This window comes from Fringilla coelebs (genome assembly GCF_963513975.1).
Source record: "Fringilla coelebs genome assembly, chromosome: 6".
NCBI classification, from domain to species: Eukaryota; Metazoa; Chordata; class Aves; order Passeriformes; family Fringillidae; genus Fringilla; species Fringilla coelebs.
In genome coordinates, this window is record NC_140034.1 from 59,576,933 (window position 1) to 59,841,465 (window position 264,533).

At 40.6% G+C, this 264,533-nt stretch overlaps 5 protein-coding genes across 5 annotated transcripts; 2 read left to right on the top strand and 3 right to left on the bottom strand.

Annotated features, from left to right (window-relative positions):
- The first annotated feature begins 59,614 nt into the window (after positions 1–59,614).
- OLFML1 (olfactomedin like 1) lies at positions 59,615–66,780 on the top strand. The gene is made up of 3 exons (XM_084208326.1): positions 59,615–59,917; positions 62,244–62,532; positions 65,566–66,780. The coding sequence occupies exons 1-3, from the start codon at positions 59,792–59,794 to the stop codon at positions 66,342–66,344; spliced, it is 1,194 nt and encodes a 397-aa protein (XP_084064452.1). The 5' UTR covers positions 59,615–59,791; the 3' UTR covers positions 66,345–66,780.
- A 30,901-nt stretch (positions 66,781–97,681) lies between these two features.
- Positions 97,682–171,389, top strand: PPFIBP2 (PPFIA binding protein 2). Its single transcript, XM_084207937.1, has 28 exons — positions 97,682–97,763; positions 110,629–110,843; positions 131,010–131,099; positions 134,531–134,644; positions 142,836–142,967; positions 148,106–148,285; positions 149,704–149,796; positions 152,291–152,399; positions 153,829–153,861; positions 155,516–155,577; positions 156,090–156,165; positions 156,908–157,005; positions 157,184–157,248; positions 157,645–157,713; positions 158,107–158,167; positions 161,292–161,436; positions 162,776–162,808; positions 163,370–163,508; positions 164,142–164,270; positions 164,759–164,909; positions 165,065–165,176; positions 165,663–165,751; positions 166,464–166,586; positions 167,177–167,302; positions 168,089–168,277; positions 168,672–168,842; positions 170,372–170,437; positions 171,104–171,389. Exons 1-28 carry the CDS (start codon positions 97,700–97,702, stop codon positions 171,173–171,175), a joined length of 3,006 nt encoding a protein of 1,001 aa, XP_084064063.1. The 5' UTR covers positions 97,682–97,699; the 3' UTR covers positions 171,176–171,389.
- A 1,160-nt stretch (positions 171,390–172,549) lies between these two features.
- CYB5R2 (cytochrome b5 reductase 2) lies at positions 172,550–179,634 on the bottom strand. Its single transcript, XM_084207559.1, has 9 exons — positions 179,489–179,634; positions 179,257–179,403; positions 178,555–178,627; positions 177,409–177,515; positions 176,290–176,419; positions 175,487–175,570; positions 174,890–174,975; positions 174,239–174,338; positions 172,550–173,313 (listed from the first exon to the last, which is right to left on the bottom strand). Exons 1-9 carry the CDS (start codon positions 179,501–179,503, stop codon positions 173,141–173,143), a joined length of 915 nt encoding a protein of 304 aa, XP_084063685.1. The 5' UTR covers positions 179,504–179,634; the 3' UTR covers positions 172,550–173,140.
- A 379-nt stretch (positions 179,635–180,013) lies between these two features.
- Positions 180,014–189,157, bottom strand: OVCH2 (ovochymase 2; the record flags this gene model as incomplete). Its single annotated transcript, XM_084208755.1, is given in 13 exon segments — positions 180,014–180,143; positions 182,848–183,034; positions 183,664–183,751; positions 184,136–184,260; positions 185,015–185,097; positions 185,512–185,629; positions 185,952–186,092; positions 186,957–186,977; positions 186,980–187,086; positions 187,184–187,191; positions 187,197–187,273; positions 188,029–188,052; positions 189,145–189,157. Coding segments are annotated over 13 exon segments (1,122 nt in total).
- Positions 189,158–207,267: 18,110 nt separating this feature from the next.
- On the bottom strand, positions 207,268–241,927 carry FAR1 (fatty acyl-CoA reductase 1). Its single transcript, XM_084207249.1, has 12 exons — positions 241,826–241,927; positions 231,064–231,258; positions 226,926–227,101; positions 225,399–225,578; positions 223,493–223,670; positions 222,886–222,930; positions 222,659–222,777; positions 222,110–222,177; positions 220,428–220,599; positions 213,632–213,761; positions 212,206–212,333; positions 207,268–210,219 (listed from the first exon to the last, which is right to left on the bottom strand). Exons 2-12 carry the CDS (start codon positions 231,250–231,252, stop codon positions 210,057–210,059), a joined length of 1,548 nt encoding a protein of 515 aa, XP_084063375.1. The 5' UTR covers positions 231,253–231,258; positions 241,826–241,927; the 3' UTR covers positions 207,268–210,056.
- Between the last annotated feature and the right edge of the window lie 22,606 nt (positions 241,928–264,533).

The following is a 264,533-nucleotide window of genomic DNA, read 5'->3' on the forward strand; positions in this document are numbered from 1 at the left end:
AACAGCACTTCCAAACCTGCCCAAGCACAATTTCAGGAGGGCAACCACTGGGCATTTCCAAAAGAATGAAAATTATGTTGCCATGGCAAAACTGTTTCATCGCACCTTCAGCTTTCTATCAGGAGGCCAATGGTACATGACAACGTGCATATCTGTCCATGCATCAGCCTCCCCTTGGGCAGAATCCTGTGCTCTTTACCCAGGAGTCACCGAGGGGAGGTGGGCCTGAGCAAAGGAGGAGGAGTTCTTCCTTGGAGTGGAGTTCTCTGATTTCCTGGACAAATCACTCTACATTGCATCTCTGCCTGGAATGCAGAGCGGGCGCGCTTCCCACTGCAATATTAGCAACAGGAACTGCTGGGAAGGGGAAAACACCTCCACAGCAGGCTCAATTTGTGTCCATGGAAAAGTGCAAGAGCCTTTCTAGGATTTGTCCCCAGCAGCTCAAAGGGACATCAGCTGAAAAGTGGTATTATTATAATTGCCAGTGGGTTGCAGTTCTTCTATTTTATTGCGATGCTCAGTTTATTTAATGCATCAAAAGAATTATTTTGAACAGAGTTCTATTAAAACAGGGAAAGAAATCTCTGTGACAGTGAGCATTTAAAGTGGAATCCAGCAGGCTTCAAAAGCTTAGACATGAGGAAAATCCCCTAAATTTATTGAATTCTCCTAATTTTTGCTCATGACTTGCAAACTGTTACTCAGGCTGTGGCATTTTTACTACGTGCTTTTTACAAACACCTGCCTTATCATAGTAGTGCGTCTATGGAGTGATGGATATTTTCTATATTTGGATACTTCACTCTTCACCTTTATACTCCACTTAACCAGTGATATTCCCTAGACCCTAAATATTTTTCTGGTTCTGGTTGGCCAGTAGACTGCTGCTGTCTTTGGACTGTATTACAATAATACTACAGCCTGCTGGAAGGACCAGAGGATAGATAATTCTGCTACAAACTCAACTGGAAACCCAGGGAAAGCTATGGTCCCAATGCTGCTCAGTCTTTCTTCTCTGAGCTATGATTCTCAGTGGTAATTACCAGTAGACTTACAAGAATGATTTCAAAGCTGAAACCCTCATTTATTTTCTTATTTGCTGTGAATGCATTATTACACTGTGTGACAAGTATCGTAACTCTAAAATAGAAAAGAAAATCACTTAAAAATGCATCTCAGCAAGATTTTAATCCCATTTTGCTCTTTAACAGTGTGCTATTAAATTGTTACCTCTAGTTTTCCATAACAAGCCTCCGTGTCAGGTGCTGTTCTGTGAAAAAGCAGTGAATGGCAATGGGAAAACCTTCAGAGTTACTGACAGTGAGGCCAAATACCATGGACGGTGGCCTGATATTCCTGTGACTAAACACTCACAGCAAAACTCCTCTTCAGCTGAGTGCTCAGATATCTCTTTATCTGCTGCCACTGAAATCACAAGACATTAAAAGCATTGTTGTTTTCTTTTGTTTTGCTTTTCCCTGCAAATAGCCCTGGCAGTGGATAAGCAAACATTCATCTCAATCTGGGGAAGCAGGGACTACCAGAACAGAAAACCAATATGTAACATAAAAGACCCACTGTTAAAACTGTTCTTACCAGCCATTGCATGGCTCAGTTTTCCATGCCAGCAGATCCATAAAACACAAAAGCAGCATGTGTGAGACACTTTTTACATAGAGGTACAATTTAACTGCTCATAGGGGAACTCCTGGATCAATACAAAATGAAACAACAGCAAAGGATAATGCAAAAGAATGAAAAAAAAGATCTTATTTTAGTCCACCCTTCTTGGCTTGAGGGGATGGTTGCTGAGGGGGCTTTTGGGTTGTTTTTATTCTTTGGTTTGGTTTGGTTTGATTTGGTTTAGTTTGGTTTCGTTCATGTGTTTTAAACACCAAGCATGGTATTATATAACATGGTACTATATTAACATGAGCACCCAAAGGCAGAGACACGAGAGATATATTGATTTACATGCTTATCACCTAGCAACATTCCAGCACTGAGGGAACGTGTCTGCAACTGAAATAAAAAATAGCTGAAAATTCTTTTCGTTTAAAAGTAACAAACAATAAACAGGGACCAGGAAATTCAGTTGAAAAATCTGTTTGACCCAGCTAGAAATCTATCTGAAATTACTTTGTTGTTAATACATTTTGTTTGAACAGAAGGAAGTGAAAAAAGCTAATCAGGTGACTCCATCTGAAGTGTCATTGATGAAATGCTTTCTTCCCCTTAGAACAGTGCATTGACAAACTATTGCATCTCAGTATCAAGAGAGAAAACAATGGATCTCTTATCCAGTAGGAAAGAAAAAATCATATAGAGAAAGTAATCCACAATACTGTAGAATTTAAGAGAAGCCCCATGTGCTGCAGAAAAGGGCAGCAGGACAGACTTGGTGACAGCACCACCTTGAATCTTGCTGCAATTAGTGGCGCCATGGTTGGAGGTGAGAGCCTGGAGCTGTGCCAGGTGCCAGCTGCGCTCCAGCGGCGCCCAAGGCCGGGCAGTTCCAAGAGCTGTGTTCCCAGCTCTTCCCTAACGCAGTGGGTTGGGCAAGGAACGCCAGCTGGGAGCTCTCCAGGGCCCTGCGGTTCCCTGGGAGCACATCCATCTCCTTGGAGGGGCACGGAGGGCGGCGGCGGCGCTGCCCATCGGGGAAGGCGTCGCCCGCGGAGCGCACACGGGGGAGGTGACGGGAGGACTTGCAGACACCTGGGCTCTTCATTTGTTCCTTTGTTTTGTCTGGGCTCCTTAGTTCCTCCTCCTTTCTGCTCAAACGTAGACAATTGTAACACTGAGACGTTTTACTCGGTTGCATGCTGGCCAGCTGCCGTCCTCGATACCCGTCGCAAAGGTGCGTGAAGAGAGGTGTGTTGTTCTGGTATACTTTTGGTTTTGGTAGCACATCAACATTGTACTATACTTTATTATTTCTTGTTCAATAAATAGTCCTGGTATCTCTATGTTCCATGTCTAATTTTGGAGAGCAGGGCCGTACCTGTATCGAGGCTCTCTCAATTAGGTGGGCATTTTGTTCGTTTAGTAGAAATAATGCATGATTCTTTTCGCAGTGATGGTTTGAGGGACAAAGAAATTCTTAATTTTGTAATATGTATTACAATCTTCTGAACACAAGTAAAAATGTACTGTGATTTATTTATATAAATCTAGTCTGAACAAATAAGTTTTGATCTTAATAAAAACTGTAAGAAATTGTGCAATTGTAATTTATTACTATTTTGTATTTAATAAATATTAAAGTTCAATTCATTATTCAGAAAGCCAGAAAACACTTTGGAAATGTTTTTGCTCAGTTTTTCTCCACAGATAACATGTTTTGATAAAGTACATGAGGCCAGAGGGAAAAAAGCTTTTAATTTTACAGCACTCACACATAATTTAGGAGTTTGGATACTGAAACCGCCTCACGTTTCATCCCATGTCCATAGTCATCATGGCAGAAAGGTTATTTGACATGTCACTGGTGAATCTCATCTGTGTTTCATATTAAGAAGAAAATCAAGAAGCTGCAGAAGTGCTTCTATCAAGTGATATCACCAAAATTAGTAATTAGCATGGCATGCTGGCAAAATTAGAAGTCTTCCTGTCAACACCTGACATGTAGTTCCAGGAAATTCTGAGAGGTTCCCTGGCAGAGCCCAGAAACAAATGGAAAAGAGTAAAAATATATCTTGTATGACCGCACAAACTGCCCCCACAAAGGTAGCACTCCTGTCCTTTTTCCTTCTCTTTTACACCAGCTGAACTTACATATCCTTCAGCAAGAGCCCTACATGTCCATGGCTTCTAATTAAGAACCTCTTTGTGTCTTTAGGGAGAAGTTCAGTCTCTCCTCATTTGGCAGATCTGGCCTGCTTGCACACACCACATTAATACAGCGCTGCTGACACGTGGTATAAGACACAAAGCAATAGTCCATGCCACTAAGAAATTCATTTCATTCTCCTCTCTTTTTGGGAATATTTGATATCACAGATGCATGGGAAAGAGATGAGAACAGGCCTGGAGTTTTGAACCTGGTACTGTTCTTAATAGTGGGAACACCTTTGGGCCCTGGGTACACTCCTGCTGGGCTACTGGGAGATGGATGATTGTCAAGGGACACATCCATAGGCATTTAATTAACAATGCAGTGTTAATTAGCCCTCTCTGTCCCATGTGCCACTCTAAAATACACCTCAGCAGAGGAGGTGTCGAACCTCAGAATTGTTTTTGACGTCTTTCAGTAATACTGGTTTGTATGTCTCTGTTTCTTTGTTAGTAAGCAAGCAAAAGCCTCTTCCTCTGTCAAAACAGGCCCACACATTTCTCCTTCTGAGACACTTTTCCAGCAGAACCATCCTTTGAGCCTTCATGTGTAGCCTACAGACTTGAAAAGGGACAGTAGTTGCAACAGCCTGCTAATGCCTGCAAGCCAAAGTTGGAGTTTTTCCCTGGAAAAGCCTGATCAGCAGCAAGGCATCCCACATGGCCTTAAACCTGAGAAGCCCTGTAATCCTGCCCAGTTGATCAGCAGTGAGATGGAAATTAGGGGAGGAACCTGGCTAGTGAGGAGCTCTGCTGGCTGCTGCATGCCTGGTGAGGACACGGCAGAGCCTGAGGAGTGCCTGGAGTGACAGCAGTGGGAGTGCAGGGATGTCCCCCAAGAGCTGAGGACACAGAGAAATCAGTGCCTCAGCAAGGAGCAGAGGCACAGAGCAGGGCTGCAAGCTCTTCTTCTAAAGACAGGATCCAAAAGTAACCTTTCCAGGGGAGGAAATCACTGAGTGCCTTGTTCTCAGAACGAATTCCTGTCGCCTCTGACAATATTGTCACTGAAATTTGTCACAGTGGGCCCTAGCAGAGGTTTCTCCCTGATTGGTATTCTTACATTGCCATTTAAATAGAATCACATAATTCTCTGGGTGCACTTATGCATTTATCATTCCCCTATTAATTAACCACACACTTCAAGCTAGCCCACCACACCATCCCAAAGGTCATGGCTTTAAACCACTGCATAACTTGCCAAAAAACATTCAGTGAATTCGTGTTCCAATACCAGCACATGTAGGAAAATCTGTAAATGTTCCAAGACATCAGAAGTGCCTGATCAGTCTGGTTCAAAGGGCTGGACTAAAGATGTCTAATATTAAAGAATCATTTAGAAGTGTCAGAAATGCCAATATGCTAACTCCTGTTAAATCCTCACCCAAAGATAAAACTGTCAATAAAAATATTTTTGGTGGAGTAACCATTCTTAATAAAAACAACAACAAATTCTATACTGAACCCTTATTTTATAATTTTCAATTTAGCAGGCAAAATTCTGTTTCAATAATGTTACTGTAATCCTATCATTTATATCCTGGTAACTGACACAAAGCAGTTTTAAAGCAATATATGAAATAGAGTTCAGCTACATTAGGTAGCTATTCCGAAAATGGAATATAGTTTTAATAACCATCTTTTCAAAATGTAACAGATTGGACCCTTTTCATAAATTTTTGCCTTCCTAAAAAAAAAAAAAAAATTGTTCCCAACATAAAATAATATTTAAAAAATAATATTAAAAATATAATTTCAAAAATTAATTAATATATTAAAAATAATATTAAAAAATAACATCTGAAGAATAATCACATAGCTTAGTAAAAATTCCAAACTCATCAATCAGTTTTGGTATTTTGGTGAAACTCAAGTCTAAATATTTGCTGTTCTGGTGGAAATATCTCTTCCATCTGCCAGAAGACAACCTTTGATATTGGTATTTCCTCACTTCAAAACCTCAGCTCTCCAAACGTGTTGGCATTTTCCTTTCAGTTCAAATGGGTTTAATATAGACCACGTTTCAGGAAAAGAACAGTAAGTCCTCAGAACATCTTTTCTAAGTCTGGCCCTGAATCAGAAATACAATTTTGGACAATACACAAAATAAGTTTTGCTATTATCAGGAGCTAGGGCTTTCTGTCAGATTTCCCCAAAATAATTCATTTCTTGCATCTTTACCCAATTGTTTGTAAATGCCCCAGGATTTCTTCCCTTTCTACACTACTTAAACTACTTGAAAAGTTAAAGTGGATTGAAACAGAAGGAGCAATTTCCAATGTGACATTGGAGCTGTATCATCTCTTGATGAGGAAGGACAGGAAGTGACTTCCTCCTACTCTTACTATAAATCCATCTTAAATAAAAATTTATTGTTCCAAATAATAGGTTGAGATTGCTCAAAAAAAATATATCCTTCTGTTCATCAGGAGCATGTTTATGATTGGATGTGGGGCTCTGCTGAATTGCTTTTCCATTTCCTCCAATCTGCCTGAGAACTGGAGTCCCCCTTTGCCCCACTCCCTTTTCTGCCCTTGTCCTTCCCAGGCAGAACAGCCCATTTCAGCTGAACCTTCAAAGGTTCTGCAGCTTTTCAGAAGATCTGAGACCACTTGCCTTGGAAATTCCACTGCCAGTAGAAATAACTTCCAAGTTGTACCTAGACATATACTTGACAGATTTTCATTTTAATTGTCAACTGGTATTATTATTATTATTGCTGTTGTTATTATTTGTATTATTTGTATTACTACTACTACTATTATTTGGGGTTTTTTTACTTCTGATACCTGCTGTTTTGCCTCTTCCTATCCTCAAAATCTTTCCCTCACCCTCTTTCCCTCAGTGACTTTTAGTGGACAGATGGGTTGAGCTGTTCTCATTCCTCACATGTGAGTTCTCCCAGCGAGCCCAGGTCCAGCAGACAAGGCTGGTAATGAGCTGCTTCCACCTCTCCTCACATTTCATCTGCCACTCACCTCGCAGCAATAACATCTTCATTACAAAGGTGGGTATTTGCTCTTCAGGTAACAGTCCAAAATTGCAGGGACGTCAGGACTGCTGCAGGATGTGAGGACATGACAGAATTAAGTTGCCAGTTTTCAATTTAATGAGTTAATGGTAATGGCCAGGCCTGAAATGCTTTTGATGAATGCTGCAAAATCCAAGGTGACAGCAAATCACAAAATCAATAGCTACTCATGTCTGTTCCTAAAGACATCAAACATTTGGTGTCTTCAGGTGTTTGAATAAGTATCTTAATAAAATGTTTGAGGCCATAACACAGCCTGAGATGTCAGAACGTTCTGACACCTGTCTAATGTAATGTTCAGCCACACAGAGAGCAAATAGACAAGTGAGAGAGCTGTGTTTATAAAAGGAGCTACCAGAGGATTCAGACACAACAGACACAACTATCCAGCTGTCCAAATGACAACAATTAAATGAGAAATATCTTCTGGAATTTTTATTTAAACCAAAGGCACAGCAAACTCTAATGCTGCTGTCCTTAAGAGAAAGGTTCTCTAAAGAAAGGAGATTTGCGCTCGCAGCTCTGTATTAATTTCCTTTCCCCTTTGGCGCCTGCTGTGAACAGTTTCAAGAAGGGTAATCACTTGTGACAAAGAAAAAGAAAAAAAAAAAAAAGAAAGCTGTAAATCATTTTTGGTTTTGGTTGCCTGATTAAGCCCCACCCTGTATTCAGTGCTGACAACTCCTGGCTCCTCACAGAAGTAAAAGTCTCATGTTTCTCAGAGTATGGCATTATCTTGTTTCCAAAGCTGCATTATTTCTCTTAGCCAGACTCCCCTCACATCCTCTTACGTGAATGGCTTTCCCAGTTTGCTAACAAGCCTCAGTTTTAATCTGTGTGCTCTGTTGGCTTGGCAAGGTGGTGGCAGATGCAGGGAGCAGCTCCTGTGGGTGCCTGAGATCCCACCAGGGTCAAACCTCCAAATCAGGAAACAATTCATCCCTCCTTTTCCCCATCCAGTGTCTGCAAACAAAACCTGAACTTTTTGACACAGAAGATTTAATGCAAAACATTAAAAAAAAAATTATTCCCCACAAACCATTCATGCTCCATGACCCCAGATAGAGGTTATCATAACAGTACATACAATATTCTTACAGCAATCCATGTGTGATTCCACATTACCTCTGTTTAATTCACCTTTCTGCCTCAAGTGTTCCAGCTGTGGTTTTGTATTTGTTTTGAATTTCCTAGTAAGTACCAAGGGTGTGCTGCAGACTGTGCCTAAAATAGCATCTGGTTTGTAATTACTGCCTGGAACCTAAATTACAAAAACCTGTTGCTCCATGAAAAGATATAATTATTGAAAGGATCTTTTATGCATGGTTTGTCTGCATGCTCAACCATCAATTAAATCATTACCATCTAATCCTGCTCATAAATGGAATTGCACAGATTCCCAAATTCCTGAACCTACAAAAATTTGTTTCCAAGTGAAAAATTACCACGCTTATTGAAGAACTAAAGTGTAATTCCTCTATGGAGACTGGAGCTCCAAGCAGAGCCTTTTATCTCTTCTCTTCATGGAGGGCTATACAATCACCAAGTTGTTAATTGAGGGGTAAAATCAATTCTGGTTTATCCACTGCAGGTACATGGGATACAAGCTAATTGATCCCAAACCTATTTTCTGGGTACCAATCTACACCTGCCACCACAACTTCAGTCTGGAAGCACAGCCTTTTTGCTCCAGAATTTTGCCCAGACATCACAATTTTGACTTTCAATGATATTTTTTTTTTCTCCTGCAACCAGACACACACATCAGACACTCATAAAACTTCTGAGTTTTCTTCATTCTGATCTGCTTACCAAAGGAACAGGACAGGAGGGGGGGTGCATAAACCCACATTTTTGTGCTGCCCAGGGCTGTGTGTCAGGCAACAGCAAAGGACTAGTGTGTATTTCAGGAGCTTAAAACAAATGCTTGGTATCCTCTTGATCTCCTTCCACCTACTGACACAATTCCTGTGCCAAGTGTGACAGCTCTGAAGCAGAGCTGTGCCAGGGATGCTCTGCAGGGAGAACTCAGCGTTCCCTTTTGGGGCTCCTGGGGAAAGAACCAGCAGAGTGAGAGCAGGAGTCGCTCATCCTCCCCTGGTGGGCCCTTGGAGCCTCCACAGCGCCTGGGAGCTGATGGACAAGCCATGTGAGACCTTCAGTTTCCAGTGTTTTCCCTTCTGCTGCTGGTAAAATTTCCCTTATCTGTCTTTCATGCAGATTATCTCTGACACAAAGGCTTCTTCTCCTCCAGCGTGAAGATTTCTGCATCGCCCTGCTGCTGGCTGTGCCTATGTTGCAGAAATTCTGAGTCATGTCAGGCATGGATGTAAAGGAATGCCCCATTCCCAGTAATGTAAAGGAATGCCCCATTTCCAGTAAGACCCAGCAGGGCTCAGTTTCTAATCAGTTTATAATTAGGAGTCTTCTCTCTCAGGTTAAGGTACTGTAAAATCAATATACTCTCATGTAAACATATCAGAAATGGAAGGATGGGAAATCCAGAGAAAATAGAAATCCATCTAGAGTGGCATGTTCTACACAGGAAAATGGTGAGACTTTGCAATATTTAATTTGGGGCTACCTGACCAAGAAATATCTTTAAAAATGAAGCGAGATTTAGAGTATTTCCTTTGATCTATCTTTAACTATAAATCACAACCTGGGTAATCCTCTAAACAAATTCTTCTTCATGTAGCATTTTATCATTAAATAAAGTCATAAACACCTTTTCCAACACCCTGGTGTCAGGAGTGCTGGGCATCACTCCTGATTATGTAGAAGAAGCTGAACAAGCCCAGTCAAGGAAGCTGACCTTCTTCTATCATGAATCCTCACATCATCCAGGAAAAAGCCCTGTGGTGGCTTTAGAAAGATGAAGGTTTGGGTTTTACTGAACTGGATGAATGAATTCCAGTATCACTGTGGACAAAAGAAGGCAATCTGATAAGAGCATTTTGCCTTCAGTCCCTGACATTTCCTTCTGCACTGCCTACTTTGGGCATTCCTCTTGTGTGCCTTGGTTTGTGTTCTGGAAATAAAAGCATTTCCCTTAAGCCAATAAAATGAAAAACACAGGACATATCCTAGGAAGTGCGAAGAAAAGTACAGTGTAGATCTATTTCTCATCTCCAAAATAATCTTACTTCTTACATCCTTTTGCAAGTAATTTCCTCCTTCCTTTGGCTACACGTACATGGAAGGTTTTCCCTGGGTATTTCTATTTTTCATTAGAAGTGTATTTCTCCACTAAGAAGATCTTCTCTAGAAAAATGTATTTCAAAGGATCAACCATTTATTTCATCTTCTGAAATAAAGGAGCCCTTTATTTCATTGCCCTTGCTCCTGCCTAATGCATCAGGAAATGTCCCCCAGAATGACACCTGCACAGGATGAATTTTGCATGGCTCACACATGCAAATGTGAATTTTCATACAAATTCACATCACTGGCTTTGAAGCTCTAAGCCTTAAATAAAACCAGGGAAATGAAGATCAAGGAGAGATCATTTCCAAGTGGCACAGCTCTGAGTCTGTTCCTAGTGCTTTCTGTCCCTGAAAATGGACTTCAGATGCAGCTCAAGTTTAGTTCCAGGTTAAGTTCAGTTCCAGCTCCAAGCCTGTCCATGAAAGTTCCCAGGTGTTCATACTGAGGTCAGAGCATGTGCTGCCTCACAGGTGCAAGGTCATGTCCACACCTTCAGCTGGAATCCCATCAGATGGTTTTGTTTCTGTCAAAATGGTAAAGTGGGCAGGGTGCCAGCAATGGGAAAGAAAGTCTAGAGTATTTGGGAGAGAGTTTATTTTAGAACTGATTTTAAAAATGCTATTTTTGCCTTATTAATCTAAATTACTCCTGAAACAAATTCAGAGAAAATGAAGATATTTCCAATAACCCATCATTATGTCTTCCCAATTGTAAATAAGCCACTATAAAATTTCAAAAAACATTTGAAAAGGGACCATTTACATAACACAGTAAACATCTCTTAAGAAGTTTTAATCTTCAAAATTTTGTACAAGTATGATTATCTAAATTACTGACAATGTCAAAGAACAGGAATAAAAGAAATCCTAAAAATACTTGGAAACTTATAAAACTAAATGCAATGGTTTTTTAGAGAATTTGTGTCATTTTATGATATTTCCTGCATAAGCTGTTATTATTTGAGCAAGAGCTGCCAGTGTAAAGTCAGGAATGTCCAGGACTGTTTCCTCTCCCTTGTATTTCCAGCAGACATCTGGTCAGCTGCAGTACAAGGTTTTTCTGTATTTTGTTCATTATCTTTTACATGTAAAATATAACTGGGTATCCAGGTCTTCTTCAGACACTGATTCTCCACATTCAGTTCTGATAAGTTACCTAAATCCTTGTCATCTGACAGATCTAATCCTTTCCCAAATCTCACAAAAGGTATCATTAGCACTGAAAGATTCAAAACTGCAGCTCTGGATTTGGGCACCTAAATTCCTTTCAAATGCTTTTGTTATGCCTTTAAATGCATTCTGACTTTTAATGACACAAAATTTCACTTTTTTTCTCATCAGTTTTATGAGTTCAGAATTTTTACTTACAGTCAAGGTAGAACCAACACACTGGGTGAGCATCTCAGCTTTCACTTTGTTTCTGAGAAAGTATCTGGAAAAATCAGAACGTTCAGGATGAGAGAGTAAATTAACTCATCCATATTAGTTGTGTTTAGACTTCAGGAGATCTTTCATGTGTCCTTCACGTGATCTATGATTTTTGAATTTGTGACTTCTAATAAACTTTGCCCTTTCTGTTGGTGTATTTAGAATTTTCTGCAGCTGGGGGTGCCTGGTGGAGCTGGTGTGGCAGATTCCACGGTGCTGTCAGGCAGTGCTGTCACCTGGCCACGGCCACCACTTTGAGATGGCAGAATTTGAATTAAATTAAAATCTGAATTCCTTCAGATTTAATTTTTTGAGACCTTCTGGCCATCTGCTGAGAAACCACAAAGTGCTGCTGACTCCATCCAATCTCTGAGGGAAGCTTTCCATTGGGTTTGCTGGAAGGTTCTTGGCCCAGACTAACCTGGAGTCTGTGCCTTTCAAATTGTTGCTGCTCCCAAATTGCAGCAAACAATTCCTGTTACAGCTTTACACTCTGATTTAAGCACTGAGTTTGCATGGCACAGTCCCTCCTTTTGCATATAATCTAACACAGAGAGGCATCAGTGCAGTCCCTCAGTGACTCATTAAAATATTTTAATCAAGTTTTAGTGCACTTTTCATGCAAAGAGTGACTGCACGATGCTATCTCAGTAAAAAACAAAACAAAATCAGAAACCAACAACAAAATCCCAAATAAAAAATGTTTTAAATAAGCTCCAAGTTCGTGAAAGAATAATCTATTCTGCCCTCTTTTAATTCAGGCATAATCAGCTTTCTGGCCTCTTCCTGTTTTAATAACACTGCTGGGAATATTTCCATTTACTACAATGAGGAAAAAATAAAACCTGGTTTAATATATGCTTCAGCTTATAAAATAATAACTCAACAAGTTGCTTAACATGGTTTTGCTTAACCTGTTCATTTATTTTCATACCTAAAATTCAAGGTCCAGAACACATAGGAAATTAACAAAGGACTGCAGTACTTCTTTTTGTTCACTATTAAAAAACTAAATCCTCATTTAAAGATATCATTAAGTTGTGTGAATCATCCTTATTGGAAGGATATGTCACAGTCACGGGAAGAAGTAGAGTGACTGGATGGTAGCAAAGAATTAATGTTTTCTGTCAGGTCCATTATGAACCACAGGGAATTTCTGCCACCTCACAATTTTAACCTTTCAACATCTGCATCAGAATCACAGAATCACAGAATTTATAGAATTATAGAATGGCTTGTGTTGGAAGGGGCCTGAAAGATCAACCAGTTCCAACCCCTCTGCCATGGTTCCACCATCCCAGGTTGCTCAGAGCCCCATCCAGCCTGGCCTTGGGCACTTCCAGGGATGGAAGGAGCAGCCACAGCTGCTCTGGGCACCCTGTGCCAGGGCATCACCACTCCCACACCGAGAATTGCTTCCTAATATCCCATCTAACCTTGCCCTCTGTCACTTTAAAGCCATTACTGCTTGTCCTGTCACTATAAACCCTGGCAAAGAGCCCCTCTCCACCTTTCTTGTAGCCCCTTTGGGCACTGGAGGGCTGCTGGAAGGTCTCCCTGGAGTTTGGATGTAAAAATAAAATACACAAACATTCAGAAAAAAAAATAAACTTATGTTTCTATAGCTGTAGTTAAAAATATACCTTAAGTAAGTAAAGAACTATATTAAGATAGTGAAAAGTTTATAATGTAGAAGTGTAATTATATAAAGTAAGCTAAGAGTTTTAAAGTTATAATAGAAATATATGTATATGTTCAACAACAACAATAGAAGTATCTGCAATACAGCAAAATTAAGTAAAATTGATAAGAAAACAAAATAAACTTTACAACATCTATCCATTAAACTAGAAAGTTATATATTATAACAAAAAGCTTATAACTACTTTAAACTATAACCAACAACTTACTCCTTTAAAACCTCCCATCCTCTAAAACTAATGTTTATCTAAGCAATAAATCATGCTTAAGCCAACAATGGTTCCATTCCTTCCTTAAAAACAACTACAATACCTGTGGAAACTGCACTGCACAACTTTCTGTCCCTTTTTCCCCTGATAACATGTTATTAAATGGAAACATTTTGCCCCTCTCCTGCCAAAGCAGCACAAAGGCACCACTGAAGGAACAGTAATTAATACTACTGCTGCTTCTTCTCACCAGTCCCATTGTTTTGTTATCAAACCCCTTATCCTGACCCTTCTCATCAGAAATCCCCAGGTGAGGAGATTGAGAATTTTCTCCCTAAGAATTCCTTTTAAAGCCAAATTAACAGGTTTTACTGATTCAGCTGGCTTCTATTTTTGGTGCCTAGCTGGGAATATGTGTAGGGAAAGAGACAAATATAATTTACAGCAAGATCTTAGAGCAGGTCCCCTTGTGACATCAGAATGTAGACACTCAAGGCTACTCATTACTTCTGAAAATCTTGTCCCATCTAAGTGCAACAAATTCAGGGGCGTGATTGCAAACAGCTCCCATTGCTCCAGACATTTGAAATCTATTTATCTGTCTGCCTAGGTCAGATATAAACAGCATTTATTTGATGTATTTCCCAGCTATTCAAGAGAGCGTGAGTAAAAATATCAAAGTTTTGAGCCTCTGCAACACATCCCATAATAAATGAACCCCCACTTTTAGCCTTTTATGAGGCTTTTTTTATTATTTATTTATTTTTATGAGGCTTTGCTTTTAAGGGATTTTATTTTGTTCCAGTGCACTTTCTCCTAACATCAAATTCAGAGTGGTCTTCCACTTATCTTCCCTACATTACTGACAGGCTTTTTGAGTTTGAACAACATTATCAGAGGAGTAATCAGTGTTCTGCTGAAGCTACAGGGATTCAACAGATACTCTGAAACCACATCACTCAGAAGCTCCTGGCTGCCATTTGGGATAAATGCCTGTATGGGAGGAAAGAATACATCATGTTATTCATGCCTGTGATTCTTCATCATATGGAGAAAGTTTTACTTCAAATAATGAATGAGAAAGCAAAGCAGCAAGAGAGCCGTAAAGAAAAAAGTAGACAACAGCAAGAGAGATGGAGAGGAGAGGAGAGGAAAATGTGATGGGAAAAAATGAGACAGGACTGGAATTAAAGGCAATGATGTAGAAAAATTCCTGACAGCTTTAATGGGTTGTCAAAGAAGATCTGCAAATCCTCCAAAATAAATGAAACAAAAAAAGCAGAGCCATATAAATTCATATAAAAATGAAATGGAGCAAAGTGTCTCATCTGTTATTTCAGGATGCCAAAATTAAACTACTCTACCTAATAAACTAAAATTGCTGTTTATGAAATGCTACTTTAGTTTATGACATATGCAGCCTGTACTGGTTCTAAAGATTAACCTGCATCAAAATCTCCAGCCTGTTTCTCCTGGAAAATTCCCTGAGCTTCCACGGTCTCTGATGCTAAGGAACCATAATGTTATGGTATCCATCCTCCTTGATTCAATCAAATTCATTATTTACTTGGTTTAACTGGACTACACACAATTAATGAGTGAGCACGTGAGTGGCTTCTTCCTGGGCTGGTGAGCAGGAGGAACAAGTTTTCTTAATGTTCTCAGTTTAATCAATATGTCTACAATAGCAAAGGAGAACATTTCAGAAGTGAAAAGTGCAAATCCTGCACTGAGGACTCAGCTGTGCTCCCTAAACCCTGACCTACACCAGGATGTTGGGACACCTTCAAAGGAATGTGGGGTCAATTGGATCTTCTGCTTCTCCATTTCATCTCCAGGCACACCAGGAGAAATATGCTTCTTTCTTTCCCATAAAATATCAGCTTTTATCTGCCTCTATGGTACAGGATAAACAACCCCAGGTAGGTTTAAATTAGCAGATGATGTTTGTGACTAGTGAAAAAACAATCTTTCATTAACTTTCTAGAGAGACATAGCTTTAAAAGACATGATCAAATGAAGTTTAAATGGGAATTAATGTATCCACTAAATGACTGATGCCACCCTAAAAATCTTTCCCTATTAGCCCTGTATGTAAATTTGTGCTCACAAACACATAATATTGAGAAAAAGTGTACTAGAGAAGATGTTTTTCCTCAGTAATTGTCACTCAGGAAAAGTGCTAAAAATACAGCCATAAAAAGCAATCTGTTTCTCTGAATTCTGTGTTTCCTTTCCTAACATTTTTTTAAACTGAATGTCTATTTATGGAAAGCAGATATGTTTTTTTTTCCTTATGAGTTAGTGTCTTTGGTTGCAACCCCTGGTATTTCTGCATCCATGAATTGTGTGGGATAATGGCAGGAATAGTGAAGGTCCTTCAGGGGTTCTGTTTCCAAGCTAAGATCCTGATGTTACTGCATAATAACATTTCTTCCATAAACCTCCTCTTAAACCCAACATTAACAAGCCTCTTTAAGGCTATTTGTCAATCAATGGAAATCATAGAAATCAACTTATCATTTTGGTACCTGGACAAAAGGAATGGAAAACTAAAAAAGTGATGGAGAAAAGAAACTGTAACCCTTTCTTCTCCATTTTCTGCATTTTCCTGTCCCCATCTTTCACAACTCTGCCACAATGACTGCCCCAAAGTTTAGTGCTGTTTGTTTGCAATTCACATGAGTTTTTGCTTAGAAAAAATGGTTATATTCTTATTTATTATAATTTTGATTTTTTTCAGTATGTCTAACTCACATCCCTTCAACTGGTACTTACATGAATGATCATTCCTCCTCATAGCTTGTATACTAATGTTTTAATTGGTATCTAAATTCTTAATTTGAAACATCCTTCCTGATACAAATATTACTCAAGAAAGCGAGATTTCCATCGACTACTCAACTTCTTTTTGTTTCAGGTCATGCCTAGAGGGCTCAGCACAGTGTAAGAGCCGTGCTTGAAATGCTTCCTGAAGTCAAGTTTGTGCCTCTGGGACTGGATTTTCACCAAAAGACTTAAAATTGCTACTGGGAGAGGATTATTCATTTTGGAATGCTTCATATTTTCACTTCTTTTCTACACAATTTTTTTCTTTAATTTTGGAAACATCCTCTATAATATAAGGGACAAGCCCCAGCATTTCTGTAGATGTAGAACCCATCAGGATCACTAAAAATACCTGAAGTGGATATGACTATTAATTCTGAAAGCAGATTCTCTATTATTATCTTGCACTAAAGTTATTCTGCACTGAGAATGCACCAGAAGGCAGCCAGATTTTTCCTACCAGGTTTTCTGCCTGCAGACATGAGCCTTTAGGAGGTGTGCAGTCAGTATTATGGTTTTTACAATTACCCATCTGACAAATAATGTGCAACTCCTCTGTTCTCTTTGGGCTTCTTTAGGAGCCCCAAAAGCTCCTACAGCAGCTCCTATTTTTTTTTTTTTAATAAAAAACAAAAGCTGAAAACTTAGCTCTGAAAAGGTTCCTGATCTAAAGGAAGACTTCATAAATGGAGATATCAAATATTAAGAAATGTCTTCTGCAGTAAGTCAGGCATAGGAACAAATCAAAACTAGATTAAAGAGGTCTGAGAGTCTCAAGCAGGGACTGTTACTATGTGTTTGCAATATTCCTGGGAAGTTATAGCTCATCTCTTTGGTGATATTAAAGGTAAACATTCAATACATGCCAGCAATGCTGCTGCTGTTAGGTTTTGGGGGTAGCAATGCCATTAGGAATGGATGCAGTCACTCTACAGCACCTTCTTGCTTATTACTGCTGTTGGGAAAAAATAAATCCAAAATACTACACCAAACATGTTTGAAGCCAAAACTTTTCTCTCCTGCCAGCTTGTAACAAGTGTTCAGTTTCATGGCAAGGTACAGATCTATGGCTGTGCTTTTTGTGCAAATAAAAAACCACAAGCAAGTTGTTTGCCTCTTTGAATGGAGGCAGCTTAAATGCTTGGACCAGCTGGCACAAAATGCATGTCTAAATCTGCCTTCCAAGATCTCCTCTAGCACAGGAGACTGAAAGTTCTTCTTGGGACAAGCTAGAACTTAGAATGGCAGCTTACTGTTGTACAGATGCCATTAATAAATTAATTATTACTCTTGCATAGTTGGGGCAAAGGTGTTGTTTGTATATTTTCCATAAAAACCAATTATAAATTCTTTATAGATGTGATCATTACTGGGTGATTAATCTGGACCAGCAATTTATGCTCTCCAAACTGTCTGGGAACTGTTGGATCCTTGAAGTGTGTCATTTTTGGTCAAGGTCACACAGCAGTTCTGCTGTTCCTTGATTTATTGAAGCTTAACTGAAAGAAGAGGAAATGTTCTTAAAAATATTCAGGACTGATGCATCCAAACACCACCACTACAGCAGCAGCAGTGTGGCCAACACCATTCTGGGATCATATTCCTCAAGGAGAGTGGGAAGAATCAGGATGGAACAGTGAGAGGACAGACTTCAATTCCATAAAACATCTAAATCAATTCTTGCTTTAAAACCTGCCATTATGTAGAGTATATGCACACAAACTTCAAATGTTAGAAGGGAAAAAACTTTGTCAGTAAAGTAAGAATTAAAAAAAAAAAAATTTAAAAAAATATCCTTGTTGAAAAATACCAGAAAGGTGCAGAAATAGGTTTGGAGGGGACCTCAGCAGGTTAGATCTCTTGCCTGTCCTGGCACAATTTTAGCTGTGAGTTAAAGCCCAGGTAGTGACAACCTGGCCTGAGTCAAATACAAAGAATTACAATTCTGCTACAATTCTGCAGCTGTAGCAAAAGGAGGGGGTTGACAAAACTGAGCAGGTAAAACTGAAACTGCTGAGTAAATCTCTAGAATGACTGAAATGGCCACAGAGCCCTGGGATCATCAGTGTAAATAAACATTAACAGGCAAGGACTGAGGATGGCAAAATATTTCCAGAAATCCAGTGGGTTCATGTTCAGGAAGAGGCAAAAGCCTTGAGCTGCAATTCATCTCCTTGCAAAAGTGCAGATGTTGCAGTGTTTTGGAAAAACAAATCATTAATGCCACCTGTGGATGCAGGAGCTGAGTTACAGAGGTAAAATGAGTTGGGTGCATTCATTCTGAGAGTTCATTTGAAAGGCAAATGCAGACTCTGGGTGTTCATCTCCTGAATGGGCCAGCCTGAACGTCAGAGAGAGCAGGTTCCTGTTCACTCCCAGGAACCTGGGCTCCCTTTTCAGGGGAAATTATTATCATATTAGACCTAACTCTGCACCAGTTTGTAGCCAGGTACCAACCACAGGGTATGGATTAAAAAATCAAAAGGAATCTGGGTCGTGGTGCAAGGTTCTGGTGTCGATGTCAATCCCTGCCTCAGCTCCGGTACTTCTGCTAAATTAACATGAGCCTTGCCCCCACAGGAAGGGCACTTCAAACCTGCTGAATTGTCACTGCAATAAGGAAATGAGACCTCCTTTTTTTTTTTTTTTTTTTTTTTTTTGCTGTTATCAGGTAAGTGTTTTGCAGCGTGAAAATAAAATGTAATGAGCAGTTCATTAAGAAAAGGCATTTAGGGTCAGAAAACACAACTAAGGGCAACTCTGGAAAAGGAAAAGCTGCTGACTATTAAAATCCTCCAGTATTACGTTTTCCCTCTACCTGACAACATGTGAAGTATGATGCACAAACACTTTTCTAAATAAAAAAGTAAGGAGCTGTTGCCATGGAGACATCATGTGTTCCCTTGGGGCTTGAGGAAACACAATTAGCCTACAGGATGGTTTTCAAACACTTCAGTTTGAACCTGTTGGAGTTTCAGCAATGTAGTGATCTGGTGAAACAGTTCTTCATGCTGTCTGCATTTTTTCAGCCAATACATATTACTGTGTGTCCAAAAGTAAAAATTACGGAGTAATAGTCCTCATTTGGGTATTTTAAATTGAATTTATAGAAGGGAAATCTTCAGCTTTAACTTTTTATCACTAGATTAAAAAACACCATCAGTTACTGCAGAAATGTCTTTTTTTCTCTTCAAACCTTTCTGATTTTGCAACAATAAAATTAATTTTTCTTGCACTGTAAATGGGTTTGAATAAAGACATTTGCTTTTCTTTAAAGTTCCAGTGAAGGAAGCAGTGTTTTTTCCTTGGCTATTATCCCAAGTCAGCTCTCATTAGAAAAGAGTAATCAACGATTTGTGGAGAGGAGTGTGTTTCATCAGATAAACACTGCTTCTGATTTGACACTGCTCCCTGCTTGATTATGCTGAAGCTGAATTCTGAATTTCTGAAGCCTTCCATGCCTTCTATCTGTGCACCTTGCATTCATTAAGGGGTGAAGGGAAATAATTCTAACAACTTTTTAACCCCCATCCCTGTGCTGGGGTGTGGATAGAACGGCATGTTGTTATTATTAGCAAGGTCTCTGGAAAGGATCTGTGCTTCCAAACAGAAACCTCGAGGGATTAATCACTCAGGCTAAGAGCTGTTATGTGCTTTTAACACTCCAGATGAAATGAGCTATTCCTGATTGTCAGATCTACCAAAAGTCTTTGTATTTCTGATAATTTACACCTTCCTTTAATCGCCCGAGCCTGCTTCTCAAAGGAAGCCAATTAGCTTCAATGCATCTTTGCACATCATTGCCAACAAATAAAAGAAACCCGTATTTCTTGATTGGTTTTTACTGTAATGGCAACTCCACCTCGTTTTCTTTTCTCTAAAACAGGCTAGTAGGTCATATGTACAAAGAACAGGTCCCCAGAAATAATTCTAATTAGGACAAATACAGATAAACTTTCTATTTGCACACTTCAAAAAATGTCATGTAACAAAATGCTTCGAGATCCCGTGCAGAAAAACAGCCCTGATTTTACTACAGTTAATTGTGAAGGGCAAATAGAATCTCAGAAGATGATTAACAGTGTTTGTTTAACAGTAAGGATTATTAAAAAAACCAGAAAACAATTTGCCACACGCATCAAAGTGTGTGTTACTTCATGATCAAAGAGTCTGTCTTTGCTGCTGTGACTTACCCACTTCTGGTACCCCAAATAGCACTGAAGTGCAGCTTTCAGTGCTGACAATCACAATCATGCCAAAATCTGCAATTTAAACATTATTCTACTTGCTAGCAGAAGCTGCAGAAAGTTTCAGTATGGTATCAAATAGATAATAAACAGCTCAGGAAGGCAGAAAAATAGAAGTTCATGAAAAATTCAGTAAAGAATAAAAATATACAACGTTATGATCACTATTTTCTTCTTGCCTGTTCATATCAGACACATGCAGGAAGTCAGAGACCAAGTATTTTCTTCTTTGACAGGAGAGACCTGATCAAAACAAATTTTGTCAATGAAAGCCAAGTGCCTGGAGACGAGAGCTGTACACCAGAACATTCACCATCAATAAGGGCATAACATTTCTTGAAATATAATTCATGGAAGTTATTAAACAGGTCTGCTGTAACAGAACTGTGACTTTCATATTGTGAGCAGCAGTTTGGATATTGTCTTTAACGGATGTGTCATCTCGTCTCGACTGACATATGTTCCAAGATAAATTATATCCAACATTTTAAAATACACATTTTCATCTCTTAGCAGTTAGACAGGAGAGCTGTCTTCCCCCTTAGTCTGTTGAACTTGTTTTGTTTTACTTTATTGGTTAGTTCCATTTTTGAAATGTATAATTACAATTTGTTTACAATTTGCTGCCATTTGAACACGTTCTTCATAAAACCAGAAAACTTTCTGATCATTTTAGAATGTGAACTAAAAGGCAATTTCAAATCTTTTTTAAGATGAATCTACTAAATTCTCAGACCTAGTCATCAACAAAACCAGGAGAAATGAAGAGTGTCAGATAATTTAAAAGTGCATTTAAGGTATTCATATCTTATTTTCATGTGTCTAAGTCTATTAAATCATTGATCCCAAATTTACAGCTGTGAATTTTTTAAAAGACAACTTGTGAGTCCAAACAGAAAATTGTGTGCAAAGAAAAAAGTGTGCAAATATAGAAAGCGAGCATTAAATATAATTAATTTCATAAAACCACATCCTAAGCGAAGTGAAATAAAACCCAAAACCTGTAAATTCAAGCAGGAATTCACTTTTGAGCATAGCCCAGTCCTTAGAGTTTAACAGTATGAACCAAATAAATAGCATTCCTTTTTCACCAATGACTGCACATCACCTATCAAATGTACTCCTTGTTCAAAAATCAAGTGTAAAGTGCTTCTTGACTTTATCATTATTCTGGGATTCTCTTAACTTACTCTTTTGGTAGGATCATATCAAATTTTGTAAGTAGAACCTAAATTTGAAGAATTTTTGAATCATGAGTGGTAGGAAAACCTGTTCTATGTACAAGCACAAACATGTGCAATGAATAATTTTATCAAAGAATAGACAGAGATGAGAGTGAATAATTCTGTTTTTTCCTCTTCTACAGAGTGGGCAACACCCCCTGATCTTGAGCAACATGTCTTTACTAAGCAAAATATCATACAGCACAGAAGGTCCACGTGCAATAAATTCTGCCATCCATCAGGCCTCTCCCTGTCCTGCAATGCTGCAGACACAGAGTTTATTCCTTTACCAAAAAAATCCCACCCCAGAATCTCAGCCTAAAGCAGAAGCACCAATAACTGCAGAAGATATTGGGAATGAACATCTCTTCAGTTGTTCTTTATTTTCACATTGTCAGGCAAGTGAAAGCTGAGAATAGATTTTAGAATGAAACAAGCCATAGTTTGAGTGACAGTCTTTAGAATTAGAAATAAAATCATATTGTCTCATTAAAGATACCTGCTTTTTAACTGCCAGCAAAAGACTAAAAACAGAGAAACCCATTGAGCCTACACTCAAAACCACAAATGACAGGTCTCCTGTGAAATAACTCTAACCACCTCCAGCCCCTCATTCCTTTTTTTTTTTTTTTTTTTTTGACCTCTTTTGACTTATTTGTTTCTGTGGTCTGAGTTTTGTTAAACATCACAGCAAGGCAGCTTCTTCCAGAGAAACTACGTTACAATGACTCAAGGGGTGAATTTACTGTTTGAGCCTTGTGGATTACTCTGTGAAACTCTGAAATTATGTATTAGCCACATGGCAAAGCCTTCTTGAAGCATAGCAAAGGCACAGGTCAGAAAAAAAAATGCAGCAGGGTAGAAATCCTGTGGTTTTAATTTTTCTCCTGAAATGTGTATTGGTGGTGGAGTGATCACCATTAGAACTCTCCTGAAAATGGATTCTGCATTCTAAAGTGTGGAGGCCTCTCAGCCATTGCACCTGAGATTGATTTGTTAGCTCAGAGCTTTCTGACAATACAGCTTTACGTGCACAAATTGCAGTTCTGGTAAATGCTTTTGTGTGTTTCATTGAAAGATTCTGCTTTGAATAAAATGCCCTGGAGAAAGTTGTGATCTAAGCTACCTCTTTTATGTAATGTCAAGGTTCTTGATTTTAGTAATTTACTGGCTGTCATCTGAGAAAAGTAAAAAGGCTTGACTTTATCTTGCTCCTGTTGCATTTTTATAGGAAATATTGTACTAATCTATTCAGAAGATTTACTGGCTGCAAGAGAGCCATGTAATCATCATTAGGTTGCTGTCCTCTAAAGAGTATTATAATATCTGGCATAAAACACAAAATACTTGTATAAGAGAGAACCAAGAACAGGAGGGAGAGTTTTGTCCTTTTCCAGCATGTTTGTTGACTTTAAAATGATGATAATTGCAGTTCTACACAAGCACTGAAGAAATTAACAAAGACACAGGGCGGGGTCATAGTGAAAAAACTCTTTTTTCCATCCCACACCTGCATTTTGATGAATCACTAGGGATTTCAACAGCACCCTTTACTGTTTCCAACATGAACCTTCCTTCTGCATCTTGTCCAGCAAGGAACAGCAAGGCAGAGTTTTGCTTGGTGAGAGACAAAGGTGTGTGCGTTAAACACCTCCAGAAAGCTCTCAAACCTCTCTGAGAAATGGGATTCTCAGAGATCCTCAGAGGACACAACACTGGCAGAGCAAATCTGCTGGCAGCTGTTCCTCAGCCTCCTGGCACAGTAAGAATTTTGGAGCAGGGGGAAGTATTTGGAGCCAGGCTCACAGCAAACCCTGGCAGTTCTACCCAGATCAATCCTTTGGAGGCTGTGCTTAAGGACACCTTTAAGTCCAGCTCATGCCAGCCAGGTGCTCCTGCTTTTTACTGCTCAAAAAAACCTCCTGGATTCTCCTTAGAAAATGGAACACAGGTAATCTCAAAGCCACTTCCTTTTCCTCCAGGTGCAGTCTAAGCTGTCTCAAGCTCTGCCACAGATCAAGTACTTACATATATGATCAGGCCTTTCTATTTGCACAGAAATTTCTCTGTGCTGAATGCTTCCCTTGCAAGTCCTATTGCCACTCTCTCAGTGTGATTGTGCAGTGCTATTGAAGTTTGTGCCTCAAAGAGTAATTTAGCCCTATCTACCTTTTCTCACTGCTAAATGAAAAGGTTTCAGTCCTTCATCTGGAATTTAACCATGTCCATACCATTTTAAAAGGACGGAATTCTATGCTCCTCCTACGTCAGTATTTTTTATGCTGATATCCCTGCTGATATTTTAGAAATTAATCTCCCCCAGGCTGTTGGAATGTGAAAGGAAAGCAAAGTTCCCATCAGCTATCTATGCAGAAAATATTAACATTATTACCCTCCATACATTCATATCTCTTCCAAACAAGAGACAGCAAGACTTTATCTTGGTACTGCAATATTATTCATACTCCAGTTATTTGATTCAATTTGATGTAAAGTGCTCCAAATAATTTTAGATTTGGATATTGAGATTAAAGGTGAAGTTAAATTACCATTTTCTTTGGCTAAAGAGTGAAACATGGCTGCTTTGAAGCAGAAGCCTCCTTCCATGTCAGGGCCACGGTTCTAGGAGTAGAAGAACACATACAGTCCAGTTTTTCTAGTCCAAAGTTGTATTGGTCTTTGTTAATTTGAGATTTTGTTAATTTTGAGATTTTTTTGCTTAATGTATTATGAGTGTGGTGGTTTTAGCTTTGGTTAATTATTATTGTATTTATTCTTTGTTGTGAGGTAGGATTAGGGGGAAGTTAAAGTAGGTTTAAAATTTTAAAAGGGTATAAAGAAAACTTTATAAACAGTAACTAAAAGAAAGAGCAATAAGAATTAGAATAAAACTTTTAGAATACTGTTTTACTCTTTATAATTTGTTTTCTTAATGATAAGATAAAGAAACAAAATTTTAGTTAGTTTACTATTTCTAGAATAGTTTTTCTTCGATTTACTTAGGGAGAGAAGTCTGTTTGTTAATGTTAAGGAGATTTCTCTACAAGGAAAAAAATAGTTTTCATGTGTTTCTTAATTTTTTATGAACAGTATTTGTTTGGGGGAAACTTGTAATTGTGAAGTTTTTCTTATTTTTTATAAGCTTTACTCATAGTTGTGTTTATGGGTTATGTTAACTTATGGGGTATTGTTTTAAACATGAGTTGTTTAAAGGTAAATGTTTTTATTATTTATCTTTAAAACTATCTTTATTTCTGAGAATAGAGTTTTTTTTCTTTTTTTTTTTTGGAGGTATAGGATTTTCACAACCTTTTTTTCTGTTTAAACTTCTCATAGGATCACAGTGATTTTAACATCTGTTTAATTTGGTATGGAGGCTTCTGTTTGATATTATTTTGAATCTTCTTTTTATGTTTTATGTGTTATGAACAGATTAATAGGTTAGGGATATAAAAACACGTGGCAGGGATACAAAACAATGGTGACTTTCCCAGAGTCATAAAAAATTCCACTATTTGACAAGGATTTCAGCAAGCATTGCCACATCTGGGGCTGGACAACCCTTTTTCTTCATCTGTTCCCTGCAAACAAACCAAACCAAACCAAACCAAACCAAACCAAACCAAACCAAACCAAACCAAACCAAACCAAACCAAACCAAACCAAAAAAATCCCTGGGCATCATTTTCTGATTCAAAGTGTTCGGTTCAAATCCATGCTTATGACATCACTTTCTCTCCTGAAAATGGATTTTCTCACTTAGTTAGAAATTGGGGTAAATTGATAATATTTTTTCCTAAATCAAACACCATCTTTTAAAACTAAAACATATATAATCTACATCAAATAACTTTTGTACCCCAAAGAACGTGAACAAGATCCTATGAGTAATGAAATGGCCTAAAGCAGCAAGATAAAGGATGCATGAAAAATTCATTGCTTCCCTCAAAGATGTTGTAAATTTTATTTGTCTCTACAGCTCTGTCATGGAACAAATTTATTCCCCACAGTGATTTTTTTTTTCCCTCATCAGAAGTTATCAATTGCATTTTAAGTGCCTCGTGTAATGGATATTCCATCATTTTACATGAGAAGATGCTTTGCAGTCTGAGAGGTGAGGATCCAGAAAACAAATCCAACTTAAGAATGCTCTTTACTTGGTGCCTGCTTGTATAACCTAGTAATTCTCCTTTTCCTGAAATTTATTCCTCTAGTGAACTTATACTGGCCTCAGTCATGTTAGAGGCTTGAAACAAACCTTAAAAAGGTGACAGGAGATGACAGGCAACATATTTCTTTTCAAGAGAAATATTATATGAATTATTAATCTGACCCAGAAAAGAAGATAATCAAAGACTAGCAGGGGCCCCTTGAGCACTGTTAGAGCATAATTCCACCCTCTGAACCTTGAAAGCGTGGGGAATTCATATAGGAAGGAGCAGAGCAATAAAGCCAAAATGTATGTCACTGGCAGAAAGTTTAAAGGAATGTTGTAACACCTAAAATGGTGTTATTTATATATATGTATGAATGTGTTTTAAATTATTCCTCTATTACCCTCTCTTTAAAAAAGAAAAAAAAGGGGTGATACTTACAATCATTTAAAAACACTACCGAGCAATTCCGTACTTTTGAGGAATAGGAAACCCAAAGAAAGTGGGAAATGGATGAAAAATTTATTTCTTAATTACAGAATCTTTCTCTCAGAAGGAAAAAGCAGCCACAGCCACCTAAAAGAGAAACATGAAGAGGATTTTAGCTTTATTCAGTGCTGAATACATTAACACTGTGGACATCCTCAGTGGTGGAAACTTCCACGTCATGGCTTTGAGTGAGTGAAAACTAAAAAAAGAGATAACCAAAGATTTTAGCTTAAACATGTTCAGCAGCTGTAGCAAAGTCTCCTCTACATCTGTCTGCTATAAAAATGAAATGCTGATAGGAGTTGACACTGTATTCCTCTTGCTGCTGGAAAAAAAAGTTTGTTTTAATTACTATATGAAATAATCAGGGAAATTAGCTAAAATAATCCTGAGTTTCTGATCTTGATCAGCTCTTCTTAGCACAGCAGGTCCTGCTAACACAGGACGAGGAAAAACACAAAGTTCTAGTGATGAGATGTACAGGTAAGTAAAAGAGAGCAAAGGGAGGACTCTAGATTCTGGACCCTGCAATGCTTGACAGGTTTTCAGAACATGAATTAAATGAACTATTTCATCAACCACCTAAATGCAGGGCATAATCTCTGTAGCATCTTGGGTGGACAAAAATAAACAAAACAAACAAAAAAGGAAGTTTCTAGCCACTTCCCTCAGAATATTACCATGGTGTCTTAGGCTGGAGGATGTGGCTGGGGGTGCGTGCTCTGTCCCCATCTGTCAGAGGTGGGGCAGTTATCTCTGTTCTTTGGGCAGTTTTTTCTTTATCCTTCCCACATCCAATCCTCCCTCCAGGAGATCTCTTCTGTTAGGGGGCCATTCATTATTAATTATCTTCTGTCCATGGCCAGGGAGTGTCCCTGCAGGGCTGATCTAATTCCATCATCCCACAGGGAGAAGCTCTGCCCAGGGGAGGAGCCAAGCATTCCTACCTGGATACAATCTGCCCTGGAACAGCACAGCAGCCTTTGCCCCCTGCATTCCCAGAGGAGCAGCTTTCTCCTGCCCTGCATTCCCAGAGGGAGAGCAGGCCCATCTCCAGCAGCCCTGGAGCTGCAGAGGAAAACTCCCCCCTTGTGCAGGATCCTGCTGCAGCAGAACCACAGCTGGCACTGCAGGAGGGCTGAGCCCCCATGGGATGGGGCTGTGCCACCACCATGGGATGGGGCTGTGCCACCACCATGGGATGGGGCTGTGCCACCACCCTGACACACAGGGGACAGCTCAGGTTCTGACTCTGACAGTGGTTTGCTTCTTTTTGTACTACTGCATTTGTATTTTTTATTTTCCTAGTAAAGAACTGTTAGTCCTACTCCCATATCTTTGCCTGAGAACCCCTTAATTTCAAAATTACAATAATTCAGAGGGAGAGGGGGTTTACATTTTCCATTTCAAGGGAGGCTCCTGCCTTCCTCAGCAGACACCTGTCCTTTGAAACCCAGAGACCTTGTTACACCTGAGCTATATCAGTTTACAGCGGGGCTGAGGATGCCTTGCAGTGCATTTGCTCAGAGCACACACGAGCTGCCAGCTGCCTGCTCATCCACACAGGAACATCCAGTGTCATGGAAAACACTGAGGAAACTCCAGCCAGAGAAACCTGATTACACTACATCTCATCTGAGAAAGTCATGTAAGGCCAATCTCTCATCCCAGCAGGCCTGAGGTCTACAAAATTGTTAAAAGCTCTAATGAAATGCAGAACCTCTGCTGGTTTCTCCTGCTCCCATGGGGCGCACACACAGAGCACAGCTCTTACAGGACCCCCGGGCAGGCTCAGTCTGATGTACATTATTATTGTTTATTCTACAGATAGAGCATTAATTATTTACACTCTGTATTTAGTCAGGTACAAATTCCCTTATCTTTAAAATAAGCTTCCCATTTGATTAATTCCTCACTGTTTCCATCCACACGCTCCCTCTCAACAAGATTTTGAAAAGCAGATTTTGCTCTGTAAGTTCAGCAGCAAAAGTCAGGGCTGTGTATGAACAAGCCCTCCTTGTCCAGAGGATGGAAAGATCTTCTGAGCCTCTAACTGGATAAAGCACAAACCACAGAAAACTTCAGAGCAGGCAGCAGTTTTGAGCCAGCCAAACCTTGGACCCTTCAGTTCATATGGCACCAACACGAAACTGTGTGTGTGTGTATCTAAATCATCCCCATATTCCATAGGGTTTTGACCTGGAGTGTTTTCAGAGGGTGTACTTAGATAATCCTTATGACAGTGGTTTCTGAGCACCTCACAAACCTTTATAGGGTCATTTTCTAAGTACTCTCACAGAGGGGAAGAGGCTCAAACTACATCATTGTCTTCTTGAAAGTGTTTTTTTTTCCCTGTGATTCAGAGCTGCAGCATTAAAACCTGCAGCACCCAGGAGTGCAACATTCACATGGGCAGGGCTCTCATTCTCTTGTCCTAATCAGCTTGTCACTAATGGTACCAGAAACCTTTAGAAGAGAGGACATGTGAATAAATGTGACTCTGTATGGGTATTATTAATTTACTTGCTGCAGGCTGTCATCAATGTTTTTTGTTGCTTTAGTTGCTCAGGAATGCTCTGTGCAAACTCACAGGCTGATCCTGGAAGGTGCTGGCTGGTTCTGATCCAACAGTCACAAAAGTTCCAGGAGAATCTGACCACACCAAAAACACCCATAACAAAATATTTGTTCAGCTGCCACAAAAAAAAAAAAAAAAAAAGTTTAGCATCTTATAAGGTTCATTTTATGATTTTATTTATTTTTTGACACAGATTTCCTGTGCACACCTCCCTCTCCAGGCCTTGCCCAGCCTCTTTTCTCTTTTTCTGACAGCCACTGCTGTTTACCAGAGTTATTTCTAAATGATGAAAATTGCTTTTGGGGTTCCAGTCCCAGACACTGATTTCCCAAATACAAGGCTTCTGAAAGAGTTTTCTGTGGGACTAACTTTCAACCATGTTTTGAGATTCATTCCCCAAGACCTTTCTGACATAAAGGTAATTTTTTTTTTAAATTTTATTTTTAAGGGAATCCATAGCAGATTATGTATAGACAGAGACAACACAGCAACAAATGCAAATTAAACATTCAGAGGCATATTTTGGCAGAGATTTTGGAATTCTAATATAACTTTCACTTGTAGCACATTTAGACAGGGACAACAAACACGAAGCCAAAAATCATTGCTATTGATTGCAACAGGTTCAGTAGTACTTGAAAAGCTGAATATCCCAGCATTTTATAGTCTCCAAAATATTGAGAAGCCATATGAATTCCAGTGATTACATAAAGCATTCTTTAAATTTGGAATCAAAATCATCTGCTACTTATGCCTGGAGTATCTGATATAAATTCCCATTGAGTGCAAGAAGCATTCCAGAGGAATTGGCTGTGTTGGCTTCATTACCTAACCATGAGAGCACTTTTGGAGAGCACTTTATTATTTCAGATGCCACTTTTCTCAGTCACATAAGTTTGGCTCACTTCAGCTACTCCTGCAACTCTGGTGGAGCTCAGACCACGAGTGAGAGGTCTGCAATCCCAGCTGCAGCTGCCTCACAGGCACATGTTGAACACAAACCTCAGTGTTCTCTGAAGGTGCCTAGGCTCAGACTCCACAGTGACCATCTATCACACCTCCTAAGCACAGCTGTCACCTTCCATCTGATCTCAGGAAGGTCTCTAAAAGCCTCTATTTGTTAGTTTTTCTGCCAAATACTCAGAAACCCCATTGAACCCCAGACCTTGTTTCCTGCACTCAATTCCAAATTCAATTTCCCTTAGCTTTGCCCAGGTGGACACCTGCAGAAACATAGCTGTTCCCAAGCTTTTTCATCCACAGCCTTTGGGGAAAAAAAGGCTCACTTTCTCTTACTATCACTTTGTCACTTTCAGTGACCAGCTAATTGATTTTTGGGAGCAGCTCTCCTAATAGCAATCTGCCACCAATCTCTTCCAGGGCATCTGAGAAACCCAGTGTGCTGAGCAGTCCCATAATTTAATTACCTGTTTTCTGCAACACAGAGCCAGGCTCAGGAAATACCACTGCTCTCTTTGCTCTGGCCACCCACAGAAAAAAGCCTGATCAGTTTTTGAGTGTTTGCAGCAGCACACCTGCCCTGGGATCCATTCCCCCTGAAGACCTCCTGTGTCCAGAGCAGTTTGTCAGTGATGATGGTCATGTTTTGCACAGGTTCCTGCTAAGCCACCATGAAGTTCTCAGCAACTGACATAAAATTTGCCAGCCTGCACCTTCTCCTCGTGAGATAATGTGAAAACAGATGTGTGCAGTGTCTCAGAGCCCTGCAGGCAGGGATGCAGGTGAATGTTGGGGAAGTCAGCTGGAAAAGTGGTCTTGAGGTAAAAAGCCCATGGGAAGAAGCTTGTTATCTCACAGTTTTCCTCTCTCTCATTTGACATGTTCTTTGGTTTTTCCCCTTGTCTCACCAGAACAGAGATAACAGCACAGTTGTGCAGGGAAAGACAAAGAATTCACAGTTCTGAAAATGCTGAGATCATCATCCAGAATTGCAGAAGATTATTCTGTGATATCTCAATCTTCAGCAAAAGCTCATTACTGAGAACACATTCACTACTCATCATTGAGACGGGATATAAAGAATGGGGTAAAACATTGAGGCCTTTAAAGAAGTTGGTGTCAACTATGCATTTCTAACAGATTTTTGGTAAACAAAAGCCAGCCAGCATTAAAAGCTAAATAATCACTAAGCTATCAATACTTTATGAAAATAATCCAATTATGCAATGTTCTATTGCTTTCGGCTGATGAATTTTTAAGTGGGGAACCTTTTCTCGGGTCCCTGCCACAAAGGCAGCTATTCTTTTGTGCCCAGAGGCAGGCTATCTCAAAGGATGTGCCCAGGCAGAGACTAACTCACACAGGCACATGCTCATTGGCTTCTCACAGAACCCTTTAATTTTGGCCTCTTTCCTCTGTTGCTCTCAATCAAAGTAGAATGCAGCCTCCAATCATTTCAATTTTTTCTATTTATGGCAAATAGGATCTTCCATGTGTACTCTCTAATTACTTCACAGATCCTCTTTGGCATTAAAATGAGTTGAAGGAAACTCTTCAGCATAAACTGTGAGGCAGGGTTTGGGTTCCATGCTGAAGAAAAATGCACAGCAAGAAGGTTTATGGACCTATGAATGGTGTCAGGTGTGATGGAGCTGTCATGAATTTCAGAGATGAAGCTGCTCATCCATGATTTTTATGCCACTGCTCTGACCACACCTTGGCCTTCAAGCTATTGATTTTTGTGCCCCAAAATCTGTGAATTTCTAGCTCAAATATTTGCTCAGGCTCTGTGTTCATGGCCCCTCTGACTCTGAAATCCCTGGGAGTTTCTGTGCCAGGATTTTTACAGCTAGCAGCTTTTCTGCTACTTAACTTGCATAACCTCCTCTGTCTTGTTTTATAATATACACTTAAAGACCCAAAAAAGCCCCGTAATTTATGACAGCATCAAGAACAGCTAGAACAGGAAAATGCTAACTACATTCCAGTTCTTGCCGATGAACAGAACTTAAGACATTTGTTCCTGCCTCTTAGATGAAAGTTGCTAAGAACCTTTCTAACTTTTTTAATTTACATGAATTTCAATCAATTTTATTTCTGATTCTTAGTGCACTTCTTCTGTTCAGGTTTTTTTTGTGGCAGAAATGAATGAACACTGGTGGAATCTAGTGGTGGGGGAAGGCATATTAACTGCAGTTGGTGCTAGAAATAGTACAGGAAAGCAAAGTGGCAGATTTATGCCAGATGAAAAACCACAGTGCTTTGGTAATATATCTCAAGATATGAGCCTTATATATATAAAATAGCAGTTTATTTATCTCACTTTGGTTTCATTTTCACATTTACATCACTCAATCTACCAGCTGAAGTTCAGTAGTGTGATCAGGCAATAGAAATTCTGTGTTGGTAAATGGCAGAAAAAGGCATTCCAGATTATTAGAAAAGTTTCTCTGCAGGGACCAGATGTGCAGGATTGTCCCAATCAGTCAAACAAAGAATCATCTCCCTCTGCAGGAATTCCCCATACGTGATGCTTCCATTCAACTGCACATTGCCTTGCAAAATGAGAATGGTCACACCATTTCTCAGAAAAATTAATGCCCGTAAAACACACAACTTGCTCAGCAACTACCAAATTATTCTGGAACTTGTTACTGAAAAAAAACCCAAAAAACAAGGCAGGTGCCTCATGATGGTAGTGATGAATCGCAAAGGAGAAAGCAAAATTAAAAGAAAAAGGAGGGAAATCAGGGACGCTCAGTGCTTGCTGACTTGTATTTAAAACACTACAAAAGTATTTGACTACAACACAGAAATAACAGCAGTACAGTCTTAAGGGAGAGAAATACAGATAATTATATAAATTTGCAATTGCCATAAACTGAATGGAAAGAAAACCCCTTGATACAGGAAGGAATTATAGCTAGATTTATCAGGATTAATTTAAATAAAAGAATAAAAGTGGGAATAGAGTTTAATGCTGCTGTGGAGTAGTTCTCTTAAAAGCTCACAAAAAAAATTATTCTGCAAAGAGACTGTGGAGTTTATGTGGGAGGGGAATAGAATTTGGGAAGTCGCTTGCAGAAGAAAACTTGCAGAAGTGCACCAGATTGCTGTGCTTCCAAATCAGCATCTCAAATGCCACTTCAGCTGCACCATCCAGCCTCAGCATCCCAGCTCAGTCCAGAGATATCCATGGGATGCTGGAAGCACACAGGGACAGAGATGCTCAGAGCATCCCCACATCCACCTCTGTGTTTTTTAAGAGGAAATCCTGAAAGCCATAAAAGGATTCCTGACAGCCATATCGTTCAGTCTGCCTGGGTCTCTGCTTGTCAAACAGCACTAAAGCTTTTACTGGTTCTGCCCTGAAAAAAACAGTCAAATTCCTACTAGCTGGAATAACATTTTTAATGACAGGAATGATGGCACAAATTTCACCACTGTAAAATAGGCCTTATTGCAATAATTCAGTTCAAAATCCAAAAAGGAAAATACATCTGAAAGTATTTTTGTTTTGATGGTGGGTTATTTTGCAAGAACTACCATAAACATGCAATAATTACTGACATCTGTAAAAATGCTGGGAGTCCTACCCACCAGCACTGGACACAGCTTTTTTAAACAGAGTCAAATGCAAAAGCAATCTCTCTATCAGAGTCAATGGGAAATCTGAACCCAGAGCAGGTAAGGAGAAATTCATTTTGAATCAGCAGCTTATTTTAAACAGCCAGAAGTTTCCAGGTATTTAATTCTTTGCATTGATTAAAAAAAAGGAAAGAAAAAGAAAAAAGATAGTGGGAAACCCTTGTGCAGAATTCCAGTTTCATCCACAAGAGAGTGAAGAGCAAATGCCTGATGGTGTTTCACAAAGGATTTGTCAAAAAAAGAAAAAGCTTTCCCTTCACTCCAAACAAACCTTTTCTCAAAAGCTGCCAACATGTCCTAATGAAACAAAACAGAATTTCAAGCACTGCTGTGACAGGACCATAACTCAAGGTGATACAGATAAATTGGATAAATTGTATTAAATTAGTGATATGACATTCTGTGAAGACAATAAGTGGTTGTGGAATTGTTAACACTTTGTGTTCTCAGGTTGAGCTAAAATCTCACTCAGCTGAGAACTCCTGTCTCAATATAGCACCATTTTACTTATGAAAAATCAAGATATAAATATTTTGCTATTCTATCAGATAATTGAAATTCAGTCATCTACAAGTGCTTCCAAGCTAGCACTGGTATTATGGAAGGTCAGTTGATTTTACCTCCAAAGAATCTTTACAATTTGCATGTTTTTAGGCTTATTTGTTGTTTATTTCTGCAGCAAGCACTAGTAGCACTAGTTTGTCTCAGCAAGCCATAGACTGCATAATCAATTTCTCTTCTTTTTTCCCACAAAAAGTACAAGGCATATCCTGATCTGGTTTCCATCCTGTCTAAATACTTGGACTTTTTCATCTGTGTTCAGTGGTGCCAGCCTACAACTCTCTTGCCTTTTCTCAAAAACATGAAGGCTCAGTGGATGCCCAGAACCACTTTTATTGTGATGACTGAGATACACAATGTAATGCATGGTAATCAAATGCAAAATCAAATAAAAATTCATAATTTACTCAGCAGTATCTAAGGGTTTTTAGCACTGGTGAGACGCAATGAGTGAAACAGGCTGAAAGCTTCAGCACATACAAATTTTTCCATTGTGACAAATGCTCTCTCTGCACTTGATGATGATTCCACATTATATAAAGTCTTTTTCATTTCCCCCATTTAAGTCTCTTTTATTCAGCGCTACAGAAGGAATTCTTTTCTGCTTGGTTCTCCATCAGCCTGAGGGATTTTGGAGGATCACAACCACTGAGATTATTAGTTGGACAACACTATTTACAGACATGAAGACTGAGCTGCTCCACTGCTGCAGCATAATTACTGGGAATCTGAAACAGTGTGGTGCATTTCTATTGCACTGCACAGCCTCACTAAGTAATGCTTCTATGGAGATTGCTTCTTATCAAAAATAGTATAAAACTCTGGGTTTCCTCAGTAAAATTGAATTATGGCACTCCAAAATCCATACCTAGGGTCAGCAGTAACCAGCATCATTTTTGTTCAAAGCTCTCATTCAAACTTTCTTTCACCGAAATGCCTAGAATTTTGGAACTTAATCACTCATGTCCCACTTTGTTTTTCATGTGATAGCTTGAGTTTTGACTTGCTATTTCTGTCTTCAATCTGTTATAGGGGAATGTAAATCCAGAGAAAAAAATTATCCCTTAATATGATGCTTCCTTGCCTCTATATTTCTTACTCATAATTAATTAATGCTTCAGAGGTGGCAATACCAGAAACAGGCAATGATTGTTTCAAGTAAGGAATTAGGATCAGGAAGAGAGAAATTCCAAAGAAGATGGATTTCAGAGCTCTGGAATTGAGTGGGAAGGCCAGCTCTTTTCAGGGAAGTCACTGTCCCTTCTGGTACCAGCAGCTGTCCTTTACTTCGTGCACAATAAAACCATTAGTGGGGCTTTTGGAACTTCTGGAAGGGTGATGGTGCACAATTTGACTAAAACTGATTGGTTACAGAGGAGCACAACTGTAAGAACATGCCCCAAACTGCTCTCATTATCCTCCAGTGTTTATTCAATTTGTTACTTCCTAGAGAAAACATTGGGCTTGCACTTGGACTGTAAGCAATTCTAATTAATGCCAGTGATTTCATGATTAAACAGCAGTAAAAGCAGTAATTTACATCAGTAGTTTAATAATGTTAAAACTCTGCCAATCCTATTCTAGTTTGGGAGAAAATGAGGTGTGGACACTGGAGGGATTGAGCAGGTCTGGCTACCAGGAAATTCATGAAAATCTTAAGCTCTGAATTAACCTCATGGCCCAGATTAAAATCAGGGTAAATTCAGAGGCTGTGGCAATCATCATGAGAACATCACTGGCACAAATAAAGTGTGGAGAGTCCAAAAGATGAGGCCACAGTGTTCATAATGTGCCAGCAGCCCTGACCTGGAGGGACCAAAATAGCCCTGACTTACATGTTCATCTGCAGCTTACCCAAAAAAAGCTAGAATCACTAATTAGCAGAGAGTTACTGAGCATATTTGAAGCAATAACCTGAAAGAGAATGGCCAATATGGATTTCAAAGGGAAAATTTTTCTGCACAAGGATGGTTATAAAAGGTTATGGAGCTGCTTATGGCAGCTCATGCAAACCTTTTGATATTCAAAAGGCATTTGATGGCACATCTCCTGCTGAAAGCCATGGAGAAAATAAATATGGGTCACATAGAAGGAAACATCCTATGGTGAGGACTAATTGCGTTCATCTTTTATTTATACATGGAAACCTCATAAAACATTCCCTACCCCAGTGACATCCAAACACTTTCCAGACTCAGCTATATTTAGGACTCTGCTCTACTCCCTGGAGAGGGAGGTTCTGCCACACTCTAGGAGCTGGCTCACTAAAGATCCTCAGATTCTAAGAGCCAAGGGACTTGCTGGCTGTTGCAATAAAAAAATGTAAATTAACGAGCTTCACCTTACCTAACCCATCACATCTTTCTGTCAACCTGTGGTATTCACATACTCCTTGAACAGAGAGAGAGACATAATTTTCTCTCCCAGGATTTTTCCTAGGGAAGGCAGTGAGAAAGCTCAGGGAAAGAAGAGAAAACAATTCTTACCGCTATTTGCTGCTCCTGTTGTTTTGTACACGTGGAATGTGTTATGGAGATTGTTTACCCAAAGGGATTTGTTAATTGGGCACTGGTGATGGTTGTTTGGATTGATTGGCCAGTTGGGTCAAAGCTGTGTCCTGGGGAGGGTCACGGGTTTTTCTTTAGTAGTATGATATACTTTTACTATAGTATAGTATGTCATATAATATAATATAGCTTAATAAAGCATTTGTTCAGCCTTCATTGCACGTTATTCCCACCTCAGGGGCTCCCTGCATCCCTATCAACCCTTTTCCTGACAGATAAGAGCATTTTTTGGGCAGTCATGGACTTTTCCTCCTGGCTCCCCAAAAGCAGGGTCAGGTTGCAGGAGCTGGTTGTCTTCACAAGCTTGGGTACATGCTGATGCTGTGCTCCAAGCCATGACTTATCATCTTCAATCTCCAGCACATTCCAGTGGCAGGGACTTCATCCCTGAGCATCCTGAGCAGGGCTGGCAGAATTCCAGGCCAGAATTCCATTCCCCCCCAGAGACATTGGTTTAACCACGCACAGCCTCTGCTTCTGTCGTGTACTTTCAGCAGACCTGGTTTTTCTGCTTCCCTCCTGCAACATGCCTGTTATTTCATCCTTTCATATCTTTCTGAATTTGTCATTTTAACAAGGATCAATGTCACAGAAAATCATAGAAAAGTTCTGTTCTTTTTCTTGTTCCATACAACAAATTATAAGCATGAAGGATTGTGGGAGCTAAAGCATTTCCGCACTTAGAAAGGATTTTGAGCACTAAAACTTTTTCCAAGCCATTTCAGAGAAAATGAGTTTTTATTTGCACAAAAATGAATTATTGAGTGATTTCATCAAAAAACAGACAGATGCTGTGTATTAATGCTGGAATATTCAATTTTGGCATTTTGAAACCAAAGGCCTTGCATTTTTTTTTAATTAAAATTTGAAACTGAATTTTATTAAAAATAATTTTAAAAAAAGAAGAAGAAAAAGAAGAAAATTTTTAAAAACCCTTTATGTATTTGCTATGCTAATAAATTAATATGCACAAGCCTGCTGGTTGGCCCTCAGGCCACCTGGCATGGAATGGCTCATGTCACACTAATAAAGTCCCTTCCCTGCCAAACCAGGCTCCGTTCAGATGGCAGATTGGGAAAGCTCCTGACCAACAGTGATGCCTGAATCCTGCCTAGCTTTCCTGTTTGGGAAAATGTCAGTGAGCTCAGGCCAAAAGGGAGCAGGAGACCTTTAGAAAAGTGTGACAATAGAGAAAACAATATTCTGATAAACACTGAAGTTCCCTGGCACTGTTTAATTTACGAGAATCAACATATCCTGAGTGCTCATGAACTGAAAAAAAAAAATGGTTCTTTGTAGATAAATACCTGTACTTGGCACACCAATACCAAGTGTTCTACACATATTTAAGCACTGCTAGTTGAAATAGAAGTAGCACAGGAACCAATGACTCAGTCAGTTTGGGACTCCAAAATTTCATTTTAAACATCCTGTGCCATGGGGAAGGCTTGGAAAAGGGACAGTGGGAACACTGAAGTTGTCCTACTTGGTTTCCTCACATAAGAGTTTTATGAAGGTATTTTTTAAGGAAATGAGGAAACAGTCAGCTAGGAGCACCAAAATTGCTGTACCAGTTCTGTTGGTGCAAATCATTGTGTCTTTTGAATGGCACGAACAACAAGGCATGAAGCTCTTCTAACCTAAGAAGAAAGTCCTAAAGTTGAGCTAAGCCTGGATTTAAACTGTAGAAACATTTTCCTTGTTTACCCAAGATCAGGAAAATATTTTAGGCAGCATTTAGCCCTCTGTAGAAGCTGTGAATGCTGCTTGTGCCTGCTCTAAGGAAGAAAGGCTGAATGAGACAGGAAGAGAGTGGGATGCTGCTTCTTAATTTTTGCTATCTACAAACCCAACCAGGATCCAGATGTAGATTTTCAAAAGTAATGCACTGAGCTTTATGAGACATCCTCACAACCATGAAATGCTTCTTCACCTCTGTCTTTGAAACAAGTACCTGTAAGGATCTCCAAACTCTCACAAAACTCTTAGATCTGATTCCATTACAGTCTCTTGCAATAGCAGAAAAAACAGCTCATAACAGAGCTGGAGCAAGACCATTCAGCAAATTTCAGCCCACTGATATTATTTCACTTCCAGATAAATGTTACTCTCAACAATTAAATCTTGCTGTTTGTTTTAATTAAATGCTCTCTTTGCTCATTAAATGAGGTTAAAAAATTACTTCATTTAACAAAGCTCTTCTTAGCACAGCAAAGGATTTTGCCATGCTAACAACCCTAATCTTCCATCTCTTTAGAAACTATTTTTGCTTTTCAATGCCTTCTGTTGAGCTTTTCAAAAGCACCAACTTCAAAATCTTCCCTTCTGCAACCATCTTTCTGCATGTATTAAACACTGAATACACACAGTGTGATCACCCAATCCACAAACTTTGAACATCCTGAAAGGTTTCTGTATCATAATTGGAGCCCCAAGAGCCTGCAGGATAAAGTCTACCTTTTCCTAAATGGGACAGGTAGAGAAAAGAATCTCCTAGCTGAATGTGCTGCATTCAGGATCTGGTGAATGGTATTGATCCCAAGATCCTCCTTCAGAAAGCAGGCAATTTTTTAAATTAATAATTTAACTTTTATTATTTTTATTTATTTATAAATTTATAGAATAAAATAATTTTTATAAAGTTTATTACAATTTTTTGTAAAATTTTATATTTCTATTATTATTATTATTATTATTATTATTATTATTATTATTATTATTATTATTATTATTATTGCACATTATTGCTGTGCTCTGTGGACTGCATCAAGGAGTTGGGTGCATCAGGCAACTCTGTGTTAGAAGCTTCCTGGGAAACCTGCCAGCAATCTCTTCCTGAAAGACTATTTCTTACCCAAGTCTTTCATTCTGACATGTCTTCTAATTACTGCTCTGTGACCTTGTTCAGTTTCCTGCATCAGCAGGGATGATAATATTACCATAACAACGAGCCTGCACCTAATGAGACCAATATTCAAAGGTTATTTCTTGTCTTGTGACAAATCATAGGCTGTCACTCCTTCCTTTTTCTGCAGTGACAGAATACTGGGAGTGACTTCAGAATTTCCTCATCTTGGGATGTTTCCTGCACACACTAAAGTGCCCTCAGAAGGCAGAGCCCAGTGCAGAGGGGACTTCTGCTCACCCTCCTGAAAAGATCAACTGGAAGTGATTGGGATAAAGAGCCAAACAACAGAACCAACAGACTGAGCCAAGAGAAGCCTCATTTGCTCCAAAATAACTTGTCAGCACAGGTGTGGTGTTGTGAGGTCCCCAGGACGAGGTGAGACATGAGAATTTGACTCCATGTTCTCAGAAGGCTGATTTATTATTTTATGATGTGATATATTAATTATATTAAAAGAAATTATATACTAAAACTATACTAAAGAAAGGGAAAGGACTCTGGTCAGTCACAGGTTTTTATTATTCATTCTTGTCCAGAAGGCTGGACAAGAATGAATAATAGAAACCCTGGACTGACCAGAGTCCCGACACAGCTGGACTGGGATTGGTCATTAAATTAAAACAATTCACATGCTGGGTAAACAATTCTCAAATCACATTCCAAAGCAGCAAAACAGGGAGAAGCTGAATCTTCCCATCTTCCCAGGAGAAGAAATCCTGGCAAAGAGATTTTTCATAAAATATCAGGGTGGAAGTCAGGGGCCACAAAGAGATCTGCCGTAGCAAAGCAGGTGCCTATCCCAGCCAAGGCCCTGATGATTTCCTGCTCTGGAATCTGCCTGTGATGCACACAGGGATCTGTGAAAGGGGGCGAGAGGTCAGAATGGACTGGTGTGTGCCAAAATCATAAGAAAGCCGGTGTGCAAACTGGGATTGAAATGCAAATTCCTTGGGTTTGTGGTTTCTCCTGCAGCCTGCTGGAACGGCTGCGCCTGCTGCGTGGGGCACAGAGCTCACAGCTGGAGACAAGGGAAGAGATTCCAGATTTGTTTGCTGTCCAGCTAGACATGTCAGGATGCTGGTGGAGATCTAACTGATAAGATTGTTCCTGCAGAGGGGCTCCAGAGAAAACTGGGATTTGGGCTGTTCACATCCCAGACTCCCAGCACTCTCACTTTACACACTGCAGACTCTGGAAGCACCAACCTGAGTGGCAGCTGCTGCACTCATTTACATCAAAGCTGGGAAGGGATGCAAAATAACAAAAGACAGCAAACAAATTGTGCCAAGGGTGCCATCAGAGAAAATGAAAGGAAGGAAACTTCATATAACTAAATTTCATCTCCATTTATACTGAACTGAGGACCACACAAAAATATCTGCAGAAGGGTGGAAGAGGCTTACTAAAAGAGGATTTTTAAATAGCAGGAGAGTAGTTCTAGCTTAATCATCTCAATCTTTAATCATAAACAGATTTCTTTTTTTTATGTTCATTCTGAAATTCTCGAAGGCTTTTGTACTGAACAATTTTTTCTTGTATCAGATTTTTTTTTGGTTTTATTTGGATTTTGTATTGGCTGTGTACACTTAAAAGCCACAAATATTTCACATTGCAAGGGTAAGAGGGAAAATCTTACTAATCTTATAAGCAAAATCAATTAATTCAACTTGACTGTACAAGAATATAAAGTCAACTGTGTTACATAAATCATTGTAGTATCAAAGACAAGAGAAAAAAACCCTCACAGGATCAAGGTGATATAGCAGATTTAGCAGTGAAACAGTATGAAAAGGCATAATATTCAGTTATTCATAATGTTCCTAGAACCTTTCATGAAATTTTGGTCCCAGTCACGTGGCTGAAAGTTTTGCTGCAAACTTTGCTGAGTCCAGATTTGATTTTCCCTCTTTTCTTTCTCCTGCCCTTCAGTCCCACCTTTTACCCAGAAAGAGAAGTATCCACAATAATTCCTTGATGGCATGCACTTCAAAGAAATAAATATCTACTGAAGATGTGCTACAAGGAATTTTTTTTTTTACTTTATCCAAAAGAAGTGTAGAATATTTGGAAGTGTAAAAATAAAAGTGTTTAAGCATATGAAAATATTGCCCTTTTAGCCTGATAAATATTCTGGAGTAGAACTAATGTACTCCAGTGACACAAACTTTAAATTGAAAATATAAAAAATTTAATACCTCAACATGAAATAATGAACACTGTAGCTCCATCCAATACATGTTATCTAAGATTTAACCTGAGGAGAATGCAACATGCATGACCTTTAAAAAAATCAACTTATAAATACTAATTGGGGTAAGCTGTATAGACATGTATGTCTGCTGTGATGAAAATAACCTTCCCAACCATATCCTGATGCAATCTTCCCTCATTTCAGACTTTCACATCTTGGGATATGCCCTAATCCTTATTCAAATGTGGCACTATCACGTTTCTAAGTTTGAAATACTGCAGAAATAGGTGATAAAAAACCCCAACATTATTTACTTTGAACAATGATCACAGAATGATCTGCCCTCTCAGCTATCAGTCTCGTACAACATTTCTCTGAGATTCTGTGATTTAAGAGACAAAAAATTGTTTGAGACTGGAAATCTGAAACCATTAAATATTAAAGAGAATAAGGGTAGCATGAGCTTTTTCTTCATAAAAAATATGGTGGTTTGTTGGGTTTTTTTAATGATATCCTAACAAACTATAACAGCCCTCTTATAGCCAGGTCACAGTTTGAGTTGGCTCCTGAATGTTGGTCTCCGAAGTTTTCCTAAGAGATCTAAAGATCTCAGGGAAAAAAAAAAAAGAATGTTATAAATAACAGCTGAAACTAAATAGTACCTTTTTTTGTTGTTGTTAATGGCGATGTTTGGTCCATGATAATCTATCAATGGCAAAAAGATAAACTTTGTGGGCAGAGGTAATACCTTTTATTAGACCAATTAGCAAAGTTCAAAAAGACAGGCTGGCAGAAATGGATGAGTGTTGCTTATTTATTTCTCCAACAGTATCAGCTTCCCCTGCAAGATTTCCCTCCCAATTAATGGTTTCATTAGCAGTGATGATTTCATCAGCTTGGCACCTGTCTCTGTTCCATCCACTGCCAGGGAGCCCTCTCTGGGCACTGAGGGAAGGCTCTGGCCCTGAAGCAACCATTTAAACAAATCTGTCATTTTTGTTTCTATGGAAACATACATCTGGCTGCTTTCCCAAACTGATAGCCAAGTCAGCCTCCCAGTCATGTTCCTTCATTTTATCTTGCTCTTAACCATTGTAAAGACATTTTACTCTCACACTCACCTGTTTTGGAGAAATTCTGCTGCAGCCACCACTTGCCTGTTAGTCCTGGCTGGTGCTGGTTCAACTTTGATTGAGTTTGCAAATCTCCCTCTGGCTGACAGCCACAGTCCATCACACAAAGCCCACACAATTCAGTTCCTGCCCTCTCATCTGACTCAGCCTGGCAAAACCCCATCCATTTTGCTGCCTCGGTTGTCAAAGATCTTCCAGGACATTGAAATTTTGTACTTCTTAATTTTTAATAACTGCAGGCTCTCAATTTTCAATTTCAAGTGCTACACATCTTTTTGATTAATGAACTTTTTCTCTGCCTTCTACATAGGCATATTCTCCAGCTAATACCTATCCCAAAAAGTCAGGTCATTTTGTGAAAGTCTCCTGACATACCAACCAAAATATGTTCCAATAACCAAGAACCAAATACATCCACTCACTTACTAACTGCTAGTCTGAAAAATTACATCAATATTTCATTAATTTTCCTGTTTGCTATAGTTGCTAATGTGTCAAGAGAGATATTTTCTCATGTATTTCTATGCCTAATGGTTACACTTCTTAAATACAGTCTTGGAATCATCTGATCTAATTCCCATTACTTTATTTCCTGCATGACTGGCCACAGGAGGTCTTTGTCCAGGACCTTCATACAACAGACCAAAAAACAGGAGTTCTAAAATTAGAGCTGGTTTGAAAAGGCTTTCAAATGAGAATCAGCTCACAGACCTTGTTGCCAAATGAAAGTTGCAATACTGTTTATATAAATCTGAAGGACCTCAAATCTGAAGGATGTCTGTGCCCATCATGAGACAACACGAAGAAATTTTCTGCAGTTTTCAAATGCTGTTAGTGACACAGGAACATTTCCTTTATCAGGAAGTGTACAGTGTCCCCAAGAGAGGGCCTTTAAACCATGGATCCTAGATGCTGTTGCATTAAACATTAAAAATTATGAGTTTAATCATGATGTAGCTTTTCCTAACTGTGTTTTCTTTACGTTTTCCCACGTTACATATTCTTTACATATTAATTACAGTAATTAAAGCCAGGCTACTTAAAACAGTAGCCTGGCTTCACCTTCAGAATTCAAAGCTGCAGTCTTCAGCTTCAGCAGAGGGAAAGGTGGGCTTCTCTTGTCTCACCAAAGTGCAGCTTATTACAAAGGCCTTTGTGACTACAAAAAAAAAATAAAAATCTTGATTTCACCATGACTTTAAAACACAAAATCCATCGTATTGGCAGCAGATGTGAGTATAAGATGGGTGTATTGAATAGTTCAGCTCTCCTCTGCAATACTTCCAGCTCCTTTCTCTGAAGTATGTCAGAAAGTGCTTCAGAGCTCCTTAAACAAAATTTTCCTACGTGGTTTGATTAATTAGTGCAGTCAGAACTCTCTTACAAGTCTAGTATTGTATCTTAATTAATTGCTTAATGTTTCTTTTGCCTTGGGAAACTTGATGAATGGTCTTCAAATCAAACACCTGGTCGTACACAGAAGCAATCACTTACCCCTGTAATGGAGTGTAGAGGTCATAAAGGCTGGGAATGGTGCAGATAATGTTGGTCCTGCACTCAGTGTGCATTTTAGGGGATTTCGAGGAAAATACCTTTCTGGCCTTGGTGCAGGAAACCAGTTCTGTCCTTGTTTGCATGTGTAAATCAGTGTAACCTTCAACAAAGTATCCCCCCACACTCAATTTTGCCTTTTCAGAGCTGGCACTACCTGCTCCCTCAAACCACAAGGCACAAACAAAAAAAACCCCACATTCTTCAAGCTTGGCTGACCCCAGCCCTCTCTTAAGGATTTTCTGTCTCTGCTATCCTGATTCCTTTTTCTTCAGCCAGCCATACCATTTCTATTCTTTTTCTGCAGAGAAGGACACCGAGCTCTCACAGTCCATCAGTAAAAATCTGGGTGCCTTGGATGACCCTGGGTACCCACATGGGGCAATTCCCCCAAAATTCTGGCAGTGTTTCTGTATTTGGGTTGTGCCCAGGTGAAGGAAGGAAGGAATCCAACTCCATGTTCTCAGAAGGCTAATTTATTATTTTATGATACTATATTATACTAAAGAATAGAGAAAGGATACTTACAGAATGCTAAAAAGACAATAATAAAAACTGGTGACTCTCTCCAGAGCCCCGACACAGCTTGGCCCTGACTGGCCACTGAGTGAAAACAACCCACACAGAACCCAATGAAATAATCATCTGTGGGTAAATAATCTCCAAACACATTCCAGATGAGCAAAACACAGGAGAAGCAAATGAGATAATTATTGTTTCCCTTTTCTCTGAGGCTTCTCAGCTTCCCAGGAGACAAATCCTGGGCAAAGGGATTTTCCAGAAAATGTGAATGCACAGTGTAGCTCCAAGCTTCCAGCCAAACAGAAGCCATTCCTGTCCAGTGCATCCCCAAGGATTCCAGCAGGTTCCAAGGCTCCCTCAGCATGGGAACCCCACGGGAAATTCCCCTGCAATGACCTGTGGGGTCCGACTGAACGCTGAGCTCGTGCAGTGGAAGTGCCCAAAAAGAGCTCCTGCAGCTCACAGTGGGACCAGCTTGCTCAGGACAGCTTCCAGAACACTTTCAGTCTCTCAAAAGCCATTTCTGTCTCTAAACTGCAGCTCTAATTCCTGTAATTTTGAAGCATTTCTACAGGGACGCTTAAATGCTTGTTTTTTTTGCCAAGAAAGTATTAACAAAAATAGAACATTACATTGTAAAATTTTGTGGATTTATTTAAACTCTGGGATCTTTGACAAATCACCTCAAATTTGGAATTTGGTTTTATATATTCTAGTTTATCAAATGGGATTTGAGGGTTAAGTGTTGGGCTCTAATTTTCAAATTAAAAGTGCTTTTAAAAAATATCCCAGTCACTAAACTAGCTCCTAACACCTCCAGATGCTTGTGAAAAAACAAAAGGACTTTCAAACTCAGAGAAAGATGAAATGAAATGAAAATAAACTTTCTTCCCCTATGTGTGTTACTGGATGTGGTTCACAATTAACATCCATAAAATATTTTGAGATCCCTGGCTATAAATGACAATCACATGGTTACTCTTGAGAACATTGTTATGCCTTCATCTTCTCAAGGAATGGGTTGTGTTTGTACCTAGAACAGTGGAAAAAAAAAAAAAACCCAAAGATCAGTTCTTCACTCAGCAGCATCAATACACTCCTTTTTTTTCCAGGCCAGGCACTGAAAAGCACCACTCACCTAATGTCTGGTTGTATATGCCCCCCCCAGTGCAAATATTTAATGATTTATAGTGATACATTTCCAAAATACTATTTTAGGCAGCTTTGTGGGAGTTGTTCTGGGTACAGGAAGGCACCTTCATCTTCTGAGGCTGCAAATCTGAGAAAGTAGTCAACAAATGATAAAGATAAGGTCATATTTGGAATCAAGACAAAATGAAGAGTAAAAGGTAGTGCCTAAGGAAATGGCTGTTAAGCTATTTAGAGTGCTTTCAATTGACAGCGCTCATTTTTTATCCTCCTGACTTGAAGAAGGCAAATTACAAAATATGCATTTGAGTTAGTCAGTGAGAAATCATGGCTGAAGCACTCAGGACAGAAAATTCCAGTGTTTATTTTAGCCCAAATTAGTTTGAAGGACATCTGAGAGGTAAATGATCTTCAAGATACATCCCATAATGGATACTCTATTCTGATTTATCTGTGGCATTCCCTGAACATTGGAAAAAAAAGAGAAAAGAGTCTAGAGATTTGTGGTAACATTTTAAAAAGCAAGAGAAGAAAGCAGCTATTCTTCCTGCCTCACTTCAGACAGTAAAGAACTGATATTATAAACATTGTGATAAATGAAAGCAAAGAATTAAATTATGCCTAATACCTGGTTGGACTCCCATGTTATTTCACTAGGAAGACTACTAGTAGAACAATACATTGTATGTGATATAAAAATGGAGCTACTGAATGCCTTTTGAATTTCCTGCTGGTAATTTTTATTGTCAAAACTTCACGTACAACTTCACTGAACAGCAGCAGAACATAGCTTTTAACTGGAATTGTTGAGGATGTGTTTAGCAAAGAGTGAGTAGTAAATTATTCTGCTTATTTATTATTCAGATTAAGTCTTCCAGAAACATTTCTTATTCTATTAATTAATAATTTGAAAGCTACTCAATGCAGAAAGCTGTGAAGAGACAGCTTTTTTAAATTTGATTGTTTCATGTGCAGAATGTAAAATGAAATTGCAAAAGTGCACATTTTTTTGTTGAGATATAAACAAGTAGCCCTGCTACTCATGACCTCTGCTGTGCAGCTTCCCCAGCTATTCCTACTTTGTCCTGGCTACCAACTCTTTACAGAAACCAGACTGAAAATAATCTAAATACTAACATGTAGTGAATCACATAATGCATCAAATATTTCATATTTCTCCACAGCCTGGCTGAAATACACGTGCAAAAGCTGGCAAATTAGCTAACATTGCTGTAGTTACAATAGCCTGAGGATATAAGCCAGGCAAGATTTATTGGGAGACATGATACCTTTTATTACATCAAGGGATGCAGCTGGGAAAAAAAAAAACCACGAAGACACAAAGCTTAAATCTGAATTATTAGTGTGCACGCACATACGTGCACACAGGCCAAGCAGACAGAATTTAAAAGGCACAGAACATGGATCTGTGTGCAGATTTAGTCTTTTTCGTCGCTTCTGTGCTGCAGAATTCCCATATTTCAGAAATCTCTGAGATGGCAGCGCTACGTCAGATGGATTATAATCAGTTTGGGGAGAGCCGAGCTTCCTCAGCCCCCGTGGGCAGTGCTGAGAATTAAAAGCCACAATCTGTCCAGCTCCCTCTGTTCGCCAGTTGTAATTAAATAGACCTTCAAAATCTGTATTTTCTCCACAATATTTTGCATACAATGAAGGTTCTCTTGAAATTAGTTCATCAAGGCATGTTTGCCTTCTATTTATAGCAAGACAGGGCTTCCGTTTGCTTCTTTAAGTACCCAGGAGCTCACGCTGGAGACTGATGTTTGAGATTACAACAAACTGTTTGAAAATTGTAAACTGGCAGTCATTCCTGACATTAAGACAGATGCACCAGAAGTACATTCTCCTCACTCTTTTCTGACAGAATAAAAGGTACGCCAACTTATAAATAAAAGATTTAACCATGCTTGCAATTGCAAAATTTATGACTGCTCTTGCAAGCGCGTGTGGTCCAGTGGAATTCAACTCCCTGAACCAATCTTTTACAAAAAACACAGTAAACTCCCTTCAGGCAAGAGAGCTGGTTTTTTTTTTATTTATGAGCATATAGTTAATATTACAAGCAGCTATGAAAGGGAAGAGAAAGGAAATCCGAGCACGTGAAGCATCGGGACATTCCAAAATAGGTAAGCACAAATCTCAAAACGAGGCTTTTAAAATTCAATTGAAAAACCATTCTATATTGGATAGTATTCAGAAAACTTGCTGTGGTTGGATAAACACATTTTTACAATGCCAGTAACCTGGCATAATTGGATAGTTTATAGCCATCAACACTCCCATTCTCTTTCTAGATGCATCATTCTTGTGAGCCCTTTATTTGAATACAAAAGCAAGGGAATGATGTAAATCTCAGCAAGTCTACACAAGCTCTCTGAGTTGGCTCTCAAGACACTGAAGGACTGGGGGAAGCTGCAGCAGGGGAGCCCCAGAGATATTAAAGCCTCCTGAGCACACTGCACCACCTAGAACTGTTGAACTGGAGCCAAAAGGAAAATAAAACTGGGAGAGGTGCCAGATGGGAATGTTTGCAAACTATAGGCAGTTCTTTACTTAAAAATACAATTCCATGCAACGATTGCTCACCCTGAGGCTCTAGAGCCGGCACAAACTGTCTGCACGCTGTTCTGCACTAAACCACTTTGTTACCTTTTTTCCATGCACATGTGAACCGCTCAAAGCAGAGATCCATCACTGTGCACACAAATTCATGGAATAGAGCCATATTTCCTGAGTAACTAATCCCCAATTAACTCCTGAAAACTGCAACATTGAGCTGAAAGCAGAATTCCATTCTCCTGCCATGCTTGGCTGTGTCCTCAACTCTGGGGCTGCAGAACTTTCCCCCCACCCCATTCTCAACATGAATCCCATCTGATACAAGCAAAAGCAGCGCTGCAGCAGCCAGCCCATGTATGTCACAATCTGTAGAAAAAAAGGGGGAGTTTACAGCTACTCTACAGCATCAAGGATACTGCTGCACAGAATAGAAGTACATCATACTAGTCATTTACCTGTGTGTTTCTCTCTGGGCATAAATTGGCACTTGCTACCCAGAGGAATCACCCTAGGTGTTTTGGAATAGATTGAAATTCCTTTCTAAGGATTAGTCTGTGCAAAATTCCTGCTGGGCAAGCTGATTTTTCCATGTGCATTTTTCCATTTTGCCTATACTCAGTTTGATTACAGAGGATTGGAAATTTCTCATGGGATGATGCTCATTGAAAATAGGTAATTGGGATAGCACAGCTTGTGAAGCTTTGGAGCAGTAAGGATAAAGGCAAATGTTCTGTTTGTACCACTAGCACTGTGAAATCTTTCCATGGCTTTTAAAGTGTATTAGCCTGGTTGTAGACAGAAAAACTAGCTAATTAGGTAGGCAAAAAAGACTCTCAAGTGTACAATTGCATTCCTAATAACTACAATGGAAATAAGTCCCATTATAGCACTCAGTAGTCTGTGGCATCTTTCACACAAGGTATATTTCACCCTCCATGTTTGTGACTGAAACACAGTAACTGTGAAAAACACAACTGCTTAATAATGCCAAGAAACCAGGTAATGTTTAGAGGGAGGAAGGAAAATGGGTTTCAGCTCATTGTAGTCGATGCCAGCTTCAAGAGAGGAATTATCCAGAGTTCACTTTCACCAGACCGTGCAGCTGGAACCACATTCCACGTCACAAAGCACTCTGTACAATCTGTAATTACTGATCCACCAGGGTTAGCCAAGAGCTCTCTCTGCCCATGCCACACCAGCCCCTAATTCTTGTCACAAATGGTTCAAGACAGCCTATGGGCGTGCATATCCCCATATAGAATAACTGCAGTTATCCACATCCTTATTTAGCCTGGATTTGGGACTGTGTTTGTGCCCTAACTCCCAGCCCACCTGGGCAGATGCACTGAATGGCCTCACAGCAGTCTGCTCAGCAGAGAGCCAGCACAATAAACACAACACAAGTCCATTTTTCTATGCAATGGATGGGTTTTAAGAGGCAGGACTCTCAGTTCCTGTCCCCATGTACTCTCAGAAACTGTTCCTGTTCCCATTTCAGAGTCAGGTTGACTTAATTTGTGGATGGTTTCAGTCTTTTTGTACATTAGAGCAAAACAGAAGAGAAACAACGAAATCCATGAGCAGTAGCAACTGAGAAGCCACAATATCAGAAGTCCAGTGCCTCTTACCTCCTTCCTGGGACGAGGACCTGCCCATCCTAAACTGAAGCAATGCTTAGATCTCACAACCAGGGCACACATGCAGCATAAACCATCACTAAAATCTTGCTGTCCCTTGGCTGTAATATGCAAGAATTTGCTGTAATCCTGTTTAACTGCTGACAGTGCCTGGATCACATTCCTATTTTTTTTACACTTGGCAGAACTCTCTGCATGCATTACAATATACAGAGGGCACAGGTTTGACCATCTGGCCCTAGATGTCAAACTGAGACATTTTCCAGCGGCAGCATCTGGTTGTTCCACAAAAAGAAGTGTGTTTGCAGCTTTGGGCCTGTGACTCAGTAGGGCTACAGATGCATTATCTGGGCTACCAGCTCTCCTTGCATTGCTCTCTTATAAGTCACCTTTAACTCTCTATTTTTTTTTCTGTTTGTGAGACTTTGGACGAGCTTATTTGTTTTGTAAAGGTTTAATAAGGAGCCATGTGAAACATACACCGACAGGAAATGTGTAGTTCTGCACGGAGGCAGGAAGAGGCAGGCTGAGAGCCTGATCTATAATTAACAGGCCATCCTCAGCTGAGTGGCAACATTCCCCCTTAGGAGCCAAGGACAATACATGTGGCTAAAGGATAACATTCAGACTGATTACCAAGCTGTCTATGCCTTCTAATGCCTGGCACATGCCAAACATGGAGGAAATTGTAATATTTCCTTAGGAGGCATTTCCAGTAAAAGAAAACATGAAGCCTAGATTTAAAGATTGAGGTCTCTTTCTGCAAAATCTCTGCAGAAATGCCCCACAGGATTTGTTCCTACATCCTGTGCCATTTCATTCGGTGTGACATTAGTGGATCACTGATGTACTTTAGAGTTTGAAGGACCAGCAACCAGACTGTACTGAAGGCCAGGAAGAAAGTCACAAAAAATAAGCTAGTGGCCAAATCTGATGTGTCACTTTTATGCCATGTGAGGCAGTGACATCTTTTTAAATCATCTCTCAGGCAGACACACAGAGATAATTTTTTCAGAGGATCTAAAAGAATATATGAAATACCTGTACATACCTGTACATGTATTAGAATTTACATAATACTCTACGTGTGTTAGCACCAACACAGACCATAATTCATGTTCTAACACTAACACAGCCCAAAATTCACGTTTTAACACTGTCACACACAGATTCTCTGCCAACTCTGCCATAGCAGCAGAGCATGACAGCAGGGATTGCTTACCTGGGACTATTCTCCAAATCAGCCCAGCTGGGTTCCTGGGCCCAGGACAATGACAATGACAATTCCACAGGGACTGTACGTTCCTTCTGCCAGGGGCAGGAGTGCACAGGGCACGCAGTGAAATTGTGGCACAACGTTTGGGTGTGATGTTCATGTGTCCTGTGCAGAAAAGGGAATGATATTTCACTGTTAAACCAGCAGGCCTAAAAGATGCAGCAGTGTGCAGGCTCCCAAGTGTCAGGAATAAATATGTCCCATTGGACGACTAGGCTGATTCAAGAGCAGAAAAGATCTCTCCCCCACGTACAGATGCTGCTTGTCCTCTGCTGCAGAGAATCACAGCAGGAATTTTATGTTTGAACATATGGACGAGTTAGTCATGCCCTATCTACTCAGAGAAACAAACAGAGCCAGGTTGGATAGCTTGCAGGGCAGAACAGCTTTTCTTTTTTCTTTTTTTTCCCTATAACCCAGTAAAAGGCCACAATGGTGGCACTGAATTTCTATTTTAATCAGTTAACAGAAACAGTTTCTGATTGTCTGGCCAACTGGGGGGCAGAGAGATGGAAAATTTTACCACATATTATCTATCGCTGAATGGATTCGGTCCTTTCCAGCCTTCCTCCTAAGACAAGTGTTCTGCTTTTTCCTAAGAAAGCACTCTGTAAGTTGAATATTTTTTTATGAAAAGACTGAAATGTTTTCAGCAGAAGCTCACATTTCAAACCATACAAATTCAGTGTGCACTGAGCCCTGACAGGTCAAAGGGAACAGATCAAATCCACTTGGTACAGCACTGCGAAATGTTGTACACTGTGCACAGAAACGTGTGACCTTTTCCTGGATGGAGATAATTAATTTTGGAGATATGACAAAGCTTGGGGAATGGATTCAGTATAACAATGGCAGCACTGCTAAACAACAAGCTGACTTCTAAAGAAGAATTAAAGAAATGGTTATCAATTATTCATGACAGCTTAACTTGTTTATATCCTTTCCAGGCAGCATAGTGCATCTGCTTTATTATTCATCATAAACTGGCACCAGGACCATTTCATCTGATACACTGACTTCCAAATGTGATAGTGCTAACCCCAGAGAGAGCAGAGAGGCCACAAAATCAGTTTCTTACATATCTGTCATGCCTAGAGTTCACTGTGCTTGCTTGGAAGGGACTCTCTAATCTGGAGTCTCCTGGGAAAGTCTTATTTTCTATTCACTTTCAGAGATTGGGTGCAGCATAATATGAAGCATACAATGAATGAAACTATGGAAGTGTCTTGTCATGGTGGGGCTTTGAAAAATGCCAGTTTGAAAAGCTGTACAGCTGACTGCTCTGCAGGTCCAATGGACACACCCTTTCCTGACCCACAGCTTGTCTGTCAGGAGATTTCCTGAACTAATTCTCAGAATAATGTGTCTCAAAAAACATCCTCTCTTCTTATGGTTTTTTTTCTTGTGCTTATTAACTCACTTGCCCCCCCTATAATTAATAAGTTTATTTTACTTAGATTCTCTGGCATGCATCAAGGATAATTTTGAGATCATAAATTGGTTTGCAGAAATGAAAGTTGGAAATCGCAAAGGTAGAAATGATGAAATTTATTTCTGGGACTAGATTAGAGACACAAAAATCTATATACCTTTAGACCACCATTTAAAGTCAGAATATGTCTCTTTGGCTCAGTTCCTGAATGCAGTTCTTAATTTTGAATTCATCCAGAGAAGTATTCTCAGACAGTGTAAAGATTTAACAAATTTTTCCAGAAGTAGAAATCTCAAGACCCCTGTGTAGAGAACTGAAAGCACAACAGGCCTTGTTAGTCTTACCTTCAGACCAGGATTTGGGTAATAGCAGGCAGACACAAATAGCAAGAAAAAATCCAAGGTATTGTCTTCTTTTACCATATTTTGATTTTTCTTTAAAAGTTTCTTTTTAAGTACCCCTTGTTTTTAAGCATGACTCTGGAGTTCAGGCTTGGCCCGTCTTCCTCATTTTTACTGGTAATGTGAAAAAAAACCAGCACAATTTATCTCACCCATTCTCAGCAACTCCTCCAGGGCCTTTTCTGTCCTAGTTCCCCCAGTTCATAGATGTTTTCCTATCTTTTAGGGTTTGGGCAGATTTAATTGGACACTTGCTAGCACAACTCCGTTCGACTCAGCTCAAGTTTCTGCTGCCGTTGCCATCACCAAAATCTCTGAACGTGACATCAGCAACCACTCAGAAATTCAGAGCAGGATCACAGTTTTAGTTTGAAACAAGGAAACCAGAGAGTCCTGAACTCATGGACCAGTCCCAGAGCACATCACCCTGCCACAAACTCTTTCCACACCTGCCACTGACCCACGAACATTTGCATTATTCATTGTCACTAAACGTATTTCTTCCACCAGCTGGTGGAATTTAGTGAGTGCAGAGGGAGACTTCCCTGCTAAATTTTAAGAGCTTTCCCAGGTATGTACAGAGCCCTTCTTGGTTCTTTGCAACACTTCAGTATGGGTTATGAATCTATATCTTCAGTGCAGCAATAAATGAAACAACACTACGTGATGAAATGTTACCTTGTCAGTGTCTACCAACCCCTCCCCAAAAAGAAAGAAAACAACACAAAAAACAAAAAAAAACCCTGAAAACATAACATCCTAGGCATTTAAAGTTCAAAAAGTATTTTTCAGCTTTTCAGAAGTCATGCCTCACACCTAAAAGGCCCATTTGAAAAAGAAGTATAACCAAAAAAACACACCAGGCATTCTCAACTGAAATGAGATGGGAAAATGTCATAATTATTTCCTGTAAATACTCTGAATTTAAAGCAATGTCATTTTGACTACTGCACTCCTGTGAATAGGTTTAATGAACATGAACATTCAAGCAAAACAAATTTTAGTGACAATATTCATGAGCGGATTCCACACTGGAAAACAAACCAAAAGCAGCAAACATTTTAATGTTGGTTTATATTAAATTGCGTAATTCAAAGTTTGTTTAGTTCCGGGCTTGTACAAATTGAAGTTTCAAGCTACTAGGAATTGTCTTTGATCAACAGAAGTGGGATTCCAGTTTGGCAACAAACAAACAGACCATTCAGAGTAGCTGCACACAGTTGATTTTTATGCCAGCCTATTCCATGTTCCATGCCCAGATGGAGTTCTCTGGATTATTTTAGTAGTTATAGGGGGTTTATAGAAAAGATGGGAACAAGCTTTTCAGTAGGGCCTTGAGCAACAGGGTAAGGGACAATGGTTTTAAATGAAAAGAGGGTAGAGTCAGACCAGATACAGGAAATAAATTTTTTACACTGAGGGGGATGGAAGACTGTCGCAGGTTACTCAGAGAAGTGGGGGAGACCCATCCCTGGAAACACTCAAGGCCAGCTTGGGAGGGGCTCTGAGCAACCTGCTCTGGCTGAGGAGGTGCCTGCTCATTACAGAGGGGTTCACTAGCTGAGCTTTATGGTCCCTTCCAACAGAAAATATTCCATGAATCTACCATTTTACCAACTGCCTTGGGTTAGAAGTGCAAGATGTGGCTGGGGGTGTGTGCTCTGTCCCCATCTGTCAGAGGCAGGGCAGTTCTCTTCTGTTCATTGGGCAGTTTTTCTTTATCTCTCCCTCCAGGAGATCTCTTCTGTCCCTGGCCAGGGAGTGTCCCTGCAGGGCTGATCAAATTCCATCATCCCATGGGGAGATGCTCCGCCCAGGGGAGGAGCCAAGCATTCCTACCTGGATACAATCTGCCCTGGAACAGCACAGCAGCCTTTGCCCACTGCATTCCCAGAGGAGCAGCTTTCTCCTGCCCTGCATTCCCAGAGGGAGAGCAGGCCCATCTCCAGCAGCCCTGGAGCTGCAGAGGAAAACTCCCCCCTTGTGCAGGATCCTGCTGCAGCAGAACCACAGCTGGCACTGCAGGAGGGCTGAGCCCCCGTGGGATGGGGCTGTGCCACCACCATGGGATGGGGCTGTGCCACCACCCTGACACACAGGGGGACAGGGCATGCTCTGACTCTGTGGGTGTTGTTTTGTATTACTACATTTTTCTTTTATTTGGGAACTGTTGTTCCCATTCCCATACCTTTGCCTGAGAACCCCTTAATTTCAAAATTACAATAATTCAGAGGGAGGGGGTTTATATTTCCCATTTCAAGGGAGGCTCCTGCCTTCCTCAGCAGACACCTGTCCTTTCAAACCAAGACACTAACTCCAACAAGAGATGTACATGAATAGAGTACAGCTTTATTTCCCTTTTATGATTTTGTTCGTAGAGACAGTCCTGATGCGACAATTCATTTTTCCTGTGAGTGCTGGGCATCCCAGGCTCTTGCTGGTCCCAGGGAGCTCTGGAATTCCCAGTTTGGGGTGGCACAGACCTAAAGCCTGGAAGAGCTTTCCCTGCACCTGGCTCCCCAGCGTTCTGCACCCCCGAACCACGCTTCCCTCTGCGCTTTCTATTCCCCTCAGAGGCTCTGGGATTGTGTGTTCCAGCCTTGCCATTGCCAGGGCTCGGGAGCCGCCTAGTGGAGTCCTCTGTGAGTCCCAAAATGCTGCCAGTCCTCCTTCTCATCTCTGCATTCCTGGCTGACACCACTCCCAGCGCTGCTTTTACAGCTGAGCACCACAGAAGGACTTCACTCGGACTTTTCTACAGAAGTGGGAGTCACTTTCTAAGGTATAAAACTGAAGGGGGGGAAAAAAACCCCAGAAAAACAAAAAGGCAGTGGCAGAACTGGAATTAAGTGCTGATTTCCCACTGTGGCAAAGATATTTTCTAACCTCCCAGGTCTCAGCATTAGACCATGGCCAGTAATAACAATGAACTTGGTTCTGCAGACCCAAATCCCAACAAAATTAGGAAATACAGAAGTAGACCATGACACTCCCTATACTACTAATATAAAACATCAGTCTGATTCACCAGCATCAAAACCTATCAAAATAGGCAGCTGTAAACAAAATTGCAAGCAGACAAAATCCCACATGAGCACACAAGCACTGGGATATCACTGATGCATCAGGGTGAGCAGCAGTTATTCTGATACAGGTGTGTATAAAATCAGTAGAAAGCTCTGAATCAGACTCTGATTTTTACTTTTCATCTGTTATTGCTTTGCATTCTGAGGTTAATTAAACATGAAAAGCATAATTAACCTTATTTTTTAAGCCAGGATGTAGTTTGGGAGTAAAAACTGGTGTATTTGTGGACTACTTGGATCTAAGTGACAGGAGTGGAGACTTCCCACTTGTTTTCAGGGCTGTAATAACACAGGGCAAGGCATTAGGACAGCATCCATGGCTCAGGAAAAGCCCAAGAAAAAGCCAAGGAAAAAGGGTGAGGGAGCCCTGGGAGTCAGGGATGTTCCCAAAGCTCAAAATGAAAAATGTCTTGTGATTCCTGTGAGAAGCTTAGAAACCAGAGTGGGACTGGAGGAAAAAGAACCTGATTTATTGTGGCACTTCTCTAGTTATCCCACCTGAAGTGACAGAAAGAAACTGACTTATAAAAAAACAAAACAACAAAACATAGAATGCAATCATATGAGTGAAATAATATCTTAAGGAAATGTTATTCTCCCCCCAAATCAAGTGCACACTATGAACTGATTTCAACATTGCTTTTAAAACACATAAAGCTCCATCCAGCATCTGAAACCAAAACCACAAACACAGATGGAGCTGAAAATGCCTATTTTTCCTTTGAAAATATCTAACAGCTGTTAAAACAGACACCAAATGGTAAAAAGGTGGAATAAATGCAGCAAAGAAGCAGCACTGACAAGAAAAGGATAACATCTCAGGCAGGGAGAGGACAAGAACAGTGAAAAGGCATATTCACCTACATTTATACACTTGTTTCCTTTTAAAGGTTTGAGAAACCTGTCAAATCAAGGGAATAATGGTCATGAGAAAAAGAGTTCCTTGAGTTAAAAGCAAACTTTTTGCTCTGTTAGTGTGCAATATCCTGTGCACTGAGGCCAATGTCTTCCCAGGCATGCCAAACAATCCTGCTTTAAATCACCATCAGACATACCTATAGATGTAGATTAGCTCTAGATACAGATTAGATATATAGATATATAGATATAGATGATATAGATATAGATGATATAGATATAGATAGATATAGATATAGATATAGATATAGATATAGATATAGATATAGATATAGATATAGATATAGATATAGATATAGATATATCTAATTTGTTTATTATACAGATTATATCTAGCTGGAAAAAACCCCTTCTGTGTATATCTAGGCTGAACAGAAGTGGAAAACATACAACAACCAAAGCAAAAGAAATGTAAAAACCCAACAAAGCTCAGGACTTAACCAAGTGCTGTGGCATGCCTTCCCAGAACTGTGCATTGGTCATGGACCAGCATTGCCATTACCATGAGATCATGGTATAATAAACATAGCAATGCCCCATTTGTAGAAATCCTTGGAAGGATTTCTAGGATTTGTAGGAATCCTTCTGGTCTTTCAGCTGTGATTCTAAGAAACGATTGAGCAACTTCACAGAATCTAGCTCCATATGCAGAATGTTTAAACTTATTAAGGGTGTACAGCAGATATTTTACCTTTTAGATTATTTTCCCTGTCTTAAGATAAAGGAAAGAAATTATATATCTGTATCTTGACTTCTAAATATGCATTCATGAAAGGAAGTTTGTAATTTTGAATTCCACAGTCTTCATCTCCCAGTCATTACCTGGGACAGACAGAAACTCAGAGAACAACTCTGAAGGGTTCCAGGTTCACCTCAGAGGTTAGAAAAGGGATTATTTTTCCCCTATGTTGATGTTCCCTGGTGTTGCAGCTGATTATTTCATGGAAAAGAATGTCAAGATATTCTACAGGACAGAATCAAAGAAATTCAGACTTCCCAAGGTGTCTGCTCTCAGGGCAAGCTCTCTGAGCCCTCAAGCAGGAGCTCTGAAGTAAACTGAAATGTCACTGGACTGAAAAATCAAATATTAAACTCTCTGTGCATCACTGGCTGTGCCTGTAAATAGGAGCTGGCAAATTGTGTGCCCCTCTTAGGGTGAAGCAATACTAAAATACAGACTACTACTCTGTGCACTTGGGTGAAATTTGCCTGCAAAGTACACATAAGCACCGTGCAAAAATCAAACACACTGAGGAAAAAAATCTGCCTGCTGTGACACACACACGCACTTGAATTTTGCAATCACATGCTTACACATGAGGCAGTTAGAAAGAAAAAGAAAGCTTGGTAAATGTGATGAAAAATTTTTTTAAAAACTGTAGAAAAAGAAAAATGGGAGGGAGGAGAAGGGAAGAGGTGGAGAATTCTGAGAAACAGAGGCATCCAGGTTGGCGTCAGATACAAAGGGAGCTTTTTAAGCTCCTGCTCCTAACACATGGTTTTCTTGCAAGTAGTGTTAGCACAGCCATGAGTTTTTCCAAACAAGGCATTCAGTCAGGAAAATTATGAAATCAAATGAATACAAATTGCCTCCAATGCAGCAGACCCATGCAAGTTAATTATAATTAATTTTTAAGTCAGACTAAGTAGAATTATTATTCCAAAAGAAGATGTTTGTCATAGACTCCAATAAATCGACACAGAACTGTGTTAGGGGTATTGTTTTCAGCTGGAAAAGTAGTGTCAAGAGAAAAAGGAGGAGGAACTTCTTTTAAAAACAGTTTTATGTCTGGTTTCCAGTCCCACTGTGAATAGGCTGAATAGTGGAAGTGAAATGAGTTGTTTTAGGTGGTTTCACAGGCACAGACATCAAGCACCAGACCTCCCTGTGTTCCACCCCCTGAGAGTCCACTCTGACCTGCACCAAGCGCACACTGTAGGATTGGTCACATGGGAAAGCAGGTGGGAGGAGAAAGGAGGGGAAAATAAACTCCTTCTATTTGTATTATTTAATAAGATTTGGGCTACAGGCTCGATGTGACTCAGTGCTGAACATCTGGGATCTATCATAGGATCACGAACTGAGAAGTAGTCATCTGGCTCCTAGAAATAAACACATTCAGTCCCTCTGCCACAATATTACTTCCTTAATGACAGAATGCAACAGCCATTTTAAGTCCTTTTAATCTTTTCAGCCACAGCATTTTTAACTTTTTAGTCATTTTTACTATCATTTTTTCACTTCAGGTGATGGTAAATTGCATTTGACCTTGGACTGGCAGCGTTTGGGATTGCCCACAGAGCTGATTCACTACTTTCCTCCAAAATCTTCTGGTGCAATGGTAGCCTTACAAGTCCATTTCTTGCTGGTTCCATCCCTCATGAGCATCCTGGGAGCAGCACAGTACGTGATGCAGGATGCAGCCCTGCTGAGCTACATTGACCAGCGTTTTCTGTCTCTGGAGGTATGTGCCTGATGAATCCTTCTGCAGCAAAAGAGCCTTGAAAAATGTGTGGATGTTCTGGGGCCAGGACAGCCTGCTTGATATATCAAATGAGGAGGGTAAATTTCCAGCTTTGCCCAATGAATGAGTGAAATCATTGCTAAAACTTTAACTGTAGTGATCCCGACTCACCACATCATTTGTTGCAGGATAAAATTTCATAATGTTATGTTTTTATTCTAATTTGTCTTTTTTAAATGACATCATTAAATTTAGCTAAAAATGCAAATATTTATACAGAACTGTCACAGACCATCCTAGGGAGCAGCATAAACGTATTTTCACCTGTAGAAGTGCTGTCAAGTATTTATCAGCAAGGTGATAGAAATTTATCAGGTATTTTTCTCCTGTGTGCAGATATCCCCACCTGGAAGGGTAGTTTAAGACTCATTCATGAAACCAGCAGTGTATCTGCACTTCAAATAAGCCCTTAATATCTGAGAGACTGAAATGCAGTCCTTTGAATTCCTTGAATTCCTTTCAATTACTTATATAAAAGTACCACTTCTTGATTTTTTTTTCTACAGTAAAAAGCTACCAGTACTGCAAAATACCTCTTCAGTATTGGTGTGTTATAATCATATATTGTTTATTTTTAATTATTGACAAGTCCCTGGCTTCTGGCTTGCATTTTCAGACTTACAGAAAAGCTCTAACTTGCCTGATTTTATGTCCCTTTTTGTACAAAGCCCTCATTAGTCTTATCTTCTCAACACTGAAGGATTAACCTGATATTCTCTTCCCACTGTGTAGGTGGAGATTTACATTTTCTTTGCCACCCTAGGAGTAGCTTCACCTGGCAATTTCTATTCCTTTGGCACCTACCCATTAAAAATGAGGTAACCTGTGGCATTTGGTGCAAGGAGCACAAAAGGAACAAGACAGAGAGTGAGGCAGATACTGATGACAGCACTTGAAAGCATTTAAAATAAAGGTTTTGCAGAAAGCAATTAAGCAACTTCCTGGGGACTTATGGTCTTATATAAATGGGGGAGAGAGGAGGTAGCACAGTAAGCACAGCTCACAAAGCAAATCAACCAAAGATCAGCTCAAATTCCTCATCTGCCCAAAGTGGCAGCTGAACTACTATTTTCAGGACACCTATGAAGCAGCTGCATTGCAACAGAGAAAAAATATTACTTAACTTTGAAAACACTGATAATTTGAATTTAGGTGTAAAGAAATAGGTCTTTGGCTTTCTACATTTGAGGGTTTTTGTTGTTTGGTGGGTTTTTTTGTTGTTGTTGTTGTTTTGGGTTGGGTTTTTTTAGAACAGCCAGTAAACTGAAGGAAAAAAAAAACAACAACAACAAAAAAAGAAACAACACAAAACTTCATCAACTACAGCGTTTCAGTATTTTCATTTTGACTTTAAATGGGTGAAAAATAGCCACATTAGATTCTGCCTTGGTCAGAAGAGGTGTATCCATGTGAAATGTCCATGGCTATAGATTTCCTGCAGAAAACTCTTTGAGACTGCTTCGCCAGCAGTCCTACAGGAGGAGTTCCAGAAAGTTTATGGAAAGCAAGTCATCAGAGACCATGAGCTCTTCGTTATCCCTGGCTGCCTCCATCGAGCACTTTTCTTTCTTTAGGCAGCAAAACAAAATATCTGGCTGTCAGTAACCATGTCTGTGGCCACAGCTCTCTTCACAGAGAGCAGCAGGCACAACTCCTCCAAGGACTTTTCCTGAGGAAGGCAGTGAGAAGATCAGAGAAGAAGAAGAGAAAACAACTCTTATCTCTATTCGCTGCTCCTGTTGTTTTGCACATGTGGAATGTGTTATGGACATTGTTTACCCAAAATGATTTATAAATTGGACACCAGTGAAGGTTGTTTTGATTCCTTGGGCAATTGGGACAAAGCTGTCGTGGCTCTGTCACGCCAGACCGTCACAGGGTATTCTTTAGTATAGCGTAGTTTTCTTTAGTATAGTATCTCTTTAGTATGTAATTTAGTATAGTATTAGTGTAATATTATTGCTTAATAAAGCATTTGTTCAGCCTTCTGAAAGTCAGAGCACATTATGTTCTGTGTTGGGGTCGTCCTGAAACTACACGTCAAGTAAAAAAATTGTGGATTTTTGTCCAGACTTTTGAATTCTGTGCCAGTCTCTGTTCTCCTCACACAGACACCCAGCAAGAGCCCCCTGGGCTGGAATAGGTGGGTGCAGGGCACTGGGAGGGAGGGAGCAGCAGGGTTGTGAAAGTAGCCATGAGTGAGGTTGTGGTGCGCACAGAATACCCACGTCTGTTCATGCCTTCTCTTCCCGTGTTCTGGCTGAAGAAGAGGCTGGAGAAGTGCAGCCAAGACCTGCTGGAATACGTGGATGAGTTCAGAGAGCTCTCCAAGGCAGTGCTGTCCCACCTGGCAAGGCTGAGCACCGACAAGGCTGAGCTTCAGGGGGAAGTGGAGAATTTGCTCACGAGGGTCGAGCGCGCCCAGAGGGACGTCGACTATTTTGGGTCCGTCACGGGTTCCAACGCCTGCGTGGAAGTGCACGAGGACCTGCTGAAACAGCAGCTGCTGGAAGAGGAGGAAGAAAAGAAGAGACTTAAACTCATGCTTAATGCAAGTAAGAACAGTTTGTTTTTCAGAACTTCGGTGTGAGCAGTCCCACGTGTGCATGCTGGCAGAGGGATAAGAGATTTTCTTTAGCTGTGTGAATACCACAGATTATTGCAAGGGGGTTTGGGCTGTGTAAATACGAGACTTATAAAACCCATGTATATGCAAAAAAGGTATGGGAGAGGAAGGGAGGAAAATACAGTTCAAACATTTACTTTGCAGAAATTCCACTGCATATCAAATTAGTTCTTTGGAAGTTACTTTTTATTATATAATAAGATAAAATCCTCTGAAGGTGTGCTGTTGCAAAGTCCCAGAAAAATACATTTCTGAGTACTGCAGCTGTACTGAGGAATTAATAGTGGTCTTTGCTTTTTGGACTAGGCAGGGTCAAAACCTCAACTCAAAAGTAAATTCATGGGTTAATCAACTACTTAATTTACTTCTACAATTTTTACCTGCTTTACTGTCCTGCTCTGTCATCCTTCCTCTCTTGTCCCCTCCTTTAATAAGAGAGCACATTGGCTTGCCTGTTAGCAAAGCTTAGTTCTGATTTGAAAATTTGGTGTTATGGTGCCTAGTATGAAGAACACATGCACAATGTATAATTTTTTAAAACAAATGACATTTTATAATTATCTTTACCTTAAGAAGCTTTGGTATGGATGTAAACCATGTATTACAGGCATATTTAAAGAAGTCTGTTTTCTTTTCATAGTAGTAAGAAATTAAGAGTAAGTAATAAGAGGTACAAACTGAAATTTTTAAAAAGTGAGGGAAAGAACTTTAGCATCATCAATTATACTATTCCACTGACTTCAGCAGAATTAGGTTGATTTAATTTTACACATAAATTTACGATTTCTTCCTTAGACTTTTCAAACAAATCAGTATTAAGGCAGATGCTTACAGAAGCAATCACCTGTTCTGCCTCTGAGGTGTCCTCGTACTCCACAATTCAGGGCCCTAAATATCAATAGTTCTGTTTTCCACTTAGAGAACTTTAAAATATTGGGCATTTTTTTCAGAGAGAAAAAAAATTGGGGATTATTAAATTGACTGTGGTTAAGGCTCTTTGAAAATTGTATCTTTCTGAGAGTTTCAGAGCGGAAAAGATTACTTCACATTTTCCTTTGCTGGAAATTATTACTTTTAACTTTATTGTAGCAGCTCATGGTAACTTTATTTTCTATTTGTTCTCTACTGTCAGTACTAGTCAGATGCTTTTCCCATTGAATTTGATGTTAAAAGTATTCCCTGTGCAGATTTTACAGCACTTAGAAAAAGTAGGAAGATCCTCAACTCTAGAAAATAGCAGCTCTGCTTCTATGCTTTCATGTCTTAACTAGACTCTATGATTATTTTTGCTGAGTCACTTCAAAAATCTAACAGAAAAGAGGTTTTTAAGTCCAGCTTTGTTACTGGGTTTAGGTCAAGTTCACACGGGAAATAACAATCAGACAAAAATCTGGTTATTTCCCCTGCAGAGGAAGATGCTGCTAAGGCTGCTGAGGGTTTTTGATTCAGCAGCTTTAATTTTTTTTAATCTATCTAATCAATAAATGTTAGATTTGAGAGAGATGTTGTGGCCTGCTCAGAGAAGGCACTTCCAGAGTGAGGACTCCCAGGGAAAAAAATCCACTCTGTAGCAGCAATATCCAAAAAGCTTTGATTAGAGGGTATCAGTGCACACAAATTACATAAAGATTGCTTTCTACAGGCAACTGGAGTCTTGCCACTGACTTCAATAGGTTCCTATCAGGCCAAACAGAGGCGCTGGTTTTTCTTTCTCCATTTCATCTGCTGCCAGAACTTCCTGCCTTAGAGCTTTGTTTGTCCTGTTTACTGAAATGGCTGCACTCCACTGAAAGCAATTCTTTCAACTTCAAATGCTGCGCCCTGTAATTTATGAGTGCCTTTGGTAAACAAGCTTGTTAATATGCTTTGCAATAGTTTTGTTTTGTTTTTTTTTTTTCCTGGAAAGGATGCTGCTTGATAAAGATCTCAGAGTCTAAATGCCTGAGTCCTCCCGGCTTGGTGCTTTCTGGTCTGAAAGGTCCCTGCAGAATGCACAGAAAATGTGAAGAAGCCAGAGCTGTGACTTGAGGCCAATTTTAACCCTACAGTGAGGGAAAGAGCTGGGTGGTTCCACCAGCCACACTCCTGGCACAGGAATTGGCAGCACAGACATCACACCAGCTCCTTCAAAGGCCACCTCAGTGCAGGCACACCCCTGCTTGTGTGACCTGTATTCTGTTCTTGCTCCTTTGTGTGCAGGTGTTGGGAAGGTGAATAAGAAGATAGCCCAGTTTTTTATGCTGATCTCTTTTTGTTTCTATTTATACTATAAATGCATAAAAAAAGAGGCTATCTGACAATAAGATCAGTCCTGAAACAAAATACTCTGCATGTAGATGATGGATTTTAATTTGTATGCCTCCAACAAGAAATAAATCTGATTACTTTACTGTGTTGATCTAAACCAGAAGTCAGTTCTCTAAAGTAAAAATTATAGCCCTGTAAAAGGACGGACAAGAATAATCACAAAATCCCTAACTGTGCTCTTGGTCTCCTCTCAGACACACAAATATCCAAATGTTTTGGATAACACTGGTGTAATAGAACAAAACCAATACTCTACAGATGAAGATACTACAGTTTTATTAGCAGGAAGATATTTGAATAATATTTTAATATTATTCAAATATATTATATATTATTGTATAATCATTATAGAATATGTTATTATATATTATAACACCTATTATATATTATATATTATTATATTATTATTTTATATAATATTATTCAAATATACTATAATATTATTCAAATATAAGATCACATAAAACTATTTTCAGCACTGCTTACCATAGCCACACTGCTGACACCTTTACTGCTATATTGACTCTTTTTTTGAGTCAATGACCTTTACCGATATATTGATGAATTAAAAGGAAACTAAGTAATTCAAAGACAGGAAACTAGAAAACTTACAGATATTCTAATTTTATTTTTGTCTCTGGTTATTTCCTCGCAGGCTGTGACCACATGCTTGCAGGTATTAGGTCCCTGAAGGTAGTTAAGAAGACTGGAGGAAAGCACGGCTCTTGGATGAAAGATCCCGGCAAAAAGCACGCCAAGATTTATTTACTAAGCGGCTCTGTAAATAACGTGGTTTTGGAATTTGCAAACATCATGGCTTTCATGGAGAACAACCAGACTCTGAAGGCTCGCAGAGTGCCCTTGCCAGTGCCCTGGGAAGGAACTGGCCACGTCATCTACCAGGGCTTCCTCTTCTACCACCGCCACGGCTCCCTGAACGAGATCGTCAAGTTCCATCTCCAGAGAAGAAGCGTGGCTGACCAGATGCTGCTGCCAGGGGCTGGGAGGATTCCTGCCTACCAGCTCTCTCCACAGACAAAGATAGACCTGGCTCTCGACGAGCAGGGGCTGTGGGCGCTCCATGCAGAGCCAGAGACCGGGGGGAACATTGTCCTGACCAAAATCAACCCCGCATCCATGGCCGTGGAGCACAGCTGGGACACGCCCTGCAGCAGCAGGGATGCCGAGGCGGCTTTCATGGCCTGCAACGCCCTGCACGTGGTCTACAACTCTCCTTCTGGGGGCTCCTCCCGCATCCAGTGCGTTTATGATGTTTTGGGGGCTCTGAATGCTCACACTAACCCAGGACTGCATTTCCCAAAACGCCAGGGTGGCCACTCCAGCGTACACTACAATCCCAAAGAAAGGCAGCTCTTTGCTTGGGGTGATGGATCCCAGATCATTTACAAACTTCACACAGAGCAGAAAGTTTAAAACCTTCAGCGGCTTTTCAAAAAGCTTTTTCTAAAAGCCACCAGTCCCAGGTCAACACAGCCTTTTTATGTGTATTAAAATTGCATTATTCCCAGCTGTTACAACTTTCATCCATTTTACATCACTTAAGACTTATGTACCCCAGTAATCTTAATGCCCAATAAAGAGTATGTGAAGATTGAATTAACATAAATTACATGATGACTAAATACCACACATACACAACCCAAATTAAAGTCTAAAGTTAATTTAAAAAAAAAAATAATATCCCATTCTGACACGTTCACTTCCTATTGAAACTATGTTTTCTGTGTTGATGCCATGGAAATCAAATCAGAAATCCTTCCTGTCCAAAACGCAGTCTGACAACCTTCCCTACTCTGAAGATCACTATAGAAAGCCTTCTAGTAAGCAATATAAAACCACATGCTTCCAGAGAAATTAGGTACCAGTTTTAACAGAAGAGCTTTATTTTACCACAAAGCGTAGGAATATACAGCCCCACAAACATGGTTTATATTTAACATAGAACTCTCATGCATCACATCAAGGCTACTCCTATCCATTGAACTTCCAGAGTATTTCCATGAAAATTCCACACTTCTTACCCATATAGCTGTACAGACCACTGTGGATCCTGCCAGTACATTAGCTGCAGCCAAATATTCACTTTTTTCAGCTTCAAGTCGCCACTTCTCACTATTTTTGAGCGTATCACTGTGTGTCAGAAGGGATGTTCCTAGGTGAACTCTTCTGTATCACACACTACTTTTAAAGGTTTTACATGTCACTCTTTGGTGTTATTCTCATTAGGTCTCTTTCAGCATCTACTTGTGAGGCATTTTCCCCAATGTTTCAAGTCACTCACATTGATTACAGCAGAATATTTCTCATCCTGTCCTCCACCTCCAGGAAAAGGTGGCTCAGGTGAGCACAGCAGTGCAGGTGAGGGCATGGCACTGCTCAGTCCTGGGTTTGTGAATCACAAATAGACTCCAGGTATTTTTGTTTCAAAAATAATTTTAAAAAAAAAAGGCTTTTAATGTGAAATACAGGTATAGAGTGTATTTTTTATTTATTTTAATGACAGCTGCGTGTCTAATAGCAAACAAACAAACAAACATGCCAAAAAAAAAACCCCTCTGAAAAACCACAAATAATGGTACTTGAAAAGCAATGCACAGCTGTTGCCACAGAAAACCCATTTTGTTCATTACACTGAGAGAACTGTTGTTCTGTTTAAAAATAGCTTCCAGAGAACAGCCAGACACCAGGGAATGATTTTGAAAGGGAGTTCTAGAGTAGAATTAGGAGTGTACAGACTGCTGGGCTGCACCAGTGACACTCTGCCTTCAGCAAAAGGAGCTTTATCATTCCGAGCAGGGTTAGTGAGTGGAGCACTGCTCCTGTGTCACAGCAGACACGGGGTGCACAGCCACAGACACCCCCAGCTTGCCAGGGAGGTGGGCTGGCACTGCTTTCCTGCCTTAAAGGCAGAATTTGACCTTTTATTGCTCCTGTGTAAAATTACAAACATGTAAATGCGAAATGGTATCAGGCACCTCTGTGAGAACTTTTACTGGAAAGGATGTGTAACTTCCTTTATTTAAGAAATAAAGTCTTTGGGTGCAAATAGGGATTTAATCTGCTTTTTAGAAAAGGGGTTCTTGGGATGTGCTTTGTGCCACACTATTACTCAGCAGAGAAAGCCCATGTCATTATTCTGTAGAAAGATTTCAATGTGCAATCCTCAGAAGTTCAGGCAGGGTCTTCTCTGAGCCTTGCTGCCCTGGAAATCCAAACTTCATGGCAAATTAAAGCCCAGGAGGGAGTGAAGCACCCAGACATGCCATCAGCAGCAAAAGGAGGCACAGCCAGCCTGCACAAGAGCTCCCAGCACTCTGTAAAACAACTGCTCATTGTCAAACCCTGCCTGGGCCCTGCTTTTCCATGCCCTGACTCTGTGCCAGGAGCATGAGGACATCCCATGTCCCCTGCACGGAGCCCCAAGGTCAGGGCAGGACAGCAGCTGGCATCCTTGGGGCCACTGTGCCAGCACCACACAAGGAGTCTGGGGGACACTGAGGAAAGTCCTTCAGCCCTGGAGGTGGAGGTGGGGGAGCACTTTCCAGTCTGAGCTTCACTCTTGCTCCATTTTGTAGTTTTAGGATGAACTTTGGGACTGCTTTTGTTTTTCTCAATCCCCATGGATATTTTAGTGCCCCATTCCTGCGCTCATCCGGGAGTTTCACTGCCTACATTTCACCTGGGCTGTGACAAAGACAAAAAACAACTTCCATCACTTCAGCATTGCTCACACTCTTCCTGGAGCACAACATAGACCAGGCCACTGGTCCTGCAGCAGGGAACAAGCTGGGAAACTGGCTGTGGGTTGGGGTAGCACATGAATTTTGTGGGCTGTAGTGGCAGCAGCATCTCTGGGCTTACAGCAGCAGCGACAGGTGAGGGAGTCACGTCTGTGAATATGGCCTGCTCTGCTGATCAGTGAACATTCTTGTAAGAAAAAGGTGGCAGGCATCCTCCTCCAGCTTCCTGGTAATCTCTGAAAAATATATTTGACTTCATTAATTTTCATAACTGATAGCACACAAGCAGATATTTTTGAGAAAGTCAGAAGAGACATTTGGTTAATTCCCGGATGACAAAGGGCAAAAAAAAAAAAAAAGGAACTGTCTGTTCAGAAAGAGAGAGGAAAGAATGACAAATATCTGAACTGAATAATCTGCTCCAAGACAGCAGTCTCCAAAAGGCAAGGACAAAGGACTATCAGGAGGCAGGAGACAGCCATGACAAGACTGCATGAAAGAGGGCATTGACTTCCAGTTCAGGTAGATGATATGATTGTTACCATGGAAATGGAATTGGTACAAGGGGACCAACACAGAGGAGTCTTCATCGGGAACAAAAAACACAAATGAGTTTATGACCTCCACCTTCACCATCTAGATAACATCCATTACTCTCCTTGTTATTCAAGCCCTTTTATGCTCCACTTTCTCCACGTGCTCATTTTGCCTGAACCACGGTGCTCATTCCATGTGAACCACTGGCTTTTTGCTTTTTCACACCCTCCTCTAGAGGGGAATTCAATGCCCTCTGCTCTGACAGCAGGATCACCATCCTCCCAACAAAAGCAGCACTCCTCAGTGCTTTGGCTGTGCTGCAGGTCCCTCACCCCTTCAGTGACACTGCTGTCACCTCATCCTTTTCCTGCAGTGAGTGGTGACTGCCCCTTCCCACGGTGAGAGCGGGTTTCACTGCACAGATGCTCCTCATTTCCCTGCCCTCCATTCCCTCTGCCATCTCGTCCCCAGAAAGGTGGCTCAGGTCAGAATAATCTGCAGTGATTCTGTCCTGTTTGCACTTGGAGCAGTCAGAATTATCATAGACAGAAAGGTTTTCAGCTCTCTCGGTTTACTGACACCCACGTGATGAATTGAAGCTTTCTGACATCCGTGTACTTTCTTATTTGGATTTTGTGGATACCAAGGATCTGGGACTGCTAAAAACAACTTAACCAGTAGAGCAGTGTGTGCTGCTAGGAGCATGCCAGTTTAACTGGGTTTATTTTTACAGTGCCCATCAGAGATAAGCTTGTTTGTCAGAAAATAACCCTCCTGTCTCTTTTTCTTCTTCATTCCCACCTGCCTGAGTCTGGAGGATGAGAGGCCCTTTTAGCATTCACTCAACCATTTCAGAAAAACACACACTACATGTTTGTTACAGGTGGGTTTATCACTAAAAAATGCAACTGTTGTCACCCTGCTCTGTCATGGTGCATGTTTTTCCCCATGTGCTGTTTCCTGGTCAGTTGCATGGAAGCTCAGCAAAGAAACTGCCGAATCAAAACCATTAAAATGCAGCTCACTCTCCTAATCCTGAAGAAATAGCTCCTCCTGAAGGCAGAAATCAGGACCTGTGGCTTTTTGAGTTGTTTGAACTTTCCCTGGTTTTCCATTGCATAAGAGAAAATAACATTTTATTACACTCCCACCAGATTGAGCCCTGAGCCAGGAAAAGGAATGTAGAGAATCCCAGAATGAATAAGGTTGGAAAAGATCTCTGAGATCATCGAGTCCAGTCTTGGACCAGGTACCACGACACCTCCAGAGATGGTGACTCTACCACCTCCCTTCCAATGTCCAACCACCTCTCTGCTGGTGACATCTGGATATTGCTCAGTCTTCTTTCCTGATGTTCATGCTGGCATGGGTGTCATTTGTCTGGGAATTTAGTATTGCAAAATATATCAAAAGCCCTTGTTATTTTAAATCCCTTTTTAAAATAATTTTGAACAAGTAAAACCTTTATGTGGAAAAGGTTAATAAAGGAACTTTCTTAACTGGTCCCTGTGCCAGTGTCATATTTATTGCAGATAACCATCTGCTTTTCCTTCTTATTTAAGGCTGACTTCTCCATGGGACTGACCCCATCTAGTGAGTCAGTCCCTACTCCACAATTACAGGACTGGGAATTTTCTTTTGGCTTTTTGACTTTTTCTTAAGAGTAGGAGAACAAGAGGGAAAAAAAGAAATCTATGGAAAATATTTTATTGTATAAAACTTTAGAAGTACTTCAAAAAGTAAATACTTTCCAGGTGCCTAATTTTTGAGAGTTCCTAGCGGACTCTGACCTGGTTTTCTATTTCCCAGTACTATCTTCACCCAACTAATCTGAAAACTGATGCTGAAAGATATGGAATTTTTGGGAGCAGCTGTAGGGATACCCACTTTAGACTGTGCTGGGGATATATCTGCGTGTAAAGAAAAACCCACCTATGTTAAACAGCCCCCACAGTCTGGGTAGGTAATTCAGACCTTGGGTTGGGAAAAACATGGTTGGTTTTGCCTCTAACACTCATTTGGATTCAAAGTAAAACCACAGGGACAGAAAGTGGTGCTGCCATTTCTGACTTTACCAGATCAGGAGGCATTTTTAGGGTGCAATTTTTCCCAAACTGTGAGCTCAGATACACACTGAGGTGTATTCCCCTCCCTCCCTGTCATGAAGAGGGCAGTGACATCTCTGATGAGCACAGACAAAACAGAGGCTCCATTTTTTGCTGCAGTCAAACCATCAAGTCCGGTTTTGGTAAAGACTCAGTTTTTTGGCCCACTCATTTCTACCAAAATTAATCTGAAAAATGGGCAGAAAAATCATGGGAGATAATGCAGTGAGGACAAGAGCAAAGACCTACACTTAGGCAGGAATGATTTTGACAATTCCAAAAGAGCCCCAAGCTCCAAAAGCAGATAATGTAATATTGCAATCTTGTAATATTTATTGTAATATTAATATTTATTGTAATATTGTTAAACAGAGGAGAAGAACTAGTTCCCCATCTCATCAATGGACAGAAATAAGTCAAACTGCAGTCAGGTTAGGCATTAGACAATAGTCTCAAAAATTTCCAGTGACAGAGGACTAACAATTTCCACTGCCAGGAACTACCTTAGCTTGAATTTTGGCAGGGGACTGATCACACAGCAGTTACCTGCAGACAGAAGGAGCAGTCTCTGGGGCACTGTCTGAACCATCCTGGGATATTAACTGAAAAAAATAAACTTATTATCAAATGTATTTTCTCAGTAGGAATCCATGCCCATCCTGGAAACTGGGAGCTCCCAAACTGGAAAAATATTACTTGACTAGACCAATATTTCTGTATTTGTACATGGGGCATTCTGTGTGATCTGATGTTGCATTCATTTGCCTTCAAAATATGATTGGCTTAAAATCATTGAAAAATGGGATATTTTATAGCTCTTATCTGGGTCCCCTTGTCCTATATTTGTGATACATGAGGTTAGAAATAATATTTTCATTAGGATGTCCAAGTAAAAATCCCTTTAATAGAGGATTATTATAGTACATTATTCTGTGACCTCTAAGTTAGTCATAATTTTATTATTCTTAATTTAAAAGGAAAAGGAAAGAACCCAACATGTGAACACTAATTGCTAATGCAATGAGTTAGATCATGAACATCTTATACATTTTTCTGTTATCCAATCCTTTGTTATAATTAATCCTCTATGTAGAATTTTTGGGAGCAGGGCTTATATTTTGTACTTCCCATGTAATTCCTGAAACTCTCTGTAATCATTAACAAATACCCTGACAGAATTAAGTGCTTTTGTGGGCTTTTCAAATACAGATTTTTCAGACTGCTTAATTTAAACAACACATGTGCTTTATCAGAATATTTAATTTAAACAATGCATATTACCAATGGCTTTTTCTTCCAAAGGCCTTATAGTGCTGGAATTACCACTTCAGCTGAGGGTTGGAAGAAAAAGTGTCAGCATCATTTCCTGTGCACGTTCTCAATTTGAAACCAGTAGCTGTTCCATGCAGACGGATGGCTCTCCTCAGAAGAGCTGCAAAGATTTACTTTGGCCTTATGCTCACAGTGTGTTTTTCCAAAAGCAATTTTAATGTGTCTGCAAGCTCCATCCTACTTTCATGCCAGCTCCCCAGTGCCACATCTACAGCTGTGTCTGGGTTTGAAAGGACAGGTGTCTGCTGAGGAAGGCAGGAGCCTCCCTTGAAATGGAAAATGTAAACCTCCTCTTCCTCTGAATTATTACAGTTTTGAAATTAAGAGACTCTCAGGCAAAGATATGGCAGCAGGAATAACAGTTCTTTACAAGGAAAATAAAAAATAGAAATGCAATAATACAAAAAAAAAAAAAAAAAGAGTGACAGGGTCAGAGCAGTCCCTGTCCCCTGTGTGTCAGGGTGGTGGCACAGCCCCATCCCATGGGGGCTCAGCCCTCCTGCAGGGCCAGCTGTGGTTCTGCTGCAGAAGGATCCTGCACAAGGGGGGAGTTTTCCTCTGCAGCTCCAGGGCTGCTGGAGATGGGCCTGCTCTCCCTCTGGGAATGCAGGGCAGGAGAAAGCTGCTCCTCTGGGAATGCAGGGGGCAAAGGCTGCTGTGCTGTTCCAGGGCAGATTGTATCCAGGTAGGAATGCTTGGCTCCTGCCCTGGGCAGAGCATCTCCCCATGGGATGATGGAATTTGATCAGCCCTGCAGGGACACTCCCTGGCCATGGACAGCAGAGATCTCCTGGAGGGAGGATTGGCTGTGGGAGGGATAAAGACAAAACTGCCCAAAGAACAGAGATAACTGCCCCACCTCTGACAGATGGGGACAGAATACACACCCCCAGCCACATCTTGTAACGTAAGACAAGCTTGTAAAAACAAGCTTCAGCAGAAAAGGTACAAAACCTAATGTAAAGCTTTAGTTCCTCTTTATACAGATCCCCCCAAAATGAGGAAAATGTCTGAAATCATATATTTCAGTCCCAGCAGCAATCACCTCTGAAGTGCGTGCAGAGCTTGTATCACTGTGAAAAACACAACCTCCTGTTAGGACCTCTGAAAAGTTCTATTTCAGTAATCATTTTAGCAAAAAAAGGAATTTTGCTGCATGCTATGGATTGCTTGTTTACTCCCCCATTTTGAGAGCTGGTGAGTACATCCAGAAAAAGATGCATTTCCTATTATGTTGTTTGGCCATAAATTGCAAACATAAAATTTCAGGATTAATGACAGCAGTAAAGTCAAAAATGAGGGGCCCAGAGCTTTAAATATACACTTTGAATAAATCTTTTCCTCAGCAAGTTTTTACTTAAAACAATGTTTGTTTTACTAACCAGCAGGTATGAAGATTGTACTTTTGTCTATCCAAGCAATTCAAAATATGTTGGCAATGGTCATATGCTTATCTGGTTATGTTTTTCTATTTGAAAAACAGATGAGATCTAATATTTTTATGAAAAAACATTTGAGTTCTCCCCACCCACCTGATAAACCTCCATAGGTTTATCAGTCAGAGCACAGCACTGACATCCAGCTGGGACAATTAAGTTGCAGTTTTCTTACTAGATATGATTTTACTGACTCCCTCTAATGGAGGAAGAGGGCAAGGAAGGTGCTGCTTATCATGTCCACAAGCAAACTTTTTGGTGAAATATTTATATTTACATTCTCTGATATTACAACACCAAATTAACTTCAGCACTGTAAATGTCAGTACCCATAAACACTGCTTTTCATTTCAGCCCTGTTTGTGTCCAAACTAAAGAGTTGGTGGGGCTGTTTGGTGAGCACATACAAATACCACATGACTGACTAACCAGAAAAACAATAAGGAACGCTCAAAACCAAGATGTGAATACTTTTTTAAAAGGAATGTGATGTGTACACAGAAAGAGGATGCCTGATGATGCAAAAGCAAAGCAGAAGCTAAATTCTTTATCCATTCCATTACTTCAGGAAAATAACTATTTCATCTGTGCACAGGGTAAAGCCAGTGGTTTAGGCTCTCCTATGGTGAGCTAGGCTTTAGGAACCAAGGAGATTTTTAAAGGAGCCTGAAAAAAGCGAACATCTTCCTAAACAGTTCAGCTAAAAGTCCCAGAAGAAATCTTAAGATCTCAAGAGCAGAAAAAGAAAATCCATGAGCCACAATTCAGAAGTGGATCAGAAAGCCACTGTCTAAATCTACACTGATGACAGAAATGCAGCTGTTGTCATACCAGCAAGTTTTTGATACTGAGGTATTTCTTTTGACTGGGCATAAATTCACACCAGGAAGAAAATAATGGTGATTAAAAATATGCAAAAAATTCTAGCTCCATATCAAGAGCAGGGCACATGTACTGCAACAAATATCAGAACCACAATAAAGATGATTTACCATCATTGTTTCCTGTTCAGAAAGGATTTTTTGGGAGCTAGAACCCCCTCACTATTTAATCATATTACAAGTCAAAGGCAGAGTACATTAAGAAGCTGCAAGGAGTGAAATAATGCATTATGATAACACACAATAACAAATGCATCTCAAATTTTAGATTGGATCTGTGTAAAGAAAATTAAACTGCAAAATACCTGAAAAGGTTTGCTAACTGCCCAAATGTCAGCATTTGCAGCATTCATAAATATATTTTTCTGTGATTAATTGTGTTTTTATTTGAGCTAACAGAAAGCATGGCAAAGCACAGGAGCAAAGTTTCAGTTTTCAAACAGAGACAAGTTTATTTAGAGGCTTATGTAGCTGCAATCAGCATGAAATCACAAGAGGATTCAGAGGTCATGGGCAGTGAAACACAGGTTTTCTCAGAGTCAATCAGAACTGAGATCAAGCTGAAAACAACCCTTCTGAGAGAGCTTGTGCTGAACTTAACTTGCTTCCCCACCAGCTCCAGTCTCAAGGTGGCAAAATGCGCGAGAAGGCTGTCCAGTTTCTAAGATAGTTAATTTTAAGAAAGTAAAAATGTATCAAGAGACAATTTCCTGGTTACTTCTAAAATGTAATGAAAGTGTAGTGACCAGGATATGGGCAGTCGTCTACAAAAGGTGTTTAGAGCTCAAAGGCAGGGCAGAAGGAGGAAACTCTTTAGACACTAAAAAAAAAAAAAACCAAAAAAAACCCAAACACCACCAAACTCTAAGAGCAAAGAACTGCTGAAAACCTGCAATCTGTTGGATAAACAAAACTGGTGTTTAAGGTGCTGAATCAAGTCTCAGAAATACACCAATTTTATCTCTGAGGGTAGACCGAGGAACAAAGGAAATGGGAAAATGGCTAAAATTCAGATTTCAGAGAGCCAAGAAGGGTTCTCTGACAGGAAACCTGTATTGTGCAAAACCAGGTGACACGTCCCCAGGGAACCTGTAAATCCAGGAGTTCCCAGGGTCAATTACTCACAATTTCCAGGCTGTGTAAGCTCTGGCACACCCGTGTGGGTCATCAGCTGCTGGGTCCAAGGCAAGCCCTGGAGATCAGGACCTGCTGCTTTTCCCTGCCCTTGGGATCGGGTTTGGGGTTCTCAGCGGGATTTTTGCCGTAATGGACCTTAATGACTGCTCTGGGACTGACACTTAGGATGTGAATCAGCAGAGACTCAGCTCTGCAGCTGGCCACTCTTCAGTCTGCACCATCCATGCCCCGTGAGATGAAGCCACATCTCAGCAAGCAGCAGGAAACACCAGAGCAGAGCTGAGCAGTGAACAAACAGAGCCTGGGCATGTGAGCGAGCTCCTGCGTGTCAGCTGAGCCCCGGGAGCTGACCTTGTCTGCTCTGGCTCCTGTTGGGGTTAGATGAAAGGGGTTTAGGCTAATCTTGCCTCCTGGGAGCTGGGACAAGTCCCAGCCCACAGCTCCTTCCTGCAGCTCAGCCAGCACAGGGTGTTCTGTTCCACCACAGCACCGAGGGGCTGAGCCGGAGCTGCCCCAGGGCTGCCCCAAAACCAAAGGGAAGGCATGAGCTGCTGCAGCGGGGTGTGGGGCTGTGAGAAAGGGGCTCTGAGAGAGCCACCACCCCCCTGAGACACAGAGGTGAGCAAGGAACAACACCATCAGGGAAAGAGACAAGTCAGAGGCCCGGCTTGTGCCCTGCCTCCAAGCTTGCAGGTAAGCTGAACTCAGTTTTTCTGCTGCTATGGTCTCTGCTGATGTTTGAAGGTACAGGATTTCACGTGTATTTTTTTTAAATAAGAAATGCCTTAAAAAAACCTGGCTAGATTTCCTGAAGGGATGACAATAGATATCTTTTCAGTCAAGAAACAGCTTAATAACACCTTATTAACAACACAGCTCACAAACTTTTCTAGCGTGTTTTTCTGGTTTTGTTTTTTTTTGTTTTTTTCCCACAACAAATTTAGGCATTTGTTAAACCCCCCAGTGTTGTGACTGAAACAAATCTCACGGCTGAACATCACCTCGTGGAAGGAGCTGGAACACCAGCTTGTACGGGGCTGTGTTCCCTACGCAGATACAGATACATTCAGCCACACAGGGTATAAAAATCCTGCATCTCCCCAGCTGCCTGATGGTGAGAGCAAATGCAGATGTTAGAAACAGCTGTGCCTGCCCGAAAAGACTGCAGCTGCCCCCCACCAGCTCTTGATTTGCTAAGGCGGGCTTGCCAACCCCAGAATTTATAAAATGCCTCCACGTGGGGAGGCTGTGCTTACCTGGGGGGGGCCAAGAACGAACGCTCCACCCCAAAAACTCTCAGGATTTAAATCACTTCGCCAGTGATGTGAAGGCTGAACACGAGATGGCGCCAAGTCCTTGCAGCAGCACCACCTAAATTTGGATAATTTCACCTGTCTCAGGTGGAATTCCCGCCACAGCAAGCAACCGCATTAATGGCTTGCTTAAATGCGTTTTTAAATGCTGAAGGAAAGGCGCAATAGGCTCCTGAAAGGCTTTATTTAAGGACTGCATCTGGAATAAAAAGGGAAGACTGGGGAAAAAAACCCCAAACTGCTCAACAAGTATCGTTCTCTCTGGAAAAACCATCAACATATTAAGGATTTTTTTTTTAACTGTATCATATCTGTCCTAGTAAGAAGACTTCTATATCGTGTGCTCTGCTAAATGATGACAGAGGGGGGAAAAAAAAAGTTCTGTTTTCATATCAAGTAGCTGTAGCTAACATGCAAAATCTTATTATTCTATTTTCTAAATGCAGAATTCCTACTTTTATGCAGGGGCAAAACATCTTTATTCAAGCTCTCAACTTGAATGTTTCAAAGTCATTCCACCAAATAAAATAAACCACAGGCATACCTTAACCACTTAAAAAAGAAAGTTTTCAAAGGGTAAGAGAAGATTGTGTTAGAGGAAATTGGTGATGTGACTGGCCACAAATCTCAGCTCAAGATAAAGCAGGCTGCACTTTCTAGTGAGACATAATGGATTAGCTGCATGGAGTCCATGGGGAAGGATTCTCCAACACATTATTTCCTGTCTGCAGCTGATTTATCCCCATTTACAGGAAAGGAAATCCCTGAGCATTTCAATGGGTCGCTTTTTTCAAAGAAAAGAGATTACACAGTATTGCAGCTTTCACCATCCTGCATCATCATGTTTATTTGTTGTTTTAATGCTGGTGTTTCCCAGCCTGCAGCCTATGAGGGCTGTGATTTTGGGGGAAGCAGTGAAACCATACTGTGACTAACTTTTCTTGTAGTCTTGGAGAAAAGATTTCATAAAGAAGGATGTGAAATCTTGTGAGAATTCTTGAGCAAATTGATACTAAAATATCAGAGTGGTTGGGACTGAATTCAGCCTACTTTAGCTGCAACTAATTTACTCTCCTTCATAAACAGGAAAATTACAGCTTCATAAAAACCTTTCAGCAAACATAACAGCAATTTGGAACACACTGAAAAGTGATGTATCGGAAGATGATTTTTTTATTTCCTGCCTTAGAACCACGAGTTTCTATCCAGGGAGCACAGCCATTCAGAGCCTTCATCTCAGAGTCTGTTTTGGCCCTTACCCCTCAGGGACTATGATCCATTTTGCCACTTTTCTGCACAATCCCGTAACAGGGCAAGCAGCGCAAGGAAAGAACCCCTGGGTGCATCAGCCTAAGCACCATCCAGGCACAACTGCAGGATCAGGAATCTGGCCTGAACTGAAACTCAGCATTGCCAAAGTGGCCCAAAATGTGACTGCAATGCTGAGGAAGAGAAACTCGGTCAGGTCTGCTCAATAAGTTTAAGAACATAAGAATAAACCCTGGTGATTAAATCTCATCAGGATAAACTGTGGAATCTCACGTGGGAGATCTCACAGATAACTTTGTTTTTCAAGATGGAAGCAATGAGGATGGTTGGTAAAGCCATGCCCAGCAGTGCTCTGCCTGGGGGCTCATGGCTTGTTTTCCTCGTGGGTCTTTTCCGAGAAGGATGATTCTGCTCTCCCTGAATAAACCCCGTTGTTACATAAGAGAGGCAGCGACTTAGCACAATGCCAGCTTTGTGACAGTCATGGGTCTGCACCACTGCAGCAAAGACACAGACCACTCTCACTGAAGGGGCCACTTCTGGAATGGTAATTAGCCCAGGGGCCAGCACAGCTGAGGGAGAGCTCCTGGAACCCCCTGCACTGAGAGAGGTGCAGAACTGACTCACTCATTACAATGGGATAAACAGGATAGACAGGACCAACAAGCTAAAGGGAGCCCAGAATTAGGATTCTCTCTGCTTTCTGGAGGTGCAGCAATATTATGTCAAACAGTAAAGAAGCAGAGCTGTAAAATCAGGGCCCACGAACAGACAGGGGCTTGTGCTCTGTGCTCAGCCTCCCTCTGCTCCTGCCTGCTCTTCCCAAGGGAGTGGCAGTAATTGCCTCCCCATTCCAGGCCCTTCCCCTGCACTGGGGCAAGGCCATGCTCGCCTTCCCAGGCCCTGCCTGACACTGCTTCTCCCAGAGAAACTGGAGAACAGCATGTACCAGCAGGGGCTTGGCAATTCCAGGGCAGGAATAAACAGCACAGGAGGAACCCTGCATCAATGAGGCTCCCAGGTGCTGCTTCTATTGTGTGGAAAGCTGTCTAGACACCTGTCCTAGACCTCCAGTGAGTCGGGAAAAAGGAGGGGAAACTGGGCTGTTTTCAACCAAGTTTTGCCCAGATTGTTCTAAATTCCACTCACTCTTTCCCAAATGCTTGAGCAGTACTCACCGAGCAGTGCTGCCCAATAATTTTTGGTATGAGTATTATGAAAGATGCAAGTGTTATCAACCTGTGTCATTTTCACCTCTCCTCTACGTGACCTATTTAAGAGGACTACCTCAAAGTTGAGACAAAAGACAAGAAACATTCAAAAGCCAAATTAATACACAGCCCGTGGATCCTTGCCAGGTTAAATTGTTCTTTGGCATGTTGAGAGACGTTTCAAAGGCATTCTGCTTCACTTCCCATTTTCTCTCTCTCCCCCACCTTGGGCATGTCTGCTCTCTACGTGAGGTCCAATCCTATATCTGGAATATCTGGTATGTGATTCATAGCCTTGGTGTTTTGTGTAAGTTTAAAGCAAAGCTGAAATAACATGTAATTCTTCCCAAGGTCAGAGAGTGGCACAGCTGGTAACAGGGAACAAGTTTTAACACTCCAAATACACTGGAAGATTATTCTAGGCAAAAAGAGATTCTAAAACTGAGGAGAAGTGTTATAAGGTACAAAATTACCTTAAAAAAAACAGGTGTATTTTAGACATGCTTAAACTATTTAGGTGAAAGACAGCAAACTATAGTCCTCCAAATACAACCACTCCACCAAGTGAAGAGTGTGCGTTAATTGCACTCTCTATGTGTTTGGAATCTCTTTATCTCACTTCCTGCTAAGCAGTTACTTTTGTTTAGCCAGCTCCGCAGAAAACTGACATCCCCAGAAGCACTCAGCTGCTGTGAAAGAGCTGTGCCAGTACAGCACAGGTGACTCCTTTGGTGAACAGAAACCAGATTTTTGCTCATCCAGGGAACTCCCAACGACCAAAACTCACAGCACTTTTCATATTCCTACGAGTGACCCTGCAATCTCTAGAGACAGAAGAAAAGCTACACTTCATGAGTGTGTTTTTGTTTCATTTCTGTGTACTTGGAGCCTTCCTGCACTTGAGATTTTTTTCAGTCATAAACAGAGCATTAGAGGCTGATTTTTAAGCAGGAGACAACAGGGGGGGTGATATTAAATAGTTAAAACAATATAAACTACCTATGCTCTTATTTTACTAAGAGAACTAAAGTAGGTGAGAAGTGCTTTAAGTAGAGAAACACCTGATTTTTCAATCTTTGGAGCAGTCGGTGTTACCCTCGATCAATACTACGATGTCCGCGTTAACCTAGAAAACCCCCGGGGCTCAGGAAAACACACCAAAAAAAAAAAAAAAAATACGCGTGGTACCACTTCTTAAAACAACATACTTTCGATTCCAGCGATAGCGAAGGGGGGGAAACGCTGTGCAGAGAATTCCCTGAGCGCAGGAATTCCCTGGAGCACCTGCCCGCGCGGGGGGGCCGGAGCGCCGGGCGCCGTCACTCGGGGGCGGCCCCGAGCGCGGGGCTGGCATCGGGAACGGGATCGGGACCGGGACTGGAACGGGATCGGGACCGGGACTGGAAAGCGACCAGGCTGCCTGGGAGGGCCCGGCTGCAGCCGCCCGAGCCCTCGGTGCGGGAGGCGGCGGAGAGCGGTGCCGGCTGTCCCGGCTCTGCGGAGGCACCGCCGGACGCGAGCAGGAGCAGGAGCAGGAGCAGGAGCAGGAGCAGGAGCAGGAGCAGGAGCAGGAGCAGGAGCAGGAGCAGGAGCAGGAGCAGGAGCAGGAGCAGGAGCAGGAGCAGGAGCAGGAGCAGGAGCAGGAGCAGGAGCAGGAGCAGGAGCAGGAGCAGGTCGGCGGGCCCGGGGTGTCCGAGCGGGGCCGCTCTCGGCGCTGCGGCCGCAGCCGCGCCTGTTGCTCGCCCCGCTCCATCCCGCCGGCAGCGGGGCTTTTAAACAGACGCGGCTCCTGCAAGGTAAATATTGATTTTCGTGGCGGGGAAAGCTCCAACACTCCAGCTGGACTGGCAGGTCGGTAAATAAAGCGCTTTGTTGGTGGAGGGAGGGGGGTTCAGCAGGCGCTGTCGGTGATGGCACCCAGCTGCAGCCGAGCTCTCCAAGGTGGGAGCCCCCCGTTCCGCCCCTCCCCAGGCTTTGACAATTAACCATAAAAAAGCGGTGTCACCGCCGTGAAAAGGAGGTTGTTTAAAGGGTATTCGGCTGGAAGATGAAACTGGCTGTTCGAGTAGCATAGAGATAAGGAAGGTAAGGGGACGTCAAGTGATCCCCAGTCCCATGGGCTATAGCACTTGAGGTTCTCGCTGCTGGGATAAAAACACCTCCTCCTAACGTTTGCAAGAAGGGCAAGGAAACACCCTCCTTCGTGCATGGTCCTTTGCTCAGCTTTGCGTGGGGCAGAAGAAGATGCCGAGTATCATTTTGGTAGGTCAGCCACTGCAGGTGACTGTGCGTGGGTGTAGCGCAATGTGTGCTTTTGAAGATTTGTATCTACCGTGCTTCGCATTTCCGTGGCTTAAAAAGGTTGTTTGCAATTTCAGATTTTTAATTTTAAGGTTGTGGAAGGAGGGGATTCACTGAGGGGTGCTTCTCTGAGGTTATTTTGTTGTTTTTTTTAAAAAGGAGTATATGAACAAGTGCATAAAAGTCTTCATTCTGAAACTTCTGTGGAAATGTGGAAAGAGCAGGTGGGAGAGCAAAGAAAGAAGAATTCCAGCTTTCCATCTTTATTTACTGACTTTGCCTGTGTTCCTGATTTTTACTTGCACCTGCAGTATGAACTTTAAAACCACTGAATCTTTAAGTTTCTCTCCAATCTTTCTAATGGAGAAATACTTGGAAAAAAACCTCAGTATACCAGGAAAGTGCAAGGTCAAACTGGGACAGCCATAAGCAAATATGTGTTGTTGGTTTTTCCATCCACTTACTCATTATTCCAGTTGAGAACAATTGTAAAGGCCTCTTGAACCTGAAGGAAACCCAGTGTAAGTTAAAGAGAGGGAGAGCTCAAAAGAACCTTAGCTTTATCTTGAGCACAGGTGTAGCTTGGTACCTGAATATGGGGAAAAAAATCATATATAATAATAACAATAAGATAATTTATTATGTACAAAGTAATTTCATGTCCCATAATAAGACTTTGGCAGAGGGATAACTCAAGTTTTTTTTCTGGAGTTTTTTTTCTGTTGTAGAGACACGTGACTTGCCTGTAACTCTTCTGAACTAATGTTAGCATTGCTTTTGAAAGCTTAAATGCTTTATTTACCTGAGCCAGGTAGTAATCAAATGTCTTGACAAAACATATAGCAGCTTATCTGTCACCCATCTGGGACTCTGCCCTATGGGAAGCCCAAATTAAAGGAAGGGGGCAGAAACTGGGTTGATCTGTGTGGCTGGAATATGGGAGGAATTGGGCTGGGAGTGTTGTTCCCTGACTCCAGGTTCCCTGGCTGCTTTCATCTCCTGTCCCAGGAAGAAGAGGGATTAAAGGGATGGAGGAGAGGGCACTTTCTGCTGCTGCCATCCTGGTTTCACTCCAGCAGCCCTATCCACATGCAGATAAACAGGGAAGACAGGAAAGAGATAGGGAAGGAATAGGTAAAGATGAGATTATAAGAGTTATCTTCCCCTCACTCCTCCTGTGTCTGATCTCACTTCATCTTCCTTCATGTGGCATCAGCAGTGTGGAAAAGGCATCGGGGGTGTGTGTGTGTCTAGCAAAGGGGGAATGTGTAGGTGTAGGCACAGACCACAGAAGTGCTCTCTGGGTTCTTGAATCCATTCTCCCATTTTCCTGTCATGCTTGTTACACTGAGTCAGGGTTTCTTCAGACAGACCATGCAGGCTCTGAGGCAGCAAAATGTGACTCCATGTGGCAGAGAGAGTTGGAATGCAGCATGGGAGGAGGACAGATGGACAAGAGTTGAATGGAGACCTTAATAATCACCTTCCTCAGCATGCTGATTGTGTCAGCAAACAGGCAGGAAAGGCAGAGGGACAATGTCCTGTGAGTGTAAAAGAGGAGAAAATGAAACAGAACGAGAGACACTGAGCCACATCTTTGTTATTCCATGTGCAGCTCTGCTTCCAGCCCTCATCTACCTCACTTGGTTCCTGTTTGCCTCTTTCTGGTCTCTCTCCCCAAAACAAACAAACTCCCAAAAACCCCCACAAGGCACTCATCCCCAGACACTGCTTTCACTCTTATTAGGCTACTCAGAGGCAGACCAGAAACTCAGGTGGTTTTCCCTGCAGCTAGGGATTTGTTTGAGCTCAGGCAGCCTTGACCTGGTGAGATTAGCAAAGGACTGGGTTCACACAGGTAAAACAGAGCTCTGCTTATTAGCAAAAAATCCTCCTGCTCCCTTCCCCAGAAAAGACATTTACAGCAATAGGAGGAAACCTGCTCCTTGCTTTAGAAGTCTATAATGTGATGTTTTAGTTTGTCAAAGCAGGGAATGATAAATAAAGAAATGTGTTTTATGATAATGATCACTCAGCATAGGTGCAAAATCACTGAATGTGCTGTACAAAGAAAAGCTTTTCTGTTTTCCAGAAATACCCAAGGGTGTGGAAATAGCAATGCAGCAGAAGGTGACATTGTTTAGGGCAGCAGATTAGGACTGTCACAAGTCACTTTTCTATCAGTGAAGTTGCATCACTCCAGTCTCTGGAGATGTTTCTGTTTGCCACCCCATTCCCAGAGATCCCTTCAACCTCTCTAGGTGTGACCTTGAAAATCTCCTAAGCTACTGGAGAGGGTTTAGCAGCAGTGGATGTCCCTGCAGGGACACTTGATCAGTTACCAGAGTTCTGTAGATATGTATGAAATAACTTTGCTTCCATCAATACTCTGAGACTTGGAAAGACTGAGCAGTAAATTAACTTCTTTAAGTTATCCCCAGTTTGCTTTTGTCTGTTCAGTGCTATCAACTCACCTGTTGCTTTGAAGCTGAAGAAACTGAGAGTCCCCCTTTGCTCAATCTGTTCTTTACCTTTGTCTAGGCACCAGCTCTGAGATGATGTCTTTGATAACCTGTGGCAGGTTGAATTTCTTCCCTTCTTCTTTCTTCCACATTTTAGTTCTTCTTTTACATTGATGCACATTAAGCAACAAAATAAAGGTGCTTCTTTTCTTGTAGCTAGATGCCTCTGCCTATATGTTTTAGTGTGGCATTTTTATTTCAAGTGTCTCTGACCTTGTAGCATTACAGTTACCTTTTTTGTTTCCATCTTCACATGTTTATTTGCTATAAAACCATTTCTGAATGGCACTTTGCTCTTATCTGGTGATTCATTGATGCAGAGAACAAAGCAGTTAAATTACAAAGATAATTTCTTTCTGAAATAAACATAAAAAGTAAATTCTGCTGGCACTGTTTCCAGTCTAGGTCAATTTGTGTTTATAATGTGCACCTGCCAAGTTCCAGTGTAGTGGTTTAGAGGATTTTAAGCACAACCTGGATTTCAAACTCTAATTTGATAACCTGTACAGCAAGATTTTATGACTATTTTGAGGTTCACTGGTGTTTCTGCAAAGCCTGTGACTGAAACCTGCTGAGGGGAAACAGCTGTATATTTTCATACAGATCAAAAAGGAAAATGTGGTATCTTCAAATGCCTAAACCAGGGCTTTATTACTCTGTCAGATCATCAACAAAAAAAATGAGGAACCATTAGTGGTTTTCTCAACTCTGTGCATGTGATATATAAAATACACTCTGTGTTTCTCTGTTTAGTCAGATCTTCCAGGTTAAATCTGAAGTAACTGATGATAAAAGTTGAGGATTGAATACAGGTTAAAATAGAGCACTTTATAGAGGGGTAATGATAAGAAACCTGATGTGACCAGACAGTGTAATTCAAGGAATGGTGAATAATGGATCTGACTTCCAAAAAGTTGCAAGTATGAACTGGTGATTGTAAGAGAAGCCTTTTGGCATATCACCCAAGAAAATGGTGATAAATTGATGATGGTTTGCTGAAGCAGATGTGAATTTGGAGAAAACAGATCCGCTGACTCTCCTTCAATGAAACCTTGCATTGGTTTGGAGGGCTGAAATCAGATTGAAGACTCAAAGTGAAGAGAAAGGTTCAAAGGATGCCTCTGTTCCAAGTCTTGCTTCTCCAGTGCTGGCTGTGAGTGTTGCTTCCATTAGAGCAACAGAAAGTGTATGAATATTCATATTGAATTCATGATTCATTTGCTGCTTGGGTCTTCATAGTCTTTAAAATCAACAGATTGCGTGTCAGTTAAAGTAATTAGTGAAGATAAATCTAAACTGTTGCATCTAATCTGGATTTCCATCACTTAGAGCATGGGAACTCCTGTTTTACCTCATCCTCTTCTGAAAACAAGTCTGGTTGGTCTCTGCATTCAGAGGTGACTTTGCGGGGGTTGCCTCCTTTCTTCTCTATGCACTGCTTATACAAAAAAAAAAAAAAAAAAGGAATTTTATTTCCAATTTGCACTATTTTCAACCCAAAGGTTATTTCAGAAATCTTATTTGGACAGTGGAAGATATTTGCCAAGTGTCTCTTGAATGTAGTGAATCATATTTTTATTCCTCTACAGTGCAGATGGCAGCATCTGCTTTAATAAAGCATAATCAGAACATCTTATTCTAATGGCATTGCAGTAAGATTTATGAGTGTGTTTCTGGGATGATCATAAACTAATGAACATAATTCAATCAGCTCCCAAACAGAAGAATTCTGATGTCTCACTCCAGACAAAAAATAAAAATCCCTAGCAAACACCTTGGGGAGAGAACCTGTTTCATGTGGATAAGTAGGAAACAAGAACAAACCACTTATGAAAGTAGGATATGTTATTTTCTTGAAGAGTGTGTTCATTACTTCAAGAAAAGAAAATATTAACTTCACTAATTTTGCTTTTTCTTTCCTTCAGATGAAATCCTCTGTAAATAAAATTAAAGTATATGTACAAAGTATTTTAGTATTAGTACAGATTACATTAAACCTGAAAATTTGAGTCACAGGCATTATAAATTATAAGTTAACTATTTCTTGAATTAAAACATTCTTCAATTTAGAAAGGTGAATGCATGCAAAGTAGAAATGTTACCTGAAATTGTAAAGTGTGATTTTCAGTCTGCTCTGGCAGACTTTGCATGCATAAAAAGAAAACCATATTAGAACCTTTGTCACTAAAAGAAAGTTGTTCCAGCAAGCTTTTGTGCAAGCAGGAGGTCTGCTCTGGCCTGCTTTTGCAGAGCAGGGTGCTGCTCTGTTATGAAAAATACTGAATAACCCTCAATAGTTACCCACCCATACTATGTCCAGTGTGGGCAACGTTTCATAATAATTGTAAATCAGGCACAGATTCGAAAACTATTTCAAGAATTGTGGTCCAAATCTGTTTTGCCTTGATTTCCTTCTTCACTTTAATTAGGAGACTCAGTAACATCTTCAGTTTCCTCTGCAGATTGTGAAGCACAGCTGGTTCTCATTTAACTGGCAAAAGGCAGATTTTTAGAAACCTGCTTTTTTACTTTTTTTTTGGCATGAGGAGAGGAGTTTGTGTTCAGAGTAAATGGTTTGTTATAAAAGAAATTCATACTCTAAAATGTAGCTGGGATTCACCAGCCATTTGTAGTTTTTATTTAATCAAAGCTTCTGATTATCCAGGACTAATTGCAAATGGGAGTAGCAGCTGCTCACTTTCTTTGGAAACCCAGATTTGGGTACTTAGAAGAGCTTCCAAATTAGTAGAGACTGATGAAAGTGCCATACCAGGCAGAATGTTAATAAATACCATTTTACTGTAAATGAATTTTATTTGCTTTTCTTAACTAATGAGCAAAGAGAACCATTACATGTTTACAGCTCAGTATTGAAGCAAAACTACCCCTTATCAATAAACAGTAATAGAGGAAAAAAATGTCTTCATGACAGAACTGTATTTTAGTGTTTGCCAGTATGACCATATTCTTCTTTTCCAGTAGGAATGGGCAGGATCTATATTATTTTGGAATTAATGAAACTGTCTTGAATATTTCCACTTGGAGGTTTGAAATCAACTGAAACAAAGGGGACTAAATCTCTCTTATATAATAGCAAAAACAAATTTTCCTTGCAAATTTAATAGAAGAGTACAAAGATGCCACAATTCCTGACATGGAAGCAGACTTTGATCCATTTTCTGGAAAATTAAATAAACTGAAGAAATTGATAGTGAATTCCGATTCTCTTTTCTCTCCTGAAATAGTAGCAAAAGGTAATGTTATCCAATAGAGGGTCATTTCAATACTTTAGTCTTTTGTCTGTATTTTATTTTAATTTTGACGCAAATGGCCCCAAATGCAAGAAACTTCTGACAAACTTTTCATGCAGGCAAATCAGCTGGTAGCTGTTAGGGATTAAAAGGCTTTGCAAGTCATTAGCCTGAAATAATTTCATTTTGTGGCTATATTAATAAACAGGTCAAAGGCATTGTTATCAAGCATTAAAATGCTTGATTAGTTTATTACCTCAGGGGACCCCATAGGTGTATTCCCAGGCCAAATATGAGTTGTAGGACTTTCAAATAGTTCTTAAAAGCTGCTCTGAGTCCTAATATGAAATACTCTGGAGCAAGGCAGGATGTGTAAAAGCCTGGCAGTCAGCATGCCCCCAGGTGTCATTCCTGGCTCTGACAGTGCATTTTATGACTTCAGGCCTTGTATGATGCCATTCAGGCTCTCTGAAGTAATGTAAGAATTCTTTTTCATTTTTCTGCTCTGTCAGTACAAAGGTGTCTGTTTCAGAGGCAGTAAAATTCGACTAAATGTGTAACAATATATTGTTTTGGCTACAGCTATACTCCAGCATTTGGAATTTTTTTGTTTATTTCAACCATATGAAAGAGTTCTTGGGACTGGAAGTAACATGCAGTAGAGTTTTAGCTGGAGTTTTATTTTTTGGCAAATCCTTTTGTGTCATTGTTCATGTTCAAGTTGTTAAATACTTATCAAAATACTTATCTGGAAAGGAATCTGGAGAAATCCTGTGTGTGTTCATTATAATGGTTTAACTTGTGGATTTTTCATGCCCTAAAACTAGTGGGAATTCAGAGAATAAAAAGTATCCTTTAAATATACCCCAGTGATGGAAACTTTAGAGACTTGGAAGTGGAGGCTTGAAAGTTTTACTGAGCAATCAGTCAATATCTGGAAATGACACATGCTTCCAGAGTTTTGCAAATTCAAAAAGGCTTCCTGATGCATGGAACTGGGGCTTTGCTTTTTCTTATCTTTTTCTTAGTCCCTCATATCGTGTATAACATATAAGGAGAAATTTACTTTGATTTGGTTTATCCTTGCTAAGAGGATTTGACGTGGAAACATGTTCATTTTACATTTGTATAGAACTTGGACTAAATCCCTTGAAATGGTTGGCAGACGCTAAACGATGGGTTCTGTGGGTGCTAAGAACTTGAGAACACCTCTCACAGCTGGTACTAAGAGGTGCAATATTTTACAGGACAATTTGGGGATCTCTTTTGTATCCTGTGCCACATGAGTATCCCCTTTATGGAAGCAGCACAGTGAGCACTTCAGAACTCTTTTTAAGCCTATAAATCTTTTCCCCAGGTACTCAAAACCGGATACACAATAGTTTGGGGTTTTCTCATTATCATATTGCTGCTTGTTTTGCTTGTTGTGACCGAGTCAAAACAGTAGCAGTGCAACACAGGTGAGTGTGAGGTACAAGAGCTGAGCACCTTGGTGGGTTTTCAGGGAGGTGAATCCCTTAAGAGCCTTCCCTGGGTAAATATGTGTTTCTGTGAGCAAAGGCAGCCTCCATCAAACAGGTCACTGAGGAGGGCTCTATGTCTTGTCACACAGTCATTGTGGGCTGCTCCCTGTTCCCTCTGAAGTCAGCTTCTGGTTCCAGTGCACGCCTGATCTGTCTCTAGGCAGGTATTCACTTTTCCTCCAGGATTCTCTGGAAAAACAAGGATAAAGGGTGGTGCATTCTTCTTGCCACCTGTAATAATGTTTCTTCAGCTGGGGGATGTTATATGTTTCTCTCACCTCTGTGACTCTTCGAAGTACTAAATGTTGCTCTTGAATGTCCAGCTACTCTTCTGTCTTGCAGCATTACCTATCTATATAATGCCTTTTTTTTTTTCAATATTAGAAAAGCATGTTACTCCATTAAGTATGGAAAGCAATGATGATAGGAGGCTGGGATTTTAAATTCAGCTGTGGCACAGGGTTTGATACAGATACTTTCTCAGTGTTGGCTACTTCTGCAAGGGAATAAGATGTCCCACATTCTGAATAATGGAAGTGCAAAACCAACAAAACCGTTTTAAACCAAGGTTTTACTTCCTGTGAACAATTTCTGCCTCTTGGTTATGATGTCCAGGTGTTGGAATGACGAGTTACTCTACTCCATAGAGTTGTCTTGTTAAAGTTTGGGGCTTGACGTGATCAATCAAAGCTTGAGGAGAAGGATGTACCACGGATAGTGGGCACAAAGAATGCAGAATATCCAGGCCACATGGATTTTGGGCAGAATTCCCAAGAAAAGGAAGAAAGTAACAAAGCCAACTCAGCGAGTGGCGCAGCTCTGCTCTGTGTGTGGGTTGGCCTCTGGCCCACCAGGTGAAATAACCTATTTGTGGACAACAGTTGTACCTATTCTCCAGGCAGAGAAAGGGGAAAAACTTGAATATAGCTTTTTCCCCAAGGATATTTTCAATAATCTTCAGGAAGCAATCTATATAGGAATGTTTTGTTTATAAGCACAGGCATTGAACTGGCACAGCTGTTAAAATTTATATTTTTGTGGATGTGCTGAGTAATGTGGGATGTGGTGCTTTTCATAGTGATCCATTTGCTGTTCCCAGTTCAGCGCTTTTAATCCAAGCGGATTCAATTTTGATGAATTTGCTGTTTCTAGCAGAAGTATGTTTTTCTTTTCTTTGTTTCCCACAGACACTTCCCTCAAAATAGCTACTGAAACTTCAATTTGTACAGAAGTGCTTGATACTGTCAGTTCCTGTTAGTATGAATTCAACATATTTGTGTCCACAGATGCAGGTTGGGTTGTATCAAACCAGCCTAGTGAGTGTTATTTATAAATTGCTGCACAGAATGTTTCAAAGAGGGGAAAAATACTCAAATGAAAATGAATTTTGCAAAGTCAAAAAGTTGACTTTTTAGTACACAGTCTTAGTCTTTACATCTAAAGCTGAGTTTAGACTTCACAAGGGCCTTTATGTCATGTTTGTAAAGCTGAGGGAAATTCAGGAGAGAGCTTTATAATCAGAGTAACCCAAGAGTAGATAGTTTTGAAATAATAAATATTCATAAGAAATATTTTTCTTCATTGTGTCTATGTTGAGCTGTTTTTCTGTGCAGTCTAACCCAAACCTCAGGGTTTTTTACCTTAGCTATCTTGTGGATGAGAATTACCTCTTTGGATTGCAGTAAATCAATTTCCTAGCTCATCAACCCTGCCCTTTGTTCTGAGGTTCCTGGGTACCTCAGCATCATCCACTGGGGCCAATTCCTTCCCTGATCCTCCCCTTTCCCAGTGTCTCCCCATGTAAAGGCCAATTTAGTGCTCTCCATTCTTCTAAACCTCCCAAGTGAGTTATTTCTGTAAAGATTTGTGCCCTTGACACAGAAACATTCGCACCTCCGCCTGTGTCATCCTGTCATTCTTTTGCATCTTTCTAAAAGTCAGAGGTGCCCTGCACCTTGAGTGATCCCCATGGCATTCCAAGGGCTCCGTGGGCTCTGCCAGCTCCCTGGGCAGTGTTTGCTCCTTGTTGGCAAGGCTGCTGATTTCTACAATGGTCCTGAAGAAACAAAGGCTGGAAAATTGGACCTCCTGTATTTCTTTGAGACAGAAGATCTGTCTCAAAGCACTGTTTAGTTTATCTAAATTTTTAGGATTTTTGCAGTGACTAGCTTTGAAAATTTTCCTTATCATATCTATCTAATCTCTCTCCATTGCTGTCAAGGATTTGTCCTCTGCTTTACTCTAGGGCACATTTGAATTCTGTGTTTGCTTTTATTATAATTCCTCACCTTCCAATTTACCAGAGCATGAATTTACTTACATGATGTGGGGTGTGGGGAAAGGAGTGGTCTGAGCAGTTTCCCAGGCATTGGAGCTGAATTTAAACAACCTCAAAAATCTCATTGAAATGTTGACCTTCATGGAAGAAAATTCACAGCTGTGACCTTGAGGCCAGTGAGATTGGAAGGAAAAATAATTTTAAAAAACCCCACAGTTTATTTTAAATGTTGAAATTTTGGGGATCCAACTTTTCTTAGTTGTAAAACTCTCTGAACTAGATGTGAACTGCAATACCAAATCTGACTTTTGTATGTGTTTATTTTAAGAGCAGAAATGTTCATATTTTGGCTCAGAGACTTTTGTGTATTTTATCAGGTAGTGTTTTTTTCAGCTGAAGTTTATATCCAAGCTATTTATTCATTGTATTGTTTTGGGTTTTTTTTTCATTTTAACTAGTTAGATGACAGAGATGTGAACTAAAATAATTAGACTTTTTGGACTTAATACAGTAACAATTAATCCAATTTTGGTCTTAAGATTTAAGCTATAATATTTTTCCTTTATACCCCATGTAACACAGAAAACTTCAGCTATCTGATAACACAAATGAAGGGCTTTTTTAAGCTGTTATGGACGAAGTTCAAAGCACCACTGAGGACTGAAGGGCTTCCTGCTGGAAGTGTTACAGAGAGGAGCTGGAGAGAGCTCACTTTGCACATGCCATTCTGTCAGCGTCAGCTCTTAATTGTAAGGATGAGACTTTGTGCAAACATGAGTCAGGAAATCTGGTTATGGTACCAGGAGGAGCTGTAACTCAATATCCATCAGCCCTCTGGAGGAGTTGCTGTGAGGTGATCTGTGTTTGAAAGCATCAAGTATCAGTCAGATCTAGCATTTTTTTTAAAGGGGGCTTTCGTTTTTCCTTCACCTTCTGTTCCCCCCCCAGAACTGAGATTCAGACTTGTATTAGCAAACTTAATGGGTTTATTTTTGAAAAGAGATGTTTGGCTTTGACTTTGCCACTTCATAGTGCAGTAGGTTTAGCTGTGTATTTTAAATCAAATTATTTAGCACATTATGTGCAAAAGCATCATTGTTTTTTGCTTGTTGCTCTGACTTTCATCAGTAACACACAAATATGGCTTTTACAGTGCCAAGGTACTTCACTTCAGGATAACCTCTCATATAAAGACCCCCAGCAAGAGGCTGAATAGAGACTTTAGCAGTTCTGCCACCTACCTGAAGTGATTTGCTATCAGGTCTTTGTTCAACTTTGGCTAATTGATATTTCTCTTTAGAGCTGCCCATTCTGCCTTCCTGTGGACACTTCACACTTTCCAGCTCAAAATAAACTTTTTTTTCATTCCTAGCCTAGTTCTTAAAAACCCTCTGAAATAGCCTTGATTTTACTTATTACAGAATGGGCAATCAATGAAAGAAGAGGAGTTTTACCTTTCTGCCTGTTCCAGTGAAGCATATGAAGGGGAAATAGAGCAAGTACTGTCTGTGTTAAGAAATAAATGAAATTTAAGGTAGAACCAAAGAATGGTTCAGGCTGAGCAAGCCCAGCTCTCCCAGCTGTCACATAAATAAGATTTCTGGCTGGAGAGCCCTGGAGGATCCTGCACAAGTAGCATTTCTTAGGCAGTCATTCTAGTGACCATCAGAGATGATTCTGTTTCCTGGATTGCTAGTTAGGACTGAGGATTATCTTAATTAGAGAGTTCCAGCAGGTTCTCAAAGGCCAGGATCCAAACATGAATTTATAACTTTTGTAACTGATGGAGCCATGAGTTGGAGGGATGATTCAGTGCTCCTGTCTGGATGCTGCAGAATGTGGCTGGGGGAGAAGAAAGGTGGAAAAGAGAGAAAGAGAGGGTGGGACTTGGGCAGATTTCTGCATTCCAGGGCAGGAGTTATCTTGCAGCTGAAGGAAGGCTTGGAGGACTCCTGAGCTTATCCAAGGCACTTGATATTTCATTATGCCATTAAGTACAAAGCAATATAATACTCAAGTCTGAGTATTTAAAGAGTTTACAAGCATGTATTTATTCATCCTAGGATTAAAAAAAAGGTGGTGTTAGTTAATTATTACGTGTGTCAGCTAAGTGTGAGAGGAATTTGTAGGCCACAGACAAGGTCTGGATTTCTGGTTCAAAAACCACACCCCTTGTAATTGATAGACTTGATAGCCTCATTATTATGAGCAACCTTGGGAAAACATCTGAGTTGCCTGAATTCATGTTGTTCATATTCTTATCTCTGAGCAGCTGCTGGTTCAAGCCAGCCATGAAAGATTCAAATTTAATTAAGGCTTTTCATAGTTCTGAAGAACATCTTGCCCACAGTGAATATGTCTGTTAAATATTATGTTCCTTTGGACACAGTAAGTTGTAGTTTTACATAGAGAATGTAGGCTAAGAAATTTGCAAGGGATATGGGCCCTGAGCACAATAGTTCTACCAGAGATTTTTCATTTTATTTGGAATGCAAATCTCAGATTAGGATGTACAGTGCAAAACTATCTTAGCAAAATAAATTTCAGGAATTCAGACCAGTTTGCTCTGTCTGCACTTCCTGGAAGATGTCATTACTTAGGCAATTATAACAAACAGGGTTGCAATATCTCTGTGGGCTGGGCTCTAAATTAATATGAGCATGTGGCTTAGAAGGGATGATAATAATTTAGACTTATGTCTGCTTAACAGTAAAACTTCAGCTATTAATAGCAAGGAATTTTCACTGGTCAGGCAAAAAAGTAAATTCTTTTCTTCCTAGAGATCTGAAAAGGTGAGTACCCTGGTTCTTGTATTTTGCTGGCATATGAATTAATCTAATAAAACCTGAAGGTTAGAATTTGCTAATATTGAAGCTTGTACTGTAATGTGAGAGGTAGCTTTTGTTCAGTCCTTCCTGAAGCTGAAAAACTTTTTTTTTTTAATATATGTATATATTTACATAAGTAAATAAGTCATGGTGTTCTGCATATGCTGATGTTATTCAGGAATGAAAACTGTAAAAAATATTTGTAATTAAAATACCAGTAAATAGATGTATCCTGTTTGAGGGGCTGTTACAAGTGTCTTGTTATTTAATAATATTTTTTTTTAAATCCATAGTTGAATATACTTCTCTAGAATTAGATCAGAAATGGCAGCTGAAAGCCCAGGAGCTCTAACAAGCTCTTTTCATAATACTGCTCAGAGCAGCCAAACTGCAAGGTGGGAGTGTCTGGGAAAGTGAGCCTTGCCTGGAGCACACACAACAGGTCTGTCTAGAAAAAGATGTCGAGCAAGTAGTATTACATTATCTCTCTGGAGCAAAGAACATTGCTTATATTAATAAATCCTTGTTTGATCAGCAGGTTTTGCTATAACTTGATGCAGTTAGGCAGCAAAGCCCCAGTGGCTACAGGTGAGAAAATAGGTGGAGGCAAGGATTGGAGATTGGAGATTCACTTCTGGTGGAGTTCTTCAGCAAAACTTTCTGGGTTTTGCCAAGGCTTTGATGGGAGGTTTCTCCATCAGTGAATTTTCAAGTTTGTAATGCAGTGTATCAGCATTTTCTGTGCCTTTGTCACTACAAGTGATGAAATGCTATATCAGATGTTAACGAGAAACGTGCTTCTGCATTTCTTGTTTGAACAGCCCTGCGCTGCTCCAGTGGCTTTCATCACAAATAAAAGCGTGGAGCACCACCTAGAATTAGGAACTCTATGCTATATTTAGTGTTTTTCACTCTTTTTCTGCCTTCTAACCCTGAGCCAGAGGTCTGCTGCCGCGATTGCCCCGCACAGCTGGTGGCCAGGCATTCCTGGGGGAGTGGCACGGGAGCCTTGGTGCCCCTCTGGCACCTGTTTGCCACCTGGGGGTGGATTTCCTGTCGCTGAGGTGATTATTCCCCGTGGTATGGCTGCTTTGAACTAGAGGAAATGCTGCAAGGAAGGAGGATCATTGCAGCTGAGAGGGCTTTGGTGCCCAGCGATGTGGCAACAGAAGATGGAAGCCTCTCAAAAACCAGCAAATGGAAGTAGCAGGATCGGGGGGAGTGTCTGGATAGATGTGTGAAAGAAAGCACTCTGAAATTTTAACTTTATATCAGCTGACTTAATGGCTTTCCAGATTATTCTGAGCACAATTTATGTCATTTCCAGTGCTGTTAAATGAAATATTTGGGTGACACGTACTTTGGTTAAATTTAGCATTGCTTGTACTTAAAAGATTATTTTGACAAAAAAAAACTGAGGGACCAAAACCACGGATTCATTTCCATTAATCTGAGCCTTGGGTGACAGTGACAATGAAGCATTCTCACATTGCTCTTCAGATCAATGTGATCTGAAGTTAAATCGTGGCTTACCCACTGTGACAAGCTGTAAATGGCAGAGTTCAAATGAGAATGTTGCAGTTCCTGACTCATTCCTGCATCTGTCTCTCTGGGTCCTGGGGTTGTCTACATTAACTGGAATCAACACAGGATGCTGATAACACAGAGATTCTTTATAAATTAAATTTATTTGAAGAAGAAATCCATTTCTTGGAGAAAAACCTGTGTCTCAGGGTTGTTAGTTTTCAAGAGAAGAAAATAATTTTGGTTGGATGGTACAAATTTTCATTGTAATATTTTTTCCAACTCAAACTACTTGAATTCTTAGCACAAGTAATCCCATGATGAACACATATTTGTGGCATTTCAGTAGCATTGGAGTCTTAGGCCCATTGCATTTACACCTACTCACAACCTGAGTTATCTGAAGGAAATCTGTCCATTGTCAGACTGGTGTCTTTGGTGATAGCTGCTAAAATGGAACAGTTTTAAACCACAGCTCTTACAGCTCGCTGTGAACAAAGATTGAATGCTGAGAGACTGAATTGCAGCCTTCATGGGGAAGCAATCAAAATACTGTGAGCCTTTGTGGGCTCTGTGGGTGCTGTGAGCTGTGTTGGAGCCCTGTGAGCCGCATGCACAGGAGCCATCCCTGTTTCCCCTCTGTGTGGGCACTGCTCTCGTGCCTCAGTGATGAAGTGATGTGCAAAAGGGCCTTATTCCAGAGGGGATTTTTTCACTGGCAGTGAAATGGACTGCATAAATTCTTCTCCCCTTTGAAATGTCATCTGTTGGCAGCAGCAGCTGCTGCTTGACTTAGAGTCCAGCAGCACCAGCTCAAAGCAGGGACTCATTCTGGAAGGATTTTCTTTTTTTTTTTGTTATCCCCAGTGTCAGGTGGTAACATGAATGTACTTAATCCTGTTTTATAGTAGCAGCAGCAAATTCAGAGAATGTATACCTGGGGCATTTTGGTTATTTGAACAGAAAAAAATGGAATTTTTGGTGTCGTGAAAGAGATGGTGAAAAGACTCAATGGGGATATAGAAAGGAGGAGTAAAAAGTATTTCAGAATTTTCTTTACTCTTAAGGCAAAAATCAAAAAGCAGACTTCCTACAGATTTCTGCTTATAGGGAAGACCTGTTCTGCCCCATGACTCCATTCCTTCATTGAACCTTAGTCAATCCTCTTTTTTTCCCCACAGAGGAAAAGGCTGAAATGCACTGAACTTTGAATCTAGGAAACCATTGTTAAGGATGAGGAGCAGGAGAATCTTGGGCTTCCAGTATTTGAAGTTCTTTGGGATTTTTTTATTTGCGTTTGACTGTTTTAGTAAAATCTCTTCCAAAAAATGAATCAGAACTGCCAAGTCATCTATCAAGAACAGGAACAGGTTTTTTTGGTTTGGTTTTTTTTTTAGTTTTGTTATTATTGGGCTGTATTTTTGTATCACTAGGCTGCATTGCTAAGCTGTAGCATGGATTTTGTTTGTGTAGCCTAATGCATAATGTGACAGTGACATCTATTTTGCTATCAGGCTATTCAGTGTAATACATATGGTTTGTTCTGTCTTTTCAGTAAAGATCTGAAGAAATCCCAGAGGATGGCTTCTGATGCTAGTCATATGCTGGAAGCAGCTTTGGAGCAAATGGATGACATCATTGCAGGTACAACAGTGCATTATTTTACACCACACTGTCTTGAGATTTAACTATGTCTGGTTTGCTTTTTAATAATTATTCCAAATTTATCAGGTTCTCTGACATGCAGATTTCACTATTAACACTCTGGTTCAAGAGCTGTGTGGAGAAAGCTGAAAATAAAACAAAGGAAGTAAAATAAGCCCTACAATTTCCCCTCAGACAGGTGAATATTGAAGTAGGAGAGGTTTACTTTGCTTTAATGCTCTGTAGTAACTTAAACACATCCTCAGCTATGAGGTAACATCCAAAATTAGTTTTGCATTTCAATATGTGTTAAAAAGGTTTCCACCAAGACTTTTGGCTAGCTGGATAATTTATAACTGCATCAAACACATGCACATAAAGATATATCAAAATGTGTGTGTGCATAAAAACACACATAACTTATTTATGCCCTGGGGTTTGTGCTCTCACACCATGCAGCAGGAGCTCCTTAAAGGAGTGTCAGGGTAGGGCCATGATCTCACTTCTGCACAATGGGAAAGAATTCACTAAAGCTTCATAAATCTAAATAGTGGCACCCAAGCTGAGCCTTCTTCCCTGGTGATGGAGTCTAAGGGGTCAGCCTCTTGGTGCTGCAGTTGTGCTGCTCCTTGATCTTCCTGCTCTTCTAGGAAAGCTCTCTGTCCAGAGACTGGTATGGGGCTTTAAATGTCACCACCAGGTTAGATCACTATCCAGGTTTTTTAGTTTCAACAATCAGCAGAGTTTGGTTGGTTTGGTTTTTGCATCCTCATATCAGTCTTCACTTTAGTCTATATGTGCAAGCTCTAACAGACTGCTGAGATACACAGAACTGTAAATATGAATATGGGATAGATATAACTGAAGTGACTTTTCTTTTGCCTAGAAAAAGTTCTAGGCAAATAGGAAAAATCACACATATTTCCTTGTCCTGGATGCAAAACCTTATTCTAACAAGATTTTAACCAACAGAAGTTAACTGGGATTTATTTTTTTTTTTTATACCTAGCAAAACACCATAGGTAGGGAAGCATTGAACTCAGGAGAGAATAAGAAAAGCAAGTCCCAAACCATAATTCATAAACTAGAGAGCTGCAATACTTTTTGGCCACTGGGATGCCATGGAAGCTGCTCTCAGAAATCATCTGCACACAAATTGAACTCAGTGTCTCTCTTCTGTGGTGATTTGTACACAGCTCTGCACACACTGGGGATATCATGGATGCACTGGTGGTTCCACTCTGCAGAAAAAGCAAGAGACTGAAAAAAGAGTCACTCTATTTAAATTGATTTTCAGATTAGAGACTTTGTTTTTTTTTCCAGGTGCTATCAGTCATGAGGCGAGTCCTGGCTGTGACAATAGATGTTTAGTGCTGGGTGTTTTTTCATGGTATGGAAAGATAGCTTCCTAATATGTGGTATAACTGATTAATTAGCAATATATGACAGCCTAAGAAAATAAAATTTTTTCCTAAGTTTTGCGTCAGAAAAATACTTGAGGCCAGAAGACAGCTTTTCTTTTGGTTCAGTGGTTGGTTGGTTGATTTTAATATTCTTTTCCCTACTCCTTTCTCAGATTGTTTGTTTGTGCCATACCATTTCAGGGTTTAATCTTGATAAATAAGGAAAAAAATTAAATTTTTCCAGGCTTTCAAATGACATCACCTTTACTCCCATCCCTTGGCTGTCTTGGTGGTGTAGAGCACTAATGCAGAGAAGCAAAGCAGATGTTGGAAGAACTATTCCCTGGAAATCAGCTGATGGCAGCTGTTCTGCAGTGGCAAGTGGAGTTTATTTCCACCATGAGCAGCCTCTCCAGGAGAGCTGACTTTGTGACTTTGCATTACTTATATTTTCAGTCTGATGTCCAGTGATAGGCAGCATAACATTGAGAACGGGCTTATATAAAGATATCTAATGGGAGAAGAAGCAAAATATTTCCCAGACAGTGCATCTGTCAAGCCTCATGGATGTTAACTGAATGCTTCCCATATGATTTCAGTGTTATATCTACCTGTACTAATACAGAAACATATTGATTTATTCCTATACTTAGAGAAAAGCCCAGTTGTTTGGAAAGGTTGTTGACTTTATTTCTTTATTATTTTCTTTTGCCGGGAATAGATAAAACTTTTTAAGACAGGTTAAGTCTGCTGTCATCCTCCTCTAGCCAATGTTCTGTGTGTTCCAGAACAATTTCTTGTATATTCTGGCATGATTGAAGGACCAAGTAGATCTGCTGGAGTCTGTACTTGGATACAGCTGTTATCCCAATTTGTCTGAAACTGAGGCACAGAATGATAATTCGAGTTTGACTCTCCCAAATTCAATCCAGTAGGCTTCTGTGTGCAATTTGGGCAGAGGCTGCAAAACAGGAATGGTCTCTTGTCCTGTGTGGTGGAAAGAGAAAATAAAAGGTAGAAAACCTCTTTGAAAGGATGACTGTAATACTGTACTGAAACTTTCCAACATCCTTTAGGTAGAAGCATGTAGAAACATCAGAGCAAAACAATGCATGTAGTAAAGAAGAAGCTGACAGCAATTAGGAATTATTCAAGTAATTTACACAACCAATAACACAAGTGAAATTAGATAATTATCAAGCATTAAAACACTGTATGTCATCCCAGAATCTGCAACGGCTGATAAGCCTCAAATCAGTGGAGAATTGGGAAATCATGTCCAGATAATGATTCTCCAAGCTCACTTTAAAAATAGATTCAGCTGTCATATTGAAAAGGTCAAATTGCCAAGCCAAAATGATTTGAATGTAATTTTTGATGCAGAAAACATCTGGGTTTGTTGTCAAACACCCACCCAGGTAGAGTTTCAAATATGGGAAAAATCATCTGTGCAAATGTAGCTGCTCTTAGAGTTGAGAGGAAACAGCAAAAAGTCATTTTTTATGAGCTTGTGCTATTTCAATTCACTGTATCCAGATTCTGTGGACATCTCCAGGATTCAAAGACCTAAATTTACCTAAGTAAACTTAGGTAGCTGACAAAAAAGACATTTTCTTTTGCAATGAGGCCTGAGTGAGTACTGGGAGAGCCACACTCTTCTCTTGGCCTCAGAAGCTTCATCTTTAGGCCCAAAGTTAGCATTGCTCCCATTTTAGAGAACTGGGAAGTCAAGAGATGTATATCTGACATTGTTTAACTTTTGAAGCTTGAGTATAAATGTATATATACACATGCAAAAAGGGAGCATCCTATCTCTTTAAGCAGCCCTCATTTCTTTTGTTCTCTTCATTATCAATAAAATATTGGATTGTGGCCATTCAGGGTATATGCAAATATATATCACAAGCATTTAGAGATTTGCACTTTTAGGCTTCCAGTTCTGGAAGTCCTGCCCCTTGCTCCAGGAGGTAGCATCTCTCATGCACGGTTCTGATTAATCCAACCAAGAAGTCTCACTGCAGCCTGTGCTCGTTCTCAGTGCAGCATAAAACCTATTAGTGCTCAGACTGCATGAGGGGAGGACTGTGAGGCAAGATTAACAAATTGAATTTCACTGGGCCTGATCAAATTTGACAGATAGGTCAGTGTTCCCAAGTCTTTTATGCCTGGGTACATCTGTACTGATAACCCGCCCTCATAGCTATATAAATTAGGCACGCTAAGTGATTAGCCTTATTTGACTAAAATAGCAAAAAGGGCTAATGTGATTGTCAATGCACATCACTTGGCCATTAGCTGGAGTGTCTTGCACTCCAAACAGAGGCTTCCTCTAAAAAAAAGGCACCATATATCAGATCCATCTACTCATTCTTCGTTTAAGGTGCGTGACTTTGGCATTGTTTCCTCTGAGCTTTAACCAAGTCATTACTTCTCCTTTTATTCAGCTTGTGACCATTTATTAAGATGTGTTTCTTTACAGGACTGTGGATTTTGGCTATTTTTCTTTGCAATGTATCATAACAAATTAATACAGTTTTTATTTTACAAATATTTTATATCAAACTGCTTCTTGCCATCATCAGTTTGTAAATCCATTATTTCCCTTTGTGATTAATGACCATTGACTGTAAAATCTAAAAACCCCCATCACAATATAGTTTGCTACAGTCTCTTCAAATTCACTAAATCATCAGTGCAATTTCTGAGTTTCCTTTTAACCAGAGCTCCTGCAATTATTGCTCACTGGAAAATAGTGAGGAAGTTAAATGTGTAATCACATGGGTCTGTATCAATGCTTCAGTATTAGCATAGAAAGATTTAAAAAGTAGATACAATTAAAAAGTGGAGCAAGGAGTATTCATGTTTGAATTCCCTTCTCCTGAGCTGGCAGAATGTTGGTGTTCAGCTCATGGCTTTGGCTGCTGTGTTAGAACCCCAGTACTGCCCACAGCCTTGCTGGAAAAGGAGCCTCCAGAGGAAATTGTACTTCAGAGATAAACAGGCTTTTAGTTCGAGTTTAGTGTATTTTCCTCATGGGATTTACCAGCCGGAATTTGAAGGAGGAGCTGTTTGTGGGGATTATTAAATCACCTCTAGTAAGTGATTAGAACTTGGTTTCTACACAAAAAAAGAGCACTGCCACTCACTTGAGCTCCTTTGGATGGGCTTTGGGTTCTGTGGAACAAAGTTTTCACTGAGTTCCTAGAGAAATAAAAGGAAATCATAATACTTCCTGGTGACCTCATCCTTCACCCCTGAATAGCCACATGTCATGACAGGATTCATTCAGTCTCACAGCACTTTAACTGAGGAGGATGGACACCTCTGTTCTGCTTCATGAGGGATTGAAATTGTCCAAACCAGACAGAGAGCACTTAATCCTATTTTTGTGTGTTGGGGAGGTGCTGGTGGCTCTCATTTGAAGTCCATGCTGGGTGATGTGCAGCTGATGGGCACAGCTGGGACTGTGTAGAACAGCCAGAAAATAGCTTCTATTTGTTCTTTTCAATTTGTGCATTTCCAGACAGTTTTATATTTTCATCACTTAAATCCTAATCAAGGTTCACAACACTTTCAAACTCAAAGTTTTGTTTCTGTAGTAAAAATGTATAACTTGAAAATAAGAATCTTTGTAGAATTTCACTTCAGAGCACTGGACTGACTGTTCAAAATGATGATAAGCACAACAGAACAATTTAAATACTAAGCAATTTCCTTCATTGTAGATCAGGGTAAGTGGACAACAATTGCAGTGGTTTTCTTGTGTTTTCTAAATGCATAACAATTGTGTTAAAAGGCTATGCTTCAGTTATGATTAGTGTGTTTCCTTTTTATTTTCTGTTATTTTTCAATCAATGATTTAGGCTATTTTTTCTGAACAAAAGAAATAATATACTTAGGGCACTTGTGTATCTTGTACTGCTAAGCATTAAGTAAGGGGTGAGCATTTGTGAAGTTATAATATTGTGGCTTTTTTAACCATTAACTACAGCGTGTTTGTGCGTAGATCTTACAGCAATAGAGATGAAAAAGGAAATTATATAGAAAATTACTTGACACAAGGTCTTTGATAGAGGAATACATCTATTCCTGTCATAACAGTTCTAGAAAACTTTGTGTCAAGAATGATGGGGGCTTGAGGGGAAAGGAAAGAAAAATTGTGTGTGACCTCTAAATATTCAGGATATTAAAGGAGTAAATAAAAAAGCTGAATAGAATATTTATGGTTTATAATTTGTGGGGTTTTATTTTTTACCATTTAAAGTTTGTTTAAGGTGCTGACATTTATTTTCAGATACTTGACTTCAGAAAAGCTTATTAGTTGATTCCTCAGATATCAACAATAACCTCTTTATAGCAATTTTTTAAAAATTTAAACATTTAAAAATAGCACAGTCGATTGTTTTTCTATTTACTCAATTCATCATTTTTCATGCCAGCTCTCTGTGGCCTTTCCTTTAATTTTGTTAACATCTAAACCAAATGTACACACTTGAATAACCATTGCAGCCATTTGTTACTATAACCAGCTATTTATTAAGACTTTTACACGTGCTGTAGCCTTCAGGTTAAGACTTTGCATAAATGTCCAGGTGCATTTTTGTTTAAAAAGCTTGTGAAAATCAGGGCACCTTGCATGGTGATTTGTGCCTGTGCAGCACTGGCTGCTGATCCCTTCCCCAGGGTTGCCAGAGCAACCTGACCTTTGGAATTTCCTCAATTTCGAGTGCTTCACTTTGCAGGAGGTCACTACAGCATGTCCCCAGACATGCTTCCCATTCTCACTTTCTCAAAATCATGGGGCTGTGAGCACAGGATGGACAGGGGAGCCTCTCAATATTGCTTGTGGGACTGATGGATTCTCTCTGCAAAGAGGGCAGAACTTAGAGCTGAAAGCACTGAGAGCATCTTTCCTACAAATACTTAATTGTTATCTAAAAAAATAGGTGTTTAAAATTGTTTGCTATAGGGAAGAGTGGTCCTTTGAAAGTCCAAGTCAAACTGATTTTTGGTCTTTAACTTCCCTTGCAAGTATTTCTGCCTTTCCAGCAAAACCACAAAATTAGCAGTTTTCTTGAAAATGGGAGCTAAAACTAATTCAAACTGGAAAAATACTTACAGTTTAAATATGCTACTTTAAATTTTTTATTCCTGACAAGAAATAGTGTGTTTAGGACACTACAGCGTTTCTGCTGTTTTGTACTAAAAAACCTGACTTACTAAACTGCAGCAATGCATTTGCAATTATACCAAATAAACTCCACACATCAATGCTGTTTCTACTGAGTTTTGAGGAAGGACTGAAAAGTAACAGAAACATAAATAGCTGCAGATACAACATGTGGCAAAGAAAGGCAGTTAAACCATAATGGCCAAAACCCCACAGGACTGAAAATCTGAGACACAAAGGTCCTTTTGTAGTTTGCATGATGTGATCTGTTCTTCAGTACATGAGTGAGTCAGTTCTTTAACAGGCAAGTGGACAGACTTCTAAGATTTAAATTTAAAGAAGTTTTGTATCATTAAATTCAAAATTGTATCTTGTCCACTTCTTACTTTAAGCTAATGAAATTGATTCAAGAGTCTTTTGCAAAGTGAATACTGTGTAATCTTAATGAAACAAGTTTCCTTCACTTCCTCACAAACTGAATGATCTTACTATTGCTTACTGCCAACAATTACAGATTTTGTGCTAAAAGCACTGTTTTACTTAGACTATGATTTCACTGGCCCTAAATACACTCCTTTTTTATGTGTAATTAAAAAAAAAAAAGAGAAAATTCTTGCAATTATTTTTTATTCTTTAATAAATATGTTTTTCCTGTGCAGTGGAGACAGCCTCAAACCTCCATCACAGCTGCATAATCCATCCCCCTTTTTTTCACCAGGCTGCTTAGCTTGTGTTTCTGGGTAGGAGAGACTTTCTTTGTTGGAGCTGTGTGTGCAGTCCCTAAAAGTGCTGCACATCACAGCTCAGCGTCTAGAAGCACTCAGGAGAGAAATCTGAGTAATTACACCTGTAATTTGCATAAGAAATTATAGACAGTTCTTGGAAATTGTCTGAAAGATTTCATGTGTGATTGTAGGCAGAGCTCAGCTGAAAATCATCTGAGCTGTGTGAAGCTCTCATCTGAATGTGGTCATTAGTGTTTTTAGGCTTGGAAATTTTTTCCTAGGGCTTCCTGCTAATCCAGCTTAATGGTTACTTTTCCCTGTAGTTAAAGATCTAAAAGCAGAGATTTGAGGAGAAGTTAATATGAGCTGGGATTCAAAACACACAGTTTGTGATGTATTCTGCATCACAGTATGGGAAGAAAGGGTTGTGTGAGCTCCCTCTTCACTCGTTCTGCAGGAGGCTTAGGAACCAGGAGGCTGAAATATGTCCTGTCCAGCCCTTACTGCTAGTTTACATAAATTCACATTTTCAAGGCTGTCTTCATGAGAAAAAGAAAGCTGTGCTTCAAAGAAAATTGCACTGTGTAATCTTGAAGGAGAGAGGAAGAACCTGGACAACCTATATGCTCACTGAGTAAAAAATCAGGTAAAAATTTGTTCTCTAGCAGTGTAATGATTGACTGAAAGGCCAGAGGAAAGGCATGTTTGTAACTTTATTCTGAACACTGTTGGTCAGATGTCAATATTGTTAGTTAGGAATATTTTCAGCTTCACAGAAAGTCGTCCTTATACAGCATAGACGTAGGCTTTGGTGTTTGCTGGGGGGGCTTTTGTTGTTCTTTGCTGATTTGTAATCTAAAGGAGCCAGCATTCTTAGGAAAATCTCTTTTTAACTACTGATGGTGGAGTTGTACATTACCTGGAATTTTTTTTCAAACTCAGCCAGTTTGAGAATGAAAAAATTGAGATGAAAAGGATGAATGCTGAGGGGATCAGAAGTTAAGATGCAAGGGAAAGTGAGAGATCAGACACAACATCTACTGCTAGGAGAGATGGAAGCTGTGTGATGGGTGAGTGCACACACCATGGGCTGAGGAGAGGGGTTTTCAACCTGGCAGGGCTTTTCTTTACTTGTGCCTAGTAACTTATTTTTGCAAGCTACTGGCAGTGCTGTTTTCTGAATAGGTTATGTATTTGCCCAAAAGGAATGTTTCTTTGAAGCCATTCTGCTAATTGCAAGGAACTCTGAGAGAAAAATGTGCTTGTACGGTCAGGGTGGGAGAAATGAGTAACTTAAAAGTTGTTTTGCTTGTTTTATTACTTATTTTATTCTTTCTGCCTACATATAATGTGCAGCTGCCTTTAACCTCTTCCACTCATTGACTGTTTGGGGAGGCCAGGAGGGAGCTACTTGGAATGTCTCAGTTTCAACACTTTTTCTCCCTTTCTTTTTTTTCCCTGCTCTTCTAAAGTGAACACTCATGATGAATAATTGTGTTCCAGGAGTACACTAGGAAACCATGGTGTTGGGTGTTATATAAACTTTGTGACAAAAGATTCCTCTGTGTCCTGTTTAACCCTGGAAAAAGAAGTGAAGTACAGGAAGACTGTGACTTGCTCAAGAAAAAAATTAGTCCTTTTGCAAGAGTTCAAAACTTTAATAATTTTTCCTGAGTATTGATAAAATTCTGATGTTTGAACTGCATTCTCCCCCTCTTCAGTTTTTTACAATAAAGCTACACAGATATAGACAGCTGTTAATGGTGAAGAATGCTGGTAGCAAATAATGTTGTGGGGCATCTCTTTTTCTTTTTATTTCCATTAATCTCCAAGAACATCCAAATTCTTACTGTCTGGTGCTAAAACTTCATGTACTTTGCAGCACAATGATGACAAGGCTTAAAGCAAGGCAAAGAAATACAATTATTTACTCCTACACACTTCTGTTTTCCAGGGTGTGTTCTCGTGGCGAGCAGTGCAATCCTACTTAATATGAAACTACATGGAAAGCAAATAAGAGAAGGAGGCCTGTGATTCATTTGAATTTTAGCAGTAAATCAGGAAGTTTTCTGAATTAAAATGCTGAGTTGGGCTCTGTATTTCTGCATTTCTGTCCCTAGTCCAAAGTGCATAATTTGTTGCGTTCAAAGGAGTTCTCCATTTTCCATTGCAGCTAGGAGAATAAAAGGGACCACGTTAGCAATCCATAGCAAACCAGTTTGAAAGTAATTCAGCATTTTGCAAAATGGGAGGATGCAGAGGATTCTGACAGTCTGAACTGCCAGTTGAAGAGCTTGGGATTACTCAAGGATGCATATGGAGCATGGCTAGTCTCAGGAAATCAGAATTCCTGGCTGGTTCTGCCTGTGCTCCAGCACTTTAGATATTTTATCCTTTATAAAATCAGTTTCTTAAACATGACAGTCCATGTGTGTATATGTTGCTTTCTCTGGTATTTTGGTAGAGGCAAATCAAATGAAGACGTGATGAAATGTGTGAATACCACTGACGTTATGTAATGATAATGTAATATATAATATAATGTAAAATACAGAATATAGAATTCAAATCACTAATATCACATGATATATAATATGAATATGTAATTAATATAATATCACTGACATTATATAATACCAACTAAATTTCCCTGTATCCCCTGGGATTGTTTGCTGTGGTAGGCAGGTGTTGCCAGGAGTGTTGCAGCCCTGCTCATGCAAGGATTGAGGCCAGAGGTGATAGACAGTGAGTCACTTGGGCTGGTGAACAGAGGTGTTAGCAATACTGTCCTGGAGGAAGTCACAGTGGTGCATTTGATGGAGGTGTTTATTTGACTATATAAACTATCTACCTAGAACAATCAACTCAGCTACTGAACAACTGTTTTAAATTGTATGTAGCTTGGTTTTTTCTTTTTCCCCACACCTGAAGTATTTGTTGTCAGTCTGTAAGGTTATGTGGTTTTGTTTGGATTGTATGGAATTTTCTTTGGTTTTTTGTTTTTTTTTTTTTTTTCTCTTGTCTATAAATAACAAATATTCAAAAAACTAACTTGAAAAAATCTATAGCAGAATGCTCCTTCCATTTTCTCCCATTCCATAAGTATTCTAAATTGCCAGCTCATTGGAGGGGCAGCCACCACAGCTGGTTATGAAATAGCTTTGAATCCTGCCTGATTTTTCTAGGATGAAGAGTGCTTGCTAAGCAAAAAGGCAATATTGGCATGGAGTTTCCCAAAAGAGTGAGAAATGGCACAACAACAAGGAATCAGGGCTACTTAAGAAGTCAGGGTCATGTATCAGTTTGTGTGTGCATCTCTCAGAATGTAGCAAACCCTCTGGCCGCACGAAAAGATGTCAGTGGAAAAGATGCCATCCAAATGGCCCCTTACTCAATTTGGAAATCTGCTATTTTTAGTTTAATAGTTCAATATTAATCTGCATTAGGAGATAACAGGAACAAGCTGGCCTGAGTAGCTGAGAGCATAGAAATACATAAGAAAATGTCCTTTAGGGGTTAGAGAACACAAGTCCTGCCCAGCAGTCAGTTGATCCTCCCCTCAAAAGGAAGTAATTCAGGAAGCCAAGGTTGGTTTACAGGGGGATGTTGGCTCCCGTGGCAGCCTTGGAGCACCGGATATTGAAGAAACTTTATCTTGCACGTGGTCTTGGCCAGAAATTAAGATGAGATCTTGCACTTGAGGTATTAAAATAAACTCATAAGCAGTAGAGGTCAACAGGATCAAAAAGAATATTCTGAGTCAGGAAAGAGATTAAGGTAATATTAAATGCTCCAGTAGTGAAAATGACTGTTGCTTTACCAAAATAAAAAAAGAAAAATCCTACTACAGAGCCTTGAAAAATTTCCAGGAAGGACTTTTCATTATTTAAAATAGTGAAAAAAAAAAAAAACCCACATGGATTGTTTGGTAGAATTCAAGCCATACTTTTTTTTTTTTTTTGCAAAGACATGACTACTTTGGGTGATTGAAAGAGTTTTTGAAGAAAACCTGGTTAACATTATTTTAATTTTTCACAAAAGCTGTGAGTAAAATTAAGCATTCATTAAATGAGAGACCAAGAATTGTCCTTGTTCAAAAACTGGTTGACATGGGGAATAATATGAGCATTAAATGATGAATTAGCAGTTTGATTAAAAGCTACTTTAGTTATTTCTATGTCCCAGGACCTCCAGTGTTGGTGTGTTCATGAGATGTGTACCAGGCTGCAGGTAAAATGAAACACTGGGTTCAAACATAGTTTGCAATGCCCAGATCATGGTAGATAAATGACCACAGCAGGCAAACTAACACTGATTAATGTGAGGTACTGTGCATTCAAGAAGAAAATCTGAATTCCTTATACATTTTTACATCACATTAGATACATCTGCTCAGGGGAAAAATAAATTTAGCAGGTCATTGTAAAAGATTTTTGTTCCCTTTGTTACTAACACGTAAACTATGTTAAACACAGGAGTAAAAAGAATAATAGCAAGGAGATTATTAAAATCCCCTTGTGTGCATCAATTATGTAGTCTTCTAATGAATACTAAATGCTATGTGGAGCCAGCACAATGTGAATGATCAAAAACCAAAAAAATAAAATCTCCCATTATATCAAATAAGAAGGGAATTTGTAATTTTTTTTTTATGCAAGAGAGAACATGAATGAAAACATGTGTACAATCTATTATATACATGAGGCAATGAATTGTAAATACAAAGTTTTAAAAGTAGAGCAAATAGAAATTTACTACTTGACTGCTTCTTAAGATACAGAGGCATATTAAATTAAATTAAGGTCTAAAATTCAGGACTGAGAAAAGAGAGCTTATTTTAGTGTGCATCTCATTAAAACACACAGGGTACTAAGAAAATAAATAAATTTTGGAGATATTAGAATTTGTATTTTTTATAATACTTTCATAAGTGAGATATGTTTTTTTGTGCCTATTATTGTTGAGAAAAATAATATTGATGTTGGAGGACTGGCAGGAGAGAAATAATGCAATTCAGAGAGCTTTTTGTCATTTATAGAGCTAGAAAAGTTTCATTTGCTATTTTTATTGCTAACTTTTTGGGTGCTGTTCTCTGTGGGTGAGTTCTAAACCTGCTCATGGTCATTAATGTTTTTCTAGATGTGGTAACACGACCTATTTTGATCCCAGTTTCTTGTCAGAGAGCTGCATCAGTCATTCATTACTTTGCAGTGTGGGGACTTCCAGTGGTGTAGCTGAGAAGTTAGTGACATCTCATGGCAACTGTGAAAAACTACAGGTGATTTGGGATAAGCTTTGAGATTTATAATTTGGACATTGCAAACGCGATCTAGGTCAAAAATCTTTTTTGACATGCACGTACAAACCTCTTGCATTTGCTTCTCCAGACTTCATGATTTCTCTAGAGACTAATTCAGGTATTTCTAAGCCTGAAATGAAGGTTTTCAGCCTGGAGTGAAACTTGTCAGTCTGAAGTCCAAATATTGTAGCACTCAGCACCTACTAATTTGCCACCTACAAAGCAATTATATGACATTATTGTCTCTCCTCACTTTGTTTTTCCTTAGGCACAAAGTCAGCCACAGAGTATGCTAATGGTGGTTATGACATTGTGTCACCTGCTCCATCAGTGTACCTGGGCACATTTCAAATTTTGCACCTCCTGGAAGATCTGAAGATGGCCCTGGAGATGCTGGAGGACCCTCAGGAGAAAGAAGCTCTGAGAAACCAAATCCCAGGGGCCACAGCACTGTGTCTGAGGGAGTGGTTTGAGGAGAACCTGGTGAGTTATTTGGGCTTTTCCATTTTGTCTGCAAACAGGACTGGGTCAAATATTTCCATGCTTAAATCATTTCCATAAAAACTGAAATCAGCATACTTAGAGAACTGCAGGGGGTGGTGAGCAATAACAGCTGAGGATATCACTGCTTGATGTACTGATTTCTAAAGCAATGCAGATATAGGAGTAGAAGAAGCTGATAAAAGAACTTGCTTTGTCCTTTGGGGAGAGGGCACAGTAAAAATGAAGTACAAAAAAAGTTAAAAAGTTGCCTTTTCTGTGGTTGTGGGGTTTTTTGTTTTTTTTGCTTTATTTCACTTTTTGCTGGAGATAGCAAATTTATAACTATTTGCAAAACTTCTAACTTGTAAACTGTCAGTTTAGAATGGAGTGGCATTATCTGTTGAAAGGACAGATCCAGAGTGGATGATCCTCATTTCCTTTTCCTTGCTGCATGGCCTTTGTTATCAGTATACAAATCTACAAAGCATCCTGTACACCAGGCAGGGAGGGTAAAGGCAGGAAAGCCTTTGATTCTGAAGGAGAGACATTCCTGTTGGGATAGATGGGAAATAAACCTCTGACTACACTGGAGAAGGCTGAGGTTTTCCAGGTGAGGAGATAGACCTCAAAAGAAGAGATTCACTGGGTGTAAAGAAAGATAAAACACAGCATTCCCCTTCCCCAAACCTGCCACTGCCAGGGACTGGTGGGATCCTCGTGAGTAAAAGAAGAAAGCCTAGCTAGTATTATTTAAATTTTCCCAAGAGCTGTGAGTAAAATTAAGCATTCATTAAATGAGAGACCAAGTATCATCTTTGTTCAAAGACATGTTGACATGGGGAATAGTATTGGCATTAAATGATCCATTAGCAGTATGGTTAAAAGCTGCTTTAGGGGCAGAAGTTATTTCTGTGTCCTAGGACCTACACTGCCAGGGACTGGTAGGTTCCTCATGAGTAAAACCTACCTGTGGCTTGCCCAGCTCCAGAAAGTTTCCTGGATTCAGTGGTTTTCCTTCTGGCTGTGTCAGTGCATGTGACTTTGATGGAAGCATGCCTGTGGCCCCTGGTTTGGGGTTTATGATCTGCTGGGGCTGCCAGTGCTGGCTATAACCCCAGCTTGTTTTGTTTGTTTGAGCTTGTCAGCTGCTGGCTCCTTGGCATTCTTCACAGAGTGCAGGTCTGTGGCTGGAAAATCCTGTTTGGGCCCACGTGAGAAGAAGGAATGAGAATTTGGTCCCAGTTTTGAAAGCTAAAGGTGTAGGCAATGTTTAATTTGCATTTACAGTGTTAGATTTTGGATTTAGATATCCTTAGGCCAGCTCTTACCATAATGCTTACCTCAGCAGAAGTTTTAATGATTTTTCTAATCTTTATGATAGCTAAGAGATGAGTTTAGTGCACAAAAGCCAGATTTTCAGAGTTGTTCAGAGTAAAACTGGACCTGTATCAAGAGTAGTATTCATTTGGCAAAGCAATTGGGCAGTCTGGATTCAGAACCAAGAAAACAGGGAAGGTGTTGTCTGGAGTATGTGCAGCATGGAGAGATAACTGGTTTTAAAATATTCTGCATTGCTCTGGGCTGCTGTGACTGGTATTTGAAAATGGACAGTAATCTTATGTGTTTGAAGACTTTTCTTGAATTCTTTTTTTAAATGCAAATAATTTGCAAGCGTGCATATAATTTCTGCGGAAGAAAACGGATAAAATTCAGCTCCTTAAATGAAATGGAAGATGGATTTCATAGTTGTGTCCCATACCGAAATCTCCTTCATTCCAGCCCAGAGCTATGAAACATGACACTTAATATGTGTCACATGTCAGGATAGCTGAGGTAGTGAGTTCTAAAGAGCGAGATCTCTGCATCTCAGTGAATCCATTCACACTGGGAGCCTCTGAGCCAGTTTGGTGGTCATCACTCTATGAAATGCTGGAGCATCATTAAAAAAAACCTGCTCAGATGTGGCACATTGTCCACTGTCTCTTCTAAGCATTCTCCCTAAAGTGCAGGCTAATAACTGGGGAGTATTTTAATTGTTGTATTCAAGTGAAACATTACATAAAAGATTGCTCCACATCAGTAGCAGTATTTGAATTGCAACCAACATTGTATGTGAAATGCATGCAGCAAACAGTGGATGGTGAAATAATTCCTTTGAGATTTTATTGTTTTGAGGGATTTTCTTTTGTGAGTGATTAATTCCACATCTGTTTATTTTTGGGGTCCATGCACCTTCCTTTGCAGCTGGAGAGCTGCTCTAGCATGTCACTGAATAGCTTCAGAGACTACAGCAATTGCTCTGTTTCTAACATTTTACTCAAATGGGCACGAAAAATATTCCCAACTTATCCTGATTAGGCACACAGTAGAAACTAAAGATACAAAAAGCCATTCCATATTTTTAAAAGCAGGTAAGTATGCTTCTTTCAAGAAAAGTGTGTTGATCTACTTCACTTCAGTGTGTGGTTGAAAATTGGATCAAAAACCATTTCAGCTGCCATGGCTAATCAAGAATACGAACAATGTGCCTAATGAACACAATTTGAATGTGTCTTTTGCCATTGTCCTGTGTTGCTTTGCTGGGAAAGCACAGAAAGGGGAGTCAGAAGGAAGACTGGAGGCTCATTCCTGCTGGATGTTATCAACCAGCAGCATTTGACTGCCAGCATTTGGGTTTAAGCAAATAAAAGTCCCAGGGGCTGTCTGCTCTGCTCCTCCTGCATTAGAAATCTTCATCACCCAATGCAGCCCTGAGAGCTCTCTGAGGCCCAGGGTGGGTGTCCCTGCCCCACAGCAGGATTTGGGATTGCAGCTTGGAGGGCAGGAAGTGGCTGGATATTCTTTGTGCTGTTTTTATTGGGGTAACATCCAGAACATCCAGAGATCAGTTGTAGCTGCATGGGGAAAATAACCTCTGCAGAAAATAACTCAAGTAGCTTTGGGAATTGCCACTTAATGTGCTGAACTGTACCTCCAAATAAATAAATAAATAAAGGCTGTGGAGTTTAGCCTTTGGCCAGCTTTGGAGCCCATAGGTTTATTACTGATCAAGTCAGGAAGTTTCTTTGCTGTTTATAGATAATACAGCTGGTTGGTCTCACCTGCCTTCAGGTCCAGAGCACCAAACTCTGGAATTTATCAGGCAGGAAATGTCACCAAGTGATGTTTCAGATTAATTTTTTTTTTTTTTTTAAACCAGTGGTAAGTTTAATATTCTTTGTCTGGTCTGCTCTAGGTGTGAACACCAAAGATGTGAAAAAATTTAGAGATGTCAAGAATAGGAAAACTTTAGGCCTCATGTTTCATGCCTGATATTACCTTCCCTATGAACTCTTTGGAGAGCAGCTGCTGAATTCCTTTTTCTCATGTAGCCAAGAGCGATTTGGTGTTTCCTCTAAGATCAAGGCACAGCATTTGTTGAACTAAAGGTGTTCTTTCTGAAAAGGCCTTTTTTTTTTTTCTGTTTCTGTGTTCTGGGATCTAGGAACAATTTTTTTCTGTTTCTGTGTTCTGGGATCTAGGAACAATTCAAGTTCTTGAGTTTACAGAATAACTGGACAAAGTAACTGTGCAAGTTAGCACTGAATTTAGAAAGATTCTATGTCTCACAGAATGAGGATTTTACAGTTGCTGCAGTTGCACAAATCTTTTGGCATACCTAAAATGGAAGAAAACGTGATTAATTATAGACTTTTAACTACTTAAGAATTGTATTAAAACCTTTTACCTTGAAGAGAATGTCTGAAGTGTTTTACATGGCTTTATGATTGTAAATTCTTTGGCCTTAAAAACAACACCAAGTCCTAGGGATTATCTGGGAGAGTCTGTACAAAACAAATTCGTGGATAGTATCCATGTTTCTTGTTAAATATTTCAGTATTGCCAGTGGCCATGTGACCTGTCACAAAGCAGATAGTAATTTCAGCATTAAAAATTAACTGCTACAGTCACAATTTGGCTTTGTGAGGATGTATTTAGTTACAGTTTCATAACTCTAAATGAATTTCCACACTGTTCATTCTGGGTTTTATTCTATCCACCTTTATGCAATCCTTTCTTGAGTGAAGAGGAACACTTGTGTTCTTACAATGGACCTTAAGCCTCATTTTCAGGATTGCAAAACATGATCATCCTCCTAGTGGAACATCTATACTTAAAGCAAACCACTCCATCATGTAGCTTTATAGAATGAGCCTTCAAATGCCAATTCTTGAAAACTCATCAGTATTTTCCTGATTATTCAAAGGTTTTTTGGAAGCTTGACTATGAAAATACTTCTAAATATTCTCAATTTGAGGAAATGGAGAGAAGAGCAGAAGAAATAATAGAGAAACATGTGGTAGAGGCAATCTTTAATAAATGTGATTTGCCTTATGATATGGGCTGTGCTTTGTTTCTTCTGAGGATCCGTTCTTTAGTGGTAAAACCAGAGACTTTTTAGCAGAAACAGGATAAATTCTTTACAGTCTTGGTTGCTAATAGCTCATAATTAATGTTCAAAAGCAATTGTTTCCACTGTGGGTTAAAATCAAGGAATATTTTTCCCCAGTATCTTAACAAAGACCTCAGTGAAAACAGAATTCTGACTCGATGGAGCTTGTGGAGTTTGGAAGTCACTTCAAAGTTTTATTTTAAGCATGTGTTAAAATGCTCTGCTGAAACCTAATCACTGGCCTCTCTATTTCACTTTTGTCCAAGATTCATTTCACAGGATTACCCATCCAGAGGAGAGGCAGAAAATGACTGAGTTCAGGACACTTCCAGGCACTTGAAAATAGTCTTTTATAAAAGTATCAATAGCATTTTTCAGCAACAGCTGAGTGGGAGGGGAATGTATTCTGAACAACACCAGTTAAAGTCATTTATCTGCTGGGGGATCTGACTGCAGAACTCAACTGCTGGGAGTCCTGATGGAGATATTTATAGCTGCATCTCCCCACTGCCAAGGGATATCAACACATGTTGGATTGAAAAGGGAGCAGCAGAGCCTGCTTGGGACAGTGTAGAAAAGCAGTCATTCCATAAGCATTCGTGTTTATTTTTGCCAGCTTGAAGCATTAGCTGGGTTCTGTTTTCTGAGAAGGACTCAGGGCTGAAAGCTGAATATCCCAGTCCTTCCTCTTGGTGAACTGATGATGCAAGGGAGGCCTGAACTGGAAAATCTGGTCCTCTCAGGGCTCCCCAGGTGTTTCAGAGCAATTCATGGGTCCCCAGAGCCAGCAGAGAGATGCCCTCCATGGGTTCAGCCATTTGGGAATACCAGAGAATGCCTTGGAGACGGTGGAACTGCTGCTGCACAGAGTTTGCGTGGAGCTTATCTAAACCAGACCTCATTTTTCCAATGTCCTGTGGCTGCTTTTTCTGGGAACCAACCCCATCACCTCTGACTCTGACTGCTCACTGCAGCAGCTCTCAGATGAAGTAAGGTCTCCTCCACATGAAGAGCTGATAGAAGTTTAAAAGAGCTTTGCAGTGGACAGGACTGATTTAGATCACTTTCTTAACACGTCATTTTCTTACACCCTTGTAATGATCAGTAATGTTTAACAGAGCCACCCTAAACTACAGTGAGCAGAAGGGCTTAAACAGGGTTGAGCTGTGGCCTGAGGCTGAGAGCACTCATGGCAGACAGGTGATATTCCTGCTATAACAGCAGGGCCTGTATTTTATGTTAGTTTTCCAAGATCTCAGGGTACCCTGCTGACATCTATGGTTTGCCCTCAAGGGCAATCCTCAGCTACGTGGCCGATCCACACCTTGATGCTGTCAGTGAAATACTCTGTATGATTTTGTACAGAAATTGTTAGTTATCCTTCAAAAATACAATTTCTTCAGTGCCATTTGTACAAGTCTCGTTCAGCTCTTGGCTTCAGTGCCTTCCTTTGCACCAAGTGGCCAAATATCCCATTAATTCATCTTTCCTTTTTGTGTCTGATGCTATGCATGGAGTCCCTTTTCCATCTCACCTTCTGATCTCTCACTACAATCTCCAGCTGCATACTTTTCACTGATTTAAATGTTATACACTGTATTCATTTAACAAACATTGGTGTATAAATGGATTTTTCAAGTGAGGCTACAGGAAACACTGGAAAATGTTTTCCACAAAGTAATTAACAGAGGGATTGGTAAGGGGGAATTGTTTCCTCAAACAATGGTGTTGACAGAAAAGGTATAGAGGTTGCATAGAGAAACTGAAGATAAAATTTCATTTTAAAAGGTCCCTGTATTTATTTGGAGGCATTATTTGTACAATAGAAGAACTTTGAAGTATTTCTCCCTATTCACATTTCACACAGTTTGGATGGATAGGTTGACCTATTGAAATTTGCTAAATTTTATTAGTTATGACAAACATAGCAATAATGTATCCACAACAAAGTTATTTCATTCTATTTTGGATTAGGATGCTAATAACACAAAACTAAATATTTTTTCACCTTTTGTGACCATTCAAAAATGGAAAAAAAACCCCACTTATTTTGGACACATTTTCTAAATGTGTTGGCATCCTGTTCTTTTGCAGAAGTTGGAAACAATAAGCTAAATTTTCTTCAGTAATGAAATGCTTAAGAAAAAAAAAAAGAAAATAATATTTGTCTATTCCTTATCAGAAATAAGGACTTTTAAAGGTGTATCTACAGTTTATTCTATTTTGGGGTATTTTTAAAATATTTTTTCCATTTTGAAATGGAAAATCCATTTAGAAAAGAAAAATCTGATATGCATCATAGAGAGGAGAGGCAAACTGTTACCTGGTATGGTATTGGTGTGTATGCAAATATTTGATAAATATCCTGTTTCAAGGGTCTCACATCCTCATTTATTGCAGGTTTAGTAGTTTCAGCAGTGCTTTGAAGCATTTGAGGCAGGAAACTAAACCTGACTTATCGTGATGTGTTGCGTGGTAGGATGAAAATATATTTCTTTAATTATTTTCTTTATATACCAGTGTACTCTGCAAATAACTGGGGAAGTGCTCATAGTGATGTTGATGCTCTGTTAAGTAGAAAATATATTTTAGATTTTGTGTGAAAACAGAGAACTCGAGTTTCTTACATTAAAAAAAAAAGGCGCAGCTTTTGCAGAGTTTGGGCTGGACAAAGCATTTCAGCATATGGTGAGGAATGTGTGAAACTGCCAAGAATGTGCAAATGCCTGTGGGTGAGTTAACAGACAGTAACTTCATCCCAGAGCCTGCAATCCATCCTTTGTGCCAGCCAGGAGCTGCTCATGGCTCCAGCAGTGACCAGAGGGGACAGGGCAGTGCTGGGGACAGGTGACCTGGGATGGGCTGCAGGAGTTACCAGCATGGAATAGGGGTGAGGGTTAACCAGTGCCCATCCAAGCCTGCTAAACCCTGAGCCAAGTCTGATTCTTGATTTTCATCAACAAATTAAGGCATTAGGATTGAGTGTGTCTTATGCTGGGAAAGGATTATTTGTTTGTGCATCTGCAAAATGTTATTTCTTGCCTGTTTCCCAGGATATTGTTTGGTTTTTTTTTTAATTTTCGCAAGCATAAGCAAAGCAAGCATGCTCATCTACAGAATGCAGTATATTTTTTTAGTCTTGTTCCAAGAATTTCTCCTTTCTCTGTCACGTAGACATTATCAGTCAGTCACAATTAATACTCTAAGACTTCTACACAAATGGCCTGAGTTTCTCTATACACAAGTTTTCCCATATTTTCTCTCTCTTTTTTCACTCTGAAGCTCTCACATTTTTCTGCACCATGAGAATAACACGTGTGAATTGGCACACTTGAAAGCATTTTCCCATTTAAAATCTGGTCATAATCCCTTTGTTTCCAAAGTAGCCCAGACACTAGGATTGGGGGAAAAACAAAACTTTAAAAAAACATACACAGAGGAAGAGATGTAGGAAAAGTTGATCATAAGTATTAACAATTACTAATTACTTTTATTTATTATATTAATTTAATTAATAATATTACCAAAATAATATTTTGTTATTAAATATTACTATTAATATATTACTTGATATTAATTAATTTAATTGTATTGATATTATTAATTTAATAATATTGAATCCATTATTAACAATTAACATCATAATTCTTGGGAATTAGTAAATTTTTGTTGCATGGCCATCCTCACTGGGCTCCCCTGACGAGACTGGGAGGATGCAAACCTGGACACTTCATTGCTTGGCCTAAGAGAGCAAGTGTAAGTTCTTTAAGTGTTTTCAGGGGCTGATGGGATTTGAAATTTGAAACCAGAACAATCTAGAAGTTATTGATGAAAAGGAAGACCTGGACTGCTCTGATTCCTCCTATTCCTTTGACCTTTAATTTCCCAGGAGGTTCAGAGACAACAGAAGAACAAGACTGACCATTTGTATTTATGCTGCACCAAAACCTACATTTTATCAGAAATAAAATGTAAAATTGCTAAAACAATGCTAATAAATATAATTTTTTGCATCCATAGGGCCCTAGCTGGGTGGGAGAAAGGGGGAAAAGTGGTGGAAAAGCAAACAGCTCTGTGCTTCTTCAGCTCAGTGTTGGTAGAAGAGGGAAAACACCAATAAGTGCCTTTCCCTCCAGAGTTCTAAGGGGATTTCTGGGTGTTCTCTTGTCTCTTCATTTGGGAATGGAGGGACATGAGAAGTGTAGCTGATCTTTTTGCTCTCAGTTTCAAAGCTTTTGCAGCATGCTTGTTTGCCATTTAAAAGAGACTGCCAGCCTTGTTTGAAGCGTTTGACACGCTGGCTAAAAGCAATGGCTCACTTACCTGAGTGGGCTTTGTTGGTTGTGTATCAGCACAAAAATGTAACATTGCTAAAAGTTCCTGAGCTGGCACTTCTGGTGTTCTGCAAATGGAGTTTTTAGTCCAATCGAGTCTGGCAGTAGTCAGCAATTTTCTATGGAAGTATGGAACTGGCAAATAAACCCTGATGGGTTATCATGCAGCTTATGGAGCATGTAAACTTTGCTAACCTGAAATATTTTACTGCTCTACATTGCATTTGTACTGCCATAAATGTGTGTGTTCTCTTATTTTTGGGGGCAGCACTGGAGAAAACAGGCAATTTGATGAGGGCAAGAGAGCAAAAGCTGGATCAGCCTCTCTCTGGGGTGACACTTGAGGGTGGTGGTTCTGTAGTGGAAGTGGGGGAGCTTTTGCTTCTTTGTTTTCTAGCTCTCCACTAAACCAGAAACTGGTGCTCAGTGAAGAGCTGCACACAGACATGAATTTCCTGAAAATAAGAAAAACATACAGTGGTAACCTGATGAAGCAATGCTGGGAGTGTTTTCCTTATTTTCCCACTGCCCAGAGGAGCTAACTTGCTTTGCCAGTGAAATGGAAAAGCATTCTAAGCAAATCTGGGACAGTAGATTTGCGTTCAGCCGGTTTCTGTGAGTTTCAGGCCAAAGCTCAAGCAGGATGTAAAGTTCAGAATGCAGGTGACAGGCTCCCAGTGAGCATGTGACTGTCTGGAATGTATGCTGTCAACATTCTGGCTGATAAGATGCAGAAAATTCAGACACTCACCTTTTAATCAGGAAGAATGACTAACAGAAACCAAGGCTCCTTCTCATGATCTCCAGCACAAGTGAAAAGGTAGAAGTAAGGTAGGTTGTCATTTTTAATACCTTTCAAAGGGGAAATGGATGCCACCCTAAATGCAGATGCCACACTGGGGCACTAGGTAGTTCAGTAACACAGTTTTTCTGTAGTTTTTAAAGTTAAAACCACAATCATTAGCTGATAAAGTGTGGTGGAGTGTTTTAAGAGAGGCATTTCCTTCTGCCCTGGATAAGACTGAAATGGGGAGTCTTGGAGCCGATGCTTTGAAATGGATGAAATGTGGAATTTTAAGGCACCATAGTGGTGGTATTATGGGATATGCAGTCTGTGAGATAAAGTTGGATGTATTTTCTAATCTCCATAATTATATAACAAGGTTTTTTTGGGGAAAAAAAATGCTTTCTACTGTTTCTACTTTCTACTTCTTGTTTAATGTCAAGACAACCCCTATTAAGTCTCCAGCTTGTCAGCCATGTCAGCTGTCATGCATGGGAAATGTACTCCATTAAGTAATTTTATTGTTTTTTTTTAATGCACTGTTGATGATGTATTAAGATTGTTTTTTCCAGATAGTATTAGCTATTCAAGAATAACTGCTCTCATCCACCCTCAGACAGCATAAAATAAGTGTATTCTATGCTCAGGGCAACCCAAGTCATTTCTGTCTTGTAGTATTACTTTTGGAAACAGGCAGATCTTTTGTCCTCACATTTACTGGGGATTTTAGGTATCCCAGCACCTTTAGAAGACTTGCAGCAGCGACAGAAAGAAAAAATTGTCACGTTTTTCTTGTCATGTGACTTTAGGTAAGAACAGATAATAAATACACGCAGGGAACTGAAAGTCCAGGTTTATATCCTTCCCTCCTACCTTGCGCTGTAGGAGGTTCTCGAAAGAGCTCCATCAAGTCAAAAGGATCTAGAATGGTTGAAATATTAAAAATCCCCATCCCCTTGAAGAAATTTTGTCACATATCTGTGGCTTCCCCAGTCTGGAATGTGGGTGGGTGCCCAAGTGAGGCGGGTCCCTGCAGGAAAGATTTTCTACAGCTTCAGACTTTGAGTCCTTTGTGTATGACATTAGTACCATGGGCAGCCTTGACACTGGTTCTTCTCAGCTGCTGGTTGATGGCTCCCTGAGCCCAGGGGTCAGTCTGGCTATAGGAGCTGAAGGCAGTGAGGAGATAAGCAAATATTCCGAGACGATCACAAAGGTTCCGCGGGGGCAGCTGTCCTTGTGCGTGTAACAATCATCTGCCTGGTCTAAGGCCAAAGCTGCTTTGAAACAGGGGGAGAAACAGCACTGGGAACTGGAGTTTATTGGGAAAAATTAGAAGTTATGGATAACTGTTGTGTGGAGGCACTAGAGGACACCGCAATAACAGGCAACGCTTCAAACTTCCCTCCTTGCCGGGGCGTTGCGTTGCACGCGTATTTATCTTGGTGTTGCAAGTTTGAAAAGCTGCCATGCTGTGAGATTTCAGCTTCAGCAGGAGCAGACAAACATCTTGGAAGGGTATCATCATCTTCTGTTAGGATGGAAAATCGCCTCTTTGGCAATAGCAGTATTTATGGGATCGCTATCTTACTCATAGGATTGTCCTTGAATTCCTCCCCTTTTATAATGTCTTTTGAGGGGGACGGGCAAGTAATTCAAAGAGCAGAACTTATTTTTAGGTTTAGTCTGAGTCTGAAATAAATTGAGAAGGCTGAGTAGTGTTACGATAAACAGGGAGCAGAACAGAGACAGGAAATAGGGGGTCTTTGGTAATGAGTTCCAGCCACTCTTGAAACAGAAAGCCAGAGAAAGCACTACTTGAGAATAGTTTCTCAGTGACAGCTTAATAATTTTTAGCTTGTTATTCAGCATTAAAGGGGAACAGTTCCTGCAGATTGATGCTGTTCTTGAAAGATCCTTTTTTAAAGATCATTTAGCAAGTTATCTTTTTTAAAGTTTTTAGGGTTGCATTGTTCTTGCTGCAAACCGATCTGCTGTTTAAAAAAACCAGATGTTTGGGGGGGGAGCCTGAAGTTTATACAGTTGTGTGTTATATATACATCTGTGAGAAGCCTTTGGGATAAGACTGTGGGACAGGGGCAGGGGATTCTGCTTAAAATATGACCAGGCACTGAAAATTTCAGAAGTTAAGGGTTGAAAGGGGAAGAAATCACAGCTACATCCTGTAGAACAAAGCAGAGCGTTTGCTTCCAAAAGTTTCTTTTAACCCTGGGAATGTGACTGCTGAGATGGGCCCAAAGCATGGATGGTGAGATTGATATTTACAAGCACTTCACGTGGCTAAAGAGGGTAAGTGATTTGCTGGGCTTTGTTTGCTCTTTCTAAATGCACATTTAGCAAAATCTCAGTGAGAATTCTCTGCTTGGCAAAAAGAAACTCATTCAGCGCCTCAGACTTTAAATGGCGAGAGTTTCTTCATGAGAGGTGAATTAAAGACGTGCCTTGGTGTAGGAGGAGGAGGCTTAGGGAGGGGGGAGAAAATCAGCTGTCTTTGTCTTTAAAAATGAAACTCCAGGATCAAACTTTGAGCAAATGGCAATAGATTCTGGCAAGTGCTTGTGCCTTCCGGGGATTGCAGTGCAACAAAACAAATCCTGCATGGTAACAACATATAGCAAAAGAGAGGAGAGGCTCTTGTTTATCATGCTGTGCTTTAAAGGGAAAAGTTTTCTGCAGCAGATCTCCACTTAAGTGATTCTTCATCGGGCTAACTGTGTGAGACCTCTCGGGATGCCTTTGTCTCGGGTAAAAATGGTGGTGGCTTTCTTCTGTGCCTGATACTCTGCTAAAAAGATGGGGTTTTTTTAAATGCAAGGCTGTTAATTTTGTTAATTTTGTTGATGAACTGCCCAGACTTAGATTAACTGCATGAAATTGTCTTTGTCTTCCTTTTTTTTAAAAGTAGGTTTGTGCAGTTCTCTCATTACGTTGAAAAAATCACTTTGTTTTTGTCAGCTTTTATGTTTTTTTATGATCTGAGTGTTTATTTTTCAGTGTTTTTTAATCCATGAATGGGATATGACTAGATCCCTCAGAATAGGCTGTCTTTTAAATTAGAATATGGATTTGTGTGTCATGAAAGAAGCACATTCTCTCCTTATTCTTTTAAAATCTTTTTTAACCTGTGTGTGCTTTTCCTGCGAATTCTTGCCTGTCTATATGTATGCACACATGAATACAAATGCCAGTGCTCTCTTGGGCTTTTACTAGCTGTATAAACACAAAATATCTGTCAATTCTAATGTGAAATGTGATTAGGAGCATTTATTTTGGGTAGTTTCTTGAATAAGTGTAAAATATCAATAATGTGTCAGTCTTTAATAACAGCTTGAGAATCCTGAAGTTAATTTACCAAATATTTGCATCAGATTCTGGAACCTTTCACATTTCTGGAGCGTGTCTGTGGAGGGGATTAAATGGGAAGTGAGTGGATACAGGAAGTAGCTGCTGGTAGCATTATACTCTTAGTTTAACCTGTGCTCTGTGCAGTTAAAGCTAATTACCTCTTTAAAAACATCTATTTTGAGCTCACATATTAATTTGCTATTTAAATGAGGTTATGGATACGGCGTGTCTGCCACTCCTGCTTCCAGAAATTTCATTTCTGTGAGGACACATTGCTGACAAAAAGGTTAATGAGGTCTGCTGCCCTCAGCTTGAGGGCTGCACTCAGAAAGGACACGGTGTTCAAACGGAGCACGAGGTTTTACAAGAATTAATGATGCTCCTGCTGCTGCATGTAATTCCCTCTATGTCAGGGACATAAAGGAGAATATCGATACTGCTGCTTTTCCTTGCAAGCTCTTTAAAGGGGTGAGCACATGGAGGGGAAGGGAGGAGGGCTGAGAGTGATCTTGCATTGTTCCCAGGAGAACTTCAAGCAGTCTGCTCCCAAATCACTTCCTTTGACAAGTGATTTAGAAACCAAAAACATTGAAACAATCTAAGCTGCTTAATCAATCCTCCCATCCAAGGATCCCAATGTCTCACAGGGTCTGGCACTGACTGTTACAGCACACAAAGATTTCAGTTCCTGCCATCATAAACTGTTGCTCTTCGGCGGATAATAAACTTTTGAGTTGCTTTCAGAGTAACATGTGGCATTTAACTGAGAATAACTGCAACAGACTTCCATAAAGCCTTGGTGAAGTATGCCAGAGCTGGCTCAAATTTCATCATTAGCAGAAATCACTTCAGAGACCCAGATGGGTTTTGATGTTGCAGGGGTTGGCTAGGCTGGATTTGTGTGGTATCTGTGGCTTGGACTGGGTTAGAGCAGCAAACAAAAAACAAAAATCACGAGATCCAGGCAGGCAAAACAACAGATACAACTTCTATTTTCAGATGCTTATAATGGAGGGTCTGGTTTTAAGCAGAGTTCTTGTAACATAATGTGTAGGGTGGCATCTTGCAACAGCAGCAGGGGAAAAAATATTATTTAGCTAGAACTGAACTAATCTGTCACCACACTCCAGTTCTTTCCACTGGACTTCATTGGTGTCCATGTGACCTGTGGAAATGCTGGGCTAAGAGTGGCCAGAGAGATGGACAAAGAGGGAGCAGAAAAACCTGGACAGAGCCCAGGAGGGAGGGCAGGGGAAGTTGCTTGTGTATAAACATCGTGCTTTTAAATTCCCAGCTTGGCCAGCAGCACAGGCATAAAGCAGAGCTGGGCAGTCTGGGGGAAGTGCTCTGCAGGTAATTAATACTGGGCTCTTCTACAGGGCCTGAGTGTGGATCTGTTCAAAGTTTCATTTCCAAACTAAGGGATCTGAGATACCCCCACTATCTGGAAGTGTCTCATTTTTTACAAATATCCTTTTGTTCTCCCAAGGGACTTGGGTTAGAGGGTTCACATACAATTTTGTGTCATTCTGTTACTTTATTCTTATCTCTCCTTCCACCCTTAATTAGAAGATATCATCCCAGATACAAACAGCACAACCTATATTTTGGTACATAGACATGTATTTATAGCCCAAAATGATTAACATAAATGCTAATATTCACTGCAAACTGTGTGGCACAGAGCTGATGCTGGCCTGAAATTGGTGTACATTGGTTTTATGCCTTTCTTTTTTTCTAGATAAGATTCTTAACTTGTACCAACAAGAGGTGGGTGATCAAACCCTTGATGTAGCCATTAAATTCAAGATATTGAAGGTAAATCTTGTGGCTTCTGTAAGGAAGTTACATGTCTTCTTTTAAGACATGTAACTGTCTGGAGGAAAAAAATAAGTATTAATTTTTAGAAAAATTTTCCAGCTAAAATAAAAATATTTGTTTAAAAATTCATTTGGTTTAAGGACTATCAAAATTCACCTAGCTCTGTCTTTGCTTAGTTTCAGACTATGCACTGTCAGCTTTTTTCAAGCGATTGCTACTTTCATTTAAGCAACCAGTTACAATGGCAAATAAAAAATCCTGCTGTTGATTTACTAATTGCCTGCAGATGAAAGGCAAGAATTATAGATCCAGAATTGTTCCAGCCCTCTCCTCCCCTCTCCTCTGAGGTAACTGAGGGAATGCACATACATTGGGATGGGTGTGTATCTGAGGCAGCACTAACATGCCAAGAGATTAAATTTTTGCTTCGACAGTCAGATGCAAATAAAAATGTTTACTGTGTAAGCTGCTCACTCATCACTCACCATAATACAACTCCTTGTGACTCAGACCATAATTCTAGTGACCAAAAAGAGTGCTACAGAGGTAAATATTGTCAACTCCAAATAGGCTTGGGGGGAGAATGCAGTGTGCCTTTTATTCTGCTGGAAGGCAGGGCTGAGGTCTGGGTGCTGCTTTGTGGCAAAGCTGACTGGACTCTGCTGGCCATCCTCCTTGTTTTCAGCTTCTGAACTACAACAGAAAGCAGCACATGGAGCATGTCCCTAATCTACCCCATTGGTAGGAGTGTTATCATCACCACAGCATCCTGTGCAAGTATCAGAGGAGCTGAAGGTGATTCATGTGGCCAAGAGAGAGAGGAGGGTAATGACATCATCTGTCTCCTCACAGAGGCGGGTGACTTGTTGAAAAAGCTCGCAAATCACCACTTTAAGTGACTGCCAGGTTTCTTTTCCCAGCTCCTCCCCACTCCACAGCCCAGGGTGAGATCCATGGTGTTCGTGACAAATTTCTGAGTCGCAGCTTGCTGACCAGCTTCAGAAGCTGGAGGGGTTAGGGTTAAAATTAGCTGTGTTGGAGATTCTTGGTGCTGAAAAGGCACACCTGAGGAGAACATCAGCTGACCAACATTTCTTGCCAGATCCTTTAAAACTTTTGCTGATTTATCCCCATTTTAAGTCAAAGCTATCGAATTGTTCTCCAAAGTCTGAATTTTTTGTGTGTCACATGAGAAGGAAAATTCAAGCCCTTTTCTTGGAAGAGGGCGCAGTAATGACTGGATCATGTAAGTGATACTTACACCTTCCCAGCAACTTTCCAATATTATTTTCATATTAAATCAGTGAGCACAGTCCAAAGAGAAGATTTGGAAAATAAAAACGAAGAAGCTAAAGCAGGTGATGGGAATGCATTTTGACCCAAAAAAAGGGAAAGCTTTCTTTTTCTTTTCTTTCTCTAGAACTGGGAGTTACAGCTGACTTGGAATTGTTCCAGGAAACTTTTTAGGTTAATATCTCTTGCCATCTGATGGGCAGTAAACTATACCCAGAATCACTAAGGAGACTGTAATACAGGTGCTCCAATAAATTCTTTGCAGCTCCTGTCTTCCCATGGCTTGGACAGGTCACTCTTCAGTGGGTAAAACCTGGCTGGATGTCCTGGCACAGAGTGGTGCTGGATGGTGCCCCATCCAGCTGGGGACTGTCACCAGGGGTGTTCCCCAGGGATCAGTGTTGGTCCAAGCCCTGTTTGGTGCCTTTATTGGTGACCTAGATGAGGGGATGGAGTGCACAAGTACAAAGATAACACCAAGATGGATGGGAGTGTTGATCTGCTGGCCCTGCAGAGGGATCTGCACAGGCTGGAGAGGCCAATGGTGTGAGATTCAACAAGGTCAAGTTCTGGATGCTCTCCTTGGGTCACAACAGCCCTGTGGAGCACTACAGGCTGGGGACAGAATGGCTAGACAATGGCCAGAGAAAAGGACCTGGGGGTGCTGGTTGAGCGCGGCTGAAGGTGAGCCAAGAAGGCCAATGGCACCTGGGCTGCACAGAAATATTGTCCCCAGCAGGAGCAGGGCAGGGGCTGTCCCCTGTGCTGGCACTGGTGAGGCCACACCTCGAGTGTCCCGTTCTGGGCCCCTCCGTTCCAGAAGGACACTGAGGAGCTGGAATGGATCCAGAGAAGGGAAACAGAGCTGGGAGGGTCTGGAGGGTGAAAGCCCTGTGAGAAGCAGGTGAGGGAGCTGGGGGAGTTCAGCCTGGAGAAAAGGAGGCTCAGGGGTGACTTTATCTCTCTCTAGAACTGACTGACAGGAGGCTGGAGCCAGGTGGGGATCAGCCTCTCCTCCCAGGCAGCCGGTGACAGGATGAGAGGAATGGCTGAAGCTGTGCCATGAGAGGTTCAGACCGGATACTAGGAGAAATTTCATCACAAAAAGTGTTGTAAAACATGGGAACAGACTGCCCAGGGAAATTGTGGAGATACCATTCCTGGAAGAGTTAAAACAATGTGTAGATGGGGTACTTGAGGACCTGGTTTTATGGTGAAAATGGTGGTGGTGCTGCTTGGACTTGATAATCTTAAAACTCTTTTCCCGTCTTAAGAATTCTATGATTCCTGTAGGCAAAGTATTTATGGCATGCCGTTGATTTCTTTATCTGCAGTGGTACTGCCATCAGGATATTCTTAGCTACCTTGCCTCAGCATATCTCTCCTTCTACTTTGTTATCATAAACTTTTTTACGTGTTTTGTGCAATCTCTCATTCTTTCGTTGGAAGAGGCATAGTTAACATATTTGGCTTATAATTTGTCTAGCCCAGGTAACAATTTTTGGTCTTTAATGCTGCATCTTCTGAAATAACAACTTTATAGGAAATCCTGCAAATTCAGCCTTTTAGACCCATGCAACCACATGACCAGTGTTTATTTATTGTTTGGGAGTTCTTAGAGCACACCGTGGTCTCGAGACTTTTGTGTACCAGCTGCTGCTGGTACATGTGACATCTTGCTCAGTTTCCTCTCAGTCCTGACTCTCACGACTGCAGAATGCTCTCCAAGCATCCACAGATGGCCTCGGTTCATGTTACACTGTTTTATCTTGTCTTTATACATGCCACAAAGAATTACCAAGGCTCAAACAACTGCTGCACATCAATCAGACACTTTTATTTAGCAGGTCATTTTTCTGTCTACTGTACCTTCCTGTGCTTATCTGAGGCCTTTCTGGCTGACCTCACACCTGCATATTTAGAGCCATTTCTGTGAGGTCTTGAACCCTAGCTGTACTTATTGTGACAAAAGAACATTTTGAGTAGGGTTAACACGTTCATCTTTTGATGATGAGTGCTGGTAAGTGAGGTGTGGAGTGAGCACCTGCACATCCTGTTTTCAGTGTCCCTGTTGGCCCCTTAAACAGGCACAGAAGACCAAGATTATTGAATTTAGAGGAGATTCTAGTTAAGGGCCTTGCAGCTATGCTAAAGGACATGTTAAAACAAAAGAGCCAGATACATAGGAGAAGGGTATAAATAATAGAATGCAAGTCAGTGCTGACTTGCTCAAAGTTACACATTTAGGCAGAAACAAAGAGTGAAAGCAGAATGAAGAACGGGCTGGCAGCTAAATAAAAGCATTTTAAAAGGATCTGGAAGTTATAGGCCCTAGGCTGAAAATATATGAATTTTACTGTATGTTTAATATGGAAATAAATATGGCCCAGGAGTCTGTGAAAAGGTTTTACCGCTCAAGCCAGTTTCAGCTGGAGTCCTGTGTCTCCCCTTAAGCCTTTAATTGAAGAAGTTGGGAAATAGTTGGTGAAGAGGAACCAAAATGAAAGCGACAAAACAAATCTTGAAAAATTAATCTCTGTGGAAAAGACAGAAAAACTTGTATTTTCTTTCACAGCGTGAAGAGGGACCTGCTAATTAAAGACGTAGAGATAATCTTCAAATGTGTAAAAAATCTCTGAAGTGAATGGAAGCACCTATTTTTTAATTGATGGTGGTATGATAACCATGAAGTTGAAGAGATGATTCAGTTTAGGCATGAAGAAAAATTCTCTCATGATGGGTAGGGAAGAAGTAGATGAAGAATCTCTGAGTTCCGTCTCTGGGGGTCTTTAGAAGAAGACAAAACAAGAATATTGCAAATAATCATTGGCCCTAGGACGGAATAGTGAACCAGAAGATCTCTTCAGACATCTTTCAGCCCCTGATTGTTGGTGCCATTGTGATTCTCTCAATTTCTTTCAAAATGATCAGAGACAAGAGTGTTTGGTTTCTCTCAGCTTACAAAGGTGCCACACTTGTATCTAATCCCAAACTTATATCTAGTTCAGCAGTTTATGGCATGAAAAGTGTCTTTTGATTGGATAAAAATTGGTTCCTTGATTTGAGTTAACTCAAATTAAATAGCACCATGTTTATTTTCAGCATTTGTTTTAAGTTCGGGCCTGTTGGCCTCAGTATAGATTAAGAAGCTATAAATATATTTAATTTTTAAAAAAAAAATCTGTTCACAAATGTTCAGTTGAAAAAGAAAGGGCAGTCGGGGAGGAGGATTATAATTCTATTGGTGCCATTGTGCAAGTAGCTATAAATGAGCAGTCAGCTGCAGTGGAAGGGAGCTCCTTGGATTCCTGTGCGAGCTGAAAATCCAGGCTGAGTGTTGTGTTCCCTGGCAGAAATGCAGTGCCTGCAGTGGAGCTGGGAAATCAACCTCTGGGGGCTCAGGTTACTTTTGATGCTCTGAGCAAGCAGCTCCTTTCCCACAATGTTTCAGTGCACAGGATGAACCAAGGAAACTCTTCTAAACTTAAAGAAATCCACAGATTTATTTTTTTCTTTATGGTGGTGTTTCCATGTGAAGTACTAAAATTCATAGGAAATGGGGCATAATAGTTAAGGACAGGCCATATTTTAAAAGGTTTGGCTCCCTAGAGCCTTTTAGAAGTCCCTAAGTAACTGGGTGGCTAGAGTAGTTCCTGATAAGGATTTGATCCTTTAAATAAATTTTTAGTTGCTAACAGAAAGCTTCTAATTCTCTTTCAGTAGTTTCTAGGAATAATACGCCTATAGCAATTTTTACCACTTGAAAGTAAATACAAGATTCATTACTGTGGAGAATAGATATTTCAAATTAAAAGGGTTTTGTTTTGGTAAGATGGTATTTTCCACTGAAATTATAATTTTCTAGAAAATATCAGTCTATTCATTTACCACTCTTGAATGCTGGAAATCAGAGAGTATTCAGAATACAGCTTAAAAATGTACTTTCTTAATGTACATTATTTTAAATGTATTGTAACTACAGGCTTAATACATATGAAATAAACAGTTCTGGTCTATACACACATTTTTTTTATATTTTTTGTCTTGTAAGAACTGCTTAATACACAAAACTTTCATTAACTGTTGCTTGAAACTTTAGCTGTAAAAATTCTCACAGCAATTTTTTTCCCTCCCAGTCACAGGTGAACCATCATTCATCCAATAATGAAACTTATCAAGAAAGGTTGGCACGATTAGAAGGGGATAAAGAGTCTCTCATCCTGCAGGTATGTCCAATAGAGAGAAGAATTTTGTCTGCACAGTTGATATCCAGTGCATAAAAGCTGAAGTGGCGCAGAGTATTTTCTGTTAAACAAATGTAGCTGATATGCAGCTCGCCAAATGTAGCTGATATTTAATCAGGAATTAATTTGTAATTTGTATAATCCCTCTAAATGATTCCATGGTGGGGTAACTTGTTAGAGGAGAGGGCTGCAGCGGCAGTAGAAGTGTGGAGGGAGTGGCAAAGGGATTAAAAATAATTCTGTCCCAGGCTACTGCTGGGGTGGTGTTCTCATTCTAGGTTTGCTAGGTTGTGCCCATTTTCTAGGTTCTGTATGCCACCATTTTTTTAATGAACCAGAAGATCATTAAAAGGTGGGTAGATGGAATTGGTATTTTTCCTGTTTATATGCTGTACCAAAATCGTTTACATCTTCTAAAAGCTTAAGGGGAGGGAAACAGGGAGAGAGAAAATTTGACAGTAAAATGAATGCCTAAACTCTTCTAGGTTTCCTGTTTCTCAGTTTACCAAACTTTTTTTCAAAAAGATCCCATGTCCCATGTAAGTTCTCCTGGAGAAAACACATGTTGCACAACTTCAAAAAAATATTATTTTTCTGTGTATTTCTGCTGGTACTAAACTGTACCTGCCATGCTTTTTAAAAACCTGAAACTAGAGATAATTTAAATGGTCTTTGCATATCCTTTCCCTTCATGCTTTCAAATGCATATTATAAGCACATATATTTATATCAAAGTTGAAGTGTGTTGGGTAGGTGTTCTCCCTGCTTTCAGTCACAAGTTTCTGTAAACGTGTCTTGTCCTGTATGTTCTGCTCACACTTGTGTTCATTTACTGAGCAGAAGCCTCACTGCTGTTGTTAAACAAACAATAAATGTTTTGAGACACAAGCTTTGGCTTGGTTGAAGTTTTTTGGGTTTGGTTTTTTTTTTTTTACATTACTGTTAAACTAAATTGCTATTACCAAATTTAGGAAAAAAGCCCCACCTGACTGAAAAACAATCTTCTGGTTGGAATTTAAGTGTGTGCTACAAATCCCCTTTACAAGCGATATTTATTAGAACACCTTTTATTAATCAAGTGGCTGTTAACACTAAAAACTTGATTCCATTAGTAAAAGCAAACAGCTTCTCATGCTGCACATTCATGTTTCAAATGCATGAGCAGCTCATGAGTGGGGAGACAACGAGGGGACCAAATCCAGGTGTTCCATCCAGAGCTGAGAGTGGGACTGGTGCACCTGGGAGGGTCTCCTTTGTTCCTCACCTCTCTGTGCAGTCTGGTGATCTGTGCATCAGCTTTTGTGGGTCTGACAGGCCCAGGGCTGATAGGTCCCTGCAGGCCGTCCCAGGCTGCTGCTTACGATGTCCTGTCCTCTCCTGTCCTCTCCTGTCCTCTCCTGTCCTCTCCTGTCCTCTCCTGTCCTGTCCTGTCCTGTCCTGTCCTGTCCTGTCCTGTCCTGTCCTGTCCTCTCCTCTCCTCTCCTCTCCTCTCCTCTCCTCTCCTCTCCTCTCCTCTCCCCTCCCCTCCCCTCCCCTCCCCTCCCCTCCCCCCTTTTAGCTAAGTGCTCAATGCCCCTCACTTTTACAGAAAATATATTCCCTGCAGGCTGAGTCTTGCAGGTGTTGCACCCCCAAGGCAAGATGGAATTGCCAGCTTAGCATAAACTGGGATTTTGTTCTGGGTGCAGCCTACGGGTTCCTTGAAGAGCCTGGCAGATGTGATACTGGAGAGAGGGGAAAATATGAGCTCCAAGTGGCTGATGTGCCTCTCAGGCCAGCTGCTGGAACACCCAGCACATGCTTCCAAAGCTGCTAAGCTTGCACTAAATTCCTTTGCAGGTCACATTTAACATCCAGAGTTTTCTTTCCAAGTTGCAATGGTATTTAAACCTAACCTGAAGCTCTAAATAAAGCTGGTTTTCTTTCTCTGGAACTTGCATCACCCTGAAGCAGAGAATTCAGTTTGTCTCTTCATGTCTTCTGACCTCACATGGGGATTTTTTGTGTATCATCCCTCATTTAATGGGAACAAAACAAAGTAGGCAAGTAGCAGATTTCCCAGCAGGGAGTTCTCCTGCCCCAGCTTGGATGTGTCCCCCTGCCATCTGCCTCCACCCACTCCTTCCTATCACCTCTCATCCTGAGTTCAGCTGTGCTCTAAGCTACAGACAACTACTTTAATAGGGAAAAAAAAAGTCTTTTCCTTTTCTTTCTTTTTTCTGTGATTTTTTTGCAGGCATAGCTTGGCATTGTGTCAGCAGGTAAAAGAAAGACAGACATCTCCCTTTGCATCTTCCCTGAAGTGAACTCAATTGTTCATTGGGTTTTAGACATGCTGTGTAGTGGATACATCTTAAAAGCTTCACTTCCACATACTGTACACTTTTATTTTGTTGTATTAATAAAGGTGTTGCAGGGTCAGATGTGAGAGCATATATAAGTTTTTGTTAATGCATTTTTTTCAAAATGAAGTTTAAACACCTTAGTCTACTTTGTTTGTTTTAGATTATATTTTTCTAGAATAATCAAGGCTTTTTATATAAATAAATAGTCACAATGAATATACAGAGTCTCCTCAACATAAGAGTTATCACTGGAGTTTTTTCCATATCTTTCTAACATTATCTTGGGTGCAGTTTTTTCTGCTTTGCAAGATTTGGGTTCAGCTACCGGGCTTTTTATATTGCACACTCGCTTCTCTCTACCACCATTCCCACAGTTCTTTACCAGGATTGCTTATTGTTTCTTTTCCTGGGGTTCATTGTCTGTATCTCCCTGCTTTTGCTTTCATGTTTTGGCTTGCCAAAGCCTGGGATTCTTTGTTGGACTAGAACTTTGCCACAGCTAAAACTTGCCTTTCACTCATTGCATTCTTTATAGCTTCAGAACTCTTTATTGATAGGTAATCTGTCAACAAAGTTTTGTTCTTGTAAGAAGTAAAGTAATTGGTTGGGTTGGGAATGAACAGTTTTCCCATTGATCCGTTTTAGGGAATGAAATGCCAGCAGAACCCGAACTGGCGATGCACGCTCCAAAACCACATAAAACATTTCCAGTATCCTCTGGTCTTGTTTGCTCCTTTCCAATCCTCCAGACTTTTGCATGAAGGGACCCAGGCTACCTATAGGTAGCATTCCACCTCTCCTTGAAATGCCCTTTCTTTTTTATATCAAAACAAAACAGTTGCAGGGGAGGGGAGATGAGAGGGCGGGGTTGGAGTGAAATAGAGGTAAGACTGCAAAACTTCTCTCTTGCTAGAGCGGGTTGCTGCAGTGCACAGGAATATTAAAGCACTGAGGGCTTTAAAAGGGACCTTCTTGTCAAAACGTGCATTTGGATGTTATATGCATAAGGTAATTGAAACTTATTTACAGTCAGTTCAGTAGCACTGTGCTTCTCCTCTCAAATTACAGGTGAGTGTTCTCACAGACCAGGTGGAAGCTCAAGGAGAGAAAATCCGGGACTTAGAAATCTGTCTTGAGGGGCATCAGTTGAAGCTGAATGCTACAGAAGAAATGCTCCAACAGGTAAAAATCTGGATTGCAGACCTTCTCCAGAGGTGGGGTGAGCACACATGGTCAGCTTGTCTGCCTGTGTGCCTGCCTTTGGCAACAGGATAAAACGGGGAAGGAAAAACCCGCTTCTTTTATTGTTCTCCTCCTGCTTTGCACTTCCCCCCCCAATAAATGTTTCTTTGTTTTCCTGTTGCAGAAAAGTTTTAGGGCTGGTTGCATAATGCTGTACGTGGCAGCATGTAAAATGAAACTATTGTGTCTTATTTGAACTGTGCTTATTTGGACATGGCTGAGTAACTGGTTAGACAGGTTAAATGTATCTTATACATGTAGGAGTCATAGAATTAAGAGGTTTTATTTAAATGCCTTCTGTTTTCCTATGGCTTTGAAGTTGAACAAGCAGCAATTTGGAATGAATTACTGTATCAAGTTCTGTTCTATAACCATTTTTGCTTAACTTTGGAGCTTTCCCCTTAGTCTGAGATGAGAAAATCAGTAAATAAAGACATTTTTTTCTTTATTTGAATCAACAGTTTCAGGCTACGTGATTTAATTTTTGCTCTTTGATGTTCTGTGTTGAGGGAGCAGAGCAAATGATAAATACCTTACAGAACTTGCAGGTCTGTTGATGCCAAAGTTCTTTCCCTGTACAATTTTCTGTTGTTACAGATACAAATTATCCATTGCTAATGCAGTACATAGATACCAAAAATAAATTTGAAACTGTAAATAAGCCTCAAAAATCTATGCCAGAAATTTTTAGGATAGATACTGTTCTCTATGAGCTTAGTTTTTCTCCCCACACAAATATTTTGTGTTATAAATTTGCTATTTTAGTCCATGTGAGATACACAAGCCTTTTATGAACTGATCATAGCTTTAAATGATGATAAGTATCCTTGTGTATGTGTATGTAAACAGCAGCAGTTTCTATAAGATAAAATTGTATCCTGAACATTTTAAATTATAATTCTCAGAGGTTCTTGAAAAAACCTTCCATCTCACACAGTCCAAGATGCTTCCAGCTGAGCAAGATTGTATTCTGAGGAGATGGCTTTAAAAATGCAAACAGTGAGTGCATGTAGTTTTCCAGTGAGATCTGAAGTGAAACTCAAAGAACAGTGATTATTTAAGTAGTGAAAATCTGTTTTCAGTCTCCAGGAAGGCATTCCCAACTGAGTGCAGGAGCTCCCTGTTCCAGTCTAAAGCTAGATTCTTGCTCTGTGACTCCTGCTAAACCTGATTATTCTTTCTCTGACTTAAAATGTTTTGCCCAGATAGTCTTCTGAGGAAACTGTGAACTTAAAGCCTTATTCACCAGAACACTGAGGCATCTGAAATTAGAATATAATGTTGCAGGAACATTGCCATTTCAGTGAAAATGTTTGCACCTGCTTGTCTGGCCTTAGGCACGTGCACAAATTGCTTACAAAGCTGATCCTAAAGTGATAAACTGCAAAAGACTGTACCAAAGCTAAAGAAGTCAGAGAATCTCCAGGTATGTCTAAAATAAGCCTTAAATCTAAATTTGGGATAACTTTGAGCAGCTGTAGTTGTTGTTCCTCCCAATAGACGGTGGGATTTGGGAAACCCAAGTCAGATCTCTCAGCGGTCAGTTGTACATTTATTGTCTCAGCAGAGAATCCTATTTAATATCATTTATTTTGAAGGTTCTCTTCTCCATTCACTTCTCCATTCCATCTTTCGTTGAAAAGATTATCCTCTGGGGGGGATGAGTTGAGATTTGCACAGAAGAGAGTGACCTGGTCACGTGGTGGTCATGACATTCACGTTAGATATGTGGCCAGTGGACATTTCTGCAGATAATTTGTCAAAAGTAGAGTGTGTGGGGTTGCAGGGGTTTCAGTAGATGAATCAGTCAGGTTTTGGGGGGATTTGGGTTCAGATCTTCTCAGCCAGCAGCTGCTGCTGGTGTCCTGCTTTTCAGAATGCCTTCTGTTACCCTCTTGAGAGGTGGTGGAGTCTAAATTCAGATTTCATGGTTCTGCTTCCTTATTTGCAATATATTTGAACTCCACTGATTTTTGCCTTTGTGAAGTTAAGTCAAGCTGATGCTTCCTCTGAGTGGAAAATGGAACAATAAAGATAAAGCCCTGTCTTTTTAATTTCAAGAACTATAAGAGCAACTCATAATTAATTCTGTGCAAAAAAATGCTTCAATAAATATGAACTTTAAGATAACCTAATGATGGTATCTGGAAGTTCCACAGCAGAAAGGGTATCTAATGCCACCCTGCAAAGTAGTTTTTGCTGAATCTGTGCTAGCAGAGACTTGTCAGGGTGGGGCTCCTGGCAAGAAACCCTTCTGGCTTATGATTTATACCGTTGTTTTGAACCCTGCTACAAAGCGATCGTGGAACCACTTCTGAAACAGCAGCTGAAATAAAAGTTATACAAATACCATAAAGTGGCTGTTCAGCATTTTGGGGTGGGCATCTTGAATGTGGAGTAGCAGCAGCAGAGGAGAAGGGAGGAAAAATTCTCTTTTCTTCCTGCTCCCTCCTCCTGACCGTGTTGCTTCTGCCACTGATTTGAGGCTGTCATGCTCAGCAAACCTTCTCCTCCATGACTGGGAGAAAACTGACCTGGGGTTTGGAAGGAAGGGGCTGTTTTTGTGATGGCTGAGTTAAACAGCTCACAGGAAAGGTCAAGGTGTGGCAGAAGGGCAATGGAGAGACGTGCTTTGACCTCAGTGTTTATGGAAGCGCAGCCAAGGAAAATCCAGCTGAGCAGCACTTGAGCAATGAGAGGATGCTGTGTGAGAGATGCAGAGATGCCCTGGTGTGCACAGATAATGCGATGTTTAAAGCATCAAAGCCAATGTTTTACTTCTGTAAGGACACTTTTTCCACCACAGGTTGTAATGAAGAAAAGTGTTTTTCCACAATGGAGGTGTCTGGGTTTTCTTCCTTCAAGGCTTTTTCAAAACTCATGAAAGTCAGTGGCAAAACCTTAATTCAGTCCTGAAGTATAATTCAGGTTTGGGCCAAGAAACAAGGTCATCCTCCACTGTAAATGGTAACAGAAAATGTTCTGGAACACGGTTGGCAGCAAGACACAAGTTTAATTTCATGGAATTACCTTCCAGTGGGGTGTCTGCTGCTACTGAATGTGTGAAGGATATGGAAAGGCTTGCCTGTGTGAACAGCTACCTGCCTTTCCCCTTGGCATGTTGCAATGGAGATGTCTAGAAGTAAAATTTAAAAAAAAAAAACTTCCTAGAATTATCCTAGGAAAACAATTTATGCTGTGACAGCCCATTTCCAGTATATCAACTGCTTTAAATTGTAAAGTTATGGCCAATTTGAGAGAGCAATGATGTGTGTGTGTGTGTGTGTGTCTTGTCCTAAGTTACTTTGTGGCATTACTAAGGACTTTCTTCCAGTCAATTTTAAGAAAGAAAGAATTTTTTTTCTTTTTCTTTTTCTTTTTCTTTTTTTTTTTTTTTTTTTTTTTTTTGTTTAAGAAGAGAGAGGTCCTTGGGGGAATCTCCTATCAACGTACTGTAGAATTGGAAACAGAAGTAATTTTTGCTCTGTAAAGTTGCCTAAACTGCCCCATTGCAGAGAGTACCAGCCATGCCTGATGTAAACACATCAGTGCTGTGGAATCTGACAGCTGTGTCATGTCCATCTAAAAGTGAACTTCTGCACACACAGATTTCACCTCCACAGTGCCTTTGCATGCATTTGTTGGTAATTGTCGTGAGTAAATCTAGTTTGTTGCCTCTTTGCTATTCCAGAGCTGCATTTTATTTGTTTAACAGATAGCAATTTCCATTGGAGCCCTCTGGAATAAGGACAGCAGTTTGCTTAACCAAGGGCAATTCTGGTCTGGGTGGCAGAGTCTTTCATGTACCTGAGCTGAACCAAATCCTAGGTGTGGTCTGACCATGTTCTTTTGCCTTCCAAATAATTCCTGACACAACTAGGGGACTCTTGTTGGAGAGTTTTGTTGTGCGAACACAATTGTGTCTTCAGTCCAGTGAATTCTTTTGAGAAGCACAAAGGACTTGGTTTTATGATTCTTTGTGCCTTATAAAAAAATACACATAAAACCTGAAATGTTTGGGTGTAAACAGGAGTGGATGTCTGTTCTCATGTCAATTTATGGCCCACTTCTGTCTGGATGCATGGGCCAGAGGAAGGTGTGCCAGACAGTGGAGAACCTTTTTAAAAACTGGTTTAAAAGTATGCAGGGAGGAGCTGTATCAGAGTAGGAACTTGAATCCAGCACTGTTCAGTGTGTACCTGCTCTGGTTTTGCAGCTGTCTCATGCTCAGGGGAGCCAGAATCCTGCCTTGGTTGCAGGGTATAAATCTGGTGTGTATCTGTTTGCTCCTCAGGAACTTTGCTGGCTGGCAAAGACCATTCCTTCAACTTTCAGTTGCCTGAGTTATCTGATCTTAGATGAATTTCAGCACTTGTTTATAGCATGCAGGAGTTTCTTGCCAGCAGCTGGCTTAGTGTTTCAGATTTTGAAGTGTGCTCTGTGCTGCTCTGGTTGAGCTCTGAGGTTTTCAGAGCGTGCTCTCAAGCTGTGCAGCTTTATCTCTCCAGGTGAGCGCTCCGCTTTGCTCTTTTGGAGTTAACGTGGGCAGGAATCTGCTCCTCAGGCAGATCCGAGGGCTGGTCAAGTTGGCAGGGCTGTGGGAAGCTCTGTCCTTTCCCTGCCTTAACCATATAATGGGCAAATGATGAATTGGAGGGCTGTAATTCCCTGCCTGCTGCTGCCTTGCACCATTTCATGGTGCTTGCACACGTACATCGCTCTCAGCTGTGCTTCCAGCTAAGCAAATATCTTATTTCTGCCACAGCTGACACACAGCTCTTGAGAAGTGCAGCCCTCATTAGGGGGAGGGGGGGCTTCTGGCTGCATGTTGCTTCCCAGGTAGGTAGCTTGGTCTGTCTGTCTGTCTCAAGGCTTTTGATAAGGGTGAAAAGTAAAGAATTTTTCAAATGTTGTATTTTGTACGATGTGCAAGTGCAAAATGGGATTTTTTGGTTTGTTTCTTTTTTTCCCCTCCTCGCTTGACTAAAATCTTACTTATAGTTTCTCAATCAGTGTATGGCATGATTGTTTCCTCTGTTTTGTGGAGAGCTAAATATCCTGGAATTTTCTGTGCTTGCAGCTGAGAGCCTAAAAATTATAGTGTCCTCTTTTCAAGCTATTTTTATCATGTTACATTTTATAAACTGTTTTATAAGAATTGTGTATTTCCAAGACAACTAAATGTGAGACTGAGATATACAGCATGGGCATAGCTTCATTGAGAATATTGGAAAAGTTGGTTAAGTACTTTAGAAATATACAGTGTGAGTTTTAAAAAGTGTGTTGTGTTAGGAAATAGTTTGCTATTCTTTGATCTGTCTGGTGCACATATATCACCACTTCTGCATGTCTCCTCAATTTTTAAAGTTAAGAGTTTAGAAAAAGTTCTTTAAGAAAGAAAATTACACTTATATAGTATAATGTATAATACATTTTAAAACTAAACACAAATATCTTGTTTCTAAAGAAGATTCTCTTCTTTATGGGTATGTTCTACATCTGTTCTATGGATATGTTCTATATCTGTTCTATTTTCCAGCTAAGATCCTCCTAAAGCTGCTACAGCCTAAATTACCATTTTGCCTGTCTTTTATTATCTTTTTTTTTGCTTTCAAACCAATCACATAAATGTGTATTTTCTTTTCTTACAATTGCATATTTATTCTGGCTGAATTCAAGTTGCATCATACCGCTGAAATACACTATAATTTCTCTGTAACAAAATGGTTCACATTCTTAATGAGCTGTTCACTGTGAGCATCTGCTTGAAGATGAAAATAATTGCTTCCAGATGTTCCCATTTCAAGAGGAGACATTTAGTTTAAGCGGCACTTGCTTTCAAAGGACAAGTTAGGTCCTCTGGATGCAAGAGCAATTGTCAGCTGTTTTAAATCACTGCAGCTCCATTGAAAACAAACTAGGGGTAGTTAGCTGCTTTGCCTATTTTAAGTCACAAGATTTATGCCAGTTTACTCCAGCTGAGAATCTGATTCCCCAGCTTCAGATTTTACAAATTGTAAAATTGTGTTTGAGCTGATTAAAAGCAAAGCAAACCCAAGCAGCTGCCTTTGTGCTCGCTTGGACCAGGTAGTGCCTCCACGTTCACTCAGAGCTCCTGAGCTTGGGATGAGAGGAGTGAGTGTGGATTGCTCTCCACTTCGTAACTAAGGGTAATTTAGGGGTCTGTAGGAAAAATAAGAAGTAATGCCAGATGGTGCACTCAAAGGATAGATCTTTTGTTTAAAATCCCCAGAGGGATGCTGCGGCTCCTTGCCTTATTAAGAAATATTCCTCCCATATCATGGAACACCATGTCAGTGTCCAAAAAACTTCTAAATGTTGTTTTAGCTCAAGAGTGGATAGAGTCTGTCTATGGGGCCAGAGTTTCCTCATCCTGCTCTTCTTTCTGATGTTCATGGCTTTATTTCATATCAAAGCCCCCATTTTTAACTCTGCCTTAACCTGCAGCAGTCTGCTGTCTTAACAGCTGTGCAGAGCCTGTTCCAGTCTGGACTGGGATGTGCCTCTGAAACTCCTGCAAATGTGTGTTTTTCTGGAAGACAGAGGAGTTCTTTGTAATTATAATTGTAATTTGTAATCACCTGTGTAGAAAGCAGCTCCTCCTGGGATTTCATTAAGCGACTGCCACTTTTCAATTAAAAAAAGTCTGTGCAATATCTTTTCCTGATTAGGGCTTGATTTATTTCATTTGGAGAAGACAAAAAAAGAAAAAAAAGCCAAAACCACGAGGCTGCATTTCTGTTTATTTTCCCATCCTTCCACAAATACCATTGCCAATGTCAGCAGGAATGGGCATGGCATTGGGAACAGTGGGTGGCTTAGATAATTGGTGTTGCAATACAGATGCAAGTTTAGTACTATTTTTAATTTGTGCAATATTCCCCACCAGACTAAAACAACTTATATGTAGAGCAGATTTTGAAATGAACCTTGACTCTGTAATCTTTGAAATAACCTCTGTGGCTTCTCCAAGCCATGGCCTACAACATACTGTGCAGTTTGGGGCTGGGGAAGAGATGAGAAAAGGCTGCTGGATGTGGTGATCTCTGATCCTTAATAACATCAGCACAGGGTAACTGTGGCAACTTCAGTTAAATCACTGCCATGTAACTCAAAGCTCAATCTGCTGTGATTCCCCAATGTGATTCATATGATCAACACACTAATGGGATTTATGAATTATCAAAAAATCTTTTAACCATTTGGAAGCCTACATTCTTTTGTTAAGAATCGATTTGGCGCTTGGAAAATGAAGTATGAATTTTTCAGTAAGGCTTAAACTCCTGATGGGACTTTTTTATTTTTGAAAACAAGAGGTGACAGAGGCATTTGATGTATGTAATAGCCTCTGTTAAATTTTGGGTGGTTTCTTGCCTTGGCTTTCCTGAAAAATGAAACATTCAGTGAAGGTGTGAATGTTGACCATTCTCCAAACACACTGATACAACTCCATCCAAAGCGTGTGTACTCTGCAATCTGCAAAGTGCAATCAAACAAATTTGGGGCACACAAGCAAAAGCCATGAGCAGTTGTTTCTCCTTTATGGTGTTTCTTAATTTGGACACTGCCTTTTAGACTCCAGGTGGGACATTTCTTTCACTGCAGTTCCCTCCACACTGCACAGCCCTCAAAAGCCATCAGGTGCTACATGGTGTAAGTTGCTGTTTATTGATGTAGAGGTGTTGCTTGCCTCTGCTACTCAGTTTGGGTTAAGGTGCTCATTGTGCAGCACATCCTTTCCTGGATAACACGTGACAAGAAGGTCTACAAGGTAATCCTAAAGCATAACTTTGGCTGATGAGTGTTCTAGGAAGACGCCAGCTCTTTTGTAATGTGCCATTATGGAGGTTTGGGTTTGTTCAGCCTCAGTATTGTTTTTGATCTCATGTCTAGCCCAGGGATTAACTTTGCCACATATTTGCTTGAAAGAAGGAGCGGGACACGGTGGTTTGGTGATTAACACAGAACATTCAGATGAAAATAACTGCAGCACTTGAGAAACACACTGAGGTTCGAACTGAGGGTTTAATATGGGCCTGCCAATAAAACACATGGCAGTCTGTCAGTGCTCACATAAATAACTGGGGAAATCATTCTGCTTTGCTCTCAGGAGCTGCTAAGCCGCACATCGCTGGAGACTCAGAAATTAGATCTGATGGCTGAGGTTTCAGACCTGAAGATTAAGCTGGTTGGTATGGAAAAGGAGCAGAGCGAATATGAAGAGAAACAGAACAAAGCTGAGGTGAGTTTCTTTCATTAGTCGTTTGAATTTTTTCCCATGTCTGTGGTGTGTTGTCACACACCTGAGCTTTTGGGCTGAAATCAGCAGGGATTGGGATTTCCTATGCCTGCAGCACAGCCCGTATCACTGACCCTCTGAATTCGGGATTATGCATTTTTGGGATGCGGTTTCTTTTCCTCTCTCTCATTATACTTCAGAGGTTGCTGTTTGCTTTCATCAAGGCAGAGTCCTTCCAGAAGCATTTATTGCAGTGGGTGTTCACTTAACCCTTTCCTTTCCCTGGGAGCTGCACTGACGTGACTGTGCCAGGACTTCCAGAGCTCTTCCCTCATTTTTGTGGCAGAAAAGACTGTCAGCTCTGTAGGGTCAGAGGTGCCACAAGCACTGAGTGAGATCAGGGATTTTAATGTATTTGTGGCGCTTGGGAGGGCATTTGCCACAAATGTGTCTTTCCCCTTGTGGCTACATAATAAATAGTACAAAAAAAAATATCGTGGGCTGGAGGCAATTTCAGCCCTTACTCTCTTTCATATGTGGAGAGCTCTGGACATCAAAGGAGCTTTGTGTTTTGCTGTATTGGTTAAGAAAGAGAATGTGAAACAGGGAATTCATCTGAGCAACATCCATATCATGGTGGTGAGCAGCAGGTGGGAGCTGGGAAGGAAAGCAGTTGTGGAAGAGAGAAATTCATACAAATGTGTTGCTCTACTCAGTGGTCCTGTAAGGGGACCAGCTAGCAGGAGAGGACTGCCTGGAAAGGGAGGATGGCTGAGTCTGGGATTTATACATTGCTGACTGGGGGGGAAAAAAAATAAAAAACACACCCAGACTTTGTTCCACATTGATTTAGGAGGATTTGAAATCCAGGCAGCATTAGGAGCTGTTTGCTCTCCACACCTCTGCTAGTGGAATAGGTGATAACTTGATAACTATGCATCAGTGCTTTGCCTGCAGTGACGTAGCTTGTTTGGGGTGTGTTTGCCTTCAACTTATTTAATTCTCTGAAGCTTTCCTTAGAGATTCAAAGATAACATAAAGGGAGCAATTTCTGGCAGAGCTTGCAAGCCAGAGAGGCACCAGCTGCTGTTTTTACCACCTGTGGCCCTTCTCGTGCTCTTTCAGACAGAATTGCCAGTGCCTTGTGTACAGAGGGGGCCTGAGCACTCTCAAGGTACCTGAAACTCTGAGCAGCACCTGATGGCTACAGATGGCAGCCTGCTCCCAGTGCCTCCCATGAGTGAGGAATACAGGGCTGAGCTTGCCTCAATTATTGCAGGGCCAGCCTGGCTCTTGGAAAGCAGCAAAGATTTTGGGTGCATTTTTATGGGCAGGATTTTTGAGTGCCTGGGAGTTCTGGCCCTGTGGGCTGTGCAGTTCTGCTGCTGCTGCTGCAGTGAGGTGTGTGCCCCCTTGGGTGGGAAAGTTGAGCCTCAGCAGCCTGGATGCCTTGGTGGTGGTGCAAAGTGATAGGACACGTTCCTGCTGAGATGGAAAAAAGGATTCTAATCTGATGGAAAAGCTGAGAATCCTTGTGTTGAGCGTGGGATGAATTATTTACTACCCCAAAGTGTGATTAGGTTTCTGGCATGTTGAAAGTTGGAGACCTTTGTGTGTGCAAAGTAAGGAAAGGTGTGGGAAGCAAACAGCATTTCTGGTTTGCTTGCTGAGTTATTTGTGTATTTATTTCAGATTCTCCTGAATAAGCATTAATCCCATTTATCACAAATTGCTTTCAATCAAATTAGATGCTTGGTTGAATTCTAATGCGTTAACCCCATTTCTGCTCCTTTTCCTGTAAATTATACTAATTTTTCTATACAGACACGATTGCAAACATCAGAATGAAATTTATTAATGCTCTTTACATTATTAGGTTACAGCTGCTTAAATTTGGCAATATTTTGACTGTTTTCCTGAACTCTCTGCCTCCACTTCCCAACTACATGTTTCTAATGAAGAAACCACTTTGACAAAAACAAACAGCCTACCTGCAGTTTGCTCTTGGTTTTGGCATCCAGTAGTTAAACCATTTTAAATAGCTTGTTCAGATACTTCATGCCTGACCCTGCTGCTATTTCTAAATATAATAATGGAGCTTTAAAAGTTTTAAATTAAATGTGGCATTGCAGGATCATTCAGCTGAACCATGTTTTCTCTCTAATTCTAATTTTGTGTCAGCTTATTTCACAGCAGCTGTCTCCAGTCACTTAGAATTTATCTATAGAATTATTTTTCTGGTTGGGCTAGGAGGAAAGAAAGCAAATTAAGACATCCTTCTAAATGTGTGTGAGTTTTTAATGTGTAAGATTGGTTTCACTTTATCTTGTGCAGCTGTCCTTTAGGTTTGGTTTTAGTGAGCAGCAAAGAGTTCATCTAGCATCTCTAACCTCCTCTCACAGGTATTGATTTCACACTGAATGCCACTTGTCTCTGGCTCTTCAAAAGTACATACTAAATATAAAGTGCCATTTATTTATATATATTACAGATGGGCCAGGAGAATAGCTGCTTGTACATAGACTATCTCGCTCCTGGCTTTGTCACTTTAATTCCTTTTCTGGGGAATAAAGTCTTACTTTTGACACAGTAATGCTTTGAAGGTTTCTGTACTCTCACCTGAAGAAGTTGTGTGGCTTTTCCCTTACCTGAGAAGCCTCAGAAATTTTAAAAATGTGTTTTTCTTAATGTAGCAAGGTATGAGGAAGCAGCATTGTCATAAGATTTGTGGCTGCCCAGACGTCTGCTCTACCTGAACATGGACAAAAGAGACTTTCTGTCTGTCCTGCTTCTACCTTTTGTAGCATGGGATAAGTCTGTGGGTTTGGCTATAAGCTGCTGGCAAGTATTTTGTGGCTCTTGTGGCTTCTGAATAAAATATCCAGTGCAAAGCTGCTTGCAATTCCAAAGAAACCTGAGTCAGTGAGGCACTGACTCCCTCTGGGGAGTCTGGTGTGCTGCCTCATCTGAATCAAGGTGTTGTAGTTAGTGTTCATGAATGGGAAAGAACCTCAAAAAGGCCTGTTCTACCTTGAAACTGGGAACAATTATGAAATCACCAGCTGGAGTTCCCCTGGGATGAGGGTTTCTGTTGTAAACCAAAGGCGACTCCAAAGAAGGGGAGAGAATGATGAGGAGGACTCTGTGGGTATTAGAAGGTCAATTAATTACTTTATTATACTGCTCTATATGCATTTTATCTAAGCTGAATCTCTTAAGCATTCACTCTGCACACAGCTGCTCACACTGCACTGAACCTTGTGACTCTCAGCTGACACACACACACACACAGCTGGCCCTGAGGAAACAAAACATCCTCACTTTGGATAAACAATCTCCAGATTGCATTCTGCTTTGGTACAACACAGGTACAGTAAGTGATAGGAATCGTGTTTTCTCTTTCCCTGAGGTTCAGAGAATGTGAATCTCAAAAATCTTTGGGAAGAATTGTGCCTTGCTTTTCTCTGTGAAATGTGGCAACAGGTTTCTGCCATCTCTGTGCTGTCAGGTTGGCCCTGTGGGCTCTGTGGATGCTTCCCCTTCCCCTTTTTGAATGCTAGGGCAAAAGAGAGAATTGCAAGGCAGCAGCAGATGTGTTTGTGGATGCCCCCATGGCACCATAAGCAGAGCAGCTGCCAGTTTGTGCTCAGAAATCTGTGCATCCTGCTGGAGCTGCCCCTCTCCATCCAGAGCCTGGTGAGGGCTGACAGAGCTCTTGCCAAGAGGGGCACAGACCAAGCCTTGGTGCTGAAAGAAAGTGAGGGAGATGGATTTGTGTGTCCTGCCAGTCCCCATCCCCAGCTGGTGCTGCTCTGGGAGGTACCTGATTGTGGAGAGGATGGTAAAAAATAAAAACCAACCAAAAACCAAATCCTCATTTATGTCCATTAAATGTTTGCTGGGCCAAAGAGGATGAGCATCAGACATTGTGATCCTGATTGAGCATAATGTGTATAAAGTGAAACACATGTAATGGCTTTTCTGAAAAGTGAGCTAGGAAATACTCAAATGTGTGGAGCACTTTTGTATGGGTTAGGTGAATCTTTGTGAATGTTTAAAGTTGACTGTGAATGCTGTTACTGCCCTGGCCTTGCTGTTCCCTAGCTCTAAGGCTCCTGATTTTACTGCAGATTTGAGGTTACAGGAGGATTGTTGGCAACAATAATAAAAAATTTATTTGCCACATCATCTGTTGTTCTGTCCCACAAAATCTTTTTCCTCTCCTTTGAAAGATGGATTAAGCTCCTCAAATTTGTTCCACCTGAAAAGATTGAGAAACCACAAAATTTATGTTATTAGTGTTCATGAAAGCTAAGAGAAAGGCACTTCAGACTCGTGATACCTGAAAAAATACTCAGTGCTATTTGCCTCAGAGTTGGGGAATTTGGGTGAAATATCATATAGATTTTCATACTTGACTTTGGTATGCTTTCTAAGCTGGGTTTTTGTGTGTGTGTGTATCACTGACACACACAAATCCAAGAAGCTGAACAGCAAACTGGTGCACTTTCACATAATTGCTTTTTCTTCTGTGTTATTCTCCTGATTTCTCCTGCATCTGTTGCTTAACTCCTCCTCCACCTCAAGATCCTGCCCAGATAGAGGGAGAGGTAATGGAGGTATTTTTCTGCCTTGTGCTAGACCTGGAAACAGAATTACTTTGCTGGTGAATTCTGTGTATAAATTATGAAAGAGCAGGCCATGGCCCCAGCTGAGCACTTTGCAGTTTCTTCCTACTGGATTATTTGGAAGGGTAAATGAATGCAATCAAGTTCCATTTCAGCAAAAGTGTCCCTCTGAGCCAGAATATTAAAATATGTTCCAAATGATCCCTCACATGACTGCGAAACTTTCCAAAAAAAGTTTCTGATCTTAACTTCAGAGTCAGAATCATGAATTAGTCTGGAATGTAGATTCTCTTCCATGTCAACTGTGGCTTTGTGCAATATTCCAGGTTTATACTCATTTACATCTACTTTATCAGAAAGGAAACACATAATCTGTCTTTTTTTAGTTTGCCTTTGATGTGCTTCACATAGTTTTTGTGCTGAAACTGTAGAAACATATTCTTTGCATAGTTTTTTTTCTCACCTGTATTTTTTTTTGTCTTTTTTTTTCTCCCTTTCCTCCTGTGTTTTCAGTCAGTAGTGAACCTGATCAGTGACCTACAGGAGCAGATGTGTAGACTGCAGCTGGAAATTAATAGTAGGATCCAAGAAAGAAAGTCTCAAGATAGGAAAGCAGACTTGACCCCTAATGGTCCTCAATCTGGTGCAAGATCAGTAGAGCCCCTGGGCCAGAAGAATTGCTCTCGGTGTGAAGTACGAGAAGCTCCCCTTGGCAGAAGCCTCTGTATTGCCTCTTCTCCCTCTTGCAGAAATTAAATTCCACTAACCAGAGCTGCCTTGGGAATGTTTTGGCATTAATCTGTGTGGCTTTCATTAGCAAAGAGCGAGAGTGCCATAAAAAATGATGAGAGAAAAAAAAAATCTCACCCCAGGCTCTCTGCCCCAATTACTGGGACAAATTTGGTCACCATTGATGGCTGTCTACTAAAGCACAGAAATCTGTAAAACCCAACCACCCCTTTCAGACTTTTCACAGTTTCCATTTCACTTGTAAGTCTGCAGTGCTGGTGTGGTGTGGGTTTTTTTTTTTTGATTTAGGGGTTGAGATTTGTCTGATTTTGTGCAGCATGCTGGCATGGTTTGTAGTTTGTGGCTGTTCCTCATGATGATGCCACCCCAGCTGTGCTTGATGGTGTGGCCTAATCAGTCCTCTGAACACAGATTATTAATTCCTGGGTATCTTAAAAGCTTAACACAGGTATCAAATAATCTCAACTAAGACTCTCTGACATGTACCCTTTCTTTTCCTAATTAAAAGAGACATAATAAAAATAATCTGCTGGTGCTTTTAAAATAGCAAATCCATCATGGTTTTGTTTATTCCCTGCCATTAGCAGGTACCAGCATTTACATAACAGATCCTGGTTGTATTTGATGAAAAATGTGTCACATGGCAAAACAAAAGTTACTTTGAATAAATGGCTTCATATCACTGAAGGTGGAATGATAGTGGTATGCCTAGTAAAAAACATTTTAATACTTGATTTCAAATCAAGTTGTTGCCACATTTCTTTGGCTAAAATTTGCATGCCCAGAACTCAAAAGTAATCTTCTTGTATTGTGAGGGAGGTTTTTCAGTAATTCCTCTCATAGGTTTATATTATAAAAATAACTGTTCTGTGTGTTACACATATTTTGAAAATAGTGCTGTTGTTTCTGGGCTTGTTTTTATGCAGAGCTGCTTAATGGACTATTAGAACTACAGGCTTTAGGTTGGAGAAATAATCTGAGAGTGAAATCTAGGAGTCATTCCAAATCAATCTTAATGTAATCCAAGATGTTAGTGTGGTGCTTAACGTATGTACTGCACAGGAGTCCAAAATTGGGTTACTCCTCCAAATTGTTCTTTTCTTCAGTTCATTTTAAGGCATTAAGTCTTGTCAGAGCTCCATCAAGGTTTTAATAATATTGTCCTTTAGAATGAGTAAGATTCTATCAAGGAATGGGAGAAGGGACATTTAAGGGATAGCTTCTTAGTGCAGGCCAGAGTTTTTAGTGCGGCAGTTCAACGTTGAACACTGTGTGGTTCATGCATGATCTGTAATTCAGGACTGGGAAAAATTAATATCTGCCAGAAAAGCCTTGCCTTTAATTCCCTTCTTCCTCTGCAGGGTTTGTTACAGGAGCTCAGACACCTCAAAATTAAAGTGGAAGAACTGGAAAACGAAAGAAATCAGTATGAGTGGAAATTGAAAGCAACTAAAGTAAGCACAATCTCTGGCATTTTCTAATGACATGCATCTATCAGCTGGGAAGAGATATGCTCCATTTCTCATTAATATTTACTTTTCTGGCATTTATTTTGCGCAGGGTAGCCATGAAATCAAATTTTCTTTAACCATCTTTGGAATAAATATCTGGGTTTGAAGGTGGTGTAGCTTTCTTTGTGCCTTTTGCTCCCTCCATGCAGTTTTCAGTCTGGTACTTCTTGCAATTCTTATTTTAGGGAACCACAAAAGGCATTTTGACTTGCAAAGAGCTGCTCAGAGTAAAGGCTTCTTTGAAGGCTTCCTGGCCTTGATTTGTGTAATGGTGACAAGCCTCTGTGGGATATACTTTCCTGAAGAGGCATGCAAAGTTTGTTGGGTGTTTGCTTACTATGGAATTTGTTTTCACAGACATTAAGCCCAAAATACACTATTAGATCATCTGCTTTGACTTTGTGTATATCACACTGCACGGCTGCCTTACACTTTTGTTGACCTTAAGTCCTGCAAAGCTGTTGGATCATAATCTGGAGAAACTTGACATGTCAAACATTTAATCATTTTCCCCAGCAATTAATTTTTCTAGTGGAACATTCTCGCTGTTATTTCTAGTTTGGGTTTTTAGCCCTTTTCCACTGGATTAAAAAGCACCATACAATTTTTCCTTCTTGTGCTGTAATCACATCTCCTTTCATTTGTGTAATAATCCCTGTTGATATGAATGACTGACTCTTGACTTGTGGTTGAATCTTGGAGAAACATTTCAAATTATTAAACTGAATTTTCTATTTAATGCCTGATAGCTTGATCCAGACATGACAAACAGCTATTATTTGTATTAGCATTTCTTTCTTTTGAGAATTCTTGGATGAATAACAGAATGTTGCTGTCATGTCTTTTTTCTCATTAAGATAATAGTTCTTCAGTCCATGAAAATGTTTTCTCTGACGTGGTGGAGATGAACAGTCTTTGGGAAAATATTTTCTCAAGCAGCGTGTGGCCAGCTGCCAAGACAGAAATTATGGAAAAAGTAGGAGCAGAAGGAAAATAGGAAAGAAGAATCATAAAACCCACTGAGGGAGAGAAGGTGCAGGACTGGACAGGAAGAAAAGTACAAGGAGAGAGAGGAAGCAGAAAAATAATCAGAGATGACAGGAATTAGATATTAAGGGAAAAGAGAGCCTTTGAAAGAGCTCTGAGGTTGAGTAAAGCAGGGGAGGCAAATCCAGATCTGGTATGAAGTGGTCTGCAAGCTTTTGTTTTCCTGTTGTTCCAGCTTCTTAGATGAGAAATTGGAATAAATCCATGGCTGGATATAAAAAGCATATTAGTCAGTGGGAAGCGTAGGAGCCCTTCAGAGATGCAACAAGGCAGATTCTTCTATTCCACGTGGAATTTTAGGCAGAGCATTATCCTGCAATCCAACCGCTTGCTTCCTGGTGACAATAAGTTTGTGTATTAATTAATCCGTGTTTCTCCCTGTTTGGATAACGTTCTTTGGTGGTTTGCATCTTTCCTGCTTTATTTTATTTTGGGAAACTGGTCGCGTTCATGGGCGTTTTTTGTCCTTTTTCTTTGCTTTTTTCTTCGCTTGGTGTGCTTTTACAGAGGAAATGTAGAATGTTGACGCGCAATTATTTTGAGACCTCTGGAAAAAATCTTATCAAACTGCTGACTTACTAAAATATGCTGCTAGCAGTTTTTCTCATCAATACAAAAAACAGATTAGAATCACAGCATTTCAAGCTGAACAATCACAGAATTATTCTCCCTATGTCTTGTTGAGCTTTTTCATGTGGGATTTTCTATCCAAATTGGGTGGCATCCCTAAATCTCCAGTAAATGTAAATTAATATGGTATTCTATTGCATGTGTGTGGTGGTTTTCCAGGCTGTCCTTTCCTTCTACCCTGTTTGCTGTTTTGAGGAAAAACAGTTTTGTTATCTTGCAGAGAAGGCTCAGTATTAATAGGTTCTCAGTTATACTAATAAGTAGTAACTAGGATTAAAAATAAAAATAAATAATAAAATAAATAATAAAATAAATAATAAATAAAATTTTTAAAATCCTTTGATATCTTTTAGATATCAAAGTTTGAGTTCCCTATAATAGTAGTAGTAGTAGTAGTTGTTGTTGTTGTTGTTATTATTATTATTATTATTATTATTATTATTATTATTATTATTATTATTATTATTATTACTACTACTACCAACTTTGTAGCATTGAGAGCTTTCCAGAGTTTCCTTACCTACACAAATCCTTGGAAATTTTAGTCTGCCTTCTCCAAGAGCTAATTGCATGGGGAAAAATGAGCTTCTCTAATAGCAATAGCAGCATAAATATGTGTAGTTGTCCTAGTGTTTGTGAAATATCCTGAGCTGGTAACTGACCTCAATCACAGCCTCCCTCAGACATCTCCTGGTTCCTGGGAAAGACTCCCAGACAATGGGTGGGGAAGTTATTCTGGCTTTGCTGTGCTCTTTTGCAGGCTGAGATAGCCCAGCTCCAGGAGCAGCTGGCTCTCAAAGATGCAGAGATAGAACGCTTGCAAAGTCAGCTCTCCAGGACCTCCTCATACTCTGAAGTGGCAGAAAGAGGTAAGAGGAGGGGAAACAAAATTAAAAGTCCAGAACCCTACTTTAAGTTTGCTTTGGTAGCAGCTTGGCATAGGATTGCAAAGAGATATGAAGAAACGCAAGAATGGACTTAAAATTTATTAAGGGAGGAAAAGCAATGTCAATTCATTCTGTGTTCTGGTAGAGTAGAGGCCTTTAATGTGTGAAATTCCATTCCAGTCTAGAGGCAGCACAAATTGAAATAAGTAACCTCAGGACCTTGAAACTTTTCCTGTTGGTGTTTTATTTATAATTGTAAAGACTCATTGTAGTTCAATGGGAATTTATTTTTCAGGTACACCTTGAAAATTTCTTTGAAAAATCCTTACAGTTTCTGGTGTACAAGGGGAAAAAAAGGATCACAGTAGTAGCTAAGCCTAGTGTTACAATGTCCAAACATCCTAAAAGTCATTACTTCCTTTCTTCATGGCCGTGTCTCATTCAGGCTCCCTGTCCCATGAAAGTTTGCATTTTCAGTGTCCAGCCTGGGCTGGTTTAGGGCTCTGTGCTATTGCAGGTTTCTGTTTGTCTCCGTTGACACAGGTCAATGGCAAGCAAACCAGTTTGTTTAGCCTTTGGTCTCAGCCAGTGGTGCCACATTTCTCTGAAATATTCACTCCCTGGGGCTCCTGCCAACTGCTGGGCCAGGAGAATATGGAATTAGGGACCTTTTTCCTCTACAGCACCAAGACTCAGCCATGCAGGAGTATTTGTGTGCAGTTTAGCACAGGGCATCAGCTTTGCTGCTCTAACAGTTTCTGTGGGTGTTAACTGAGGCTTCCCAAGGCTGCCCTGGCCAGGATGTGAATTTCCATGTGCTGTGCTTCCCCCTTCCCAGGGCTTCCCAAGAACCTCCTCTGGTTCATTCCAACAGAGTGACTTAACATCTCCTTGTGGTGATCTCACCCAGCTGCAGAGCTTGTGCATGTAGAGAGCTGCATGTCTAACCAGAAAATTAGTTTTTCTAACAGCAGTGCTTGGTAGAGGAACCCTTCTACTAATAGAAGTATGTATTTTCTGTGAGAGCCCCAAATAATTTAGGGTATTTCAAAAGAAAGATAGTGGTATGACAGTAAATCTAGAGCTCAGCGGTGTTCAGCTTCTAAAAGTGTGGTGAAACTGTCCTTGATCCCAGTGGCAGAAGAATCAAACCCTCTACAAAATCCGTGGGCTCCATTCGAGGAAAGCACTTAGACTGTATTTGAATGGAAACAGTAACAATCCTTCTGAAAACAAACTAACAGAAATTACTGATTGAGCAGAATTTTAGGCGGTCTTCTCAAATAAAGTTAAAAATGATGTGAATGTACTTGTAGTATGCTAGAATGCATATCCTAATTAAATTGCAAAATTGATCTAATATGTGCTTTTTCTACATACTTTACTTGACTCTCACCACTTCCCATCGTAGAGGAAGTTTATAGGAGAAGGCTAAAAGAAAAACGTAAGCCTTGCAATTCCCTTTTGGCTTTATGTCACTGCTCCTTTCACACCAATGTTAACTCAGATGCCACCTGCAGCAATAATTCCATGTTTGTTTAGATTTGGCTGTCTAATTGTAACGCACACGAGACGCTGCATTCGCTGCTTGCAGCAAGCAGACAGCTCCTTTCCCTGCTCAGTGAGATTTCACTGCAGAAATAAAGGTCAGAGGTTCACAAATCACATTGCTGGACTTCAAAGGACGTTGTCAAGGTTAACAGAGCCAAAACTTAACAATTGCCTCCTTTTATTTGCACATATGTAAACCCCATTTAATAACAGAAAAGACAGCTTTAATTGAAAGCCTTCCTCTTTGGAGGGGAGGATTGAGGCTTTCTTATTTTTTAGATCACTGCATTAAATTAAAAAAAAAAAAATCTGAATAAATGTCCCCATACTTGATGATAATGAATACTGTAAGTAAAATTTGCTTTAGTGTGCTTAAATCTACCTTGACACCAGTCCTCTTTGAAGTCTAATATTTATAAAGAGAAATTAGTAGGCCTGTGATTTTTTTAAAAGTCTCCCAGTTGCTTGCCCACTGCCTGCTGGCTTTAGTTTTTGATTTGGCTGTGCCTGTGCATGTCCTGTGTCTCTTCTTTGAGAAAACACCTGTGAGGTTCATAAGCATGTTTTAAACTTAATCATTGCAAGGTGTGCACTTTCCAGAATCCCTGCAATAAAAACTAATTACAGCTTTTTCAAATAGTTTAGCTATGACATTGTGTGTTCAACCTTCATTTGTAAAACCTTTTTTCACAGATGCTCTTTGGCAATGTTGATTTTTCTTTCCCCTCTCTCCCTTCCTGCCTGCTGCCATATCTGTTTTCATGGTTTTTTGGGGACAGTTGTGTCTGGTTTAATGTCCAAATAAATAGCTGGAGGTGGTAGTTACGAGACAGGAATTATTTCAGGTTCTGTCTCCATCACACTTGGTTTACTCAGGAAGGTTTGCTGGCACTATTGTGTAGGGAAAAATGAGAGACTTGGTTCAGCAAAGTTAGGATGTGTTTGACAATCTCATCAGTTTCAGAGAGGGTGTTTTAATTGACTTAATTTTAACGTTACTGCATAGCCTCTATCACTAAATTGTGTGCGAGGAAAGTCTCCATTAGCTCATAACATAGACTTAAACCAAGTTGCCCATACTAAAACATTTAGGTAAATAACATTTTAGAGAATTTCCTTCTATCAAACCAGTTTTTTGTTATTTTTCATTCCCAAGTTCATGGATGTACTTTAGCTACTTCTCAGATGGAATATATTTTCAATCCTACCTTAAATTATTTCCTTAAGTCTATAACAGCAAACACACTCTCATCTTTTGCAAAACGAGCTTCAGTGTTTCTTTTATTTTCCATTGCTTGACTTTCATAGTTTAAAATAGTGTTACGTAGTCTTTTGTAAGCAAAACCAGGATGTTTGTGTTGTGCAGTACTTTTTATAGTTCAGCTTCTGAAAAAAATCTACACTAAATGTAATTTAGTAGTGCACTGGCCACGCCACTGACATGGTTTTCATTATTAGTAAGAACAAAGGGAAAGGATCACAAAACATCTATTTACAGTAAACAGAACAAGTCTTACTTCCCTTACAACATTTTAAAACATTTTCAGACCAAGAAGTTCAGAGGTTGAAGATAGGAATGGAGACATTATTGGCTGCAAATGAAGAAAAGGTGAGAAAATAATCCTTGTTCTATGTTAAGAATGAAATTATGGTTTTGAATTTCTGAAATGTTCCAAATAACACATTTCCTGTAAGGACTAAATGAGAAAGGGGATTCATTCTTCAGGAGACTGTCATCTTTGGTAACAAATCAAGCCATGGGATTTTTCTGGATGGTGGCACACCCATATATGATCACACAGACAATAACATGCGTCCCAGAAAACTTCCTTTAGCAAGCAGGGAATCCAGACAGGGAAACAGCAGTTCTGGAGAACATTACTGTCGCTCATAACATTTATTTCTCAAAAAAGCTGTAATGTCAAACTCCTCTGGTTTCCCTACAACTATAATTTCACATTGTCCAGCAAATATTATGTACAAAGGCAAATAACATTCCTTACAAGGCATGTGAAGGACTGAGCCTGTTTTCATTAAAATCACAGAGATGTAGTACAGTGTTTCTGCAGTTGAAAATGAAGGATTTAAAATGTAATTTAATTTATTTAATGTTTTCCACAGGACCGTCGGATAGAGGAGCTGACACTACTGCTAAGCCAGTACAGGAGGGTCAAGGACATAATGATTGCAGCCCATGGTAAAATGGCTTGGGAATTATTTCCTGCTTTTATTTTTAGTTTATGTGGTGTTTCCTGTGACCATTATGACCTGTGACCACCAGCCATGCTTCACAGCATAAAATGATCCTAGAGAGGGAGAACTCATTTCCCTTCCACTGAGAAAAACCCTGACAGCTGACAAGACAAGTTTTGTTTGGAAGGAAAAACTGAAAACCCACATTGCTTTGCTGTACACAGTTCTGTGTATTTAACTTCACAATCTGAGGAGGAAAAAAAAAAATCTGTGTCCCATTTCTCATTTACAGTGTAGGAAGTGGAGTGGGGTTTAGGGCAATCTCATTTTAAGTTGCCACCATAATTTTCAGCCCTGAATTGAATCTGGGATACCCGACCTTCTGAAAGGACAGTTTTGTTCCATGCACACCATCCCAATAACAAGCAATAACAATATTTTTAGGCCTTGCATGGCAGAATGGAAACTTGTGTTTAACACACAAAAATAGAGAATGAGAGTGAATGTATTTAACACACCAAATAGAGAATGAGAGTGAATGTATTTAACACACCAAATAGAGAATGAGAGTGAATGTATTTAACACACCAAATAGAGAATGAGAGTAAATCTCTCTCTGAACATTCATTAAGTCAATAAATAAAAAGAAGCAAGGAGCAAGCCATGGTGCTCTGGATAGTTGAGCTGATACTGCAGAGAACAAACTTTGCCTATTTCTCTCCCTTTCTACTCTCTAATGCTTTCAGGCTCTCCTGTCTCTGGTGGCAGCGAAGAGGAACTTGAGGCAACTTTAAGGAAGTGGAATCTTCTGAATAACTTTCAAGGGGAATTACTGAAAACAGAGGTACAGATGTTCTACAAGCAGGTTCTGCTGCAGAGATGATTTTTTGCTATTGGTTTCTCTGCAGTAATGTGGGTGAGGGTTCAGCCCTGGCAGAATTTTTGTATTCCTTGGTATGGGCACAGTAGATTCAGCAGAAGACACCAGAGCTACAGGATTGAAACTCTTGTGTCTTACCCAGGCCTCTGCAGGAGAATTGTCACCAGCTGTGCTCCCTCCAGTGCCACACAAAGCCGTGGAAATCAGGCAAGACCTTTCTTTCTCCTGTGGTGCTAAATTGTATTATTTAGACTGTTTAACTGTTGGCCTCTTCTCTTGACTGTTCTTGGCTCTGCTGCAGTTTGGGGCACTTGTGAAAGCTGTGCTTGTTGTGGAGGTTTGCAATGCTTAGATATTTAAGGTTTCAATTATAGGAATAATTCAGCATTTTTATATATTTTTTATTACATATTTCTATAAGATAGATTTTTACTATAGGAATATATTTCTAATATATTATAAATATATAAATATATAATACATGAAATATATTCTATTATTATGTGTTATGTTATATATATTTGTGTTTTTATTTATTGATATAAAATATATTTATATATCATATTTCGATATGTTTATATATAAATTTTTTTCCATTTAAAGTGGAAACACTCCAGTACCTTCAAGTAATTTAACCTCTCAGCAAGAAGAGTCTTTGGAAGTCACGAATAGGTAAGAATAAGTAACTTTCACCAAAATGTAAAACAATTTCCCTTTCTAAAATCCCTAAAGGTTCACATTGCTCACAGAGAGTTATTGCTGTGCTTGTTAAGAGTTTCTAAATCATCTAGAGGAACAAGACCACAGCTGCCCACGGGGCATGGCTGCCTTTCACTGCTGGTCAGGGGATGCCTTGTTGCTTTTTCTGCCTTCATCTCTATTGCTGTTCTCCATGCCATGATTTTCAGACTAAAAGCACAATAAAATGAACAAATATCTTAATTCTGAGCTATGTTTTATGCAGACATTCTGTGACTTATGCAGCTGTGGTGCATGAGACACTGGTGAGATGCAAACAAACTGTGTTGTATTGACTGCTGCTTCTTTGCCTGTGCCTTTTTTAAGGGTTCCACAGAAAAAAAAATCCAGCAGTTTAGAAGACTTGCAGAGCGAATCCTTGGAAAAGGTTGGTTTATTTGTAATCACAGCTTCTGGTGTTTAATGTCACAACTAAAAGACAAAGATCAACTATAAATATTTTTGCTATGCATACAGGAGCCACCATTAACTCTGTATGTGGGGAAAGAGCCCTAAAACAGCTCAGGTTCTTTTCCCCACCCCCCATTTCTAAGCTGGTTGACACACCCATGTTCAAATTCAAATTCAGTTTTTGCCCTGAGAGAAAAATATTTAAGTGAAATTCAAGAAATAATGAGGAGTCATTTTGTTAAACTGCAGTATTATTTTGTTTATAGGGTTTTTTAAATCTATTTTACTTCCAAATCACCAAAAATATTAGCTAATCCTGAAAGGAGCTAAATGTTGAGACTGGCTATTTCCACATAGGAATCCTTTTTGGGTGTGTGCATGTAACAGTGTTTTCCCTGAGCTTTCTGTTACAAAAGGCATTCCTGAAGTTGGCAGAGATGCTTCCTTAGTTAAAGCAGCAGGAGCACTTCAAGGGCTTTAATTCCACTCCAGAATAAATCTTCTCGGTTTGCTCAGTCATGTTACATTGTGGTCCACAGTCTTGTTTTGTCATTATGTACACTGACATTTTTCTACACTTTTGTAACTCTGCTTTGTGAGACTGTTGGTTTTTTTTCTGTACCCAAATTAGGCTTAATACCAGGTGACCTAGACCCAGTAATGCCATTGACACCAGATACCAGTCATGAAGAACTGGATTGCTCCAGTTCCTAAATTTTTAAATTTTTTTCTTAAATATTTTCATATTTTTCTTGAATTGCTGGAGATGGTAGTGACCAAATAGAATGAAATTTGTGCTGCATTCGTTTGACTGTAGTCACACGTGACAAATCAGAACTCACATTTCATTCCATGGAGAACTGATAAAGGTTTTCTTGTCATAACCTTTGGTTATATTCTTGCCTTAACCAAAATTCTGAATATTTCTCTGTGATGTGTTGGGTTAAGGCTGGACCTACACATTTATGCTGGAGTTGTTCTGCCTTGCTCAAAGCTCAAAGTCCCCCTGCTTCCAGCAAGAATAATAATAAAATAATAAACCACATCGGTGTCCCTGACCTAATTGTGAGGGAATTTTTATCTCCTGGTTTCTGTCAGAGCTCTTTATGGTTTCAGCTGGATCCATACAGGATTGTGTGTATTATTTTATGTCAGTTGTTTTCATATTGGTCTGTTAAACAGCTGTTGTGTTCCCAGCTCAAAGCAACTCTAATGGGACCACCCAGAAACCTGAAAATAGCAAAATTCCTTTGATCACAACAGAACTCAGGAATTTTGTAGAGTGGGGAATGAACAAACACAATTAGTATTAAACATTGGATTGAGATTAAATTAAGAGGTCCTGGTAATATATTACACTGAGCACCATCTCTATAGCAATAAGACTACATTTGATGTTCCATGTATGTATGTATGTTAATACTAACATTTGTCTGTTGCTTTTTTCCACAAAACTTTGAAATTGCCCTCCCTGAAACTCCATAGTATGTAGATGGAAAACCAGCACAGCCTGTTGTAGAACAAGAGGTATATTAACTGCAACCTTCCCTAACAATTCTCTGGTGTGGTGTGGTGTGAGGTGCTGTGGTGGTATGGCTGGTTCGCATTTTACATTCCTTTTCTCTTCAAAATGTTTGCATAGTTCCAGTGCTGACAAACAACACAGGGGGTCAAGATTTGAGAGGGAAATGTTTTGGTTTTCTACTTTTTATCTAGAAGCCTGTTACACGGAGCTGAGGTCAGTCAGTCTCAGAATACACACTGCTGATGTAAGACACAATCTTTTTTGGTACGAGTCGGGGTGTACTCCTGCCAAAAAGGAGCAGGAGTTGAGGACCTGAGCAATCTGGCCTGCAGCTGTAGTATCCAAAGAATCCTCTAGGCCTTGGAATAAGAACAGATAAAGCAGTGGTTGTCTCACAGAATTTTTAATGTATCATCCTGTCACAGACAATGTTTTGAAAAAATTTTGTCAGAGTGGGGTTACTGAATAGGATCACGCTGTACTTTTCTCTGTACTAAATATGGTTTGCCTATTTCCAGTGCAGAGTTTTCCTATGAAACCTCCATTCTGATACTGAAACATCTCCCAGTGGGAGTTTATTCCAAAACACATACTGGATGTACACCACTCCCCCTTATAATGGCAGCTGGAGCTGCAGGTACACTGCCTGTCTCAAAAAGCATCCCTGTCCTGCAGCTTTCACCCAGAGTGTTGGCTTGTCCATCTTTTCCTCTGGATTCAGTGTTGAAGAAATCCCAACAAGCCATTTCCCAAACTGTAGGCTAAGTGCTCCTGTGAAACATGTGCTTTGCCTGGAAAATTAACTTATTAGGCTCAAAACTATCAGATTTATGGAAACATTTCATCTAGCCTTGTAAAAGGAGCAAGGTGCCCAAGTAGATATCACTTGAATGCAAGGAAAATTAGGTTCTGTGATAGAACTGGCAATTATATTTAGCAATAATTCTTTAAAAAAAAAATAAATTCACATTTACATTTCTGTCTATGCAAAGAAATTTTTGTCCTTACAAAAGTTAAATTTCTGTACCCTAACTTTGGCTTTGATTCTTTTACTGTCATTAATGGTGGTAGGAAATACATTTGTGGAAATTTGAGGTGTACAAATACTTTTGGGTTGAATTCCAGTGAGATACAGTTGTTAGGCAGAAACAGAGAAAGTCTGGTGGAAAATAGGGGAGAAAAAATGATCTGAGAACTAACTAGACACATTTTTGGTGCTATCAAAGTTGACCTTGGAAAGATCAAACAATAAAATAGTGACAGGGTCCTGGAGGAAAAGGAGACAGCTAGAAAAATTCTTATGGCAAAACCAGTTAATATTTAACATATATTTTAAAGCAATGCAGAGTGGATGAAGTGGGAGGAGCAGATGGGGGAAGCCAAGGCTGTGTCTTAGCTAGGAAACTGTCAGCTGATGGATGGGTTTAAACTGAGTTGTCTGTAAGCAGGAACTTGCAGGGAGTGGAGTCATTTTGAACTATACTTTTTTCTCAGTTTTAAGAACGTTGTGTTGCAGAGGCTGTGAGCAATTTGAATTTTGTATTTATTTTATCTTTTCCTCTTTTAAAAACAACAGAGTAAGCCAGTGGGGAAAGGCAGCAAGTACCAAACGCTGCCGGGAAAGCTGCCCCGAGCCCTGCAGAACGGAGAGCAGGGCATGTACAGCTCCCCAGAGGGATGTGGCACCAGTGACAACGATGACAGCAGCATCCCTGGCCTGAGTATGTACCTGTGCCTCCCCCAGAGGGAACATCAAACTGTCTGAGGGGCTGGGGCATAGCATGGGATGGAATCGGCTGTGCCAGAGCAATGCGCTGTGATGTTCACGTGGCTCACTCAGGGAATGTCCTGCTACTTCTTTTTTTTCTTTTCTTTTTTTTTTTAACAAATACCAAAAATGGTCCCACAGCTCATGGCAGAACGAGGGATGAGTTTAATTTTGAGGTTTTTTTCTTTTCTTCTTTTTTTTTTTTTTTTTTTTTTTTTTACCTGACAATGCCACTTGAAACTTCATAGTGCAATCATCAAAATCATCATGAAAATTTTGGGTAAAAATCTCTCTATCAGCACTGTTGGTTGCTTAGCTATGGGGGGACCCACTAGTGAAAATTTAATTTACTACATGCAGAAAAACATCCGTGGAATTTGGAACTACAAATATATTTCCCTTCTACAACCACAGCCCTGTGGAATCCTGAATTAATTTCTTTTCAGTGGCACCTTTAAGCACAGATTTGTTGACAAGAAGGTGTTAAGAGTGAGGCACAGGACCAGGTATTTTTAGGCCTGAAGGGCTTGGGAGCTCGGGCACAAGAGTAACCCTTGGGATTCTGGTCTTCCTGCACTTTAAAAATTACAGTGGGGTTTTTTTTGTTTGGCTGTAGTTTTTTCCTTTGGTGGGTTTATTTTAAGGCCTCGTGGTCCCTAAAGCTGCTAGCACACTGCAGTTTCAAGGTTGCAATAGGTTGTGGTTGTTTAGGGGTTTTGAAAGAGCTTTTCTGTGATGGCAACTTTGCAGGCAATGCATGAGCCATGCTGAAGTGTCTTTAACTGCAGGATTCTCCAAGGGTGGGTGAGCTTGAAAAGGAAAATGTTCTTTTTCTAGAAACAAGCAATGGCTTCTTAGATACATGGAGTTAAGAGAATTTTTTCTGCAGGTTGGTTTGTTTCTTGCACATGCAGTGAATTCATTCCACCTCCAATTCTGTATTTCAGAGCAATTTTTTGATGCAATCTTAGCCACTGCTTCATTTCAGATACTCTGCAGGCTTCGTAGAGCTCTGTAGTTTTTGCTTAAAGAGCTGAAACTTTCCAAGAATAGTTAGGAAAGCCCAAACAGATCCATTTCCATCCCTACCTGTTTCAGATGATCTGTACAGAGTTCTTGGGGCTTGTGCACACCAATGCCTATTCACTTCCATGAATAACTGCTTCTTTTCTTTTTGTTTCTGCTCTAAATGCTTAGCTTAACTACTTTGCCCTTCTGTAACTTTATTTTGCTGGTGTTTTGTATCTTCTTTGCTTCTCCATCTGGCTTTCTGCTTCTTGGGATGACTGAAGATCGCGGCAGGAGTGTCAGTGCACCCGTGCTAGGTACTGTATCCAAACAAGATGCAACTTTAACACTCAGTTTGCTGCTTACTTGGTTTTTTTCTCCTTTCCCTCTCCCTTTCCCTATGAAATACTAATCCCAGCTGGGCCCCCTGGACTGAACTCCTCACGTGCAGTACTGAAATGAAGTAACAGCTCCTGCTGTGTGGCATTCACATGGGGTTTCTTTTTATGGCACTTATTCCTGGTTTCGTTCTTTCACCGAATTTAGAAAAATTCCCAATGATTTTGATGGAGGAGCTGAGGTATTAAGAGCAGGCAAGAAGACCTTCAATTAATTTAAATAACATAGTTAAATAGAAAAGACTGAAATAACAGAATTATTTTACCCAATATTTTATTATTTTCTTTTTTTAATTTTTTAAATCAAATGTCCAGCTGTTTTTTCACCTTCTGAGCATGTTTGGTTTTTTTTTAAAAAAGAATGATTTTATAGGTATCTCTACTTTCGTATCACGTCCTGCATTTAAACATCAGCCTCCCAGACAACAACTTTATCAATAATGAGTATAAAATGTGACTGTATTACTGTTCTTAACCCAGGAGAAACAGAGAACATGGATGGTACAGCGGTCTCGGATGACCTTTCGCCTCTCTCTTCGGGAACGGATTCAGGTCCACAATCTCCATGGGCTCCAGAAAACAGAAAGAGTCCAAAAGGGATCAAGAAAATCTGGGGAAAGTAAGGTCTTTTTTTTTGTTTGTTTTTTTTTTAATTCATTGTCAACGCATTTCAGCTGAGAATGAATTCCCGGGAAAATCTACAATTATCTATAGCAAGAATAAACTAAAACTTGGGGAGCAAAAGCAGCTCTGGGATTGCACAGGTGTGTCCTTATGCACACAGTGGGGTGGAAAAAATGTTGGGAGTGTTCACAGCATCATGCTGGTGAAAGAAATAAGGCACTGCTGTCATCTTAATGCTATTAATTTAGCATGCCAGCAGTTTTATTAGCCATGAAAAATTAAATTGTAGCAATTTGCTCATTACGAAAGACACTAGGTTAAAAAAAAAAGGGAAAACAGAAGGAACAGAAAGCAGGGCACAGTTGCACTGTGTCCACTTGATCTGCTTCAACAGCAGCAGCCATTTCACAGTCTGGATTATTAATTGGATCAAAGTGTTACAGCTGCTTTCCTCCAGAGCTAGGTCCAGACTGAATTTCCTAGAACTCCTTCAGCTGCCTCTGGAATTTGGCAATTGTGGTTTCCAGGGAGATCCACAGAGCTGTCAGTTGTCACTGTAGTTTCCATGCAGAACACACATCCTCTGTCAGCAGCTAACAGTCCTGTCGTGGCACTCTTGTCTTGCAAGAATTCGAAGAACTCAGTCAGGTAACTTCCCTGCAGACGACCTGGGGCTGGCAGAGTTCAGGAGGGGAGGTCTCCGGGCAACAGCTGGACCTCGCTTATCCCGATCCAAGGACACCAAAGGCCAGAAGAGGTAACAGCTCCTCCTCCTGCCCCTGGCACAGCCTGGTGCTGTTAAATGTGCCCGACAGCCAAACCCTTCTCTTGGGGACTTTGCCTAAGCATTTCGGTCCACGGGGAATTCCACAACAGCTGGAAAGAATTTCCCTGGTAGCAAAATCATCCCCTGCCTGCACTCCTCCAGCTGCAAGTGCAGCTGATTGGTGGAGTGTCAGAAATTTCACCTTGTTAAAGAACAAAGATAATAATTGCCTCCTCATCTCCATAACGATGAGGATTCAGCAATTTTCTTTTCCCTCTTTTCAAACAGAAGATGGGAAATTTTTATCTTCCCTGCAGCTGTTCACAGGTTGTGGCTGGGCTGCCCAATTCCCAGGACTCCCCAGAACACAGCACCCCGACAGATCTGCTGCTGTGCTGCCTCTGGCACATCATGAGCTTTCCAATATGGACATTCCTTCTTTCCTTTAAGATTTTCCCCATGTTTCTTGTGCTTTTCAGCGACCACAATGCCCCCTTTGCTCAGTGGAGCACTGAAAGAGTTTGTAACTGGCTGGAGGACTTTGGCCTGGGCCAGTACGTGATTTTTGCCCGGCAGTGGGTGACATCAGGCCACACGCTGTTAACTGCCACACCTCAGGACATGGAAAAGGTAATCCCTGCTGCTCTCCACCTGCTGGCTCTGTCCCACCTCCAAACCATTGGCTCTACCTTTCTGAAATCCATATTATCAATTTTCATAGTTACCTCACGTGAGGAAAGGAGCCAGAGGCAGGGCAAACTTTTTGTTAATGTTTTTTGTTCCAGGAAATGGGAATAAAGCATCCACTGCACAGGAAGAAATTGGTTTTGGCCATTAAAGCCATAAATGCAAAACAAGATGAGAAGTCTGCACAACTTGATCATATCTGGGTGACACGTGAGTGTTGGGACTCTCCTGGGGTTGGTTGGGAAGGAAATTCTCCCACCTCTATGACAGGGCAGCCTGATTCATGTTTAAACACTTACCAAACATCTTTTAAAAAGCACCAAGTTTTCCCATAGAAGAATTGAGGATTTTTGTGTTGCTCTTGACATCCAAACATACAGCCTGTGGTATGTTCTTCCATGGGGAGCCCGTCAGAGAGCAGGAAATCAAATGGGTGGGCTCAGGCTAGGACGAGCTCCATTGTGCTGCAAGAGGATGTGCTCCATCACCTGTTGTAAAATCAAATACCACAGGGCTGCTGTGGACAAAGCTGGTTGGTGGGAATTGCTTTCAGGCTGCTGGCGAGAGGCTGTCCTCAGGAAAGGGGAACAGGTAGAATGATCTACCTGAATGCCTCAAAGCAGGCCGGGCAAGAGGGGAGAAGGGCTTCATTCTCACTGATCTGGATTTAGTTCCCCATTGCTCTCATATCTGCAGGGTGGCTTGATGACATTGGCTTGCCTCAGTACAAAGACCAGTTTCATGAATCCAGAGTAGATGGGAGGATGTTGCAGTACTTAACTGTGGTAAGTACAGTCCTTTTTCCTCAGTTTTACCAGTTTTAACTTCTGAATAAGCAAAAACTTTTAAAATTTTCCTTTGAATGTGAGCAGTTAAAGAATTTTTGCAAGACAGTGATAACTCCTTTGTGCTGCCTAGTACATGGAATTTGTTCCTAAGGTCCATAAAATAAGTCACATGTTAGGGCTAACTTCTGCAAAGTCCTTCTTTCAATATCATGTATCACACCACAATTAAAAGTAAAATTACCTGTTTTACATGTAACCTGTGGAGCTCGTTGTTCTCCACACCAAGTTAGCAACAATATTCAGCAAAGTAACAGCAGAAAATCCAGTGATTTGTACAGCTCTGACCACATCCACAGCACACCATGAGCCACACACAGCCACAGTTTTCTTCCCATTCTCTGCCCAAGTCTGGATAATTAAGGCCTGGATTTGCCTTAACAGGCTACACTTCTGCCTTCATTTTTTAGCCAGGTCTTGCTAGGGTGCAGTGTTAAAAAAAAACCCCAATAAACGAACAACAGAACCCACTCCAAACTTCCACCCTAACAAAACCCAAAACTTCTTTAAAGTATAAACTTTCATCTTCCCTAAACCACAGTTACTGTAGTGCTATATAAAACTGCACAGCAAATTTAAACTCTTTCTTTTTGGCGAGAATATCTGTTTTGGTGTGTGTTCTGTGCCACCTAAAAGTCTCTCTCCTTCACAGAATGACCTCCTCTTTCTGAAAGTCACCAGTCAGCTGCATCACCTGAGTATTAAATGTGCCATTCACGTGCTGCACGTCAACAGCTTCAATCCCCACTGTCTGCACAGGAGGCCAGTTGAGGAGGTAAAACAATGTTGAAATAAATTTGAGCAAGCATGAATTACCTGCTCCCAGCCAAAAGGGATAGAAAGTCAGCAGTCTACAGTGATACGACAGAATCATTGCTTCTAGGGACTTGCACTTAAAGCAGCAGTTATGCCACTTATTAGTTGAATCTCATGCATTTCTCTTCAAAAGTTACTTGCGTAGTAGAAAAAAAGTTAATTCATCTTCCAAGAGAATAATTTGGAATGATTTGTCTTCACCTAACCTAATTTTTAAAATCTGTTTAAAACCTGATCAGCACAGTTTTTTCTCAGCATTAAACACTGTCAATAACCCTGTTGTCAAATGTTCCCTTTTTATCCCTGTAATCTCTGCTGTTGTACTTCCTGATGCAACACATGGGGTTTCATCAGTATGAGACCAGGTCTGCCATCTCAGCAGAGACTGCTTGAAAGGGGCCTGAAGAGAAACAATCCCTTGGTCAGGGAAAAACAAGTGCCCTTGGAGGAAGAGGAGGGAGGCTGTTTTTATCTGAGCTGAGATACAAGCTGTGCACGCTCAGACAGTGCAGGCTGTGGTGTCATCGCTTTTTGTGGTCCCTCCAACAGAACAACGTCTCTCCGTCCGACGTGGTGCAGTGGTCCAACCACAGGGTGATGGAATGGCTCAGATCAGTGGATCTGGCAGAATATGCACCCAACCTTCGAGGCAGCGGAGTGCACGGGGGCCTGATCGTAAGAATTTACCATTTCACTATTGGAAATTGACAGGCTATAATATAAACCATCTTTTGTCTGATGTTCATCAAGCTGAAAGAAACAAGAATATCTGCAATGTGACAGCATGATCAGGCCTTCTAAGGAGCTTCTTTGTCTGATCCTCACATCATTTTACAAAAGAAGGCTAAAATAAAAAAGGAACAGCTAAAACGCTTTCTGTAATCAGAGCTCTGTACAAGTGTATGACAGCAGCACAGAAAAGGAAACCTCAACTGTGCTGTGCAACAGTTGCTTTTTGATAAGGCATCCCTGAGTGTTCCTTTGAGTGATGTGTACCAGAACTCTGGTTATTTATCAGGCTAAATAACCACCCTGAAATCACAGCAGTCAGGAAATGGCATTTTTTTAAATTCAAAACATTCAGAACTATTTGCAGCTCAGTAATGTCAGGATTCTGAAATACCATGATTCTACTGCTGTAGAATTTTTGCAAAAATGCAACGGTAGAAATCCTACTAAGATTAAGTTTTTACCCAGAGCAGAGCAGAAAATTCTGAAAGGAAACTTGTTCAACTCAAACAAATGTATGGTTTGATGATAAATCTAAACACAAATTGATAGGTTTGATGATAAATAGAAACACATATTTGCCTGATCACACTCAGCATTTTTTCTTGGCTCCTTTCAGGTATTTCCCATTCAAACCCCAGTATCATGAGTGAGCTATACTCTGCTAAGCACTCTAGTGGTTTATTATTGCAAATATTTATATAAAAAGTAAACATCCTGCCCTTTTCCCAGATTCTGGAACCTCGCTTCAACGGTGACACGCTGGCCATGCTCCTGAACATCCCACCCCAAAAGACCCTCCTGCGCCGCCACCTCACCACCAATTTTAACGTGTTAATTGGGCCAGAGGCACAACAAGAGAAAAGAGAAACCATGGAGTCAGCAGCATATACACCTCTGACCACCACTGCCAAAGTTCGGGTATGTACTGCTGCCAAAAAGGAGATGTCAGTGTCAGACTTCTCCACTCTGAATTACAAAGAAAGTAAGGAACCAAACGTGGGCAGGGAGAGGTGAATTCTAGGAGTGTTGCATTTCCCTTAATTTTAGATACCAGACCTTTTGCTATATATCTGTTTCAATCAGGTCCTGAAAACAACCAAGCAATCTGTTCTGCCTTTCCTTAGAAGGACTATCATGCAAATGCATTTAACATCCTCTGGAACTCCAATTTGAGAACAAATGCATTTAATTCAGAATCTACGTTCTTGAATGACCAGGGTATAGAATAATTGAAAAAGAGGAGGATTTTGAATGTTTACAGAACAGCTTTACTTGTTTTACTCAAACTACTTGTGTTGACTCCTTATTTTAGCCAAAGAAACTTGGATTTTCACATTTTGGAAACTTAAGGAAAAAGAAGTTTGACGAATCAACGGACTACATTTGTCCTATGGATACAAGCCCAGCTGCTACGAATGGTACTTCGAAAAACTACGGTGGCTACAAAGGACTTAGTCCTTTCACTGACAGGGAACTGGATCAGGTGGGACAGACAGACTGATGCCATGCTCATCTCATCCTCTCCATGCATTCCAAAGCTTGCAAATAACCAAATGTTCCCCTATAACAAACTCTTTGCTACATCCGCATGAACTCACAGAGAAAAGTATTGGCTGTGGACACTGGAAAGAGTTCCAGACTAAGAATGTTGGGGTTTTTTTAATCAACATCATAATAAGCTCATCCATCCTCAAGCCCTTTTTCAGGACTATGACACCTTTACACTCTGAAGATCGAGGTATTTTGTCAGTCAAGGGTGTGGTTGCAGGAAACGTAAGACTTTTGTACTTCTAGCTTTCATAATTTTAGTATGGCACACTATTTTTTTTTCCATTATCTTTATGGGTGGTTTTTAATGTAATAAATTCATTTGGACAAACTTGTACAAAGCTATTGAGTTATATTAAAGTACAACTGGATTGTATTTTTTAACAGACAGTAATCAGAGAATCCAACTGGATTTTTCTTTCATGGTGTACAGTGGGGAGTAGTTCTGCTAAGATAATATACATGAAGACAATGCATCAGCAATGAACAAATTATTAATAAACCAATAGTTAATTCACTTTTGTAATGTAGTAGTGAACTTGTGAATGAAACTGTCTAGACAGCATACAGAGAAATGATGATAAAAACCATCAAATTTTATTTCAACTTTGCTGTTGTGTAAAGGGATGTAAACCCTGAAAAACGGAGCACTCCTGGAGCCTTGTGTGAACTTCGGCAGAGCACACAAGAGCCACAGAGAGGCAGCTGGAGTAAACTGGCCTTTCTCCAGTGACATAAAAACAGTTTAAGCCTGATAAGAGAATGATAAGAGAATCACAACATTGAAAAGACTAACTGTGCAGGTAATCTTTTCATTTGCATGGTTCAGTGCATCTAACATCTCATTTGTGTTCCCTGGCTAATCGTGGTCTTTTTCAATGTACTGCTTCTAAACAGGGAGAATACCAAAGCCTGACTGTGAGTGTGGATGTCCACTTGCTCAGCTAGGAGTTGTGAGGGAATGCATTAACTTTGAGCCAAAAACTTGAACTGTGCAGTTGTTCAAGCATGAAAGACTGGATTTTTCTCTAGGAGCATGGTCTGTCTATAAAGCATGACTTCTGAGCAGGAAATCACAATGCCCTAGAAGTGGTGACATTCCTATGAAAAAAGAGGTAGGATTGTATCAAGGACTTCTTGCCTGTGAAAAGGCTACCAGAAATAAGTGGTGTCAGATCATTTAGAAAATATTACTTTTCATTGGTAGTATCAGTTAAGCTTTTTCTTTTTTTCTGTGAATTAAAGGCTAAGTTTAATGGAATCAATATCTCTTAATCAGGATCCATTCTTCCTGTCATTAAATGCATTTTCACATACCTTGTAGCAGAGGCATTTTTGTTAAGGAGCTTTTCAACTTACCCCAACTTCATTTGTCCAGGCACAGATCCCTCCCAAAGCTGCATGTAGAGTGAATAAAATTGCACATGCTGTCTGATTTGAACTAGTTGCTGACTGCTTTTACAGATGGAACACTCAGAAGGCACAGTAATGCAAATAGGGGCTCTTTCCCAAGGCATAACCCACCTCACGGTAAGTACTGGTTCATCTCTTGTTCCAAAGTCACCCAGGTGCTCTGCTAAAACTCACTGAAAGTTGGTCATTGCTGGTGGTAATGAAGAGTAAGTGGGTCTCTGTTCTTGTTAATATCTCTTTACAGCCTGCTGGCACATTCAGTCAAAAAAAAAAAAAAATCCCTGCTTTTAAATTGCTCTAGAAATTAAGCTTCATTTAGGCCTAAGTTTTCTTGAAGTCTGATGTCTCTTTGACAAAATGACAGATATTCATCCCCTTAAATGAAAACAATTCTTCAAAGATTTTACAGGTAACCATCACCTCAGTCACAGCAACTAGGAATGAGGTACAGACTTTTGAAAACTTACTTGAGCTAAAACTCTGTGCAAAACCAAACACCTCACTTTTGCTTCTTCATTCCACAGAAGCCACTATATTAAAAAATAAGTGACTGGAAGACATAATGAAGAATTAGGAAATATAGTTGAGTTGCATGCCAGACACAAAATCTCTAAAAGTTTCCCCACACAAAAAAGTTTATTTAAAGCTGTATTGAAGAAATTCCCTTTGATTGTGTGTGGTTTTCACCTCCTGTGTTGTGAGCCTGAGCTCTTTGCAGCTGGGTCTCTGGGAGCACAGGCCTCTCACCAAACACCCTCAGTCCTTCCCCTCTTGCTCTTCCAGACACTGCTGAGCCAGGATGAAATGCTGAATGACAGCAGGTTTTTAACACCCACCTTTGAAGACTGGAGATGATGCTTCAGCAGCACCAAGATCACTGCTGGTACCTCACACCTGCAGGAGTGGCCAGGAGCAGCTGGATGCCATGGAGCAGGAAAGCTTTACCTCTTTTCTGCCACTGTCACCTCCCACCTAGCATTTCCTACTGTCAGTGTAGCCACACCTTACAGGTAACTCTCCTCTGTGCTGTTTTCCCACATCATGTAATAGGAAGCAGGAGTTGGGAGAGGAGTGGGACTCATATCCAGAGTCTGGAAAGCCAAGACTGGCGATGCTTTGTCCTTTCATTCAGTTGATTTTTACATGCTATGTTGATGTACTGTTACGTGAAAGACCTTTTGTAATTTTTTTATTTTTATAATTAACTTGTAGTGCAGGAATCATTAGCACAAAATTGTACCACAGGGGCTAATCAGAGCTATCTGGAATTCAGCTGGATGCTGGTGAGAGCAGCACAACTCCTGTGGTCTTGCCAGACTGGTGCCCAGAAAGGATTTCAATCTCTCCTCCCTTTCACTGGCACCTGTCCTGCCCTCTCTTTATCTAAGTCAGTGCACTGTAGGATGGGAGGAATGGAACATAGTACTGTCCATCCAGCCCTTGCTTTTATTAGGATGACAAGCTGCCATGTTCACAAATCTTTCCCTAAGGTAAAAACAACTGCAGCAGGAAATTGTAACTCTGAGACTACCAGGAAAGTACCAGAATAAAAAAAAGATTATTTCTTTAAAACACCTGACAAAATAAATCTTTTACTGCTGTACTGGGCTAGACAAGACTGCATAAGAGGGAACTATGGCCTCTCACTTTTTGAGGGGGCTGAGGGTGAAGCTGTCACCTTTACAGCACCAATTACTTGTGGCATTTGTTTACATGTACAGCTCCTGTATTAATGAGCTATTAAAAAACTCTCTTAGTAAACAGATAAATGCCAGGAAAAAAATCTCCTTAATTGTAAGAAAAGTACTTTGTACAGGGCTTGGTTTACATTACTCTCTTTGCTGGCTGCAGGTGTTGCTTTAGATTGCAATATAGCCTGAGGACAGGTCACTGCCAGCCACAACCCTCCCAAAGAAAGAGGGAAGCTCCAGGGCTGGCCACAGGATGCAGCAAGGGCTCTTTGAGAACTACCTGGGGTGCTTTTTACAGATGATCTACCCTGATCCTCACTTCACCAGTCTCTCATGACAGACCTTGCACTGTATGGTCAGGTGTAAGAAGATAAACACATGATTTGATTGTCCACAGTGGTAAAATCAAGGCAAATTCTTTTCAATCACTGCAAACTGAAAAAAAAAGAAAATTCAGAAAAATGAGAAACAAGTCTATGCATCAGCAAACGACTAATGTTTAATAAAAGCTATGAAATGTACCAGTCTGACAATGCAGTCAATGCTAGTGACCAGCTCAGGTACCATGGGCATTTAAAATACTTTGTCAGGTCAATTAGCCAACAGACTTATTACAGCACTGCAAATGGGACTGGCTGCTCCAGCTGCCCTGGGATATTCCAAACACAATACTTCCTATTTTCTTTCACTGCTGTATTTACAACTCAGTGTGGTGTTGTGCTAACTTGGCTGTGAATAGTCAATCCACAAAACAGTCGAATCTTCTTTTAAACATATGTAGTAAGAAATCCTAATTAGCATAACACCAGTATAAATGCTTATTTTTTGACTGTTATGAATAAATTCTGAATGTTCTCCTCTCTTTTGCTGACTGGAATGATTTTTTTTTTTCCCCCTCAGAATTAATATTTTATACTAATTCCAGAGGTAAGACTAAGTAACTCCCGCACAATTCAGGATGACTTCTCAACTTTAGTATTAAAACACACAATGTAATTATGAAGTTATAAACCACAGAAATAACATCAAGGTGTTAAAAAACACACACAATCGCTGCACAGTTGCACATCAACTGTTCCTGTAGAAAAATATGCAGTACTTCCAAAAAAGGTATCAGGTGACATCAGTGTTAGTAAGCAAAGGTACTGCTCTTGGGATAGCCAAGCTTGTCGAGGTTGGGCTGACAGGCAAACTGGATCATTGGTGGTGGCCCACACATGAGAATGAGGGTCTCACTGCCAGGGGGAGGCAGGTGGGCTTTCAGCATGTCTGCAGTGACAAAGCCAGAGCTGTACTTCCAGTCTGCAACAAAGAAATTAATTCAATTACTCGGAATCTCTATACAGGCTGAAACCTCTTTAAAGCTCATTAAGTAGATGGAGAACCATGTTATGGCACCATCACTGCAAGCCAGGAAAGGGTTAAATTTCTCACTCAGCCCAAACCTAGCGATCCCCTTCCACAGGGACAACAAGCATGTAGATAACAAGGATTTGGTTGATAAGACAAAGAGGTCTTAAAACAATGAATTATAAAATTTAAAAGAAATGAGCAGGTAGGAATAAAAAGGAAGAGTGAATCAGCTTTTCCAGTGATGAGGGGTCACCCAGTGGCAGGGAGAGGTATTGAGACCTGTTTGTTTGGGTTTTTTTTGAGATGTAGTGGTGAGGTGACAAAATTTAAGGTCAACAAAAGCTCTGCCATGTCATTTAATGATAGGAGAAAACAAATTAAAAGAGGAAAGAAATGCTAAATTATTTCAAGCAGTAGTATTATTGAATGCATCTGCCATTTGAAGTGAGCCAAGAAGGAAAATGATGCTTAATCCTTAATACATGGCAGCTCTGTTTCACCAGAATCTAATCTGGAACTGCTGCAAAACAAGGATGTGCACATATTTACAGGTATTAAACAATTTAGTGCCCACAACATGCTAACATAACCTGATTTGGGAGATAGCCCAAAACAGAGCTGAACTTTTGATGGAAACTCCCAAAAACTGGAATACATAAAAAGATGCACGAACACACCTGACCCAAATGAGGTTAATTATGAGCTTCCACTTTTTAAGGCCCACCTGGCTTAGATCCCTTTTTAAAACAGGGTGAGGGGTAAGGGTTGTTCCTGAGGAGTTTCAAAGTGTAAGACAAGAACACTTGACATTACTCTGCTGTCCCCTTGAGCACAAGTGACAGGGATAAGCAAAGGCATTTCCATGTGTCCCTACCTTTTGGAGGTCTGTCCAGGGTGTACCACAGCACAAACTGCTCAGGATGCCTCTTGGCAATGTCTTCTAGCTCAGCTCTCAGCAATATATCATTTTCTGTCTGCAAAAGGAGAGTGCTGGTTAGCTCCAAACCATCCCAGGAGCCCTCTGCTGGGAGCTCATCTGCCATTCAAAACAAATGCAATGATAAAAACTATGCTAATCAAGAAAGTAATTGGTATTTTGCCCCTTCCATGATAGCTATTATCAGGCTTCTGTAAAGAAAAACAAACTGTGAGACTTAGTAGCCACCTAAACACAGTCCTAAAGATGGAAATTAGAACTTTTTAATCCAGGCTAAAATCACAATGAGCTGGATTTGTCCCTGACCCTGGCAAATGTCCCTGGACCAGCATGGTGAAGGTTAGCTGTACAAAAAGATTAGTGGAAACAAATCCTGTTTCCTTGAAATCAGTGAAGGACTAAGATGAGCAGAGGGATCAGGATCTGGTTACTGTATTTACTCCCTAATGTAGGAATTAAGTCAAACTATGAGGAGACAGCTGTGTGTGAAATAGTATGAAACATGGGCCATCAGTTGAAAAAGTTCAGAGCCCAGCAAAACCAAGTAGGCTATTAAAGAAGAGCAAAGAGATGGCTCAGAACACTCACCTGATTAGCAAAAAGGAGGTAACATTTTGTGGAGTCCTTAGGATCATTTGTGATCTGACGGATCAGCTGCAACATAGGAGTTATTCCTGTTAAAAACCAAAATGGTTAAAGTGGGTATTTCTTTCCATGGCTACAGTTTCACTGTTAATGCTGCCTCCCTTCAGTCTTCAATGGGATCTCAGTCTGCACAGGGCTAAACACTGCTGGATTTCTAATCCATATGGAGTGCAGAGATTGGGGGTTTCTATTATGACAAACAGTTCCCACAATTCTCGTATGCAGGGATGTTCTCTTCAGGATTCTCCATCACATAATTATACCCCTCAAGACATTCTCTTAAAATTCTTTTTGCCACTGATGAAGTGAGTTCTCTGAGCTCACAAGGTAAATTAGGATTCAAACCCTCAGGTTGCCACTCCCCAGGACTGAGCTCAAACCACTGGAATGCCTCAGTGTTGCCACCATGAAAAGAAATTAATGAAATGAAATGAAATGCAGGTGTGAATACTCTGCTACTAAAGTACAGTGGTAGTCCTCACATCTATCCAAAAAACATTTACATTCTCTAGACACCCCACATGATGGGACTAGTTTTACCTGTTCCTCCAGCTATCATCCCAAGGTGCTTTGCAAACTTTTTCTCTGCTTCAGACTTCTTATTTGGCTTGATAAGAAAGGTACCTAGAAGAAATATTCCAAACCTTTAGGTACATTAGCTTACAAACAAACATGGACACAAATTCCATGGGAATAAATGACCACAGGTGATCAATTAATTAAAAAAAAATCTGGAAATCCCTCCCTTCTGCTGAGATAGAGTCATCAGGAGAGAGGTCAGCATCCAGAGAAGTGCTGAGCATTCTGAGGTGAGATTTAAGTGCACAGCTCCTCTCAGTCAAGATCAGTGCAAAATCTTTCACTTGTATCCTACAAGAGGATTACTTCTCTGAGCTTATTTCCTCACAGTCAACTCAGACCTGGTTTTAATTATGAAATGGAGCTGGCTCTCAGTTAGCTGGTTATTCAGTAACAGCACTGAGATTCTCAGAGGACATTTTAAGCCACAGCCTCACTTGCTTCAGAAGCATCTGGAGCATCTCCCCCCATATATTTAGCGGAGGTATTTTATTTCCAGTGCAGACTTCTCAGTCATATAATGCAATAACAATTTTTTCATATTTATAGTCCCAGGAGTGAGACACTCATCAGTTATTCCATACACAAAGTACTCTTTCCCATCATACCAACTCTGACAGGCTCATGGCCAAGTCTAGGAAAGGTGGTTTTTCCTCTTTTCCACTTAAAAGAAAAAAGATTCTCTACAGCTGTCAAGTTTTATAAAACATCTCTGAAAATAACTAATACCTCTCTTTTGCTCTCCCACCTTTGTGTCACAGTACCTGTCCCCTTATAGACCAGGAGTCCATTTGGCCCTCTGAAATCAATGGTATCTCCAATCTTCATGTTATCTAGATACTGGGACATCTTCCCACCTTCTGGAAACTTGGGGTTCACATTTTTGTGGTAGACCTGTAAGAACAATTATTTGCACATTATCAACCTCTAACCTTCCTACAGACAATACCTGCAGAACACAATTCTGCAGGTCTGAAATTCAACACCTGAGGAATAAATCCAGGCAATTCTTTGCTCTCAGTTATCTCTTGAGCCTTGCAACAGGAAGCAGCCAAAATAAGTAAAATGTGCTATTGGGCACATGTCCCTCTGCTCCCTGCAAACAGCCAGGATAACAGGGATGGGTGGCAGGCAGATTATGTACTGCAGCCCTCATTTCACTACTGCCTTATGTCACCCCATTTTTGTAGCTGTTCCTTCTGAAAACAGCATTGCTGAATCTTTTCCTTCTAAACTTTTCCTAGTCAGCCACACAACAGCTTTCTCAGCTTTCAAAGCATGCAAGAAGCATTAAGCAGCTCATAACAATTCACCACCCTTGTAACGCAAAAAAACAGAACATGCAAAAAATAATTTAAAAAAAAACCTGGATTTTTGCCTAAGGACAAACTCTATCATAGAAAAGGATTAGGAAATACACAAGTCCTGGGATCAGATAATCCTGCATCCCCTAGCTTAAAGGATTTCCCTTGTGTGACTTGTTTTCTGCTCAAAGCTGTTTGCATTAAGCAGTAGCAGCAGCACAGGCATCCAGAGGGAGAGAGATCAGTATCCATGCCCTGCTAAGTAAAAGATATTAAGGAAATTCCTAAAGTATTGCCAGGGAAGTGATTCTCTCCTCCCTCTACTCTTCCTCTGCCATCCTTCAGTGCCACACAGCAGATACACAGGATATAACTTACTATTCAAGGGAAATGAGTTGTTTGCCATGCAGCCACCCTATGTGAAAAATATGAGATTTGATGAAAATTAAATTTAATAAAATTTGAATGAAAGACAATGAAATTTGATTACTAAATCAAAACAAACTATCTCACAAAAATGAAGTGCTTGTCCTCCTTCCAGCTAGCAACTTATCTCTATTAAAGGAAACCAAAATTTACCTTTATAATTAAATCAACATAACCTTTTGCCTCGTCACTGGAAACAGGGGTATAGGCTCGAACCACCAGATTCCCATCGATTTTTGCAGAAAGGTAAACATGCTGGCCTGGGGAGAAAGAATTACAATCTGATTATCTTTTTCATCCCTGGAGGACAAGAGAGAAAGGCAGGTATTGTAAGCTGCTTGTGTGTAACGTGCATGTGTAACACATGCAATGACAGAGGAAATCTTTGCCATATAAATGCTGCATGAAACATTCAGCTTCTTCTTTCAGCACAGAGCAGGCATCTCCCAGGAAGTAATACAGTTTCAGGATCTTATTCCTCAATTCTTAAGAATGAACCTGGATAAACACATGCACTGCAGAGCGTATCTCAGCTGGTTTACCATTTGTCTAGTTAATTCCATTACTCTTTCCCATACAAGCCAGAAGAGAGTTTGGAGAAAAACAGGCAGCATGCAAGGACATGCTCAGAGCATGGAATGGGATGACCCTGACACCCCATACAGCTCAGGGAACTGCCAAACAGTGCAGAACAAACAGAACCACATCTGCAGATCAGAGAGAGACTTTCCCCTTCACAGATTTTCACGGATTCAAGGTCCAAGGTTCAGTGCCATCAGTGTTCCAGGGCACAGGAAAGAAGGCCAATCCTAGGCTGAAGTTCGTGCTACAGAACTCCAGATAAAGTTGCACGGAAATGTGTGTAATTCAAAGGTAAGTGCGTGCACAGGAAAGGCTTCCCAGGCAGCAGAGTTGTCCCCTTTCTCCTTTACAAGTGTGACTGTATTTGCCAAAACCATGAGAGCATTTGCCAATAGACTGAGGGGACCAGACGGAAGTAAAACGCAAATAAGAAATATGAAAAAGCTTTGACATATACCACTCTTCCTTATATCCTGACTGGTGACAAATTCCATCAGGCTCAGTTCAGTCTCATTGCTCTATTTCTAATCTACACCACACAACAGGACAAAGCACCCATGAAAGACCAGAAATACAAATCCTCTGGGAAACCTGACATTTCTCTCTGAGACAGCAGCATTCAGATGCAGCTTTCAACTCCTTGCTTTTTGAGCCTTAAATTCACAATCCAAGAACCGTGAGAAACCAGAAATACAAGTAATTGTTTACAGTACTTACCTACAGGTAATCCTAATATATGATTCGTTGAGGGCAGCCCAAATCTGAATTTCTTAGTATCATGACTGATTTCCTAAAAAACCAAAGTTCAAATGAGGTCAGCATCACCACTACTTTGAATTTCAAACTCTACTCAACACAATATGCTTCAGCAAGCCTGCTCTTTGTTAGCATGCAAGCCAAATGCTGGGAAAGGACACAGAAACGGCTTTGAAAAACAAAGCTGAAAAAGCCAGGAGTTTCAGAAGCAGTCTTCTCCTCTTTACTTCCACAAGGAGTGACTTTTGCTTGCCTGGACAATGCCTACAGCAGCTTTGCATAGATAAAACCAGGAAACTCTGTGCCCAATGCCAGTGAGCACATGGCATGCTTGTAGACAAAGATCAGGCCACACAGCCGTGCAGAGGCTCAGGCTGCCGAGCTTGCTTCTCATGGTGCGCCCACGACAGGAACCGAGGGAGGCACACAGCCGGCAGGCAAACATGCAAAGCACCGTGAAACACGCCATAAACGCTTTTACACACCCTGCTCGACCCTGGGGGCATCACAGCGTGGCTGGGGGGCCACAGCCATCCTTGGACGGCTCCGTGCCCTTCTCCGGGGATTCGATCCCTGCGGTAGCCCACGGCCAGGAGCCTCCCGGGCCAGCGCACCTACTGCCCTCGGAGCCCCGATGCCCCATGTCCCCAGAGCCCCGGGCACCTCCTTGTCCAGCAGCCGCAGCGGGTACTTGGCCAGCGGGTCCTGCAGGGTGACGGGGCCGCTCGGCCTCCGCGCCGTCCCTCGGAGCAGCAGCAGCAGCAGCGCCGACGCCGCCACCACGGCCACGGCGATGGCTACAGGCGCTCCCTGGCAGGAGGGAAAGGGCAGGCGGTGAGGGCACGGCGGCCGTGAGGGCACGGTAGCACGGCCCCGGCCCCGGCCCGGTTCTCACCGCAAACGCCTCCATGGCGGCCTCGCCCGCAGCTCCCGCCGCACCGGGCCCGCTCAGACCCGGCCGCGCAGAGCCCGCCTCGCGGTTCCTCCTCGGGTTCCTCCTCCCGGTTCCGCCTCCTGATCTGTCCTCGGGCTCCTCCTCCCGGTTCCACCTCCTGATCCGTCCCCGGGTTCCTCCTCCCGGTCGCTCCTCCCGGGGCAGGGCGGGGCTGGGCCCGGGCCCTGCGGGAGCCGCGTTCCGCCCTCAGCCCGGGCGGGTCGCGCTGCCCCGGAGCCGGGTGCTTGGTTTGACAGAATCGATGAGTTGGGAAAGAGCTCTGGGAGCACCGAGGCCAAAGTGTGACCGGGCACCACGGTGTCAACCAGCCCGTGGCGCTGAGTGCCGTGTCCGGCCTTTCCTTAATTAACAGAGCGTCAGCAGGTAACTTGTGACTGCTCCAACACACGTGAAAAGCTTAAGTCTCAGTTCAGGTAAATCAGCAGTAAATTCCCCAGGGTAAGTATCAGCTACTCTGCAATCTGTTCATCGGCCCAAGAAACCTGCATGCTCCCACCAAATTTTGTTTTCAATGACATTTGTGCTTTGGGAATGTTTTACAATGGGATCCATCAGAACTGTTCTTTTGACAGTCACACAATGAAAATGGGGAGCTCTGAAAAAAAAGAAGAATAAAACGGTAAACTCTGCAAAGATCATCAACGAAGACAAGTTTACAGCCTGTCAAAGCGGACTCAGCTGCCACCAGGTGTCAGTTCCTGCTCCTCTACTTCCTCCCAACCCAGAGAAATGAAGCTGCAAAGCCACAGCAAGGAAAACATTCATCCACACATGAAATGCAGTAGAGAGTGGAATAATAATAATAATACAACTGGAAGAAATAAGATTTTCAGAAGTTACTGCTGATTTAAGTTCGTTTCTTTTTTGGGCATTTAGCTGGGGATATTTTAAACAGCCAAGATCTCAGGGAGTGCTGGACACCCAAATATAAAAATGACACCTTGGAAAAGACCTCAAATGAATCATCTAACAATAGCAAAAGGATTCATTTAATGGTTGTTTTGTTGGGGTTTTTTCATACATACCACTACTATTAATATTCTTCTTGATCCAGTCAAAAAAAAACCCTAACATTGGTGTATTCTCATGGGTAGTTCTTCCTTCCACATCCCAAGGCCCAGCTAGTGATTCCATGGAGAGTGTAAAAAAAAGGAGAAACTAATGGGCCTCCAGAATCACCCTGTGAAAAATACCAATCACTTGTTTTTAAAATTTTAAAAGTTGAATAATAATAAAATGGTTATAAAAATAGTAATATAATTAGAGTAATAATAATTTGGACAATTTGGATTAGGACAAAACGAGAAAATAAAAACAAAAAGTTACGGATGATCCGGGTTCCTTTTCTGGGCAAAATAAGCCTGAGAAAGGGCCCAGGTTAACAGAGGATTAACCCTTAAAAGCAACAGCCTGTTGCATATCCATACACCTCATCCATGATGCATCAATTCCATTCAAACAAAGGATTCTGTCTGGTCAGTGTCAGCCTCTTCCTCTGAATCCTGATGGCATCTTCACGGCTGAGCAAGGCAGGAAGAAGTTTCTTTTTTCTGATAAGGGAACAATAAATTCTTTTTCTCTGAAAGATTTAGGTGTCCTGTGGCTGCTATCTCAGTGTGAGTCCTCTCTTTAAAAAAAGTATCTTACATAGCACAGTTTTTATTTTAACATCATGTTATAACCTAAAACTATATCTAACACACTACTTAAGAAAATTAATGCAGCATAACTTTTTAACATAACATATATAATATTCATTTTAATATTTGCAAAAAGCCTATCATAAAATACGCATTTTTCACAACCATGCACAAGGACAAAGGAACCTTGTCCCAAGCCAACATCACTCCTGCTGTTTTTAAAACCTCAGTTCAGCAAGGAGAGGTCCCAGCTGCTCACATGCTTGGGGTTTTCAATTTTTAGAAGACAAAGGCACAACCTTTGTTCGAGGGAAGTAACTCTTTTTGCAATATGGGTAATTAAGATTTGACTGCTAAGGAGTCTTTCACTGTGAATCACCACAGCTTGTTTTCAAGAAAATAGCTTTGGGAGCTGTTTTCCCTTCCCTTTCTAGAACCCACCTGGCCCAAGGGTAACTTAGTCCTTGCCTTCCTCCAGAGGGAATCGTGCACAGATCATCCCCAGGGTCACTTTCCTGGCAAGGTTTATGTAATAGCTCTAACATATGTCAGGTGCCAGGATGAGGACTTCCAGTTGCCGCAGTTTTTTCCCCTTTTCTCTGCCTTGAGTTAAAACACATCATCCAGTAGAGGCATGAATTAGTGGTTCCAGAAGGAAGCTTTACTCCTCTCCTTTTCAAATGGTCTCAATCTAAATTACCTGATTTCTCTCCTCCCACCCATGTCCCTTCACGTCTAGCTGAGCTTACACAAGTGAAAACTTTTTAACATCTGTTCTCCAAAAAAACTAACATATAGACAGAAGGACTGTTCCAGCACAAAATGTGGTATTTAAAACACAGCCAAAACATGCCCAAGCAGCAAAGACTGCATACCTGCTTCAGGTGTACCCCACCCTGTGACCACACACATCCTCGAGGGCTGCAGCACCTCCTCCCTGGCAGGGAGGCACTCTGGGAGCACGGAGGGGGTGAATTCCAAGAGCTCAGCCAGTTGCAGCAGGACAGTGTCAGAGTCCAGAGTGGTCTCATTGAAATTTGGGTGTATAAAATACTGCTTGATTGATCTTTTCTAGGAAAGCAAAGACAGCGACATTTTCTGAAAGACTTGGGAATGTGAGCCTTTAAGTAACTGGTTTTGTAAATGTCCAAGATGCCTTCAGAAGGGGACACATTTAAAAGCAGCTCCAGAAACCACCAGCTTTCTGATATTAACAAGCAAAGGTTATGCATCTGTGGCATGGAACTGGGAACATGCAGAAAACCTCATCCACCAAGGGTAGGAAGAGAGTCTTGGAAAAAACATTTATCCAGTGTGAGCAAAGTGGCAACTTGTGCCCTAATCTTTCTTTCTTGGTGACAGTCACCAGTGAGCACAAAGACAATACACCTCTCTGGGATTCTGAGCTTTGGAGCTCAGTGAAGGCACAGATCTGTGCTGACAGACACACAAAAGCTGTCGTGTAAATGCAGATTAGGATCAGCGTTCAGGCTGTTGGATTGCTTCATCATGGAGAACTTGGGAATCACATTTACATTAAAAACTATTTTGAAAGATTGGCTCGTATCAATCAATCTGCTGGATAGAAGCAGCGGGCTGCAGGGACACACCATGCAGTTACGGACATTCCCAGGGGAGGGCTCATCCCACTGCACTCACCTGGAATGAAGGCAGTGGGCAGCTGTGACAACCCATTCTTGGGAAAGGACTGCTCCTCCACAGATGTGCTCACCTGCAGTTTGCACACTGGCCTGCCAAGGCCACGAGTAGGACACAGCTTCTTCACCTCCAGTTATCCTACTGAAGAGGAACCTGGGCTGATTTGAGGGCATTCCACAAGCATCCTCTGAAACAGAAAGCACTGATGTTCCAAGAAGTCTTTAGAGGTTAGGTTAAGACTGGGAGAAATAAAGAACTTCCAGTTAAGGGCAACCCCACAGCTTTTCAAGCTCCCCCTCCTCCTTTTTTGCTAAATCTTCCAATTTCTCTAATTTAATAGGATCCAAATATTTTGACTGCCGTGAGGAGATGATCCTAGCAAAAACAGAGCTTCACCAAGATGAAAGCTACCATTTAACTTCGGAAGTTTTAGCCTCAAACCTACAATGAACAGGGGCTCATCCAGTTTTCTATAGACTACTAGAGGGGGAAAGGGCAGCTCTAAAATGCTGATTGTTATTTTCAACTACTCTGTAGTCTTTGCAATTGTTTTCACCAAAGGAAGCAGGTGTAAACTGACATAGAAGCTGAAATGTTATTGAATTGCTGTACATCACTTAGGAAGATGAAGGAAACAAGAAAAATTAGTTTCTGCCAAAGTCAAAGCATGTAAATGTCATTGTGCATATTTTTATTTCCTCAAAATATCTTACTAAAAAAATCTGGACCAACTGCAACCATTAGGTATTTTGAGAATTTATAGTCCAAAAGGTACTCTCCATTCCCATGAAGAAAGCACATCTGAGGGTGTCTTACCTGTTATAACCTTTATTTCTTCTTCAGTAACATTCATGTTTTCAAAATCTTCTTCTTTAGTTGAATTCAAAATATTTAAATCTAGAAAATTAAAGTGGCGAGTGTGTTAGCAGGATGTCTTGAGTAATACTTGTATTATAGAATAACTTTTATTTCCTTATTTACTTTTGTAGAAGAAGCAGATTTCTGTGGTAGGGATGTGTGCTATTACAGCATTAAAGTGCTATCCAGAATGTGCCACAAGCACAACTCTCAGGTTTTGGCCAGATTCATTGTTTGTCTTCACCATTCACTAGGCCTTTGTTTAATGCCTGAAGAGGTTCTCAATCCTTTTTTTCATTGAAACAATTTGTTAGATGAGACTCTCCTAGAGCAAAATAATTCTGAACAGCTATTCCCACTGAACAGCCCTTTGTGCTGCCCCAAGGAGGCATTTTCCCAAGTTTCTATTTAGTTTTCTGTTCCCTATTACATGAAGAAAGGAGACTGTAGCTCTGAATCCTCCAAAGGTCTCTGTTTCATCAGGGTGGAAGACAACCAGCATCACAGCAGAGGAGCTTGGAGCAGGTGCTGGTAGGGCAAATCCACAGGACTCAACTGAAAATGAGAAAGCAAAGGCCCACTAAAAAATTAGCAGGTACTTTTTATCCTTCTCTCTTTCAACAGTGGGTGCACAATATTCTGTATATTCCAGCTTTCAGACAGGAAGGTGAAAAGTAACCATGACCAAGAGATAAGCAGGCTGAGGCTGAAGGACTGATCTGTTCCTGGCAGCCTGTTCAGAAGTTTCCTCACCAGAACAAGGAGTCTCTGGCATCATTTCACAACAGGCTATTGCAGCACCCACGAACTTCCTTACAAATGAAACACCCCAGCTACCTGATTTTCCCTAATCTAAGCACCAGCTTCAAGCAAGTGCTGAAAACAGGTTTTTTGGGATAAGATTTCCTCTCATTCATTATAAGCCAAGTGGCAAAAATTTTAAAATTACATGAATGATGGTCTGGAGTGATGAACAGCTGGACTCTGAAAAGAAGATGTCTTGGGTGCTTTGTGTGTGATCATTCTTATTGACTCAAATTACTGTGCTATGTATTTTCTGCACTGGAACCAATTCAGAACTGCATTTCACACAGAATTTAAACACTCAAAAATGGTTCTCTTCAATGTGGCTTTGCCTTTGTAAGTTGAGAAGAATTAGCAATACCTGCAAGCATTTTTCAAAACTGAAACTAGTACTATAACATTACCTGAGAGTCTACAAGCAAAATTTATTTACACTGGACAATAGGGCTAGTGAAAGTCATAAAATAAATAGAACATCCCCAAAATTAAAAATCAAAAGGCAAACCAATTTCCTCCTCTTTTCCCACATCTTCATACACATTCATGGCATCATAGGAGCAATCTTCACTCTCTTCTACTTCAAAAGGACTGGTATGTAAGCTTTTAATTAAGAAATGAAAGAGTGAAGCTTGTTGTGAAAGTCATATTGAAAGAATTCAAAGATCTACAGGGTCTTTAGGATTGTGAGTGATTCCTGCAAGGTTTGGTTTCTGTGACATTCAGACCTCTCACAGGTGATACATAAATATTGAATTTTCTAGAAGAATCTGTCATGATGAAATTTAACCCAGGAAATCCTATTTTACCATAACCTAAAGGACAAATTGAAACCTATCTGTCTTTTGGGATGGATAGTGATTCCTCTTAACTGCATCCAGCAGCATTATTCATGCTTATGTTGCTTGATCTTGTTTGTCCTTAGCTGTATCATTTCTTGTTAACTCAGTGGTGCCCATTTCCATCATGTAGACACAAGAAGGATTCATGTTATTCCTTAACTACGTGTCCTCTGGAGCACAGATAATCCACTGACAGCCTGCCAGGTTGCTGTAGTGCTCTGGGTAGTGCATACTCTCCAGCAGTCCTTCAAGGAGGACAGCCAGGGACTCACAGCCAGCATCTGGAAATCCAGGCAGACAAAAATGGAAAGAAAAAGTACCAGCTGGAAATGCTGTCAGAACAGGAACATCAGGAGTTCTTTTAAGACTCAGCTGGTGGCCCTCGGGCCCATCCTTATGGCTGGTGAACTGCTGTGCACCAAAAAACCAAACACAATCTCCAGGACGTGTTTTAGCCTCAGCTGCCTCCCTCAAGGTCCCCCCATGAAAGCATCATCCACACAGAAATACCACAGGAGTTTCCTCTGGTTTATTTTCTCTTGACATTTTTTCCAGGTCCCCACCCAAGAGTGTAGGCAGGCACATTACTTGGCTAAAACTTACCAGGAAGAATATCTGGTGTAAGAGCTTTGTAGGTAATGGAAAAACCAGTTCCATAATCCTCATCATTAGAAACAAATTTCAGCCTTATGCTATGGGAGCCAATCACAAGAGGTAATGGAAGATCTCCTCCACAGAATTTCCCTGAAACATAACAGTAGAGAATAATTACTGTTTAAAGCCTTCAGTTACTTGACCAAACTTGCATGTACCATTTTTAATATTCCTGCAAAACAGAAAAGAAAGACTTACAAACACTCTGGAAATGAGATATGATCAAATGAAATGCAATTGAAAAAAAAAACAAAAAAAACCCCAGAAAATCCAGAGATTTAGTGACTACAAGAAAGCGGTCTGGGAGGAGATGAGATGCAGTACAAAGGACCAAAGGGGCCAAAACTAACTTCACAGATGTTGCAAAAGCAGGTGAGAAAAACAAGGATGAAGACACAACTTGGAGGGGAAGATATGAGGGACATGGCATGGACACTTAAAAAAAAAAAAAAAAGAAAAGAAAAATCTTGGTCAAAGTGAAAGTCATCAAAAGGCATGGCATGCCATGCCATCAAGTGCAGGGACATGCACCAAAGCTTGCCCCAAATGATCACCACTGAAATTGCAAAATTTCATTTCCCTGCCCAAAAGGAAATTTAGCTATAAAATTTTAGGATTTTATAGCAAAGGGAAATTTGCTATTCATCCTTCTACCTTCCTTATTAATCCATTAGCCCAGATTAATTCACACTATAAAAAATTGAAAATGATTGACACCAGAAATGTGATACAGTTCCCTACCAGGCATTTTCCAACCTCTTCACCTCCCACACTCTTTTTCTTTTATTTCAGATCCTGTGTCTCAATGCACTAATCAAGCAAGTGAAGCAATCAACCACCTCCTCATGGAGTGCCCTTGCTGTTCGAATAAGGAGTGCTCTGACTGGTTATAGATCTCAAAGGTCTTTTCCAACCTGAATGATTGTTTCAAAGAACAAGGGGACAAAAACTCACCCACGAGTCTGTCATCTTTGAATAGACTGATAAAGAATCATAGTCACAGAATGTTTCTGGCCAGAAAAAGTGGGAGAAATGAAGCCATATGTAATTCCCTTCTGGCACAAATAGAGTCCATACACATAATCTGGAATAAGACATCAGTTCCTATTCATAAAAATGCAACCAAAACCTACACTTGTATGGGGAATATTCTCTGGGGGAAGACTCTTTTCTCTGCTTACTGATGGTTTTATAGAGCTGTTCAGGCCTTCCAGGAAAATGTAATTCCCCTTTACTCTTGCAGAGTTTGACATCCTGAAAACTACAAAACACTGTGAGTTAAATCATAATGGAAGGAATTAGGTTTGACACATATGCAGTCAGCTGTTCCACCAAAAATCTCAAACATCTGGAGGATATTGTGAGACAGTGTTGCTCAGCTGCACTTTGTTTCTGTTGGCAGACTGATGCTGCGTCTTTTCACTCTTTTATTTGGAATTCTGGAAAAATCAGCTTTAAATCCCATCATCTGGGAGCAAGAATGAAGCCCTGCCAATGGACTCACATTTTTTTGTAAAGGGTAGTGCTTATTTCTTACCTTAAAGAAACTCTTGGCTACGTGAAGATTTCAGTAGAAATAATTTTCAGTGAGGAAAAATGGATACCCTGGAGCATAACAAAATTGTTCATGGCAGCCCATCTGAAATAATGTCCTTGGTTATGTTACAGCAGGAGACTTCTGCAACAGTTCAATGTGCTGTTAAAAATTACTTTAATAGAAGAAGCAGAAGCTTTCCTCTTTGGTCAGGTATCAGCAGAAACACAACACCACAAAAATCATCTCTCCTTGGCCACCCTTCTGCTTGCAAGGTAACCCAGCGAGAGCAGCATTTATCAACAGCTGTGTAAGCACAAACAAATTTAAGGAGTCAAGTACTTATTGGATTATTGCACCTGCAGCATCCTGGGAAAACCAATAAAAACTGGCAAAAATGTTTTCGAAAAGGTTTCTTCCTTTGTAAATTCCAACTATTTTGGGGAGGGCTTTTTATGCTTTGACACAAAATGGGGAAAGTCACGAACTCACCTGTGGAGCTTTTCACTTTCAGATCTAATGAAGGAGGGATAGGGGAGAGGGGGGGGAAGAAGAATAGATTGCTGCAGTTTCATTTTCACAATTTATTTTGTCCATGTGAAATGGCAATTTTGTACAGCTGGCACTGAGGCAACTCTCAGTGGTTTTTGGGGACGTAGTGCCTAAAATAAACTAGGGCTTGGAATCAAAACTTCCCTGCATGTTCAGGGAATGCTGACATTGGAATAAACATTTCTGGAGTAGCCACTCCGGAAGGAACCATGCTTTGACAGGCCACTACTCAGTCTGAGCAGCACTTTTTCAGAAGCTAAACCCTTTTCATTTTTCTCTGACATTGTGGGGGTTCCTTCTTTGAATCATCAATTGAAGATGGTTTCTAATAGGAAATTTTATTTTTCTCCTCACCATTTTTTTTCTTCTCATTGACTAAACCGCTTAAATAACTCTCCCTCAGTTTTTCAGTTCTCTGTGTAAGTTTTAACACCGTCTCCAAATCCCTTTAATGAAATTAGCCCAAACTAGAAGAAAATGTCAATTCTGTTTCTTATAACTCTCAGTAGAGTTCACCCCTGCCATTTATATCCCCAGCTCCATGACTTTGGCAATGGTGCCTGATGGTCACACCCTGTTCCCCAGCACAGACGGAATTCATGGCCTTTTGGGAAGAGTGAACAAAAGCACTTCTGAGCGTGACTTGTCCCCATGTTGTTGTCAAATGTCTGATCCAACATGTTTTAGTTGAGAAAAATGACAAGTGACTTCAAAGAAGTGCACATGGAATCTCTGATACTTTCAACTGGTGAATTTGCACTAAAAAAAAGGTAAAATTCCAATAAACATGCTAATTGGCTAGCTGCATAAAAGGATCATTCTTAAAAAAAAAAAAGAGTCCAAGTAGGAAGTAAAGTATTTACAATGCTCTCAATTTGGTTTTGACAGCTACCTGTCACTAACACTTCAAGGGACTCTGAAATGCTGCAGTGCTTTGACAGGAAATCATGTAAGTTCTGTATTCTGAGAAAAGAAATTAAATAAAAACAAATAAAATGTTCTGAGACAGAGGATTGGTAACAAGCAAGGGACGCATTACTGTGGAGACTTAATTACCAGCACTCACCATGCTGAGGTCTGGGGATATTCCCAGGGATCCTCTGTTGTAATGTTTGTTTTTTTCACTCCCTCTCCTGCTGCAGGCACATTCCATCCCCAGGAGATGACATCAGCAAGGCTCCAGGCCCCAGGCTTGCCTTGACACAAAAGGGGTCTCCCTGGAAAAAAGCCCAGCAAAATGCCAGGAGACACAGCTTGTACAGCTGAGCAAGGCTTAGTTTGTTGGGGTCTCTTTTGTGCCTTACTAAAAGCCTGCAACACATGGGACAGTGAGTTTTAAAAGAGCTGTAAAGGCACACACATTTCTGGGGTGTTTAGTCAGGATTGTCAAGAGGGGGAGAGACAGATTAATTCCCTCATGGGTTCATCTCTGATGTGCTTGAGCATGTAAAAAAGGAGTGAGGAACAATCACTTAACCTTTATCCCACTTCCTTTTCTTCCTGTAATCCAAATCTTTCTCCTTTCATCCTCTGGATCTTTCCAACATTAATTAGTTTATCAAGTGTTCTGAAGTTAGAAAGCCCTAAGCATTATTGCGCTGGAGTACATTGCAAAATTGCTCTCAGGAACCGGTCCTACAACCCATACAATAATTAATATGGAATCATGTCATTAAGTGCATTGCTCCATAGGGGACTTTTGAAAGAATTCCTACATCCAAACCTCCCAGTTTACAATGAATTTGTTTACTTTATTTACAGTGCCAGCTGTGGTTCTGCTGCAGCAGGATCCTGCACAAGGGGGGAGTTTTCCTCTGCAGCTCCAGGGCTGCTGGAGATAGGCCTGCTCTCCCTCTGGGAATGCAGGGCAGGAGAAAGCTGCTCCTCTGGGAATGCAGTGGGAAGGCTGTTTCTGGTGTTCCAAACCTCAGATTGTATCCAGGTAGGAATGCTTGGCTCCTCCCCTGGGCGGAGCATTCCCCCATGGGATGATGGAATTTGATCAGCCCTGCAGGGACACTCCCTGGCCAGGGACAGAAGAGATCTCCTGGAGGGAGGATTGGCTGTGGGAGGGATAAAGAAAAAACTGCCCAAAGAACAGAAGAGAACTGCCCCACCTCTGACAGATGGGAACAGAGCACACACCCCCATTTCCAACCAAAGACACCAAATTTAATAGAGCATGGTTCTTCTGCACACCATGACTGAAGTCTTTGCTGTAAAATACTGAAACCCTCTCTGAAACTTTTTTTTTTTTGAGACAAAATGAATTTACCATGGCATGCTTTGCTAGCAACTTTCCCAGGCAGATCTACACTTGGAAATAGAGTTCACATGGAGAGAATATCAGTTGCTATTTGCCCCAACAATTTCTACAGCTTTTGAGGAGGCAAAACTTTGTATTTCCTGCACAGTTTATATTTAGCCAATCTTACAGACCTGAGAAACACACCACAAGTTTATAATGTTGTTGGCAGCATGCTCAGTGTTTTATTCTTTGGCCAAGGGCTTCCCAATAACTATCCCCCCCAATCCACCATCAGTGACCACCCCAACAATAGATTGAATTGTGTTCATTTAATTCTAGTTTTTCATTCTTTCTCCTGCCAGTCAAAAGATAACAAACACCAGCTTTTTTCTGAATATGCAGTTTTATAAGAATTGAATATAAATCCTGTTGTAGAAACTTTGAATTGCAGTTGGTTTTTTTCTGGTATAGATGCAGAATTTATTATGAGTGCAGTTTTCCTACTGGTCCTGAGGAAATCTCCATTTCTGCCACTTCTGAAACCTGTATCACCAACATGATTCCAGCACTAATGAAAAACTTATTAAAGCTGCTTTCCTTCAGGGATTCATTTGTATTTTGCAGGGACAAAACAAACCCTCCAGACCCCCAAACCAGTTCCATGTACAGCAGAGCTCTGCGCTCATCTACCACAACAGGAGGGCATAAAAACAAGAATAAACAATCCCCGTGGTTATGAGTGATGCTACACAAGCCACTGATGTGGAACAGAAGATGGAGAAACAATCCACAGCACATTCCAATTTCTCACAGAGAGGCATCACTTTCTGTGCAGCACCAAAGGAGTCAGACAGAAAAATCACAGAGGGGCACGTTCTGTCCAAGCTGCACTTATCTGGGATGGCAGAACGGAAGGGGAGGCTTTCTTGTCTTGTTATTCTGTGTTCTCCTCTTCTGCTACCTATTTATAGTTCTGCTGAAGCTGTTTCCTTTATCCTCTGTGCAGACAGAGGCACCTCCCACCAGGGAGCTGCTCTTGCCCCTAAAACTGGCAGCTGTGGCAGGCAGCTCTGGCAGCACCACTCCTGACCACCACCCCCCTGGCCGCTGTTGTAGTTGAGACAGTCACAATACAAAGCAACACACTCCATTTTCAGAAGGCTTCAAACATGTTGTTATTCTAGTGTGCATGCTTTTTTATGCTTTCTTAAAAAACTCCTGAGTTTATACTTTGGTCACGAGAGACAAAGTGCTCATTGGAATAGGCAGTTGCAGGTTCTCTTATTTATCCTTCTTTCTTTCTTGGTTTCTATGTCAATGACCATGGCAGGAAATTCTTTTGGGGTAAACAAGGATCCTTTTATCAAACTTCTCTCTGGCTCGCAGAAGTCACCGTAAAACCTCTTTCACAATTCCCCCTTTTTTGTATTTGAGCCACAAACACAACTGCTGAGGACTTTGCAGGGCCCTTGCAAAAGTCCAAGCACACAGGGAAGACACAGAACAATGATGACAACCAGCAGCAAAATTAACAACCCATCTTCCAACAGACCACAGGCAAAGGTCAAATCCACCGCACCACCACTGATCTCCAGCCACACCTTTGCTCTGAATGCCAATGCAGAGCTGGCTCCATGTCCCAAAGCTTTGCAGTGAGAAAACCAAAGCCATAAAATCACTAACTGTCCCAAACTGTTTTAGCAGGCAGAACCTGTTCCTGCTGGCCCCAAAATAGTGGCATGAATCAATGTCAGTCAGCCTGGGCTGTCCCTTGTTTTGCTGTGCACTGGGAGAATGAAATGCCTGTAAACCAAATTGTGCTCCGTGCTGTAGAAATGTGCACAGCTGCTCCTTGCTGTGAGCCCATTAAAAACAATCATGCACACACCCAAATAAGTTTAAGACCAAGAGAAAGCAAAGAATATTGAGAATGCTCATCATCAGAGCCCTCCAGTTGCTTTTTCTGCTGGCTTTGAGGGGCTTTTGGAGGAGTCCAGGGCTGGTGGGAGGGAACACAGGCTGTGCTGGGTCAGTGGACCACTGAGATGGCCCAACTGCAGGAAAGAGGAAGTTTAATTCTTGCTAGAAAAGTCTCTTCATGTTGCTGCTATTGTCCGAGGAGGGGGAAAGGTAGAAAATGTGTTCACCCAGTGACAATGTAGAGTTTAAGAGAAGAGGGAACAAGGAGTGAAGGGTACAATGAGCAGCAAATGCTGGTTAGTAATTAACCTCTTAGAGGATCAGTAGAAAAAACAAGATTTAAGTGGGATTGATTTTTTGGGGTTTGGTTGTGTTTTGAGTTTTTAAAATACAATGAGCTGTGCTTTCGAGGGTCACTGGTCACATCCTAAGAGTTTGCACGGTCACTGCAGAAAACTGGAAAACCTCTAAGCTCAATAAAATTCATGGTATCATATTCTAAACAAGGTATAATGTCTTGAAATGCGAAACTTCATAAATCTTTTAATTCATGTACTATTCTTCTGAATCCAATTGTTCTTAACTGAAAGCAGGTTAGTTTTAACACGGACTTAATGTATTTATGTCTGGGTAGTTGGGCAGGAATTTTGATTTTCCAACAAACTTATTTTTCTCCAGTTTTAACCTATTGTAATTGCAATGATTCCAAGTTTTCTGTAACCAAAAAAAAAAAAAGCCAAATCTAATTCTCAAGGTAAGCCCATTATTGCCTGCCATTTCCCCAAAAGCTTATGAAAGATCCTGAATGGCACCAGCAAAACACCCACCTCAGTTTTATTATGCTTTAAAAGCCACCATCCACCCTCACATTGAGAAAGGGGAGCTTGGCATTGACCTTTTGTAGTCAGAACCTTCATGTTACTTCAAAGACCAATAAATTGAAAAGCTGAGGGAATTAGGGATTCTCAGTTCTTAAAACCACAACATTAAGTACCTCTGCAATTCCCAACCATGTTTTTTCCCTCTCCCTCTGTACAAATAAAGTCACATCTCAAAGCAAACCATGCTACACCTTCACTTGGGATTTGTGGTTTTGGGATTCATGTACTTTTTTACACCTTCAGAGATCACTGATAAAAGACAAACTACAAGATTTCTTTGCAAAAGACAAACTACAAGATTTCAGCTCAATATTCCCATATGAATCCTAGTTAATCTGGTCTTCTAGTTTAGGATTATAGCTAGGTTTAGGTAAAAATTGCAAAAAAAAGACCTACAAACTAAAACTTTGCAATAACAATGCTCACTGTGCTATCAATTCATTTTCCTGGAAAAATCATATCCACAATTTTTCGGTCACCCAAGCCTTTTTTGGGGAGCAGATTGTTTGCCTGAAAATTTAGAAAATAAGTATTTATAAAAAACTCAGAGACAAAAGTTAAAAGCCAGTATAATTTGTGCCCCATCTCCCATGGAAGTGGCTGCTGCCATTCCCCTCATGCCAGTCTCAGCCCTGGCCAGGCTCTGTGGAGACCTGAGCTTGTTTTATGGAGCTGGGTTTGCTTTTTGTAGCTGGATTGGTTTCTTGACCAAAGCTTTTCACCAAAAATTGGATGCCAGTGCCAGTGCAAAGGAAGGAATACGTGCCCTAGATAGAGCCCAGCCCATTCCTCCCACATGTAGCCCCCACTTACAATTTAAAGCATCAAAATCCATCATGGAATTCAGCTGGGCTGCTCTAGACACAGCCCTGTCCTCAGAGCAGATCCAGAATTTTCAGTTCTGTTCCAAGCTTTTGACAAGCTTGTGCTCCAAGCTCCTGCTCAGGGTGAATAAATGTGTCTCAGCCAAGTATTCTGAACCTATCACACTCCAGGCATGATGAAATCCCTTTTCTTCAGGGGTGAAGATCCCCAAAGGGCAGGGTAGCTTTGTAGGCTTTCAGCAGCACAGCAGGAGTTAAAAGTCATTCAGTAACTCTGGAGTTTAAAGAAGAAAGTTGCTCCCAGCCCTGCAGGGCTTAGGTCTGCTCCACATCCTCCCTAGTATTAGTGAGCCTCAGAGTTCAGGTTCCCTTGCATGCAGAGGACTTTGTGAGACTTTGAAAACTTCCTCCCTCACTGTTCCCATCACAGCCACCCCAAAACTGAAAGGGATGAGGGTTCTTGCCTCTCAGAGACCTTGAGATGTGTTTTATTGCCTCCAATCAACTCCAGATTGCTCAGAGGGAGCAGTAAAACTGAAGCCTTGGCTCTTGATAATGTTTTCCCTTCAGCTCTCTACACCCTCCTAAATTCTCCAGCTGGCCCATCAGGGCCCAGAACAAAGTGCACAATGGCAAGAATGCTCAAAGGAGCACTTGGGGCAGGAAGAACCCACAGAACCCCCCAAGAAGCTGTTTCCCAGAACATCTGTTCTTTAATTCAGGATTTTGGATATGCATCAAGACCTATTTGAGTCTCCTGTGCAATAAAAAAGGAGCACAATTTTGACAGAAGATGCATTTTTTCGTCCTGCAGTGCTCAATAGTTGATGTACCAGCCAAAAGTCACTGGTAACCAGGAATTAAAAGAAACAGCAGCTGCTGGCCTTTTCCCACTTTTCACTGCAGCTCCATTTTTCCATTTTCCAGTATATGAGAATTATAGATACAGGCTCAGTTACTTACATCTGTGATGAGCAATTTTCCTTTTTGTAGCTAAGTCTCCCAGACAGAAATTTTACCTTTAAAAGCAAACAAGACCAAAACCAAACAAGGTCAACAAATGCAGAAATACTGCAGGCTACAGAGAGCACAATGCATTGATATCAGCCAAAGCTTCCCTTGGATGGAGTCCAGCCTTAAACTGATTAATTGGGAAAGGACAAGCAAAGGAAGAGAGAGGGAACAAAATTGTGCTTCGCTTAAGTATTTGCCCTGAATATCTCAAAATGCTTTGTAAGGACAGATCAATACTAATGCTTTTCAGCTAATATTTGGCATATGGATTAAACAAATCAGCAACATTCAGAAGCAAGTTGGTCACTTAACTCCCAGCTCAGTCCCCTTGGGGATGTTTTGTGAAATGCAAAGTCTTAATAGCACAGTGGCAGCTGCTCAGCAAAAAATAAAAAACCCAGTACATCACGTGATTTTTGGAGAGCACAGCGGACACATTTCAATGCTTTTAACATGGGTAAAGATTTACAGTATTACAGTGCTTATAGAATATGCTCAAAATACAGAAATATGCCATCTCAGGCAGGCAGCAGTGAGATGAATCCTTGCAGATTTTTTCAGAAACATACTTAAAATATAAGTGAAATAAAATAAAAATGTATTACATCAGCCTGGCTATGCTGTCAGTGGTGTCTGCACTTCACATCACATCAAGACCAGGAGGTGAAAGGAGAGAAGTGCAGGTGACTCCAGGTATCCCTGCCCAGCCTGCTTCACAGTGGGCTCCTCTGCCTTGCTGGGAGATGGAGCTGAATGCAAAGAGTAGGAAGAGATGAATGACCTGTCAAACTGGCTTTAAAGTCCAGGAGAAGGAAGTGCAGGAGTAATCCATGTATTTGCTCCTGCTCAGCCAAGTGAGATCAGCTTTCCCTGTTACAGGAGTCTGGCCCAGGGTCTGTTTGCTCTATTCCAGGCTTGGTCTCCATGGCTAAATCACTCCTTTTCAATCACACAATCAAATGCAATCAAGAGCAGGCTCACAGCCCTCATCTACTGGGAGATCAAGCCAGAAAGGAGGAAAGAACAAAGTCGAGAAGTATCATGCTCATGAAGTTATTCATGTTGTGCCAAAACTAAAAAGGTGGGTTTGAAACACTTCAAATTTGGGGTATTTTCAGGCTGAAATCTAGGGAGCATGTTGGGATTGTAAAAGACTTCCAGATACACAGTTCCCACTTTTAAACATGGAAATGGAGACACAGAGAAGAAGAGAGACAGAGAGGGGAACTGCAAAAAAGTTTAAAAAAGTTTTTCTTCTGCTCCTGATGCTCCCAGAGCAATGCGAGAGTGTGGGAAGCACAAGGAGCAAGCCATTCCAGAGAGATGGGGAAAGCCAGGCCAAACAGGATAAATGAACAAGGACGGGATGTTTCCTTATTTCCAGTTAAAATACAGCCAGCAGCAGGATCTCCTGCACTGGGAAAGGCAGGAGCCCTGTTCTGTCCCAGCTCTGCCATCAGATGGCAGAACAGCACCAGCTCTGCCACCGAGGTGGGTGATTAACTTCCCATGGTCTGGTTCAATAACTGTCAGCTGTAAAAATCAACATAAAAATTGATGGTTTTCGATAAAAATTAATAGTTTGGATAAAAATGTATCGTTTTCCCTTGGCACTGCAAGGCAAAACTCATTCAAACACGGTGAGATGTTTAAAACCATGTCAGAAGGTTTGGTTCACACTCCTTTCAAGGCTCTGTAGAAATTAATTTCAGCTTGGTTTTCGTGGTTGCAGAGAAAGCTTAAGGGAAACTGAGGCATCTGCAAAGTTCTCTAACCATAACGAGGAGCCACACGGTGCACATCAGTGACAAACAGCCAGCACAGATCTTGCTGCAGGGGTTTTGTTTTTGTCTGGTTTTGCCCGTTTTGTGGTCATTCTCAATGGTGAGGGTACAAGGGGCAGGAATTTGCAAACCCTTTCTGCCCCACAGCAAACCTGAGCAGGATCCACCCTTGTAGATGCACTGACACAAAGTCATCTGGGTTTAAGCTGTGGACAGCTTGGAATTCTCCAGCTGGATCCATATTCCTATGTTTTCACTTTCATCACCAGACTCCTGCTCACAAGCAGCTTCTACCACTGCAACCCCCTGCAGCCACAGGAGACTTGTGGCTCAGGTATTCCCAGCAATGAAACTCTGTTTTTTTCCTTTAGGGAACAGTCTTTGTGCTGCAGAAAATGCCACAGCAGGACGAGCAAGGGGAAGTAGAAAACTTTGGTCTTGAAACCAAGGGGATTCCCTGTCTGTAACCATTGGTGTAGCTGCAAATAACGAGGAGGAAATGAGAACTCTGCCTTTAAAATATTCAGTGCTTTGAATGTGCAAACATGACTGAAAAAATAATTGGGAAGGGAAGAGGCAAAAAGAGTGAAAGCAAAAATGCTAAGTAGTGGAGCTACAATAAAACCCTGAAACACCCTTAATTTGTTTGTAAGAAACGTGATGGTGTAAGCTGTGAAGCAGAGGCATGGATGTATGGGCAGCCCAGCACATGCCTGCTTTGGAAGGGATAAATTTCAGCTGTCTCAGCAATATTTGGCAAAGCTGACAGAGCTTAAGTGTGCAGGTTCCTCCTGTCAGGCCTGCAGTGACAGGGCAGAGCCGGCTTCCAGCAGCACATTGCAACAAAACCATCACAGAAGAGTCTTAAAAGCTTAAGAAAATGGAGTTAAAGGAGTTCCAGGGCCAGGGTGAAACTGCAGTGGGTGGAAAAGTGAACTGTGCTGCTGGTTGAGTCTCTTGAGCAACGTAGCCAAGAGCTGAGGAACGTCACAGAGCACCACAGAAACCACACCATGCTCAGAGGCAGGAAGGCTTTTGCCTTTCATCAGCAGCTGTGAGGCATTCACACCACCAGCAGCAGCAGCTGAAACCATTCATTTCTTTGCAGTGGAGTCCTAAGGCAGGCAGGGGAGTTCTAGTGCCAGCCCTCTTTCTTGGGGACACTCATTTCTGCCAGAGTGGCACAAGGAGACTGGTCACCACATTTATTCCTGGCTCAAAGGCACCAAGGTGAATTCAACCAAGGCAGACACTGTGTTAAGGTGGACAAGCTTTGCTCCCAGTTTGGTGTAAACAAATTGAGAGCAAGAGAGAGAATTGAGAGCAAGAGACAGGATTACACCACTACAAATTCTGTGCAAGCTCAAGACTTCGTGGCCATGGGGGTGGTGAGCAGCCCTGTGCTGATCATGCAAGAGCTTTGGCCAGTTCTGAAAAAATCAAAAAGCCAAAAAAACAGCCACACAACAAAGTAGGCAGCAAATACTAACTCCCTGCAGAAAAAAAACCAGCTGAAACACACTGAACAGCAGCACTTCTTTCACAACTTTGTGCACAATGCAACCCTTTTTGTGTAGGAAAGTGCCATGTCAAGCCCTCAGAACTGCAGCTCACAAATACTGCAGAATGCTGTCGTTTTGTGCCACTCTGTGCTGGTCTACATTGAATTAGCACACACCACTTTCTGCCCTGTTCCTTGCCCTAATGTAATATGCATGGGGTTCCATCACTAATTCATGGTTTAGGAACTCTCTACTTTCTCTAGAGCAAGGGTCAGGGGTAAACTGTAGTTTTTGGTATCTTTTCATGCAAAAAAAAACCCCAAAACCAAACCAAACCAAAAGCCTCAGCACAGAAAGCCATTTGTGTCTGGCCAGGCGGATGAGAGGAAATGGGGTAGGATAGAAAAACAGCACAGCAAACTTCAGTGAGGCACATCCTTACCTCCAGAGTAACCTACCACAAAAAAAAAAAAAAAAAAAAAAAGAAAAAAAATTACACAAAATCCACAAACAAAATTTCACACTCCAATATTTCTACCTGCACTGTTAGAGCTCCTCTGTGGGCTTAGTAGAGTCTTTGGAAACTGAACTGCTCCCAGGCAGCAGGAAAGCAAAGCAAGGCATTCCTGCAGCTTCAGAGCCTCTCTGAGCCTGCAGGAAGGATGCTGAGCTAAGGACTGTGAGGAGTTAACAATTCCATCTCCAATATTGCCATTGGTACAGGCAGGAGATTGAATTATTACAATTCAATGACAATCTCCAATATTGTCATTTTCCAGGCAGGAAAGGAGTGGTTACTCCCTAGGTGTGCTCAGCGTGAGTCACTTTTCAAACAGCAGTCAGTCACAGGCTGCAGGGCCCCAGAGCCTCTCCCACGGGCCAGGATTCACCACTGAGCACAGGAAGATTCTGGTTACAGCCTGATTTCCTGGTCTTTCACAGCTTTTGTCACTTGTGTGCTGTGTCCACGCAAGGTTCTCCTGCCCAGATTGAGTTAAACATAAATTTGACACGCACAGAGCAACTGTCTGGACTTAATGAAGGTGGAAAAACCTCAGCTAAAGAATTTGGGTGCACTTTAGCTTAAAACTTCTCAAACTTGAAATTTATTTTTTTTTAATCTCATTCATTCCTCGCTCTGAAATCCTCAGTACAAGATTCTATTGTTAAAGTGATACAATTAAATAAACAAAACTAGGATTTTGCATCACTTACTGGTGCATGAGTGGCCACTGCAAAGGTCAGAACAGCAGAAAGGCTGAAATAATTAAAAACAAGAAAAACAAACAAACAAACAAATCAGTTCAGAACCCCTGAGATGCCACTCTTCTGTTGCATATTTTACAGATATTTTTGACCATCTGGATACTCAAAAACTTCAGTATGTACAGCTTCAGCTGAGAAGCTATAGAGGAGTTATGAGAAGTCCAGCTGAGGCTTAATGCTCTTGACTCCTTGGCCAAGCAAATGAGACCACAGGAGGCTCCATTTTGCCATAATTTGATTGCTGTTGGTGCCCAAATATCCCAGCAAGCTCTGCAGACTTCACTTGTGCAAAGCTCTCTCCTATAGAGAGCTTATGAGCAAAAAATGCTGCTTTTAGAAGTAAAGCCTAAATTAAATCATCTGCTGCTGTGTAACTTTTATTGGCCAACCTCAAATGGCACCTGAGCTGGGTGGTTTGCCTGTTTAGACACTGTTTTTCCTTTCAGGAAACTTCTCTTTAACCAGAACACTCCTCATACCCAACAAAATGTGGGATGTAGTAGTTCACAAGAATGATGGGATGGTTTGGATAGAGAGGGACCTCAGGGATGATCCCTCTCCAGCCCCTGCCATGGGCAGAGCCATCACCCACTGCACCACTGGCTCAAAGGCCCATCCAGCCTGGCCTTGAATCAGTGACAGGAGTTGGTTTGGCATTTAAATTCCCCTTGGCACAACATCTGTTCCCACAGGAGATCTCCTTTACTCCTTTTCCCTCATGGCTCCTGGGTTTGGAGCCATGGCAGCAGATCAGGGCTGGCCCGTTTGCCAAACTCCACCCAGCCAGCTTCAGAGCTCACCATGGAAACCCTGGGAGACTCCAGAGGAGCTGGGGCTCTGGGAGATGCTGCAGGAATGTGAGCACCTTGGAGCTGCCTCCAGGAATTCCCCCATTCCCTCTGAGCCCAGCAGAGGCACAGGAGAGACAAACAGGTGTGGGACAGGGATCAGAGCTCTGGCAGGGCACCCAGCCTCCGTGGGAGAGACCCAGGAGAACACACCAGGGGGAACAGCAGCCACAGTTCAGTTTCCAGGAGCAGCCACCACCAGCAGAGCTCCCTGCCCATCGCTGCTTGCCCAAAGGTCTGCCCACTGTGGGGACATCTCCTCTTTTGGCTCATCCTCCCTTGCAAATGAGTCGTGACTCTGAAAAACACTCCACAGCAACAGCATCCGCAATATTCCTGGGAACAGGGTACCAGCACATTCCCTCGACCACTGCTTAGCCCTGCATTCCAGCTGGCTTTAAATATTAACTCTAGAGCACAGGGAAAAGGGAAACTAAAAGGCTTTTTTTAATCCCCTCAAACGTGTGCAGTTACAAGGTCCCAGGCTGTTTTCATTAACTGGCAGGAGGAAAGTGCCTGTCATGCAATGCAACCGAACCTACTCCTGTACTTTCACCTCTCCATTTCTTGCTACCTGCTCAAGCATGTGCAAAAAGCACTTTCAAGCTCTGACACTGCCTCTCTCAGCAAGAGCATTTTCCAATTGTCAAGTTTTCAACCCCAACAAGAAAGAAACTACAGCCCACACCTTTTACTGCAGCCACAGAAATAGCTCTTATGGCATAGTTTTTAATTTTTCACACTCTTTGCTAATCCTTTCTATTCACAACTCAATTGCCCTGGAGCAGAACTTATTGTCAACTCATGCTCTCTGTTAGTAACTAAACAAGCCCAGGGCTGTAAAGCTCCAAAGTGCATTCAGTCCACCTGTAAGGGTGAAATGGAGATGAAAAACCTTCCAGCTCCTTGGAGCAGTGCAAATCCTCTTGTTCACCTTGCACTGCAACATTTAACTTTTGCTACAAAGATGGACATTGGAAATACCCATACCTTTATATATTTATATATATATATATAGGTGTGTGTGTACACATATATGCTTGTAGAACTTACACACCAAAAAAAAAGAGAAAATCATGTAATTTAGAGGGGATGGTTTTTATTTGGAAGTTGGCACTAGCAGTTTAATCTGCTACTTAATAATGAGTTAGAAAAAATTTAATTTTAATGCAGGCTCAATATCACAATGTAGCATGTAGCCTGCAAAGTGTTAAGCTTCAATGAATGTGAAAAATATTGGCTGTATAGATTATTTACTCAAGTACTTTCAAAGCACAACAGTGGTAGCAGGCAGCACTTACAAACAGTCCCCTGAGGCAAAACTCTTGCTTAAGAAGTTAATTACCAGGTGAGGCTGACCTGGGCTCTGGTTCTCAGATCCCAACAAACAACTATTCTTCAGTCGTTCTTCTCCAAAGAAAAAGAAGTGAAAGAACAGCAGTGTCAGAAAATCTGCTCTGATAACGTTACAGTCCGAGTGCATATCAAGGGTAATTGCATGGCACTTCTTCAGAATGTTGAATATTGCTTTTCTAGTAAGCTTAATAACACAGCTCAAAATGTTAGTGCACTGAAATCCAAGCAGAGCCTACCAACCCACATCACGTGTATTCAAATTATTTCAGCCCAAAGACATCCCAGACAGTGGCCAGGAGTCTGTTGTTCAAAACCTGCAATACAATCAAATTTCACTTACAGCCTTTGTACCTTTTATCTTCCCTCAGACAGTTCATTTTGACAGAAGAGAATTCAACAGCCTAAGACATCGCCCTGCAGCAATTTTACATTTAACTAAAACCAATTCCTGCAGGAGCAAAAGTCAGTGTTTGCAATGATTCAGTAAAGTGTTTACTTCCAAACATAATCTCAAAGGCAGTTACAATTTCCACCCTAAAGAAAAGGACAGCAGTAAAAAGATTTTAAAAGCAATGATTTACCATCCACCTTCCTTTTAAACTTTCATTTTCCACTCTTCTTTCAGCCGGGTGCAAACACTCCCAACAAGCTCTGCAAGTTTCATTTAATGCAGTTGTATAAAATCAGACACTTTTTTACCACTTTCCCATTCCTTTAAGCACAAGTGTTCCTTACTATCATAAGGTAGCAGGGCAGAAGGCTTTTCTGCAAAAAGGCTGAAATTTTTCCTCCCACCTGCATTCTGTGTCCATCTCCATCTCTGCCTGACTTCCTAAGGGATCCTGTGAAACTGCTGCTGCTGAAGGGAACCAGCAGCAGTTTCTGAGAATATGCAGCAGCCATCAGCTCTCAAAAGCCCAGAATGGAATAGGAGACACCCTGGGGAGCAAGGCTGGCAGGAGGCAGCCTCAGTTTCAGGTGGTGGCAGCCCTTTCTTTCAGCATCACTTGAGGCACAGCTGAACTCCTCCTCTTCTGCTCTAAAGCCCCAGGCAGTTACTGTGCAACACCTGTGTCTTTTGGCAGCACCACCTGCTAATAATTACCTGTTCTAAACTCTCCCACCTGGGTTTCTAAAAATAACAAAGTGATCTCAACACAGGAGCCAGCCCATGTGGCATAGGTGGGAAGAGGAATTAAGAGAAAGGTGACCTGTACAAAGATTTCATGCTTTAATCATCCCTCAGGATGCAAGTCATCATCTTCACTTGTCATGTTTCAATAGCTTTATGACAGCAAATGCAAAAAACATCTCAATGTGGTGACAACAACCTCCTAGGATTATGAAGGGTGTTACTGGGAGTGTGCAGGTGACACTGGCTTTCCACTTGGGGTGTTTGTTCTGGCTCTGAAGTGCCTGAGGAAATGGCTCTTTCAGGCAAGTTATCTTACCATGCCACCACACTCCCAGCTAAACCCCAAAAATGCCTGCCAGAAAAGGGTTCATTGCTAAACCTGTATGCCAAGCACCTGGAAAGCTCCCACAAGTGAGAGGAGCATCTTTTTCCAAGTTGTTCATTCAGCTTCCATGACAGCAACACTGATCACTGCTGGCTCCCAGAATAATAACATTTAAACAAGACAGGAAGCAAAACCCCCAAGTTTCCACCAGAATGGCTAAAGTGGCAAGCCTGCATGAGTTTAAAACAATGAAAAAATGAAGTGCCAAGAAGAACTGGCAGATGTTTTTGCACTTAGTTTAAAAAGTTCATTTCTAATTAGAAGCAAAGTTATTTTTTAGGTGTTAGGACAGCCTTTAAAGAGAAAACCACCAATTGCTTCCATATTCTGTGTCTCTGAGTTTTCAGAGCATTTTTCTTTTTACCAAGCCATATTGAAAATATTTCAGCTCATTCATTCAGACATAACTAGTCTTTTCTACCAACAGATTAACTCCTATCAGTACTTTCCCTGCAGTCATGGCAGAGACTGATAAATCAGAGAGATCACCTGCAAACATGGAACTGTTCTCTGTCTCTCTAACCAGAGGGCTGCTACAAAAAAGCCTTCCCAGAACAGAAGTCCCTACAGTATCTTCAGCCACCTGATGTCCCATGGAATTTCAAGTCACATTTCCTGCTGTTTGAAGTCCCATAGAGGTGCTGAGCACCCACTGGCTCTGAAATGCAGAAGCCACGTGGAATGCAGGAACCAGCAAAGCAGCAGCTGCTCTATCCAGAAGGTGACTTACTGGGCTAAGTGCAGCACATTCCTATTAAAAATGGATAGACTTGGTTTTCAATTAGAGTCACCAAGAGTGGGAGTTACCTTGCATGCTTTTCTTTCCAAATCAAATATTTATCAGAGGAAAACCACAGGTGTCACTGACAAGGAGAGATTAGCTGTGACTTAAAACCACACACCTGGATTGAAAAGTGGTGAGACATGCTCTGCTTGCTGAGTAACCTTAAAAGTACATGTGTGTTAGCCCAGGCAAATTAGAAGCCTTTCATTTGTTTCCAAGAAATAGAATTTAACAGTATTAAAACTCCATAGTGGCATTTTCCCTACAGTGCCTGGCATTAATGAAGTTTTTACAGCCAAGAGCATCCAATCTTTTTGTCTCAAGTCAGCTGAGTGGGTGGCAAGAAGAGAGGCACCAATGGCAGCCTGGGGTGGGGAAGGAAAACAAAGGAGCCAAGAGTTTTGAAGAGTTGGTTCACTCCATAAAATACTTCAGTAGCAGGACTTACTGAAGCATATTTAAATCCAGAGCTCAGGTCTTCCTTTTTAAAAAGCTTCCTCAGCAAGAGGACATGGAACCCAAGACCTGAACACGGAAGCTGCCTACTGCGTTGTCACTGTTGCAAAGTGACACAGAGGAAAAAGGTGATTATTCTGAGTCCTACATTAAATCTGGCCTGAAGTTCCCTCAAATGCTTCCCTTAATTACTAGGCACAAGATTCTGAGCCTATGTGCTGTGTGCCTCATGCAACAAATAGCAGGTTTCTGACCTAAACTGGAGAGCCTTTTATGAAACAGGAAAGGTAAGATGGGTTTCAAAGATAGAGGCAAAAAAACCCAACCAGTCTCTCTCAAAGTAAAGGTGATTTCACACAGCTAGAGAATACATGAGAACAAATATTAGCCATATTCAGCCTCCTTCTCCCTTAATTTAACCATTTCCTTTTGTTTCCACAGGTCTCTCCCACCCCACAATGTGACTGCTTTTGCAAAGTCTCTGCTTATTTTAAGCATTTGCCTTATGATTCTGAATCATACTGAGAAAGCTGTATACTAGAGGAAGTCAAGTCTCCTGGCTTTAGATTCTTGAATTCCACCCAAGTAGGTGCCTAAAACAGCAAGCACAACTATTTGTGTCCTGGACATCCAGTTCTGGGATAATTTCATCAGGAATGAAGGGAAGGATAAGCAGCTGAGTTTCCTAAAGATAAAAATAATTCATTTACATTATGCCATCTTGAATGTGGATTAAGGCTGCCATACAAAAGTTAATAGTGTCTAAGGACTGAATAATTTTCACAGAGGTGGCAAATCAGATGTTTGCTGATGAACAGAGGAATAGCACAGCTCCTTTCTGCTGGACTGGACTGCTGTTTCCACACAAAGGACACAGCAGGAACTCCTACCATAAGGGGCAAGGGCAATTTAAGATTTAATGCTCATTCTAGACCCCAGAACATTGTAACTAAGTGATTTTAATTTTTTAACTTCTAAGGATCTATGACAAGTTTCTTTTTTTTCCCATATGTTCATTAAGAAATAAGAGGCCTTTCTTCTTCACGTCAGGCCACGAATTTTCCAAAAGTGAGAGTGGCTATAGAATCACAATCCTCAAAGGTCTAACAGTTCAATTAGAGTGATATTAAAGGCTTATGGTAACAATCCTAACACTTGAGGTTAATGCCTGTAACTGAATCAAGAAGTAAAAATTCCCATTCACCCTACCTAGGGCCCATGGCTCCGAGCATTCCAGTGCATTAATGCGTCGGAACTTGTGCTTTCACCAATTAGTCACAGCTCCTCCTGCTTCCCATAGAAAGAATAAAAGCTGCTCAGAGCTGTCATTGTTCCATATTCCAGAAGAGACAGTTGCATAATTACTAATTACCCATCAGTGAGTCACAATAGCTGCGAAGCAGGGAAAGCCAAAGCTCCTGCACTGAAGAGAAGCACTGGGATAACACGAAGGAGAAAAGCATTTATAAATATCTTGGAAGTGAAGCAGGGTTAAATTTAGTTTGAGGTGGCAGAGCAGCAGCTCGGTTACACAACCTTTAACTGGAAGTGCTCTGCAGGCAGAAAGGAGGCCAGAGCTGCCCAAGGGGCTGAGCAAGGCTCCACAAGAAAGGAAGGAAAGCTGGAACTGAAAGTGCTAAGTGAGACCTGTCAGCCCGTGCTTCTACATTTATGATGGTTGGGCACATCTTGAAAATCAGAGCTGACAATTGCCATCAGCTCCACTGCTTCTGCAGATTTACTCAAACACAGCCAGTGTCTCCAGGCCAGACAAAAACTGCTCGTGCTTCAGTACATTTCTCCAGAGCAGGGATCCTTTGACGGCTTTTCTTCATTTCTGTTTTCAACTCTGCTCAACAGGCTGGGAAATATGTACAATTATAGGAAGTTGTACTTTCCAGCTCAGTGCTAGATGCTTCTCAGTCCAAGTTACCTTTACAAACCTGTTTTTTGCTTCTCAACAACACAGGATTTAACACTGTACTATGAAGAAAGGGCAAAATGTTCAACAGCACAAGACATAGGGGACAGCATCTTAAAACCTTTTTGCTCTTTGCTTCCAAGTTTGAATTTGAGATCAACAAAAACCATCTTGGTTTGGTTTTTTCGTCGTAAAGGAAAGGTTAAGCTTAAAGCTGGCAGACCCCAAACCACAGCTTGCAGATCTTTAGGATTGTATTATTGACAAAAAAAGAAGAGGAATCTGTGAAAAATGAATATTCCAAGAAATAAAAAACAAAAACCCATAGCATTTTGGTGAGGTACTGACTTAATGCTACCTTTCCCTCCCTCATCACGAAATGCAGATGCCATAAATAACTGGAGTTCCTTGAAATGTTAATCCTAAAGCTTCTCCAAAACCACAGTACCTTTTTTTAAACCATATGAAAATACAGATGGGTTCATGCTGTTTAAATAAATGTGAAACTAATAGTACAAATGAGCAAGCAATGACAGTGAGGGGAAAAGAGGCTGACACACAAAACAGTCACCATGAGCAGGGATACCTCACCATGTGTTCTGATGAAGATTTAGATTCTGGGGGTTTGGCGGACTATCTGGGGTTTATGTTTTGGTTTGTGATTGTGAAGTTTCTCTGGTTTTGCTTTTTTCAGAATGCACATGAATCAGTAATTTGATTTTCATCGTTCCCACAAAGGAAAAGAGCATGTTCATGTATATTGAGGTGGCATTTAAACTATCGGGGTATTTTCCACAAATTAGAGTAAACAACATAAAAAGATGCAATGAACACTAACAACGCTTTCAAGGGATTTGTTTATTTTTGGTTTACAAACAAAGGCACCCAATATTTCTGTTTATGTCTTATAAAAGCTCACAGATTTAGCATTTGTTTCCAAACATCTGTTCCTACAGCAGAGAAAAACATTACAGGAAAATGTCATTTTTTTCCTGGTCCCCAATTTAAATACCAGTAACAGTTCAGTGATAATGTTGTTTCAGTCTGTTCCTCTTCCTATTAACCAGCTGATATCCCTCCTGTAACTTGCTAGTCAAAACACTGAGTCTGCCTTCGTGGACCAAAATATAGTTCCAGTATATTTCTGACCAACATCCTTTATGTGCAATCACTGGTGTGAAGAACTGCAGGAGGAGAGGGCTTCCATATGGAAAAAATCCAATAGTTCCAGGTAGAATTTCACAGACTGACCACAGGAAGTGACCAAACCCAGCAGAAAAAATGTGACATTGAATCTACTGTCAGGTCAATAGGATGACTGATGAATTGGTGTAAAATACCAATAGGGCACAGAACAGTCTCCAAAGAGGGGAAAAATGGATTTCTAAATTGGCAAATGTTTCGTGTAGAGGTTAAATAAGCTTAGGCTTAAAGTAATCCCTCTCTTTGTTATTTGTCCAAAAGACTAAATTTCTAAGCAGTGTCTTGGACCAGAAGTAATGGGTTCATTGGCTTCATAGTTCATCTCAGTGTTAACAAATCAACATTAGAAGTATCATGTTATAATGTTCACATATTATGTTTATAGTTAGAAACAACCAAAATTCCTAAGTGGATTGTTTCACAGAATAACTTTCAGAGTATGATGTACTTATCTTTAGCAAACTTCAGCCACATGCCAACATGGGACAAGGGGTGTCAGTGGACAGGAGGCCCCTCTGAATAAAGTCTATAATTCAGGAATGCTTAAGCATACTTTCAGGTCTAGTGAGATACTTGGGGAGGCAGCTAAAAATGTCATACACCTACTGTATCTGTTAAAGTGTAACATCTCCAAGCACAGAAGCCTTAATTGATTTCAGCCACAGTCAGAGGTCTCTCACACAAGGTGTGGTCCTAGACCATTTAGGCTTTTCCTCACTAGCTTTATATATACACCAGGAATTTAAAAAAGGAATTACAGCTTTACTACTTACTACAGAATATTTAGCTTCAACAAGGAAGCCATTATCTTTTCAAAATGAGATATACACCCGCAGGAAAGGTGTTCTCTTTAAAGTAAGAGTTTTTAGAAGAATAGCAAAATAAGTTCTTTACAAATTTAATTCAATAGGACAAAAAACTACCAAGGGCAAGTAAAATGTAGTTCTTGTGTAATTAAGTCATTATTTGCCTTCCCAGGCAGATTCAAGAACAAATTCATCAGTACAAACTGATTTGAATGAACTAACACTGGGCAAGGGTGCTGGTCAGTGCATGAATTAGAGGAACACTACAGTGTTCTCAAATCTGTGCAACCAAAATTTAAAGGGATCTTCATGTATTGCCTTGGATTAAAGAAATAAGGATTCAATCTTTTCTTACAATTTTCCATTTTTACAAATGTCTTCCCTACTGAAACAAAGTAACATGCAGTAAAAAACCCAGATTTCTTCAGGTTTAAACCTAATAATTTAAGTTAAAAGATAGAAGGAAGAACTGTTAACATCTCTTAATTTTGGATCAAGGTGCATCTTACTCTGCTTGCCCAGTGAAACGAGGTTTTACTAGGACAGGGATGAAAAAGTGTGCTTGTGCATTGGTGTTGACCATGCATCAAATTTAACAGCTCAGAGATTTGGAAAAAAAATATTAATTCTTTAAGTATTTGCTAACATTGCTTACAACTTAAAAACAGGTGTATCTCTTAATGAAAGTCTACAGCTTGTCTAGCTACTATTACCAGCAATATAAATAGCAACCAAGCATAATAAATTCCTTTTCATTACATTTACCCTTTGAAGTCAGAAGTGCTGGCTCTGTGTTCTCAATTAAAAAAAATAAATCATTAAAAAGAGGACAGTCAATGACTTTATTTACCCCCCTCTAGGTAACACTTCCTTTTATCTGCTCAATGCAAGGATCAATTCTGCTTTCAGAGTAGCAAATTGTTCATGCCGACACAAATGCAAGTTGGGCACAGCCAGGTTCAAGCACAGAACCGAATCACAAAGTGCATTCTGAAGCCCAGATATTTACTGAAAGGCCTTTTGTATAAGGAAGGTTGGTTCATTTGTTAATTTCTTTTTTCTTTTAAAGCAAAGGAGGCACCATTGTTGCATCCCTACTTTGAGGGGAAGGGAAGAAGTGGCAAAACCTAAAGACGAATTAGAGAAGTTCTCAATTATTTTATTTCAGGAGATCCAGAGTCATTTGTACACTATTGCAACTTGCAAAACCCTTCGTAATTTAGAAGAATTTCAAATAAATAGGTTTACAGCAACTAGTATCTACTATGCCAATATTTATCTTGCTCAATGTGGAGTAAAACTTAAAAAGAAAAAAAATAATGTTAAGGCAGATTCCAATCAAACACGTTCCAAATTGCACAGTTATGTTGGTCAGTGGTCTAATATGTCTTCCCCAGGTCAAAGAGTTAAAGTTATCTAAATGCTTTTCTAAGCCAATTCAGTGTGGCACTTGCCCTTTTTATTTGCTCCTTTTCCAGGAAGATACACAGCTAAGTAACAAATACCATACTGCTTATTTCTCACTTCAATTAAAAATGAAATTATGCTTCACGAAATGTGAGATGACTACATGTTACAGGGTTTGTGCAGTTAGACCACCATATGCATAGATGTCCTAATGCTATATTCTCTTCCTCAGTATCTCATTGTGCTGGAGGCTCTGAAGTAGGAGAGGAACTTGTAACACAGACTAACCACAAAGTACCAGATGTTTCTAGCCATTTGTGACCTTGCGATGAAGATACGCCAGATCAGGATCACGAGGATCGTGTTGAAGCCATAACGAATGTTCCTTAACCTGGGGAAAAACAAAAGCAATCACTAAGGGCCAATGTACAAAGACTCCGAGGAAAAAAGAACACTCTAAAAACTAATTTCTGGTGTAGAATACAATTTATCTGTTGACCTCAAGATACATTACGACAGAATTGAATAACAAACAGAAAAGGCTTTTCACTACTGAAAAGCAGAATGAAAAACCAAGGAGCAGAGTCAGCCCTGTTGCTCACCACATGTACTTCTGCTTTACAGCTGCTTGATGGAAACCTCCTAAAGCCAACATCACAGTGGTAACTTACCTATAGAAGGCTGCCAATCAAAAAATATTTAACACTCTGAACTTCCCTTTTCCCCACCATGTATTTAAAACTTCTTAAATATGTAAAAGTAACTCTACTGCCATTGATAACAATGAGAAAGAAAAAAAAAAACACCTCACCCCATTGTAAGAACTTCTCAAGTTTTCCAGGTATTTCCACCCTCTTCACTGTAATTTCAAACTCCTTCCTTCTCAAGGAACTATATTTAAAGTGCATGATAAACTAAGTGACCTTTTACAGCAACTGTGCTTTTTAGCAATATTCTCACATGTAGAGATGGAAATGTCAAGAAAAACAGCACCCAAAATTTGCTCAGATTTCTTAGAAATGGAACAATCTCTTTGGCTCAGTAGATCATGACAATTTCTATTTTAAAGGCAGCTCTTATCAGGGAAATCTTGCAAAACCTTGAACTCTTTAGCCTTTATCTTGTTTACAGGTTAGGCTAGGTTCCTTTACAAATTTTATTTGCAGAGAAAAACAGCATAAACCTTTGTGTTACAAAAGCAATACTTTTCCACTTGAGGAACAAATCTACCCAGTGGTTCCCTAGAGAAAAATGTCCCCTGGGCTGCCAAATCTGGTTAATTCTGAGGCAGCAGACTCCAAGTTCAGATTAGCGTTAAGAACTAGATGGTAACAAAAGAGACCAAATTAATGCCTCAGAGTAAATGTGAGTCAGAATCTAAACCTCTTGCTAAACAATCCACTTACAAACTTTAGAGCTGGGGGTAACCAGAGGCTGCTCTAATACAAGATTACTTCTCGAGTCATTTTCACAATGATCCTTTGCACAAAGAACAGCAGCTATGTGATCATTTCTAAGCACTTTTTAATGGCATCTAAATAGAAATTTAAAAACCCACCCAAACAAAACAACACAGAAGGGACACTTGTTTAGCTATTTCCACAATTATCACACATCCTAGCTCTCAAAAGTGTATTTGTCATTTTAACATAGACCAAACCCCTTCACAGCTGCAATTCCTTGTCTTTAGAATGACAGCCACCTGGAGTCACAAGTCACAACATGGATTGTTTCTCTTTGTGCTATCAGGCTTGCAGAAATGATGTAGCATTGCAGAGCAAGATGATTTTTATTTCACTCTTTAAGAGTAATCAAAGACTCCAGCTCCCTTGATGAATCAGCCAAGAACAAAACAAGGCCAACTCTGCTAATAAAATTCTGGACAGTACCAATCCATCCAAATGGCAGGAATTAAGCCACAGAGAAAAGGCCAAAGGAGGTCATCCTAGAGCACCAACATTAAAGTGTCCTGCTCTAAAGTGCAGTCTCTGCCTGTTTATTTACCTGCCTCAAAAGATCCCATTCAAAGAACAGCTATTGTTCTATTAAACTTCCCAAAGAAGCCATTCTGACCTGTGTGGCCACGTACCTTTGGCCTTCCAAAAGATACTTGGGTAAAATCAAACACCTGAATTACAGTATCCACACCAGTGATTCCCAGACTGATACTGTAACTATTAATTCTGGGAGCCACTCAGGAACAACCAATGCTTTAGAAAATGCTTCAGACCACTGGACTGGAATAGAAGAATTGTGGAGAACCTAAACATTTGCTATTAAGAACAATTAAGTCATGACATGGAAAAGCAAACCTAGACAAATGCAGGCCATAGAAAATATAAACTTACACTTTAAAAAAATTTAAGATTATACTTACTTATTTAAGTGTTTCCTAGCTGCAGGGAGGCCTGACATTTCTTCATTCAGCACATATTTCTTTGTTCCCAGGCAGTAATTTTCCATATATTCTGCCCAGTGTAGTTGTCGAACATCAAGATTAAATGTCTGCATAAGAGAAAAGCTTTCACTGTTAGTTGCCTAAAAATTCACCCTATATAATTTAAATGAAAAAAAAGTCTTTATTCCAGATAAATCCAATTTGCCTTTGACACAAGAAGGTTATCCTATCTTTAATCCTAGAAACAGTCCAGTTTTAGGTTCCATTCCTGATTCAACCACCAGCTCGTGACATAATCTCTTCCAAATTTCAGTCACTTCATGCCTTATTTTCCCTCCTCAGCAGTAATACTCTTCTCTCCACTTCTCAGTTTTCCCATTTCAACTGTCTGTAAGGAATTCCATTCTAAAAATAACTATTTCCTAGTATGTTATTTATTTTTAAGGAACAAAATTATTTAATATGCTCAAAAATAAACACTGCTCTGTGTCAAGTTCACTGTTTGGTAAGTGCAGGGTGCTGTTAGCTGTGCTTAGAGTTGTACAGTTATATTTTAAGTACTGTTATATTTTATATATATTTAAATACAGTTGTATTTTAAATATATTTCAAATACAGATTTAAATCTAAATGTCTTCTGCAGGAGAGAATATCACTATGATAAATTTGATACACAAGTTTTTTACTGATGTATTAATTTCTTCATCTCAAGATTCCACAGTAACAGTGTTTAAATCTTAACAAAGTGCAGTAATTTGAAAACACTAACAGTTCAAATTGTCTGGCATTTTGTTTTTCAAGTTTTTCCGGAACTCAAGTTGCTAGGAGGAGGCAAGAGGACAGGATGGGGTGGAAATACCATCTACACAAAAATCACCAAAAGCTATTTTATTTCCTACATTTAAACAGCTTCTTTAGGAATCTGGCAGCTTTTCTGGAATGTAACTACTGAACTGATTCTGAAAAACACTTCAGTAGCAAAGACATCTCAAGAATGTTCCAAATGCATAAGGGAATCTGAGCTTTTAGAACTGTAACTGGTAATTTTTATATTGCTGAATACTAACCAACAAAGTCATAGCAGAAGGGAAGTTTAAATTCAATTGGGGCACCTGAGCCATTGTTGGTGGAGGAGGTAGGGAAAATTTGGAATAAAGTTAAACCCGGGAAGAAACAACTTTTCCTTCTTCCTCAACAAACTGCCATCCTTGTTTCGCTTCTCCCTGCCCTTCTTCATCTTCTCATGTCACTGATGTAGCTTTTCACACAGCCCTGGCACATCTGAAAGGATCTCCCAGGATCCTCCGAGGTCAGCTGCACATTACATCAGGTCCTTATTCTATCTTGAACTGCTGAGCTGCTGCCCCCCTCCCAGCCTCCATGGCCACAGCACACAGCCACTTGCCTTTTTGTCTTCAGGGGTTAGCTGGTTCATCAGCATGGTCATGTTCTCAGTGCTCCAGGTCCAAGAATTGCTGGTAAAGTACTCTAAAAACATCATGGACTTATGAAGACGTGTTATTGTCTTCATCATCCTGCAATCCAAGGCATGGAGTGGACATGTTACAGGGGTAAAGGGTAGTTCAAGCAAGTGAAATAGACAATAACATTTTTTACCCTCCAACCCCCCACCCCACCTCCAAAAATCCCATCTTGCTCTGTACCCAAAGCATATTACATCAATAGAATATTTCTGCATAGTATTGAAGTGAACTTAGGCTGTCCAATCTCTGCATAAACCAGAAATTGTCACAGTCCTTTTTTTCCTAGTCCTACTTCCCAGTGGAATTGTAAATTACCCTTTTTTTATTTTTTATTAGGGGGAACAATATGTTGTCTTCTGCTAGTAACTCTTAGTTTGGGACAGGGAGATGGAACCCTTTTCCCTTCAGCACACTGGAATATTCAGCTGTACTCAAGAGTCTGACTTGACAGACGTCTCAAATTGCACAGAGCAGAATGTCTGTGCAGGACTTCCCCTTAAACAAGGGAAGAAGTTACCCTGATCTTCCTGCACATTGTGCAAGACCAGATCTCTGTAACAGAACAGAGGTTTTCATTATGGTTACTAAGAGATCAAAGCTTAAAACCACCAGCAGCAAAGGACAGGAAAATATTTAAGGGCACAGACAGATCATAGCAGATCGTGTTGTATACTACTTCAAAATATGCAGAAATACCTTCCATCATCCTTTATTATGCAGAGGAAGAAACTCTATAAAATCATCACTTGGAATACAGAGAAATTATGTTATAAGGATCAATTTGGGCAAGTTTCTCTTTGATCATACCATCCGAAGTGGGCCAAAAAAAAAAAAAAAAAGTATGAGTCATCCAGCCTCAGATGCAAAGCTTCCACATTTGTGACAAGAAAATAGTTTCAAGTGTCTCAGTGCTAGAGATGGCTACTCAATTTTACTGAGTACTAACTAGTACCACATGGTCTAATGCTATTAAATTCTTGCTTTGGATTCTCAAGGTATTTCCATCTCACAGAAATGGAAAACTTCTTCCAATTTGATCCTTATAGCAGGACACATTTCATTTCAAGCACAGTGGTAAGGAGGGAGGCAAAGAAAGCAGAACCCACTACTAACAGGAAATGGTTTTCTGAAGGTAGATTTTGCCAAGAAAGATCACAGAAGCAATAAAAACAGACTTCTTTTTCTCTGAAAGCTGCAATGCATTTGAATGCATCTTGATGCATTCATACTTGTAGAAGGAATATAGTACATTGTCCCAGAAACTCTTCTAAAGAAAGTATTTTGCATTGCATTAGTGTCCCTTACTAGCAGCTGGCATCTCAGTATCTAAAACATTAAAATTTCCTCTTTTTCTTCTCACAGAATAGAGCAACACAAACCAGAGACTACTGAAAAATGTAATCTCTAAAGCACAAAAAGCATACTTTTTTTTAAACCTCATAGGAATATATCTACTAATTCAGAACTAATTTCAAATGTTAGACCAGCAGCTGATTTTTTTACTAAGCACCTCTAGGAGCTTTCAAACACCTGCTCAGAGATTCACCAGTTGGGCAAGGTGACACCAGTGAGGACTGAGTTGAACTGGAGCTCCTCTGATGCAGAAATAATTGGGAATATAGACTCTGCATACAAAACATATACTGTACAACCAAGATTAAACTGAACCAAAAAAAAAAAGGATGTTAGTTTTGTCAAAAAATTAGGAAAATAACTCAAAACTTCAAAAGCAAAGATCTCGCTGGTCAGATAAGCAAAAGAGACCTCAGAGCTAAAACGCCTGGATAAAATGAGCACCAAACAGCATTTAAGCCTTTTTGCAGAGCTCTGTCCACTGACAGTCTGAAGATTATTTAACCTGACTTGCCCTTTTGAACCTTCCCAGTCTGCGTCCTTATGCTAAGCTGGACAAGCAGCTGAATTTTAGAGTACTTTGACTGCTACAGTTTAAAAACCTTGTGCCTCTGCAAAATACTAACTGAGCAAATGAATATCTGATTAAATAAGTGTATATTTTGAACTTGTTTCTGGACACTGACATTGGTTTTCATTCTTTCCTAAAAAAAGAAACCAAACTAAATTTAAACTAATGCAAAGACTCCTCTGGGATTCTTTTTTGTCTCTGCTCATGGATAGGACTTTAGAGCTTAGCTGAGCTGATTACAGAAAAAAAAAAAAAAGCTTAAAAGAGGGTTTTTTTCCCTCCCTCTCTCCAACTCAAATTGGATTTAGCAGCTGACCATGGAACCAGCTGATTCAATTCATCAAGGAAAAAATTGTTTTTCTTTGTAGGGTTAATTTCTTTTTCTACCAGCCCAAAGAATCCAATTCTCCACATTATCTCAGCTGCTCGATCAATGACAAAGTTGAAGGAAGTGGATCAAGTTTCTCTGTGACACTTTGCTGGCTTGCACTAAATCAACAGGAAACTACACTTCTCTTTGAGGGGAGGAAAAAGCAGCCTGGTGACATTGAGAGACGTCAGCCATGAGTGTCCTTTGGTGGACACTGGTGTAGCTCTAGCAGACTAAGCTTTAACTTCAATGGCATCATACTCCTACTGTGAACAGCAACACGCACAACTCAAAACCCAGCACGAAGTCATACAATGGAACTTTATCCCTCAACATGAAGTTTTGAAGGTTAGTTATTCCAAAGACAGCCATTGGACACAAGTCATAAATACCAACACCAAATATAACCAGACAGTACAAGACCAAGCATTGCCTCACACCTTCTTCATCAGCTGAAGAGAGAACAAAGCCACCCTTGCTGACCATCTAACAGGCATTAGTGGCAGGCAGCCAGTCTGGGTGATTTGCACCCAGATTCAAGGTCAAATTTTGCCTCCTGCTTTTGCAGTACTAACTGCCATCAAGACCAAGCACATTACAACAGTTTGAGAAGCACATCACAGGAATTAAAAGTTTAGGCAAGTTAATTCAATTAACTATAAGTTAGGTGGGCTTGTTTCTATAGCAGACAATTCAAAGTGACCTGGCTTAAGGCTATAACTGCAATTTGAAGAAGTCTTACACACAACCTATTGTCTCCAGGTTAAAACAGTCCTGATGCCTAATACAGACTGATCCCTCAGTGGATCTACAGGCTGCCAGTCTGCAAGTCTCTGCAGAAGCATTACAGACGATTACTTTTTTCTAAAGACACCTCTAAAAAACACAGAACAAGCTTTTAGATTTGTCTTTGTTCAGATTTTCACCTGGCTGTAAATTTTGAACTATAAGACACACTATTGAATTCTTATTGTTCCAGCAGCTCTGTGGTTGCTTTAAGCACACAATTTAAGCACTGTGAAGGTATAAAAATGTATTGATCTATTTAACATGATTATGCTTCTAATTTCTGGTTTGTAAGACAGTAACTACATGAAAGGTGCTTCCAGTTTTAAGAAGCTTTCAATTGAAATGACAAGATGTAAAAGACCTAATTTCATATCTCCCTCCATATATCAGCCACACCTTTCCTTTAGCTTTCTAAGAAGCAGTAACGGAAGAATTGCTGCAGAAATCTCTGTACTACAACTTTAAATATTTCACATCAAATGCTATTTTCTCAGAGCAACTGGGAAGATCTGCTTGGTGTGCACTTTTAAAGGCTTTAACATTTCAAATATACCAAACTGCTTTTAAATAACACACAATTCTGTCATGCTAAGCACTACGCAAAGTTACAAGAGCAAACTATGCCTTGCATTAAAGATAACTAGACAACTAATAAGCTCTGCTATGCAACTAGGTATATATAGCAAACTACCAACAACATTACCTTTCAACTTCAATGCTAAGGTTTATCACCACTAGCTACATAATCACACAATGCTAGAGCATTATTTAGTATAAAATATTAAATCTTCATTATGCCAGTCCTTTTTGTACATGTTCTTTCTATACAAATTTGGAAGAAATATTACATAGGTTATTTCTTCCTTCCCTTTCCTTACCTTTTAATACTATCAGAGAATCGTTAAATTCAAGAACCTTCAACTAGATGCAAAAACAACAAAAATATTTCCATTTTATGAAAAACATTGCTTCCAAAAGTGAGATGCAAAAAAATTACTTCCCATTGCAGAAAGATTACAGCAGTTAAATGTTTTGAAAATAGGAAGATTTCTGGTTTTAATTTTTGTTATTACTAACATAATCATTTAATTCTGAAGGATCATAAGGCCGATCTATTTCTAGTTTCTTCCTTTTCTTCTACTTGATAAAATTTTTAACTCAATTGCAGTACAATATCTTGAGGGTATGACAAGAGTGCAGTTAAGCCTGCACAGTGATTTCATTACTTATTTTTCTTGTAGAGACTTCGGTGTACTCAGCACAGAGAGAGCAAGCACCCACCCATATAAAGGCAGGTTAGTAAAGTATTTGTATTTTCTTGTGCTCATTTTATTACATTTTTACTATACTGTTGTTCTGCTAAATCATAGTGGAAAAGGTCACATTTTTAATTATGCCAGCCCTTCTTCACTCAGAACAGTGTTATATTGAGTGTAAGAATATCCAATAGTGTTTCCAAGTCTTTAGGAGTTTCTGAGTATGTGCTACCTGGTAATTAATAACATTCTATCAAGTGACAGAATGACCACAGCAACAGCAGTACACCCCTCCAGCCCACCAGTTAAAGCAGCTTCAAAGTACTAGAAAAAAGTGCAAGAGTAAAGATCTGTCTCAAAATTCTTGTATTATTAAACACTAGCTTGTTCCATTAGGATTTAACCCTGCACATCTTCCTTGTATCGAGGAATTAATTTGCTTTTACTGCTTCTCTTGCAGGCTCCCATTTTTAAATGCTTTAAAAAAGGAGAGAGGAGTGCCGTCTAATGAAAGCTGCATTCCTTTAAGTGGGCTCTGTAGCCAGTTTAAAAGCTGGCTTAAAAGCTTAAAAGTGACTGAATCATAGCTCCGTGTAGTTCAATATGCCATCTTTTCTCTAAACTGGAATCCTGTGCATCACAGGAAACCCATCCAATCACTCTTATAGTAAGCTAATATTTTACAGAATAAAAAAATATGTTTACGGATATGAATATTCCTACTTAATGTCACCAATTGTACCAGTAGTGATGAAAGTCCTAAATTCCATCTTTAGACATCAAGTAAGAACTCCGGGAAAAGCAAAAACAAGATTCAACATTCAATTCATATGTTAGAATATAAAACTAAGCTAAATATTCTAAACTGCATTGTTATTCAAAGCCTCATATTACTCCCACTGGTCAAATATTCAGCAGACCAGCTGCCTTTCAAGGCCTGACAAGATTCTGGCAGCACTCCTTCCCAGCCATGCGGAAGACAGGACGTTGGCATTTATAGCATAACTATTTTCATGAGGGATGAAGTTTTCATATCTGTCAGGGAATTTTTATCAATTTTTATTAAAAATAACTTGAAAAATGCAAGAGAATCTGGAAGCTAGGATGTTTTATACACAATACCTTCTTTAGAGTCAAAAGTCTTTAAACTTTTTAATGTGGGAAGTTTATTATACAGGCACAGCTGACTGCGACTGCTGCTGTTCTAAGTATTACACTGCCGCAGCTGAGAGGTTTTCTCCTACAAACAATTTACACAGCTCCTTTCTACTCATCCAGTGCTGTTACAGAGCTTTTACCCACCTTGTAAGACAGATCTAGACTACAGGACAACAAATGAATACCATTTGTGTCAATACACTGTCACCACAGTGGAGCTTTTATAGTCTGAAGGCAAACGCTTGTGAAAATGTCACATAAGCAATGAGTTAAGGCCATGTGGCTTGGCAAATCTGACACAAATTGAAGTGGTACCTTATATACCCTTCTACATGATTTAGTTTAGCCTATTATTCTCACCACTTTAGTTAGCCAAATACTAGTCTATATATTATAAACTGAATGGAATGTTGAGATGATACAAACCAACATACCAGGTCAATTTGTATCACCTACAGGAATAATCTGCAATTAAAAGATCAGTCCCCCATTCCATTTTCAGTTTATAAAAGCAACAACAACCTTAACACAAGCCACCTCCTAGAGTTTAATGACTGACTAGGACTCTGATCCAAGACATCCCTTGGACAGCATTGTTAGGCCAGTCATTAAACTCTTCAAAATGCAGCCACTGGATTCTTATTGCTTAGTTAGTAAACCTAGATAGTGCCCAGGCCATGTCCTCTTTACAAGTCTCCACCACCTCATGGGCAAGATATTTTTAGCCCTGTCCCTCTTACCATGGTTTCCGACCTGTCAACATGAACAAAACATCAAGGAAGAAAAATATTAAAAGGGCCTCTGCCCACCGGCAGTAATACATGAAGGGGTTGTAGGAGAGCGTAAAGACAGGTGTTCTTGCTACATTTTCTAATGGATATTTCTCAAATATCTTAATCACGCAGTCTTCTGTAGGAAAAAATAAGGATCAACATAGTTTTAGTATTTATTATCCAAGAACAAACATCACTTCTATATCTTTTAATTCTCCTGACTGCTGAAACCCCCAAACTATCCAACATCTATCTCATTTTTGCTAGAAAGTTCAAAGTCACTTTGAAGTCCAAGACCTGTTCTCAGGAAAAAAGGTTGAGTTTTAGTCACAAAACATTCAGGGAAAGAAAAAATACCAAAAAATGAAAATCAACGTACATCACAGTGTAAGCATAGCTTTGTTTAAAAGTCAGAGGAACAAACAAGGCAGAGCCAGTCACCATTACCTTGGGCTTCTTCCAGTAATCCTGAGGTAGGTATCATACAGGAATGCTGGGGCCTTATGGCTTACAGCAATCCAGTAATGATATAAAAGGTGATTGGAAGTTAGATTTACATTGGGCCGTCTGAAGGCCTGTTCGAGAGGGTTCCTCTTGAAAGTGGAAATTACATGGTATTCTGAGAAAGAAAAGTGGCACAACAGCTTCGATAATCACCATGTAAAATGTAATGCTTTTCAAAGTACATTACAGGGTACGGCATCAACAGCAGGGCCTTCTTTAAATAACCACCCTATCTCTTCTACAATGCACAGAAATTAAAACAGTTATAAGCTTTTAATTTAAAATACTGTTGAACTGGTTCTTATAATAATCAAGAGGTGGTTTATGCCTTCATCTTCATATTTCACTGCAGCTTCTCTCTTTCTGTTCCCTACCTTAGAAGTTGGCGGTTTCAAATACTGACAAAAATTTCAGTTTATAAAGCAAGTAAAGCTATTTAAATAATCATCTATATTTCATGAAGAGGGTTATTCTGATCACTTGTGTAAAGAATTTTAGAACAGATTGAGGACTCTGCAGTCATCTGAAGTGATTTGAAATGACATTTTCAACCAATTTATCCAAATTTAGGCATTAAGAATTAGGGTAAGACTCCATGAGAAAGTCTCGATAACACCTGTAAATTCAGTACATAAAAGATATTGCAAGATCAGGGTCTTTAAAAGTTGTGGAAATTCACCTCTCCTTTAAATCTCCACTTATAACTCCATGCTGTTGTTATGGACAGCACTTAAATACCTTGATTCAAACTGGGATATAAGTGAAGTCAGTAATTTTCCAAGTTTAATTGAAGCAATAATATTTGCAACTATAAATCCACGTAAAATGGGCAAAAGCAAGTAAAATAGATTTAAGTATTGAGGTTAACTGAAAGAAAAAAATAATCTGAGTTTCAGAACTCAATTTCTAAGAAAACTAATAAATGGTTTTACTATGCCTAACAGCTTGTATTGTTCTTTATAACAAACTATTACAAAGCTGTTGGCCTGTGGGTTACATCTTAGTCGGGATATCTTAGATTTGAAAGTAAGTAGTCATATTTCCTTAAAGGATACTCTTCTCTGTACATGAATTGTTCAAGTGTCATGCAACAATCTGAATATTAAAAAAGCCACCTTAACCAACAATCAGCTTAAGCCAAACACAAAGAGCTACACAAGGGCAAAACTATTACCAGACCTCTCAATTATGCAGATGTACAAAACATTTAATTGTGCGCTGCTTATTCATGTTTTTTCATATGTATTTATTGATGTTGGCATTACACCCAGCATCACTACTGCTCCTCTGAGCAACACTTCTCTCCACACACTACCTACACTCTGTGGATTAGGTCATGGCAGCAGCAAACAGAAAAATCAGTTCTCCCATAGTTTAAGCTAATAATGGAATAAGAGTAACAAAGAAAAATACCAATAAGAACTAAATGAAATGGAGGTAATGCTGCGGGGGGTGGGGGGGTGGAATTAACAGTGGAAGCTAATGAGAAAGCACAGTTCACTGCAAAATTGAGAGGTATGGCTAAAATACCAGTTTCAAAAATAAAAATGCATTATGGTTTACTGATTATGACCTGTTTTTTCTTTTTGTATTAAGGCTAATGAGAAAAAAGAAACATGGCATACCAACTTCACTCCAGTGGAAAGGATTGGTGCCACCTGTCGTACAGTTATACACCATGACTTTTCTTGGTCTGGGGGAAAAAAAGATATAAGAGCAAGTTAGAAGAAAAACAGCCTTTTAAAAACACAAACAGAACAGATGCCCAAAGTTATCCTTCCCTTCAACAGCATCATTTATATAAAGCAGAAAGCATCAGTCTCATGGTAGATTTTTGCTTTAACATCTTTCAGTATTTCTCTCCTTCTTTAATTATCTTTTTTTTTTTATTTCAGAGAAGGCATCACCTACACTACTGCAGATTGTACTGATTACAAACAAGACCCAGGAGAGAATTTTCAGACATAGCTTCATAGTATCAGTAGGTGAGGTCTTCCTCTGGCATAAGTAAGTTACCCTTTGAGAGACTAAGCTGACTAAGCTGTCAGAACCTTAGATTCCTTTGTCCTGAGGGAACAGCAGGATACTGATGAGGATTTCAATACAAGACTGGTTTACTAAATACACAATATCATTTCCAAATATTCAGTGCTCTCTTTTGTCACCATTTATACCTATTAATTGCAGAATACCAGGCTGCAGCGAGTGTGGTATTGACAACAACATCTATTGGGACAAGATCTGCTAATGCATCGTTGGAAGCTCTCATCGTTCGAAGAATTCCTTTTCCTGCCTTGAAGAACAAAACAATGACAGAGAGACAAAAGACCCAGCAGTGAAACATATGAACCTTTTCTGTCTTTCAAAAGGAGGGGGAAAATTAAGTATATTCATTACTTACAGCAATGAAGATACCACTAGGTCCATTGAAGTTATCAATCCAGCCCTATTAGGAAGGGGGAGAGGGAAAGGATTTGGTTAGAGCTACTAAAGTCAGCAGCTTCAAGTGAAAATCTGAGCAGTTTCTACATGTGTAAGGGGTGGAGGAAAAGGAGACCAAAGAGGAGAAAGATTTTTAATTCCATGTTGCTAAATAAAATCTTTCCATAGCAAATTCTGGTGATGCTAATTCTGGTGATGAACAAGTTCCTGTAACTCAGATGAAATCTACACGTAGGACACCACAGTTCTTCAGAGAGAGATGTTTATTTCTTAGTGAATGAACTGCAATTGTCCAAAAAAATACATTTATGTTCAAAGTATTCAAGTTTACAAGCATTTTTAGACTAGCAACTCAGGTGTTTTTCATTTTTCAACCAAAATACATTCTTGCTCATCTTTGATGACAGTATTTAGACTCTATATACTGTTATCAATCATCCAAAAGCAAGTAAGACACAACTTCATGGTCCAAGAGATTTTCCTCTACAAAGTTCACAGGATAAAGAGGCTCCCAGTGCGTACTACAGTCTACAGCAAGATGGTCAGGTGACAGCTCAGGGACTTACAGGAAAAGGCTCCTTCCAGCTGGCACCAATGATGGACGGCCTTACAATGGCAATGTTTAAATTTGCACCTTCCTGCTGCACCACAGATTCAGCTAAGGCTTTCGTGTAGGTGTAGGTATTAGGTCTTTTGCCTAACAGTTTAGGAGTAATATCATTCACTAGGTCATCATCCATCCACCTAAAGAAACAAAACAAGAAGTGTAAATTACTGCATGCTGCTTCACTGGGGAGGTGCGAAATAGTGAAGTTACCATGACTATTTTTTCCTCATTTAAAGAAAAAGGGACACACACCTAAACAAAGACAAGTTTCTCAGAAAAATGAAGGATTGCATGTTCAGTGTCCATCAAAAGAAGCATACTGGCATTTACTTTTTGCCCTGGAAATTCATTTGTAACACACCAACTACAGAGCAAGCAGTACACCCATTTACAATAATCCAAATTCTGCCAACCAAATTCTCAAAGATGGAGGGCAGACACAGCAAAATAGTCTTTGGAACATGGGCTCACTGCATTATGATCTACAAAGTGATATCACTGCAAGGGAGTCCCAGCTGCATTACCAGCATCCCCTCCACCTTTTTGGTGGTGAGCAATCATATACCACCCCTGAAGCAAGCTGGTCACAGTGTTTGTCCCTTTAAATTAGTCAACTCTTGCAATTTCGTCTTGCTTCCCAGTTCCTATTAAAAACCAAATAACCTTCAGTCATAGCACACAAGATGTGCCTCTGCAACTGTTGCTACTTTGGTGATCTTCACTGCTAAACAGGACTTGAATTCTATTTGCTTTGGTGTCTTAGTCACAGAAATGGAATTTATTGTTTTTCACCAATATCATGTTACAAAGTGGACACACATCAGATTCTTTTCATGATATGAACAGCATAGGAAGAGGGGTAGCGAAGGCTAGAGATCACTCTTTTATAACTTCACAAAAGCATCCCCTCAGGAGTTCTAAAGAACACACAGCTGTCTTAGCCCACACCAGTTTAAGTTACCTTTGTCTCTTCACAAGCCAGATATTCAAAAATATGACTGTTTTCTAATCCCTCATTTTCTAAGTGTATTTACAGTCAATGTTATAAGAAAGGGTTGGCTCAATGTGCATTCTAGGTGGTAGCTCAACTTGGTTTTAATGTTAGGATTCTTCCACCTAAAATAAGTTAAAGTGGGTATTTTAATTTTTAATTAGGTTTTTTTTTAGTTTCATATTTCTCTTCCAGGAGGTGATATTTTGTACCAGGTAAGAATGAAGAGACTGATGCAGAGTTACATTACACTTATCCCACATCGTCACCTGTTTCAGAGCTTGACAGCTACTAAGTAAGACCTCAGGACAGTTAATATACACCAAAAAAATACCAAATGAGTCATTTTTCCAACCCATACTGCCCAAGCCAAAACTTAAAGCTACAGAAAACAGATTTTTAATGTCTGGGCTCTCAGCATACCAGACAGAACCACTTCTACAATAAGTAATATTTTTTGAGCATCTCAGTCTCCTCTTGCAATGGCATTTAGGTGGATGTAGTAGAGGCAGCTGCTCAAGGCACCTCAGTTTTATCCTTTCCTTCACAATGCTGCTACCAGCACAAGTTATCAGCATCCCCTAATTCAGCCAATCATACAGCTGAAAGACTGGCACTCTTAGCACAGAGAGAGCATCATGAGTAGATGTGAGCATCCCTCTCCTTCAGTACCCCTCCACACCCAGCTCAGCTTAAAGAAACCATAAACCTTAACCCATGTCCCTTACAGAGAAGGGGAGTGTCAGACGTTCTGTCAGACCTATGGGACAGCATTAGATAACTCTTCATCTTTACAGCTCCTAACCATTTTTGATACTTCAATAGCAGGAAGAAAAAGGATTATCCAAGTAAATTCATAAAACATAACACATACTCAAGGGAATCTATCAGTTTCTTGGGATCCACAGGAGGTGGGTACACGACTTCCTCGATCTGTTTCCGATTGCAGTACGCATAGGCAGTGGAAACGTGCGTGAACACCTCCAGATTCTTCATTCGCTGCGCCAAGGACAGGAGCTGTTGTGTGGCAACCACATTTAACTGCACAGCATCTCTATTGATCCAACAGAAATGTCATTAGTAGAAAGCATGACAAAAACAAGCAAAAAGAAATTCATTCCTAAATGCCTCAGTGCTGGGTATATAAAGTATCCCTGAATTCTCTAACCAACTCCAAAAAAGCAGCATCGAGACTGCCCTTATTTTCTGCTTAGAATAATATACCAACAGTCCTAACCTAGAACACTCTCAATGTTCAGAATAATGCTCCTTGTACCCTTTTCTTACCAGCATCCTTTGATTTCCTCAATCCAAATCCCAACTGTACATATTCCATAAAACGTAAAGGAAATAATGCAACAACACCAAGCTTCCACAAGATGCACCTCTGAACTTCCAAGTTCAAGCTGAGTGAAGTCAACAGCTTGTAGGCTTAGTGGGCCAGTGAGTCAGAGACTGGCATCTTCTTGTAGGATAGTAAAAGGCTACATACAGGATGGAAGGAAGGGGGGACAAAAAGGCAAACCACCAAGAACCAAACCTCCCCTCCAGCTCCACTGCTGTTCATTCCTATGTTTAAGGACACTACAGCAGAGTAGGTGTATCTCTACAGCTCCCAGCAGATAACAGCTTGCTGACCAACTCCTATGATTATTTTATAGTTTACATCTTCTCTTCAGCCTACAGACTAGCTGTGGGCACCAGCTTCCTTGTACACAGGGTACTATCAAGTTTCAAGAGTACAGCTAAGCAACACTTCAAAGTCTTTGCAACAAGTGTTACATTAACAACAACAAAATCGGTATTCCCCCAAACAATTACTAACTTCCAGAATGCTTTATCTCACATTATTACTGAAGGGGGGGACAGGAAAGGGGAGCATTATCCCAAAACAATTAACATCAATGGTAACTAATTAGTTTGCTAGCTCTTTGAACAAGTCAAAGGAGCTCATAATCCCAGCTGTGTGCACCACTTTTTCCACTTCCTGTTTTCATCTGTCTCCCTGTGCATCTACTTCTCCCCACTTCTTCCAATGCAAACTTCCATTATTAATAAGGGACTTTTAAAAAACAGGAAGAAAAGCTGAGCTGTATTCTCCTGTTTTTCTTACCAGGTAAGAGAGAAAGCACTAGAACCTCCCACAAACAACTTCTCACAAAACTCTATCCTCTGAAAATGTGCATTCCCTTTCTAACAAGGTAGGCCAAATGAATAGTTTGTGCTTACCTCTATACACCAGGAGGAAAACTGACATTACTAGGGAGCACAGTAGATGTAGCTACAGCTTATTTGTAGCCTTTCTACACATATTCCCAACATTGGGCAGACACTTGATTCACCCCCTCCCTTTGAGCAGCATTGGTTTATCAGACCAGGGTAAACAGAATTTTAGACTCACCTTAGTGTTTCATTGAATCTGACTGTAGCAGCACAATGAAATATAATATTAATGCATTCTATAAGTTCTTCCTTGATTGGGTTACTAAGATCCAGTTCAGGCTGTGTAAGTTCACTCACAACTACTATTATTTTTTCTTTGAAGTTTGGTTGCTCTTCTCTCAATCTGTCAAAGAGCTGTCAAAAATAACAGGACTATAAGAGAAACAATTCACTTAAGTGAAGAAAAACCCCACATTCTTTGTCTATACCTCCTAACTTCTTGAGGTCATCAGGAAGTTAGACAGTGCATTAGCAATACCATAAGAACATGTTACAGACTTCTCATAAACTATATTTTTTTTCCAACATAAGGAAAGGGAACAGTCTACCCACTACCCAAGCTTGATAATAGCTATTCAAATTCTTATATAAGTCATGTTGGACTTTAGGTTTAGAAATCTTGCATTAAGATTTACAAATTTCCAGTGATTTAAGAAATGCTATCCCCAAATTATGCCAGTCTTGGAGAACTTCCAGATTATTAAAAAAAAAACAACAAAACAAAACCACAAAAAAACCCCCCAAAACAAACAAAAAAAACCCCAAAAAAACCCCAAAAAACAAGAAATAGTTTCTCTGCCTAGTTAAAAGAAAAAAGGCATACCACATTAGAACATCTGTTAGAACATCTGATTAAGTTTTATCAAATTGATGTTCAACAATTCCCCCTGAAAAAAATCTCACCAAAATTATATTCCATCAAGAATTCTTCTCATAAATAGCTGGGTTCTAGCCAGGTGGCTTAACAAACAGATCAAAATTCTTGCCTCATCTTATTTACACTCATTAGTATGCAAGTTTTCCTGAGCCACACTGTGGCTCATCCTCATATCTGCTAAAATCCAGTACTGTGACAATAAAACACCCTTGAAAGTTGCAGAAGAGCAGACCCTTCTTTACTGTCCAGGGGCCAATATCTTACAACTGCTTCAACACCAGTCAATTATATTGTATTAAAATCATAGCAGTACTTTTTTTTTCCTGCCCAAGCATGTGGTTATACCAAATACAAATAGTCAAAAACATTTCCTTACAGGATGACGTTAATTAATTTCAAACTATGAGTTAAAGTCCCTAAAGGTGCAGTTTCACAACACTTCAGGCAATGTAAGTTTGCATTTCTACCACAGAGACTGGTCCTTCTAATTTCTTTATTCCTGTTGCTTCTCTGAGACTGGTAAGAGCAAGAAGCCCCAGAGCTGTGTGACCTAAAGAAGGTCCAGCTCTAATTTTTTTAGAGATGTTTTTTTCAGCCCAAACATGAGCTAATGCAGCTCACTGTGTGGCCACCTGAAGTAGCAGTGCTAAATCTACAGTGATAACAAGGTACATCTCCACTTTTCGAGGCTTGACTGGACTTTGCAAACATGAAGCTTCACTTTATAGGACAAAGTTGCCAAGACAGCATTTAAAGCCTCTGCAACTCTCATGGGTACAGTTCTTACCTAAGGGCAGAAACTTTGTGTGATTTAAAAAAATAAGCCTACTATGTTTTTGGTTGGAATGATGGCACCTTCCTCCAGGGAGCTGAAGTAACTGCCTGTTAACCACATTAATGTGTGATATTGTATTGTAATAGAAAAGCAGTGCCAAGAGCCAGTTTTTATTTTTCATACATCCATCATACCTGTTGTACCCATTTTCACATCCACAGTCATGCACTACTCCTACACACCCCTTACTAGCACTGACACCAGTACTAATGAGAAGAAATACCTAGACTGCATGCAATACATATGGCAAATCAGCAGAGGAATTAGATACCCGAAGTCCAAAGAAAGTAGCAATCTCAACATTGTTTTGCTACTTGTAGCTCAGTTTATTTCACATTTATTTTATTTGTTACCTCATTCACCTATAGTGGATATTTTTTGCCCCCAATGTAGGAGGAATGATGAGGACTCCATCTTATCAGAAGGCTAATTAATTACTTTATTATACTATATTATTCTATACTATGTTACACTATATTACATTACATCTAAACTGAATCTGCCAAGCACACAACTGCACAGCATCTCGTGACTGTCAGCCCACAGTCCCCACACACACACAAACACACCTGGCCCTGACAGGCCAAGGAAACAAAACATTTTATCACTTTGGGTTAACAATCTCCATATTGCATTCTACTTTGGGACAACACAGCACAGCAAATGAGAAAAGAATTGGTTTTCCTTTCTCTGAGGTTCAGAGAATGTGAATCTCAGAAATATTCTTGGGAAGAATTGTGCCTTGCTTTTCTCTATGAAGAAAAATGTGGCAATCTTCACCTATTTAGATTTCAAACTCTTCAAGAAAATTAATGTTGAAACATCTCCAGAACGCTTAATGAGTCCATCTAAATTGGGAAGAATTACTGGCAGTGTCCTTGCAACTGGACAGCTAAAGACAATAGATCTTATTAAAGTCTTCATAGACTTTTGGAAGAATCTTGATGACATCAAAGCCATGTAAACAATGGACTTTCAATCTTGTCTAATCGTTTGATAAAGACAGAACAAACATCTGGCCCTATTCTACATCTCTGCATAGATGAGCAGCTCCATCCCTGCATGTTCCTGCCTCAAGCAGTAACTCTGCTTACCAGGACTTCTGCTGTGAACCTGCTCCAGCAATAAGTGCTCACCAAGACTCAAATCACATCAGATTTTTATCTCAACGGGAGCTGGAACAGACTACAAGCAGACTTTGACTCAAATTTAAAAGCCTTTTACAACAGGTTTCCTAAGAGCCATACTGAGCCTTACAGCTTACCAAAGTTTAAGTCAGTCCACACTAGTGCTACTTCTCTCTCAGCCCAAATACTCTCCACCTCTCTTTGGGTAATAGTGTATACAAAAAGTGGATTGAGAATTTTTTTCCTTTTGCATCTCTGAGCTTAGTCTGGAGATCTTTTCCTTGTTTCAGGGCAGTGACAAACTGAAGGTTTTATGTAGAGAGAACATGCAACTGAATTTTAAGACAGAACCCCACTGTAACTCATTCTGCTTTATGACATTGCACAAGACTACAGGAAGATGCTTTTTGAGTAATGAGATACAGTTTTTTGACTGCTTACACAAAGTAATTAACTGGAGAACATCCATCCTCATGTCTGCTATAATCCCAGCTAGTCAGAGTTGTAGAAATCCACTGCTGTACTTTAAACAACTTACTCATAAGTGCATTCATAGGTCCTTATTGATGCCCCTTTAGAACCTTCTAAGAACACACTTTGTACAGACTACCTTGTATCTCAATGAAAAAATTAAACTGCTGACACCTGTGCTTCATAAGAGAAAGGCCTAGATAGAAATAAACTCTGCTTTAGCAAAGTTCATGCTAGAAATCTCTCCTCATCCTGCTCATCCTTCCCATCATGAACGGGATACTCTCTAAGGAGAAAGATGGGCAACAGAGATGGATAATTCTACACTTAGTAAGAATTGTCAGCCTAGCTCACCAGAATATCAGGGTAATGAGTCTCTTCAGGAGCAAAGTATTTGACCCAGCTTGCACAGAAAATAATTTTGAGAGCCACTTGGATAATTCCACAGCACAGACCTTCAGTGCCTTTCTAGTTGCCACAGGCTGACCAACAGAAATCTGTAACAATCTGCTAAGCCAAACATTTCTGTTCCACTTACAAATGTAAGTTCCTGTTGAGATGACACATTCTTATTTACGGCTAGATCCAGTAGCACATTCCAGAAAAAAAGAGGAGGCACAAGGTGAAAAAGTGACTTGCTTGAGATTTTTAAGAGTCTCAATCTGTCTTAAAACTCCCAGCCCACTACCTCTTGTACTTGATTTTATATTCTCTTAAGAAGTTCTGACACAGATTTTTACTTCTCATTTCTGCATTACAGCTGAATATCCTCCTCCTGAATTAAATACAGGATAATTTTCAACTACTGGCTTTGCTAGACACCAACATCTTAAAGCAGCTATAGAAACACCACCAGGTCTTAGATTTTGTATTTCTGTTAGAACAACAGCAACAAAAAAAGTTAACAATAACATTTTGCTTTAGACAAACTGAAGCTGTTCTCAAAATGAAATGAGAGCGTCATAATGACAGACAAAAATGAACTTTGTGAGCATATGACACATACCTTAGAGCTAGTAATTTCTTCTATTCGTGCTTCAGCTGTCTGCTTTGCTTTTTTTCTTACCAGCACATACACTGCTTTCACTTTAGGACAGCATCTGAGAAGCTTTTCCAAAAGCACTTTTCCCACAAAGCCTGTAGCTCCTGTCAGGAGGATGTTTTTTCCATCATAGTATTCAGGAATGGAAACCATTGTGACCTTTACAAAAGATAAAAACAAAAAGTATGTTAAAGAATTTACAGAGTCCAGATTTGCAGAAGATTAAATAATGATATCTGTGCTGTTTATACCTGAAAGAAATGCTTAACAGATTTTTTTACCTATAACCAGTACTTGAAGCTGTCTTTTTTCACAACATTCTGAAAGATTCCCACAGGGTCACTACAGTCATTCCAGATCTTCTTGTAAACTGCCTCTGTTAACAGTGTTTTAAAGACTGAGACATCCACTCAGCCAGGATAATAGCCCAACTTCAGTCTATTTTTGCCTCTGTCTGCACAGTCCTTTACCACTCCAAGGGCTGCTCCATGTGAACTAGAGGTTGTATCATTAAAATGTAATCACAAATGGATTCTTCAAACCCAGTGACAGAAGACAGAGAGCCAAGCATCCAAATAGCTGGCCCTGGAATTTTGACTGTGCCAGCAGAGCCCCCTGTCATTGTTAGGATGAGCCTCCCTAACAATTAAACTAAACTAGAGAGAAGGTTGAGTTAGTTGTTTGGAATAGGATCTGAAGGGTAAGGGATTATTACTGAAATTCAGCACAAAGCTAGAAAGTGCTTTAGGTTTTGTTTCAGTTACTAAGTTAACCTTGAGAACCCTGATTCTTTTCCCCTCCCTTCATCAGCATCTTGGAAATGTCATTCGTACGAAGAGAAACTGAAACTCTTTTTGAGGACAAATATGGTATGTCTCACAATAAAGTGAGAACATGGCCTTTAGGATGGATACCAAGGACTCAATTGCATCATCCAGAGCTGCCATTCTTTCAAGTCAGCTATAGCAACATCGTTACTGTGACCCTTAACTAGTTTACTTTCACTAGATAAGATTGAAGCAGTATGGATACACTTCCACCACATTTTACCATCTTTCTGATTCCTCATCAAAATCCTGAGCTAATGTAGTGAATGTCTAATTATAGTCCTCTACAGCAGTTCCACACAAACTGCTATGACCAAAACACTCCCAAAAAGGGACCACAGAGAGTCATAGAATGTTCTGAGCTGGAAGGGACCCACAAGAATCATCCAGCTCTCAAGTGAATGGCCCACAAGCAGACTGACCCCACAGCCTTGGTGTTATCAGCATCATGCTCTGACCAACTGAGCTCATCACAGGGATAGAGTCCACAAAATCATGGTACTAAAAAAAAAAAAAAAACCAACCAAAAAAAACCCCACACAACTGAGAATCTTTAAACACAGATGGAATGCTTCTTAGGCAAATAAGGATTACAACACTGAATACCTTAACAGGGTGAGAACCTTTCTTCACCTGCCACCCAGGAATAAAGGTGCAACTTCTAAATACATTCAGTTCTTTCAAGACAGCAAGATACTGCAAGCAGGGACTTCCCAGGGAATGCACAGAATGTATGTTAGGAGTGAACAGTCAATTTGTCCTTTTTGCCTGAAAAGTAAGTAAATATTTTTGGAACTCCTATTTGTCAGGTACCCACCATATCAAAGCAATTGTGCTCTGTTTTTCATGTGCTCATATCTCAACAGTCTCTGAACAAGTTCCAAGTGATTACTTGCTAGAAATGAGTTACTACCTGCACAAGTCCTGGTTTCACAAGTCTGGGTACCAAGTGCTATGTCAGATACTCCAAATCCTTCTTTTGACTCCCTTCTTTGAGAAGCGAAGCATCTAACAACAGATAGTAGGATATAGCAGCAAGTTTATTGCAGAACAAGCACTACTATTTCCACTGACCACAGTACATCACCTGGAATTGTTTCTTTGAAGGTCAAGAGAAAAAGCTAGTTACATTAAAACACTTCCACCACACAGTTAAGAGACTCTAATGCAAATCTGAAAGCACAGCTCCTGCCATAAAGCATGGAGTGCAAGACACAGCATGCTTATGAGTCATTTTTCCCTGTTCAGTTAAGATACAGGCCTGTTGTCTTTACCATGGCTCAAAGTCACAGTTAATGCTCTTCAGGTATGCCTTCTCCATAACTTTTGTTTTCCTGGTCTTTGTGTGCACAATTCACTTCCTCCTAAAGATCTGCATGATTGCTCCCATATATAGGACAGGATTTCAGTTCCCTCAAAGAGGGAGGCAAAAACTCACGCAATCATTACTGCAGCAATTTTGTCACTAAGATTCAGTTTTGCCATGGTTCCTACATACCCTTCTTACTAATTTACCTAACTAGCCATAACTTCTATTTTTTACACTTTGACACTCTATGAGAGTATCTAATACTATCCATTCACCTGTCCTTCCTCAAAGAAAGGTTTAATCCTGCTTCTGACACAATGCCACCACCTCAGCCTGCAAACCTGCTCACATAGGCAGAGTCTTTGGCTACATCTACACAGGAACCTTGGACAATACCCAGTATGTGGCTATGGTCCAACATCTGTTTCTGAAAGCTATGAAAGCAATGAAAAGTTATGCTGTTAGTGGAAATACCTGTGTTGCTGTAGTCCAGCTTTTTAAGTGTCTGCAAAATCTGACAATATTTAGGCTCAGGTGATGTAAAGAAAACTGGCACAAAATAGATCAAAGTTTTCTGCCTCAGTCATTTCTGATCATACTCCTTTGTGTAAGAGACTGAAATCAGAGTACCAGACCTACAAAACATCGACATTCAGAGCTATGATGAACCATAATGATGAAATGGGTTTAATTAAAAAACCAGGACTATCCACAAATACTCACATTCACACTTGGGAGGCAGCAACACTTATATGTTTGCAGGCTAATTTTTTTTTTTTTTTTAAGGATTGAGAAATATTTCCTTTAAGAAGCTCTCAATCCAATTTCTCTTTACCCTGTTCTCCAGCAACCAGTCTTTGGTAGATCTTATTCATAGCAACTTCCCACACTGAGATTGTCTTCTACTTTCATTACTCTGGAAGATTCCACCTAGAAAACATAATTGGTGACTTCTTCAGAAGTACACATTGCTGTAAACATTACAGCTAACACAGGGATTGTGAGGTAACTGCCTAAAAGCACCAAATTGGATTTAAAGGGTAAAAACCATGCATGGAATCTAGGTGTGAATGATCAAAGTCTGAATCCAGCAGCCTATGCTTTGCTATGTTAGAAAGAAAGGTTATCTCAAGCACAGGGAAAGGAAAGAATGTTCCCATTCTCCACCTACCTTTCCCTGCCTTCTCTGAGAATGCATGTCCACATGCCAGCTAGCACAGCACTGCTGGCAACTCTTCATCTCAAACTCAGAAGGGTTTTATCTCACAGATATAATATATTACTTTTTAAAGTTCTTTACAGCAGCAAATTACTGAAGAATCACAGAATTGATAGGGTTGGAAGAACTATTTTATAATTCTGTTTTTAAACAAAACTGTCAAGAAATACAGGAATAGTAGGAATGTAGTAGGAATGTAGTTCCTATAAGAAATTTAATTTAGTCTCTAACACAAAATTTAGTCTCTAACACAAAACAAGCTGCTGCAAGTGCAAAAAAAATATATCTACCTTGCAAGACACCACAACCAAATTTAACATGTTAAGTATCAACAATCACTTTATCTATCTGGTTTAGAGTACATCTTGTATGTTTACAATAGCTGTTAACCAGCAATACATATTGTCACCAGTTATTCAATCATCTGTTAACACCTACCTCTTCAAACACACACAGAGAACTCCCACCAAACACAAAATTGTCTAACCCACACTGTGGGATATCTAAAACCCTGTATCATAGATACCTTTTTGAGCTAATAAGCAATAACAGTCTAGAATAAAGAAATCTGACAGTTGAAAGGCTTAATAAGAGTTCTGTAAAAAAATCTCACTCTAGAACAGAAATACTCAAAATCCCCCACATTACCTAGAGGTATAAACAGCCTTTGCTAGAGGAATCTTACTTGAAGCTGCTACAGAGCAGCTGCTGCTGGGATCCTTCTGAATTCACAGGTTCAGGGCTAAGCCCACAGTGACACTTTGTAGATATGCTTGTGTGAAGGGTGCTGTCCTCTGATAAGTGAAGAGTTCATAAGCACTTCAGGGGAAAAAAAGAAAAACCACCAGCAAACCAACACTCCAGGATCCTAGCCAACATTCCCCATCTTGCAAAAAATTCTCATGTCCAAGGCTGAGCAAGTGCTATTATGGAGCAAACAACAGCAGCTCTGTTTGCCTCCAGAGCTACTGCAGCAATATTTAACTCACAGCTTCAGAGGGCTGACTCTCAAAACAAGGACAATTCTGTTTTTAACAGGAAAATGATCAGTTCCCAGATTTGTCCAAACACAGATCAAGATGCTTAAAGATGTGCTTTCCAAGTGCCAGGAAAGCCTGCTGCAGTTCCACTGAATGTTTAAATGCTAAATCCAGCAGCCAGAGTGTGTCCTTGTTAGAGATTAAATGCTCTGTCTTCTGGTTTATCACTCACAAACATTAGGTCAACAGCATGCTCCCTCCAAATTCAATCCTATCAAGATTATCGCTCACGGGAAATGGAAAATGTGCATTTCCCAACCTCTCAAACATCAGCAACAAACCACAAAGTTCTACAAAAGCACAGCCCAACAAATCAATTTCCCCCTTCATTCAGACAGCTTGAATCCAGCACTAGCAGGAGTAAAAAGCAGAAAAAGTAAGGGGGTAGGAGCATTTTGTTTAGGTATATTCAGAAGATGAAATTTGTCCAGACATCTAATCTGAGTGCACCAAAAGTGTTTAAACACCACACACACTCCCCACTGCATCCACACCAGACAAAAATCACTACACAAGTCCCTCATACAGAGCTCAAATTGCCACATTGCAAGGACACCATCACAAGCCAAAAAAAATAAAAACTCTGGGAACTGGAGAGATTGGAGGGACTCGGGCAACAAAGGAAGTAATATTTAACTCATCTGAACAAGGTTACTGCCAGAAAGACAAGTCTGGGTCATGTCATATTATATCATATCATCATGTCTCATTTCATCTGTGCCTTGTTTCCACAAAAGCAAATCAATGAATGCTATCAGCAGAATGCCCACATTTTCAAGCACCACAAGGGCCAATGACCTACCCTATGTGGCCAATACCTAGCCAGCATATCTCCAAAGGATACAGTCTGTTTGTCTTTGTGGTCCAAGGTTATAGCCATTGGGAAACCTTATCTGTGAAAGATACTGCTTTAAAAGATGAGTAGAGACTGTAAACTGCTTTGGGTGCAAGTTAACCTTAAAGCATACCTATTCCAAACTTCCCAGTCACATGGAAGATCTGGGATTCTTCCCTCAGCTAGCAGAAAGACAGGTTTATCCATGTTTTAGATTTCACCAGCATTCTTATCTACTCTCTGCAAGTTCATTTTCTTTACTAGCTGTAAGCCAGGGACCAAGAAAATGTAACACACCTCCAGGAGCTGGAAAACATACTGGCGGGCATGAAAGCTAATCAGAACAACTAAGTTTTGAAGAACTATCAAAATGGGCCCACTAATCCAACATCAACTAGCCAGTCTTTGGCTTGGCCCTGGTAATCTGCCAGACCTCAAGTGTCTCATTACATACTTTCCACACAATAATGGGGATGGATTCAGGGTAATACTGTGTTCTCTACATGTGAAATACAACAAAATTAAATCAATCTGAAGGACCAGGTCCACAGCTGCAGTGTGGATAAATGCCACCAGAAGTCCCAAAACTCTATGGCAAAGACTATGGCAAACTTGTGGCTGACACTCAGTGATTTAAGAGAATTTCTGAAAAATAACAAGGTATTTCAAACTAGTTGAACATCTTCAGGATTGAAGACTAGAAAGAAACTTCCCAACTACCAATGAAAAGATTTGTCCTCTTTAAATCATTTATCTAATGAAACACAATACCAGTTTGAGTAACCAATCTAGTTAGGTCAAAGTTTACATAGCTGAGGGTATAGCTCTGTGTACAAAAATAAAGTAGACTTGCTTTTCAAACAGTTCTCCTCACTATTCTTAACCACAGAAATATGCTAGATACTGAAAGCATGCCCTAGAATGTGTGCTCCTCAAGCTACATTCCTCCTGGATATATTACTACCTCTGGCAGCACATGCATTCAAGGTAAGGAGCATTATTAAATTGAATTAGGTGAGTCTTAGCTAATACTGCATATGATCTCTTTAACAGCAGTACAGCACATTAATATCAAAATTCACATTGATACCAGACACAGAAGTAGTTCTGTCACTTTATTTTAGATGACAGTGACAAAACCCAACTACAGTATTCCCTCAATTGCTTTGGGAAGATGGTGAATTGGGACCAACTAACCCAAAAACTTTAGCAGAATTCAGCCCAACTCATCAACTACTTCACCAAAGACACACTTGTGAAATAAGATACTCTGTGCTCACAGTCATGGAGTATTTAACCTCTTTTAATCCTTTACTCTTATGGAGCAGAACCTGATTTCAGTGTGGGCCACTGTTGAGTTGATCTCAGCAGCACACTATCATTAGAGCCTGTGGTTACACAGATATTTCTTAAGCATGTGTTCACACACCTTCCTTCAGCCAAAGTTCTGATTTTACTACAAATTTCCACTTACTTGTCCCTCTACTCAGAGGGATTCTGTACCAGATGACTTTGTAATTACTTCTGAGTAAGTAATCTGTTCAAAAAGTACATACTAGGGAAGTCCCTTGCTTTGCTGTAAATGCTTCTTTTACAGTCCCTCCTCCAAAAATGAATTGGAACAAGTAGGAGGTTTTTACAATCCCTTTATAATTAGGTTATAAGTTGACATTTTTCTACATTGTTTACTGTTTGAGCCTAATCATCAAGTGCACAGTGAAGGGGGGGGCGGGGGGAAGTCTCTTTTGGCATAGTTAAACTCATTTCTCAAAATTGCACGGAAGGGCACAGATCAGGTCAGAAATTAAGCTATTCCAGGAAAGCATATCCCACATAAGAACATTAACTGTACTCCATCACCAGTTAATGTAAAAACATGTTTAACACACATGCAGGGAGAATTTTAAACTAGTTCTAGGAAATCAAGAGGCAGGCAGATTCAAGATTTGGTGAACAAAAGCTGAGTTCCAGATAATTTTATCTAATTTAATTGGAAATCTGCATTAGAATCTCATTTGCCTTTTGGTAATGAAAAGGATTACAAGATAAAGCCTCACTGTTTATCAGGGTAGTTGCATAAATCATGGCTCTGACTTTGCATAAATCATTACTCTTGAGTTATCCAAAAGGAGAACAGAACCTGTCTGAAGGACACATCTCCAACACAATGGGCAGAGCAGCACGCAGCTGACTCTCCATCACTCAATCGTTATTCACTGCCTTAGGAAAATAGGCCAAAGGCATCACTTCAGCCTTCACAGGAACCTGCTGATATCCAGCCCTGGTTATCACTACGGAAAGCTGCAGCAGCAGCAGGAATATTGCTGCAGTTACTACTGTGATACTGTTATTTTGCTGGGAGGGGAAAGCAAAAAAATCAAGTAAATAGAAGGGAGTGGGGGAACACACAACATTCAAGTGCTCATCAGTTTGTCAAGTTTCAGCGATGAGAGACTTTCAGTCTCTACTTTAAGTTTCAGGGTTAACTCCTTAATCTTCGTAATTAAAGCCCACGTTCACCTTTTCATATATTGATCAGGCAAGACAAGGATAACTACCCAAAACCTGCACCTGCAATTATGTTCTGTTCAAACTTATTATTCACAAAGCAATTACAATTGGAATACTTAATCAAGAACAAAAAGCCCAGCTCTTATTCTTCTCATGTTTTAAATTACACAGAAGGCCTGAATCATGTTTTACAATAGATATTACACGATGAATTTAAAGCCCTAGAAATCAACACTTCCAGATCCGTCCCATACTTTCCCAAATCTCTTACAGTTAAATGGTATTTTCTCTTATGTTCCTGCAGAAATACACAATAATTCTTTTGAAACCTAAAAATTACTCATTTATCTGACAAGTGCTCTACCAAGTCATATTTGAAACACATTCCCATTCTAAAGAAAAAAAAAAACACACTAGTTTACCTTTCCTTTCTTCCAATACATGTGTAAAAAACAGCCAAAAAAAAAAAAAAGCCAATTTCCACAATTTTCTTATCTTTAAAAGTGATTTAAACAGACACTCAAAGCAAGTTGTACCAAGAGATTGCCTACCTGTCTTCCAAACAGGATGCTGGCAGCCTCCCTCCTCCTCCTCCTGCTCAGAAGAGCTATTTATTCGGCAGGATAGCAGATACTGATCGTGTGTAGTGCCAAGAGCTCCAATCTTAACTCCTATTTATGCTAATGGATGTCCTCTCCGGATCTATCAATTACGCCTCTTGCACAAGGAGCTCTACAAATTTACAAACATCAGGCTGAACAATAGCACAGAAAGGTGTGAGGTCCTGCGCACACACAGATACCAACATCTGCTAAAAGCACGGCCTTTGTCACCACAGTGCGGGCAGAAAGTGACAGGGTACATCCCTGGGGTCCTCACTGCTGGAGAGAGCTCAACAGAAGTACAGCGCTCACTACAAAACACTCAGAAGACAAAAAAAAAATAAAAATGGAATACCTAGTTTATTCTGATAAGACAGGATTTATTACTACAGTCTGCAGTTTCCAAACTGTGCAAGTGTTGAGCTAAACAGACTTATTGCTGCAAGGCTTGGAATCAGCAACAGGGAAAAACACCATGGATGTGCATGATGGTACTAACCATGCTCAGGCACCGAGTGTTTACATAATGCAAGTCCTCCACCACACTTACCAACTAGCCAAACACAATTCTTGCTGATATTGGTTCCTTTTCAGAATTTTTAGCTTGCCACTCAGCAGCTCTGCTTCTTGCAAACTACACGGAACATCCTCAAACACTGAACATTTTGTGACAAAAAACCATACAAACACAATTTCTGGCTGAAGAAACCAACCCAGGCTGAAGTCACTGCAACAAAAATTTCCAGGACCTTCTTCACTCAGGCACTCACTTAAACCTTCCAAATTGCCTTATAACCATTTTAGTTTGTTGGGCATCCCCTTCCTAGCACCGGAAACAACAACCCTTGTGAGGAACTGGGAGCTCCTCCAAGAGCTAGAACTCAGAAACAGGAAGATGACAGTGAATCCTTCACTTTGTAGCAGCCAGAAGGAGATTCAGTTTGGCCTTTCAGGAGCTAAGAGGTGGTATGGATGGTTACAGTTTTGCTTCGGTGTTAAATTTTATCAACATGTATCAGCTGCTATACATAACTAAAGTGGGGACAGGCTGGGTTATTCTAGAACTATAAGAAAAAAAATATTTATCCTGTCCAAAACCTACAACCACATTTAAATTAGAACAACTCCCCCAACATGCTTTCATTATTAAAATTGTGTCTAGTAAACCTTCACTATACCTACAGTCCAGCAATTAAGACCAAGTACCTGCAGTAAAAAATGTAGAGATCTAGATTTGTCATGACTTTATAGCTCTGCAGTAGGTAGAGGTAAAAAAAAACCCATAAAAACATAACCCATAAAATTAATCTTTCCTATCCATCTATAGGTTTTTGATGGGGAAATGGCTGAATTTTAAGTCACTGATATATGAGTGGAGAGTGAAAAACAAGGTAGAGAAGCTGAAGGGTGAAGATCCTAGAAATCTACCATATACCTAGTATATAATTTCCAAATTGCTGAAATAATGGTGTCTCATTTAAGAAGCACAGACATGCTACACAAATTGGGGATCAAGAAATTCTAGCCTGCTCCCGTACAGATGGATGTCACAGATAGTAAAACTCCTACATGCTCCACTTCTTAATTATTACCAAAAGAGTTATTAAAATATTAAAAAAAACCAAAAACCTTCAGTTGCTAAAGCCTTGAAGTAGGTTAAATGAAATTAAAGGTTTCTATTTTCATGGGAATCAAGCTGGTTTCGATTAGAAGCTCACTACCAACCACTGTATCCCTGCAACCAGCCACACTTTAAACTTCACTCAGGGAAGTGCTTTGGAGAACCCAGCGGCTCCCGCTCCAAGGATGACCGCGAGCCTCTCCCAGGGCACGGGCGGAGGAAGGGCTCTGCCGCTCCCGATGGAGCGCTCCCGCCGCACAGACCCGCGGGGCCGGGGCTGCGGGCACGGCCCATCCCGGCTCTCCCCACACACGCTCGGTGCTCTGAGAGCCAGTGGTACTCGTGGCCTTCCCTGCGAGCCCGTTCCGTGCGCCGGCCCCGCGGCACGGGCTGTGCCCAAGGGGAGCCGCCGGGCTCTGCGGCCGCGGCCAGCGGGAGCGCCGGGCAGGCAGGGCTGGGGCGCCGCCGCTCGCCGCAGGCCCGCCCAGCGCCGGGGGGGATGGTGGTACCCAGGCCCGGGCCCTGCGGCGGGCGGAGCGGGGGCTTTCGGCCTCGCCCACGCTCCCCGTTTCGATGAGCATCGACCGCGGCCGCCGCGCTCCGCCGGCCCGGCCGCCACCACGACGCGCCCCGGAGCTCCCCGTCGCCCCCCATCCCTCCATCCCGGAAAGGCGCGGCCGCCCCCTCCCCCAAGGGCCCCCTCCCGGTCCGCGGGCGGGGTCGGGGTCGGCGCGGCCGGGCGCGGGCTGTGGGTGCCGGTACCTGCTGCGGGCGGTCGCGGCGCGGCCCCGGCGCTGCCCGGCCCCGGCTGTGCCCGCCCGGCGCTCGCCGCCCCGAGGGTCCCGCACGGCAGCCCCGCACGGCCGCTCCCGTTGGCCGCTGCGCGCGCGCTCCCCGCGCGCCCATTGGCCGCTCGCGCCGCCGCTCGCGGGACGGGGGCGGCGCGGATTGGCGGGCGCCCGGAGTCCCCGCCCCCAGCGGCGCCGCGCGCGGGGGGCCGCGCGCTCCCCCCTCACACCCACACACACCCGCACACACCGAGGGTCACGCACACAGACAGACGCACAGACACAGACGGACACTCACCGAGGGTTACACACACACAGACACACAGTGCGCGCACAGGCATACGGACACGCACACAGAGCACTCACACAGCACACACAGACACACACACACTCGCAGAGGGTCATACACACACAGAGGGTCACACACGCTCACTCACACCCACACACACACACATAAACACACACTCACACACACACCGTCCCCCTGGCTCGCGGCTCTGAGGGGCAGAGCGGCTGCTTCGTGAGGGGCCGGGAGTGTCCCCGTGTGCCCCCGCAGTGTCCCTGGCTGTCCCTGTGTGTGTCCCTGCCCCAAACGCTGCACACAAACCAGCGCGGGTCCAAACCCGGCTCCAAAGCTCCAAGCCCAGAGCTCCAGCCCCGGCCGAGGCTCTGGGAAAAGCGAGCCCGGCCCTCAGAGCACGGAGCTACCTGGCCGCAGCAGCGGCCTTGCGGCTTTCGAAGCAGCCTGAGCCCGCGGGGTAAAGGCGGCACGACCCCTTGCCAATGGCCGAGAATGGTGGAATCGTGGAGTAATAGAACCACCAAGAGGCCTTTGAGAACACCAAGCCCAGCCACCAACCCCGCACCGCCGCTGCAACCCCCAAAAAGCGGAGTTCAATTTTGGGATTATCAGATTGCTATTGATAGGCGCCGGATTTGTGTGCAAAAGTCACTGTGTTCCACTTGCCTCACTGTTACCAAACAGTGCAATGTGATGTTCTGGTGCTATGCTACCATGATGCCCTGCCCTGCCACTATATGCCATTGGTTTCACAACTAAATATTGCATTGATGGACATGCATGAGCTGAACAGAAAAAAAAAAAAAAAAGAAAAGAAAAAAAGAAGAGGTACTTAAAAGTTAGGAAACACCCTATATCAACTTGTGCAACCTGTACTATCCAGATTACTGTACAAATAAGGTATTATATGAGAATTGTTGTAAGCACAGTCTTGGCTTGTGCAAGGGCAGGTTGGTTTTTCAGAATGGTTTGTGCTTGGCCCAGGCCATGAGAACAGGAGCTCTGCTCACATTCTCCACAGCAGCTCAGTGATTATTTTATACTTATTTTTAGATATGTATTCTCATGATTTTTTCACTCTGTAGTAGTTACACCTGGTACCTAAGTACTTCTTGACAGAGTACTTAGAATCACATAACTGTAAACTCATCATAACTGTCTAGAGGACAGTTTTTCACAGACTATCCCTTGGAAAACACCTGCTCACTGAAGCTGGAACATCATCCAATCATTCAGCCATAGGAAAATAGGAAAACTAACTCAGGCAGACAAAGATTGGAGTCTGAATCTCCCACGGTCTTGATGAAAAGTTTTACCATTTTGTTGTACCCTGCTACACACCAAGGGTTCCTTTGTTGTTGTATGGAAACCCTCACACGGGGTAGGCAGCCCTACAGACTGTGGAATGAGGCTTTTCCATTTCAGATTACCAGGAAAAGATGAGTCCATTGCAGCACGGACGCAGAATTGCAGTCAATGCACATGAACTCTTAACAAATTTTTTTAAAAAAAAACCTCAAGCTGGTGTATGCAAATCAAAGTTTCTCAGATTACTACAGCAGTTAAATGTAGGTACATTTTTCAGAAGTCACTCTGTAAAATGTGTCTGTGAGCCAGAACAAAAGTCATGGGGAATATCCCAGCGATATTTCAGTGTGGGAACAGTGTCATTTGTCCAGTCTGATTTTTGAATACAGCTAAAAAAATGGCGGTGGTTTAAACTTTGTCTCTAATAAATAACATATCCTCTGATCATTGTAGTCCATTATTAAATTATAATGCAGGGACAGTGGATCAACTGATGCTCTCAGTATAAATGATCAATAATAATAAAAATAAATCAAATCAGGTTTTTTTTTCAAGATTACTCTTTTAAAGTCACAATTAATTTATCTCTCCTAAATTATTTATAATCAGGAAAATGTCATGGTGACATTGTATCATGATGCATTTGCATTTTAATGTAGTAACATATGGTTACTTCTCAAAGAACCTACCAAGCTGGTTATTCAAGGTAGCATTGTGAATTTTTCATTGCAGGAAAGAGAAGATATCAACACCAATGTGGTGTGGCCTAGTCTGGGAACACTGAATAAATTATTAAAAAAAAAAAAACCAGCCCAACCCTATTTGAAACTCTATTACCCAGCACAGAGATAGCATGACACAAGGTTGTGGGAATCCATAGACAAATAACTGCAAGTGCTTGCAAGGCAAAATCTTGGTTTGTTACCCATGAGAGTGAGACAAACCCCTAAATCCTCACTATCAGGGGAAAAAAAAGATATTTGGATTGTATCTTTAAATAGATCCACTTCTCTAAGCAATGCTAGCAAGTTTCTTAATTCACAGGAACCTTTTGGAGCTTTCCAGACTGCTTCATTATATCTCTCCAATTTTAAGCAAGGCCAACAATTGTAACAATGATGTGTCCTTAATTGAACAGCTCACAGAAATGTTTAATTTTGCACCCCCTGCCTGGACAATGTTCCCCATTCTCCTTCCTTGGATGCTGAGAGAGGTGTGAGAGGATGAGCTCCAGACACAAGCCACCAAGTATCAGCAGGATTTACTGCCACGCTACAGGGGCACAGTGTTCATATGGAAACTTTGTTTCTCTGTGCATAACTTCACTTTTTACAAATATATACACTAAGTGCCTATATATACACTGTATACTTCAGGAAGAGAGCTGGTTTTATGCAAACTGCAGTCGTGTTTCTTTGTTTCAGTCACCTGTGGATGCACCGTGAAGTGTTTTGCATAAACCAAGGCACGGGTTTACCACGGCCTAGCTACTTGTGAAGGCCATAGGGATGCTCACTTCAATTCCTTGCTAAATGCAACCCGTTTAATTAAAAGATCAGTCAAGAGAAATGTCACTTTCTGTGCTGCCAGAAGAAAGGGCACAGGCAGGTTCTGTTCAGCGAGCTTAGACTCCTGTAATATTTCATCTGTGCTCACACTGGAAGGGGCTAACAGCCACATGTCAAGAAGAGGTTTATAAAGGATGCATTCGTGATGCAATGAGCATTAACAGCTCTTGTCCTCAAGCTGCACAGTAATATAGGCTGGAATTTGTAAACTTACTGTTGTACAGGATGCAGTGAGAAAGGAACAGTCCTACAGAAGCTCAGAACCTGCTTCAGTATGAGCAGTAACTAACACAGTTAAAGCTTGTTTGTTTTCTAATTTGAGGTACTATGGTTCAAAGATAAGGGTCTGACCAAAACTAGTTAAACCAGTTTAGGAGAAGTGCAGAAACTTATTTTTAGCTGTGGACTAAAGCTAGTTGGTGCATTTAAAGATATCTTTGGATTCAAAACAGGGTAAACACCTCAGGAGAGGAAATTTGTGATTTTACTCTCCAAAGAGTCAATACAGTTTTTTGCCAAGTGCCTCTTTTGTCTTTTACTAATGAATTAACTGATTGAGGATATTTATTTAGTGATCTGAGTGGGTTTCAAATTCTACCCTGAATATACTGCTTGTTAGATATCAACATACAAACAGGATGGGTAACAAATATATTGTTTGCAATCTAATGCATTCTGCTACCTTTTCTATGCTTTCCATCATAATGTACTAATTCTTTGGGGTTTGGGAACAGCTGTTAGGATTATGATGTATATTCAGTAAAAATTACTGAATGAGAATGGAATGGACCTTGGCAGATTGTCTAGCCCACCCTCTCTGCCCACCTGGAGCAGGTTCATCAGAGTTGTGTCCAGCTGGGCATTGAGCATCCAAGGACTGAAACTCCACACCCACTCTGGGCAGCCTGTGCCAGTGTTTGACCTCCTTTGCAATAATAAAAAAAAAGGATTTTCTTTTGTTTAAGTGGAAATTCTGTATTTCCGTTTGTAGCCTCCTATTCTATCACTGGACACTACTGAGAAAAGCGTGTCTCTGCTGTCCCCTGCCCAGGGATTTACCCACACAGCTCACAGTCAGTGGGCTGGCCACCTGCATCCCCAGGGCCTTTCCACAAAGCTGCTCGCCACCACTCCGTCCCCACTCTGTACTGCTGCATTAGGGTTTTCCTCCCCAGTGCAGGGCTTTGCATTTCCTTTGTTGAACTTTACAAGTTTCCTGTTGGCTGATTGTTATCTCTTCCTGCATGATTAAACACAAACATTATTTCTACTTCTGCGTCCTTGCCACGTCACTTAAAAGCAGCAGAAATACCCACCCCGAGATCAGAATTCTTCTTATTTTGAAAAAACTAATTAAAACACCTCTTAACTGTACTGGCCACTGTGCCAAGCCCTGCCAGTTTAATATGAATGATATTTATGTTTGATAATTCCTCCCTTTTTTTTCATTGCCTTTTGGCATATCAATACACTTAATTATAGTTTAGTACACTGAGTATATTGATAAATGTGGGGGTGATAGAAACAGTTGCTAGGAAAGGCTGACATCCATCAGGAGTGCTGCAGGGGGAAGGGATCCTTCAGAGGAATGATGGAAGTTTAGTTATAACTTGATCATGTGAGGCTTGGCTCATAAATACATTAAAAAAAAATGGGGCTCTCTGGGTCATATGACTAAAATAAGACAGTTTATAAAGAAAAAATTTTGTACAGAATAGACTTCTTGAAAGAACCTTCAGCGGTATTGAAGATGCAAAAATTATTGCCCAATTATTTTCAGCAGGCTGAAAAAAAAATAGCCAGGTATCTCTGTGAGGAGCAGAGGATTAAAGGGAGCGGAATGGGCTCGCGGGGTGCTCAGCTGCCCTAGGCGAGGGCTCACAGAAGTCCCTTTGTAAAATGACCATACGTGATCTTTTACACAGCGGTGCTTTGCTGCCTCTAACCTCCTTTTAATTGTCCTTCAGTTTGCAGACTGAATGTGTTTGCCAATACACACCTTTGTTTCCCTGCCAGTACTTGCCTTTTTAGCCAACAAACCACTCCTGCAGTCATACATTTGTAGGGAGCAATCTTACCCCATTTTCAGCTTTCATTTTACAGGGCTAGAAGAACTGTGATCTGCAAGTTTTCGCTTGTGTAGAGAATCTCTTTCTTATCTATTCCAGGTGCCCATCTTTGCATGTTTTTCAGATTAAATTTGGATTTTTTTACAATATTCCAGGTAAAGTTTCACTGAGAACTTACATGGCAAAAAATATTTTCACATCTCTACTGAAATCAGATCTTTTGATAGCAACATGGGCTTATATTTGTTTTTGGCATAGCTGCCTCATGCCAGCAGTTCACAAAAAGTGTGATTTTGAAGAGTATATTTTGGGTTCCTCTTCTGTCATGTCAAACTGAGGTTCTAGCACATAGTGGTGCTATTTGTTCCCAAACACAAAACTGCACATTTGTATAAAAATAAAATTTCTTCTCATTTCTAGCAGTCTAGGCTACAGGCTCTTTTAGTATTAATTCTAATTGGTAGTCATTAATTATTTGTGTTACAAGTGTTTCTTCACTTTATCAGTGAATTTTCATTATAACGTATCCAACAGTAACATTACTTGTAGCTATTTCCTTTTATGTCAGCTCATTTCATGCTTCACTTTGCCTCTTTTTTCTACTTATTAGTTTTCCATATCAAAATGTCGGAAGCTACTTCTTTCTTAAGGTTAGTAACTCCATAATATACCCCAAGTTCTGATACTTTTGAATTCTTGGTCAGGTGTCCTTTCTATTTCTGTTTTAGTTACCCTTTTCTTGCATAAGCTGCATGATTTATCCTCAAGATGACACATAATCACACCTGGCTCCCAAAAACAAGGGTGATCATTTCTCCCTCTGGGTAACTACATAAACTTTACAAGCTTGCTATTGCTCATGATGATTGCTTCACAATTTTTCCTGATGTTCTATTAAACAGTTTAATAATATACTTTCATATAATCAAAACATCTCGCCTCAGTGGTGTTTTCTCCAAAGGCTTTCTCTTGACCTGTCTGATTTTGTAGGTTCCGACTTCTTAATGTATTTCTCTTGTTTGCTCTGTTCAAAGGAAGCCATTTTATGCTTTCACCTGTGAAACAATCCCTTCTTCAGACATAATCACTGTTTCAAAAGTTTGCAGTTTGTTGTTGGTTATTGTACTGTTTATCCTTTTGGTGATGTTGCATTATATTCACTGTGACTTGGTGTGACCAGGGTAGATCAGAAGCCTGAAGCAATCAGGGATGAGGGCCCTCCTCACCAAAGGAAGATGCACAAGTGAGAACAGGGCACTGTTCTGTTGCCTGGGGTCTCCATCCCCACAGTAACTGTGCTCTTGAAGATGGGTAGTAGTACTGGAAGAACTGGGACAGAGTTATGTGGGCCTTGATAAGATGAGAGGGATGGGTGATGCCAGGTTCTGAAGATGATGATCCACGTCATGGTGATAAGTTACCTTTGTGCCTTGAGAGAGCAGAGATTTGGGTTCACTTATTTTTTGTAGCCTGCATTGAATGAAAAGTGGGTGAAGGGAAACTCCTGCTTGTTCTGCTGAGCCCAGGGACGTACTGGGTGAGGCCCTTGTGTGCAGACAAGGTGTATTGTGACTGCTGGCTGCCAGTTTGCTCATGTGGTCCCACTGACTGTGCCAACCCTGCCTGCTGGAATATCTCAGAAAGCTATTCCTTTGTCATCAGGAACATTACTTCTCCACAGCCCTAAACTAATTGCTGTTTCTAGTTGCCCCATGCTTTACACCTAAGAGTAATTTCAAAAAGTGTTACACTTATTTTGGTTTTACTCAGGTGATCCAAGGAGCTGCTGATCCTGATTGTAGTGAGGATAAAGTTAAAGACAAATCTCTTGCAGAATTTCCGTGTTTTTCTGTTCTCTGAACTTGGAAAGATAGCTCAACATGGCAAAAGCAAGTAGATAAAAAGCCAAGAAAGAAAAGTAATTTAAAAAAGAGAGGGGAAAAGGCGACAAAAAGTAGGGCAGGAAGGATTTCAAAGATGTGTAGGTGGATGAAGAACAGCAGAAGACTGGCCATCAACAGCAAATGGAGTTGTAAAAACACTTGACTCGAAATAATTTGTGATGTGCCTTTGACTTTTTGGACTGTGGAGACAGAGAAGGTGTTTAGAAAACCCACCAGACATGGAAATGGAGAATCATATAAACTTTTCTTTATTTTGAGTGTGAATCCTTGAATGGATAAGGAAAAAATACATCTTCTCTCATAGCTGCACTGTCAACACTCGATGTAGTTACTGTACACAAAAAAAGTTTTGTTATTCTTCATCAAGGTTTCCAGGCTGCCATAGCACAAACAGCCTGTAAGAAACAGCCTCAGACTCATGGCAAATTTCAGCTTCAAAGGTGAACAAGAACAAGATTCCTGCTGAAGACACCTGATTGTAACACACAGTTGAAGTATGGAGAAATGCAAATCCTACCTTAGGAAACTACATAATGACAAAGCAAGTGTTGTGCTAAGTGATTCCTATCGTGCCTGTGCAGGGATTACTCTGCCAGCATCTCTGGCCAGAGCCTGGAAACTGTCCCTAAAAATCTGCAGCTGACATAACAGCACAAAGAAAAAGGATCAGTCTGGTGTATGCTTACCTTCTGGCTCTTAGGCTCTCAGGACCCATTCTGAGATTTTTTTTCTTTATTTACTTTATTTATTATCTAGAATCTCATGTGAGCCATTGAGTGATATAACCTGGGATAGAATTTGAAACTTAAAATTCGTAAAATAGTTGTAGCAGTAGGAGAAAGACTATGCTCAGACTATACTCTGGATCTTCATCTAAGTAACTTATTTACTTAAAGAGACCCACAAGTCAGCAAGAGCAAAACAAAATAGTGAAGGCCCACAAACAGGATTAGTATCTGTAGTATCTGTAATTAACTCATATGTGGCATTTTACTTTATGCCATTGGTTGTACAGAGCAGGGACCAAACATGTTTTAAAATGCTACTGCAGTTCCAATAAATATTTGACATTGATTTAGAGTCATCAACTTTAATGCCATTTTCAGTTTCCAGATAATTTATTGATGACATGAGTAGCACTCGAAGACCGAAGTTGGATATCAAGGAGAGCAACACCCTTCCTTTGTTTCTTACACTGTGCTGCCTAAAGCATCTGCTATTGGCCACACTTAGGGTAGCATTGAGAAAAGAAAATATTGGCTCATTTGACAGTCATTATCTTCACTAATATCTCTGAGCAGATCTACAAAGGTTGAGCAATGTACTCTCTTTATGGGGCATGGTTGCAAGATGCCACTGACACCCCAGATAAGATTAATATCTCATCAACCAATGAACTGTATGAATTCCAACATAGAAAAATGTTCAGATAGGTTACACTCAGCTGAACCTCTATTAGAGAGCTGCTTAAATTCACCTTAGAATTATCCCTGTTAGAACAGAAAATAATATTTTTGGCCACATAGTAAATTTAAACTCTGCCAAGTGCACTGTTGTAACACTCACTGCCATGAAATTATTTTTTTAAAGACACTTGAATTTACAGTCTGTGATTTAATAGCAGCTGTAATGTCACTACAATATTGCTGCATCCTCCAACAGGGCTTGACAACTAAGGCAGAGCAATCAGGTCTTCAGGGTCCCAAGGACACAGCCTTTTGGGGCAGAATTTGAGGACATATTGGACACTTTACAAAGTGTTTCTGGTCCCAGCATTCAGTCCCAAGCTGACAGCAGGATGTTCAGAAATTCCAAACACTGTTACAAACCCACAGTAGCTGTGGCACTTCCCAGAGGGGTCAAATCTAACATGCTTTCACTGCAGCTATCGCTTGCAAATGCTCAACAACCCATGTGTTGGAGTTAGAAAAAACACCTGGTCTGCCCATGAAGAATACATAGAGGTTGTGTACTGCAGCCTGAGTGTGTCAGGTTTGCTGTTTAAGCACCAATTCAGTGGTTATATACAGCATCCAAAGATCCCTCACCTAAAATATTGTCCCAAATCCAACAGGAGGACTCAGCAGTAACTCTGAGTTGTGATCTCATTTTGGAGCAGCCTAAATATCCAGTAATCTGGTGATTAAGGTGTCAACAGGGGTGTTGACAGGCCTGATTTCAGTCCTCAGTCGAGATGATGGCGCTTTTTAGTGCTAATTTTTTGTCTTATTGTCCATGAGAGTGACCTTGACAGCAGGCTGCCATTCACCCAGAGTGCCAGTCTTCTGGAACTTCTTACTGCACTGTTTGGCTCTATATAATAAATTCTTCAGAGCAGGGATGTGGAGGAGAAGACAGAATGTGGATTAGAAAACACTTCTGTCCTTCTAACTAGGATTCCCCTAGGGGACAAAGGCAATCCCACTCTCCTAAGGACAGAGGCACCTTTCTGCTCTTTGGGGTGTCAATTACATTTATCTCTGTTCTTGGCAGGACCAGCCAGTGGGATTAAAGTTGAATGCATTGCTTAGAGAGGCAAGACTTGCAATCAGGAGCTGAGGCAGGCAGACGCCTGAAAGGCAACACTTCTGTAAACCTCATTCAGATCGATTCGGTGAGCTTTGAGGCTCAGCAGCAGAAGAAATCAAACTGGGCATTTCTTCTGTGAAACACTAACAGCTGCTCTTATTCGGCAGTGGGTCAGGATCTCTGGTCTTTGGCCATACTGGATGTTTTATTTCTTTTTATTTATTGCTGCTTAACTCAGGATAGTTTCCCCCCCCCAAAACTCTTATGGCATAAAATAGTATTTTGTACTTCAGTTTTTTCTGTCAAATCCTGGTTTCCATGACATGATATCAGCTGCATTTTGCTTAACTATTTCCATTAGGTAAACATCTTCATATTTCTTGGAGTTTCATAGAAAGCTGTGGCACTTGGATTCACTGACTTTACCTGAAGGGCAGCAGTCCATTTTGTAGATAGAATGTGAAATAAATCAAGTCTGCATATTGTCTTAGAAAGGCTGAAGGTTTTCTTTCATTTCCTCCATGTCTCATTCCTATTTCTTTATTGCCTTATCTTCTCTTTTTCTTAATTAACTGGGTGCTACAACCTTTTGGAATCTTTTAAAATCACAGAGAAAATTTATTTGGAAGTGATCTCATCTGGTCTGACCCCCCACTGAAAGCAGAAGCGACCCCAAGGTTTGACCAACTTCAAAAAATCTGTTTTGTCTGGCTGCAAACCCCCCTCCTTCTGCTACTCTGATTTACACTGATCCCATCTATTGTTTCTGCAAATGTTAATGCATGAGAAAGGAGCTGTAGTTGTTTGGGCATTAACTAGACACGCTGCAAGCACAGAGGCCGAGTGTTTAGTTTTGTTCTTTGTCTCGGTGTGTAGGTGGTGAGTTCTGATGAGCCTCTGTGAGCACAGGCACCACTGTGGCCTCTGGAATTTCTAAGCCCTATGTTACAATGCAGGTAAGAGCATACAGCACAAACTTAGGACAAAATATATTACAGAGATATTGAAATGAATGCTCAATCCAAGCATTACAAAACAAGCATTACAAGAAATCTCAGAAAAATAGAGAAACAAATTATGTCAGGATAGAGCAACACAGCTCTGGGTGTCAGTGGTGACACCAGGCAGAAATCAGGGGAGTGGCAGTAAAGACACTTAAGGGTTTGGAATCTCTGGTTGAGTTCCATGGTGAAGTATGAAATGCCTCTGTCTGCTACATCACTGATGGGAGGAAGATAAGGCTGCAGACATTTCTCAAAGCATGGCAGCAGCACTGACCTGGTGGCTTTGTTGCCAGGGTCAAATGCTTGTCAGAGTTAGGGCACCATCAGCCAGCTGTGTGGGGAGCCACAGGCACAGCAATGTCCGCTTCATCCCCTTAGGAATGCCACTAAACAGAACAGTGCCTCCAGTCTGAGGCCCAGGCAGAGCTGTGCTCTTCTTGCTCTCCTTCTCAGAGCCCTTTGCCCACTCCAGGACTGTCCCTGTCCCTGTCCCTGGGGTGCCTGCTCACGGCCTGGCTGCACTCGCGGCAGGCGGCGCACAGAGACCCCCAGGTAGGCTCCAGCAGGGAAAAGGCTCAGGGGAGAGCAGAACAGAACAGAGCAGAGCAGAGCAGAGCAGCCTAACCTGCAATATGTTCTAGACCACCTGGCAAGCTGAAGAAATCCCATCTCTCATCACCCAGCTAATTAGTTTGAGTGCAGAGCCATGAGGGTGCAGCGACACTGACTCCAGTCCCGGGGTTAGCACAGCTGGCCGGGCTATCTGATAGCAGCACGCACAGGCACATACCTTCTAAGGGATGCTGGCCTAATTATCTCTCCTCACAGTTTTTAACTCAAAGGAACACCTTTCTCTGGAAGTCTGAAAAAACCACTTTTGTCTGTCTTTTAATTGTAAATGCTGCAGCAGAAACCATCAAGAGTTGAAAGCCTGTGTCCAGACAAAGTTGTGTTTTCAGTATGACAGAATCTAGAAAAAAAATCAGGTAACAAGAGTTTAGTCATACTGGGGCTAAGGAACAGTGCTAGCCTTTCCCCACTGGTCCAACTGCTGGAGGGTTTGACTGCTCTTCAGGATTCCCATCCATGTGTAGATGGATGGTCTGGGAATGCCTTCGGGCTCACTACCACAGATGTGTGACTGAAGCTCTCTTTAGATTCTCTGTCTGTGCAGTCAGTGGGCAGAAGCTCTGAGCTCCACCACAGTGCACATCTTCAAGACGTCTGAAACGGTCTCCTTGGCTTTTCCCTCATGTGTTTTTTAACATTTTCATTCCTATGTATCAGTTATTTCTAATTTTTTTGATGATTTTTGTTGTCCAGAACAGTTATGAAAGCCTACTTCTAGTCTCATGTACCCAAGATTGTACAAAGATATAAAGAGAAAACCTGTGTTTATTCTTTTTCCCTTATTTAAACATGTGAGACCATCTTTTCAACATAATAGAGCTTATTTTTAACCCTGCTCTAATGCAAAACACAGTGAGTTTCTCTTAGATGACTTCAGCTTCATCAGGCTGAAAAATGTTTGTGTGTTGGTTAGGGTTTTTTTTCATTTTGGCTTTCACTTCTCATATGAAACATACAGTTTTACCCATCTTCTCTTTCATGAAGCTCTTTAATCTCCTTTTGGGACAACTTGCAGTTGCTCTTTATCCCAGCCGTACTGGGACAGTATTTCTTCATGAGTGCTCCGTGTTGCCATCCAGTCAAACGTGCTATTGCTTGTTGTTACTGTTACTTTTTGGGCAGGCTAATCTTGCTTATAATTTATGTTTAGGGCCACAGCTTATCTCTTCATCAAATGCATTTGGTTTTGAAGTTATACAAGGATTTACCCTGGTGCAGGGCATTAATTTTAAGAGGACTGTCTTGCTGGACTTGGCTGTAATCACCCTTTTGGTTAGTCCTGGTGCAATAGGAGTTTTATACTGCAGCCTGCTGTGTTTGATTAGTGTAGCCTTGCCCCTTAGTACCAAGTCAGCCTCACTTGGCAGCATTTCCCAGGTTACCCAAATGACCAACCCTCACAACTTCATTTACTTCAGTCTCTGGAATAATCCCACCACACCCATCAGCATCCTCTGTCCTTTCCTGAGCTGCCATCCTCAGATTCTTTGGGATGTTATGTTATTCCAGAGCTTGTATGTCTGAATTTCATAGATTCTTGCATACTGGAGGCTGATTATTGCAGAGCTTTCTCCACAATACTGTGTTGTTTATAAACCCACTTCATTTGCAGGTCCTGAACCCTTTCTGATTGTTGTTTCCTCATGATGGGCAATATGGTGTTTCTGGGATTCAGGGCCTGTCCTTTCTATTGCCTCTTTCTACTGCCTAGGCAGTGGTGGAAGACTTTGTTTTGGATGCAATTTAAAGTTATAAAATCCCAGCTGAATGCTGAAGAGTTCATATTTCAAGTAATAAAATATTCATTTGTTCCGACTGACATTTTAAAATGCATTAGAGAAGCATTTATGCTGATTCCCCCATTTGTTAAAACTTGTGTCTAGAAAATTCCCATCTGAATCGTATTTACTCTGATTTCTTCTTTTAAAACTTTGACAGTGATGGCTCACCTGAGTGAAATGAAAATGCTGTGTTTTGAAACTGATTGTGATAGTGAAAATTTGATTCGAAAGTGTAAAATTGTTGTTGGAATACTCCAGATGGCTGCTGATGTTAAATAAAGCACCACTGCCTTGAAACAGAGAATCTTGTTCTTTGAGTGTGACAGATGCCTCAGAAAGTTGTTACTTGGCACACTTTGGTAAATATTAAAGAGATAATTTTGGGTGAAACCAGTAATTTAGTTGATAGAAATATCTCACAAAACACAGATTTCATCACTGTAGAGTGGAGTTCTCTAGAAGGAAAACATTTCTTTAGTAATTCTTAAGAAACAAAAAGCTCAGTAAAACAGCTGATCTAATTTTCTTGTAAAATCCATTAGGATTTTAATCCTTTAGGAAAATATCAGGATGTATTTTCTTGCTAATGGTTTTGTGATGGAATCAGCACAGCACACTCTGAGGGAAATACAGATAAGTTGCTTGTAGGTGTGAGGAAGAAAACTTAGAGTGAAATTCTCAGTGTTACCAAGTACAGAAGAAAGGTGTACAAATGTAACTGCCACAGAGTGCTCTGGGAAGAACAATTGGTACAGGAAGCTCTAAACCATAACAGCCCACAGAGCAGCTGGAACTTGGGGGTTTTTAGTAATTTCTAGTTGTTTTATAAGGAGAAGGCAGTTTTTGGTTCACAGAATATTTCCTCTGTGTTTATGCCCTTCTGTGAGGGAAGAAGTGATAATGTTAGGGAGGACTCAGATCCTTGTTTTCCTGGCAGGCTTGAAATGTTAGAAAATAAGAGTAAGCTGATTACTTCTGCCAGGAAGAAAGAGATAAATATCAAAACTGAGTCAGAAAGGATCCTATATGCCACATCCAAAGTTGTGTTGCAGGGTCTGAACTGAAGGTAACCCAAGAGCCAACCGCACATTTGGAGCTTCTCTAAGATTTGCTCACAGTGTGCTAGAACTCAGCTCTTTGCTTTCTGATGCCTGCAAGCCCATTTTCCTAATAAGAGCTGCAGACATAATTTCATAACTTGAAGGCTGATGGCATGTGACTTTTAGGTTCCCAAGACACCTGAAGTGAAATCAGGCTCAGAACGAGCAGTTTTGCTCACAGATCCCTTTCTGCTGTGCCATGGCACTGGCTGATACAAACAAGGCCGCAGTCACAGATGTGTGTGTGTTTGTGTTTGTGTACAATCCCACTTGCCATCTCTACTCATTCAATAGTAAGGAGTGAATACTCACTAGAAGACAAGTGGAAAAGCGTGAAATTCCTTTTCTGAGTGTGCTGGTTTGCTCACATTGCAGGAATGGGCTGAACTCCTCAAGGCTGAGACAGGATCCCAGGCTGAGGAGAGTGTACTTCATTGCAATGGCCAGCACATACCTGCTTGCAAATTGTTACTATGATATTTTTTGAAAAATCTTCTTTGTCCAGGATTTTTTCCTGGGAAGCTGAGAAGCCTCAGAGAAGAATAAAAACGATAATTATCTGATTGCTGCTCTTGTGTTTGCTGTTTTGGAGTTTGGCTTAGACGTTGTTTACCAACAGGTGAATGTTTGATTAGTTCCGTGTGAATTGTTTTAATTTAAAGACCAGTCATGGTCCAGCTGTGTCAAGGGTCTGAGAAGTCAGTCACAAGCTTTCATTATCATTCTTATTAAGCTTTCTGATGTCTCCTTCCTCTTTCTTTAGTATAGTTTTAGTATAGCATTCTTTAATATAATATCATATAATATCATAAAATAATAAATCAGCCTTCTGAGAACTTGAAGTCAGATTCTCATCTCTCACCTCGTCCTGGAAACCCTCACAAACACTACAACAAATCTTTATCCTTTCTGATAGATTTGGGTCCTTGGACTCAACAACATGAGGTTCATATTTCAGTTTTACTGGTGGTGAAACTGAAGTACAGAAAATTTCACAGCTGAAGACTAAGCAGCCTGGGAAGAATAATATTCAGGCTGCTAAACCCACAGCTGCTGCTCTTCTTTCTAAGCCAAACTGAAACTGACTCTGTCCTACATACATATAAAAATATTATAGTGTTATGTTTACCTAAAGGCTTTGGCAAATGTAGCCATGAATCCTGAAAAGCTGAAAACATGGAAAGACTGCAGCTGAAAGTCCTACAGTCTTGGAGAGAAGAAAGAAATGCGTGTAGCATACTTATTCAAGAATTGTAGTAGTTTAAGCACTCTTTTGTAGAGGTAGCTGGGCACTTGAGTTGATTCTACTCTGCGGGATCAAAACTGACCTTGTGTCCTCTCACACAAGACATGTATTTTTTGTTTGCCTCAGTCTGAAAGATGACTCTTTTTCAAAATATTTATTGTCTCCCAGCAAACAGTGACAGTGCTGGGCAGGTTTTGTCCAGAGAGCAGAAAAGTAGCTGAAATGTCAGTTTTCTTTGATTCATTGTGCTCCATCCAATTTATTGTGGACAAGAAGTTGTATACTTAAGAAAGCCATCCACATAAGGGAATATCATGTCATATTTGTGATGAGCCACCCACAAACAGAGCAAAGTGTATGTGTGGGATTGTTACTGATGAAAAATTCAATGCTTCTGACAATCAAAGATGCTTTGTGCTATGTACTGACCCTAGAAAACAGAATCCACTGAAATGGATGCACTAATATTTGTCAGTCATGCTAAACTAAAGTTATGCTTCTCAGGGAAACAATGAAGCTCATTCTTAGAAAGGAGGAAAGAAATGTCATTCAGCTCACAAAGCTGACTCAGAAAATGACTGTGCATGTCATAAAGCATGTTCATACAACTCCTGACGTGGGTTACAGGCCTCTGCTCCTTCATTCCCACTGCCTTCAAACCACCTCATTAGCCTAACAGCAGTTAACCACCAGAAACTGCCCCTGGCAGCACCAACCACAGTGCCCTGACCTAGAGAAAGGTGCACATTTTGCACAATGTGATCCCTCAAGGCAAGGAGCTGGAGGAGCAGCTCCAGCTGAGCTCTGCTCATTAATGCTTTCTGCCCGTGTGTGGCAGAGGTGCACAGACCCCGTGTTTGCTGCACCTTAAACCTGCAAGTCATTGATCCCCCTGTCTGTGTGAGCTCTGGGCTTGCTCCACACCTGTGCCACAGGGAGGGGATTACAGCTCTGTACCTGTCAGTTTGGGGAGAGAGTGCAAGGGCAGCTGCAGTTGTCCTTCTCCTGTCATTTCACTCTCACCTCTGCTCCCTTTCTCCTGCTCTCTCCCTCTGCACAATGTATGCATATAAGTGGTATCTGCCACCTCAGTTTTACATGTACAGAAAGCTTTTGAACCATTTCTGAAAGAGAAATAAAATTTCTGTTATTGAGGATACTGCAATACATTGCATGCTAAAGATATTCCTGTTTAAAAAAACCAAATCTAATCTGTACCCCTTATTCCTAGTGAAGATTTATGAAAAAATGCTTTTTACTCAATGAGATCTGTAATTGCACAGGTAAGACTATATGAGGAGTGGAAATGTTTCAATAGACTTGTACCTTCCATTTGATTTTTCTTTTCAAACAGAGAATTCAGGATAGTAGCTGCTCTAACATCAAAGTCACCACTGAATATTAATATTGGAGCATGGATTTTCACAATTCTGTGTGCACCGATTTCCTGATGTGTTGAATTCTGAAAGATGAAAAAGATTTGGTGTGTTGATTTAAGATATCTTTTATCTTTGTAATAAGAATACAATTTTTTCTTTTGCCAGAACTTTTTCTGGGGCTTTGCTGGGAATGCTTTTACAGTTCTACTGTGTTGAGGTAATTTAGTGTTTTGAATTATTTCAGGTAGAAGAGGTTGAACTTAATGATCTTGATCCAGCTCAGGATATCCTAAAATGATTCCATGATTTTCTGTAAAGTGATTGATTTGAAAAGTGGCTAGTGGAGCAGATACTGGAGAAGAGAATTTAAATTATTCCTAAGGTCAGGTCATACAGCAGAAATATTCAATCCTAGAGCCATAGAGAAAAAATATTCTTGAGCATTCTCTCTGTACAGCTTTGTTCACCAGCAGTGTCACGCTGAGTAAGAAGAACAGCTCCCGAGCCTGGATTTCTCACCAAGGAAATAACACTAACACTTCATACAGTATTTTCTAGAATCTCTCACAATCTCCAGTTTCATCTTTCTTTTCTTTATTAACCAGGGTTAGCACAGACTGGAGTCTCTGTTGCTTTTGTTCAATGCATTTGTGTGTTAAAGGTAAAGGGCACAGTAAATGCCAGCTTTGTACAATTTACAGCTCTGATCTTGTGCTGCCTGAAAACAAATAGACCCTTTTTGTGTTGGAACAGTGACAGCCACATCCTGGTCTTCATCATAAGCAATTGGGTGTTCCTTTTTACCTAGAACTGGAACAGAAGCTTAAAGTCCAGGAAAAGAAGCACAGGAATAAAGAATGGTGTGTCTCAATAGGGCTTAGTCTAATATGAGCCTAGAAGGAAAGGAACCAGATGAAATTTGCAAGGAAAGGAACCAGAGGAGCCCTGCATAATTGTCTCTACAGGGCTGAGAGGGCAAAAAAAGTTTAGGATGGATATTAAGTAACTACAAAAAGTAGGCAAAACTACTCACACTGTAAGAGTAAATTTCAGACTTATCAGCAAGACAGTGCTGGCCTCCAAAACGTTCCTCTGTTTCATTGTTGACCAAAATGCTCCTGTGTGTGTCACAGCTACACATGGCAGAGGAATTAGGGAGCAAATGGTGGGACTGAGAGAGGCTCTTACTGGTGAAGGACGCCTGGAAAGGAATGTGCACGAGTAAGGTGACTTGCTTGTTGAAAATATAAAAGGGTCCAAAAGAATTCACATCATTTATAAATTATGTAAAAACTTGCCTCCTGTTCAAACACAAGGGACACGGTGAGAAATCTCTGGGACATATAAATCACCTCTACTTTCTGGCATAATGCTTGCATCATGTGAAGGGGAATGTTGATAGAAATATGCACAAACCACACAGGGAACAGTGGGCTTTGTCTTTACAGTAAAACACTGAGCTTCATTGCTAAATCCCTTTGCTTTTGTTTTCCAGTCTGTAATGCTGGATGATCACCCATTTGGAATGATCTTATTCAACCATAAAGGTATGATTTGACAAATGCTTTAATTTTTTTTTAAATTTTTACCTTTTTAATGAAGCATTGTGTGGCTTTAGTGCTAATTTTCCTAGAATTAAAATCCCTTCCTCAAGCCATCTGGGGGACATCAGTGATCTGAAACTACCATACGGCACACTCGTATTCATTCCAGCAAGTATCTCTCCTTGCTCTTTTGAAAACGTTGACAATTTTGACTTTGAGAGAAATGTTCATTAATTTTGAGAGTTGTGATAAAAAGCTGTTTATCTCAACGTGAGAGCACCATCTAGAGGCAAACTACATAAACTGTAGCATAAACCCGTACCCATCCCTTAGGTAATTACGTTTAGGTAATTACGTTTTCCTTCAGAATTCTAGGGCTTTCAGAATTATGTTCAATATACTTTTAATAAATATCCCCAAATTGACAAACACTCCCAAGCGATTACAATGCTGTTTGAGATTTGCAATTAGGCAGTTACCCACAGCTATCCAGCCAGAGAAAGGGTCATTTAAGCTTGGTAGGTTCATCCATACCAGCTAGAAATTATTGGCTCAAGCCATACTGGCATCAATAAGAACATCTGAAGAGATCTTTTTTTTAGCTGCCAGGCCATGGTGAAGCTCATGCCACAAGGCCTTCATCATGCTTCTTTTATTAAGTAGCTGGATTATTTCATTAAGCTTTATTGCTTTTGCAGCTTCACCTGGCTGTGCAGAGATGCCTTAGATACACATTTTATGGCATTACAGTTTGAATTATAAATTCAGTGTTCCCACTGATGCTGATACAGCAATTTTCAGTGGTTTTGAAGATTCCTCTAAATATGGGGGATGAATTATTGAGCCTCTTGTTTCCATCCTCTGGGACGTCAGTATCTCCTTTTCTGCCATCACAAAGTAATGTAGTAATCCTAAGGTAGGAAAGGTCTTAATATTATTGAAATACTTCTTACACTTTGTACTTCTAGCGCTTCCTAAGTGTTTGCTAAGGAGAATAAGATCTAAGTGGTCATGGGTTTCTTTTTCTTTTAGGTTTTGTGCCTGGAAATCCTGTGACCTGCACACAGAACCTGCAGAGGATTGAAGATGTAGCTCAATATGTGGGTTTAACTTCCTGTGATAGAAACAAACATCACCTGACAAAATGTCACAACAGGCACGTGTCCCCACGCCTTGTAATTCTAGCAGAGAACAAAATTACCTTTGAATGTTGCAGGAGATTTAAGCCTTTTCTGGGACTTGGCAGTTGAAATTTACTTGAAGGATAATTCCAGGTTTGAAGGATAATTTCAGGTCTGAGGATACCAGAAGATCACTGAAACCAAGGGTCTCCAGTACAAGACTACTGGGACTCCAGTACAAGGGACTACTTTTCAAGAGCATGTAGTGACAGAACAAGGGGGACGTGGCTTCAAACTGAAAGAGAGTAGGTTTAGATTAGATATTACAAAGAAATTCCTTGCTGGGAGGGTGGTGAGGCACTGGCACATCCTACCCAGAGAAGTTGGTGCTGCCTCATTCCTGGAAATGTTCAAGGCCAGGCTGGATGGGCTCTAAGCAGCCTGGTCTAGTGGAACTGGATGATCTTTAAGGTCCATTCCAACCCAGGAGACTCTGTGATTTTCTAAGGATCAGATTATATCCTTGAGGATATATGTGGCTCTCCACAGGGAAACAAACATAAAAGTTTGTCATGGTTTAACCCCAGCTGGCAGCCCAGCCCCACACAGCTCTTTGCTCACTCTCACACCAGTGGGAATGGAGGAGAAAAATCAGAAGGGTAAAAGCTACAAAAATCATGGGCTGAGATAAGGACAGTTTAATGGGCAAAGTAACAGCCATGCACACAAGCAAAGCAAAACAGGGAATTAATTCCCTGCTTCCCATGGACAGACAGGAGTTCAGCCTTCTCCAGGAGATCAAGACTGTCATGAGTAAAGGTGACTTGGGAAGGACAAACACCATCACCCCAAATGTCTCCATTTTCCTCACTCTTCCCCCCCTTTATAGACTGACCATGATGCCACATGGTCTGGAGTGTCCCTGTGCTCAGTGGGGTCACCTGTCCTGGCTGTGTCCCCTCCCAGGCACCCCCAGCTCCCTCCCCAGTGGGGTTCACAAAAAGCAGAGAAGGCCTTGGCTCTGTGCAGCCCTGCTCAGCAACAACAAAAACATCTCTGTGTGATCAAACCCTGTGCTCAGCACAAATCCAAACACAGCCCCACAGCAGCCACTGCAAAGAAAATTAACTCTACCCCAGCTGGAACCAGCATGAAGATACGCAACTAAAACTCTACTCTTATTGGGAAACAAAATACTGTCAGGGTATTTGTTTTCTGCATGCCTTGGGCTTTAGGGGATGGTTTTTATACTGGAACTAAGGAGGAACTAAGAAGAAAGTGGGAAAATTAACATAGATCAGTGGTTCTCAAGTCTTCTACATTGGATGAAATTATATAGCTCAAGTCATAAGAAAGTGGAGAAAAAAACATTTTATAAAACTTGTTAATTGCATGATTTAAAAGTATTAAAAGTTATATTTTCACAAAAGCCATGTGACAGTTCTGAATTAGGAACAATTTGGCACAGTCTGTTTCAGACTGAACAGATCTTTGGAGATTGCTGATTCCTGAGGTTAAGACTTCACTACTGCATCAGAATACTGATGGAAGTGCTATTGTGTAAGGTACTGTGTGAATCACTACCACTGCATCTTGCTTCTTACATCTGATTTCTCTCAAACATTTACACAGTGTTTCATACAGACCCAGCTTCTGCTGGTTTATTCTGTCCAGGAATCTGTCAGTCTTTGCTCTGCAGCTGATTAGAAATACTCATATGCCTGATTAGTGCAGCTATTCGTGGTAGTGACACCCAGCTGGGAGGAGAAATCAACAGGAAGGTGGTAAATCCTAAAGCATTCTTTCTAAATCCATAGGAGTTCACATGTCAACCCTTTAACTGAACAAGAAATTAGCCACATCACAATCCAGACTGAGCCTTTGTGCAACCACAGCTCATTGGCTCCATCAGGATTCCTGCAGGGTCAACTTGGCCCATTTTCTCTTTGCTGTCACAGTGACTGTCACACCTGGGCTGCATCAAAAGCAGCGTGGGCAGCAGGCTGACAGAAGTGACCCACCTGCAGGGCTGCATCCAGCTCTGGGGTCCCAGCACTGTAGGGACATGGACCTGCTGGAGCCAGTCCAGAGAGAGGCCTCCAAGGCTGTCAGAGAGATGGAGCATCTCTCCTGTGAGGAAAGGCTGAGACAATTGGGCTTGTTCAGTCTGGAGAAGAGCAGGCTTTGGGGGGATCTCCTTGCAGCCTGCCAGTACCTGAAGGGAGTCAGCAAGAAAGATGGGGAAAGAATATTTACAGGACACAGGGAATGGCTTCAAACTGAAAAGGGCAGGTTTTGATTGGGTATTAGGAAGAAATTCCTTCCTTTGAGGGTGGTGAGGCACTGGCACAGGTTGCCCAGAGAAGCTGGTGCTGCCCCATCCTTGGAAGTGCTCAGGGCCAGGCTGGATGGGTCACAGAGCAACCTGTGATAGTAGAAAGTGTCACTGTCCTTGGCTGGGCTCTTGGATTAGAGACCTTTAAAAGTCCCTTCCAACCCAATCCATACTATGATTCTATAATTCCATATTCTGTATTATTTGAGCAAATTGTTCAGATTCTTTTTTTCTTAGGAATAGGGTTCTGGGCCATTTGTTTTCTTCTCACAAATGTGAGAGATTTGTTTCTCAATGACATGAATAGTTTCAGGAGCAGAAGCTAGCCCGTTCATTGCACACCTGCTGGTCCCCCGTGCCCAGGAGAGGGCAGCACTAACAGAAAAATATCTTTCTAATAGATTCAAGAATTGAAGAATATCCATGCAAAGCTGACAAGCAATTTCCCCTCAAGATTCTTACCATTCTTCCTAATTTCCCCAGCAAGTAAACCCCTATCCTTGTTGGTAGTACATGGGATTCTTGTAAGTTTTATTGTGGATGTCATCAAAAGAAACAACCATTGAAAAGAAGGTCCCTAGGCCAAACATCAGTTAAACCCAAAGTTCCAGAACTTATATCTGTAAGAGTTGGAGGAAGTTTCTTAGAAACCCATGGCCTCCCTAAAATGTCACCACTCCTCAGGGACACAATTTACAGGGCTTTTATTAAATTTAAACTTGTGTGGTTTTGAACACCATGAGTCCATTGAGATGTCAATACACTCACATCAGATATCAGGATTTAATAAAAAACTTCCTTGGCTGAGGCTGAGCTTCCTGCTGTGCACCCCTGCCTCTACAGCTTTTAAAGAGCTGTCTTTA

Coding starts and splice junctions, on each gene's coding strand:
- OLFML1 (XM_084208326.1), top strand. CDS start 59,792: ATGGTAGCCTTACAAGTCCATTTCTTGCTGGTTCCATCCCTCATGAGC. Junction 59,918..62,243: donor AGCGTTTTCTGTCTCTGGAG/GTATGTGCCTGA, acceptor TTCTGGCTGAAG/AAGAGGCTGGAGAAGTGCAG. Junction 62,533..65,565: donor TAAACTCATGCTTAATGCAA/GTAAGAACAGTT, acceptor ATTTCCTCGCAG/GCTGTGACCACATGCTTGCA.
- PPFIBP2 (XM_084207937.1), top strand. CDS start 97,700: ATGGCTTCTGATGCTAGTCATATGCTGGAAGCAGCTTTGGAGCAAATG. Junction 131,100..134,530: donor AAGAGTCTCTCATCCTGCAG/GTATGTCCAATA, acceptor CTCAAATTACAG/GTGAGTGTTCTCACAGACCA. Junction 170,438..171,103: donor AAGGCATAACCCACCTCACG/GTAAGTACTGGT, acceptor TTGCTCTTCCAG/ACACTGCTGAGCCAGGATGA.
- CYB5R2 (XM_084207559.1), bottom strand. Junction 178,628..179,256: donor TGCGGCTGCTGGACAAGGAG/GTGCCCGGGGCT, acceptor TTGGTTTTTTAG/GAAATCAGTCATGATACTAA. Junction 177,516..178,554: donor TATATTAGGATTACCTGTAG/GTAAGTACTGTA, acceptor CTTTCTCCCCAG/GCCAGCATGTTTACCTTTCT.
- FAR1 (XM_084207249.1), bottom strand. CDS start 231,252: ATGGTTTCCATTCCTGAATACTATGATGGAAAAAACATCCTCCTGACA. Junction 227,102..231,063: donor AAGAAATTACTAGCTCTAAG/GTATGTGTCATA, acceptor TATTTTTGACAG/CTCTTTGACAGATTGAGAGA. Junction 212,334..213,631: donor TAACCCCTGAAGACAAAAAG/GCAAGTGGCTGT, acceptor TCTCTTATGCAG/ACATTTAATCTTGATGTTCG.